The following is a 229,895-nucleotide window of genomic DNA, read 5'->3' as shown; positions in this document are numbered from 1 at the left end:
CGAAATTCTTTCAGATACCCCCAAATTTGTTATTTGGTAACGGCACAAGCAAGAAGAGAAATTGGTTCTGTTCACTTCCTCTAAATTGAGGCTCTGCACAAGATTTTCAGACAAATAATGCAACAGAATTTGAATGTACTAGTCTTTTCTCTACTTAAACTATACAAACCATTTTCTCCTCTGTAGATGTAACAAGTGGAGTCAACTTTTTAATATATAATATATAGTTATTAGCCTAATGTTCTTTGCCATGGCAGGTGGTTAGGCCTTTTGTTTTGTTGTTATTGCTAAAATTCTCATATGAATATCTCCAAATCAAGCATATTGTCTGGAATGCCATTATGTAGTCATTCAGTGCCTATTAAAGTCTAGGGACTACTAGGCACTAAGAGCCTGCCCTCGTGAAGTTTAGATTCTAGTAAGTCCTAATAGGGGAAAACAGATTTAAAAACATGTATAAACATGTATATATATATAGTGTAAATATTTTAAAATATTTATTTATATGGGGTGTCCCCAAAAATGTCTCTCACACTTTGAATAATTATGAAGGCAATGTTTATTAAAACATTTTCAAAATTGAGCTATCAGCTGTTAAAGTGTGTATACATTTTTGTGGACATCCTGTATATGTAACACATACATGTTAAACATGTATTTATATACATATAGACAAATATTTTATAAATTACGCATGTATATTTACATGTAAATATATACTAATGGCCCAGGGCACAGATTCGTGCACATTGAAAGGACATTAATTAGAAGATGGCCGATGAGGTGGGACTGGGTGAGAAGGGTCGGACACGCCCTGGAGCCAACCTCCTGCAGCCCCTCCCCGGCTGGCCGCACCTGGGGTGGCGCCATGGCTGGAAGGGTGCCTGCGGAGTGAGCGGGGTCCCTCCGGCAGGTGGGGTCCCCCGGCCTGGCCTGCGGGGATCGGCCAAAACCAGCTGACATCCCCCAAGGGGTCCTGGAGTGCAAGAGGGCACTCTGCAAAGTTGCTGTTGTACAGGGTGTGGAACGCAAACACAAGTGTGCAGTAAACCAGATTCGGAGCCGACTGTGCCCCAGAACCAACGTAACCCACGGCAGAAGGTGGAATCACGCAGCCCCTGGAGGAATCGGGCTTCCTCTTCTCTGGTTTTGGGGTGCATCACCCGAGAACCACTGCTGCCAAGTCACTGCAGCTCAGCAGCTCCTGTGCTGAGCGTCTGCCCCCTGGTGGTCAGTGTGCATCATACCTATCGGCTGGGTGGCTTAGCCTTTTATATATATAGTTATGTGTAATGTATGCATTTATTTCATATATTTTATACATATATTTTACATGTAAATATCTGTATATAGGACTATATGTATGAAACATGCCAGGTGATAAGTGTTATGGAAAAAAATAAATAGGGTTAGGAGAGAGGGAGTGCTCGGCAAGAAGTTATTTTAGGTAGTTAGTCAAGGAAGATCTCTGATAAGGTTTGATCACAGCCCTGAAGGAAGTGAAGGGACTATGTGAGGAAAATCAGCTGTTGCTATAACCAAAACCAAGGTTCAGCTGCCTGCCGCCACAAAAACCAAACTGATGAAATAGGCTAGTAAGCCAGGACAAGCAGAATGAGGAAACTGAGAGTTAAACAGCAGTTTGTAGCCATCCAGTAAATCCTATCGTCCTTAAACCAGGGACACTTACGAGTACATAAATGGGTTGCACTTCTCCCCAACCAGAGGATAAATAGCTTAAATCACCCTACTCAGGAAGACAGCTGAAATCCAATTAGTGTCATTTTGCCAACCACACCCAAGGACAAATGAAGTTAAGAGAATAAACCTCATTCTGATGAATTTTTTATTGAGATCCTCCCATAACACCTCCCCTAAATGCTCAGCCTTTAAAACCCTTCAAAACGAAGTTCCAGCATGCTCTCCCTCCCATGAGCATACTCATGCCTCGCCTCCTACTTTTCTCCTAAACTCGAAGGGACCAGGAGAGCAATAGGCTGCAGCAATTTGTCCCAGACAAATCCCGTGAACCTGTCCCCAAGGCCTCCTTTTCTCGTATCTATTTGATTTTTAGACCAGCCAAAAGAACCATGAGGCTAGAGAAAAGTTTCTCCGCCCCTACATAAGCGCCTAGCACTTGGAATTTCCAAAGTTGCCAAAGTCTTAGACAAGTGCCAAGCCCATCTTTATTTTCTTGCATCCAATTGTGATAAGCCTATGTATTTCAAGTTGGTGGAGGCCCTTTATTGGAAAGAAGCCTGTTGTGTAGAATTGGATGCATGATGCCATGAAACATTCCACTCATCAAACTAATTCTCCTTTGTTCCCATTCCATGTTTGCCAAGCAACTTTATGATTTGATTTGCCACATACATCTGCCAATAACATAACATTCTAACATAACATTTTACCTTTTGTTCTTTTTTTTCCTGGGGTACTTGAAAGTACTAGAAAATGTATCTTCACCAGACAGTGTTTGAATGTGAAAATAAGATATTCCAAATAGCTATTTTATTAGGTTGGACTGATCCAACCTCAAACAACAGGTGGTACAGACAGTAAAGGAAAAAAAAGAAAGAGCCCTAGCTGGTTTGGCTCAGTGGATAACGTGTCAGACTGCGGACTAAATGGTCCTTGGTTCAGTTCTGGTCAAGGGCACGTACCTCGATTGCAGGCTCCTGGCCCTGGTCAGGGGCATGCGGGAGGCAACTAATCAATGTGTCTCTGTCACATCAATGTTTCTCTCTGTCTCTCCCTCTCCCTTCCACTCTCTAAAATAGAAAAAAAATTCTCAGGTGAGTATAAGAAAAATAAATAAAACAGGTCCTGTGCACTTGGAAACTATGTGAAAACATCAGTACTGATTATACCAAAGTCAACCATTCAGACAATTAAATAGAATATTTAATACAGACAAAATACTTTTTAAACACAATCTCTAATTTTAAAATTTTGCCTTGTTAAAAATGAATCAGTAAGTGTCTTGGTAATCTTCACACCAACAAATATTTTATTGGTTATAAGGGCAAGCTGAATTTAGTAACAAAAATATGTAATTAAATTATATGTTAATATAAAGAGATAAAGAATTGAAATAGATTATTTTGATTTACTTAATCAGAGACCATGCATCTCAAACATATTATTTTCTATAAATTTGTAATATTTTCCCTTCCAACAGCACTAGAGCACTAAAATAAAGTGATTCTGCACAATTACCCATAACATGTACAAAGATTCCCAATGCCTCCAGTTATTTTGAAAAAATTCTAAACAAAACTCATTACAATACCTAGTTGCTTCCAGTAGTCATTAAGATTTTACTTCTGTTCCTTGAATTATGTCCCGAATCTTCTCAGCATCATTTTGTACAATTTTGTTGGACGGATCAATCTTAAGTGCAGCTTCATAATCCTGTAGGCCTATATTTATATAGCAATAATGATCAAGAAAATATTTCATAAATACTTAACTTGTATTATCTAGACCAACTGTGGGCAAACTACGGCCCGAGGGCCGGATCCGGCCCATTCGAAATGAATAAAACTAAAAAAAAATGACGTTTACTTTGAATTTATATTAGTTCACACAAACACTCCATCCATGCTTTTGTTCCGGCCCTCCGGTCCAGTTTAAGAACCCATTGTGGCCCTCGAGTCAAAAAGTTTGCCCACCCCTGGCTTAGACAATATTTTTTAAAAATACAAATAACCACTAAGAATATGGTTCAGGACCAGTACCAGGCTTTAAATCAGATTCACATCTTCACACACATGGCAGTAGCTCTAACAGACTGCAGAAATTTTTCAGTGATTTTTCGAATAATTATAATGAGTTCATTCAGGATTCAGTAAGAAGCAGTTATTTCAAATTTAAGAACAAGTAAGCTAAAAGCTTAAATTCATTAAAGCATGAACAGAATCAATAAAAGTCATATAATGAAAGAACATTTTTATCACATCAATGAAAAAGTAATAAATGGGCCGTGGCCAGGTAGCTCAGTTGGTTAGAGTGTCATCCCAATAAGCCAAGATTTCAGGTTTGATCCCATCAGGGCACATAAAAGAATTAACCAATGAATGCATAAATAAGTGGAACAACAAATCTCTCTCTCTCCCTCTCTCACTTTCTCCCCTCCCTCCCTCCCTCCCTCCCTCCCTCCCTTCCTTCCTCCTCTTTCTTTCTTTCTTTCTTTCTTTCTTTCTTTCTTTCTTTCTTTCTTTCTTTCTTTCTTTCTTTCTTTCTTTCTTTCTTTCTTTTTCTCTTTCTTTCTTTCTTTCTTTCTTTCTTTCTTTCTTTCTTTCTTTCTTTCTTTTTTCTCTTTCTTTCTCTCTCTCTCTCTCTCTCTCTCTCTCTCTCTCTCTCCTCTCTCTCTCTCTCTCTCTCTCTCTCTTCCTCTCTATTTCAAAAATCAATTAAAAAACAAAAAAAGAGCCCTGGCCTGGTTGGCTTAGTTGGTTGGAGCTTTATCCCATGCACCCAGAGGTTGTGGATTCGATTCCTGGTTGGGGCTTGTAAGGAGGCATCTGATCAATGATTCTCTCTCACATTGATGCTTCTCTCTCTCTCCCTTCCTCTCTCTAAAATCAATTAAAAAATATCCTCAGGTTGAAGATTTTTTTAAAAAAAAGTAATAAATGGAATCTTATTTAGAAATTCTAAATTTCTAAAAATAATTTTGGTAGACAATTCATACTTTATGTAATTCATAAACTGTAGTTAGTGGGGGTTTTTTTTCTGTAGTTATAGCTACAGAATTCCTTTGAGGAAAATTGGTTAAGAAAGAAAGCATTGTGGATGGGTTGGTAAATCATTACCAATAAAACAGTAGGAAGAATTTCTTTGGGAGGAAGGAAACTTAGTTCAAAGTGCTATATTGATTTGCCATGCTACTTCAGACAAATCACTTAACTTCTCCAACCCTTCATTTTCTCATCTTTAGCTCAAAAAAGCCTGATGCTACTATAATTTGGAAAGATAGTTTTATAATGTTTCATTCCTGTCTTGGTATTTTTTTATCCTCATGAAGCTAGATAAGACACTATATTAGCATATAAACACAATATAGATGCTTTGGTTAGAAAAATCTAAAAATGGCAGTAATAAGTTTAAAAATGAACTCAGAAATAATAAAACTTTTAAAGGCTAGAGTCCATTAGGCCTTGAATGAAGGGAAGCTAAAAAACCATCTGGGAAGGAGGTATGGGAAAAGGAGCACTGAAGATGAAACCTCGCTACTACAATATTTTACCTTTGGAACAACGTGAGTAGCTAACTGTAAATAAGCCCTAAATACATTAAAAATGTAAAATAATAACAATTAAATAAGTGAGATGGCTTCAATACACATAGGGCTTAGTTACAAACCTTCGTACAGTGTTACACATATATACATAACAAGTGCTTGCTTCGGCAGCACACATACTAAAATTGGAACATACAGAGATTAGCATGTTCCATATTTAAAAAACAAAAAACACACAAACATATGTAATAATAATACATTGTGGTAGATCAGTTATTTCTGGGCATATGCATGTGTGTGACCAAAGAAGCTCATTTTAAAATTTCCATTGTATCATAAGTGAGTCATTTATATCCTATATCATACATCTTTTCATGGAAAAGTTGATATCACAGCATTTCCTAGATCTACACTTGTTCACATCTTGTTCTAACTCCCTTATATAAGAATCAATTTTTAAAATATTTCAAAAATTTTTTGTCAGATAAGTTACAAAGATTAAATAAAGTCATAAAAATATAAAATAATGGAGTTCTAAACAGCCATGATCTTAAATAAGCCTAATAACATTTTTTTCGAGAGTATAATTTGAAACTTGAAACATCTTTCATTTTCTTACCTTCTACATACAATTCTAGTTGACAGAATGCTGTTCCACGTCGTACGTATGCCTTCATTCTTGCATTAGCATTGTCTGCAACAGGTGGTGTCAATAATTCTAGTGCCTTACAAAATAATAATAAGGGGAAAACATAACTTTCTAATTCAAATCTAAACAAAAATATGGTAAAAACTTTAACTTTAAAAACAAACCTCAAGCTCTCACCCACCTAAACTTTTGGCTTAGCTACTATAGGAATTTATTAAATACATAGATTTATGTTGAGCAATTTAAGGAATTGTTCAATTGTTCCTATATGAGACTCATACCCCTCTTCTCCAAAGTTTTAATTTGGTTCATCATCTGAAATCTCTAAAGCGTTATCTTTACTAGCAAGAATGATTAAGTAGCATTTTTGGCTCTTTATATTCAAATTAGATGATTCAATTTATTCATTTATTCAGTAAGTATTTGTTTATGTACAAAATTGTTCTAGTAAAGGGAAAACTAGATTAAAAAATATTGTCAGATGGTCAGTAGCTTAATGAGATCAGAGTATGAGGACTTAGTCGTTTCTTCCATATCCTCAATTTCAAGGACCCACATAAGAGATTTCTGCATTGATTTTCCCTTAAAACAAGTTACTTTGATATGAAAAAAAAACTAGCAGTGTAAGATAATGACATATCAGTAATGAAAATTAGGAAATACTAAGTTACTCTGAAAATGTGAAAACAATTATTGAGATAGGCTTTTTCTGTGCAAGCGGCAGTGATAGCAAGTATTTTTCCTTCCACCTTGTATTATGTGTCCAAAATTTTAATAAGAAAAAGGGTGAGCACAAACTGACAGCAATTTACTAATTTCCATGTGAATTTCAACTGATAGACCAAAGCAATTTAGTAGCAATTGATAGGGGATTTCTAATCTAACTTAAAGGCTCAAGAAACTTGTCCATGCAAAAGTAAATAAATAAATAAATTTTTTTCCAGAAAAAAAGATGTAATAAACACAATGATTGTTAAAATTCTTTTATTATTTAAATAATTATCAATTATTTAAGTTTGACACATAAAAGGTAAGGTCATCATTCACACCAATAAATAGGAGTATAACAAGTTTAAAGTATCATATGTAGATAAATATATATACCTTAGAAGAATCTTCGATGGCCTTGTGTAAGTTTTTTAATTTTAGGTGGCAAGCAGCCCGATTCAGATACAATAGTGGAATCTTAGTATTTAGTCTTATGGCTAAGTTGTATGCATTAATAGCTGCCAAATAGTTTTCTGTTGCAAACAATTTGCTAATGAGACAAAAACAAAACAAAAATAAACAATATTAGTATTGAAACAGAAACACAGAAATAATATCTAATGATATTTGGCAAAGGGAATGGCTTACCTCCTTTTCTATTCCCTGTATAATGGAGGTTATAGGCTATACTGACTCCACATACAACAGGATGTAATCAGCATGACCTCACCCCTACCTCCAAGGGTAGACATAAATAGTTTAAGTTCATACACACATTTCCATTCTCCTTGCTACAATGATTGACTCAGGGATGGTGTTATAACCTAACTTGGTCTATTCAGAATGAAGCCTGTCGCCCTAGCCGGTTTTGCTCAGTGGATAGAGCATCGGCCTGCAGACAGACAGAAGGATCCCGGATTTGATTCCGGTCAAGGGCACATGCCTGGGTTGCGGGCTCAATCCCCAGTGTGGGGCATGCAGGAGGCATCCAATAAATGATTCCCTCTCATCATTGATGTTTTTCTCTCTCTCTTCCTCTTTTTTCTTCTCTAAAATCAATAAAAATATATTTTCTTAAAAAGAAAAGAGAATGAAGCCTGTGACTTTGTTTTCAAAGTTAGAGCATGCAAAATTGGATAAACTTGCCCTGCTGGGTACAAATGAAGAAAGCACACAGCCCAAACCGTGGCTGAGCTTTAAAAAAAAAAAAAAATTATACATATATATATATATATATATATATATAATTTTATTGATTTTAGAGAGAGGAAGGGAGAGGGATAGAAAGACAGAAACACCAATGAGAGAGAAACATCAATTGGCTGCCTCCTGCACACACCCTAATGGGAATCTAGCCCAAAACCAGGGCATGTTCTCTGATCCAGAACCAAACCAGCAACCTTTTGGTGCATAGGATGACCTTCAACTAACTGAGCCACACTAGCCAGGGCTACATTCTTTTATTTAAAAAAAAAACAACACTGGAGAGAGACCAAGATGGCGGCATAGGTAAACACCGGAGATTGCCGCCGCAAACAACCACTTCAAAAATACAACTAAAAGACGGAACGGACATCACCCAGAACCACAGGAAGGCTGGCCGAGGAGAGACTCTTCAACTAGAAGGAAAGACAACAGCATACCGAGGCTCAGAGGAGGTGCAGTGTGGGAAATACAAAGGTGAGGAGGTGCGCGCGCAAAGCGGGCTGGTGGCTGAGGGCGCGGTTGTTGTTTTCAATCAGGAGGGAGTCTCAGACCCTGAGCTCCAGATCCGGGCGAGTCTCTAGGGACTCAGACTCAAACAGGAGAAGCGGGATTGTCTAGCATCAGTTGGAACGTGAGGGCAGCTTTCTCTCCGAGGTTTGCAGCTGTTGCTGGGGTTCTGAGAAGCAGAGCCTCTGGGAACGGGACTGAGAGCAGCCATAACCGCTCCCTCCGCCCGCCTTGTTGATCCCGTGTGACCCACCCCGCCCAAGCCCTGCGCAGAGCCATTTGCCGGATTGCCTCAGACAAAGGCTAGATTAGCACCTCTCCAGAGGACAGAAGTTTTCCCACGGCAGACACAGCTGATTCTCACAGCCAGTCGGCCTGGTGGTCAAATCCCTCTAGTATTAACTACAACAATAAAGGCTTAACTAGAACAAGACTGCGCACAAAGACCACAAGGGGGTGCACCAAGAAAGCATAAAAAATGTGGAGACAAAAAAACATGACAGAAATGGAGGAGATAGAGCTAAAAAACGCAATTTTGAGGGCTTGCAATAATGTGCTAGAAGCTGCCAATAAACTTGATGAGATCCTCACGAAATCTAATGAGACCCTTGGTGCTGTGATAAAGAACCAACTAGAAATTAAGCATACACGGACTGAAATAAAGAATATTATACAGACACCCAATAGCAGACCAGAGGAGCGCAAGAATCAAATCAAAGATTTGAAATGCAAAGAAGCAAAAAACACCCAACCGGAAAAGCAAAATGAAAAAAGAATCCGAAAATACGAAGATAGTGTAAGGAGCCTCTGGGACAGTTTCAAACGCACCAACATCAGAATTATAGGCGTACCAGAAGATGAGAGACAGCAAGATATTGAAAACCTATTTGAAGAAATAATGGCAGAAAACTTCCTCCACCTGGTGAAAGAAATGGACTTACAGGTCCAAGAAGCACAGAGAACCCCAAACAAAAGGAATCCAAAGAGGACCACACCAAGACACATCATAATTAAAATGCCAAGAGCAAAAGACAAAGAGAGAATCTTAAAAGCAGCAAGAGAAAGAGACTCAATTACCTACAAGGGAATACCCAGCTGATTTCTCAACAGAAACTTTGCAGGCCGGAAAGGAATGGCAAGAAATATTCAAAGTGATGAATACCAAGAACCTACAACCAAGATTACTTTATCCAGCAAAGCTATCATTCAGAATTGAAGGTCAGATAAAGTGCTTCACAGATAAGGAAAAGCTAAAGGAGTTCATCACCACTAAACCAGTATTATACGAAATGCTGAAAGGTATCCTTTAAGAAGAGGAAGAAGAAAAAGGTAAAGATACAAATTGTGAACAACAAACATGCATCTATCAACAAGTGAATCTAAGAATCAAGTGAATAAATAATCTGATGTACAGAATGAACCGGTGATTATAATGAATCAGGGACATAGAAAGGGAATGGACTGACTATTCTTGGGGCGGGGGGGGGGGGGGGGGGGGGAGGGGAATGGGAGATGCGGGAAGAGACTGGACAAAAATTGTGCACCTATGGATGAGGACAGTGGGTGGGGAGTGAGGGCGGAGGGTGGGGCGGGAACTGGGAGGAGGGGAGTTATGGGGGGGAAAAAATAAAGAGGAACAAATGTAATCTGAACAATAAAGATTTAATTTAAAAAAACACTGGTTCATTTTTATTTTAATTTATTTTTGCATTTTTTAAATTTATTTCAGATAGGAAGAGGGAGAGAGAGAAACATCAATGATGAGAGAGAATCATTGATCTGCTGCCTCCTGCACATCTCCCACTGGAGACTGAACCTGCAACCAGGGCATGTGCCCTGACCAGGAATCGAACTGTGACCTCCTGGTTCATAGGTCAATGCTCAACCACTGAGGCACACAAGCCAGGCAGGGCTACATTTTTTAAAGTTCAATACTACTTTAAATAACCAAAAACAGTCTGAACTCAGAAATAGTCAAGTTTCAAGAGAAAAAAAATTGAACCTCTGTCTAAAAAATAATCTTTGAACACCAAATTTAAACAGAGAAGCTAATGCCCAGTCAGCATGGCTCAGTGGTTGAGTGTTGATCTATGAACCAGGAGGTCACAGTTCCATTCTCGGTCAGGGAACATGCCCAGGTTGTGGGCTTGATCCCCAGTAGGTGGCGTGCAGGAGCCAGCTGATCAATGATTCTCTCTCATCATTGATGTTTCTATCACCTTCTCTCTCTTCCTTTCTAAAATCAATAAAAAATATATTTTAAAAAATAAAATAATAAATACATAAACAGAGAAGATAATAACCATCAAGTCTACCCAGATGCCCTAAATAAGGCAATGCTAATGAAAAGAATTATGCAAAAGCACTCATTTAATAAATATTGAACGCTTATTGTATTCAAGAGACATGGACAATTGCAAACTCCTCTAATTTTTAGAAAGAAACATTCCAACTGGTAATGGCCAAAAGTGTCAAACATTCTGTACAACAGCTGAGTGTGGGAGAAGCAACAAAAGCAGGAGTGTTAAGAAAGAAGCAAAGTGGAGGGAAGTAATAAAAGGAAAAAAGAGAGAAATCAGAAGTAGTGGGGCTTAGAAACTGGAATAGGGGTAGGGAGCAACACATTCCAACAGAAGACAGAATAGCTTTGTTTTGTGGGCAATAGGAACTGTAGTACCCACATGTCCCCCAAAGGACTTTGAAAGGCCTTGTCTCCTTCAACATCTTGTCTGGGTATAAAATATACTTGGGTATCTCAAGAGCTTCTGAAACTGATATGTGTGCCTTAGGCACATCAACCACTGCAATTTAGCACTCAGGGTAGAAGGAGGAAAAGGATATGGCATAAAAACAAAATGACAAGTCAGGCCATAATAGGTGCACTGCAACACAATATTATGGGCTGTAAAACGCATATAAACAAGCAAATGAACAGAATTATAATTACATCAAAGAAGTCATCTTAGAATATGAAATCTAAACATCTTTCAGTCAGGCAAAAGGTAGCAGCATAAATAACTATCATAAACAAACAGAGCTTTAGAATGCAGCAGAGCAGGGTGTATTTGGCCGATCTGTACTAAACGGAGGCAGGTATGAGGGGCTGTTGGGAGGCATTCTCCGTGAGCCTCCCGCATGTCTTATGTCAGATCCACTGACAGATTTTGTATGGGACATTCAAAAGATGTCTGTATAGCAGACAGCCTTGAAAGACAAAGCTAGTGTCTCTTTCTGGGGCAAAGAGCAGAGTTGTTGTTGCTCAGTAAGATATAGACAATATCTCCCTGCAAGGCAAAGGTTGGACAGGTTTGCTCACAATCTTACAGAAAACTGTGCTCCCTAAGCTTAGCCTTCTCCGCTGTGGTGCTAACCTACTGTGTGTATAGCATTCACCCAGCCCCCTCTGCACTGGCCTTGTGAGACTTGCGGGACAAAAGGAACCAACGTGAATGAAGCTCATACTGCTTGCCATGCCTTTAAGAATGAAGTCCTTTGTCCTTGACACACGAGTCTCCTGTCTTCCGCCAGCATCCATTAAACTGTGGTAGCTAACTTGTTACTGTCTTGCCAAGGCATGGGCCCAAACCAAAGTATTACAAAGAAATTCAATTTGGCAAGTAGAACCGAAAGCTGTGTTGGGAGAAGAGAGTAACAGGTGGCAGACAATCAGCATCAAAAAGTTCAACATGAGGGAAACTAGACTTTGGGTGGTGAGCACACAATAGAGTATACAGATGTCAAATTATAATGTTGTGCACCTGAAAATGATATAATATTATTAACCAATGATACCTCAATAAGTTCAATTTCTTAAAAGTCCAACATAAATTAAAAGGACATCCAGACAGGAAGGTAAAAATCCATATTCAGAAAATTCAGAAACTGCAGTCATACAGAAATTCAGACAAGTTGGTACTAGTTTAGTCTTTCAGCAAATAGCAGGCTGCTACATACCAAGTTGGGGTTCAGAAGCAGAATTAACCTGAGTGGCAAGAGAGAAAACAAAAGCAAAGCAGAGCCTCACTCCAAAAAGGACTGGAGTATCAGTGAGGATACAAAATCTGGCACATGGACTAGAGAATAAAAAGAAAATTCAGACACTAGAACTAGGGTAGGCAATCTTATGTAGCAACAGTAACACGATGCTGGATGCTAAATTATAGAATTATTCCTTGATTCCCTCCTATCTAACACTGGAATTTGCTGTAGAGCGGGAGTTATGCAGATGGGATTCTACTGTGGGGGGAAAAAGAGACTTGAAGTCTGAAATTAAGACAGAGTTAGTTAAAAAAAAAAAAAACCCTCCGATAAAAATCACGCACAGAGTAATGTCAGTGGGACAGAACAATGGTCCATCTACCTTGTATGATTACAAGTGTCTGGAAGGGTAGCAATTAAAGTTATTTAGACTCTAAGTCATGTAAGGCTGTTAAACAGCATCATATCTAAATAAGAGCACCTAGACTCTGTTTTATGTGAGATATTCTGAGTAAAAGGCTTCTTGGCACATAATGTTAATTGGAAGAGGTAAAATGCTTACGTGAGCAAATAAAATTAAGATTATATATTTTCCTGAAAGGTAGATTCGACATTTAAAACTAAGACACAGCAATGGAAGGCTAGGTAAAGAAAATGAAGACACTCTGTGGCTTTTTCTACAAGATTATTTTTGAGTACATATAATCCCCTAAAGCAGCGGCCGCCAACCTTTCGGACCTCCCGGATCACCAGTGGTCCACAGACCATCAGTTGGCGACCGCCGTCCTAAAGAGTTTCCCCAAGCTATCACTCTTTTGAAAGGCATGCCCACCTGTACCCTTTTCTGAAAGGGTAGCACTGGAAGGACAGCTGGGCTATTTTTGCCCGTGTAAATATAGAAGGCTACCATAAAACACAGCCTCTGGAGATGAAAGCATTTCATCCTTTGGCTTAAATTCAACACATTGCTTCTGAATCACTTCTACTATGGCTGTTTCTATCTTCTGTACTACATTACATTGCTAGAGAGGATACAGTTCTAACAATTCTTACATTTCCTTTTATCTGTTTGCACTTGGCATTATGATTAACTGTACTTTGCTCTGTTTCTCTGAATGTCATTAGTTACTAAGTTTTCTTTCATCTCTCCTCATTTTTAACTCTCTTCTTGTCCTCTTATTTTGCTTCTCTTTCTTGTTCTACATAATTGAAGACTGTAAGGCAAAATGGTACAAAAACATAAAAACACTGAACTAATTACAATCTACCAGTCATGGCTGCCTCAGTCAGGGCACATACAAGAATCAACCAATGAGTGAATAAATAAATGGAATGACAAAGAAATGTTTCTCTCTCCCTTCCCCCCCCCCCCGCCCCTCTCTCTCTCAAATCAATAAACAACAACAAAATTTTTAAAAAGGAACTTAAGAAAAACCTGTTAAGATAATAAATTAGTATTGTTTTCAGCCACTAAGTTTGTTATGGCAGCAATAGGAAATACAAAAGTATATATGATATATTAAACAATATCTATTATTACTTTAAAATATGAATTCAAATTGCCACTCAGAATGTACCAGAACTCACTGTTTTTGATAATTGTATAAAAATATTCATATGTATAGTCATATATATGTAAATGGGGAAAAAATTACCTGAATATAAAATTATAATTTATAAGATAATTTGCTAACCTTTTAAAATATGGATATGAATAATCAAAGAAGCTCTAGTTTTTAAGAAACAAGTTTTTAAGTGAGGTATTAGGTAGAACTTATATAAAATGTAAGTGAATGAAAAAGAGATTTTAATAAGCCATCCAAAAGATGTGATATTTTTCATTTCTATAACATTTAAATATTTAAAAAATAAAAATAAGAGCCTTACTTACTTATTATATGATCTGACTTTTTTAAATATCTTTTTTTATTGATTTCAGAGAGGAAGGGAGAGAGATAGAAACATCAATGATGAGAGAGAATCATTGATCGAGCCCACAACCTGGACAGGAATCTGACTAGGAATGTGTCCTGACCAGGAATCTAACCGTGACCTCCTGCTTCATAGGTCAATGCTCAACCAGCCAGGCTGATTTGACCTTTTAATATGAAGGGCCCTGCCTACCTAATTTGTTTATTTGCGTCATCTCTCCCCAACAGCCACACACACAAGCATATATGTCAAGATAGCTGGGAAATGGGAATGGCTACATAAATTTACTTTAAATCTCATGGCCAGAGTCCAAACTTACTTTCCTTTATCCTTCAACCATTCTGGGTTCTTTTCTTCTTCTTTTAAATCACTAAGTTCAGGAATATCAGTATTCATTGCTCTTTGTGCCTCTGCTTGTTTGTGTAGCCACTGAAATGAGAATGAAATCTTTTAGATTTTCCATCTTCCTACATAAAACAGAAATAGTAGCCCTAGGCAGTTTGGCTCAGTGGATAGTGTCCGAAGGGTCCTATGTTCAATTCCGGTCAAGGGCACATACCTCAGTTGCAGGCTTCTCGCCAGCCTGGGCTTTTGCAGGAGACAACCAATTGATGTATTTCTCTCACATAGATGTTTCTCTCTGTCTTTCCCTCTCTCTTCCACTCTCTCTAAAAACTAATGAAAAAAAATATCCTCGGGTGAGGATTTAAAAAAAGAAAGAAAAAGCAAAAACAGAAATACTACCTTTTATGGAGTGAATGTTTGTGTCCCCCCCAAATTCATATGTTAGAGTCATAACCACCAATGTGATGATACCTGGAGATGGAGCCATTGGGGGGTAATGAGAGTAGGGCCCAAATGATAGGATTAATGTCCTTATACAAGAGGAAGAGACCAGAATTCATGTTCTTCCTCTCACCACCCAACCCCTGCACCCTGATCTTGGACTTCCCAGCCTCCAGAACTATGAAATGAATGTCTGTTGTTTAAGCCACACCCAGTCTATGGTATTTTGTTATAGCAGCCGGAGCAGACTGATACAGTACTTGAAGGTGATTTTAATTTTTATGCAATAAAAAAAGTTAACTAGCTGGTTAAGATTAAATGTATAAAATTTTCTAGTCCAAATTTCATCCAAATTTGGGAGTTTATTTGTTATTTCACTCTTCTTGTTCTTATTTTTCTATATTGGAAAAACTTTGTAATTATAATAATATTTTATAATACCATAAAATAAAATAGCAAATATAAAAGTAATATTGTTTAATAAAAATGTTAATATTTATAAATTGTTATTATGCCTTAAATATCTTCAATTACTTGCACAACTTTTTTTTCCCCTTCATCCTCACCTGAAGACATGTCTATTTATTTTAGTTCTAGAAGAGAGAGAGAGAGAGAGAGAGAGAGAGAGAGAGAGAGAGAGAAACACTGATGTGAGAGAGAAACATCAAGCGGCTGCCTTCCTTATGTGCTCCACCAAGGATCAAACTCACAACCTAGGTATGTGCCCTGACCAAAATCAAACCACATACTTTTGGTGTGCGGGATGATGCTCCAACTAACTGAGCCACCGAGATAGAGCTATTTCCACAACTTTTCAATTGAGAGAAGTATCAGTTCACACCTTACCATAAAGAAATGCAGTTGTTAGTGCTTATATAACTAAAGATACAATATTTAAAATCTTAATGCTCAGGAACTTATAAATGATGAAAGATATTAACTCCAAAGCATCAAACATTAGAATACCTGACATTAATAATTAATTATAATATGATATATTAGTAATAAATTTCCAAATCTATTCTTACCACAACATATACTGATCTAAACTTTACAAATCTATTCTAGAAAATGGTGTATTTGATAAAATAAATGGCACATGCAACAGTTTATCTCCTGGAATAAGCAAGACTGCTGCATATTAAATCAGTGTTTTCTGATCAGCATTCTGGAGCCAAAAAATAATCCTGCAAAATATATTTTTCTCATAAGGAAATACTAAAATATATTCATGAAGCAATGTCTTCAGTTTAATAAGTACTTAAGAATTTCAGACACACTAGTTGTTTCGAACAGATGAAATAAAAATGAAGAATTTTCACTGTGGTCATTGTACTAACAGCAAGTACACCTACCTCCTCTTCTTCTGCTACTCGGGATTCCCGGAGAGCAGTTGGGAATACTCGAGGGGTGAAGTTGACTTGAATACTGCCTACAGAGCGAGGAGCAGGAATACTGTCTTCCTTTAACTTCTCAGAAAATATGTTTTCTGAGTTTCTCCCTTCAAAAACAGTATTAGTTAGTTATTTAGTTCGCATTTTCTAGTTAATAGTCAAACTGATTTTTAAATAAATTACCCATCAAAGGTACTTCTAAAATCCTATACAAATAAGCCAAAGAAACTTCCTGCAAGAAGGAATGTAAAATCCACCATTGAAAGTATGGCAGCTACCCTGGCCAGCGTAGCTCTGCGGTTGTTTCAACCTAGGAACCAGGAGGTCACAGTTCAATTCCTGGTCCGGGCACATGCCCGGGTTGTGGACTTGATCCCCAGTGGGGCTCATGTAGGTGGCAGCCTATCAATGATTCTCTTTCATCATTGATGTTTTTCTCTCTCTCTTCCTCTCCCTTCCTTTATTAAAATATATTTAATAAAAAGAAAAAATAATTTCAAATGCATGTATTAAAAGATTAAAAAACGTAATTAAAACAAGTTGGACAAAGAACACAGAAAACCCCAAAAGAAGAATCAAAATAAAAGCAAAAAAAAAAAAAAAAAAAAAAAGACAAAATAAAAACAAACACAGGAATTAAGAGAATAGAAAAAAAAAGAAACAACAGAAAGGATCAACAAAACCAAAAATTACTTTTTTTTTTAACAGACTACAAACATTTGCAAAATGTTGCAATAGTTGATCAAGGAAAAAAAATAGTATTAGAAATAAAGAAATGATATCAGTATAGACAGAATAGAGATAAGCAAATAAGAGAAACTTTATGCCAATAAATTTGAAAAGATAATATGCATAATTTCCTAGAAAACAAATTACCAAAATTGACTTGAAAAAAAACAACACAGAAAATCTAAATAACTGGTAACTATAAAGAAACTAAATGTACTTCCATAAATAACCCGTACCTAGACAGTGTTAGAAATAGTTTTACTAAACCTACAAGCAACATATATGTCATATGTAACCAAATTGTTTGAAGGAATACAAAAAGAAAAAAGTTCCATAATTTATAGGGTAACTTGCTATCAAATCTGGACAAAGACAGTATGAGAAACAAAAAAATATAAGTGAATCTGCCCTGGCGGGGTAGTTCAATTGGTTAGCAGTCGTCGGCAAACTGCGGCTCGCGAGCCACATGCTCCTCTTTGGCCCCTTGAGTGTGGCTCTTCCACAAAATACCAACTTCTGCACATGGGCCACGAAGTTTCAATCGCACTGTACGTGCGCGCTCGCAAGTGGTATTTTGTGGAAGAGTCACACTCAAGGGACCAAAGAGCCGCATGTGGCTCGAGAGCTGCAGTTTGCCAACCACTGGTAGAGCATCATCCTGATACACCAAAGTTGCGGGTCCGATCCCTGGTCAGGCCACATATAAGAAGCAACCAATGAATGCATAAGTAAGTGCAACAACAAATTCATGTTTCTCTCTCTCCTTCTCCATTCCTCTTTCTCTCTAAAAATCAGTAAGTAAACATTTAAAAAATATGTTTTTACTGATTTCAGAAAGAAGGGAGAAGGAGAAAGAGACAGAATCATAAATGATGAGAGAGAATCATTGATCAGCCACCTCCAGCATAACCCCCACTGGGGATAGAGCCTGCAACCCTGGCATATGCCCTGACTGAGAATTGAATAATGACTTCCTGGTTCAAAGGTTGATGCTCAAATACTGAGCCATGCTGACCAGGCAATAAGTAAACAATTTTAAAATGTAAGTGAATCTTGAGAAACCAAGATGGCGGCATAGGTAAACACCGGAAATTGCTGCCTCGCACAACCACTTCAAAAATACAACTAAAAGACAAAACAGACATCATCTAGAACCACAGGAAGGCTGGCTGAGTGGAAATTCTACAACTAGAAGGAAAGAGAAAAGCACACTGAGACTCAGAGGAGGTGCGGAAGTAAAGTGCAGAAGTACGGAGGCGCACACCGAAAGGGCTGGCAACTGAGGACACAGTTGTCTTTTCCAATCGGGAGGGAGTCTCAAGCTCCCGACTGCTCTGAACTCCAGTTCCGGGTGAGTCTCTGGGGACCCAGACTCATACAGGGAGAAACTGGACTGTCTGGCATCGGTCGGAACTTGAGGGCGGCTTTCTCTCAGAGGTGCTTGCAGCAATTACCGGGACACTGAGATGTGGGGCCTCTTAGGGTAGGAGTGAGGAACAGCCATAGCTGCTTGCTCTACCCTGTTGATCACCTGAGACCCTGCCACACCCAAGCTGTGCGCAGAGGCTTTTGCATATGAAAGGCCTGGCCCTCTGCAATCTGAAAATTACCTAACAAACTGCAGCTGGGTCAGAGAGACCCAGAACTTCCAAAAGAAGGCCCAAGGCCACACAGCAGCTTGCACTGCTTCACAGCTGGGCCTCATCTGGGCACCTCCAAACCCCAAACAAAGAAGAGGAATCTGCAGATCTCTCCATAGCTCCTGCTGGGTAGCTTCAGGCAGAGGCTAAATTAGCACCTCCTTAGAGATCCAAGAGCCAGTGTACCCAGTGGTCAGAGTGGCACCATCCAGATGACAACTCCTCAGATCCATAAGGGACACACTCAGGGGGAAGACTCAGTGAGCACCAAAGCCCCACTGAAGCAAGTCTTGCCCCAGAAGGGTGTCACCAGCACAGAAGTTCTCCCACCATAGACACAGCTGATTCTCACAGCCAATTGGCCTGGAGGTCAATTCCTCCCAGTGATACCTACAACAATCAAGGCTTAACTACAACAAGACTGTGCACACAGCCCACAAAGGGGTGCACCAAGAGTGTCCACCTCAGGTAATTGGGGAGGCTGAGCCACTGGGCCCTATAGGACACCTAGCACACAAAGCCACTCTATCAACACAGGGAAGCATAAAAAATGCAGAGACAAAGAAACAGGTCACAAATGACAGAAATGGAGGAAAGCAAACTACTGGATATAGAGTTCAAAAAAACACTTATAAGGTTTTTCAAGAATTTTCTAGAAACCGCTGATAAATTTAGTGAGACTCTCAGGAAATCTAGTGAGACCCTCGATGGTGTGATAAAGGACCAACTAGAAATTAAGCATACACTGACTGAAATAAAGAATCTTATCTAATAATTGACAAACGTGGTAATTGACCATACCTTCACTACGCCTCCCATTGGCTAATCAGCATGATATGCAAACTAACCCAACCAAGATGGCGGCCAGCAGCCACGCAGCTGAAGCGAGCAGGAGGCTTGCTTGCTCCAGTGACGGAGGAAGCCAAGGTTCCCTGCCAGCCGCAGCCCAGCTCTGAGCTCTGAAAGCAACAAAGTTTCAATTATAGAAGCTAAACAAACCCAAATACCTGCTTTCAGCAGGCCGTGGCCTCAGAGCTGGAGCGAGCAAGAGCCAGCTCTCAGTTCCAGTGACATCAACAAAGTTTCAATTATAGAAAGTAAATAAATCCCAGAATAAAAAAAAAAAAGAAAAAAGGAGAGGCTGGGAGCTTCAGTTGCCAGCCAGCCTGAAAACGGCCCTCAGCCCCTCACTCAGACTGGCCAGGCACCCCAGTGGGGACCCCCACCATAAAGGGGGTGTGACCAGCCTGAAAACAGCCATCAGCCCCTCATCCAGGCTGGCCAGGCACCCCAGTGGGGACCCCCACAATGAATGGGGTGTGACCAGCTGCAAACAGCCATCAGCACCTCACCCAGGCTGGCCAGGCACCCCAGCGGGACCCCAACCCTGATCCGGGACACCCTTCAGGGCAAACCAGCCGGCCCCCATCTGTGCACCAGTCCTCTATCCTATATAGTAAAAGGGTAATATGCAAACTGACCCTAACAGCAGAAAGACTGGGAATGACTGGTCACTATGACACACACCGACCACCAGGGGGCAGATGCTCAATGCAGGAGCTGCCCCCTGGTGGTCAGTGCGCTCCCACAGGGGGAGTTCTGCTCAGCCACAAGCCAGGCTGATGGCTGCCAGCACAGCGGTGGTGACGGGAGCCTCTTCTGCCTCCTTAGCAGCGCTAAGGATGTCCAACTGCAGCTTAGGTCTGCTTCCCGCTGGCAAGTGGACATCCCCCGAGGGCTCCCGGGCTGCCAAAGGGATGTCTGACTGCCAGCTTAGGCCCGATCCCCCAGGGAGCGGGTCTAAGCCAGCACGTGGACATCCCCCGAGGGGTCCCAGACTGCGAGAGGGCACAGACTGGGCTGAGGGACCCCCGAGTGCACAAATTTTTGTGCACCAGGCCTCTAGTGAAATATATAAATTCAATAATGATTATTGCTTAATACTCTAAACAACTTTTCAATATGCTAGACCTCGCTGTTGAAGTAGAATTGACATGTAACTGAGTAGAAAGAACACAGGTTTCAGATGCAGACAGATCTGGGTTCAAATCCCACAGGCTTACTTATTGGGTATTTGTTTATCCTTTCTGAACATTTCCTCTAAAATAAGAATAGCAGCACTTATCACAAAGTATTGTTGTGAAGACTGAGTGATACATCCAATAAAGACACCTGGCATAGTGTGATCACCAATGAATGTTAATTAATACTAGAGGCCCAGTGAAAGAAATTCATGTTCAGGTACAATCCCTAGGCCTGGCCAGCAATCGAAGTGCAAGCATCTGGTGTGGATGTCCCAGCTGACCTCTGGGACCTGGGCAGCACCTGGGCCCCTGGGCCCTCACGCGCCCCCCTCCACCTGAGTCACAGTGCTCGAGTCGCCACACAGAGATGCAATGAGTGCGGCCAGACACCGCAGTGTGGGCCTCTGGGTTGACCAGTGGCATTACATGGAAGCCAGGCGGGCAGCACACTCCCTCCCAGCCGGCCTCGCGTAGTGGCTCTTGCTTGAACCCACGGGGAGCCCGACCGGCCCCTGCGGTTCCAGCAGCTGTGGCCTGGCTTACCCAGAAGAGGCTACGTGAGTGCAGGGCGGGCTCCTTATGGGTGCCCGGCACCTGAATGCAGTGGCTTCCCCCGCACACAAGCCCCGGTGTTCCGGAGTAGGATAGCAAGGGGAGTGAGAGAGAGCTTGACAGACACCCCACATTCTCACTGCACCTCCGTCCCCATCACCCCTGTCCCCAGGTAGCCAGTGAGAGGTCGCAGCATGCTGCCCCCTGGTGGTCAGTGCACATCATAGCGCGAGGTCAAACTCCCAGTCTCCCAGTCGAATGACCGCCTGAGGGGATAATTTGCATATTAGGCTTTTATTATATAGGACTAGTAGCCCGGTGCACAAAAATTTGTGCACTCGGGGGGTGAGGGTGAGGGGTGGGGCCAGAGCCCTCAGCCCGACCTGCACCCTCTGTCATGTTCCGGGACCCCGGCCACTCCTGGCCTAGGCACAGGCCTACAGGCTTGGGACAGCCTGGCTCCCGAGGCCCCATTTTATCAAGAGAACAAAGTCGGCGTTAGTTACAGCCCTCACCGAACCCAGTACAGTGCATCTGTGCATACAACTGCCTCGTTCATGTGCCTGCTTCGCCCTACTGAGTTACTAACATCTTGAGGACATAGCTCTGTCTTATCCTGCTTCAACTTCAGTGCCTGGCCTGGTGCCAGGGACCTGAGAGGGTTTGCTGAGTGAGTGAATGAATGAGTGAATGAGCGAATGAATGAGTGAATGAGTGAGCAAGTAAGTGAATGAGCAAGCAGCTACCGGTCGGGATAGTTCGCACTCCACTCTGGGCTGCCTGATGAAAACCCCGGGCAGTTCCCGCCCTGCTCCCAGGGGCCCCACTCCACTCTCCCAGCTGCATAGTTTGCCCAGGGCAAAGGCGGCCCGGGTGTGCGTGTTGGCAGATCCGTGCATTAGCACCTGCCAGCCATGGATCCCCGCGGGAGGGCCGTTTGTGGGCGTCACCAGTGGCGGATCGGTGCATTAGCACCCGCCAACCCGGGATCCCCACGGGAGGGCCGTTTGTGGGCATGGCTGGTGGCGGATGCTATGGTCCTGCCCGCCAGCCCTGGGCTGGGTCCCATACAGGCCGCCTACCGCCCAGGTCACAGGTAGCAGGCCCGGATGGCAGCGGGGCAGGTGGGATGGCGCTGTCCCGCCCTGCCTGCAGTATGCAAATTAGCTGCCATCTTTGTTGGCGGTTAACCGCCATCTTGGTTGGCAGTTAATTTGCATATCGTCCTGATTAGCCAATGGGAAGCGTATCGGAGGTATGGTTAATTACCCTATTTGTCTTTTATTAGATAAGATAATTACATAAGTGATTTTACTACAAAATTCTCCATTTGCTAATTATACACAAAACAAAGTTTAATATTCTGAGATAAAATCATACTCTTAGCTTTCAATAAAGAAATATGTTCTTTTAACTATTTTTGAACACATCAGGATCCAAGTCCAGAAGAACCCTTGTTTGCTTGATATTAAGTTTGCTTAGTAGTATTCATCTCCCTGAGTCATGTGAGGAAAAAGTCTTTTAACAAAATTCCTAGTTTATTATCTCTAAAGGAATAAATGAATGTCTCTGGCACTGACAGTCCACTCCAATACTTTTAAATATTGCTATATATATATATAGCAATATATATATATATATTGATTTCAGAGAGGAAGGGAGAGGGATAGAGAGATAGAAACATCAATGATGAAAGAGAATCAGTGATCGGCTGCCTCCTGCATGCCCCACACTGGGGATGGAGACCACAACCCAAGCATGTTCCCTGACCAGGAATCAAACTGTGACCTCCTGCTTTATGGGTCGAAGCCCAACTACTGAACCACACCAGCCAGGCCACTGCAAGCCTTTTTGGATGTGAATTAAATACATATTTAACAATACCTGCATAAATTTCAAAAGAAAGCACACAAACAAAATCAATACTGAATCCTTGCTCATTTTATAAAAACTTCTACTTCCTAAAATAAAAAAAATAAATTTCATCTTAATCTTTTTTTTTTTTTTGCAATACTATTCTCAGTATGACCTAATATTGTAAAATGATTACAACAACAACCTATATACTTCACCACCAGGACTCACTTTCCCAGAAAATATTAAAGTAATTATTGTACCTTTTGTGGCAAGATTTCTCGATGTCGAATTTCTAGGAAAACTTTTATGTTTTAATTTCTTTCCCTCTTCTATTTGCTTTTCTTGTTGGTGTAACTTATCTTCTCTTTGAATTATTTTTTGTTCTTCAGCTTTACTTCGATGTTTTTTCCAGGCTTCCAATTCTTTAGTTGCTTTTATCCGTTCATTTTCTTTTATACGTTCTATTTTTTCCCTCTCTTCATCTTCAATCTGTAAAAATTACAATTACCAAAACTGTTTTTTAAACCCTCACCCAAGGACATGTTTTTATTGATTTTCAAGAGAGAGGAAGGGAGAGGGAGAAAGAGAAAGAGAAGGGTCTCAGGTTCAGTTCCCTGCAACATGCCCAGGTTGCTAGTCTGATCGCTGGTTGATCCCCGGTTGGGGCACATATAGGGGCAACCAATTGTTGTTTCTGTCTCACATCAATGTTTCTCTCTCTCTACCTTCCTCTCTCTAAAATAAATAAAAACATGCCCTCACACAAGGATTAAAATAAATAAAAAATAGAAATATTCGCATCTTTCTCCTCTGGAGAACAAAAATTCAAACCTCTCTTCTCTAGAGAAGCAGTGTCTGACAAAACTTTTTTCGATGATGGTAACGTTCTGTGCAATCCAAGTCAGTAGCTGCTACCACATGTAGCTAATTGAGCATGTAAAATGTGACTAGTTTGGCCCTGGCCGGTGTGATCAGTGGTTAGAGCATTGACCCGAATACCGAAGGGTCTTGGCGATTGTGCTCTTGTATGGTCAAGGGCACACACCTGGGTTGCAGGTTCGATCTCCTGGTTGGGACACATGTGAGAGGCAACTGACTGATGTATCTCTCTAACATCAATCTCTCTCTCTCCTTCCCCTTCCCTCTCTCCTTTCCACTCTTTTATTTTAAAAAAAGGCAATGGAAAATATATCCTTGGGTGAAGATTGATAAACAAGACCAAACAAAAAGTGATTTTTAATTTTATGTTTCATTAATTTACATTTAAATTAATATACATTTAAATAATACTTCTGGCACAGCAAAAGAATGACAAGCTGGGACCAAGTTTCCTAGAGGCTAAATTATTTTAAGACATAGAATTAACTTACTAGCTTGAAAACTATCCTGAAGAAGTGCTCTGTAACATCTGCATGAATAAATGCCATACCCTCTTTTGGAAGATTGGCTATTTTCCTATTGAACTGTGTAGCACTGACTTTAAAATACACTTCACAGATTACTAGACAGGAGTTTCCTGTAGTCCCAGAATTGCACCTCAGGCCTAAACTAAGCACAAAAGATGCTAATTACTACGTGTTCAAAGAGCTGCCAATAGGTTGGGCCAGGAAGAATCTGCATGTAACCATGAGCCAGCTTTTAGTGCCTGACAACAGGCCATGATGACCAGTCAGTGTTAGCCAGAGGCAGCCACCACCTAAAAGGAGATGATGACAACTTCACCCAGTTTAATAATATGTTTGCCTTTCTTCCTTTCTTCCCCAACACATGGAACAAGGTAAAAGTCTGTGAAAAGTCAGAACACCCTCACTCTTCATAATCTCTGCAAGTGGACTGAATTTTGAAGTTTTAAAAACTGCTAAGACAGTCTTAATTACCAAAAAGGAGATTATTCTTGTAATCAAAAGAAATAGGAAAGTTCTGTTATTGTAGCCAATATGTAGTTAAGGGATATTTATATATATGTAATTTAATTTGTAATAAGCTAACTTAAAAACAAAAAAAAATTGTATAACTCTTGAGGGAGTCAAGGGGAAGAGGAGGGACCAAGAAAGGCTTCACAGAGCATGTGACAGAAGAAACTAGAAAGAAGAGAAAAACCTGAGGAAGATAATACCATAAAGCTACGAAAAGGAAAAGAGAGACTATCTACATCAAAGAGAAACAAAGAAAGACAGATGTTAAACAATCCTTGAAGTTCTCTTCTTTAAAAACAAAGTAATATGGGGAATATACCACATAAAGGAGGAATGTTTAGTAACAGAAAAACTCAGAAGGCTAGAAAAAGAATCATCATACATGAAGAAACTGAATTTTAAGTTCTTTGTATTGACAAAAAAGGATGCCATAAAGTATGGGATATTAGCTTACTACAGACAGCAACTTTAATTAATAGGAGATGGATGAGTAATTCCTGAAGAGAAAGTCTGTATTTCTTTTAATTTAGAATGAATGGTTTATCAAGGCAATATTCTTTATAAACCAACCAGAGGCCTGATGGACAAAATTCGTGCAAGAGTAGGCCTTCCCAGCCCTGGCTGCTGCAACCCCGGCGGCTGCCTCGGCCCTCGCAACCCCGGCTTCGTCCGGAAGGTCATCGGGTCAGTTGTTCTACTGTTCAGTCGTCCGGTCAATTTGCATATTATGTTTTTATTATTATAGATGTTACTTATAAACTATATGCAAAAATCCATAAATAAAATATTAGCACATTAATCTGAGGAAAGTATTAAATAATACATCTTGATCATATAGGGTGTTTCTTTTTTATGATACTAAGAAATCTAAAGGGAAAAACAACATGACCTCAGTACATGACAAAATATCAGTTGATACCTGAAACAACAGAAAAAATTTAGCTTGCTAAAAGGACCCATACAATGTCCAATTTCATGAAGAAGCATTGGAAATACTACTAGCAACATCACTAAGGCCAGTATGCCTACTATTTTCCTATTTTCCTAGAGGTAACCTATACAATAGAATTTTTAAAATAAGAAATATAAATATGGATTACAAGGAGATAGAACTGTCATTAGTTGCAAATAATATGATAGACTACTTAAAAGAACCAAAATAACAAACTGACAAACTATTGCAACCAGAAAGTAAGTTCAGCAAGGCATTCACTTACAAGATCAACTCATACAAACTCATAAAAACAAACTTACTTACAAACTGGCAATAAACAATAAGAAAAATACAGTGGAAAATCATTCATTAGTAACTGCCAGAAAAGTTTTAAAAAGGCTAAGAATAAGCTTTATGAAATACTAGAGGCCTGGTGCACGAAATTCATGCACAGGTAGGGTCCCTAGGAATGGCCAGTGATCAGGGCCAATCAGGTTCCTCGCCTCCCTGCCTCCTCCTTCCCTTGCTGCCCGCCCATGTGCCGCCACTGCATGGTTCCCCCAACCTCCCTGCCTCTCCACCTCCTCCTTCCCTTACCACCTACGTGCTGCCATGGTATGGTTCCCCTGCTTCCCTGCCTCCTCCTTCCCTTGCTCCCTCAGCTTACCGCCCCTGCTGCTGCTGCTGGCCACCTGCCATGTTCTGCACCGCCCCCTGGTGGTCAGCACACGTCATAGCAAGTGATTAAACTCCTGGTCTCCTGGTCAAACTCCCGAGGGGACATTTTGCATATTAGCCTTTTATATATATAGACTAGAGGCCCGGTGCACAAAAATTTGTGCACTCGGGGGGAAAGGGGGTTCCTGTGCCCTCTCCCAGTCTGGGACCCCTCGGGAGATAATGACCTGCTGGCTTAGTCCTGCTCCCGGGTGGCAGAGGGCAGGCCCAATCCCTGGATGCAGCCCCTGGTCGGGCTCAGAGCAGGGCCGATTGGGGAGTTGGGGCGCCGCCCCCTGACACGCACAGAGCAGGGCCCATCAGGGGGGTTGGGGCTCCATACCCTGTCACACACAGGGCAGGGCCCAACAGGGGGTTGAGGAGCTCCCCCCTCTCACTCACAGAGTAGGGCCAATAGGGGAGTTGGGGGACCGCCCCCTGTCACACACAGAGCAGGGCCGATCAGGGGGTTGGGGCGCCGGCACTGTCACACTCAGGGCAGGGCCGATGGGGAGGTTATGGTTCTACCCTGTCACACACAGAGCAGGGCCCGTGGGGCCGGGGGGGGGGGGGGGGAGAGTTGGGGCGCCACACCCTGTCACACACAGAGCAGGGCCGATCAGGGGGTTTGGGCGCTGCCCCCTGTCACGCTGATCCGGTGCCAGGAGGCCTCGCGGCTCTGCTGATCCCGGTGCTGGGAGGCATATTATCCTTTTACTATATAGGATAGAGGCCTGGGGGCCCGCTGGTTTGCCCTGAAGGGTGTCCTGGATCAGGGTGGGGGTCCCCACTGGGGTTCCTGGCCAGCCTGGATGAGGGGATGATGGCTGTTTGCAGCTGGTCACACACCCTTCAGGGTGGGGGTCCCCACTGGGGTGCCTGGCCAGTCTGGGTGAGGGGCTGAGGGCTTCTTTCAGGCTGGCAGTTGTTGATTGAAGCTCCCAACGGCTCCTTTTTTTTATTTTATTCTGGGCCAGCTTTAGCTCTGGCTCTAGCTCTGAGAGCAGGTATCTGGTTTGTTTCGGTTCTATAATCGAAACAATGTATAACTTCAGCTCTGAGATCCTGGCCTATATTTGTTAGAATGTTTCAAACTGCCGGCTCAGAGGCCGGCAGCGCAGGCGGGGAACGTTGGAGTCTGCAGTCCCTGGAGCAAGCAAGCCTCAGGTTCGCTTCCAGCTGCCTGGCTGCCGGCCGCCATCTTGGCTGACAGTTAATTTGCATAAGGATATGCTGATTAGCCAATGGGAAGGGTAGCGGTCGTACGCCAATTACCATGTTTCTCTTTTATTAGTGTAGATGAGCAAGTCTCATGTGTGTTAAATAATTTTGCTAGGGATATAAAGTGAGTCTGAAGAAATGGAAATAAATACCATGTTCCTGGAGGGAAATCTCATTATTGTAAATATGTAAATGGCAAATGAATCTCTAAAGTCAACATAAATCTAATCAAAATACCAAGAGGACTTCTTAGACTTCTGATAAATGTAAAATTCATCCGCAAAAGAAAATGTTCCAGTTTTATAGAGGCATGAAGAGGCTGGCAGTTCCCACCTACAAATATCCTATATAATAAAAGGCTAATATGCAAACAGACCAAACAGCGGAACGACTGGTTGCTATAATGCGCACTGGCCACTAGGGGGCAGATGCTCAGTGCAGGAGCTGCCCCCTGGTGGTCAGTGCGCTCCCACAGGGGGACCGCCGCTCAGCCAGAAGCCAGGCTTACGACTGGCAAGCGCAGCGGCAGTGGCAGGAGCCTCTCCCACCTCCTTGGCAGCGCTAAGAATGTCCAACTGCCGGCTTAGGCAGGGAGCGGGCCTAAGCCAGCAGTCAGACAAACCCCAAGGGCTCCTGGACTGCGAGAGGGCACAGGCTGGGCTGAGGGACCCCTCCCACCAAGTGCACGAATTTTGTGCACCAGGCCTCTAGTCAAGTATAAAACTGGACAAATCTATCAAAAATAACCATTTTGCCCTGGCTGATTTGGCTCAATGGATAGAGTGTCGGCCTGCGGACTGAGGAGTCCCGGGTTCAATTCCGGTCAAGGGCATGTACCTTGGTTGCGGGCACATTCCCAGTAGGGGGTGTGCAGGAGGCAGCTGGTCGATGTTTCTCTCTCATCGATGTTTCTAACTCTCTATCCCTCTCCCTTTCTCTCTGCAAAAAATCAATAAAAATATATTTTTTTAAAAATCAATGGAAAACAACAAAAAAACAACCATTTCAAGGCACTGGAAGTTAACCAAAGACAGCCTGCAAATTGACAAGTGTTTAATTTGGAAAAACTACAGAAGTTACAGGTAAGAACAGTGGGAGTCTGTGCTCTCCTGCCTGAGGTTGCTCTCAACCACCAACTTCCAGCTAGAATAACAAGACTGGCAGTTACCAACATGAAGCTAGCAACAACAACAATAAAATAAAATTTAAAAAAAGAAGCTTTGTTGGCAAAAAGGGTGGACCCACTTCAGGGTGGGGCAGCCAAACCCTGTGGCTTTGGTGGATAAAAGCACTAGACTTGGTTGGGAATGAATAAACAGGGAAAATTTGCAGTTGAGGTCTGGGGTTGTGTTCCTGGTTAGGGTAAGAGCCTGACTAGACAGAAAATTCACATAAAGATCATAAATGAGAGAGCTATAGAAAATCTGTGATAAACTCACCATACAACCCTGGCTAAACAGAAAGCTATGTATTTATGGGGAAGACCTGAGGAAAACTGGCATAAAATGAAGCCAAGGAGGCATGAGAACTGGCTCCAACTTTGAAGGTATTCTCAAACCTACACATACATCAATTGGCAAAGGGTGGAGCCTTTACCACCTCTGCCCAAATCATTAGCTAACAATTAAGCTATACAGACAAAGGGAAGACTCTCTAAGGAAGTTAGTCTAAAAAATATGAACTAAAAACCTTAGCATAATTCAGCAGCACCACCACCTAGACAGGCCTTGGACACTGCCCATGACCCGGCAGCCACTCTGGCCAAAATCCTGCAGCCACACCCGCAGACTCTGGGACTCTGCGCCAAAGGAGCAACAGGAGCAACGCGCCGCCAGCAGCAGTAAGTGCAGTCTCCCCCTCGCCAGCGGCAGACCTCGGACATTGGCTGTGCGCGTTCATGCGTCTCCAGCGCACAGGTCTCGAGGCACACCCTCCATAGACTCCTCTTAGGAGTCACTGGGAGACTAAGCTGGGTGTGATTTTGTACAGACACAGGGGCACTGCCACCCAGTAGAAATTCTGAATTCCCGCTGCCTGAATAACTGCTCCCACACACCCAGCTGCACAACTTAAGCGCCAGGGCCCCTCAGCGCCAGGGCCCCACAGAGTGCGTCAGAGCTCAGCGCCAGGGAACTGCGCCTGAGAACTGCACCGCCACAGTTGCTCACTCCCCCTGAGCCCATCCATCCACAGGGCACTTTGGGGAAGCCGCGGTGAGCCTCTGCTGGGTCCGATCTTGGACTAATAGGGACACACTCCCCTGGGCAGTAGAAATTCGGAATTCACCTATCCTGGATACCTGCCCAAAGCGTGCCAGGGCCCTTCAGAGTGCTTCAGTGCGCCTGCGCTAGCAAACTCACTGCGGGTGCTCCTGTGTGCCGCTACAGGGAATGCGAGCCTATCCACCACAAGTGCACCAGCAAAATCTTTGTTTCGCCATCCCACAGCTGCAGAACTCTGGACACTACAGGTACATGCTTTTCCAGCGTGCAGGTCTCCCAAGACGACCGCTCCACAGGCAGCCCTGGGGCCCCACTTCGAGCCCTGCTGGTCGTGCACTTAAACAAACAGGGGTGCACTGCTGGGCTGTAGAAACGCTGAATTCCCTCTTCTGGGATACCTGCCCACAGACACTGCAATCCAGTGGCTTCAGTGCCAGGGCCCTTCAGAGTGTGTCAGTACACCCTGCTGGCAAACACACCACAGGTGCCTCTGTGAGCTGCTGCTGGAACCGCATGTATCCAACCACAGAGGCAGCAGCAAAAGCTGAGTCTACCCACCCCACAACGACAGAACTCTGGACACCACAGTCGCGCTTTGCCAGAACGCAGGCTTCCTGAGCCTCACCACCCCAATATACGGTTCCTGGGTGCCACTGTGAGTCCCTGCGGGGCACGCGTGATTTCAATCGAGGGCATAAGACAGCAAAAATTGGAACACCCCCTCCACAGCTGCTGACTTCCAGACACCTCAGTTGTGCCTTTCCAGCTCACAGGCCTACATCAAGAGAACCCAAATAGCCCAAGTAGGGAGCTACACTAGACTACCAAACCCAGGAGACCTGAGAAGTCACACCAGTAGCACCACACCCTAAAGAAACTGGGTAGCAAAGCAATCGGAACTACAATTAAAACATTACAGCAGCCGAAACCGGTTTGGCTCAGTGGATAGAGCGTCGGCCTGCGGACTGAAGGGTCCCAGGTTCGATTCCGGTCAAGGGCATGTACCTGGGTTGCGGGCACATCCCCAGTAGGAGATGTGCAGGAGGCAGCTGATCGATGTTTCTCTCTCATCGATGTTTCTAACTCTCTATCTCTCCCCCTTCCTCTCTGTGAAAAATCAATAAAATATATTTAAAAAAACAAAAACAAAAAAAAACATTACAGCAAAACATGGGAAGACAAAAAAAGCAACCCACAAAGGAAAGAAAAAGAGAAATCACTAGAAAGGGAGTTAAATGAAATTGAGGCTACTAACTTATCAGAGAAAGAATTCAGAGTAATGGTTATAAGGATGCTCAAATGGCTGGATGACAAATACACACAACTCAATGAGAATTATAAGGAGCTAAATGAGAATGTCATCAACATGAAAAGGAACCAAGAGGAAATGAAGAACGACATAGCTGCAATAAAGAACACAATGGAAGGCTTAAACAGCAGACTAGAAGAGGCTGAGGACCGCATCAGCGAATTAGAAGACAAGGTAGGAAAAAACACGCAAACACAGGAGCAACTGGAAAAAAAACTTAAAAAGCAAGAGGAGAGCCTAAGGGAGCTTTGGGACAATGCAAAACAAAACAACATTTGCTTAATAGGGATACCAGAAGGAGAGGAGGAGAAGCAAGGAATAGAAAACCTGTTTGAAGAAATAACAACAGAAAACTTCCCTGATACTGGCAAGAAAAAAGCTACACAAGTCCAAGAAGCACACAGATGCCAAACAAGATGAACCTCAAAAGACCAACACCAAGACACATCATAATTAAATTGGCAAACACCAACGACAAAGTAAGAATCTTAAAGGCTGCCAGAGAGAGACAGAAAGTTACCTACAAGGGATCTCCTATTAGAATATCAGCTGACTTCTCAACAGAAACACACCAGGCAAGAAGGGAATGGAATGAAATATACAAAGTGATGCAAAGCAAGGGAATGAATCCAAGAATATTATACCCAGCAAGGCTATCATTCAAAATTGAAGGTGGAATCAGGAGCTTCACAGACAAAAAAGGGCTAAGAGAGTTTATTACCACCAAACCAGCAATGCAAGAAATGCTAAAGGGACTGCTGTAAAAAGAAAAAACAGAAAAACAACAAGAAACACAAACATTAAGAATAAAAATGACCACAAACAAGTACTTTTCAATAATAACATTAAATGTAAAACGGATTAAATGCTCCAATCAAAAGACACAGGGTAGCTGAATGGATAAGAAAACATGACCCATATATTTGCTGTCTGCAAGAGACCCACCTGAGAACAAAGGATTCACACAGACTGAGAGTGAAGGGATGGAAAAAATTTTTTCAGGCAAATGGAAATGAGAAAAAAGGTGGGGTTGCGATACTTATATCTGACAAAATAGACCTCAAAGTAAAGGCCATAACAAGAGATAAAGAAGGCCACTACATAATACTAAAGGGAGCAATTCAACAAGAAGATATAACTCTGGTAAACATATATGCACCCAGTACAGGAGCACCCAAATACATAAAACAGCTTCTGGAAGATATCAAGGGAGAGATCAATAGCAATACAGTCATAGTAGGGGACTTTAATACCCCACTGACACCACTGGATAAATCCTCTAAACAAAAAATCAGCAAAGAAACAGCAATCCTAAATGACTCACTATATCAGATGGACTTAATTGACATCTTCAGAATATTTCACCCAAAGCTACAGAATATACATTCTTCTCCAGTGCACATGGGACATTTTCAAAGATAGACTATATATTAGGACACAGGCAAAGTCTCTTCAAATTCAAGAGAATAAAAATCATAACAAGCATCTTCTCAGATCACAATGGCATAAAATTAGAAATCAACTACAATAAAAACATTGAAAAAAAAATCAAACACTTGGAGGCTAAATAGGATGCTATTAAGCAATGACTGGGTTACCAGAGAGATCAAAGAAGAAATAAAAAGCATCCTGGAAACAAATGACAATGAAAACACAACAATCCAAAATCTATGGGACACAATGAAAGCAGTCCTGAGAGAGAAGTTCATAGCTCTACAGGCCTACCTCAAAAAAACAAGAAAAACTGGCAATAAATGATCTAACCCTACAACTCAAAGAGTTAGAAACAGAGCAACAAGAAAAGCCCACAGTATCCAGAAGGAAGGAAATAATAAAGATCAGAGCAGAAATAAACTTCATAGAGACCAAAAAAACAATACAAAAGATCAATGAAACTAAGAGCTGGTTCTTTGAAAGGATTAACAAGATTGATGAACCTCTAGCCAGGCTCACCAAGAAACAAAGAGAGAGGACCCAAATAAACAAAATCACAAATGAAAGAGGTGAAGTAACAACTGACCCTACTGATAAACAAAGGATTGTCAAAAAATACTACGAACAACTCTACTCCAACAAACTGGACAACCTCGATGAAATGGACACATTCCTAGAAAAATACAAGCTTCCAAAACTCAACCAGGAAGAATCAAAAAACCTGAATAGGCCAATAACTACTGATGAAATTGAAACAGTAATCAAAAAGCTTCCAGCAAACAAAAGCCCTGGACCAGAGGGCTTCACAGGGGAGTTTTACTGAACATTCAAAGAAGAACTAAAGCCAATCCTTCTCAGACTATTCCAAAAAATTCAAGAGGAAGGCACACTTCCAAGCTTTTTCTATGAAGCCAGCATTACCCTAATCCCAAAACCAGATAAAGATACCACAAAGAAAGAGAATTACAGGCCAATATCCCTCATGAACATAGATGCCAAAATCCTCAACAAAATTCTAGCAAACCGGATCCAGCATTACATTAGAAAGATCATACACCATGACCAGGTGGGATTTATTCCAGGAATGCAAGGCTGGTACAATATCCGCAAATCAATAAACGTGATACATCACATAAACAAGTTGAGAGACAAAAATCACATAATCATATCGATTGATGCAGAAAAGGCATTTGACAAAGTCCAACTCCCTTTTCTGATAAAAACGCTCAGCAAAGTGGGAATAGAGGGATCATACCTCAACATAATAAAAGCTTATATGAAAAACCTACAGCCAACATCATACTCAATGGGCAAAAACTAAAACCATTTCCCTTAAGAATAGGAACAAGACAGGGATGCCCACTTTCACCACTCCTGTTTGACATAGTACTGGAAGTGCTAGCCAAAGCGATAAGACAAGAAGAAGAAATAAAAGGCATCCAGATTGGAAAAGAAGAAGTAAAATTGTCATTATTCGCAGATGACATGATACTGTACTGGGAAAACCCTAAAGACTCCATCAAAAAATTATTAGACATAATAAATGAATTTGGCAATGTAGCAGGATACAAAATTAATGCCAAAAAATCTATGGCATTTTTATTCGCAAACAGTGAACTTACAGAAAGAGAAATTAAAAAAACAATCCCATTTACCATTGCACCAAAAAAATTAACATACCTAGGAATAAACTTAACCAAGGAGGTAAAAGACCTCTACCCAGAAAACTACAGGACATTGAAAAAAGAGATAGAGAAAGACATAAACAGATGGAAGAACATACCGTGTTCATGGATTGGTAGAATCAACATCATCAAAATGTCCATAAAGCAATCTATACCCAAAGCAATCTATAGATTCAATGTACTCCCCATTAAAATACCAACAGCATATTTCACAGATCTAGAAAGAACGCTCCAAAAATTCATCTGGAACAAACAAACAAAAAAAAAACCCGAATAGCTGCTGCGATCCTGCGAAAGAAGAATAAAGTAGGAGGGATCCCAATACCAGGTATCAAGCTGTATTACAAAGTCACTGTTCTCAAAACTGCCTGGTACTGGCACAAGAACAGACATATAGATCAATGGAACAGAATAGAGAACCCAGAAATCAACCCAACCACTATGCTCAATTAATATTTGACAAAGGAGGCAAGAACTTACAATGGAGTCAAGACAGTCTCTTCAATAAATGACGCTGGGAAATGTGGTCAGGCACATGCAAAAAAATGAAACCAGACCACCAACTTACACCATATACAAAAATAACTCAAAATGGATAAAGGACTTAAACGTTAGACAGGAAACCATAAGATTATTAGAGGAATCCACAGGTAGCAAAATCTCAGATATATGCCAAAGGAACTTCTTCACTGACACAGCTCCTAGGGCAATGGAAACTAAAGGGAAAATAAACAAATGGGACTATATCAAAATAAAAAGCTTCTGCACAGCAAAAGAAACCATCAACAAAACAACAAGAAAACCCACTGCATGGGAAAACATATTTGCCAATGATATCTCTGATAAAGGTTTAATCTCCAACATTTATAGGGAACTCATACAACTTAACAAAAGGAAGATAAACAACCCAATCAAAAAATGGGCAACGGACCTAAATAGACACTTTTTGGAGGAGGACATACATAAGGCTGAGAGACATATGACAACATGCTCAAAGTCACTAATCATCCGAGAAATGCAAATCAAAACGACAATGAGGTACCATCTTACACCTGTCAGAATAGCTATCATCAACAAATCAACAAATGACAAATGCTGGCGAGGATGCGGAGAAAGAGGAGCCCTCGTTCACTGCTGATGGGAATGCAAACTGGTGCAGCCGCTGTAGAGAACAGTATGGAGTTTCCTCAAAAAACTAAAAATGGAACTTCCATTTGACCCAGTGATCCCACTTCTAGGAATATATCCCAAGAAACCCGAAACACCCATCAGAAAGGATATATGCATCCCTATGTTCATAGCAGCACAATTTACAATAGCTAAGATTTGGAATCAGCCTAAGTGTCCATCAGCAGATGAATGGATTAAAAAACTTTGGCACATCTACACAATGGAATACTATGCTACTGTAAAAAGGAAGGAACTCCTACCATTTGCAACAGCATGGATGGAGCTGGAGAGCATTATGCTAAGTGAAATAAGTCAGTCAGAGAAAGATAAATATCACATGCTCTCACTCATTTGTGAATTATAATGAACAACGTAAACTGATGAACAAAAACAGATGTAGAGACAGAGAAGCATCGATCAGATGCTCAAAACTCAGAGGGAAAGCAGGGGAGGGTGGAGGTGAGGGGGAAAGATCAACCAAAGGACTTGTATGCATGCATATAAGCATAAGTGATGGATGTGGACAACAGGGGGTGAGGGTAAGGGCAGGATTGGGGGGATGAGGGGACATTGGGGGATAAGGACACATTTGTAATATCTTATTCAATAAAGGGAAAAAATAAAAAATAAACAGCAAGAGACTTCTAGAGATTCCAGTTCCAAACCAGGAAAAATAAATAAATAAATAAAATAAAAACCTTAGCATAGACATCAGCAGCTATATATCCAAGGGAGACTAGATTGATTCCACATTTAAAGTCTATACAAGTTACTAAAAAATACTTATTTATGTATGTATACATGTATGTTAATCCTCACCCAAGGATATTTTTTCCATTGATTTTTCCAGAGAGTGGAAGGGAAGGTTAGAGACAGATACAGAGAGAGAAACATCGATGTGAGAGAGACACTGATTGGTTGCCTCCCCAATATACCCCAATCAGGGCTGGAGATCGATAGAGCCTGCAACAGAGGTACACGCCCTTGACCAGAATTGAACCCAAGTCCCTTCAGTCCGCAGGCAGACTCTCTGACCACTAAGCCAAACCGGCTAGGCTGGGGTTTCTTTTTGGGGTGATGAAAATGTTCTAAAATTGATTGTGATGATGGCTGCACAACTCTAAACATACTAAAAACCAATGAACTGTAAGCTTTAAATGGGTGAATTGTATGGTGTGTGAATTATATCTCAAAAAAATATTGCTGGCCGAAACCGGTTTGGCTCAGTGGATAGAGCGTCGGCCTGCGGACTGAAGGGTCCCAGGTTCGATTCCGGTCAAGGGCATGTACCTGGGTTGCGGGCACATCTCTAGTGGGAGATGTGCAGGAGGCGGCTGATCGATGTTTCTCTCTCATCGATGTTTCTAACTCTCTATCTCTATCCCTTCCTCTCTGTAAAAAAAAAATCAATAAAATATATTTAAAAAAAAATATATTGCTGATCGAAGCTTTAACTTGAAATCCTCAACAGTTAAAAAGATGTTAATTTGTCAATATTTAGTGCTTTTCTTGCTTTAAATTATTGTGTTCCTTATCCCAAGATTAAGAAAGAGGTAAAATACACCATAAAACCTTATCACTTCTGACTCCCCTGGAAAGAGAAAATTCTCACTGAAACAAGTAAATCTATTATTATTCAACATTTATACCCTCAACTTTCATAAATATTTTCAGGAACACATGTAAGCAGTAGATAACTTATATAACTTAGTTATTAGTAAGTCCAATGACCAAAGTATGAACAAAGAGGTGAGGAAGTATAGTGGTTAAGACTACTTATCCTTACATGTCTATTATCATCTCTTTAATTAGAGGACTTTTCTACTTGCAACTTACCTTCATCATGACATTTAGTGCATATTTTTGATCTTCCCGCCTTGCTGCAGCTTTTGCTTCTGTAGCTTCTTTTGCTCTTTCTTGTGCTTTTAAAATAGATTTTTCTCTTATTCTTTGCATCATCTCTTTGTCAACTAAAACATAAGGAATATCACTAAATTAGGATTCTGATAAATTTGTTTTATTTAGGAAAGAAATGCTTAAGATTATGACTTGGGATGATATATTTTTTGGACCCTACTTCACATGGAGAAGTGAAAACGTTTCTTAATATTAAACTGGCCAAGAAGCTAACATTAAAAGGTAAGCAAGTAACTGTATAGTAATTACTACAGAATGAGGGGGTGGGGGAGAATTTGAATGAGAGAGAGAGGAGGAATAACGGAGGGGGGGAATAAAAAGGGGAAATGAGGGGGGCGGGGAGGGAGAGGGGGAGAACAGAGAGGCACAAGAGGGAAAGGACAGCAGAATGAGAGGGGATCAGAGAGGGAGAAGGACAGGTAGAGGGAGGAGACAAGTTGAGGAGAAACACATATATCCTCCTCTCTGTTGAGAAAGCTATTTGCTTATAAACCTGATCACAATAAATCAGCACTATGAGCTCTAGAAAACAAATGAGTTGAGACTATCTGATATGATCAATCACCTTTACAAACATAAAAGGTAATTTACACATATGATGAGTACAGAGCCAGCCCTAGGAAAAATTATAAAGTAACATGACTTGTCATATATAGAATTTTACCATTCACAATTATTTTTATGAGTTTTACACACAGGCTGCAACCCATTAGGGAGGGGGTAAATCACCTTAGGGGAAGTGGGATCAGGAAAGGAGCTAGACTTTGAGGGGCAAAAAAACAGGAGAAGAAACTTGAGGGGAGAGGGTGACCTGGGGGAGAGTAGAGTGGAGGGAGGAGCGGGGATGAAGCGGGTCCGAGGCAGGGGTTCCTAACCTTTTTGGTGAGGCAGATCCTTTGGCAGAATAGTTACTAGTAAAGCCTTATAGACCCCTCATAATGCTTTTTAAAAAATATATATTTTTATTGATTTCAGAGAGGAATGGAGAGGGAGAGGTAGAAACATCAATGATGAGAGAATCATTGATCAGCTGCCTCCTGCACACACTGGGGATTGAGCCCCCAACCCGGGCATGTGCCCTAACCAGGAATCAAACCATGACGTCCTGGTTCATAGGTCGATGTTCAACCACTGAGCCATGCCGGACGGGCCATAATGTTTTTAAATGCATGAAATAGAAAACACAGGATTACAAAGAAAGCTAATTACATTAAAACATTTACAAATATTAAAAAATACATCTGATATACTATTGCATGCTTCTTTATTAATGCATTAAATAATATATAGCAACAAGTTTAATACTATAACTTCAAAGAAATGAGTATAAAAGACAGGTACCTGTGATATGAACATATTTGTGATTTTTGTTGATAGTACTGCTGTTTGTTATCTACATTCACAATTGGAGGGAATGGTAAATTTAAGTTAGAGGTAAGTAAAAGGTATGTAATTTTTATTCATGCAAGGTCTTGGCTGGAACGTAGGGCTAGAATTAGGTCTGGAGCCTCTCTCCAACTCTGCTCCTGCTTAGTATCAAGAGGCAGACAATTGGATCAGCTACAGGGGCAGAAATAATGAAAAGAACATCAACTTTTCAAATAAAATGTTCCACATCTAAAATAAATGAAAAGTGTATCAAGAAGGAAAAAAATGAAACAAATATGTTTTGAATAATGAAGGAAATAGGCTTGGAGTATACACTGGAGTTCCACAATACTTCATGTAAAAAAAAGATTGTTAAAGAAATAATTTCACTAAATTGTAACCTGATTTCTGAAGTAAAAGTCAATGTTCATTATTTGTTATATAAGTTAATTTTAAGACTGTTTTGACTAGTTTACATCAGAGGTTGGCAAACAATGGCCAAATGCAACCTGATGCCTGTTTCTCTACAACACAAAAGCAAAGAATAACTTTTACATTTTTAAATAGTTGGAAAAAAAAAACCCTATTATTTAATAATAATATTTTGTGACATATAAAATTAAATTCACATTTCAGGGTCAATAAATATGTGTAGTCAACCTGACACTTACTAGTTGAGTGACCTTTGTCAATTACTAAACCCTCAGTGCCACAGTAGCCTCACCTTTAAAAAAGGTGGGCAGTGGGGTGTACCCAAGTGATAGGTTGTTATGAGGATTAGCAGATGTGTTAATGCCTGGTACAAAATAAGTGCTCAATAAAGGTCATATCCAGAAGGCCTTAGCCACTGAATATGCAAGCCCACATTTTCTGCTTAAGAGTTATTATTTTATGATCATTATTATTATTTTGTGGTTAACCTCACTGGAGGACATTTTTTCCACTGATTTTTTTTTTTTTTGAGAGAGAGAGAATGGAAGGGAGGGGGAGAGACACATGGACTGGTAGCCTCCCACACACACCAGGACCCTACTGAGCCTGCCACCAAGGTACCTGCCCTTGACGGGGAATCCACCCGGGACCCTTCAGTCTGCAGGCTGACGCTCTAACCACTGAGCAAAATAGGCCAGGGCAAGAGTAATTATTAACGTGCTCTAAGTTTTGAATCATTCAATTTTTAGGTTATTTAAGTGGCAGCTGAAGCACTATCTCATTTAAATCATGATCGTGTGCCTATTTTTTTTCTAGAAGAGCAACATACTTGTTTCAAAAGACAAATTTTTTCAAAGGTATAAAATATAAAAACATCTTTCAATAAAGAACTTACCACCTGACACAGAAAGGGCCTCCCACATGACGGCTTCTTTTTTATGTAAGGTGAAAACAATAGTGTCATTCCCAATCTTGGCTTTGCTGCTCTCATCGTCAATGGGAGCATAGAGAAACACCTCAAATAAAAATGGAGCAAAGTTGACCTATTCAGAAAGGGAGGAAACGAAAGTTAACTTAGTTCCACAAATTAAAAACATAGCCGTTAAGAAATAGGTGATAGAGACCACAATCATTTTCTTTTTCTTTTTAAAAATATTTTATTGATTTTTTTACAGAGAAGGAGAGGGTTAGAGGGTTAGAAACATTGATGAGAGAGAAACATCTATCAGCTGCCTCCTGCTCGCCCCCTACTGGGAATGTGCCTGCAACCAAGGTACATGCCCTTGACTGGACTCGAACCTGGGACCCTTCAGTTCGCAGGCCGACGCTCTATCCACTGAGCCATACCAGTTAGGGCCACAATCATTTTTTTTTAAGTAAATGCTATAAATTTATTCCAGGTCGTGAAAGATTCGCCAGGCATATGTGGGGAGCTGTGCATAAAAGTAATCTCTGACTCGATAGTATCTGGTGTCACCTGGGTGGAATTCCTTCGTTGCTGGTTTCAATGGTACTAACTTTTAGGGAGGCCATGTGCAAGGATGCGCCCGATGCGCGCGCACAGGGGCGCACTCGCCGAGCTTCGGGCACACCCCCGGGCGCCGGCGGGCGCACTCGCGCTCCTACCTTCAGGTAGTTTTCCGTGCAGAACACGTCCGCGTCCCTGACGCAGACGCCCCGGAGGGGCACGGAGAGGAAGACCGCAGTCTCCGTCTGCTGCCAGCTGTACTCGCTGACCTGCAGGGGCATCCCGGGAGGCGGACCCAGCGAGAGGCTGCAGCGGCAGGTTGGGACTCGCACGGAGACTCGGTTGCTAGGGAAGCCGGGGTTACCACGCGCAAGCCCTTCCGGGTCAGGCGGGGCCGAGGCGCCCAGAGTTCCCAGCGTGGCCCGGGCGCGCCCCTGCGACCCCGGCGCACTCCCCTCCCCGCTGCCTGGGCATCCTGGGGGATCCCTTAGACCACTTCTTAGGGTCTCATTCCTTCCCTGATGTCCGAGCGAATCTCCGGAGACTTGGGCCCACTCCCGCTTAGGCAGGAAAAGAGCTTCTGGCCGGAAAGTGAAATAAAAGAGCGTGGGCTTACGGGGTGGAAAGCGTGACCCGCAAGAAGCAGGTGCGAGGCCCGCGCGCCTTTGCAGCTCTGGCCTTTGGTGTGTCCTGATGGAGGCTGTGAGAGGAGCACCCTTTGGTGTTCCTGTTTTGGACATTTCCTGGTCGAGGATCTTACCTGTAGGATTGGAGTCCTTCCAATCCTATCCCCTGCCAGGCCACCAAAAGCATGTAAAGTGGGTTTCGCTCCAGGGTTTGAGAACTGGGGAGAAATGATCCCAGGACTCACCTGACAAATGCTTGGCTGCAGCTCAACCGCAGGATAAGTTGAATTCACACGGATACATTTACTATTGCTTAAGGAGGGAGACTTAGAACTGCAGCGCTAGGAGGAAATGCAGGGATCATATATGTATATAGCCATGGGACATACTGGAATCTTAGATCTATACAACACTTACCCGCTTTGCCACAGAGATCAGCGGCAGAACCTCACGGAAGGTCTGATCTCTTCACTCCCTGGGCTGCCTTCTGTGGGTCCGGTTTATATACTAGTATTACTGGGATCTGATGTTAAAAACGTCGAATTTACATGAAAATGAGGCACTTGTTACCTAATTAAGGAAAATTGACTAAAAATTTTTAATTAGCCATCTAAAGCTTTGGATTTTAAACTTTTTACTTTTGGGGGCTTAACACAGATTTCAAAGTTCTTGAAAAATTCCTTGAGGAACGTTTAGAAGCAATAGACTTGGGGAGAAAAAAACATCATCTTTTTCCCCAAACAGGCCACCCCCTCACTACCTTTCTCAAATATGTCAGTGGGTCATTATCTCAAGGTTCTGTAACTTTCAACACTAGGGCCACCTTAGACTTCTTTCCCCTTGTCCCCCTAAATGCAAAAATCTATGAATCAATCCATATTTTCTTTTTTCATGTTATTTTTTGTGGCTTTCTCTCCCTCCCACCCTTCCGTTCTATTCCTACTTTTACCATTTTATTTCAAACTCTCCTGTGTCTTTAAAAGACAAGGTTTATGTATTCCTATTATATAAAGTTTTATTTTATTTATTTATTTGAGAGCGAGAGAGAGAGAGAAGGGGAGAGAGAAACATCAATTTGTTGTCACACTTCTTTATGCATTCATTGGTTGCTGACTGTATGTGTGCTGACCAAAGACTGAACCTGAAACCTTGGGGTATCAGGACGATGCTCTAACCAACTGAGCTACCCAGCCAGGGCAATATATAAAACTCAAAGTCTAGATTCTCCCACTATATAAAAACACAAGGGATGTAATGTATCTATGAAAGATAATAAAAAAATACTTGGTGCCATTTGGGAGTTTCAGGAAAATCCACTAACAATCACTTTGTAAGTACATACACATCTCTGAAGTGAAATTGTCCTTCTGACTACCATAGTCTTACTAAACTTTTTACACTCTGAATTATATCTTTTAAAAAACGTGAAAAGTTTAATTACTGAATCATTACATCAACTGACACCAATTTAAATGCTGTTGATTTTTATACATTGTTTTGTGACTTATGTACTAATTTAAAAAGTATTTTTACAAGTCTTGAAACTTGTAAACTTCAATCTCAAAGTCTTAATCTGTACTTATTATTAGATTTTTTAAAATCTAAAACCTAGCCCTGGTTGGTTTGGCTCAGTGGATAGAGCGTTGGCCTGCGGACTGAAAGGTCCCAGGTTCGATTCTGGTCAAGGGCATGTACTTTGGTTGCAGGCACATCCCCAGTTAGGGAGTGTGCAGGAGGCAGCTGATCGATGTTTCTGACTCTCTATCCCTCTCCCTTCCTCTCTGTAAAAAATCAATAAAATATATTTTTAAAAAAATCTAAAATCTAACTCATGAATAGATAGAAACTTAATATATGGCAAGAGTGGCTCTGCATATGTGGGGAAAAGCAAAGGAACTGAATAGATTGATGCTAGGAAAAATGATTACCATGTGGGAAAATACAAGATTGGATCTCTATATGCATATGGTGTCACACAGAAAAAATGAATTTCAGATGAACTAAAGACATAAGTTTGAAATTTAAAAAATAGATATCTGTATGATCTTGGAGTATTTCTTTTTTATTGATTGATTGATCTTAGAAAGAAATTAAGTGCAGGAGAGAGCAGGATGGGGGGATGGGAGGGAGAGAGAGACCTCTATTTGTTGTCCCACTTATTTACATTGATTGGTTGAGTCTATGTGCCCTGACCGAGGATCAAACCCACAACCTTGGTGTATCGGGACGATGTTCTAACCAATTGAGCTACGTGGCCAAGGCAGTATTTCTTAAATATGACATAAAAAGCACTAACCGTAAAGAAAGAGATTGAAAACTTGAACTAAAATTAAGAACTAGTGTTCCCCAAAAGGCACTATTAAGAATACTAAGATATTTTAACTTTATATTAACTAAATATTTATATATTTTATATATAAAAGTATTTTTCAATGCCCTTCAGCTAAAGACCACAGGGACACCTGTAGTGAAACAAGTTGAGTTCATTACTCATTGAGCAAGGGAGAACACACACCACTGGGTGTCTCAATAAGGGGTTGATAGGATTTGGGGGAAGGTCTAGGGGACAGAGGGTTCCCTCTAGACTGGGTCCTTTCATAAAGAGAAGGTGATGCTATGATGGGGTAAAGAAGTAGCTGTTCATAGCATCTTCCTAGCAAAAACCTGGTAAGAAGCCAAAGGTCTATCAATAGGTATATTCACACAAAAGAATAGTATACAACAATAAAACTAAATTAATTATAGCTATAACCTGGATGTGGGCGGGAGGGAGGGGGAAGCAAGCCATATAAAACCCATAAGGAATAATGCCGTTTCCATAACTTTATTTTTTTTAGCTTTTTAAATTTTTATTTATTTTTATTTTATTATTTAAGGTATTACAAATAGTAGTACATATGTCTCCCTTCCCCCCATTGACCTCCCCCCTGACCTCCCCTACCCCCCCCCCACACACTTGCACACACACACACACACACACACACACACACCAGTGTCTTGAGTCCATTGGTTGTGCTTATATGCATGCATACAAGTCCTTCGGTTGAACTCTTACCGCTCCCCAACCTTCCCCCAGTCAGTGAAAGATAAATACCACATGATCTCACTCATTTGTGGAATATAGAGAACATTATAAACTGTTGAACAAAAATAGATACAGAGGCAAAGAAACATCAAACAGACGTTTCCATAACTTTAAAACAAAACCTTTAAAATAAAAACCAAATCTGTTGGTTAAGGATTCCTACTTATGTGGTAAAACTATAAAGGCAAATAAGGCGTAAGAAAGGATAATGGTTACACCAGGTGAAGGTCATGCAAATAGGACTCTCTGTGGTAGCCAAAACAGCTGATTTCTCTCACAGACACACTACATGAATTCAGCACAGGTTCTCTGTGGTCCCTTGACCACACTACCAGCATCATCTGGGGATGTGCTAGAAATGCAGATTCCCAGACCCCAATCCAGACTCACTGAAGCAGAAATTCTGGAAGTGGGGCCCAGAAATCTGTTTTAACAAGCCCACCAAGTAATTATGAGACACACTAAAGTTTGAGAACCACTAGGTCAAGGGGTAGGTTTTCTTCGGGGAAAAGGGAAAACTTACAAAGCCAAGAAAAAATACAGGTTAGCCCAATCTCCCATCTTCCCAAGGAGAAGCATACTGGGGCCAGAGAATGATGTGCAGTGCAGTTGGCATTACAGGAGAGGAATCCCACCCCCTGGCTGCTCTCCCTTTTCATAGGGCAAACATGAGAAGAACCTTGTCAGTGGGGCAACTACCAGGCAACCAGGCAGTCTTGGTTTAGGTGCAAACTAAAAGACCTGACGTGCTACCTGGGTACCTTGACTCACATGGAAAGTTTTAGTTGGAACAAAGTACCGTGGCAAGCTGAATTCAGATGCAGGCCCTCCCTTGGGGAGACAGGAGATCCAGATCCTATTAGTTGCTTCCCTAGAAAAACCCAGAGAGAACACACAAAGTCGTTTTGTTTTTTTTTGTTTTTTTTTTAATTAAATCTTTATTGTTCAGATTATTACATTTGTTCCTCTTTTTTCCCCCCATAACTCCCCTCCTTCCAGCTCCCACCCCACCCTCCACCCTCACTCCCCACCCACTGTGTTCATCCATAGGTGCATGATTTTTGTCCAGTCACTTCCCGCATCTCCCACACCCCTTTTTCCCCCAAGAATAGTCAGTCTATTCCCTTTCTATGTCCCTGATTCTATTATAATCACCAGTTCATTCTGTACATCAGGTTATTTATTCACTTGATTCTTAGATTCATTTGTTGATAGATGCATGTTTGTTGTTCATAATTTGTATCTTTACCTTTTTCTTCTTCTTCCTCTTCTTAAAGGATACCTTTCAGCATTTCATATAATACTGGTTTGGCGGTGATGAACTCCTTTAGCTTTTCCTTATCTGTGAAGCTCTTTATCTGACCTTCAATTCTGAATGATAGCTTTGCTGGATAAAGTAATCTTGGTTGTAGGTTCTTGGTATTCAGCACTTTGAATATTTCTTGCCATTCCCTTCTGGCCTGCAAAGTTTCTGTTGAGAAATCAGCTGACAGTCGTATGGGTATTCCCTTGTAGGTAATTGAGCCTCTTTCTCTTGCTGCTTTTAAGATTTTCTCTTTGTCTTTTGCTCTTGGCATTTTAATGATGATGTGTCTTGGTGTGGTCCTCTTTGGATTCCTTTTGTTTGGGGTTCTCTGCGCTTCTTGGACCTGTAAGTCCATTTCTTTCACCAGGTGGGGGAAGTTTTCTACCATTATTTCTTGAAATAGGTTTTCAATATCTTGCTGTCTCTCATCTTCTGGCACTCCAATGACTCTGATATTAGACCGCTTAAAGCTGTCCCAGAGGCTCCTTACACTATCTTCACACTTTCGGATTCTTTTTTCATTTTGCTTTTCCAATTGGGTGTTTTTTGTCGAATCTTTGGTTTGATTATTGTACTCCTCTGGTCTGCTATTGGGTATAATATTCTTTATTTCAGTCCGTGTATGCTTACTTTCTAATTTCTTTATTGTAGCATCGAGGGTCTCATTAGTTTTCGTGAGGCTCTGCACAAATTTATGGCAAGCCCTCAAAATTGCGATTCTTAGCTCCATATCCTCCATTTCTGTCATGTTTTTTTGTCTCCGCATCTTTTATGCTTTCTTGGTGCACCCCCTTGTGGTCTCTGTGCGCAGTCTTGTTCTAGCCAAGCCTTAATTGTTGTAGTTAACACTAGAGGGATTTGACCCCCAGGCCGACTGGCTATAGGAATCAGCTGTATGGAAAACGTCTGCCTTCTGGGGAGGCGCTAATCCAGCCTTTGCCTGAGGCGATCGGCAAATGGCTGTGCGCAGGGTTTGGGCGGGGCGGGCTCAACAGGGCGGGCGGAGGGAGCAGTTATGGCCACGCTCAGTCCCGTTCCCAGAGGCTCTGCTTCTCAGAACCCCGGCAGCCGCTGCAAACCTCGGAGAGAAAGCTGCCCTCAGGTTCCAACTGATGCCGGATAATCCCGCTTCTCCCGTTTGAGTCTGGGTCCCTAGAGACTCACCCGGATCTGGAGCCCAGAGTCTGAGACTCACTCCCGACAGAAAACGACAACCGCGCCCTCAGCCACCAGCCCGCTTTGCGCACGCACCTCGGTACCTTTGTATTTTCCACACTGCGCCGCCTCTGAGCCTCGATTTGCTGTTCTCTTTCCTTCTAGTTGTAGAGTCTCTCTTCAGCCAGCCTTCCTGTGGTTCTGGGTGATGTCCGTTCAGTCTTTTAGTTGTATTTTTGAAATGGTTGTTTGCGGCAGTGGTCTCCGGTGTTTACCTACGCCGCCATCTTGGTCTCCCCCAGTCGTTTTGTTTAATTCTGTTCATATGTATTAACTCTTTATTTTCTTTTTTTTATAATGTTGACACTCTTAAAGATGTCCCCCCATGTTCTCTCCCTTTGTCCCCCTCTACCCAGCTCCCCACCCCCCACCTTCACCTCGTTGTTGTCTGTGTCCATGGACTAAGCATACATATTCTTTGGCTAGTCTCTTCCGGTCCCCCTTCCCTCCTCATCTCTGAGATCTGCCAGTCTGTTCCATGTATCCATGCTACCTCTTTATTTTCAACACAGCAGTCAGAATGACCCTTCTCTCCTGAAAAATTTCCAATCATTTTCTATCTCAGAGTAAAAGCCAAGAATTTACAATAACCTACAAAGTCATACATAATCTGGTTTCCTGTTAAAATTCTCATCTCATCTCCTTTTACCCTACCTCTTGTTCATTCCAGCTACACTGGACTCCTTGAAATATCTAAAAAGTGCCAAGCATGCTTCTTCTGCCACAGGGTCACTGAACCTGTTGTTACCTTTGTTTGGAATTCTCTTCCCCAGTTATCTGCAAGACCGTTTCTCTTACTCCTTCAACCCATTATTTAAATATCTTTCATTGAACTATTTAAAAAATACGAGCTTTGTCTTTTGCCCTACCAGCCCCAGCAGCCCTTATTCCCATTAACCCCCCCCCCCTTTTTTTTATTTCCTCATAACACGAATTCCCTAACATACTTTAAGAGTTTACTTATTTTGTGTCTTTACAATAAAAACCTGGGAGTGGTTGTTGTTTGATTTACTGCTACAGCATCTAGTACAGTGCCTGATACATTAAACAAATTCAATAAATGTTAAATGAATGCATACTTGTTAAGTTTCATAATGTTTATTTTTACTAGTTTACCTTTCAGGATCCTGAAACATACTTAAAGTCTTTTTCAGGCTATTTTTGTTATTTTCCTCTTGAGTGGATTGAAATTTTAAAAGATGTTGGTTGGCTGTTTTTCTCATCATCAGGTTTCTTCGTATGTTTTGAAATTTTTATTAACAGTGGGTTTTTGCCTTTCATGTAGTTTTCTTTCTTCTGGGTTCATCCTATTCTTTCTAGCAGTTTTAAGTTGCCTTCAACTTGTGTCCTAGGGGCCCCAATTCAACCAAGTGTAATCTGCTAATTAACTGTTTCAATTCTTTGGTGAGTTACAAATCACCAGATTTGTGGCTTTATTATTCCTGTCCAGTGTTTGTTTTATATTTTATTTCCTATTTTTTCCCTTCCTCTACTTTCCTTAGGATCTTTTATCCTCTTGAGATAAATTCTTAGCTCATTATATTTTAGACTTAAAAATTGTCTAATGCTATACATTTCCTTTTCGGTGTTACTTTACTGTATATCATCAGTTTTGTAATGTAGTAGCACTTTTAAGACCTCATCACCGTGCCAGATTAGAACTTCTTACTGCAAATTTCTGTCTGGACCCGGAGTCATGCAGTGCCGGGAGCCGGTCCATCCTTGCTGTTTCAAGGGACCTGGCGTATATAGCATACTGTTCTTAATATGTTTGCTCACCTTCTTGGCGCTATGTGTTTTAACCAAGGTCACCTCTCTGAGAAAGGTTGTTTCCCCAGGTGGGGATTTTTCCCTGAGGTTAGGGAGGGGATACAACCCCTTAATTAAGTGCCAGGCGGGTAGTTAAGCTACATAATCTTTACTCCCTGGAATGGAGATGAGAAACGCCCTAACCTTTGTAATAGAAATTGACAGGATTAAAATCGGCTGGTATAAATACGGATGTAACAAGACAATAAACATCAGATCCTAACCAGAACCTAGCCAGAGAACATGGCAAAAGATCCTGGACAGAACATGGCTACAGAACCTGGCTGGAGTTCCTAACCAGAACTTCGCTGGAGATCCTGGAGGGAGAACCTCACTATGCTGATGAACTGAAACCAGTTTCCATGTCATTCATTCTTCGCCGACTCCGTCCACACCTTTGGGGACCACTGGACCCGTTGGGGTTGGACCCCAACAATGCAGGTTGCTACTTCTGCATGGATTTTGCCTTCTTCCTATACTTCTTGTCCTTGGATATACTTATGTTGGTTTTGAGCCCAATTTTACTTTAAATTCTAGATGCCTTGGAGCATCAATTCACAATGTTATTTGATCAGAAGTCTCTGTACATTTTTCTCTCTCCGACAGCACATAAGATACACACATTTTTATTGATTTTTTTCCTTCCATATGTGTAAATAGAACTTTAATGCAGTCCAATTTTATCTTGATGCAATTTTATCTTATTGGCACTTCTATACCCCTAAAGCCAAGTTGTATCAATTGGCACTTTCACATTTTATGTAGTCTCTTTTCATGTGAGATTCAAGGCACCTGATGGTTGCTTCAACAAACTTTGAAGGTCTTTTGACAGCCTAATTTTGTCATTCAAGCACGTCTATTCTTAGTATTGCTACAATGGTGTCTCTGCTTCAGGGATAGTTACTAAGCTGCTGAGGTTGTGGAACTCCTCTCCAATTAATTTTCTATTAACAAAACTTCAGTCCTAATTTGTTAAAATAGAGATGTGTTATGTTCACATTTTCTTAAGGAATCTCAGGACTCAATGTTATATATAACAGTGTGGCAGGGGGTGGGGGTGGGTATATGTATAGAAAGGCCTGTCCAAACATATTGTTTTGTTCCTTGGTATAAAATTAAATTCCTGGTAAATTGTAGGTTATTGTTCTGCTTAGTATTTCTTGAGACATCTCCCACCTAAAGCAAAAATTGTTACACTTACTTGTCTGATGAAAATTAAGCAATTAAAAAAGTTATTTTTCTTTAAAAACTAGCTTTATTTAAAAGAATCTGAAGCATAACACTGTAGGAAACAAACTTACAATACATATTGTTCAAGAAAGCCTGCCATACATAATTTCTACTAATAGGTCTAAGTACTGGATAAATAACATTCTTTATACAATGCACAAATGACATTTAGCATGATCCCTGAAAAGAATGACCAACAATAACGTGAGCTGTTTTGAGAGTAAAACCTCTACTTACCTTACTAATCTACAGAATAAAAAACTACAATGTAAACATAAACTGATGAACAAAAATAGAGCCAGAGACAGAGAAACACCAAACAGAACAGACCTCAGAGGGAAGGCAGTGGAGGGAGAGGTGGGGGGGAGTAAGAGATCAACCAAAGGACTTGTATGCGTGCATATAGCATAACCAATGGACTGGGACACTGGGGCAGTGGGGGCTTGTCCTGGGGGGTGGGAGTGGCCAGGGAGGGGTTGATGGGGGAAAAAGGAGACACATGTAATACTTTAAACAATAAAATACACACACAAAAAACCCCTACAATGTAGAAGATGAATTAAACTCCATTTTTAAATTCTTGCATGGTGTTTAAGAAGAAGAAAAAGAGATCAGAAGGAGGAAATTGTAAGAGTTAAGTATCTTTAAAAGAAAAAGGACGAGTTGGCTTACCCCTATTTATAGTAATTATTAAAAAGTAATTGAGATTTGAGAACTATTTGGTTTAATACTTGGAAGCCCTTAGACACTCAAACTATCCATTAACTGCTATATTCTATCAGTTACCAAGCCAATTTTATTTATCCGAAAACTGTAGCCTATACATTAACCTCATAAAGAAAATAAACAATATGGGAATAACCTAGTCACTTCATAGTTTAAATTTTTCCACAAAGCAATTCATGAATCACTTAATACTAATACTTCTTTAAACCTATGTTTTAAATATAAACAGACCCATGTGAAAACACCAGAAAAAAAATTCCTAACATGTAATGCTAAACTTTTAACACAAAAAATAGACCCATGAAAGCACTGGGTATTCAAGTAAAATATAATGGAATTATACAGTATGGCATCTGGCATTTAAAAAAATATTAAGAACTGAATCAGATTTATTGCTATGTCAATATTAGCAATACTCGACAATAAAATGTACAAAATATACCACAACAACCATGCCAAAAAAATGATGTATAGAGATATCATAACATAGCATAGGTAGACATTTATCTTGCTATATACATCACTGACATAGTAAAAACTTATTAATTCAGGATAGTTTGAATTGATAAAAGTTTTAAAATTTGAATATTTTAAAGATATGCAGTTTAAGCACTCACAAGCATTCTTTTTCTTTCAAGCATATAATTTCAAATATACGTATTTGCATTGGCCAAGTATTGCTTACTGTAATTCGTTTGGGTACTTGTTTGCATGACAAAAGAATACTTGTAAACTAATATTCATAAAGAAATACACCTAAAAAGCTTAAACATTTTTCAAGATTAAACATTTTTCTTTAAAATTTTGACTCCTACTAACAAATCTTTTCATTAGCTAGTCCAAAGTAAACACCAATCAAAAGTCCTCGTATCAATGGATACAAATTCTAAGTAAATTAGAGGAGTTTCATTGTAACACAGGCATACCTCCTTTTATTGTGCTTTGTTTTATTGCCTTATAGATACTGCATATTTTTACAAATTGAAGGTGTGTGGCAACTCAGTGTTGAGCCAGTCTATTGGCACCATTTTCCCAATAGGCTCAGATGATAGCATTTTTTAAACAATAAAGCATTTTTAATTGAAGTATGTACATTGTTTTTTAGACGCTATTGCACACTCAATAGACTACAGTATAGTGTCAACGTAACTTTTATATGCACTGGGAAACAAAAAAATTTGCGTGACTCACTTCAGTGTGACATTCACTTTATTGTATGGTCTGGAATGGAATCTGCAATATCTCTGAGTTATGCCTACAGTTTCTTAATAAATGAAGATTAGTATTAGGTTAGTATGTTGGTTATGGTGAAGTGAATGATATATCTTTTGGTTGAAAGATATTAGAATCAGTTCACAGTCTAGTATATAATTTTAATGTTATGGGGTGAAATTATCCTAATATGCACTGTCAACTCTTTAATAAGTTATAACTGTAAAAGATAAAAATTTTAAGAAGTATTTATTGTATTATGAGTGTTATGAGTTGCTAATATCAAATTTTATCTCTCTCTCCTATTTCAAAGATATCAGGCCATCTAATATTCCATAAATATTGATGTTTCACATACTTCATAGAGTAGCTTAAACATAACAGCATAAGAAATAGTATTACATAGTAATTTCCTTTGCCATAGGAATAAATGTTGGACAAAGTCTGGAAACATTTTATTTTCCAATTTGAATTACAGTAATTTTGCAACAGACCACAGCACTAGTGCATGTGTTACTTTAGACATGCTCTATGAACAAAACAAAAAATTACTGCAAAAATACATGTCACCAATGTGGAACACACTCAGATTTGTATAAAAGTACTGAACTAATATCCCAAAAAGAGGTATATGTAAACAGTACATAAGGAAGAAATAGTTTTAATATGAAACAGTCATTTAAGTCACATACATCATGATAAGAAGCAGGACTTTCTTTTATAAGATATTTTAACTAACAAGCAACATCATCTACATCATCTACAGAACAAGAAAGTACAGGTATTTAGAATACATTTTAATATAATTGCAAGTAATTTGACAAACTATGACAAAGATGACACTTATCCATTGGGCTTCATGAAAAATTTTCAATGAAATACAGGCAGTTTTTGATGTATTAATGTCTGGCGTATAGATAGCCACTTTCTTCCCTTCGTTTTCCCTTAGACGACTTGTCTTGGGAGATGTTAATGCCATCCCTAGCCTCTGTACTCAAAGGGTGCCTCTAAACTCCCATCACTGTACCAAGAGTCAGAAAAATGCAGGTGTGACTTCCATACTGCTCTGTTGGTTAAATGGAATACAGAAAAAGGTGATATTCTAATATTTACAAATGGGAAGAAAATTTCTGAGTTCAGAGAAGTAGAAGAAAGGAAACTTTCTAAATCCCAACAATCTAAAGGAAATTGGGAAAGATTCTCAAGAAAGTGTCACCAATTCGACAAAAATACTGCTTTCTATGGTGCCTGAAATGACATTTTGTTTGAAACCTTTGATATTAGATAAAGATTCATTCCGAATAAACACCCTTTTAAAAAAAAGAAATGTAATTCCACTTTCTTCATGATCTTCATTCACACATCCTGGTAGAAAACACCTTTCCCTTAAAATCTAGTCAACCACAGCCACACAAAGAAATAGGATTTCTGATTGGAGGAAAGATACGAAATTCTGAAGCACAGAGCATCCAGGAAGGGAAAAGGCAAGTTGGCTTCTATAGCATCCCACCAGAGAGTGTAGGATAGTAAGAGGACAACTGGGAAACACATCAAAGAACTTAACCTTCCTGAATCACATCAGGAAAAAGGAAGACCTCTGCTTCTTTTTCCCACCTATACCGATTGGTTCCCTAAAGAAGCTGAGTGCGCAGCATGATACTACTGGTTAACTACATCATGCTTTAATAAGCCTTTACGAGCTTCCCTAAGAATCTAATTATCTTATAGAGAGTTCTAAACCACTATTTTCAAATAAACTTTGGGAGCCTCAATACTTTTAAATTTTTTAATTAAAAAAAATCTAAAATAGCCTAAATGTTCATGCATCTGAGACCTCTATGCACTGCAAAAAACCCAAAAACTAATTAGAGCTCCCTTTTCATTGTTTATATATATTTTTACAACTAAATACAATCATTATAGTATGTTGGACAATAAGTACTAGCACTTTTAATTTGTTTAAGATGAACAAGTTGGAAAGAATATTGGATAAAGACTCCCGATACTTATTTGGATGACTAAAGCTGGCAGATTTAATGGTGACCCATACTACTGAGTTTTTTCTCCTATCACTAGTCAGAGTCTAAAAAATAAAACAAAACAAATAAAATCCCCAAACACCTCAAAATTGGATTTCTTTATATTGTGTTAATTTATGAATAAGCACTATTACAAGAAAATCTTCAGTTATATACATAATCTCCTAATTTGGATAACAAGAATCATAATAGTAATACTCTAAAGTATTTCACACAAAAGGAAAGCACTGATCACGAATCTAAATTCTAAGCACTCTATCTGAAGAATTATTTTTCTTTTATAAGCTAAGCTGTTTCAGTATTAGTCCAGTAGCATCTAGAAGCAAGTGCACAGGAAGGCTAGTGAAATTAACAAAGCAAATTATCAGAAAGGAACTGGTGATGCTTTAGAACTTTCTATCAGTAACCTAGCCTTGGGAGGAGAGCCTAACTGTTGCTGGTTAGCCAGGTTGAACTTTGGCAAACGAGAATGTAGGAGAACCTCCAAGATTTTCTGCCCGCGTGTGCGCGCATGTGCGTGTGTGTGCGTGTGTGATGGTAATGAGGCCTTTTAAGTGAAGGAAAATAATTACAACAAAAATGTGCAATGCTACAGGAAGAATATTTCACCTATGTACATTTCTTTCCGTCACTGAATATTTTTAAATGTTTAGGGCAGTTCATCGCTTGTCCTAAAAAAGCCACACCAATTTGTGTAACAGCCTTCTTTGGGTCAAATTGGACAAATTACTATCTGGCCATTCTTATAGTTCATCACTTTTCCTACCAAAAAGTATCTAGATAATTTTTGACTTGGTATTATGTAGAGACAAAGGTAGAACTCGTAAGAAAATTAATGCAAATACATGAAAACATTCATCAGCTATGATTATAGTTTGCCTATGATTCACTGTCAGAATCAACCACTGGTTTTTCTTTTTAATAATTACAGATCCTTATTTAAATAAGGTACTCTGAAAACCTAAATACCTGAAGAAAAATCCACTTGTAAAATTTTAAAGACAACTACTTGGAAATGGATAATGAAATAATTGCATTACAAATCAAGTACCTTTTGGCTAACTAGGGAGAGGTGGTTTCATTTTTACAAAACAACTAACTATTGAAACTGTAAGCAACAGAGGGTTAAGACTGCATAATCAGTTTTAGCAATGAGCACAACTCAAGTACTACCATGTAAGTGTTAATTCCTGCAAACATTGGAAGGTTCTATAAATATCTATCTAACTGCATTCAGTCATAAAGAAAATCATGACCTGATGCTAGTACTGAGCATATAGCATGCAGTGCATCATGTCTTAAAATCAGCACTCACTAGGATTTCAAGAACAACATAATTAAGTCCTTAAATATTTAGAAAAATTTCTATCTCTAACAAAAGCTACAGTGTAAGCACACTGGGATCTTCAAGTATGCTACTGAACACATCAAATCTCAGTCAGCCAAAAATACTGCATTTCAACTTGACTGTTTCAACTGGCAAAGTTTTCACACAGAGTAGTACCTATTATTAGAGTCTATTTCATTTCCTAAAACTGTAAAGATATGTTATTTTACAACTACTGAAAATATTTTGTATTCACTTCAAACTAGTCACAGGTAAATGGAGAAAAACTTACATTACCTTGTACCATATGAAACTGCTGTTTTTATAGGTCAAAATTTAAATACTGTATATAAAAATAAATTTTATTCAATCAAAATATGCACCATGAGAATTAATAATTTTCTTCTAATAGGATATTAAACATTTCATTTTTATAAAAGTCACCATTTGTTAGGCTGTTTAAAATGTCCAAATTCTCCAATTACTTCTTCTCAATTGGAAAATATGTTATTTCTTAGAAAAAGCTCCAAATGATGAAAAAGATGGTAGTTCATTGTATAAAGGCCTGGTGACTAAGATGGATGTGATAGAATAGCCCAATTCAGCTAACTTTGCTTTAGTAGCTTTTGACACATGAGGTCAAGCGCTGTCACATAAAAGTGTGGGTTCATGTTTATTAACCACAGGATCATTTTTAAATCGGATTTTTCAAGCCTAATTTTAATTTCTTGGCAATATGCTGCTGCTGTCGTTTCACCAGGGTTTAAATAGTAGTAATTCAGTATTCCTTTCATGTCACCATATGGTCTTCAGAATTTTTTTGGTGATGACGCAAGTTTGGGAGCTTCACCAACACCCAACCATTGTGTAAATTACTATCAATTGTCACAGTATCCTTTTTTTCTTTTTCTGGTCACAGGTTATGTTCCACTCCAAAACTGGGTTTCTGCTTCATCTTAATGAGTAGACCTCCAACTGTCTCCATTCTGTATCATCTTTCAAGAGGATACTCTCAGGTCCATTTTACACTTTCCCAAGTCATAGCAAAGACTGTCTCTTGCAAGGACTTGAATTGTTGTTTGTAAATTAGCTTTCACCGTGGCTCTTAATTGATCTTTGCTTAAAATGGATTTTGATCTCCCTTGAGGCACCATTTTGAATTCAGATCCCCAGAACAAGATTTTTCAAACAATCAATGAATATGTCTTCCGCCAGCAGAGTGCTCTAATGCCAAATTTATGTTTCTACCACTTTTATTTGCAATATGTCTCAGTTTGAAATCATGTGTTAAAAAGTATTCACAATTCTCCTGAGGATACCATATTATTTATTTCTCTGGAAAACAGTAACAACCAATAATTTTTAAAAAATGGAAGAGAGAAAAGCATAATACTGTTACAATTCTAAATGCCACAACTAAAAACAAACATTATATCAACTCTAGTAACTGAAGTCAATTTTCAAGTGATTGAATAATAGCAGTTTCATGTGGTACAATCTACAAGTTAATCCACAAATACTTAGTGAGCATCTTCTATATGCTAACATATGTCTCATATCTGTACAAACATATCCTGAAGAGACTGACTTGAAACATGAAAGTCACTAGTTTTAAGAACTCTAGTTAGGGAGGAATCAGGTGTCATATGCTATTATTTTTAAAAACATCCATTAAATGTATGCTTTCTTCCATAATATAGCTACACATATTATTTTTTCTGAAAACACATTACATGGATGCCTGGCCGGTGTGGCTCAGTGGTTGAGCATCGACCTATGAACTAGTTCGATTCCTGGTCAGGGCACATGCCCAGGTTGTGGGCTCAATCCCTAGCAGGGGGCATGCAGAAAGCAGCTGATCAATGATTCTTTCTCATCATTGATGTTTCTATCTCTCTCCCTCTCTGAAATAAATAAAAATATATTTTTAAAACACCACATTAAATGGATCCTCAAAAATATCTTTGAACTAAATGTTTAATGTGATATCGCCAAAGTTCAGCACTGAAATGTACACTTTTCACTGGTTCTAACTTTTAAGTCAAAACTTGCCTACATTTGCTACATATTATTTTGAAGCTTCAAGAGGCTTTTATGATTAACAACTAACATTTATTTGTAAAATACTTTCTAAAGCACCCCCATATATATTATCCTAGATAGCAAACTTAGATAATACAAAATTTGCACTAGTAATGAAGTGGAATATTAATAAAAACTAAAAGGTAAATCATCTTTTTTGCATGTGCATTTAAAAAAATATTGTAAAACATTAAAATCCTGTGTCAATGAACCTCTGTAACACACAGGGAAAAACCCCCACTTTAGTTAATGCCTGTGATTAAGCATCACTGCCCACTGCAGGTGGACCAAACGTTTCTCTAGTGCGCATTAATTGGACATCTTTATCAGCCATACAGGTATCACAGCCCCATACTGCTGATGCTTCTGCAGTTAGCAGGCCATAAGCCGTTTCAGTCATTCCAGTGCAGATCCGATGAAACCATTTCTGACAAGAGGCTTCACATAAGATGGCATCCTGATCATCGTTCACTTCATTTGTACAAATTCCACAAGGATACACTGGGTCGGAAGAAGAATGACCACGACGGCTTGGGTGAAGAGAGGATTTATTGCTTTTTTCAGTGGTGCATGTGTCTGCTGCACCTCTAGGTTGTCGTGGCTTATTCTGTGTCCCATTCGCATGGCTGTTGTTTGTAGCTTCGGCGCTACTTGAACGGCTATTCTCTTGATTTACTGCATTGTTTCGATTAACATTTTTTAGTTCAATATTACTCTGATTCACCGTGTCATCCATATTTAAGTGAGGTGGTTGAGCAGAGGAATTTTGATTAGTGCTTTTGGTTGATCCTTGATTAAAATCTTGTTTTGGGGGTGGTGCTTTTGCTTGACCAAAAGTATTTGGGGGAGGAATAAAAGAATGATTAGATTCTAATGGAGAAGCAAAATTTGAATTATTTCCAGGCATAAAGTTAGATGCCAAGTCAGGATTAGATACCTGGCCAGTGTTCTGTGGAGGAATCTGGTTGAAGTTTTCAGCAGGATTTTGTCTAAAATGTTGATTAGGCATATTAACATTCTGACTTAGTGCATTATTATAAGATGGATTTCCAAAATTTGAATTATCATGTGGCCCAAAGTTAAAAGCGTGAGGTCGATTAAAACCCAGGCCCAGAGGATTCTGAGGAAATGGGTGTGGTTGATTCCTGAGCGAGTAAGGCGCACAGTATGGGGAAGACATTCTTGGAGGAACGTGAGGTGGCATTCTGAATGTGCTGTAGCCTCCAAAACCAGGATACCCAGGGCCAAGATATGGATTTGATGAAGGTAGTGGTTTATAGGAAATAGTATTATAGTTGTCATCAAATGGATTAGCAGCCACTAGATGGTCAGAGTTTGGATTCGGTGGCGGAGCATACTCAGACAATGGAGGAAAAGAAGGCCCCTAAAATGAGAATGTTAAGTAAAATACATGTTTTTGATCAAAGCAGTCATTAAAATCATCCTGTTATAAAATCTTAACACTTATGAACTTAGTTTTGGTAAAGTTTCGCTTACAGTGTTATGAATATTTAATTCTTCACTTGTAAATTCCAAATATTTATATGTAATTATATTTAATAATAAAATGTATAGGCTTCTTTCATTTAGAAAAGGAAGTAATGCTTTTCTGAGCATGAATCCATTGTTACTTCAAACTCCAAAAGTATTTAACTTTTAAAAGAAGATTCATTACCACAATTTTCACTTAACATACTTGCCTATAACTCTAGAACAGTGATGGCGAACCTTTTGAGCTCGGCGTGTCAGCATTTTGAAAAACCCTAACTTAATTCTGGTGCTGTGTCATATATAGAAATTTTTTGATATTTGCAACCATAGTAAAACAAAGATGTATATTTTTGATATTTATTTTATATATTTAAATGCCATTTAACAAAGAAAAATCAACCAAAAAAATGAGTTCGCGTGTCACCTCTGACACACGTGTCATAGTTTCGCCATCACTGCTCTAGAATCTTTCACTTAAAATTCTAACTAAAAATACCTCTTATACCCCTAAATAACCATACAATTAAACAATAAACAGGATCTAAATATTTTTCTAGCTTAACTTTAAGAAATAGCTATTAACTTATCCCCAAAGCTCTAGGCCGCAGAATAGAAAAATAAAGTACCAGTTTTAGTCACACTACAAGGTTAAAAGATGGTGGCCAAAATAGAAAAAAGTCATCTGTACATACATTATCCTTATTCACAGTCTTTATCATAAAAAAGAATGCTTCAAATTTATAGAGAATAAACCCTGCAAAGGCTTTATTGCTTATTACAACCACAGGTTATAGACAAAAGATATCTCCACCATGATTACTTCATGATACACACATGCTACTGAATTATTATAATAGTTGAACATTGTTACTTCAGGTTAAACTTGTCTCCATATATGTCTTGTAATAGAACTATGGACATCTATATCTTTAAAATTAGACTTAAGAATAAGCATTTTAATTTTTCTGCCTACATTTCCCGCTTGCAATATACACTCTAGGCCTATAATTCTGCAATAGCCATTAGCTGCAGAGAAAAAAAATTCATTGCAGAATTCACTATTAGTTTCTGAATGAAGATAGAAAACAAAAACCATGACCAAATTTAGTTTTTTCTTCTTTAAACTTTTTAAAAACCTGATTTGAGAGAGAGAGAAAAACATCTATTTGTTGTTCCATCCATTCATGCATTCATTGGTTGCTTCATGTATGTGCCCTGACCAGGGATTGCACCTGCAACCTAGGCAGATCAGGATGATGCTCTAACCAACTGAGCAACCCAGCCAGGGCCCCATGACCAAATTTCAATTTACCTCAACAGCCTGATCATATCAGCGAAGAAAAGCTGCAATTATGAGAAAATGTCAATTTACCTGTGTATTTGTCTTCCTTTTTTTCTTATCTGGGCTTCCTAGTTGTACACCTGGTCCTCCTAACCCATCCAGTCCACTATCACCACCTAAAAATAAATAAAATCTAGATAATATTTCCATTTGTATGTGAAATCATTTTATATACATCATAGCAATATCCTATATAATAAAAGGCTAATATGCAAATTGTCCCCTTGACCAGGAGTTCGAAGGGGAGTTCAGCCAGGAGTTCAACCAGGGGGAGGGGCTGGTCAACCAACCGCTGGTGGTACCTCCCCCACTCCCTGCCCATCACCCCACCCCCGATCACTCCCCACATCCCAATTGGGGATGGGGCTGGCCAGACCCCACCTGTGAAAAGATTCATGCACCAAGCCTCTAGTCTATTATAATTACCTATTTACATAGTTTCTACTTTTGTTAGATAAAAGCAATACTAAATTTTTATTATCTTTGTTCTTTGAAAAGTCTTCCCCATAATTCCAGCCTGAAACAGTCATTCACTCTACCTCCATAGTATTTTTGTTACTCTTTCAGTGAAAAAGAAAGTGTCCGTCCTGACTCTTCAGTCATCTGATTCCCTGTCTCTGAGGTAACCACTATTACTAGATTCTGGTCTATCTTTGGAAAGATAATCCAGATAAATTCCAGTATAATATAGGGGTAGATAAGGGTAGGTTTACTGTAACATTCTTTTGAGTTAATAAAGCTATTGTAATAATCATAACCTGCATATCTTTTTTCCATACGAACAATTATAAACCTCCTCTTGCCCACTCCTGTATCTTTTTTTAAAAAAAATACACTTTTATTTATTTCAGAGAGGAAGGAAGAGGGAGAGAGAGAGATAAAAACATCAATGATGAGAGAGAATCATTGATCGGCTGCCTCCTGCACAGCCCCTATTAGGATTGACCCCACAACCAGGGCATGTGCCCTGACTGGGAATCAAACCATGACCTCCTAGTTCAGTGATGGCGAACCTTTTGAGCTCGGCTTGTCAGCATTTTGAAAAACCCTAACTTAACTCTGGTGCCATGTCACATATAGAAATTTTTTTATATTTGCAACCATAGTAAAACAAAGACTTATATTTTTGATATTTATTTTATATATTTAAATGCCATTTAACAAAGAAAAATCAACCAAAAAAATGAGTTCGCGTGTCACCTCTGACACGCTTGTCATAGGTTCGTCATCACTGTCCTAGTTCATAAGTTGATGCTCTATCCACTGAGGCAAACTGGCTAGGGCCACTCCTGTATCTTTTTGGTTACATATGGACACAAATGATGGCATGCACGCTATACACAATGAACTATACCTATTTTCTTATTACATACAGAACTGCTCCATTCTCTAATACCTGGATATTTCATAGTATGATTTTATACCATAATTCATTAAACTGGTCCCTCCCCCACTGATATCTGGGTTGTTTCCAAATCTTTGCTGTTCTGGAATGAAAATCCATGTATAAATGTCTTTATATACAAATCATTTCTAAAATTATAATTATGGTATACCAAGGCAAAACCTTAACTGAATTTAAGAGAGTAAAAAAAGTTTATCAATGAAAATTTTCCCATTAAAAAACATTATGGAGAATTCCAAACATATACAAAAGTAGATAAAAGAATACAATTATGTATACACATATACAAATACACAATTGTAATAGGTTAGTAAAAATGAATTGACAGGTAATAGAGAAGACCTGATCATATATGTGGATTCTGGGAAAGGGCTATTTAAACTGAGACCTAAAGGATAACAAATCTTTCATGTGAAGAGCAGAAGGAAGAGTCTCTAGGCAGACAGAACAGCATGTGTAAAAATTATTAAGTAGAAAGGAGCTTTATGTGTTTGAAAAACTTATAAGAGGTGTTTTAAGGGATTATGGAGAATACCTCTTGAAGAGATAGGCAGGGACCAGATCATTTTAGATTGTTATGGACTGAATGTCTGCCCCCATCCCCCCTAATTTATATGCTGAAGCCCTAACCCAGTGTGTAGTTTTTGGAGGTGGAGCCTTTGGAAGGTACTTAGGGTTACATTAGGTCATCCCCCCAGGTGCACACACCAAGGACAAGCCATGTGAAGATACAGCAAGAAGGTGGGCAACTGTAAGCCAAGAAGAGAGCACTCAGCAGGAACTGAACTGGCTGGCACTTTAATCTTGGATTTCCCAGCTTCCAGACTGTAAGAAAATAAATTTATGTTGTTTAAGCCACCAGTCTACGGTATTTTGTTATGGCAGCTCAAGCAGACTAAGACCTAGAACCTTATAGTTTATGATAAGAACTTTGGATTGTATTTGAAGAACAATGGTTGACCATTTAAGGATTTTGAGCAGGAAAGTGATATGATTTATGTTTTTTTAAAAGATTACACTAGCAGCTGTGTTAAGAATAAATTGGTTATGAGATAGGGGTAGAATCAGGAGACCAGTAATGATATCTTTATAAGGGTAGTCCAAATGGTACTTGTCAATAAAGAGACAGTGTATTGGAGATAGTTTTCCACATAACAAAATAAAAGCAGCCATTTAGAGAAGCTTAAATAACATAGGTGAAACCTATGATAGACAATAAAATTTAGCAAGGTTTCTGGATGTTATATTAATAACTAAACATCAAGAGCTTTCTTATATACAAAGATAAAATAGAGTTTTCATTTATAGGAATAAAACTAAACTAGTTTAAAAATTTTAAAAATGCATAAGATCAGTATGAATAAAAACTTTTTAAAAACCCTACTGAGAGACACAGAGGAAGAATTCTGGGTGGAAAGGTATTGCCTATTCTGGCTAGCGATCTAGAACAAAATAATATTGTTTTATATATCACTTATTATCCCAAATAGCCTTGTTGTGCCCTCCTCAGACACCAGTACCAGGTTCTGAGTCTCAGGCCCAAAGGACCCATACTCCATGCTCAGAGGCATTAATAGCAGCCCCTTCTCAGAGATCTGAATTTTAGTTCCATAAATTTTAGTTCCCTCCTGTGTGTTTATATATTTTAGTAACCCCAACCTCTTTCGTTTGTCCCATAGCCTTAGAAATGTTAGCTGCTTCCCCCAGTGGATATTTCTGAGAATATTTGTATCCCATTTGTATTTCTGAAAATTTGTATTTGTATTTCTGAAAATTTTTGTATCCCATTTTACCACTTCAGTTTAGTATCTCTTAACAATACTTGATATTAAATATATTGTTAAAAACAATTGGTTTCTGTCTCCTGACTAGACTCTGATACATATCTCAATTCTCACCAAACAGAAACTACTAAGTTACTACTAAGTTAACATCACTCCAGACACCTAGCTTACTATCTACCTACCAACTTTTCCTTTTGCATAGAGTAAAAGCAATACCTTTACAAAAATAGGATGCTATTGTTAAAATGAAAGCATTAAATTATAATTTAATAAAAGAAATAAGATAAAACTGAAGAATATGCTAAATATTTCTTCACCAAAAGAGACATTTTGCAAAAGAATCCCCTAAGGATAAGAAAAGACATTAAGAAAAGCACTAAGTGGAAGAAATTATGGCTTTTCTTTTTTCAATTTTAGATAGCATTGAAAGTTGGGAACAATATAAAATCCCATCTTATTCTCTGTTTTTCCCCCCATTAGCAGGATATTTTCTATCTCTAGTCAGATCTTCATTTCAGGTAAGTTTTCTTTTATCATATCTTTGAATACTTTTCCTGCTGCATTTGTTGAGTGTTCTATTTCAGGGGCACTCATTATTGTACTAGAGAAATTTTAGCTCCATATTTATTAGTTAGCTCTTCTGATTTCACTCTCTTTGTCTTTTTCATCTGTATTCTGATTATCTGAAGAAAGCTTTTCTATTATGTAATTTAATTGCTAACTATCTCTATTCTGTTCCCTATTTCTAATTTATTTGTTCTGAAAATATATTATTTTGGGCCTCAATTTGTTTCCTTAGGTCTACAGTTTACCTTTCATCTCATTTTGTTGTATCATAATCTTGTCTTTGAGCTAGTTTTATTAAGTTTTACCACTCGAAGTACACGTGAGGTAGTTCCAAGTCAGTAGGTTATGGGTTCTTCATCTTCTTCATGCTGCTTCTTTTTGTCTTCTTTGTTTTTGTTAGTTCATTTGCCATAGCATGTTTACGTAGTTATCATGCTTTTATTTTATCTTGCAACTTTGCCCAAACCTTTTATCTGCTCCGATTTAACATGGGTGACTTTTGACTCCCCTTTATTCACATGTAAGATTGTTTGCTTGGTCTAGGTCAGTGGTTCTCAACCTTGGCTGCACATTAGAATCACCTAGGAATCTTTTTAAAATCCTGATTTCTGGGCCTCATCCTCCGGAAATTCTGTTTCTTTGTTATGGGGTGGGCCCACAACATTATTAACAGAGAAACAGAATTTTCGGAGGATGAGGCCCAGAAATCAGGATTTTCAAAAGATTTCCAGGTGATTCTAATGTGCAGCCAAGGTTGAGAACCACTGGTCTAGGTGGTATGCTGCATCTATTGAGATAATCATGATTTTCCCCCCCTTTAAACTGTTTTAATATTTCACACAGCCCCTGACATTCCTTAAATAAACCCAACGTATTCATTTTTATATAAATGCTATCATTTTTATATGACCAAATATGCTAATAAGCTCTTTAGAATGCTTGCCTATATTAGTAAGATAAACCTGTTGTATTTCTTTAGAATAATTCTGAGGTTTTGTTAAATGCACATCTACCTAATTGGGAGGGGGGCAACAACACAGTTGCATGGGGGAAATCCCTCGTGTGCCCTGATCCCTGATTCAGTGTGTATGTGTCCCTGGAGACTTCTGTTAGAGACAGTCGGGCCTTTATTTTTTTCTTAATGTTTTCTATTTCACTCTTTTTTTTCCTTACTCAAAGGGGAAAATAAAAATACTGATTTAATTTGCTTCCCTGCAGACTTGGGGTTATTAGTGAGAATTCTCAAAATTCTGTAAATCACTACCAGCTTCCAAGGGGCAGGGATTGTCATAGAAGCTTAAGACAGTGCATTCACCCTGTTCTAGATTTACGTACTGTACTGTGCTATCTCCCTTGGTGGCTGCTGTTACTGAACATTTTTGCCACTGCCACTGCCCAACATCACGAAAAGATCAAAATTGATAGCCCAGGAAAAGATCAAAAATCAAAATTCAAATTATGTTTTCATAATGCTTTCACAGCATTAGGAAGCTGAAAAATTGAAAGTCAAACTACTGTTAAGTTGGGAACCGGCTAACACTTCCAATGGCTCGGACTCTTGGCCTCACTACATCCTTCCTGCTGCTATCTGTAATACTGGTGGTTCTTCTCCATGACATAATCAGTGATGATAGATCAGATTCATATTCATCAGGGCTAATTAGAACATAGACTACCAAGAATTTCTATAATTCTCACTCTTTAAAAATGAAGTGAGAGGTCAGAATCCAAGGAAGGGAAAGTAGTAGTTACAGAACCAGTTATTTCGGTTACCCTAACTTTTGGTACTAAAGCTTCTTTCTCCCTGTCTGCTCTATATACCTGCTGGTGCTAACTTTGCAAGGTAAACAATGACAATTCAGCCTGAAATAGAGAGTTGTGGGGCACAGAACCAAGAAAAGGGGAACTGCTAAAGCTTATTGTAACACTGGCTACTCTGACCCTTTTATTTATTAACTAGAGGCCCAATGCATGGATTTGTGCACCAGTGGAGTCCCTCGGCCTGGCCTGCACCCTCTCACAATCTGGGACCCCTCAAGGGATGTTGGAGAGCCGGTTTCAGGCCGATCTCCGCAGGCCAGGTCGAGAGACCCCACTGGCACCGGGCTTCTAGTATGCATATAAGATCTTTGGTTAATTTCTTCCTGTCCTCCCCCCTCCCCCATTTCCTCTGAGATTCATCAGTCTGTTCCACATTTCCATGCCTGTGCTTTGAGCGTCTGCCCCCTGGTGGTCAGTGCACGTCATAGCTACCAGTTGAACAGTCAGTCGGACAGTTGCTTAGGCTTTTATATATATAGACTAGAGGCTGGGTGCACGAAATTTGGGCACCAGGGGGTGGGTCCCTCAGCTGGGCCTGCACCCTCTCCAATGTGGGACCCCTCGGGGGATGTCCAACTGCCGGTTTAGGCTCCTGTGGGATGGGGCCTAAACCGGCAGTCAGACATCCCTCTCACAATCCGGGACTGCTACCTCCTAACTACTCACATGCCTGCCTGCCTGATTGCCCCTAACCACTCTGTCTGCCTGCCTGATTGCCCCTAACTGCCTCTGCTTGCCGGCCTGATCACCCCCTAACTGGTCCCCTGCCGGCGTGGTAGCCCCCTAACTGACCCCCTGCCAACCTGGTCGCTCCCTAACTGCTCCCCTGCCAGCCTGGCTGCACCCTAACTGCTCCCCTGCTGGCCTGATCGCCCCTAACCACCTCTGCTTCGGCCCCTGCCACTGTGACTTTGTCCAAAAGGAAGTCGGATGTCCGGAAGATGTCTGGTCGACCCAGTCTAATTAGCATATTACCCTTTTATTAGTATAGATAATTAAATTTCTTCATCTCATCTCCTCACTCCTACCTGCCGACTGCCCTCTGAATGCACACGGGGAACAGAGTGGGAAAGTATGTCAGAATGGAACAAGAAGCCTCTTTCATCTTAAGAACTTTTATCTGTTTACATATTATCATCCTACATTATGACAATCAATCTCAAGCAAGCAAAATAATACTCTTAACCTCTCTTTTCACCCTTCAAACTTATGCAGAGCTGGAAGCTGAAGTTGTATTTCTTCTCATAGTCTTATAGAAGAGTCTACTCTATTAAATGAAGTAATTATTTCCCATCTAAAGATTCCACAAATTAAAGATATTTTAAATGAAATCATTTCTAGGTATAAAATAACTTTTTATTTTTGTGTTTTTTTTATAAATTGTGGATTATTTACTTTATGCCTTTTATTTTCTTAGGTCTAATTATAATATCTTTACTCCTCCTTTTATTTATTTATTTTTTGTTACTCCTCACACAAGGATATTTTTTCATTGACTTTTTAGAGAGAGAGAGAGTAGAAGGGAAGGGGAGAGGCAGAGAGAGACAAACATAGATGTGAGAGAGACACATCGATTGGTTGCCTCCTACATATGCCCCAACCAGGGCCAGGGATCGAACCTGAAACTGAGATACATGCCCTTGACCAGAATCAAACCTGAAACCCTTTAGTCAGACCCTGGGCCAACACGCTAACTAAACCAAGACAACTAGGGCTTTAATCCTCCTTTTAAAGACTCAATCCTGCCCTGGCCAGTTGCTTGGACCGTTGAGTATGAAAGGCAGCCAATCGATGTTTCTCCCTCACATGGATATCTCTTTCTCTGTATCTCCCTTCCTAGCTCTCTAAAATTAATAATAATAAAAACATATATTTAGGGTGGGGAAGGTGGAGAACACTCAATCTATTTTGGTCCCCAAGTCCTTCAAAGGGAATGAAAGCATTATTCTGTATTATAGATAGCAGCATGATTTTTATATATTTTAAATTTTCATTTTTAACTTTACTTTACTTATAATAATGGTTTGTGATACTAACTTCTCATAAGTACCATGACTGTATTGTTTTAATTTTATTTTTAAAATGTTTTTATTGATTTTTTTTTCCAAGAGAGAAGATGGGAGAGGCAGAGAAAGAAAACAGCAATCAACATGCTCCTTACTAGGGATGGAGCCCACAACCTGGGCATGTGCCCTGACCAGGAATCAAACCCGAGACCTCTCAGTGCACAGGATGACACTCAACCTAAATATTAATTATGAAGTTATTTTATAATTAATATTTTCCTTTAAACAAACTTACTTTATCATCATTCCAAATAAGTACATATTCTAATACATGTATGGATTGGTTTAAGTATGTATCTTATTCTGATTAAATGACCCCTTACCCATATTAGGACACAGGGAGAAGGCGCCATCTATGAACCAGGAAGTGAATCCTCACCAGACACCAAATCTGCTGGCACCTTGAACTTGGACTTCCTAGCCTCCAGAATTGTGATAAATACAATTTCTGTTATTTATAAACCACCCAGTCTATGATATCTATATATATAAAAGGGTAATATACAAAGTGTCCCCTCTGGAATTCGACCGGGAGTCCGATCGCTCGCTATGACGTGCGCTGACCACCAGGGGGCTGTATGGAATGAAGGAAGGCCCCGATTGGCCCTGATCACTGGCCAGGCCTAGGGATCCTATCTGTGCACAAATTTCGTGCACCGGGTCTCTAGTTCTGTTACTGGTATAACAGCCTGAATGAACTAAGTGCCTAACACACTGCTTGGCACACAGTGGGCAGTCAAATACTAATTCTCAGTTGCTTTCCTTTAGACAAAGCTATACCATAAGCTCACTTCACTCCAGTTTCTATAGTATCTAACATCCTATTAAAATATCTACTATTCAGCAGTGTCAACACACTCAATGGACATTCAAATATCAGTTTTTCATAATGGCACAGAAATTTGGGATATAATGTCAGGTTATTATATCATTTACACTATGGATGTGAACATCTTAGCTAATAGCTTTGTCTTGACCCGAAACATATACTTCTGTAATGATGGTCTCTACCATGGAATGAAAATATTATGAATATGTGAATATAGTATTATACGAATCCTGTCAACCATTTGGCAATGCTTGATGACTTTTTGTTTCAGTCATCAAGCATTGCCAAATGCTTGACGGAATTCGTATCCTTTTTAGAATGCAAGGCAGAAAGTGTCCTCTTTTGATGCTCAGCACCTAGATCAATCTGTGTACTTAATAAATATTAAATTCAGAAAGCACTCAACATCAGGTATTTAGGATTTCAAATACACATAATTCCTGTGCCAGCTGTCTCCCCAAACTAGTGATCTTTGTATTATTGGCTTAAAGTTTAAGCTTATAAAAGTGAGTGGATGGTATCTATGTGTAAGCTGACTCTATATAATAATATCTCTAATAATAAACTTACTGTATTAACAATGACAGCTAAATTTTTAAACAAAATAAACTTCAGAAATTATGGAGGACAAAGCTGCAAATAGTCACAAAAATCATGTAATAAACAGTTTGTATTTGTTTTTCTCAGCAAAACTGTCAAATCTGAGAAGTTTCTGTTTTTATAATATATTTTTGTTCACTGCTTACTCCCTAAGAGAAGAAAACCTTTATTGCTTTTCACTCCATACGTACTCCCAATAAAAATGAGAAAGAATATGCTGTAGGTCATTTAGTTATTCATTAATTGATTCAATATACTTAAAAGTGAATGTTGATCACATTCCTTACTATATTTTAAACTTTCTATTCCTGATTTTAAAAGTAAAGACTTACATGGCCCTGTCATTGTGGCTCAGTTGGTTGAGCGTTGTCCTATGCACCAAAAGGTTGCCAGTTCAATTCCCCATTAGTGCACATGCCTAGTTTGTGGGTTACATATCCGGTCAGCACGTGTATAGGAGGCAATTGATCTATGTTTTTCTCTTACATCGATGTTTCTCTCTCTCACCCTCTCACCCTTATTCTCTTTCTCTGTCTCCCCATCCTCTCTCTAAACATGTCCTTGGTTGAAGATAAAAAAAAAGTTAACACTTTCAGATAACTTATAATGTACCACTGTTGTCAGTGGTGCTTTATATATATTCATCTGTTTAATCCTTCAAATAACTCCATGGAATAAGTATTATTTTCACGTTGTAGCTGAGGAAACTGATGCACAGAGAGATTAAGTCACTTGTCAAGGACAGCACAGCTAGTATATAGCAGACCTGGAATAAGAACCCTGGCAGTCAGGCTACAGAGTCAAAATGCTGTACTGTTTCTCAATATTACTATTAGCATGTCCATAGAGACTTGGAACAAGAAGATCTAAAATCACTCTTCACCATACCTTACAGCTCACCTTGATAATAAAGTTGACTTAGAGCCTTAGCTGGTTGACTCAGTGGATGGAGCATCGGCCTGCAGACCAAAGGGTCCCAGGTTTGATTCCTATCAAGAGCACGTACCTTGGTTGCAGGCTCCTCTCCAGCCTGGCTGGGGCCCTGGTCAGGAAGTTTGCAGGAGTCAACCAATCGATGTGTTTCTCTCACATCGATGTTTCTCTGTCTTTCCCTCTCTCTTCTACTCTCTCTAAAAGATTAATGGAAAAATATCTTCGGGTGAGGATTAACCAAACATACAAACAAAAAACAAACAAAAAGATGACAGACATCTTGAGTTGCCTGGAATAAGAGTGCTAGAAGAGAGAACTGTGTAATCTTCCCAAGAGGTAACTCTTCCACACCTCTGGTGACAGCAAACAAGGAAGACCACATTACCTGGTTACCAAAACCTCTTTGTTAACATTCATCAAATTAGATCTCAAAAACACTTGTTAAGCCAGAACCGGTTTGGCTCAGTGGATAGAGCGTCGGCCTGCGGACTCAGGGGTTCCGGGTTTGATTCCGGTCAGGGGCATGCACCTTGGTTGCGGGCACATCCCCAGTGGCGGGCGTGCAGGAGGCAGCTGATCGATGTTTCTCTCTCATTGATGTTTCTGGCTCTCTATCTCTCTCCCTTCCTCTCTGTGAAAAATCAATAAAATATATTTTTAAAAAAACACTTGTTAAGCTTCTCTAAGTATAGAAATAAACGTAGTAATTCATCCTGTAAGCATCTCATAATCTAGAGGAAAATTTTTTTCTTTTTTATTGAAAGTCTTAAATTTAACATGATAAATACTATGATAAAGATGAGCACAAGATGTTGAAGGAACATAAGGTACTCCCAACTAGTCCTGACTGAGGGAGAAGATACCTTTGCAGGTTTCAACTGAGCTGATGCTTTGAAGATGAGTGTCTTACCAAAGGTGGGGAAAAAAGAGGGCATGCCTTAACAGGATGTGCCAAGAAAGATTTATAGGCAAGAGAGACCATGGTATGTCTAGAGAAGAAATATGAATATTTCAGTACGGGAGCATATGAGACAAGGGAGAACACTTCACAGAACATGAAGGGTGGTGGACTAAGCAGTAGGCCTGGGCCAAATGAAAAAAGGCCAATATAAGAAGGTTGGATTTTTATCCTAAAAGCAATGGGAACCACTGAAGAATTTTACAAAAAGATTAACATGACTGAACTGTGTTGAGGAGCACTATGGCATTGGAACATAGTGACTAAGACTTTGGGCTTTAGAATTTAAGTTCTAGCTTTGCCACTTACTAGCTGGGTAAGCTTGAATATGTTACTTAACCATATATTACTTAATCTCTCTGAGCATTAGTGCCTCAACTGTAAACCTAGAATGATAATAACATCTAACTCATAGGGTTATTGAGAGGATAAAAGATGATCTATTTAAACCACTTAGCAAACTGTTTGGTAAGTACTTAGCAGATGGTAGTCATTTATCACCATCAGTAGCAATGTGGAAAATGGATTAACAGGGACAAAATGGGAGGCAAGGAATCCAGTGAGAGAGTTACCATAATAACCAAAGAGATAAAATTTGAATTAAAGTGGTGATGGAAAGGTCCAGGAGATGATGGGTTCAAAACATATTAAGGGGCTGCCTGGCAATCATGGCTCAGTGGTTGAGCGTCGACCTATGAACGAGGAGGTCACCGTTTGATTCCTGGTCAGAGCACACACCTGAGTTGCGGGCTTAATCCCCAGGGTGGGGCGTGCAGGAGGTAGCTGATCCATGTTTTATCTCTCTCTCCCTCTCCCTTCCTCTCTGAAATCAATAAAAATATATTTTTAAAAAACCACACATATTAAGGGGCATATATTTTAGAACTTTGGAACACTATTGGGAGGGGAGTGAGGGATGAGTTTGGTTCACTGGATAAATGATAGGGATTATGGGAGAAAAAGCATACTAGATATCTCACAGATAGATACCTTTCATTCAATACCTTAGAAACAAAATTCATTAATATCTTATAAATCCACTTGTCCTTACATATATCTGTGAGACCATTCTTTATGGTTTTTCTCCTCTAACTCTCTAGCTACTCCATCACATTCTACTCCTCAGGGTCCTCTTTTCCTCTTTTGTCTCCTAAATATTTGTGTTTCCAAAATGTCTTTTCTCTTCTCACTTTCCACTCTCTTGAGTGAGCTCATCTACTCCCAAGGCATTAATTAGCATTCACTTGTTTACTGATAACTTCCAAATTCCTATTTCTGACTCTGATCACCTGCCTCTGTTCCAAACCATTATGTCTGCTGTGTACCCTGGAACATCCCAGGGGGATTTTCACTCAATGTGTTGAAAACCAAACTCATTTTCCTACTAATCTGCCTTCCCCTTACATGTACCAATTAGAAAACAAAACAACAAAAATACAAAACAAAAACTCTTTCCTTAGACATTCTCTCACCTTCTCGACCCCTTGATTCTGTGACTACATAAATTATGCTTCCTCTCCAATCTTAATCCAAATCTTCCATACACCTATATAGTCTATATTTTTAGTAAAGTCTACTTTTTAGCACTTTTATGACATTTCTGTCTTATTATCCCATTCTAAAATACATCCTTACCTTTCCAATGTAATTTCTAACTCTGGTTAAAAGCATTTCAACTGAAATGAATGTCTCAGCTTCCTTCTTCATCTTTAAATTTCTCTTTTTTCCTCCATCTTTAAATTTCTGTCTTTCTTCCTCCATTCTTTTTTATCCAAAACTAACTCTTCATTTGCATTCTTGATGCTATTACCCTTCTCTCATCTGCAGAGATCTAATTTATGAGAATAGAAGCCTTATCTGTTTCATCTGTTTCCAGAACAGTGAGTGCCTAGCACATGGTAGATATTTAAAAACATGTATTGAATGCTTTATTAAGAAATTACTCTCTTTTTCTGTTGCTTTTTTAGTTTCTCTCCTCTCCCTCTACATCAAATTCTTCTGTTAAGTCTACAAATACGTTTAAACCTTTTTACAAGAGAGAAAAAATAAAGAGACCCATACAAACTTTCTCTTGATTCTATCTTTCCAAGCTATTGGCTATGTCTTTCTGTCTACCACCAAGCTTCTTTTTTTATATATAGATATATTTTTATTGATTTTAGAGAGGAAGGATAGGGAGAAAGAGACAGAAACATCAATGATGAGAGCGAATGATTGATCGGCTGCCTCCTACACACCCCTCACTGGGGATCAAGCCCGTAACCCATGCATATGCCCTGACAGGAATCAAACCATGACCTTCTGGTTCATAGGTCAACACACAACCACTGAGCCACACCAGCTGGGCATACCACCAAACTCTTTTAAGTCACATCTGCACCACTAACTTCACTACTTCAAAATGTGGTTTTTCTCCCAAAGTGCCTCAAAATCATCACTGATTTCTTATACCTTTTTCTCATCCCTCATGCTCTTTTTATTGCTCCTATATAGTTTTTTAAATGTTTTTTGACTTTTTTTTTTTTTGGAGAGAGTGGATGGAGGGGGGAGGGAGGAGGGGGAGGGAGGGAGGGAGGGAGGAAGAGAGAGAGAGAGAGAGAGAGAGAGAGAGAGAGAGAGAGAAAGAAAGAGAGAAAGAGAGAGAGATCCGGCCAGGGATCAAACCCACATGTGCCTGGACTGCGGAATCGAATTAGCAACATTTCGTGCATGGGACGATGCTCAACCAACTGAGCCACACCAGCTAGGACACTTATATGTAGTTTTACACTTGTATATAGTTTTACCCACTGCTTCTTAGAACTCTTTTCCAGGAGGTCTTTCATGGTTTCTTTAAAGATAGGTTATATGTACCTTTATTTCCTGTAGATGGCCACAGTACTTATCATGCTGTTTATAAATGTGTGATTATTTGCCATTATCCTGGACTAGATTAAAAATGTCTTAAAGACAAGTGTTATGTCTTCTTAATCAATATATTCCCACTGTCTGGCGCTATGAGTGCTCAATGAATATTTGTTGAATAATCAAATGAATACTGTCATCAGATTGACACCTAAGAGTTTTAAAAACAATGGAGAATGGGAATGTTGGTTAAAATAAGTATGATAGGTAACATTCTAAGAGAAAAAAAAAACAAGTAGTATAAGGGATTATGGACAATTAAAAAGATAAAGATATGAATGAAAAAAAGATACGAATGAATTACTTCATGTACTCAACTCATTCATTCACAAAGCAATTAGGGGAGAAATAGAAAGACACTCAAGCTATCGTACCCATCCTCATGGATGTGTTTTACAATCAAGTGTTGAGGGTCTGGGAGTGGTAAGACCTGATAGACAGTAGGAGTAAGATACTTTGCCATTTAAGAGCAATTCTGAATCTAATATTAAAATATCGGGACAAGTTTAGAAGACCACAAATCAGCTTCCTTTGGTCCACTCACTTTTGCAATCTAGGTCTACCATCAGCAGCTCTCAAACTTTAGTGTGCATAAAGAACACTGGGGATCTTGTTAAAGGTGGAGAAAAATCCCCCAGGAATCCTGATTCTGTGGGTCCAGGAATGTGCATTTTTAATAAGCATCCCATAGGATTATGATGCGTTTGGTCTGCAGAGCAGAGTATACTACTGTAAAGTCCTTAGTCATTCACGTCATAATTTTGCCATATCTGAAGTACACTTATAATATCTTAGCCTTATCCTAAACAAGAAGTTTGTTGACTTATTTTTATAATACACATGAAATAAATATATAACTATTAAAAAGTCTGTCTGTATATACGAGTAGATAGGAAAGTTTGAGGAGCATTACTCAAGAGTTTATGCTCTGTAAACATCACATACTGCATGAAATCTAATGACACAAATTATAACCAAAAATTCCAGGACAGTGAAGTTCAACAGAATTGTGCTGCAGGAGAGCTCATGTAGATACTCTGGTACCTTTAATGGACTATAAAATAATCCAAAAATGTTTTTAAAAATTAATGTTCTCATTATTACAAAATGACTTGCTATTTTTTAAAAACCCCACTTTTACATTGAATTTTTATTTTAAAGAATACTTTGCCTTTTATTCTGGTACACCTGAGCCAACTCCCAACAGTTAAGGCATCAAACTTAAAAGTAGCAAGCAGTTGGAACAACATGAAGATTGGTCTGTGCTCCTGATCCACAATAAAACATATATCCACTTTATTTAAAATTACATTTGATTAAGACTGATAATTGAGTTCAAAGATATAAACTTGATAGCTCCCTTCCTTTTCCTTCAACCCTAAAATAATTTATAATAATAGGAAAAATATTATGGCAAAAAGATCAGAGTAATCATTGCATCTCAGAAAGGCCTATTCCTTAAAGGCTTTGGCAACTCGCAACTACAAACAGAAAAGAGAGCTGAAACAGAAAACGGTCACCAAATGAAAGACTGTGCTGATAATAAGCCTTTAAGCACAATATTCTGCTCTAAATTGTGTGTTTGCTTAAATGGCTAAGAAAAGCAAGCTCTATCTAAATATTTGAGTGGATGGTTTTGAATACCACCTTGTTACTGTGTCAAAAGCCAGTTCCATGCATTTAATCTCTAGTCACCTGGAACAAGAACATAGATGAATGGCCATGGTCCTTGATCTCTACATCACTTAAGTCCATTGGAAATGTACCTGCCTACTCACTGATGTATAAAGCACTCGATCGTGTTTGGATGAAAGGATTATTGCAATCATCTCCTAACTAGCCTCCCTGCTGCCACCTGTTCTCTACAGTCTCTTCTCCACAGGGGCAGCCAGGGAAACCCTGTCAATATGTCAGATCAGTCCCTCTTCTGCTCAAAACGCCCAGTTCCTGCCAGAATAAAAGCCCAAATCTTTTGAAGGCCCCCCAGGCCCCCCAATACACAATCACCTCATCCCCAAGCTCAGCTCCTCCTCCTCTCCCTTTGCTCACTCAGCGCCAGCTCAATCGCTTCTTTGCTGTTTCTTGAGTTCACCAGGCACATTCCAGACCGGGGGGCCTTTGCACTCGCCGTTCCTTCTGCCCAGACATATGCAGTTCCTCCCGCACATCCTCACCTGGCTCTGCTCCATCACCTCCTCCGGGTCTCTGCGCCAACAGCAAGCTCCCGGAGCGCTCTCTCCCGCATGCATGGGACTGTCACCTCCGCACCCCCCTAGCATGCCCTAGCCACTTTCCCTGCTCTGCTTTTCGCCACCGCACCTGTCACTGACCTTCTGCACCTCTTATTTGTTTCCCAGAGTGGGGACTTCTGCTGGGTGACGACTGCCTCTTGCTTTGTTCACTGTCCCATCCCAGGGCCAAGAACCGTGCCTCGCGCGCGCGAACACACACACAGTAGATGTTCAACAAATATTTGCTCAATGAACAAACGGTAGGACACCCATGTTGGGGGTTTTTTCAACCTTCACTCTATTTAAGGGCTGCAAATAAGAGCTGTGGCTATCCTCCAAACGTCCAGACAGCACCTGGGGTCTGGCAACTTACACGCATCGCCTTTTGTCTGGTGCATCGTTCCTTCTGATTTTCCTTAGATAGCAAGGCAGCTGCAAAATGCCTAACGTGTGCAAGGAAGAAGCAAACCAATCATGCATGAGACCGATCTGGGGCGATTCGAGTCTTATCCGCAAGCCAACAGCGAACGTGCCCTTTGCACGGACAGTTTCTCCTCCTGAGCCCGGGGAAATGCGCTGTGTGTTTGTTGTCTGCTGGAGGGCGGGGAGGGGGTCGGTGAGCCGCGGAGGCCGGTGCACCTTCTTGCAGAATGTCAACTCGCGTGCAGCCCAACTTACTTTCTTGGGGGGTGGGCCTCGTTCGGGGGGGAGGGGGAGGTTAGTGTGTGTTTCTTTCTCGCCCTCTGAGGTTCCTATTGTGCTGTGTCTTGCGAATGAGAGGAGGAGGAAGAGGAGCGGGGGGCGAAGGGATGCTGGGCGCGCCTACAACTGCCTCCCGGCACAAAGTCGGGGAGGCGAGGGCTCCGCGCGGGTGCCAGGGGGCGAGCGGGCGCCGGGGGCCGCGCGCGCCTCCACCGCAGCCTCGGCCTCGGCCCCGGGCGCAGGCGGGACGCGGGCTGCGCGGAGTTAGGCCCGGCCCGAGCCCGGTGGCCTCCCCGCGGCCCCCCGCGCCCCCCGCGCCCCGGACCCCCTCCACCCGGCGCCCGTCTCGGTTTACCTCGAACTCTCTTCAGCGAAATGGGATCCTTCTCCTGTTCCGCTGACATTACAGACCGCGAAGCATGACTCCCCCCCAGGCCGCGGGAATTCGGTCTCTTTGATGCGGCGGCGGCGGCCCCTCCTCCTCCTCCTCGCGGGGCCGCTGCGGCGGCGGCGAGGCGAGCCTCCGAGCCCAGGCGCGGCCGAGGGCGGCGGGGACGCGGGCCGACTTTGCAAAGTTTGGGAGGAGGACGAGGCCTCGGGGCGGCCGGGCGGCGTGCGGGGGCCGGCGGGGCTCCGCGGGGGCCGCAGGGGAGCTCGGCCTGGGGGCGGCCCCCCGCCCGGGGCCGGCACGTGCGGGCGAGAGCGCCGCCGCCGCCGCCCGAGGAGCCGCTGACAGGGAGGCGGGCGGCGGGCGGGCGGCCGGGCCCTGGCGGCACTCACAGCGCCCTCTGAGGAGGAGGTCCGCGCTCGCGCCGCTCCCGAGTCGCAGACACAAAAGCCCCCGGCGCGGAGCCGCCCGCCAGACCCGCGGTGGGGCGGGCGACGGACGTGGCGCGGCCGCGGCTTCCCCGCCCTGCGCTCCCAGCCCCGCGCGGGGACGGACCTCGGGGGGCGGGGGCCGCCGCCGGGTCCCACCGCGCCGCCCGCCGCCGCCTCGCGCTCCGCCTCGGCCCAGCCCCCACGGCCCGCGCGCGCCTCTCGCTCCGCGCCGGGCTTCGCGGGCCCGCGGCCCTGGTCGCCGGGGCGAGCCGCGCGCGCCGAGGGGCCGCCCGCCAGGCCGGAGGACGCCCGCCCGGCGGCCCGCGCGCCCCGGCCCCGGCTCCCGCGAGGCGAGGGCATCTCCCAAGTTCGCCGGAGGCCGCCGCCGGCACCGTGGCCTCGCGGGCAGGGATCTAAAGGGACGGACGGTCCGGACAAACTTTGCACGTGGGAGCCCGTGGACACCCACGTCCCCCGACTCCGTCCGTGGCCTGGACACCTGTGGGTGGAATTGCCTCGACTTTAAGTTTTAACAACTTGACTCTCTAAGAAAGCGATGCGGAATCAGTAAGAGGAAGACGGGGTGGCCGCAGTGTGCGGGCGGAACCGACTGGGACGCGAGGACGGGTTTGGGGTTGGGTCCCGGTTCCGCACGCTCGTTGGGCTGTGTGGCCTCGGGCAGCGCGGACAACCTCTCTGGGCCTCGGATTTCCGATCTCACGGGCGGTGGAGTTCCGCCTCTGAGCTCTGACATCCTTCGGCTTGCTTTTACGAAACTGTTCCCCTGTTGTTAGATTTTCACTTATCCTACTACAGAGAAGCTGTAAGCGCAGGCTCGAATCTTCCACCGGGCGAGGCGCTGGGTTCGTTTTGATGTTAGAATCACGAAAAAGCACTCATGACCCATATGAGGACTTAGAACTAGTCCCAAACAGGCGTCGCATCCTTCAGGAGACAGGACCAATAACTCGGTCATCTGCACCCACGACCTCAGAGAGAACCGAAGTAAACGCGAGGCAGCGGCAGAATCGGCTTCACGGGCCGGGGTGTGGCGTGGCCAGGGTGCAGGTGTGACCCTTCCCGTGATAAGGTTTGGGGGGAAATTCCCCATGAGAAGATCGAGGCTGGGGACGTTTTTCCTACAGGAGGCACATCTAGGAGGAGGCTGCCCACAACTAGAATGTAAACTCCATGCAGGCATTCTGTCCAGTTCACTGCCTTATCTTCTGGTAACTAACGATGAATTGCTGGCAAGTGTTGAAAGGAATCTTGTTGAATGGATGCATAAATAAACAGGATGGAAGTGGCCCTGGGCAGACTGATGGATGGGTTTGGGAAGTGTGGTAAAGCCCAGGCAAATGCTCAGTATGATCAAGCAAACTGAATCTCACGCTCTATCTCGCAGGATTGTTGAGAGAAGATGTGAAAGCACTTTGAAAACATCAGCCAATATGGAAACAGAGAGGTTTTTATGACATAATCCTTAGTGAGAGGGGTTGAGAGAAATCACTGCTAAGAGATTTTGAATTCTTTATGGCCATTCCCTTAAAGCTAGAAACTCAGAATTATGTAAATCAAGAGAAATGAATTGGCCTCTTTTTAATGATTCATCGAGAATAAAAAGACTATCTAACTTGGTTAATGGATTTTTTCAATCAGTTTGACTTCCAAATTCTGACAACTTGCTTGCTACATAGCCAAACTACCTGGAGTGCATTCTGAAGTTTCAGATTCCCAAGCCCCTCCCCAGATGTACTGAGTCAGAATCTCTGGGGATGAGGTCTGAAATCTGTCTTTAAATGCTCTCTAGGTAATTCTACAGCAATGAGCATTGTGCACTCGACTCCTTATGTCCCCAGCACGACAGAATTCCTAACAAAATACATCTTCACCTTGCTGTTGTAGTCTTTATTTATGGGACTTGGTTGTGAATCCCAGAGTTAATCTACATCTTTATTCCTTTTCACATACACAGGTAAATCTGTTATTGGTAGGCCTACCCCACTATTTAAAAATACAAGCTCAGTCATACCTAAAACTCAATAGTAGGCACAACTTAGGCAAGAACAGGTTCCGTAAACTTACTCAGTGGATGGCCAGATAATATTGTAGGTTTCACAGGCCATATGTTCTCTGTCACAATTACTCCACTCTGCCATTGTATTAGGAAAGCAACCATAGACAATATGTAAACAAGTGGGTGTGGTTGAGTTCCAATAAAACTTTATATATAAAAGCCAGCGGTGTATTCAATTCGGCCCACAGGCTGTAATCTGCTGACCCCTAGACTAGAACTTGCATCACATAAAGGAAGTTGGAGCTCAGGGAACAGGACTAGGCTACAGCTACCAATGAAGGAGACATTACCTAAGGATGTATAAACTCACCCAGGATCGATGATACATGAGAGCCAAGAACAGAATCCAGGGAAACATTGACATTTTAAAGTGTGGACAGAGATAGAGGAGCCTGTAAAGGAAATTGAGAAGGCATGAAAAAAAAAAATAAAAAAGGAGTGTTAGGACAATCAAGAAAAGGGAGAAATGATCAACATTGTCACATTTCTATCTTTAGACATCCTTGGCCTGGAATCTACTTAACCTCTGGATTTCTTATATTATGAAGCATTTTATAGTCTTTGCTTTTAATATTTTACATCTCAAATTTTACCTGTTTATATTGTGAGATAGCATAGTGGAGCATTTAAGCATAAAGACTCTAATAGTTAAATTTAAAATAAGTTATATTTTCAAACATTGAAAAAAATCATAAATTTGTTTTAAATTGAATAGAAATAAAAATGAAACCAGATTCTAGGTGTTTGGAAGTTCGCAACCATGGTTTGAATACTTTCATGATATAATAATTGAAACTGCGGTCAGCTTAGCAACCTCTATATGTTGGTCAGCCACATCCAGCACCCCCTTGTTGACAAACGTAGATGGATGATCAAAAGCTCAAAGCTGAGGGAATCACAACAGCAAACTTTGGGAGATGTTTGTATGAGTCAGGATTCAATCCAGACACAAAAGCCACATAATATAACAGGGTAAATTTAATACAAAGAATTATTAACCACAGTAGGAAATTGGACTATGGAGGGATTGGATACTAAGAAGTAAAGAGAATGCTAAAGAACATGAGAAAAGCAGGTATGAGTAGGATCCATAAAACTAAGAGCACCCAAAGAATAGGCCCTTCTCCAGGCTGCAATCCAGACCTGATTGGAGTATGCACAGCTGTGCACTCCGAGGGAAGTGCCAGAGGAAGCTGCTGTCCCTACCTGCTGCCTCATTGCAGGGTCCTGGCACTGGGTAAGTTGCCAGCATTGCAGGAGCTGGACCCTGAAGAAGCCAGGCATGCTGCAAGAGCCTACCAGTAGGAGCACCTGGAACAGGAAGAAAGCCCTTCCTCCTGCAATCTCTCTCCAGCACCCTCTACTAACAAAGTATAACATCATGCCAGCTGACAAAGGAAAAATATTTAAAGGGTACAGCACCATTTTTGCAGAGTAGGCAATAAAGGGTAAATTGGGGTTGAGAGGCAATAAATTGATTATTGACACAATGATAGGATGTACTTTAGCCTAGCAAAACCCCTTAAGTGACCTCACAGCAACAGCAACTTTGTCATAAAATGGTACCTTCTGATTTTTTTCTGTCTTGTCCTAAATGAGTATTTATTTTCTAGGCTATGAAATATGGGGCAAAGTTTTACTGAAAAATACCCTTTGAACTCATTCTCTTTAACCTCTTCTATTCCATGACATAATAGACTCACCAGAGTCTATATATTTTACCTCCTATATATTTCTCAGATATATTCATTCTTCTCTATCACCACAGTCACCACCCAAGTCTAGCCATGATCATTTATCTCTTTTCTCAAATCCTATATAATAAAGAGCTAATATGCAAATGGTCATCACACCCTCACGCCCTCATGCCCTCATGTCATAATGGCTCAGACACTCAACACTGGGGAGAGAGGAATGGGGACCAGCCAGGCACAAATGAACTTGTGAGAGGAATGGGGACCAGCCAAGCTGTGGTCCATGAGAGGGACAAGGTGCCCACCCTGTGGTCCCGGGTGCCTGCAGCTGCGGCCTGGATGAAGCCACCTACCCACAGTCCCCTGCAGCTGCAGCCTGCCCGGGTGAAGCTGGTCAGGGTCCTGGGTGCCTGCAGCCAGCCAGAGGGAGGGAAGCCTGGGTCCCAGGTGTGGGGCAAGGCAGAGGTGGTTAGGGGCAATCAGGTCTGCAGGGGAGCAGTTAGGGGTGAACAGGCCAGGAGGGGAGCAGTTAGAGGTGATCAGGAAGGCAGGCAGAGGTGGTTAGGGGCAATCAGGCAGGCAGGCAGGTGAGTGGTTAGGAGCCAGCAGCCCCGGATTGCGAGGGGCAGTCGGACATCCCTCGAGGGGTCCCGGATTAGAGAGAGTGCAGGACAGGCTGAGGGACCCCCGCCCCCCCCCCCCCCCCGTGCACATATTTTGTGCACCGGGCCTCTAGAAGTACAATAATCACCTAATAGTTTTCCCCACACCCACTTTAACCTCTGTTCAATCCATTTCCCATTCTGTAGCCTCAGTGCTCTTTAAAAAAAGTATAGATTCACAAAAGGTTGCAAACAAATGTATAGGAAAGTCCTGTGAATTCTTCCCCCAAGCTTCCCTCAGTGTGAGCACGGTGTACAACTATAGTACAATATCAAAACCAATCAATCAACATTGGTACATATCATAGAGTTTATTCAGCATTTATCTGTTATACTATGCAATTTTATTCTTATGTAAACTTGTATAACCACCATGACAATCAAGATATGAAGATACTCAACTGAAGAATCACAAGATTCCCTGATAACAGGACTCCCTTCTGTTATTTCTTTACTAGAGGCCAGATGCATGAAATTCGTGCAAAAGTAGGCCTTCCTTCCCTCGGCTGCCGGCACCGGCTTCCCTCTGGCACCTGGGACCTGGGCTTCCCTCGCAGCCCCGGCTTCATCCAGAAGGATGTCCGGTCTAATTAGTATATTATGCTTTTATTATTATAGATAGCCATACCCATCCACTTTCCTGATCTACTTTCCTGATTCCATCAGTGGCATCACTAATCTACTTTGCATTTTTATAATTATGTGATTTCATGAAGGTTACAAAATGAAATCATGCATGCATTCTTTTGAGATTCTTTATCACACAACAATTTCCTTGAATTTTATCTAAGCTATTGTGTGTGCCAATATTTTGCTCCTTTTTACTACTTAGTAGTATTTCATGGTATGAATGTACCACTGCTTCTTAAAATATTCACTGATTGAAAGACTATAAGGGTAGTTTCTACTTTGGGGTTATTATGAATAAAGCCATTATGAACATTCATGTTCTAGTTCCTGTGTGAAAATAAGTCTTCATTTTTCTGGGATAAATGCCCAAGAATGCAATTGCTGGGTCATATGGTAAATCCATTTTTAGTTTGAAAGAAACTGCCAAACTTTTTCCAGAGTGCAGAGTACTCTTTTTAAAACACAAATCTCATCCTGTCATCACTTTACATAAAACTCTTCAATGGCTTTCCAGTGCTATAATTTTAAAAACATAGACTATAAGATGATACAATATGATTTCCACTGATTTCTCCAATCTCATCCTGCACAACTCCCCTTGCTCTTTATGCTCAATGACCTTTTAAGAATTTCATCTCTAATAATTATTCTCTTGCCAGAGGGCTTTGAAAATGCTATTTCTTCTTCAAGGAATTCTCTTCTTTCTATGTCTAGTGCAATTAACTCAAAGTTTACCTTTCATTCTTGACTCAAGTATATATCTCCTCATTCTCCCTCTATTTCAGATTCTGGTTATTTTTTTTTCATATTCCTTTCCTTTATCACTTCTCTGTTTGAAATGACATAATAATTTCTGTGAATATCTGATTACATTTTGTCTTTACCTCCAGACTCTCAAATTCATAAGTAAGGGTTATGTTGGCTTTTGCTTATTACTATCTGGCACATATCAATAAATATTGTTTGAATGTATGAATGAACTACATACTTGCAAATAATTCAATGTCAAAGCCTTGATATTAATTTTGTCTATCCATTATTTAAGATATATTAACCACTCATATTTAAGATACTCTGCTAAGCAATAGATTCCTATAGCCAAATTGAATTCATAAAAAGTTTATATTAATACATTTAAGACCTATTTTATAAATATTTCTAGTGTGTAACTATTATTGAAAAATAACAAAAAAATGATTAATAGAACATTTGTAATTCTTTAATATATCAAGGAGGCTTGCAACTCAAGAAAAGGAACAAATGTCTCTGTAGCTCTCTCCATCTTGGTCACTGTTTGTCATATGAACTCAAATACCCCTTGCAATCAATAGCCAAAGACTTGAGTATATATCCTATATAATAAAAGGCTAATACGCAAATTGCCCTTCGACCGGGAGTTCAACAAGGGGGCGGGGACCACTGGCCAACCATCGGCGGCCCCTCCCCCCGGCCCGCCCAGCCTGATCAGCCCCAATTGAGGCAGGCTGGCAGGAATGTACAAATTCGTGCACCGGGCCTCTAGTATACTAATATATATTAGTATATTAGTACATCCGGACAAAGCCATGGTGGCGGAGCCGAAGCAGAGGCGGTTAGGGGCGATCAGGCCAGAAGGGGAGGGCAGTTGGGGGTGATCAGGCTGGCAGGCTGGCAGGTAGAGTGGTTAGGGGCAATCAGGCAGGCAGGCAGGTGAGCGGTTAGGAGCCAGTGGTCCTGGATTGTGAGAGGGATCAGGCCTAAACCGGCAGTCGGACATCCTCTGAGGGGTCCCAGATTGGAGAGGGTGCAGGCCAGGCTGAGGGACACCCACTCCCCCCCCCCCCCCCATGCACGAATTTCATGCACCGGGCCACTAGTGTGTGTGTGTGTGTGTGTGTGTGTGTGTGTGTGTGTGTGTGTGTGTGTATTTTGACTATAAAGGTCCCTGGTATCTCTCTCCTATAAAGGTCCCTGGTATCTCTCTCCTGGGGCAGCTTGGTTAAAAAATATTCATGGTTAAGTGAGGTGCCTCCAGTACCTCTTTGATCTTTGATTCTAAAGATATCTTGAGTCACATACTTCTTATATGACAGGTGATAAAATCAATACGGCAAAGTAAAGTGGGATTTTTGCCTTGTTTTGTTCTGTTTCTTACAGCAATGGAAGAGAGGCAGATTTTTTTTTCAGCATAAATACTGCCAACATAGGCAGACTGCAACACTGTGGGTGTTTGAGAACTTTTTGAGAGCATGTGGGAATGAGCAAGATGTGTGTGTATTTGTGAATGAAACACAGCAAGGCAGGACTACCTAAGAAATCTGACAAATCTTGGTGTTAAAACAACAAAATGTAAATATTAAACAATTGGCATTTTATGAAATCTATTTTAGAAGAATAGGTGCCAATTTTGAAGCTTTTTGGTTTGTATGTGTGTTTGGAGGGCTAGAGAAGGAAAGGGGAGGCAAGATAATGACAACTTTGTGCAGTAATTTTTCTTTGAGTCCCATTTTTTGTACATTCATATTTTTATGGAGATATAATTTACATATCATAAAATTCATAATTTTTTGAAAACAAAGACCATTGAAGAATAGATTTCATCAGCTTCTTCTTTTTTTCTTTTTTAAAAATCCTCACCTGAGGATATGTTTTTATAGATTTTAGAGAGAGAGGGAGAGAAAGAGAAACATTGATGTGAGAGAGAAACATCATCTGTTGCCTCCCGTAAGTGCCCTGACCCAGGATCCAATCCAAAACCTAGGTATGTGCCCTGACCAGAATTGAACCCAAAACCTTTTGGTGTACGGGACAATACTCTAACCAACTGAGCCACCTGGCCAGGGTAAAATTCACTATTTTAATGTGTAAAATTAAGTGTATAGTCTATTCATTTTTATTTTTTTACTATACTTTAGTATATTCACTGAGCTGTGCAATGATCACCATTATCTAATTTCAGAACATTTTTTATCTCCCCAAAAGGAAATCCTGTACTGGTTAATAGTCACTTCCAATTGCCTCCCCCACCCCCCAAACTCCCCAGCCCCTGGCCACTACTAATCTACTTTTTGTCTATAGATCATCTACTCTGGGCATTTCATTTCACACAAATATGGTCATTTGTGACTGGCTCTTTTCACTTCCCATAATGTTTTCAAGGTTCATCCATGTTGAATATGTATCAGTATTTGATTCCTTTTTATGACTGAATAATATTCCATTGTAGGGACATATACCACATTTTGTTTCTCCAGTCATCTATTGATGGGCACTTGGATTGTTTCCAACTTTTGGTTACTGTGAACAATGCTGCAAATGAACACTAGTGTACAAGTATCTGCTGCAGTTCTTGTTTTCGTTCTTTTGGGCATATACCTAGCAGTGGAATGGCTGGCCCATATAGTAATTATGCTTAGCTTTTTGAGGAACCCAAACTGTTTTCTACAGTGGCCGGACCATTTCATGTTCCCACTATCAAATGTATGAAGGCTCCAATTTCTCCAGATCTTTAACAATATTTATTTTCCTTAAAAATGGTTTATTTTTCTAATAGCCATCCTAGCAGGTGTGAAGTAGTATCTCATTGTGGTTTTGATTTGCATTTTCTCAATGACTAAAGATATTGAACATTTTTTCATATGCTTGTTGGCCATTTGTATACTTCATTGGAGAAATGTCAGTTCAACTCCTTTGCCCATCTTTAAATTGGGTTGTTGGTCTTTGTCTTGAGTTTTAGAAGTTCTTTATATATTCTGGATATTAAACTATTATCAGATATGTGATTTTTAAGATATGTTCTGGATATTAAACCATCAGATATATGATTTGCAAATATCTTCCCCATTCTGTAAGTTCTTTTCAATTTCTTAAAAATGTCCTTTGATGAACATGAGTTTTTAGTTTTGTTGAAGTCCCTTTTTTTGTTGTTTGTGCTTTTGGACATATCTAAGAATTCATTGCTGCATTTAAGGTCATGAAGATTTACACCCATGTTTTCTTCTAAGAGTTATAGTTTTAGCTTTTATATTTAGACTAGAGGTCTGGTGCATGAAATTCATGCACAGGAGGGTCCCCCTCAACCCAGCCTGCAAACTCTCCAAGCCGGAACCCCTCGGGGTATGTCCAACTGCCGGTTTAGGCCTGTTCCCAGAGATCAGACCTAAACTGGCAGTCCGACATCCCTCTCACAATCTGGGAATGCTAGCTCCTAACTGCTTCTCCTGCCAGCCTGATCACCCCTAACCACCTCTGCCTGCCGGCCTGATCACCCCTAACTGCCCCCCCTGCTGGCCTGGTTGCCCCCAACTGTTCCCCCTGCTGGCCTGGTCGCCCCCAACTGCCCTCCTCCCCCCACCGGCCTGGTCGCCCCTAACTGCCTCCACCTCCCGCTGGCCTGGTCACCCACAACTGCCCCCCTCTGCCGGCCTGGTCGCCCCATGCAGCCTGCTGTTCAGTCGTTTGGTCGTCCCTCACTAACCCCCTGCCAGCTTTGTCGCCCCACACAGCCTGCCAGCCTGCTGTTCAGTCGTTACTGTTACTGTGACAGAGTCCTGAACATTTTGCGTATTCCTCTTAGTATAGATTATTGATCCATTTTGAGTTAATTTTTGTCTATGTAGTGAGGTAGAATCCTAACTCTATGCTTTTGCATGTGGAAACCCAGTTGCCTCAGCAATATTTATTGAAGAGATTCTTTCCCCTATTGAGTGGACTTTACACCCCCATCAAAAATCAATTTTCCATGGATATAAGAATTTATTCCTGGGCTCTCAATTCTCTTTCATTGGTCTATATGTCATTGGTTTTTAGGCTATTGCCACACTGTTTTTTGTTTGTTTTTAAAAATGTTTTTATTGATTTTGGAGAGAGGAAGGGAGAAGGGGAGATAGAAACATCAATGATGAATGAAAATTATTGATTGGCTGCTTCCTGCACATCCCAGGCATGTACCTTGACTGGGAATAGAACTGTGACCTCCTGATTTATGGGTTGACACTAAACCACTGAGCAACACCAGCCGGGCACCACACTCTTTTGACTACTATAGCTTTGTAGTAAGTACTGAAATTGGGACATATAAGTCCTATGACTTTCAAGATTATTTTGGCCACTTGGGGTCCCCTGCAATTCCACATGAATTTGAGGATTGGCTTTCCCATTTCTGTAAGAAAGGCTGTTGGAATTTTGATAAGGATTGCCTTGAATTTGAAGATCACTTTGGGTAATATTGATATCTTTAACATGGGATATGTTTCCACTTATTTAGATGTACAATTTCTTTTAGCAATGTTTTGTAGTCTTCAGTATATGTCTTTCACCTCTTTGGTTAAATTTATGCTTAGATATTTTATTTTAGATGCTATTGTATGCTGCTATGGATATGTCTGTGTTTTCATTTCTCTTGGATATACCTAGAAGTGAGATGCTGGGTCAAGTGGTAATGCTGTTTAACTTTTTGAGGAACTGTTAAACAATTTTCCAGTGGCTGCACCATTTTACATTTCCAGCAGTAATATATAAGGGTTCTAATTTCTCTACAACCTTGCCAACATTTGTTATTGTCTTTTTTATTATAGTCATCCTCATGGATATAGAATGGTATCTCATTGTCTTTTTTACTTTATTTTTGCTCATCATTGCTTCTTGCTTCTATCATCCTTGTGAGCCATATTTACTTCTTCTTAAAGTACACCCTTTATTGTTCATTTAGCTAGGGTGTGAGTGGTAAATTATCTCAATCTTTTTTTTTTTTTTTTTATTGATTTTTTACAGAGAGGAAGGGAGAGGGATAGAGAGTCAGAAACATCGATGAGTGAGAAACATCGATCAGCTGCCTCCCGCACGCTCCCCACCGGGGATGTGCCCGCAGCCATGGTACATGCCCTTGACCGGAATCGAACCTGGGACCCTTGAGTCCCCAGGCCAACGCTCTATCCACTGAGCCAAACCTGTCAGGGCAATTATCTCAATCTTTATCTATAGTTATGTTTATTCAACCCTAACATTTAAATGATAGTTTACCTAGGTATAGAACTCTATATTGTAATTTTCCTTTGTGATGTTTTGAAAATGTTATCCCATCATCTTCTTGCTTCCCTTGTTGTCACTGAAAAATCTTCCTAGTGCAATCTATATAATCTCTTTTCCTATCTTTTAGTTGTTCTCTTTGTCTTTGATGTTCTGCAGTTTTACTAAAAATGTCTTAGTGTATTTGTGTTTTTCTATATTGAGGTTCCTGCTTCCTGAATCTGAGGATTTCAAAAATTTAGTCATTTTCTCTTTGAATATTACTTATCCTTCATTCTCTTTAGTCTTTCATTTTAGAATGGCTGTCGGATGTATTTTGAATAATCTCTATTTACTTTATTTATATATTTCTATCTGTTGATCTCTGAATAATTTCCTTATACCTATCTTTTAGTTTTAGAACTTTTTTTAGTGTATTTACATGTGATTTAACAGATTTTCAAAAATTCAATGGCTGTATATTTTTATTTCTGGAAATTTTATTCATTTTTTCAATATACTTGTTCTTTAAAAAATATATAGTTTATTTTTTTATGTTTCAATTCTTTCTTTTATATGCTCCATAGTCCACACCTTGTCATTTCAAGTAGTTACTGTTCAAAATTTCTGTTTCCTTTTCATGCCCAAAATTCAGAGTTTTTTTTGTTTTGTTATTTGTTTGTTAATCCTCACCCGAGGATATTTTCTTTTCCATTGATTATTAGAGGGTGGAAGGGAGGGGGAGAGACAGGGAGAGAGAAACATCAATGTGAAAGACACATTAATTGGTTTCCTCCCACATTTTCCTCAACCAGTTGGGGCCAGGGATTGTGCCTGCAACTGGGGTACGTGCCCTTGACCAGGAATCAAACCTGAGATCCTTTGTTCTATGGGCCGACACTCTAACCATTGAGCAACCTGGCTAGGGTGAATTTTTTTTAAAATTAAGAATTCAATTATTTAAAAAAGCTTGTTTGGGTCATATTTTATCTGTTATTTTAATTTTTTAAATATTCTCTTAACCATTTAAAAATAATAATACTAAAAACAAAAATTCTTACCTGAATTAGGACTATGTCTATGGATGAGTCCATAGCTTTTATACTGCCTACTGTTTAGGTCCTGAAGTAAGCAACCATCTACTGGAATAGGAAAATTGTTTTCTTGCTGCTATTCAGTAAATGCCAGATGAAAACAATTCTTACCTTAAATAGGCTCCATTCATGCTGCTTGGAGTGGGCCCTATAAAATTATAAATCATCTCATCCTAGGATATAAAAGCCACTATTCTGTACATTGAAATTTTTCATTCTCCATTCCCCAAAAGAAAACTAAAGAGTAAAAGAAAAACATGGATTTTTCTTTTTTAACTAAGGAAATTTTTATTTAAACTGTGCAATCAATCAGTATTTAGACAGCAGTTTCATAAACATTTTGGCATTTAAATTTTTATTCATTTTTGGCATGACCTGTAGGATAGTATACAAACTACCCCAGGGAAGGGGAAAATACTAGGCAATATTTACTATGATGCTAAAAAAAGAAAACAAACCCACATTATTAAACAAAATATGTTTTAAGAAGACATTAAAAAGGTACATTCAAAATCAAGGCAAACATGAGCTTTCTTCCTGCAATGGAGTTCACAAAGCTGATCCCCTGAGTCAAGTATAAAATTAAAATAGTTCAGCTCTAGAGTCCATTAGCAAGTCTGCAAATGCTGCCCTTACAAGAATATTGTATAAAGAGTGAAAGGATCCAGATCACCCATAATATGAAATAATATAACTGACTCCCACACTTTCATTTAATTCACATCTTTGAAAAAAATAGAATCACACATACACAGACATGAAATTTTGTCCAACAACAACAAAACAGACAAACTTAATATACGTCTTCTACTGACAGGCTAAGGCAATGTGTGTGTTTTCAGGCTTTGCAAATACCTGTATCAGGCTCAAGCTGCTAATTATCATCACTCATTTGCAAACAAAATAGATAAACAAAATAGATAAACAAAATGTAGTAACAGGAAGGAGATTATTTTAGGTAAATTTTAAAAATATTTTTGTTGTTGTTTCTAAAGGCAGTTCCATAGAAAATAAACTTCTGTAACAAATTTTTAAAGATAAAGTCTATAAGTTAGGACTGTGTCTAATAACATTACAAGATATAAATGAATAAATCTGTAAATGTGTTCAGAATCTCATGCTTTAAGAATGATATTGGGTGGGATGGGGGTGATACTGGATGATGCAAGAAAAACAAAAAATATTTCCTTTCTTTGAAAAAAGATAATTATAAAATTCCTCTCATTAACCCTTAAAGGTAGCCTTGAGAAAACGAGAATAGGTGCCAGTAGGTGTTGCCCTACATAAAACTTATTCCAAGTAGTTTAAAGAAATGTTAAAATGTTCCATAATAATAAAAAAGTAGATCTGTTAGAAAAGAATCTTAAAAATGCACTTTCTCCTCACCAATCTACCCCTCTGGGGATATCTGGGTCCTTAAATCTTTAAAAGCCAAGATATTTTAAAAATGAAAGATTTAACTTGGTGTAAAATGATTTCATGTTCAGAAATCTCAAAAGTACTGTAAATTCCCGTTTCCTCTTGTAAATTTTCTTACATTACAGATAAGTGTTTAAATCCCATTCTATGTCTTTTACCAGCCACTTTCTTCTGTTAGTTTTTTTGGGTACATATACGGGAAATGCAAACATTTTAAATTTTAGCACAGGCAAAATGTAATTGGACAGGCTGAAGTGTAAAGGAAAAAATCAGTTATGTTTCACGGCCTCAGAGAGATGACTTTCAGATTATAATTACTTACACTCGAATTTTCTAAGTTTTCAAAGTACTATTCTTCATTCTGCACAACAAATTATCCTCATTTCATGAATAGAAGAGGAACAGAAATAGGTTAAGAACTTCCCTACCAAACAAGTCTCAAAATTGTCAAGGATTAGAATTTAGGTGCTCCGGTGACTCACCTTATGCTTGTTCTACTGTAGGATTCTCCCTTCACTTTGCTCCCTCCTAAATCAGTATGAATAATTAATTATGTTGCACTCATATAAAAACTATTGCTTCAGAACTAGCAAGGAAGGATGACTGGTTATATATTTTTCCCAATTAATAAATTCCTACTTGGATACAGGGGACTACAGAAAAATTGCAAAGGATTCTGAACACGTAGTCTAATAAGGAAATGCTTGAATAGATAAGACTCCAGAAACCATGTCAACCTTATTGTTCATGCAACTCTAGGCACAGCATCAGTTTACAGACACAATTTTGGCTAAGAGAAATTGAACATTTTTTGTGTTTGTTTGTTTTTCTTAAATATTTTTTAAAGTTGGTTTTCAGAGAGAGAGGAAGGGAGAGGGAACTCGAAACCTGAGCATGTGCTCTGACCTGGAATCAAGTCAGCAAACTTTCCCTGCGTGGAATGCACTCCAACCAACTGAGCCACACCAGCCAGGGCAGAAATTGAAGATTTCAAAGGAGGAAAGTAGGAGGTGAGGAGATGACAAGGGTGAGTTACAGCTCAGCCTCCTAAATTCTTCCTGTGAATAAATGGATGTAACTAAGACAGACTTCTCTCAGTTGGTTGGCTATTACTATGTGGACAGGTGGTGTTGATACTGTGGAAGGTGCTATGAGCCTGGGTAATGAAATATGGTTTCTTAGTTGAGAAAATGCATCAGAGTAGAAATCCTATAAATCTGGGAGTTGGAACAACTTGGGTTTCTATCTCGACTAAGCCACTTACTAGCTGTGATTTTTGGCAAGTTAGCCATTTTAAAGCCTCAGTTTCCTGATCTCTATAATGGGATATTTGCTTTGCAGAACATAGCAGTTTAGAGGGATGAAGCACATGCTTGGCATGCCGCATATGCTCAGTAAATGGTATGACCCATTTCTAGAGACTAGAGTTAGAAGCAGCTGAAAAATGACCAGCATTCTTATCCTTTCTCAGGATATTATAATGGTTGTTACCCATGATGGAGATAGCTCCCTCTCTTTTGTTGAAGAAATGATGAAAATTAAGGTAGAATTAAAAACTAGCCTTCAAAACAAAAAGACTGGACTTGAAATGACCCAGGAATTAAAATAAATTAGAGTTATGGAATCGAAATTTTTTAGGAAAAGGGGCAATTGGAATCAAAGAAGATGACAAGAACGATAAAATTTCCTAGGAGTTATTCTGTAGGGAGCGGCTATAGGGTTGAGCCTCGGACTGACCTGTGGCAGGGCCACAAACAAGTCCCAGCTTGGAGGGCAGAGCCTTCTTAGCACAACTAAGCTTGACCTTATAGTACAGTGATGGCGAACCTTTTGAGCTTGGCATGTCAGCATTTTGAAAAACCCTAACTTAACTCTGGTGCCGTGTCACATATAGAAATTTTTTGATATTTGCAACCATAGTAAAACAAAGACTTATATTTTTAATATTTATTTTATATATTTAAATGCCATTTAACAAAGAAAAATCAACCCAAAAAATGAGTGTCATAGGTTTGCCATCACTGTTATAGTCCTTCCTTACTCCTTCCTAGGTCGCTAATGGGCTGCGGGAGGTGCAGCAAGTGCTGCTAAAACAAGGTGAAACTCACAAGAACATTGTAAACATGTTGACCACTACCCTTTTTTGCTTTGTGTGCTCTGACTATTAAATAAAGACTCATCTTGCAGGCTGTGGCTCTGTCTCTCCATCAGAGAAGCAGCATCCCACCGAGCCCCAGCTGTATTCTCTTGCCTGACTTCTTTAATCTTTCACCACCCCGCCTCAGGCTCACCGAACCTGCCCGTGCTGGATGCGGCACATTATTCATGTTGAGAAGGTAAGTGGAGGCACTTGCTGAAATGGATGGAAAATTGAGGAGTTACCAAACTGAAAACCAAATAGTCAGGAGCTGGTGAACCTGAAGAAATAAACTCAATTTAAAAGGAAGAAAGGTTTCCTGTTGCTAATATGCTTTTAAAAGAAAATGAAGAATGAATTTGATTGAGCATGGTCCTGTTTATCTACTCAGAGTCCCTATGAAAGTCCCTAGGAAGAGAAAAGGGGAAAGTTCAACTCTAAGAGCCAAATATTTAGGAAACTTTCTGTTAAACTCACAGAACTGAGGTGCTACTTTATGAAGCAAATATTCAAGAAGTTTAAAAAGTGATTTAGAGAGAAAGTTTAACATATACATTTGATGGGTTACAAGACAAGGTTTTCATAGTTTTAAAATTCTGAAGATGTCCAAGGGGCACATGACTTCAGACTTCTAATTTCTGCGGCCTTTTACGGGAATCAGAATTCCATAGGAATAACGTATCTGTGGAAGGGAAAATAATGGCCACCTCCAGAAGTCCATGCTCAAATCCCTGGACTCTGAACATGTTACCTGCAGATGTGATGAAATTAAGGACTTTGAGATGAGGAGATCACCCTGGATTACCCAGGTGGGCTCAATCTAATCACAGGAGTCCTGAAAATGGTTGGGGTCAGAAAAGAGAGATGATAATGCAAGCAGGTTTAGAGAGATGCTACCTTGCTGGCTCTGAGGATGGAGGGAGGGGTCCACAGCTTCTAAAAGCTAGAAAAGGCAAGGAAACGGACCTCGATTTTGTCCCAGTGAGAAAATAAATGTGTGTTGTTTTAAGGCCACTAAGTTTGTGGTAATTTGTTATAGCAGCAATAAGGAAAAAAAATACATTATCTGTCAGGTAAACTTACAGTATCTGTCAGGTAAAAATGTAAGACTGTCATGTTAATCTTAAGCACTTGCAAAGGCCTGAGAAGCGGAAAGCCTGTAAGCACACACATTGCATTAGCCTGTGATCTTATATCCTGAGCATAAACCAATTAAACACAGAATTCCATGTATATGTTCTTCTAAACATCAGTGAAATTCACAGACAACCGGTTGTGGAGGGTGATCTCCAGAACCCTCTACTCTACAGCCCACAAAAATTATTCCATTAATTAAACCAAAGCCATTTGACCAGAGACCCGTGGCAAACTGTCAGAAACAGTCTACAAAATACATGTTGAGACAGAAAGATCATGACTCTTTCAAAACAGTTGGGCCATTGTTTTTACATTCAGTATTCAAAATTTACATTCAATTAAATATAAACGTAAATCTCTGCGGACACTGCTGAAGCGGAGCCACATCTGGATATTCTCGCTTGTTTTTTTTTTTTTTTTTTTTTTAAAAAGAAAGCTTTCAATTCTACTTTTGGTGTGAATTGTTTCCAAAGGTGTCTTCATATGGACCTGAACAACGATCCTGAGCAATCAACATGAGCAAGTTTCTGGCAGAAGTCCTCAACAAAGCCAAGACAAACGAATGCAAATCACTGTCATTGTTCCCACTGTTGGCACTGCTCTTGTTGGAAGCAAAGGCAAACAGAAGACATTTCACTGAGGATCTAATTTCCCTGGTGCGCTAAAGCTGACTTTTTAAAGCCACTTAGTGGGTAAAGCTGTATCCTTACATTTAGGCAAATCAAAATATAAAACTTCAGATTTCATAAAAAAAAGATTGTTGTTTCACCCAAGGTTCCACTAAAATCTGAAAAACGGGGCTCCCTGGATGTAATTAAAATATTTCAGTTTATGGACAACTTTAAAGAGCACATCAATCAAAGGGTATTCCACTAAAACAGTGATGTGATTTGTTTGCCTATTAGGTCCCAGTGCTCTCCAGAGAGGAGGACGTCTCTACCATTCCGGGACTGCCCTAAGCCTTCTGAATTCACTAGGGAGTGCTTTACGCAGGAGGAAGACTGCACATGCTGGTTCAGGGGCTGCCACAGTAATGTCTGCAGTGGGAAAGCCTGCTGCTGTTCTGTTGACATCTCACACTCAAGGTGCTTAGGAAAACATCACACCATTTGGCAAAAACATCCTGTGGCTGAATCAGCAGATTTAATGGAAAGTTCCTATGTGTATGCCATTTGTATACAGACAGGGTTCTGGAGAGAGAGGTTTGTTTGACATAAAACAAGAAACAACAGTTTTAAAGTACAACTAAATTTGCCTGTCTGTGGGAATACCTTTAAATATCTTTGGTTTTTTTTTTTTTAAAAATTTTGCTGATAAAAAGTACTTGAATAAAAACACTGATAAATACCCATATAACTGTATTGCTTTTAATTATGTAAACTTAGCCCTTTGATATATTTTGCTACTAAAGCTAGATTCCCTATCAGCCTCTAAATAAATTTATTTCAAATCTGCTCATCTTTACTTACTTACAGGCTAATCTATATATTTTAAGGGTCTTTGGTATGAAAATACTGATGAGCAGTATCTTGTAATATTTGGCATAAAAATGACATGCATCAATCAGTACTTACGGCAAATAAGTCGTTGGAAATGAAAATAGTTACCATTTGCATATTAGCCCCTTTGGAGTGAAATACCATGAGGTAACACCACTATGAGAGATAAGTGAGAACCTTCACATATTAGTTACAATTTCATACTTAAGGCTTCAAAGAAGCTAGCTTTGGCCAAGTAAAAACAAGTCTTTGCAGTACACTATTTTATTCAATGAACCAAAATATTTCTCTTTGGTGAAAAGATTTTTTTTCTCTCCAACAAGTAGTTTCAACAATTTAAAAATACTTTAATACTGTATAGTTGAAGTTTTACTTGCTGAAGGAAAAAAAACTACACTTGAAATTCTTTGGAACTTTCAACTGGTAAAGAACTTATTTTAAATGCTCTGGTAACAATAAGGTAGTTAAATTTACTAGTCTATTTAACTACAACAATCAATGTAAACCCTATTATTTTGGGTTAGTAACTACTTGTGTAAGCTTCATTAACTATAGATGTTTCTAGTTAATTCAATCTGTGGGGGAAATTATAGTTAAAATTTCACTCTATACTGAAAATTCTTTGGTAACAGGATTATTGTGAAAAAAATTTGTATAGGACCAAAACGAAAAGGTGAAAAACTAAGAAATGTACTGGTAAATAATTAGCAAATAGTATTAGCCTAAAGATCTACAATATCTATGGGCCTATTAATAAAAAAACAAAACAAAGTACTTTCCTCGACTTCAGCATCCTTCTAGGCTTTTAAAATGATTCAAATTCATACAGCCCTAGACACATCTTCCATAACCATGATGGATGATGTTTCAGCTTTAGGTTTTGTTTGTCTTTTAATGAAAGTTTTAAAAAATAACACGAACTCATTGTACTCTTTAATATTAGATACTGAGAAAAGTAGGCCCCACATACTTCTACTTACGAACCAAAAAGCACCATACCCTGTCAATTTGCCCATGCTTCCATGAGGCAGCTCAAAAGCAACAAAATGTTCCCTGAGTACAGGAAAAAAAAAATAACACTAGAATAACTTTAAAAGGAGGTAGTATAAAACAGGAGCTACACAGGCAGGAGCAGCATCTTTCCTTGCCTCAGATTGTTCACCTAAAGCTCTGCTTTTGTTGTTGTTGTTTTGTCATAAAGCCCATACTTAGAAAGCTAAATGGGGACTTTGAATTTAGTTCAGAAGTGGCTGCTGGCACTTAATGTTGGTCTGCTTCTGAACACATCCAGTTTGGCACAAAACTAGAGAAAAAAGCAATTTAAAAATGTGTATCATCAGACATTGGGATGGGAGAGGCTAGAGGTGGGCTATTACCCAGTAATATTATTTTGATTTTTAGAACATTATTTAACATAATTCCCCCTTTACAAACCAAAGGTTATAAGGGGAAACGCATTAAGATTCCTTCTAAAGTGACGCTCAAAAGTCAGTTCCAGATGATTTGAAAAAACATTTTTAAAGGGATATGGGCCCCTCTCTACACACCACTGTATCCTCTCCCACTGATGGCGCCTAGTAGGTAACTATCTCATGACTGAGAGAAGGCCTATTCTATGTGGCTGAGTAAACAGTTTTGCTGATTTCAAACCAGCAAGAGGATTAACTCACTCCCGAAGTTAGCATTCCTCATTCACAGCATTGACACTGAAGGAAGGTTACATAAAGAGTACCAAATTCTCTTAAGAATTCATGCAAAGACAAGTAAGGCGGTAGAGCTCTGAATACTTATCCCTAAATAAAACCTGCAGGATAACAAACCAAAATGCTCTGATAAGATACTGTACATCAAAACAGTTCCTGATGAAATCCAAGACAGTCTTAAGGCAACTTTCTGTACTCTTGTCCTGAACAACCTCGTGAATATTAAAAAGATGTAAGGCGAAGACTTTCATAATACATAATGGAAGGCACTGTTATCATGATAACCTCACGTTCATGTTACCGTCTACTGTTGCATTTATCTTCATTTTTAACATTTTATGAAATTTCTTTACCCCTTTAAGCCAAGCTGGGATTTTAAAAAGCAAAATAAAACCCTACCCATTCTCTTTAAAAATCTGTTTTCTACATGGAGTTTTGCTATTAAGTCTGGAAATGTTGAGGATGCTTTGCAAACTAGACAGTTCAGCCTTAGGCCAACTGTCAGGCAAAGGGGGAGGTAGAGAAGGCACAGCTCTAGGCAGGCTGAGGGTTGGGATACAGCAGATATAGCACTCAGACTAATGTCCGAAACATAAAGGCCCTTGAAGCAATAGTCCTCTCTATATGCTACCAAATAGTTCTATTCTCAAGAGAAGCACTTTTTGTCTTGGTCACTCATGAAAATCCACAGTCCCACTTTTTCTCTTCTCAGTTGTTTCACAGTCTTGACAGTGAGAGGTGTTAAATTATAAAGATCGTGCAGATGCCAGTTTTTTTAAAAATCAGAGCTTCAGATAAACATTCTTACTCATCTACCTGTATGACTCCTTCGATCACACACATTACATACACATACAGCAATGAAAACAAAATGCTACTAGGAAGTATCATTGGTTATGTAGCTGAGATAAACTAGCACAACAAATGAGGTAACAAGGTTGTCTTCTAAGTCTGCCATCTGGCAAACTGAGGTAGATAGCTAGCAAAGGGGCTTTCAAAAGTCTTCCCTTTGCTCCAGTGATATATTTTTATAATCCAGTCAAATATCTTGACTGTCTTTTCACATTGCTGACAATGAAACATTCAAAATATGCGAGTTTAAAAACAAAAGAAAACACATTCAAAAAAAAAAAAAGCTGAAATACCCAATAAGACATCAAGATTTTCATAAAAGGCTTTGGCTCCCTGCTCATTGTCCTTCGAACAGAATTAAAGGTGAGAATACCTGAACTTGGCTGCCTAGATTGGGAAATCATTTTTATCAAAGCTTAGCACGGCAGATGGTGGCTGCAGAACTGAAGAGGTAGTTTGCTCAGCATCTGATGCCACTGCAGGGTCTGGACACTTCCTCGTGGAGAGATTCCCACCTGAATCACTGCCAGTGAGGGAATCAGAGGTCAGGGGTGTGGTACTTATAACCGAAGACAGGTGTATCTCATCATTGGACTCGTGAGAGAACCTTCCAGAATCCCCGGTCTCGTGGCTGCCTTCACTATTGGCTGAATGCTCAGTATCGGCTGCAACACCAAATGGTCTTGGGAAGCTGGTTGTCTGACCTGGGGAGCTGGGGGAGTCTTCATCACTAATTAACACAGTCGTGCCTGGCTGGTAAAAGCAGACCGATTGAGTAAATCTTCTTTGAGGCTAGGCAAAAATACATAAAACACCATCAGTGATGATGGAATGCTCCTGGAAAATAGTAAGTCTGTTGTTACGTAGTCTATCTATTCTGAGATAGCAAACTATTGGAATACCTGGGTGAAAGGTCATCATCATGAAGGGACTGTCTAGGTCGGTGGTTCCCCACTGAGGACGGGGGGCACATCAGAATTACTGGGGTAAGTGAAGTGTCAAAGGCGTCCTCAGTGATTTGGATGCAAACTCCTGCCCCATCCCTTTCTCCATTGCCCTCCACTCCCCACTGGAAGCCACAGTTCTAATTACTATTCCAACTGTCATTTCAGTGATCACTCCCCACGACTTTTCCATGGAGTCCTGCCCCAAATTAATAAAAGGACACACAGAAAGAACATGAAAATGAAAGCATTCATTTACATTTTCCTCTCTTTTTAGCTACCATTTCATACACCATGGGTTGCCAAAGATTTTTCTCACTTAGGTGGGTTACCTGCTCAACTTTTATCTTCTTAGAATCTTGGAAAAAACGCCATTTTTTCTTGGAGTTGTTTTTAATTATAGGACCATAGCTATTAATTATCAGGTCAGTTCCTCCCTGGATAAATAAAGGGAAAAATATAAGTATTATATATTTCAGTTTATCACAAGTAGTGCCCCAAATTTTTAAATGTTAAGAGAAAACAATCACAGATATTACTATTTCTTCTTTTATATAGCAGCATACAACAAATTCAGAGTAGTTGTTAGTGATCAAAAAGATATAAGGTTTATCCTTAAAAGAGGGGACGGGGGAGAGAAGAGAGAGAGGCGAGAAACATCGACGTGAGAGAGACACATTAATTGATTGCCTCCTGCTTGGCCAGGAATTGAACCTGCAACCAAGGTACATGTCCTTGACTGGGAATCGAACCCAAAACCATTTGGTCCTTAGGCCGATGCTCTAACCACTGAGAAAACTGGCCAGGGCTTGTTATATTTTTATTACTCTAAATTTTAGGGAAGGGTTGGGGAAAAATAATTTATAGCTAAATTTGGCAAACTTTTTTCTGTAGAGGGCCATGTAGTGTATATTTTTAGGCTTTGCAGACTACATATGGCCTCGGTTGCATTTCTCCATCTTTTTTTCCCCAACCATTTAAAAATGTAAAAAACAAAATAAAAATGTAAAAAAATATTTTTAGCTCAGGTTATGACCATACAAAAGCATGCTCTAGAAGGGTCAGCCTGTGGACTGTAGGGTCCCGGGTTCCATTCCAGTCAAGGGCATGTACCTCGGTTGCAGACTGATCCCCAGCGCCCCAGGGCGCTGCCAGAGCCGCATGCGGGAGACAACCAATCAATGTGTCTCTCTCACATCAATGTTTCTCTCTTTCTCTCTCTGTTTCTCCCCAACCCTTCCACTCTCTCTAAAAATCAATGGGAAAGTGTCCTAGGGTGAGGATTACAACAAACAAACAAAACAACAGGCCATGGACTGGCCTGGGCTTGGCTGTAATTTACTGACACCTGGTTTATAGCACATTGGTTATGAGAGCTATTGTAATACTGCACACTATACACTATTTAATGTTGCAATGCGACTAAAAATAATTTCAGTTGCTATTCATAATGCTTATCGCTGTACTATTATTACAGACAGTGGAAAGGACATAAAGTAACATCCCCCAATGACATTCTACCAACCTAAGTACACAATGAATTAGTAAAAAATTGTCCACCCAGTAAATACAGGGCAATTCAATTTATCGTAAATATAGATTAATGATCATGGTGTCCTTATTGAAGACATCTTAGCTCCATATAATCCCATCTAATTGAATTTATGCTACCTTCTCTTTTTTTCTGCATCTCTTTCATCTTTAATTCTTTTATATATCCCTATGCTCTTCTCTCCAAATATTTGGTGTAAGGAAGGATCTGGGTGAAACTGCTTCACATTTCATTAAGTGGAGTATGGATGTAATACACTTGACATGCAGTTTTTTGCTAAGTAAATTTTACACATAGAGAGAAGATGAATGGAGGGAAGGATTACGCACGCAGCACATCGGTTCCCTAGCTTGCAGTACCTTTGCATCAATGAAGCTGGTGGGCATCTTCATTGGTATTAAGGAGTCTTCATTTTCTACAGCCCCTTCCAGGTTCTTTCCTACTTCATTTCCACCGGCTAGTGAGGCACTGGTTCGAGATAACAGTTGAGTTCCATTCTGTGCCATCTTGGAAGCAGATGACTTCCTGAAATATTGCAAGGAAAGGAACTCAAATTTCATAGGAGATACAGGCAAATGTACCAAATTTGGCCTATAATCACAACTTTGCACACAATCAAGTTCTTTAATGTTTGCTTCTCAAATATCTTTAAGAACTGAGTATGAGATTTTAACTCCAACTCACTGCTGAAAATGTTTATGACTTAAGAAAGCTTCTTTACTTCTTTCTGTCCCAATATCTGGTAACGTATACTTTTAACAAACCCCTAATAAAAGCCTTAATAGTTACAAACTACTATGTTTTGTTATTGTTGGTTATTTACAATTTATACATAAATTACAGTTTTTAATTTACACGTTCTCTTTCAGGTCTACAGACTGTCACACTAACATTTCACTTGCCAATTAATGATGGCAAATTTACAGTAGCACTTCTGCAAGATTTAGGCATCACTAAAAGACAATGCATAAAGGTTTTTATAAAAATATTCTTAAAGTGAGAAACCTGGACCGTAAGACTAAGTCAAATCAATATACAAAAATATATTAACACTAACTCTTCATTAATATGTTTTCCTAGTCAAGTACCAAACACATATAGAGTCAACTCTGAACAACCTAGGCAGATGGAGGGAGTAGTGAGGCACATTACCTAAAAATGATATGTATTTGGCTTTGCTTATTTTTTTTTTTAACTTACAAAAGTACCTTAAGAAAGTAAATTAAAGCAAAAGCCAAAGTATGTAAAAGGTTAGAAACAGACAAGTTCACTGAATGCTGAGAATTTAGCTGAAGTCAAATTACAGATGAGATTGCCTGACAGAGTTCACAGAAAATCAATCCGTAGTTATTACATTTGTTTTCATCCATGTCCAGAGAGACCCAACCATCTGTTCTGTGGTGGTGCAGGAGGAGCTCTCAGTAACTCAGGCTTCTCAGGCTGCTTAAATGTGAAAATATTCCAGGGAGTAAGGGATCCTCTTATCAGCAGATGTATCAGTTTGTGTCACTTTTTTATTTTTATGTCTTCTGGAAAGTAGCCATGCACAAAAATGACTCATTGTCACTGTATCGCAAATAGCCCAACAGACCCCAAACTTAAAAAAGCTGAATGAGTTTAGTCTTGTCTGCGAATCCAAGCTCATTAGTTTTCAGTCTCTTCAGAACCACTTCTCCTTTGGACATCTTTAATCTGCTGATATATTTAAGTCTGAGCAAGCATTTTTGGAGGCTGGGAGGTAAATGAATAGGGCAAGCATGTCAAACTGGCAGCCCGTGGGCCACATGCGACCCACAAGGAATATTTTTGCAGTCCAGCCAATATAACGGTAAGAAACGTTTTAATAAAAATTTCATAACTTAATTTTTAAAATATCCTGTCATACATAATTATTAATAACTACAAGGTTCGCTGACTGATTACTATAATCGTGTTGCGTTCATTTCCCTTACGCGCCTTATGCGCAGGCGCACCCCTTCTCTCCACTAATACAAGCAGCGAATATTTTAGCAGCTGATTGCCACATCATTAGTCTTGGACTGACTTGTTTGGTGTGCGCAACAGGAAATATTTCACTTTTGGAGAATAAGAAAAAGAGGTTTGTGTTATGCTTATTAATTTGTGCAATTATTCAGTGTCTGGTAAGTTAATGTTCAAGAAAAAATATTAATTTTTATTAAAATGTTCTATTATTTTATGCTAACGATTACTCATTTATTTCAGCCCTTTGTATTCAGCATGTCTCTATCGAAATAAACCCGTTTCTATGAAAATTGAAGCTCTTGTTTTGCGGCCCACATAAACTTAAACCTTGTTTATTTGTCCTGTGTTAGCCTTTGAGTTTGACATGCTTGGAATAGAGTAATACTTTCTATCCAGTCATCTCCCTTAGCCTGTGTTGTTGTTTTTTTAAAATATATTTTACTGATGTTTTACAGAGAGGAAGGGAGAAAGATAGAGAGAAACATTGATGAGAGAGAAACACCGATCAGCCGCCTCCTGTACACTCCCCATTGGGGATGTGCCTGCAACCAAGGTACATGCCCTTGACCGGAATCGAACCTGGGATCCTTGAGTCTGCAGGCCGACGCTCTCTCCACTGAGCCAAACAGGCCAGGGCAAGCCCGTGTTTTGATGTCCCAGAGTTTAATGAACAGAACAGGGAAGCTACCCTGAACTGAACTCAACATTTTTTTAAGACTAAAGAATATACTTTGTGTTTCTCAAAATACTAAGGATATAGCCCTCGCCGGTTTGGCTCTGTGGTCAGAGTGTTGGCCCTCGAACCAAAGGGTCAGGGTTTGATTCATGGTAAAGGGCATGTACCTGGGTTGCAAGCCCAATCCCAGCCTGGATCAGGGCATGTCTCTCGCACATCATTGTTTTCTTTCTCTCTCACCCCCCTCCCTCCCTTCCACTCTCTCTAAAAATCAATTAAAAAATATTCTCAGGTGAGTATTAACCAAATAAAATAAAATAAAATTTTACTTAAAAAAACAATCACCAAGGATATAGAAAAACTAGGTATTCATTAGGAATATTTTATTAACATAGTGCATTTTTCAAATGGCAAGAAAGTAATCTTCCAAAGTGTGTATATTTCTATAGCTCTAAGAGAACTCAAGTAATAATATATTTATTTTAAAGTGGAAAATCCCAATTACTCTAAAAGGCACGTGGTTTCAATTTGCTTCTTGTGGTTACTGTAATTTAAATGTTATTTTAATCACCTCAACATCTCTAGCAATGGAAACACACCTGGCTTTACTTCGGTATATCAAGATGAGAACACAGATGAGGATGCAGGTCAAGGCTATGCCAACACCTACAGCAATGCCAGTCATGGATTTCTGGTCCAGATGGTAATAGCCTGAATAAACTAGAAGGGGAAACACATTTGCTTAGAATCAATTTAAAAAAATCCATGATTCCATTTATCATAATTCTCAGACAGGTATTTGCTTTTCTATAATTTTCCTTCCTCTCATAGGAAAACCTTTGACACTTCTGTGTCTAAGCAGAAAAGACACATATTACACTTTTATCAGTGATCTCAGAAAGATTGGTTTATCTTCCCATAGTGAGGATTCTAAATATGAGTTTTAGATATTGTATTGTTATATCAAACATGAACATCAGTTTATCATTTATAATGCACAGTTGTTCCTTGATGGACCAAAGGATAGCGCTCATGTCATATTATCTTAAAAGCATAGCTGTATTAGCTTAGCTTTCCATTTACGTATTTGCTCTGCAGTTGCTTCTCAAACTCTAAGGTGCATATGCTTCACGAGGGGATATGTTAAAACGCAGATTCTGACTCACTACTTCTGGAGTGGGGGCTGCGATTCTGCGTACATGTTTTATAAGCTCCTGGGTGATACTCATGCTGCTGGTGCTGTGACCCTTTGAGTAGCGAGGCATCTGAGGTGTGACTATGAGCCTTACTCTCTCTTTCCCCTGAAATAGGGTACCTACTGTGACTACCTGCTTCCTGGGCTTAAATCTGACTGCCTTCTCCTTTTTCCTTCCCTGGGTGTCAATGTCTGTCTGTCTGTCTGTCTCTCTCTCTCTCTCTCTTTGCCATATAAAGCTGCCCCTCCTCCCCCCCAACACACAGGCCCACTTCACCAGGGACGAGGAGAGGGAGGAGAGGGTAGATTTCTCAAGATATTTTTCCCAATCATTTTTCTTGAGAGAAATAACTTTCCCTCTGGAAAGGCTGTGTTTCGTGGTGAAAATTCTTAATGGAAGCCCTGCTCTTCTGAGCTTGAACACCACACCACCACTGCTGTTTATTTCCACGAAACATCCCAGGAAGCTACTCCCATGAGGTCAGGGTGGTGTGGCTCATCTGTCCTGGAGGTTGAACAGCTGGGAAGAGAACTAACTGGGACATAGTGGTCTGAAAACTGCAGCTAATTCTGAGTAAGTTTGTCTTTTGCTTCTAGGAGAGCAGAGAAGAGCCACACCGCTCCACAGCCTCAGACCCTCCCTGGCAACAAGCCGAGGAACTGCGTGCAGGCTTCCGGACACGGCCATTGCAGGCAGGAGATAAAGTGCAGGGAGCTGAGAAACAGATCTGCACGTTCTTCTCTTAAGAAAAATCAGCGATTGTGACGTATACAGACCTTTGGCATCAGCAGAATCTAAACGCTTGGGCCTCTGATTTGACTCAGAAGTTTCCTTTGGAAGCACTGCCAGCTCCACAGAATTCGAAAAGGGTCCTTCCCCCACCTCATTGGATGCAGATATCTTGACAATGTACACATTTCCTGCCACTAGGTTTTCCAACAAAGCCATGGTTATTGCCCCTATTAAAAAAATACAGCAGTGACAAATTAAGTAAACTTTGTAAAATGTTTTTACATATACATAATGTTTTACTCTTTCTATAGGTCTGGATACAAACAGCATTAACAACATCTTATTATAGAATATTTCAAACATAGGTAGAGAGAGAATGGTATAAAGAACTCAGATTCAACAATTGTAATTAGATTTTTAAAATCCAATGTGAGCCTTTTTCATCTTTTAGAAATGTTTAAACTATTTATGATAACTGCTGTGATAGATGATCTTGACCTTACTCTTTCTTTTATTTTTTGAGAGTACCTTTATTAAAGTTGGGGACAGTGAAACAAGGAAGGGTTTAGGACAGTGGTCGGCAAACTCATTAGTCAACAGAGCCAAATATCAACAGTACAAGGATTGAAATTTCTCTTGAGAGCCAAATTTTTTAAACTTAAACTATATAGGTAGGTACATTCAACTTTAAATTCACGGTTTTCATCTTCCGTTTTTCTTTGCTGCTTCTTTGTAGCCATCTCAAACAGGGCACCTAAAAAAATGTTTCATTTTATAATAATAAAGCCACCAACACAAAAGAATTACAATTCTTAAATTGATGACAAAAATACCTGTAGGATTTGCAGCTGGTTGGAAAAATACAGGTAACTTTATGCCTCAAGTAGGTACTTTTGTCACCGGCGCGTGATTTGCGGACGTGACTAGCACTAACCACTGCACAACGAGACTGCTGACTGACTGGCTCACTCAACTCCTGCATGAATTGTGCGAAGGCCCGTGCTGCGTATCCCGCGGCCGCCTGTGCCGTGTCTCCCATCGCCTGACCAACCGACACCCCCCCACTTCTTCTAACGCCACTTCTTCAAAATAGACTCGCCCAGACCGAAAACCGACTTCTGCGCATGGGCCACGAAGTTTCAATCGCACTGTACGTGCGCGCCTGCACATGGTATTTTGTGGAAGAGCCACACTCAAGGGGCCAAAGAGCCGCATGTGGCTCGTGAGCCGCACTTTGCCGACCACGGCCTTAGAGTTTCGGAAAAAGAAAATTCACTTGAAAAGGAGATTGGGATGGGCATGCGCCAAAGAGGGTCAGTTGACCTTACCTCTTAAGTTAGAAACAACACAGTTTTTTTTATAAGTGTTTGTATTTTAGTTATTTAATTTATTTAATTTTAATCCTCATCCAAGGATATTTTTTTCCATTGATTTTTAGAGAGAGGGAAAAACAGAGAGAAATTGATTGGTTGCCTCCTGCAGGCTCCCCAACCAGGGCCTGGGACGGGGAGGAGCCTGCAACTGAGGTACATGCTCTTGACCGGAATGGAACCCGGGACCCTTCAGTCTGCAGGCCGATGCTCTATCCACTGAGCCAAACTGGCTAGGGCCAACACAATTAGTTTTGAAAGTCTGAAAATATTTTTCACCCTCCTAATCATTAAGAGTTCTTGAATGTAAATAGGAAATAAAATGCCAAAATTATGTAAGAATCACGGAGTACTGAAGGCTAAGACCTCAAATTAACTATCAAAATTACTACCACCAATCTGCCTACCATCTACTTCTCTCCAAAAGTAACCTTCATTTGAATTTATATATGACACTTGGTATCAGAATGTATTTTCTCTGTTGGCATGACTGCTGAGAAGGGTTTCTATTTGGGCACTGCTATTTTTTTTATTATTATTATTGATTTCAGATAGGAAGGGAGAGGGAGAGATAGAAACATCAATGGTGAGAATCATCAATCAGCTGCTTCCTGCACACCCCTCACTGGAGGTCAAGCCCACAACCTGGGCTTGTGATATGACCAGGAATAGAACTGTGACCTCTTGGTTCATAGGTTGATGCTCAACCACTGAGCCATGCTGGCCGGGTGGCACTGGTATTTCTTGAGGTGTCTTTCTGCTCTTGCCACTTCACTGAAGTATTTTTCTTACAAAAGGGACTCTCACCCTAGAAATTAATCCTAATGTTAAGAAAGCAGGTGTAATAGAAATTCAACCAGCAAGTTGTTCCATCTGCATTTGTGGATATTCACAGGCGAGCCTTACTTTCCTACGGTGACTTCATCTCATTTTTTCCTGACTCAGAGCATCCTTACAATGGCTTCCAAGAGCTTACAATAGCTTGTAGCAGTCACCCCCAGGCCAGAGCTGGCTACTCTAAGGCACTTGAAAGAGTCTATTTCATTATGCAAGTGAGATGCGGGGTGATCTTCGCTGAGGACATGATTCAGAGGCCACCTCTGCAGATCACATGGTGTGAGGCAGCTGAACCGAGTGGCAATGTGAGCAGCCAAAAACAGCTTGTTTTTATATTCTATGGTTTCAACTTGGCCTGAAGAGAGTGTGAGCTACTTGAGCACACAACTGTTAAATAAACAAACGGACCCACATTTAGCCTCAGGAAGAGCCTTTCCACTCTCACAAGTTCCTAGGCCGGTGAATTAAAACACAGAGATGTGTTGTGACAGGTTGCAATTAGCTAGAAGGAAAAGCATTTAAATTTCTTCACAAATAGACATATAAGTAGACTGAGCTTCCATCTTATCACATAACACTTTACATTTAATTTGTAAAAGTGCTTGTCAGAAACTAATCATGCCTGAAATTAAAAGTCTTTTCATTTAATTTAAATTTTATAAGCAGATGAGCTGAGTGGGTGTGTGTATGCTCATGCTCCCCTTCCGTCTGTCCCAGGGCCTTTGCACGTCCCCCAGATATCTACAGATGTCATTTCTTCCAAAAGAACTTACCTTACTACCTCCATCACTTTGTCGTTTCCCCTTATTGGAGTTTTCTTTATAGCATTTATGGCACTACCTGAATATTTTTATATTTGCTTGTGTGTTTCCTGAGATGTACACTCCATTGGGGAAGAAACATTGTTTTGTTCACTGTGGTATTACCAATGCCTAGAAAAGAGCCTGTCACATAGTAATCATTCAATAAGAATTCATTTGATCAATCACTGATGTTCCTACTATTAGTCCAATTTATTTGGCAAATGTTGAGTGAAATGGATTCCTTTAGGAAAGGACTTTAATTCCCAATGTGAATCTCCAATAGTATATGGAATAAATAGTATATGGTGTTTCTCAAATTTATTTAGTCACAGAACTTTTTTTAAAAGAGGGGTACCGTTACCATTTTGGGAAACTCATGCTATGAGAAACAGGGTTCAGGAACTGCGGTAGTAGAGCATGATTTCCTACGGTGCCTTTTAGAGATTTAAAAATAATTAGTGTGTTCTGTGTAAAGGCTTTAATTTCTGATCTTTTAAATTACACACAAGCATCCTTTCACATCACATTTCTGCTCAACCATTGTAGCATGTACAATTTTAGTCACAAATTTCATATGGTCATCAGGAACATTTAAAAAATATTTTAACTGATGAAAAAAAATCTTATTCCACCTGGCAATAAATATGTGGTTAGTTATATGTGTAAATATACATAAACACAATATGTATAGAAGATGAATAGTCATATAGGAAAGAGATATTGATATTCTCCTTCTTCGCCCCCCGCCCCCATCTTTTCCTTCACCTTTACCAAAATTAAATTTTGTTTCTTTTTAGGCAGGTACAAATGAAGAGCTAAAAGAAGTATGTGCTCATGTGATTAAAATGCTTTACTAATACTTATAAAATATCTCATTAAATCAGATTAGTCATTTGGCTAAATGTTGTATTGGTAAGTCTTTTTGGAAATAATAAAGTAAATGTGAATTATACGTTTTAAGAATTTATGGTCAACTGTAAGAGTCACAGCCCACCAATCAATTATACGTCCACCTATCCACACCTGTGGGCAGTCCTCTGCCTCACTAACTCTGGGCTTGCCTACGTGATTTCCCAGGGCACATGAGCAAATGTGATGCAAGCAGAGGCGTCCCTCTTGTCCTGGTGTTAGAATTCGCTCTTGCTGCTTTTAAGCTACCCACACTGAAACTGGAGATGATTTACAGCCTCATGAGTGACCTGAGGAGAGACCAACAGAACTGCCCAGCTGATCCCAGTCCAAACTGCTGACTCACAGAACTGGGAGGAGGTAAAGTGGCTAAGTTTTAGAGTGGTTTGTTAGGTAGCAACAGATAATAACTGATACAAATATAAAACTGTATTGCTAGCAAGTACGTGTTACTGTCACATCTCTTCAGTGACTAGGAAATCATTCCTTAGTGGGGCTTCTGCTCAATGAAAAATATGATTATACAACTATCAAAACTCCAGCTAAATTTATCATTTGTTTATTTTACAATGGCATAGAGTTTGTTACATCCACATAGTTGTCTTTGAAATTTATTCTCTTAATTGGGTAAATATTCCCTTAACAGGTAAAATGTATGTGGAAGTGCCTAGTGCTATAAAGTGTTTAGAATATGTGGATGTTCAATGAAGTTTCTTCTTGAAATCCTTAAGCTTTTCACCGCTTGGCAAGCTGTTCTTTTCTCAGCATGCACATCTGAATTAAGAAAATGCCAAAATAATGAAGTTTTACTATTTATGCTATAGTCCACCTAAAAACTGGCATGTAGGACTTGTTCAAATGAAAGATTCAGAAGTTTTAAAAGAATGTAATGATAAAAGCATGCAGTAAGAATGTTAAGAGTTTCAGAATTCAATTTTACTCAGCTAAAAATAATTGATGTTAAAAAAATTAAATTCAGCCCAGCTGGTGTGGCTCAATGGTTGATCATTGACCCAGGCACGAACCAGGAGGTCACGGTTCAATTCCCGGTCAGAGCACATGCCAGGTTGCGGGCTCGATCCCCACTGTGGGGCGTGCAGGAGGCAGCCAATCTATGAGTCTCTCTCATCACTGATGTTTCTATCTCGATCTCCCTCTCCCTCTCCCTTCCTCTCTGAAATAAACAAAAATTAAGAAAGAAAGAAATAAAAAGAAAAAAATTAAATCCAGTGTTCATTGTAAGCCCTAACCAGCTTTTGCCGGTGGACCCTAATATTCATATGGGTTCATTTATTTGCAAGTGGACCATTTTAGTAGCTGTACAAAAGTCTTCGCCCTTAAATCAGGTGCTCTTTCAGTGTTTGCTACTTCAGTGCAAGGTACACCACTACTAGAAATCTAATAATTACCTATATCAGTCTTCTCTCCCTCCCTCCTTAAGCTTCCAAGTCCTGCTGATTTTACCTCCTTCATGTTTTTCAACCATTCTCTCCTTTCCCAAGCCTTACCCACCCTAATCCAGATTTATAATCTCTTTCCTGGATCATTACAATTGCTTCCTAGTCTCTTGTATTAATCATTCTTGCCTCCCGCTCTTCAACCAAACCCCTTCTATTCACAACAGTCAGAGTGATCTCTGAGATACGAATCACACGTTCATGCTTCAAATATGCTGATGGCTTCCCAATGCTGTGAGTAAAACCAAAATCCTTAATAATCTGTTGCTCCATAAATGTAAATTCAAAACAAACTCTAGATCCCTTTCTCTTGTTTCCTTATCATTAATAACCTTACTTTTCATTCTCTTTGGTAATTTACGTTCACAGTTACCTTCTCGGTGCAGGACCTGCCACTCTCCCGCAATCCAGGCCTTCCTCGATGCATATAAGATGGTATAGCGTGTCACAACCGTCTCTGGGCCGTCGGGGGGTTTCCAAGAAACCAGAGCAGTGTCATCTTCTATCAGCGTCACTTTTACTCCAACTGGTGGGCCTGCTGGTGCTGTGCACACATGAAGAAAATCTGGTGTTACTAGGATGAAATGGACACACACAGACACACACACACACACACACACACACAGACACATACCTGGCTACTAGAATGACAGGCATAGGGAAAAGTTTGAAAAACTAGAAACCACTATAAAAACATCAGAAAACCACAGCTCTTACCGATTATTACTGATACTAGTACAATGCTATTTTTCTTCTTCCTCTGAAAGCTAATTTTATTTTATAATGTTCAAAACATTTAAAAAATATAAAGAAGATAGTAGGTTGCTGGGTGGGGAATTACTAAATCAGAGGTTGTAAGCCATTTTTAGGGCTGGTGACATGTTTTGTCACACTTGACATGTTTATAGTCCCACTAACAGCACTTGTTCATTAGATATTGTCTTACTCCATTAAGTACTGAATCTAAACTACATTTCTTATTTAAGTGTATAGGATATATATTCAAACTGGTCTAGGAAGCCACTGAAGAAAATACTTCTGAGACTAGAAACATTCAGTTATCCCCCAAAACATTGTGCATCAGTGAGTCTAAAGGGAAGGCTTTACACTAATGATTTATATCTGCAAAAAGTACTGAAATCTTAGGATTTTAATTTGACCCCATTTTTAATATAAGCTAAAAGTGTGAAGAGCTGGTTTTTGGCATCACACAGCATATAAAATATTGTCGAGACCATAGCAAAGAAACCCTTGCTCACTGAAATGAATGCCCTTTTGGCATAATTAAAATAGGGGCCCTCACAGATCATCTAGTCCTTCAACCTCAATCTAGAGAAAAGGAATGCAAGTTTTGGAGACATAAAATATCTTAGCTAGAATGACAGGTAACCTGCTCAATCAGGTTATCATATCTATGCACTGAGCACAGTATCAAGCTACATACATATAGATATAGTGGGCTCCTAACATTATTCACTTATTCACATTTAAAATTATTTCAGTGCAGCCTCGAACAGCACACTCGATTCAAGCCCATTCGCTTGTGGAATACATACGCTGAGAGGGGAAAATTAAATTTAATAAAGGTTAAAAAACAAAACAAATACATCCGTATCAACTGGCGGGTAACAACCAGGCGAGCATCCTCTTCAAAGTGACATACATATTTTTCACACATTTTTTTGCACATTTAGATAAACCCACAAGGGAGCTGCCTTCTTTACCTTCTGGGAGTGTAGAATGGTAGACGACAGGGCTCCAGGGACTGGAAAGCTGATCCACATGCAATCGGACAGCAAATTCATATTTGGTGTTTGGCTCTAGACCTTGAACCAACATGTGCGTTTCTGATCTATGATAATGAGCAATGAAGTTAATGTCGTTAGCACATTGTTTCTCAAAGACTGCCAGTGCTGCCAATCAATACAGGTAGGGAGAGCATACTAACATTTTTTTACACTCAAAGAGCAATCTGATTTAACTATTGTATACCACATTTGGTATTATCCTATAAAAATAAGCCTATAAATTGCCATACAAGTTGCCTACAAGTATCCTAATACAAAGGGATTTCCTCTGAAATGTTGGAAGTCAAAGTACACTTTAAAATTATAGTGATAGCCGAACCGGTTTGGCTCAGTGGATAGAGTGTCGGCCTGCGGACTCAAGGGTCCCAGGTTCGATTCCGGTCAAGGGCATGTACCTTGGTTGTGGGCACATCCCCAGTAGGGGCGTGCAGGAGGCAGCTGATCGATCTCTCTCATCGATGTTTCTAACTCTCTGTCCCTCTTCCTTCTTCTCTGTAAAAAATCAATAAAATATATTTTAAAAAATAAATAAATAAAATAAAATTATAGTGATAGGCATCTTTTTTATCTATAACCTAGAAAACAGAATAACTAGCTTTATTTTTTGATGCCAACATGAAGATGATCTTTTGTTTTTCTTTTCAACATGCTTTTCTTTCGCCATATGAAAGTAAAGGAAAAATAGCTTCTTGCCTAATTTTTTTGCATGAGGCTGGGGAAACAAACAAACAAAAATCATTTCCGGAGAGTAAATGTCAAAAAATGCAGTTTCAGAACTGAATATGGTAAAGGTGCAAAATCCCCAGGCATTTTAATAAGTCAGGTAAGTCCCGAGACAAATGCTCACAGCTGAAGCTCAAGCTAGCCCAAGATGGCAGGAAGTATGAACGAGGACGGGAGCAAAGAAAACAACCATTAACAGAAGCTACATACGTTTGAAGGTATAGAACCAAAGAAGCATTCTGCAGGCCGACAGGGTTACAGCGAATGGTGTAGTTAATTATTTGTGCCGTGGTGAATGCAGGCCTCCTCCAGTGCAGGAAGATGGAAGATGAGGTGTTAGCCTTTGCATAGAGATGGTGGGGTGGTGGTGGAGGAGGAACCATGCGATCACGAACAGCTATTGAAAAAGACAATGTTAATTTACCTCATGGCATAACATTGATTGTAGGAAGTGGTAAATGGTAAAACTGTAACACGCCACCCGGGAAGTTGCCTTTAGGTCTTTCTTCCTCGAGAGGTTTGTAGTGGTCTATTATTCAAATCTGACCAACTCTTCCAGGAGTTAGATGAGGAATCAAATATTATCAGTACTTAGATTGTAAAACAGAAGCATGGAGAAGTCAAGCTACCAGCCACAGGCATCCAGAAAGCCAGCAGTGGACTTAAAACTCGACAGACACCCACTTTAGTAGCAATAAAATCAAACAGCTCTTAGTAGCAATAAAACTGAACTGTAACTGGAAGGAAATAATTAGCCTCAAGGTTGGAGCAGATAAAAGAAAGTTCAGTATATGTAGGTATCCAGGGTAATTTTTCCCAGTTAAATTTCTTACAGTCTTTTGCATGCAAAAGTAAAACAGGCTCTTATCATTAGATACAGATCACTTAAATATTTACTGAGCAGGTACTTGTTCAAGATACTATCTTAGGCGCCATGGAGGATATAAAGTAATCCCACCATGAAGGCTTCCAAGTAGTAATGAGACTGACACTTCAAGGCAGAGGAGGAGAAGGCGTGAGCCAGACATAGTGAAACCAGCTACCATAGCTCTTACTTACACACACATCCTGGGGTGCTGACTGTCTGGTCTGCCTGATAACCATCTTCTATGCTGTTGTAAGCCAGCAGCCTCACGTGGTATTTTCTTCTGGGGTCTATGAAGAAACCAACAGGTTAATAATTAGGTCTAGCCATCTAGATGCAAACAAAGGTTCTAGAGTCTTTCTACATTTTGGTTTTTAAATCTTCTGAATGAATACCAGTTCTAAGTAAAATGAAATTTTCTCTCTCCCTATCCTATACAATGACTCAGCAATTCACCTTGGTATGTCATTACTTTTGTGACTATCTACCAATTATTTTAAATTTTACTTTGCTTAGCCTCACTTCAAACAATAACATTACTAACACTACTCGTCCTCCTCCTCAACTGAGATAGATTTAAAAGATGGCGTTTGGGTGATGAATCACTTATAAGAAGTTACACTATACAGGCATTTTTATTTAGTTATTTGAAGGTAAGTTTATTAAAAGCATGAAAATCAAAGTCAGATGTTTCCCCCCTCAAGGTTAAGTAGAATGACAACTGTCATCCTTTAGCACGTTTGAAAATCTTTAGAACCATGTATTATTTATTTCTAAGCATGACCTTTTCACAAACCTACATTTTCAAGTTGAGAGCTAAATTCACTAAGAAAGATGAGTTGGAGCTCCCTCTACTGGTATTCATTAACTATCACAATCTGAAAACCAAACTCCATCCCATGCATATTAAAAAAAAAAAAAATTCTGGCTTCTGAGAAATAAATGATCATAACATTTAAATGATATACTTTAGAAAATATACAAGAAGTTTAATTATATCAATAAATTTAAGTATAACCATTTATAACTACAGAATGCTTGCTTACGATAAAAATAAATATTATTCAGAAATAATATGTCTTTTTTCCCCTAGCTTTATGGAGGTATAGTTGACAAATAAAAGTCATATATTTTAAGGTGTACAGTTTGATGTTCAATACACATATACACTGTAAAATAATCACTGTAATCAAGCTAATTAACATCCATCATCTCATGTATATGTGGGGAAAACACTTAATACCTACACTCTTAGCAAATTTGAAGTAGACAATAGAATATTTATAATTATAGTCCCTGTGCTATAAACTAGATCTCAAAAAAAATTTTTTTTGTAACTGAAACTTTGTATCCTTTGATGATCTCATCCCACTTCCTCCACCTTCCAACCCTGGCACCCATCTTTCTACTCTGTTTCTGTAAGTTCAACTATATTAGATCCCATATGTAAGTGATCACACAGTAATTGTCTTTCTGTGTTTGAATTACTTTACTTAGCATAATGTTCTCTAGGTTAATTGCAAAAAGCAAGATTTCATTCTTTTTAAGGTTCAATAATATTCCTCTATGTAGTGTGTGTGTGTGTGTGTGTGTGTGTGTGCATTTTCTTTATCCATTCACCAGTCGACAGACATTTAGGTTGCTTCCATGTCTTGTCTATTGTGAATAATGCTGCAATGAACATATGGGGTGTCAATATCTCTTCAAGATACAGATTCCAGCTTGGCCTGCAGCTCAGTGGTTGATGATTGACCTATGAGCCAGAAGGTCGCAGTTAGATTCCCGGTCAGGGTACGTGCCCAGGTTTGCAGGGTGGATCCCCAGTGTGGGACATGCAGGAGGCAACATATCAATAATTCTCTCTCATCACTGATGTTTCTATCTCTCTCTCCCTCTCCCTTCCTTTCTGAAATCACTATATATATATATTTTAAAAGATACAGATTTCATTGCCTTTTGGTATAGTACCCAGAAGCAGAAAAATAGTAATCTTTAATAGATATAGCCAATGTGGAAAAGGATTTAGAATTTTAAAAAAAGATAATTCTAGAGTGAATTCAAACATTAAAAAAATCAAATGTGAAGTTTATTAAATTCTTCTAGGTAATTTCAGAGTTTGTATAAATATTTTAAAAATTGATTAACATATTCTAACATTTAATATTAAATTCCATTTAAAGGTTTTCCTAAAATAAAAATATTTATTTCTATTTGTTTTGATAAAATTAAAAACACAAAAAATTTATACAACTTAGAAAATTTCTGTTCTTTCTAGATAAAAAGTAGGAAGATTAATAACTTCTGACTATAGAAAATGTTTCTCATATACATTATCTTAAGTATCACAAAACTCTGTAAGATATGGTACTCCCATTTATTAAAAACTGTGGTAAAAATGTACTAAGTAGTGTGTCTAATGTCATACAAAGTTGAACCAAGACCTTGTGGATATAACAGTACAGGGCCTTTAAGTTTACACAAATACATGGGCCCTGTCACTGCAGGTTTGTCTCATTATAGTGAATTTCAAAATTGAAATATTTTCAAATATTTTATAAAATGATTACTGGAGAACATAGAAACATACTTGGATTTCATCACTCACATGAACATTTGGCACTGAAATTCTAAGATCCACAAGATTTCGGTTCACATTAAAGGCTACTTAATTTGAATCTGCTTTTTTTCTTTCTGTTGTTGTTAATCCTCCCCTGAGGGTATTTTTTCCCATTGATTTTTAGAGATAGTGGAAAGGAGGAAGGGAGGGAGGGAAGGAGAGAAAGATCAGTGAGTGTGAGCATCAGTAGGTTGCCTCCTGCAGGCACCACAACCGGGGCTGGGGATCTAACCTGCAACCCAGGTACATGCCCTTGACAGGGGATCAAACCAGTGACCCTTTGCTGTGTGGGCCAGTGCTCTCACCACTTAGCCACATCAGCCAGGGCTGCTTTTTTCTTTCTTTCCTCCTACCATGTTGCTGAACTCATCAGTCAGCTGAATCCCGAGTTCAGTTTTACAAATACTCCCTCTGAACGGTTACAAATGGAATTCAACAGGCTCTTTGCAACCTAGTTCTTTATAAAGTCACAGTGCCATCTTCAAAAACATTTCTTCATTCTGTCTGTGCTCAGAAGAGTATCTTTAGGGAAGCTTCCTGAGTGTGAGTGAGGTCTTATGTCAGGAAGATAGCAGATACAGAAAAGGAAGGATAAGACAGAATTAGCCCAAAGTAGCTCACAGCCTCAGGGAGCTGGACACGGATACAGCCCTCCCTCACAGAAAGCTGATTTTGATAAGGGTTTATGAGGGCAGTTGGAGAGATTACTCCTTTTTCTACAGTGCAATCAATCAACACTTCATGAATACTTCTCTGGAATATTTTTTAAACCTAAAATGGATTCTTCAAGTTTTCCCTTCTTCCTCTTTAAGAAAATGAACTGCTTACACTAAATTTAAAACCCAGAATTAACCTAATTTTTTTAATGGGCAGGCAGAAGCAGAGATGAGAGAACAGAGGTGCTCCCTAAGGCCCTCACCACCTGGCTATTTCCCACTCAGCACAGACTCCAATGAGCACTGTGAGGAGGAGCACACCCAGATGCCCATCTGGAACTCGTCCGAGTAGCCCATCACAACCCTGTCCAGTGGGGGCTGCCCCCCCTGCTCATCTACAGGAGGTCAGGAAAACGTAAACCAACGAGCAGGCGAATGGAGCACGTGGAGGTGCCCCCGATTCGTTTCTATCCACACACAAAAGGGATGACGAGAACCAGGATAATTTTGGAAATGATTTTAGTGGGAAAAATAAATAGGGCATACTATGTGGAGAACATAATTTGGAGGGAAAACTCACTCACATTTGTTCACATGTGATCGCTTCTTCATGCTCTACAAAGATTCTTGTTTTAAAAAATAAAAAGTGCAGGCTGGGCAAGCTGGGCAGTGGGCCGCGTGCATTTGCCATGTGCTTCTGTTAGGTTTTAAAGCATATGACTCCAATCTCAAAATCTAGTCATTATGTCATTTTGGTTTGTTACTCCAGAGACCCAGGCACAACCTGGCTTATTCTGGTTCACCACTTTGTTAGAAATTTGATTTCACGTACTGTCTGTAAATTGAAGAGGGGACTCAGGGGCCAGGGCCCTCAAATAATGCTGAGATGAGCATTATCAGGCAGTAAGACTCATTAGCTAAGAAAGAAAACAGAGAACAGCTACCCAGTTAACAAATGGTCTCATAGAGTAAAAAAACTAGCTTAGGAACAATATATTAAATACAGTTAAATGCACACACAATGTGCCTCAGCTTAAGTAGCACTAATCCTTAAACTCTACAGTTCTGCAAAGACCCTCTAATACATGGGGGACAAAGCAGAGACCCAGGATCAACCCTGCAGTGCCACAGGAACCCGTTCCCACGGTCTGTTACAAGCTCTTCTTGAGTTAAGCGTCGCCACACCACATATGTGGTGCTTGGTTACAGAGACTCAGCAGAGTTGGGCTCTGTGGTTTAGGGGGAAAACAGCAGAGTCAGGAAGAGCAGCCACAAAGAACAATGCAGGCCTTCTCAAAGCGAAGCGAGGGAAGGAGGAGGAAGAGACAGAGAGGAGAAACTTGGTCCCAGATTCTTCAAAACTTAAAATAAGGGGTATTAAAATCACTCCTCAACAGGGCTAACTCTTAATGATCCCAGCGCTGATAGCTCACATAGCGTTTGGATCTATGGTTAAAGTTGCTTAAAGGTTTAGCAATATATAAAGATGAAGGGTCAAGAAAGAGAGTTCAAATTAATTTAACAGAAATCGGACTCTAAATGTTTTCATTCCTAACTATGGAGTATCAGCTTAAGCTAACAAAATTGTGGTCCCAGCCAAATTAACTTTCTTTATTAGGAAGTCAACCTTTGGCCAAAATATGAGGATCTGCTTCTTGAAGCATTGGAATAGCTCTACACTTTATCTTTACTCCGCTGGTTCCAGGACTTGCCTCACTTCTTTGCTTTCTGATTCACTGTCACCACTAGCTCTTCTTCTTGAGTTTGTTTCATATAGGAAGGAATCAGAACCAGAAGTCTGGTTGGTCAAGAAAGAGTTCAAGGTATAAATAAACAATTATCAGGTGACTCTTAAAAACCAGGGACTGACCGGAGCCAGTTTGGCTCAGTGGATAAGAGCGTCGGCCCGAGGACTGAAAGGTCTCGGGTTTGATTCCAGGCAAGTACTTCTACTTCGGTTGCAGGCACGGTCCCCAGCCCTGGTTGGGACGCATGTGGGAGGCAACCAATTGATGTGTCTCTCTCTCATCAATGTTTCACTCTCTCCCCCTCCCTTCTACTCTCTCGAAAAATCAATGGAAAAAATATCCTCCGCTGAGAATTAACAACAACAAAAATCAGGCACTGTATGAAAGACTCAAGGATTAGAAAGACATAGCCTTTGCTTTTAATTTCAATCTTCCAAAGGAGACAGACTGGTAAATGAATACTCTGTGTTATTTACTAACTGCATAACCTTGAACAAGTTTCTTAAGTTTCCTTAACCTCATTTATTTGCCTTTGGAAAAGAGATATAATCCCTTAGAGGGATTTTCAAAGTATTAAATTAAATCATGCCTATTAAGTACTTTTTACAGTGCCTATAATTAGTACACATAATATTATTGTTGTTATTATGTGAGTAAAGCTGCCTGGGAGAACATAAAAAGTACTACCAAAAATATGGTGCACTTAAATTTGGGAAGAGTCTTTGTGAAGTCAAATGAATAGCAAACATGTTTGTTCAGACACACAGGGTCTAGAACCCAGACTATTAGCAAATTAACAATGAGCACACACTGAAGCTGAGTTCTAACTACTCTCTGTCCTCACTAATGTTCCCTAGTGCATGGAGCAGGCAAGGCACTCAAGCGCCTGACATACATGTATGACAACGTGCTGTTTGTGTTTATGACCACTAAGAGCTTGCTGTTTGAGCGACCATGTCACATGATGTATAATCCTCTCAGCGTCAAATCCACCTTCACCCACATCTTCCATATTAATCCAATAATCCCTCATCTGCTAACAAAGAAACAACCTGATGATAAATGCTTTGGAAAATCTTAATAGGTTTCTTCCATAATGAAAGAATCGTTTCATAAATGGGAAATATGGAAGAGTTTGAGGACTAGCATTAGAAGCAGCAAGCAGAGGGAAACAACAAATTAATTCACTGTTAATTATATCCAGTTTTAACAGTTAGGTTTTTATTATTCTCAGCAACTACAACTCAGAACAAGAAAAACAGATCAAGAAAATGAGACTCCCTGTAATGCCAATATTTTTTAAAGATGCGTTTCAAGAACCTAATTCCATTCTAAAATTTTATGACTCAACAATAAAAGTATATTAGCTGCATTTTTAACATAATAAATAACCTACTAAAAACTCTGTTAGTAAACATCCCCATTTTTCATTGCAACTTGTTCCTAAAGACCACAAGACAACAAAAAACCCACATCTCCCAGTGTTTTACACGAATACCTTGTGTTTCTGCTCTCCATCACTAGGTGGCATCTGTGTACCTCTCTAAATGGTGGGATGGCCCCACTCATTTAGCTGTGAAGGTGGGAGCTATTCATACACCAGCTGAAACTGATGAATGAGCAATTCAAAACAGGTCCACATGAAATACAGCTATTGCTTAAATTTCTTCAAATGAAAGACTTCATGAAATGCAAAGCAGTGAAAAGGGATAAGGGCTCCCTTGGCTCAGTGTTTGTCAAATGAACTTAAAAAACCCTGTGAGCTAGGTAGCGTTTTTGTCCCCTGACCTTTACAAGGGAGGATGCTGAGACAAACAGGTAAGAATTCTGACTTCTAATGAGTCAGTGCTGCTAAGAAGCAAAGAGACAGTCCAGCACAGTGATTGAGGGCTGAGCTGTCAGACCCAGACTTCCTGGATTACAATTCTAGCCTGGTCATTACTGTGCAACTTGGGGAAGTTATTTTCTCTCTGTGTACCTTGGTTAAAATTACCTATAAAATGAATATAATAAGGCTGTTGGGAAGAGGAAATAAATTCACAATCTGATGAAAGGAGTGTCCATGTATAATAACATCATTAATAATGACATACTGATAAAAAAACAATATGCTGATATAAATATCAATAGTAATGATGTAAAATACGCTTAGCATCCCATGACTCCTAATCCCGGCTCCCTCTCACATAAAAGGATAGGCTGGTGCAGTGATTCAAGCGTAGACTCTGGAACCAGACTACCTGGGTTTGAATTGAGTTTCCTCATCTATTAAATGGGAACTAAAAGAATTTGTATTTGTAAAGTGCTTAGAAAAAACGTCTAGCAATTGGTAGAAACGTTTTAGTGCTAAATAAGTAAGTGTACAGGAGGGAAGTGGTTTGAGAATGAGGGGATTTGGATTTTAATCTTGGATTTAGTAGTCATGTGGCTGCAAATTGGGCACTCTCCTAGAACTCAGTTTCCTCATCTTTAAGATTAGGAAGTTGAAATGTACCAGTTGTTCTCAAATTTGTTTAGGTAACAGCGTATTGGGGAAGTGAAGACAAAGGTACAAATAAGTACCATGCAAGATGGGAGGAGATTTGCTAAAACTCCAAGGGAGCCCAGCGGGTGTGGCTCAGTGGTTGAGCGTAGACCTGTGAACCAAGAGGTCACAGTTCAATTCCTGGTCAAGGCACATGCCTGGGTTGCAGGTTTGATCCCTAGTAGGGGGTGTGCAGGAGGCAGCCGATCAATGATTCTCTCCCATCATTGAAGTTTCCCTCTCTCCCTCTCCTCTCCTCTCTGAAATTTATCCTATATAATAAAAGAGTAATATGCAAATTGACCCTAACAGCAGAACGACTGGGAATGACTGGTCACTATGACACACACTCACCACCAGGGGGCAGAAGCTCAATGCAGAAGCTGCCCCCTGGTGGTCAGTGCGCTCCCACAGGGGGAGCTCTGTTCAGCCACAAACCAGGCTGATGGCTGCCAGCACAGCGGTGGTGGCGGGAGCCTCTCCCGCCTCCTCAGCAGCGCTAAGGATGTCCGACTGCAGCTTAGGCCTGCTCCCCGCTGGCAAGTGGACACCCCCCGAGGGCTCCCGGGCTGCCAGAGGGATGTCTGACTGCCAGCTTATTGTCTGACTCCCCGCTCCCCGGGGGACCGGGCCTAAGCCAGCAGATGGACATCCCTTGAGGGGTCTCAGAACGCGAGAGGGCACAGGCTGGGCTGAGGGACGCCCCCCGAGTGCACAAATTTTTGTGCACCAGGCCTCTAGTATATATATAAAATCCCAAGGGAATTAAAAAAAGAGGGAATGATTACTAGTTTGGGGGGTGAGCAGGGCTTCAAAGAAGTGCATTAGAGCAGAATTTGACCTTATGGCAAGAATGGAAAAGAAGAGATCGAGGCCAAGAGAAGAGTATAAGCGAAGTCTCAGGGTCAAGAACACCTGGTTCAGGGATGAGTAACAGGGAAGAGTTCCCTAAAGGGTACAGGAGTGAGGGTCACATAGAAAAGTTAGACTGGGGGCAGATCACAGAGAGTTTTGAGAGTCAGGCTAGGCACTGCAGATTGTATTACATACATTCAGAAGACAGCTGACTAAATGGAACTGTGGAGAGAAGGGGTTAATGAGAAGAAAGCTCCCAAGTTACCAGCAGAACTGGAAGAGGATATGCTTGGGAGAGCCAATGCCATGTTGAGTCAGAGATGCCGGAAGAACATTCAAGTGGAGCTGACCAGCGGGTGATTAAAAAGGCTGCATTACCGTGGCCAGTGTAGTAAGTGGTTAGAGTGTTGGCCGGCTCACAGAAGGGTCATGGGTTCCCCAATTCCGATCAAGGGCACGTACCTGAGTTGCAGGTTCAACCCTGGCCCTGGTCGGGACGTGCGGGGGAGGCAACTGATCAATGTATTTCACATCAATGCCTCTCTCTCTCTCTCTCTCCCTTCCCTCATTCCCTCTCTCTCTCCCTCCCTTCCTCTCTCTCTAAAAACCAATGGAAAAAATCTTCTTGGGTGAGGATTAACAACAACAAAAAAAGTGCTGCAGGGAGCCAGCAGTTAGGATGGAGAGGCACACTCAGCAGTCATCCATGGAGGAGGGGTGCCAAGGGAGGGAAAAGACAGCAGGGACTCGAAACCTGGAGCTGAGAGGGGAAGTGGTCTTAAAGAGTCATGAGGAGACCCAGGAAGGTTAAAATCTCACGGAAGCCTAGAGAAGGAGATTGGTTGACAATGTCCAATATAGTTGAGAAATCACCAAGGGTAAAAATGACATCTGGTATCTAGGTCCTTTAACAGAGTAAATTCATTAGAAGGGCTGGGGGTAGCAGAAAACATGGAGGAGCAGGAGGTTCTGGGTCATTGGAGAAAGAGCTATAAAGAGGAATGAAAATGAATTATCTTCTGATAGGTACCTAGACGTTAACAGTGGTCTCTATCTCTATCTGCTAGAAGTTTTAGTTATGTTGCTTCCTGTATTTCCATGTGTTTTACAATAAATATGAATTTCTTTGTTAATAAAGTAGTTGGGGGAAATGTATTATCTTTTATATGTCAACAGCTAGTATGTACTTTATATGCAGTATCTTAAATAATCCTTACTACAACCCTATAAAATACTGTTATTTTTATTTTATAGATAAGGATACTTCTACAGAACTAAACTAGCTTTCCTTTAAGGATCATTTTTCTATATACAGGGTGGAGCAAAAGTAGGTTTAGGGTTGTATGCTAAATACAGTTTACTCTCATATAATTAATTAGTTATTGAATTATTTTCCACACAAACAACTGTAATCCTACTTTTGCCCCACACTGTAAAATATCCAAAAATGTATTTTAAACTTCCCTGGTTCTTTAGAATGCTGGAATTAACTGAAATTTTTTTGATGCTTCAAAACCATCCTTGTGAGTATCAATTATATCTTCTATAAGAGTAGTTTTTTATAAAACTTATTTTTCTTGGCCTTCAGCTCCAATTCTATGTTTTTAGGCCTATTTTATAAGTCAGGGCCATATAATCACTAACGTTTGAAAAAACAAATATCACAACATGTTAGAACATGTGTAAATTAAGAGAATAATACTAAAGAATGGCATCCTCTCCTGCCGAGTGGCTTTGTGATTTAAACCCCTTTTTTGGCGCACTACCAGGTTTTAGGTTAGGTTATGATTGAAAGATTCCAGGTTGTAGGCCCTGAATAAGTGGGTGATATTAATGTACATGGAAAGGTAATCAAATACACAGTAGAGCAAAGTCAGAATAATCAAAGATGTAAACATTACGGAATAAATTAATTTTATATTAAGGAGAAAACATTTAAGAATTCCAGTCCTATCAGATTTTGATCATTATTCTGCTCTTACACTTCAAGCTGTACAAGGTAAAACTAATAGGCTCATTTAGTAGGAAGTACCCACACCCCCACTCCAAACCTCCCCCCAAACACTATGAAGACCAAATGTTCTCTGACTGGAAATGAACTCAGACAGTAAAACTGATGGGCATCAATTCCAATTTTATGAATTCTTTGTTGTAATACTAACATATCTAGACGTTTGTTTTTCTGGAAAACGCATAGTAGAAAACATTTTTTTGCAAAGTGTTTAGCTGTGGACCAATAATAATAAGAGACAATACTGGAGTCATGAACAGCAGGCCTTTGTCTCCTCCAGCTGCTGCTTGTTGGTGAGGCTCCAGAGGCCTTGAAAAGAGCCAGGCCAGAGTGGACAGGTCAGGGGTAGGTAAAATTAAGAGGAAACTGAGGTCAGGACCATGAGAAACCTTTATCCTTCAGGAGTCGCTCCATCTTTGATATTTCTAAAATTCAAATCTGGGGAGGGCTTCTTAAGCTCTACTTTCCATCTTCTACAGAAACTTCTCAGGTGGTGGCAAAACCAATCCGCCCAGGACCAAAAGAAGATAAATCAATCCCACCTACTTCAGGACAGTCCCTGCCACATGCTTAGTACACAGACAAGGAGCATGCTGGAGTGGCTTCATACAATGTCTTAAGAAAATACAAAGCATTACTTTAAAAATTACTATGCACTACTTTGAATTATTTACTTAAAATACTGCTATAGGAAAGCTTTGCTTTTATTAGTGTCACATTATAGTTTCACAGCATTAAAAATAGCTAATAAATCAGAGTACACATGCAAAGGTAAGGAGCAACCTGAAAATTTGCTGATATAAGGTCACCATCCGTGAAGTCTGAAAATGTTCAAGTGAGGAATGCTCAGAGTAAGTGAGAATATGAAATGCTGAAGGATGCTACCTAGTGTCTCTGGCCAAATGTCCATTTTTAATAAAATCTTTTGTGCCACAAGGTTTTGTGTGAGTCTTTTCAGGCCTATTGTTCCCCTGCAGTCCAACTGAAGAGCTCCTTGGTCCGGGCTAGCCAGGGTGACTGCACTGCCCCCAAGCCGGTCCCCCTAACACAATACCCCCATATAATGATTCAGAGGAGAGACCGGCAGTGAGGACTGCTGTGACACCTGGGTCATGGCCTCTGACACAAATCTGGGGCCAGCCCAAGTCTGGTCCAGCGGCAGAGGAGCAGGAAAAATGCTGAGGGGGATGGGTGGGAAAGGCAAGCTGAGCGAAACACTCTGCTTTAAAAGGCCGTGTTTAAAGCACAGTACCGAAAACACAAGTCACACTTAAACGTCACCTGCCTTCAAGTTATCCAAATGTTGTAAGACCTGCTGTGTTTCTCCCCCCTAAACAGTAATAAGATTGGGGGAGCAGGTCTTCCCTAATAGGGAATTCTTTGTCTTGTATCATCAGACTAATGTTAGAATGAAAAAAGTTAATTCATGATGGTTAAAATAATTATGCCTTACGTGAATGTACTCACATGCTGACTTAAAAACAGGGTGTTTTTTTTAGCTGAAAGAATGTAAATTTTACTTAAATTTAGATTAAAATTCATTCTCCTTTTGTTTAGAAATTGAATTTTTGTAAGGGACTGTGAATCATAAGCATTTTTTACTATTTGCCTTACAACTTTTTAAGGCAGTATTGTTAATGATCACTATGGCAACATGTTATAAATTTGTTCTGTGATAATGCAGACTTATTTGAGTGTAAAGTAGACAGAATGGCAGATGGAGTGGGCAATCCCTCTCCCGCCCAATATTCCCTGTTTTCTGCACAGCAACTCTCTCAGAAAGCTCATGGTAGGGTTATTTGTCTAAACCTGAAACGACTCAGTCCCTTTTGTTCTGCCCCCCTGAAGGGCCTTAAGACAAACAACCTCTCTGACTCCCAGTAAAAACATCCCCTCTCCTACTAAGTTTAGGATAATTTAGATGAACTTTCTTTGTAAGTGACATGTGAGTCAGTTGGCAAAATAAGTATGTCCTATTGATAATCTCTATTTTAACATCTGCTCTCCCCCAAAATGGATTGTTTTATAAAATCCGGGAGCATAAAGCTTTCCTAATCGTATCGTGTTCAGTAGTATTCTGATCATGTTATTTCTCTTTTAACCATGAGATTACATTTCTATATATCTATCAGGCTTTTAGGGCTTCTTTTAAAAACTATTTCTCATTTTTGACAAATGCATTACTTGAGGCTGTCTGGCACAAAAATACCTGGGGTTGAAGATGTCTACTTGAACACTGCCGTGAATGAATCTGACTTAATTTCAAACACTGAAAAACAAATCTGAAAGCGATATTGGAGGCCCCCCACAAACAGTTTTTGGTTTTTCCTGTGACAATTCTTTCCCTTTGTGAATCCCCAGGGAAGAAAGGCACCTCGCTGGCCCACCCATAAGATGAGGGAACACTGCCGCTGAGTCTCTCCCCCAACACCATCAGCGAATGGGATCACGCCAAGTGAGAGTGAGCATTGCTATCTCCTTGAGGGTGGGGGGAAGATAGGAAGACTCCACAAGAGAGCGGCCTTCACTGTCCTAAAAATGTATGATGGCTGTATGTGAACAGTGCTGAGTTTGGTCCACACGTATGTTCCTGAATGAATTAAAAGTGAATAAAATGAAGCGATTGCTGATTTTAAGAATTTATAATTATAATACAAATAAGTGTTAGAATGGAGGTGGGTGGTGCAGTCTCCTAGGACAATAAAGAGGCTATAGAATTTACAAATGTTGTTTACTTAAGAAAATGAAACAAATTCCTTTGATTATGTTGATATTCCTCTCAAGAGCAATCCTTACCCTAAAAGCACCCAAAATACTTGACTTATGCTACTGTACTTGGCTTAGCATTTGTTTAAGTAGCTGCTCTGTCTGCTAACACTGTCTGTCTGACATACATCATTGCCTTACAAACAATATTTTTATAGACTGACAGAGAGAGCCTATTCATGACAGCCAAACTTCCCCTGAAGCCATGAAATAAATTTCCTTCCAGGACTAACATTTCTCCATCTCACTGTCATGGGCTCACCATGTCATTTTGACCCTTTTGTGAGGCAACATGAAAATACCATCTATCATCTCCTGAACCACGGCGACTTGGTCGGAGGTGCACAGTTTCATTGCAAAAACATCTGTGGTTTGATAACCATTCCTCCAAATCTCGGTCCTCAGCAGTGAAAAGCATGCTTGCAAGATGGGAAAGATGCAGGTAGACAGCTTGAAGCCAATCTTAAATTTCTCCTCAAGTGGGAAACGCAAGCTGATGAAATATCGGCTTCATCAATCACAGTAGTAAAGCATGATTGTGGTATTTATTTATGCCTTTTTAGAACGCACAAGAAGCACTATGTTACTAGAATTTATTGAAACTAAGCTGAATGTGTCACTTTGAAATCAATTTTAGTGTTAGCAGGTAAGAGAATTCTGGGAGTTTTTTGATACAAGCAGGTGCAGGGTGCAGGTCGTTGCCATGTTAATTGGCTACAAACAATCTATTCAAATTCTATATAAATCTTAAATCTTTCAGGTATTGAAAGACACTGATGATCATTGGGGTACTGGAAAGTATTAAAAATATCTTAAAATGGTTTTTCACACATGTGATAGGGAATCTCAAATAATGTGAGTACATAGAGTGAAACCAAAAGGATTTTCTGATAAAATATTCAACAGAAGAATTAAAGTTTCTTATATTCACTGTTATTTTAAAAGCACTGTTGTTTTAACCATGAGCATAATCACTATAAAATCATTCCTCATTTGTAGCTTCTATAGTTCTGTATGGTCAAAATTAAGGCCCATCTGCCACAATTTCTATTCTGAAATCAAAGGTCATTTTATGAAAAGAGTAGGATGGAGGGTGTTCAAGAAAAGGAAACACTAAAAATCATCATACTTGGTCATCCAGATGGAGGAAGGTGAAAGTTCAAAAACTATTTTAATTGTTTCCTCCACTAATATCTCTAGGTCATCCAAAACCCTATAACTTGTTAAATGACCCTAGAAACCACAGGAATCTTCTTTCCTTATTATCTTAAGTCGTTGTCAAGCATAAGTTAGTATAGATTTTCAATACATAGATTCACAGAGAATCTCCAACAATGTGAGCATATAGAATTTTTCTGGAGATACTGCATTTCAAGAATTTAATTATTATATTCCAATCTTCTTCTAATAATTAAACTGTCCTGTGCCCCATAGCTAACAATGTTGGTAGTTTTCTCTGGCTGCAAGGAAGTGAACAGCTAGGCGTTCCTAAGCAATTGTACAGGACCTTATACAACAAAGAATCCACAATCCTAGTTTCATTGACTTTCCCATCTTTATCTTTGCTCCAACTTCTTCATTTAGGCATATCCAATTAAAAATACTTTACTGTTTCTTCTCATTATGATAGAATATATGTTTATTATAGAAAATTTGTAAAACTCAGACAAATAAAATAAAATATCCTAATACCAGCACCCAGAGATAAGCACTGTGAACATTAGGTTGTATGTTGTTGGTTTGTTTTTTTTTTTCATTCCCTTCCCTAGCCATTTGCACACCTACTCAAAATTTTGTATTTTATAATCTTTTTTCCTTTTTCTTTTTCTTTTAATTCTCACCCGAGGATATGTTTAATGAGTTTAGAGAGAGAGGAAGGGAGAGAGTGCGAAACACTGATGTGAGAGAGAAACATATGCTCCAATCAACTGAGCCCACCTGGTTGGGGCACAGCTTGCTTTTTTTCACTTAACATACTGCGAACAACTATTCATGTTATTTAATATTCTTCTAAAACGTTCCTTTCAATGTCCACATTTATTCAAATTGTATGGATTACCAAAGTTTATTTTATTAAACCTCTGTAGTTGAGTTTTTGGGTTTTCCTCCAGCTTTTCAAAATTACAAATGACTCTGTACACTACAGTGAACATCTTTAAGGTTAAATGCTTGTGCATGTTCCTTATTATTTTCTCATGATAGGTGTCTATAATGGAATTTCTAGGTAAAGGAGTATGCATATTACAACTGCCCTGCCTCTCCTTGGTGTGTTGCCCAATTATCCCTAGTAAAGTTGTGTATCAATTTAAACTCTATTGGTATGAGTGTTCTTAAATCCCAAACCCTTACCAACATTGGGCCTTATACCACCGATTTGTTTTATATTTTGTTGAATTTTGTGTTTCTGTATTGTTAGTCCCAATCTTTCTTAGAAGGAAGCAGAAGATATGTAAATTTGAAATAATGACTAGCTAGATGTATTGACACAATCTACCAGGGAAGATGAATAATCATGCCAAATGTGCTGCCTACTGTCTGCACAGGTTTCAAAATTTATTGTTAACATCCTGGGAGGCTGAGAAAGCTGATGTCATTTTAACCTTCAGCTGAGGCAACTGCTCCATATTCTATGACAAACCAAGGTGAGTGCCAATGGAGTCAGCTATCTTGGCTAATACATCAGTTTCTCAGAGAATCCTACGCTGATCCCCTACCTTTAAACATAAAGTGTCCCCTATAACATGGCCTTATAATGCCTGATTTTCCATGCCAGCACTTATTAAAGTTTGTAATTATAATTTATGAGATGATTTGATTAATGTTCATTTCCTTTTCTGGACTGTAAAGCTTCATAACTGCCATAGTTAGAAATACCGGATCCTCTATTTTAGAATAGTGGTGTCCAAACTGTTTTATTTCATCCTCTACTAATAAAGTTTTTCTAGCCTGCATACTCAGCACATATACCTTTATTTACTTAGTAGAGGCCCGATGCACGAAATTCATGCAAGAGTAGGCTGCTGGCACCGGCTTCCCTCTGGCACTCGGGACCTGGGCTTCCCTCCCAGCCCAGGCTTCGTCTGGAAGGTCACCAGGAAGGACATCCGGTCTAATTAGATATTATGCTTTTTTATTATAGGTAACATGTACCTGTGTGACTGTCCTGTTATGTACATTGTAAAACAAACATATCAAATATTTTTAAAGGCTAATATAAAAAAATATTTTCCTCTGGCAATAAATGGCCTGTCTTGCAGCTCCTTCAACCCCATGGAGTAATTAGTACAAAGCTTAAAACTTCATTTGCATTAACTAAGTTTTTAAAGAACAAGCTTAAAACAAAAAACAAAGCACAACTCACAAGTATAATTAGTGCAATACAGCAAATGCTTTTTTTCTTTCCTCCTTGAAGTTGCTTTCATGTGCTAATGTGGCATTTAAAAAAAAAAAAAGTCCTCTTTTTTTAACCTACTTAGATCTTTAAGGACCTCACACATCTAAAGGTTCTTTACATTCACCAGAAACTTCCAGAGTGGTTTGAGAGTTGACATGCACTGTGATTAATGGACAGTATTGATTTAATTTCCTACAAAAAGGTTTTCCCTTATGTTAGAAAATTGTTGTTTGTAAGTCATGTGAAGCATTTTATTATTCTTACAGATTCTTAAAACTAGGAAAATAAAAAGTTTACTGAAGTTTTTCCTTCATTCATAAAAATACCATTTCAAAGTTCTGGCCTATTGAACAATCAAGAGCTGATCAATAACTATGAGCACCTTCCTGATACCAAGGAAACACTGCTTTTATTTGCTATCATTTTAATGAGGTTTTATCAGCTCATGTAGAAAGGAAGCAGAGAATAAAACAGTGAAATCAATTTAATAAACTTCAAAATGTAAATACAAAGTGCTGTAGAGAACACTGAGATTATTTTAGGAGAGATTTTCATAAAGCTAAATACTCAATGTAAAGCTATTAGTTAAATAAATATTACGAGTATAGACGTGAACATCATTAAATTGTAAAGCTTCTTCAGATGTCTTAATCTGAATTGTCATTTGGAACCAAATTAAAAAGTCTTCTCCGGAAGACAAGTATGAACCTAATTTTGTTCTCATGTACTTTTTATATTTTGTATCTGAAGAAAAACTTGACTGGACCTATAAAGAGATGAACAATTGGTATTTTGATAGTGCCTGTTTTTGTTTTTAATTTCTGTTGTTTTGCTTTCCCTAAAGAAAAGGTATTTCACGTGGACATTTAATTTGAGAGCTGGCTGGAAGGGAAGTTTGCTAAGAAGGAGACAGAGAAGGATGCTTTGCCCAGGGCATCCTGACTAACTACTCTAACATCAGACCCCAGACTTAAAGTGACACAAACTTAAGACTAGAAACACATCACAATTGGTATTTCACTTTATAGACTAGTAAAAAACATAGCCGCTTGAAATAATGGAACTTCCTTATCCTGCTTATTTTCTCCATCTCCACAGGGGCCTTACTTTATTTGGGGTTCTTTTCAGGCAGGCATGTGAAGTGAGGCTCCGCAAGTACTGTAAATCTTCCCCCAGAGCCGGAGGTCAAAGGGTTATCTGTGCTATGCGGTTTTAGGGTTTTCTTTACTCTTCTTTCTTCTTTTTTTTTTCTTTCTTTTTAAGCCAAGAAAACAAAACATAAGCATCTGAATCACAGCAAGCTAATTTAGGTACTAAAAAAGTTTCTTTTCTACACATGAAATGCTTTCTCAAGAAAACCACTGAATATCAACTTTTCAGGCATTCTACAAAGAGAAACCAGATGCAACTGAGCCCCCTCCCATCACCATTGTCTGCTAGAAAACTTGCCACACAGCTGCTAAAGCAGTAAAACAACTTCAAACCTACAAATGTGATGACCATTTAGGCAAAAGCATCAATTTCAGTTCTTGGAAAAAAACAACAACTCTTGCTTTATCTTAAAAAAATAAAAAGGGAGTAGCTTTGTATTATTTTTGTTCATAAATTATACCTAATTTAATAACAAGCCAGATGTTTTTCAGAGAGCTTTCCATGTTTTAGAGCTTTTCAAAGGTGATGACTATTCAAGATTAAGAATATAAAAGTCCAGGAAAAACCATCAACATTCTTTTCCCAATTATTTTTGGGGGTTTGATATGGAAAGTTGAACCTTATTACATTTTTAAAGGTATTAAAAAAATGTTTAAGAAAAGTATAGTTTCTCATTGCTGCCATCCTTCTCTATCTCCAAAATGATATTTTAAAAGTAGAAAATAAAATTGTTAGGTATAACACCCCACAGGATGCCACTAATACAATTCTGATACAGTACAATATATAGCAAAAGAGTAAAAGGCATTTATCCTTTCAGGGGACACTGCCGTTCATTTTCATGCTTTTTGCAATCCTCTGAATTTAAGAGGCAGAAATGCAAATTAAGTAGTACTGCTGTTGCAGTCAACTGGATTACAAAAAAAGTTTAAAAAGCCTTTCAAACATTGAAGACTGTAAAATATCTCCTGTGCTTTGTTACAAGATTCAGTTTGGAATCTGCCAACTTTATTTCTCCCATAATAGGGTAGCAATGATTTGCCTGATTCCCTTTGCTCCTTTCTTTCTTATTTAAAATTTCTCTATCTTTTGTAGCAAGTAAAAGAAACTGATAAATGTTTACAATTGCACCAAATTAAGAATATAAACATGAGCTATCTATATGGGAAGCATTTTGGTTTCCCGAGGTCTATAAAGATAACTTTAAAAAAAAAAAGACTGTACTGAAAGTTACAACTCAAAAAGTGATAATGTTCAAAGTTTCACATGGAGAAATGTCAATGAAATTTGTTGGATGTGCCCACTTTCCTGAAAATGATCTAATGTCCTTTGGTTTTACAATGACACCGACAGTGGTTTCTTATGCTCAAGTTTTTGTTAGTTCAGTTTCCTTCAAGGTAGCAAAGCCAAGAAGATGCCAGGGTCCCTTGGAGTGGGATGGCATCAGAGTGTAGTTTTACCTCTCAGCTTCTCTGCCATCCTTCAATGATTCACTGTCTCATATCTTATGAAATCTAAGCCCATGTATTAAGCTGCTATAGACATCCCTACCAGGACACCAACCTTTCCAACCCAACACAATCGAGGCTGAACTCAATATCCTCCACTTCTCCCAACCTGGTCTTACTTCTGAAAGGCCTATTCCAATTGACGTTGGAGGGTCATTCCAACTTCTTCCTCCACCTCATCATATTTACAAACAGCTAACAGTTATTGAACAGTTACTAGGTACCAATGCACTGTGCTGAGGGTTCCATATGCACTAGCACATTTAGTCCTCAATATCCTAGACACTGACAACAGACAGAGGTTCATGGAGGTGGGTAGAGAGCTAAGATTCAAACTCTGGTCATGTGATCTCAAAACACGCAGTCTCCTATTTTAATTTTTAAATGTATGTCCACTAAATTTATATACTTCTTTTTGGTGTACAGTTCTATTTAATAGATGCACAGATTTGTGTAGCCACCACCACGAAGGATATACAGAACAACCCCATCACATCAGGAAGCTGTCACTTTGTAATTAAAGCCTGCCCCCACCTAACACATGGCAATCACTGATCTGGCCTCCATGCCCGTAGTTTCGACTTTTCGAGAATGCCATATAAATGAAATCATACAGGATGTAACCTTTTGAGACTGGCCTCTTTCACTCAGCATAATACCATTGATATTCATCTACAAATTGTTCCGTATAGTTCATTGCTTTTTACTGGTGAGAAGTATTCAATTGTATGGATATACAACCTATTTATCCATTCACCCATTGAAGGGTGTTTGTTGTTTCTAGTTTGGGGGAATTATGAGTAGAGCTCTATATACTGTCTATAGGTTTTTGTGTGAACCTACGTTTTCATTTTTCTGGAGTAAACACCCAGGATGACCTTGCTGGGTCACATGGCACAGGCATGTTTTAACTTTGTAAGAAAGTTAAACTAAACTGCTTTCCCAGAGTGGCTGTGCCATTTGCATTCCTATAGTAATGCGTAAGAGTTCCAGGTGTCCTGCATCCATGCTAGCTCTTTTATTGGCATTTTTTGGCATTTAAACACTTTTTGTCATTCTGATAGGTATGTAGTGGTACCTTATTTCAATTTTAAAATTTGCATTTCCCCAATGGCTAATGGTATTGAGCATCTTTTCACAGATCCCTTTGGTATAAACCCTATATCTGAAGGCCTCTTATCAGGTCCATATGTAATCAGTCAAGTCCTACTTATTCTAAGCTTAAAGTAACTTCACATCTGCCTTCTCTCCAATGAACTACCATCTTAGATTACAACCATCTTATTGATTTCCTGTCTTCAGTAGCCCCCTCCCTGGCCTATCCTCACTGCATTCTCTAAGCCTATCCTCTGTGATATCATTGATAGTTATTCTTCTAAAAAAGCCATGTCACTTTCTCACTGGAAAACTTTGATGGCTCCACATTGCTTATTTTATAGGACAAAGACCAAATCATTTATTAGGGTACACATGGGCCCTATTTAACTCCATAGTTTTAGTCCCTACATCTCTTATCCATGCAACCCATATTTTAGCCATGGCAAACAAATAAGGCTAGCTCTTTAATCTTTTTACATTTCAAGCTATGATTGGTATGATTTTTCTCCATTCTCTAAACAGACAAACTATTCTTTTTTTGGCAAACTATTCTTCATCATTCAATAAATTAGCCATTTATTCTCTGTGCTCCCAAAACACTCTGACTATATCTCAGTTTCATCTATGAATGCTGATAGGTTCTCCATGCCGAGCTTAAATACTGGAGGTAGGCATGCCATCATATGTTCATATTCCTTGAGCCCAATTCAGGGACTGGTAGAGAGTCTGTATATTCAATCAATATACACATATATATGTATATATATGTGTGTGTGTATACACACACAGATAGATAGATAGATAGATAGATAGATAGATAGACAGACAGATAGATAGGTAGATAGATAGATAGATTTCAGAGAGGGAGAGAGAGATAGAATCAATGATGATAGAGAATCACTGATCGGCTGCCTCCTGCATGCCCCACACAGGGGACTAAGCCCACAACCGGCATGTGCCCTGACCAGGAATCCAACCATGACCTCCTGGCTCATAGGCTGATGCTCAACCACTGAGCAACACCAGCTGGTTGTTTAATTTTTAAATTTTAAGAATGGGAAAGAAACTTGTTAAAATTCATAATCAGGGTGGGGTAAACTTTAACATTAAAATTTTATGAAACAAGATATGACAACTAAATATAGACATAGATAGCAATTTAATGTTATTAAACCAAGTAGTTCTACATATCTATATAATAAAAGCCCAGCGACCGTTATGGTGGAATGACCAGAATGATCGGTCGCTATGATGCGCACTGACCACAAGGGGGCAGATGCTCAACACAGGAGCCGGGCTAACGGCTGGCAAGCACAGTGGCAGTGGTGGGAGCCTCTCCCACCTCCATGACAGCACTAAGGAGCTGTGAGCCAAGCAGTGAGCCCAGCGGGCGGTAAGGAGCGAGCAGGTGGGCGGTAAGGAGCAAGCAGGCAGGTGGTTAGGAGTGAGGGGTCCCAGATTGCAAGAGGGTGCAGGCCTGGCGAGGGACCAACCCCCACCCCACACACACACATACATGAATTTCATGCATCAGGCCTCTAGTATACATACAAAGTTCTGAGAAAAAATACATATTGTATCAACCCTAAAATTAGAAAGTTTTGCTTTTAATTGGCATTATCTCTTAGGCAATGTCTTCATGAGAAGTCGGGAGAAGAAATCACAGAAGTCAAAATTGCATGTTGTGGGGATGGTTTCAATTTTTTGATTAATTTACTGGTAATTAATTTATATTAATTTAATGGTAACTGCAGCCCATTATCAGTAAGTTCTAAATGGAGTTCATCTTCTGATTTGCAAGGCCAAAGGGCTTCTGTATTATATGCCCTCTAGTAGAGGCCTAAGAGAACAACCATGAAAGCATAGGAGCCTGTTTATCTGAGAACTATTGAGTTCCAAAAAACACTGTACCCATTGTATTCACACAGTGCTATAGAGGGCTTTGTAAATAGTATTGTAGCTCTGAGAGCCCATCATAAAGCTTAATGGTAATAGCTGAGTGGGCTCAAAAATATTTTCCTTTTGAGTGACTGCTAAATGCCCCTGGCTTCACACTGTGGATTCAAAGACTGGTTTATGTGAAGGGTTTATGGAATCCACAGCTTGGTTTCCTTTATTTCCTTGCTACTTTAAAAACATAAAATTAATTTGGCAGTATCACAGTTTCCTAAAATGAGATGTATCAAATCAAAAGTAATAAGGCTTTCTCATGAGGCATAATATATCATTAGATTTGTAACTGGATGCCTCCTGAGAGCTAACTCAAGAAAGGGAAAGATAAATTAAAACACTTGAACTAACATAGTTACAGAACTGGTTAAAGACAAGCATAAATCAAAGGTTCAAATACCCTCCCCTTATAAAGAATGGTTTTTTTCAGACATGGGATCAATACTGCCTAACCCTTTGTAAGTGATTTTTATGTACTGATTGATTGAGAGACAGAGAAGAGGGGTGCAGGAGAGAGAAACATCGATTTGTTGTTCCATTTATTTATGCATTCATTGGTTGATTTTTTTAAAAAGAAATGTTTTAACATTTAGAGCTCACCAGGAAGTTTTTTTAAAATTGATTTTTAGAGAGAGGAAGAAAAAGGAAGAGAGAGAAGCGTCAATGTGAGAGGGGAGCATTGATTGTCGGCCTCTTGTACGCCCCCTACTGGGGATCGAGCCCACAACCTGGGCATGTGCCCTGAATGGGAATCAAACCAACAACCTTTTGGTGTTTGGGACGATACCCAACCAACTGAGCCACACTGGCCAGGGCCATTGGTTGATTCTTGTATGTGCCCTGGCTGGGGATCAAACCCACAACCTTGGCATATCAGGACGACGGTCTAACCAATTGAGCTACCCTGCCAGGGCCCATAAATGTTTTTTAAAGAGTGAAATTTGCTAATTTGGTTAATATTATTTTATACAATGATTACAGTCCCAAAAACTTGAATATAAGCTGTTTTCTTATGGAATCTTTATTATCTGTGTACATGGGAACTGATTCATTTACTTCCTGCATGTTTGAGGAAAAAATACACTGACTCAAAGATGAAACCCAGGGAAGGCCTCTCTCCCCGTAAGTGAAAGCTAAGAAATATGACTAGAAACAAGATGACCAATAAAATGTTCAATAAAAAGTAGAACTAAAGAGAGGCTTTGTGGTAACAATAATTAAAAACTATAGCCGGCCTCATAAAAAGTCAGCAATACAGGAACCTAAAAGGTTCAAAGAGCAAGAACTATAGAGTCTACACCTAGAATTGGCAAACTAAAGTAATATGGCCCACTGCCCTTGGGGTCAGCCTACCAGCTAAAAATGATACATACTTAATGTATGTATAGTTGGCATATGTTATTACATTAACTTCAAGTATACAATATAGTGACTCGATATTTATATACCTTACATTGTAATCACCACACTAAGTCTAGTAATAATCATCGGTCACTATGCAAACTTATCATAAGATTATTGACTATATTAGCTTTTACCTTTTCTCCCATCCTCCAACATCTTCTCTCTGGTAACCATCAGCTTGATATGTTTCTATAAATCTGTTTTTGTGGAATATGTATATATACGTATATAAATATACACACAAGCTGGGGCAAAAGCAGGTTTATAGTTTTGAGTACACAAAACACATTTTATTATTATTATTTATTATTGTATTATTTTCCATATGAACAACTTTAAACCTACGTTTGCCTATCTATCTATAATAAAATAGTACTCAGCTATAAAAAAAATGAAATCTTGCCATCTGTGACAGCATGGATGGACCTAGAGCAGGGGTGGGCAAACTTTTTGACTCGAGGGCCACAATGGGTTCTTAAACTGGACCGGAGGGCCGGAACAAAAGCATGGATGGAGTGTTTGTGTGAACTAATATAAATTCAAAGTAAACATCATTACATAAAAGGGTACGGTCTTTTTTTTTTTTTTTTTTTTAGTTTTATTCATTTCAAACGGGCTGGATCCGGCCCGCAGGCCGTAGTTTGCCCACGGCTGACCTAGAGGGTATTATGCTAATGAAACAGTCAGAGAATGACAAATACTGCATGGTTACATACAGTATTTTCTATATGTGTAATATAGAAAAACAAAACACAACAAAAACAGACTCATAGAAACAGAGATCAAACTGATGGTTGTTGTATTTTCCAACAAGGAAACATTTTTTAAAATATATTTTATTGATTTTTTACAGAGAGGAAGGGAGAGGGATAGAGAGTTAGAAACATCGATGAGAGAGAAACATCCATCAGCTGCCTCCTGCACACCCCCCACTGGGGATGTGCCCGCAACCAAGGTACATGCCCTTGACCGGAATCGAACCTGGGACCTTTCAGTCCGCAGGCTGACACTCTATCCACTGAGCCAAACCGGTTAGGGCGGAAACATTTTTTTTAAATAATATTTTGTGACACATCAAAATGAAATGAAACTCAAATTTCTGTGTCCATAAATAAAGTTTTATTGAAACTTGATCAATACCCATGCATTTATATATTTCCTATGGCTGTTTTTGTGCTACAATGGCAGAGCTGAATACCTGTGGTAGAGACCATATGGCCCACTCCATCAGTGTACTTGGGCTGTAATAACAACCATAGACTGGGCTTCAACAACAGAAATTAATTTCTTACAGATCCCAGAACTGGCAAGTCTAAGATCAGATCTGATAGGGTTCAGTTTCTGGTGAGAGCTCTCTTCCTTCTCACTCTGTGGAGAAAGAGTTCTGGTGTCTCTTCCTCCTTTTTTTCCCCCTATTGGATTAGGGCCCCACCCTCATGACCTCGTTTAACGTTTGTCACCTCAAAGGCTCTCTATGTACAGTCACATTAGGGGTTATGGCAGAAAACCTTTCATTCAAAATATGAATTTAGGGGGCATACACATTCACTTCCTATTACCCACAAAGCCTAAAATATTCAATATCTGAGTATTATTATAGAAAAAGTTTGCTTACTCTTCCTCTAGATCAGTGGTTCCCAACCTTTTTTTGGCCATGCCCCACCTAAGTATCTCTAAAATCCTGATGCCCCCCTGTGACATATAATTCTTTTTATTCACATGGAGGAAGCCTAAAAGGCCATTATTAACTTGGTCTAAACAAGCTTCCAAAGAACATGGCATCCATGAAAGAGAAAAATAAAAGAACAAAAGGGCAGTTGAGCCGAAACCGGTTTGGCTCAGTGGATAGAGTGTCGGCCTGCGGACTAAAGGGTCCCAGGTTCGATTCCGGTCAAGGGCATGTACCTTGGTTGTGGGCACATCCCCAGTGGGGAGATGTGCAGGAAGCAGCTGATCGATGTTTCTCTCTCATCGATGTTTCTAACTCTCTATCTCTCTCCTTTCCTCTCTGTAAAAAATCAATAAAATATATTAAAAAAAAAAAAAAAGAGATAAGTTTCTTTAAAAAAAAAAAAAAAAAAGGGCAGTTGAAGTACTGAGAAGAAATCACTAAGAAATTGTTAAAAATAATAATAATATAAAGTGATATGAAAAAATAGCAAAAAGTTTCAAAACATGTAATAGAGAACTGAAATGCATAAATATGTCACTAAATATTTATATACTGTATATGAGGCCCCTACAACCATAAGAAATGCAAAAAATTCACTGTTAATAACTCATTCTCAAATTGCCCCCCTGTGGGGCTTATGCCCCACGCTGAGAACCACTGTTGTAGACCTTGATTCTCAAAGTGGGCAGAAATGCAAAAACGTTAGTGCCCACCCTGACCTACTGAATTAAAATCTGCATTTTAACAAGACTCCTGGGTAATTCATATACATTTTAAAGCTCAAGAAGCATTGGTTTCCAAATCTAGTGACCATGGTAGATAACATGGAAAAAAAATACCTATTCCTAGGCTCCACCCTGAGAGGAGAACAATTAAATAAAAAAAACCAGCTACAACAGCTAACTTTGCTGAGGACTTAAGAGTGCAATTTGGCATGGATTGTGCTAACCTTGACGTTCCTAATTTCATTTAATCTTCCTAACATTGAAAATAGCTATTATTATTATTAATTATTATTATCCCTATCTAAATGATTAGGCAAAAAAACCCAGGATTTAATCTGTTAACAAGTTGTGGACCTTAAAGTCAAACCTAGGCAGCAGATGTAAAAATCATTTAACTGACACACACACACACACACACACACACACACACACACAGTATTTGTCAATGCCACATGCCTCCTGTAATAATAGAGCATTGCAAATGATGTTCCATGGGTATAACTGACACCATTTGGAGTTGAAAGAGGATTCCCAGAAGAGTTGAGATTTCTAAGCTAGGTAAGATTTTTCTAAATGGAAACTCTAAGTTCACCCAGAGAATACCAAAAATATTTTAGAATGGCAGATACCCTTTCATTCAAGACAAAGAATGCAAGGAAAGCTAACTAGATTATGCACTGTAACTTTTGTACAGTTCTCACAGTTTCATCCATCTGCAAACATTCTGTCTTTAAATAGAGCTATATTTTTTTCATTGTCTTGATGTTAACAGCATTTTTTTTAGTAATTGGACTTTTTTGGGGGGTTAATACTCATCTGAAGATATTTTTCCATTGATTTTTAGAGAGAGTGGAAGGGAGAGAGGCAGAGAGAAACATCGATGTGAGAGAGACACACTGATTGGTTGCCTCCTCCACACGCCTGACTGGGCTGGGGATCGAGCCTGCAATGGAGGTACATGCTCTTGACTGGAATCAACCTGGGACCTTTCAGTCTGAGGGCCGACACTCTATCCACTGAGTCAAACCAGCCAGGGTAGGATTTTTTTCTTAGAAACCAATGCTCCATTTCTTTTGAGGTACTGATTTTGCAATTTTTCAAGTACTGGCATCTATAATGATACTTGAGCTGATAGTTGATATCAAGGTACCAGATTATCTGAAATGAATTTATAAGCTCAAAGTTAGTATGAAAAGACATATTTGAAATTATTCATGATTAGGAAGATTTTGTTATAAAATACAGTGTATTATTTTTGTTAATCCTCACTCACGGACTTTTTTCCCATTGATTTTTTTATAGAGTGGAAGGAAGAGAGGGGGGAGGGAAAGAGAGAAACATTTAGGTGAGAGAGACACATTGTTTGGTTACCCCCTGCATGCGCTCCAACTGGGGTCCGGAATCAAACCTGCAACCCAGGTACATACCTCTGACCAGGAATCAAACCCGTGACCCTTTGGTACATGGGCCAGCACTCTAACCACTGAGAAACACTGGCCATGGCTAAACTACAGTGTATTTTTTACTATCTTAAGTTGGTGCAGTCAAGAAGTTGCAAAAAATCCCCACACAATATAAGAATTTTCACCTGTAGAATGCTTCCATACATTTTCTAAGTATTATCTAAGATTTCCTTGTATAAGAGAGATGAGGAAACAGTCTCTGAAAAGACTGTGGCCTGCCTTAAAATGTAACTTCCATATTTCATGTAATGAGTGATTCTAATTCTCTTCAAAACAAAATCACTATTATAGTGAGTTCCACAACGAACTCTCTCCAACAAAAGTAGTCTCTTTTATGCCACCAATCTTGTTCTGCCTTGACTATGTCAATTTGGTTCATCATCAGTTCTTTTTCTTATTTTTTTTTAAAGATTTTTTTTTATTGATTTAGAGAGAGAGAAGGGGAGAGAGAGAGAGAGAGAGAGAGAGAGAGAGAGAAATCGATGTGAGCGCCCAACATCTATCTGCTGCCTCCTGCATGCCAGGCATGTGCCCTGACCAGTAATCAAACCAGCAACCTTTCAGTGCATAGGACAACACCCAACAAACTGAACCACACCGGCAAGGGTGTCATTGGAAGTTCTTGATTTTCTTTCTTGAGATATGTAACCACATGACCAAATTCTATTCTATTATGGTAAAAAAAAACACACCCATAAATATGACTTAATTTTATCATGCTTCCATACAAACTGGCAAAGGGACTTTAAAGTTACATTATTAAGCAGGGACTGTTTCTTTTGACTTCAGTAACTGGAAGTTCCAACTTTGGATTTCTCAAAAAAAAAAAAAGGGATCTGTGATTTTTGAAGGTATGCAAATAAGCTACAAACATTACTAATGATTTTACATATTTCGGATCTTTATAATTGGTGCTAAATCCCATACTCACTACTCATACTTGCTGTGAAATTTAATGGCACAAGTTCTTTGGCAAAATAGATGCTAAATATATAATATCAGTGTCATAAATGCTAAACAACAATTTCATCTAAATAATTTCTCCCTTTCACTCTATTATATAAAGACTGAACAAGTAAGAACAGTTTCTGACAGTCATCTTATGAAAAAAATCCTTTTGAAATTAGAAACTTCAGAATTTGAAGCCAATTTCTGAAATAGACAAAGAAAAAGAGGAACAAATTATTTTAATCAATCTATTACCAGGGAATACAAGTGTGCTATTAATTTTGTTTTCAGTTTATTGTGTGATAAAAACAAACATTTAAAAATTGTACTTAAAACTTGGCTAAATATTGAAAGTGCCAAAGAAAAAAAACTAAATAAAAATAATAACTACAAAGATACAAAATCTTGAAGAAAAACTCCAAACTACAATTTAAAACAGATCACATAAACATTAAATCACAAGCCTAATGTTTTCTCCCAACTTCCCCAAAAGTAAACCACTTCTAATTAAAATCAAACTGTGTATTTTTAAATCATTAAACTAGAATAAACTAGCGATATCAAAATACTTCCATTGTTCTACCAATATTTATATTATATTAATAAAGACACAAGGATCTTTTTAGCTACTTTAAAAAACCAAACATTCTATATTTCGGGGAACAAAGATTTAAGGGTTTGGAGTAAAATTTTCTAAAATAACTTATATTAATAAGTGCAATTAAATTTTGTTCATCAGAAATTCTGGAGAAAAGTGAGTAAGTCAGTCAACTTATTATCTTTTTGTTTAGGCTTTCTTTTTTTAAGCAGAGGTCATATCTGTTACATCTTTTTATCTAATACTACAAATGCCTTACCTACAAAAATAAAAAAATGCTTGTTATACACATTGAAAAATATAAATTTATTCACCTCTTTCTTTCAGAAACTAAGAACTATATATATTGAAAAGAAAAATGTGTTCCAATAACACAGTTTTACTGAGAACTTAATTATCAGAAGTGGAAACAAAAAAAATGTGTATTAGGGCATCAGAAAGGGCTAAGATTAGTCAGAAAATGAAATTTTGAGACATCAGTTTGTTACTCAAATTGACATTGCATCAGCAAACAGAAGCATTTAAATTTCATTTCCAAGCCCACTTAGTAAATCTAGTTGCAGTTAGAGTATCTTTAATGTACAAAAGCTCAGTAAAAGCAAGTATTCACCATGCGAGATACAGATAGGGTTCCCTTAACCTACTGCCCTCTAGACACATCACTCTCTGTTAAACAGGCAGCTACCACCAGATGCTCTCGCTGAAACTGGTCACAGATGGTCAGCTGTTCAGTTAACAGAACATACTGCCCTCCCAATAGCCAAAAGTAAGAAGGAGAAGAGTGAGAGCTGTTAACACTTGCCTGCTTAGTGAGTTAAACCTACTCTCTTGCTATAAGAATGGCTAAACCCCAAAGGTGACTTTCTAGAAAAGCAAGACTAGGCCCTAGGGCTCTCATGATTAAAAAGGCATCCAAAGGTGGTCTAGTGAACAGCTGTCCGATGCTTGAATCCACACAACTGCATCCCTGCTAGTCAGCCATGCCGGCGGTGGCTTTGGCAACTCCTGGGGTGCGGAACTTTGCATCCAACAAGAAAGCCCTGGGCCCAAGTCCTCTGTTACCTGCACTGCAATGAGTCCAATCACTCAGTCTAATTCCACAGTCAGGAAATATGGAGCTTTTATATTTTTTTATTTTATTTTTTGTTAATCCTCACCCAAGGTTATTTTTCCCATTGATTTTTGCAGAAAGTGAAGGGGGTGGGGGTGGGGGGGTGGAAAGAAACATCACTATGAGAAAGACACATCGATTGGTTGCCTCCCACACATGCCCCAACTGGGACCAAGGATCAAACCTGCAACTCAGTTACCAAGAACTTGACCAGAATCGGGCCGATGCTCTAACCACCAGTCAGGATAATATGGAGTTATTTTAATACACAGCATATACTGACTGTAACAAAATCATTCCCTAGTTTATGTATTATAAAGAGATTTCAAACTGAATTACCCCAAATAGTATACACAAAGGATATTATAACATAAGCAGTATATGTGATTTCATTTTACAACACAGGAGAAAATAAAGTTTTACAGTAGTGAAAACTTTATTTAGAAACTAGAGGCCCAATGCATGAAATTCGTGCAAGGGGCTCAGCCCTCGCAGCCCCAGCTTCATCCAGAAGGTCATCCGGAAAGTCGTTGGGCCATCCCGTCTAATTAGCATATTATGCTTTTATTATTATAGATTATTAAAGATTTCAACAAAGATGATCCTCACCTCTCTTCTTCCACCAAAAGCCCCCCTCCTGGGGGGGCGGGGAGGAGACAACCAGAGTGAGATGCCTGGACCATGTTCTGATCAAGCTGACGGCCCTCATCTACCACAAGCCAGCCGGCTTCAATTGCAAAGTATCTCACAGATGTTAACTGTCCAAGATTCAAGACTGACAAGAAGCAATTGGCTGGCTTCTTGGTTTAGCTGTTAGACTTGAATATGGAGATAATGATGAAAAATACAAGGACTCAGTACTTGATAATACAAAAAAATGCTGACAATGCAGTTAAAAATGCAGAGCCATTGATCAATCTGGATATAAAGAATCTGGATTTTAAAATGGAAAAAAAAAAAGGTTAAAAGAATTAAAAAAAAAAGAATCCTGATTTTAAGGCTGGTGTAATGGCTTTGGCTAGCCTTCTTCAGATTCAGCGTCACGATTACCTAGCAATGCTTAAGACAATTCTCATTTTGGTCCAGGAGCCCCTGACACAGGATGCAGTTGCTAAAACAAGTGAAACAAAAGAGGGATTGCCTGTTGCTTTAGACAAGCATATTCTTGGTTTTGACACAGGAGATGCAGTTCTTAATAAAGCTGCTCAAATTCTGTGATTGCTGCGTACAGAAGAGCTCAGAGAGCTACAGACAAAAATTAATGAAGCCACAGTAGCTGTTCAGGCAACTGTGGATCCAAAGACAGACCACAGACTAGGGAAGGCTGAAGATGAACATTTTAGGATTTCAGCCTCTCACCTACTCAGTATAGTTGGGAGCCATATACACCCTGGTATATGTTTTGAAACTGAATGTCCATTTTCAAGAGAAGAATCCCAGAAAAGTGACTATGTTCTCGATTCACAGGGGTGGGGAACATCTGGCCCACGGGGCATAAAAGGCCTGAGAAATCATTTGGTCTGTCCCTGCCAAGGCATCAGGAGTGAATTAATTAAATGTATGACCAAATATACCAGGCTAATTTTTTAAGTTGATAATTTTGTATGGCCTGTGAATGATGTTATAAACATCCAATGGTGCCTGGCAGAAAAAAGGTTCCCCAGTCCCACTCTAGAGATTTATCATCATTACTTTTTCTTTAAAGTTCAGGAAGTGGGGGGGGGGGGGGGGGGCGGGGGACAGAGAGTGATGGCTCTTCTTTATATATATGCATATGTAGAAAATTTTTAAATTTTAAAGAATTGTTTTTCATTGCCAAAGTCTTAACTGCTTTTTAATCTTTCCACAATAAGCAGAAAATTATTTTGTATTTTTCTAATTATTCATTTGATTAGAATAAGCTACCTGAATATTCAAGGGGAGTGCTCTATGAAACTAGTTTTTGTATCTTCAACATATTTATGTTTCCTTAGCAGTGAGTTTGATGTATGATTTTCTATCAACAATTGTCCCAAACCCTGTTCCGTACTTCATGCTGAGGACAACCTTTTTGAATAAGTGATATGCCTATGGAAAGGGAGTGCACACTGAGAAGCCACGGCTAGAAAGTCCTACTGCTGACTCTGGTGACAGTAGGTTAGGCAACATCAGTTCAGTATCAATGGTTTAAGGAAGGTCACCCTGGAGCATATGCAATTTCTCGTAATTTATAAAGCTATGTGACAGCGATCAATAGTAAAACTTATTTAGCCAAAAGCAGATTAAATTAAACTCGGACACAATACGATTATAAGCAAAATGCCATCTGGGAAGCTGTAGCCAAGAGCCAGAAGATGGGGTTCTATGCCCCTGCATCTGAAAACAGACCCCTACCACTGCTTCCTACTGCACAGGGGAGTGTGTCTAATGCTGCTCTCACGGTTTGTGCTACCAGGAGGCCAGGGACGGATGTGGGGCAGCCCATTTGGGACCACTGTGCCTCTTCCTTCCTGAACCCAAAGGGCGGTCTGTGACAGGGAAAGCCAGCGTGCATTGTAAAGTCCAATATGTGCAGAAGGCACTGTAACAACTCAGTAAGAATTTGCTTGATAATCATAATTGGAGCTGCCCCTTTGTACTTAAGGGTGAAAAATCCACTCATGAGTAACAAATAGCTAAGTGTGCATTTTATACCTCGAGTAGATATCAGTTTATACTTCATATTTATTGTAGATAAACATTTCTTTCCTTTCTATTAAACATGTTATATATCATGAGATTCTTGCCCTCAGCAAAGATAAGATGAATGGGGAATAAAGCAGCATCTTTCAGAACTCTGCTGAACGCATTCACAAAGTTAAGTGCTTTTTCTCTAGTGTGTCTGGGTTAGAGCTACATAAAGTAAACATTCATATATACATAGGTCATATATGAGCATTATTTTGTACATAAGTTACATATACTTTATACATGTAAAATAATACACCTACATAGCACTTTCGAGCAATTTCTGTTATACTCAATTGTTGTGTATTCTCTGATCCTTTGGGAATACTCCTATTTTACATTGATAATTTACATCCACCACACACCCACAATTTAATTGACCAGGATCCCACTCCACCAGAACTGAACTTCAGAAAGAAAAGCAGATGCTCAGGGGTGGGGGAAAGATAGAAAGACACCACGGTTACCTGACAACTTGTCAGTTCACTCACAATGGTGAGTCAAAAACCAGTCACTGACTTAAGCACAGTGATGTAGTAAAGTCAATTCTTTTTCCTTTTTACCATTAAGTCAGTTCTGCTGGCTTATAGCCAATCACTTTTCTTCCAGTTGGTTAGAGAGTAAGGAAAAGAGGAAAAGCGCAGTGGAGACTCACTCACCTAAGCCACTGAGTGTGTACAGAAGGTCACTGGTGTCTAAGAGGACGGGTCCGTTCTCCTGCTGCCCTTCCTCTTTGTAGTACAGCTTGTAGCCCTGGATGGCAGCCGTGTCCTCAGCATCCTGCTGCCACTTCACAGAAATGGTGGTGCAGTTCAAAGGCTCCAAATGTAACTCTGGAGACCTAGGGGCTAGAAAAATTCACCAGAAATGTTATATATGAAAAAAACCACATAATTTAATTGAAAACACAGGAAAGTAGAGATTTCAGATGGCAAGCCAACGGTTGCAAAATATTCAAATCAACAACTGTACTATAATTTTCAAAATTTCACAATGATATTAAAATTTGAGACAGAACTAAATACATAAGATACTATCTAAAAGACTAAGGCATATAAATAAGAACAAAATAATATCTATATTTGTTTATTTTTTCAAGAGACAACAAGTACTTTCTAATTCTGACCATCCAATATTCCTCTGTGATAGAACAGGCATTACTATTAATCAATTAACACCAACAAAACCAGTCAGGTTACATTCCACATTAGTAAAAGAAGAAGGTATAGAATTTCCTAGTCTTACAGTGTTTCTATTAAACTGATATTTTAAAAAACATATGGCAATAATATTAATTAGCTCTCTATTTATATATATGTATATATATATATACATATTTAACTTTTGGTAATTCAGTTTGATTTGGACTGATCTGTCCATGAAAGATTTGCTGAGCAAACAAATACTGTAACCAAAAGTTTTACACACTAATGAGTTCTATGCAAAAAGGGACTACTCAATAAAAAGTTTAAATTTTTTTCAATTAAGTCCATGATTTATAGGATACTATTATTCATTAAAAAAATTTAAAAATATGAACATAACTTAAATAAGAAAAAATTGATTCCAAGGAATAAATACAGTTATTGTTCCTCAATCACCTTTAGAGATTTACCTTGCACACTTGTAGCTTTGGGTGTCCTATGTGAAGTCCATACCGATGACTCTCCCAGCCCCACTCTGGTGGCAGCAGTAATCCGCACTAGGTAGATACTATCAGGTTTCAGGCCTTTCAAAAGGTACTCATGCGTGGTCCCAGGGAGCTCCAGAACTTGGATGGAGCTCTCAGTGCTTAGGCGGAAGGACAGATGATAGAGCACCACTTGGCCCCTCCGATATTTGGCTGGGATGGGCAGCCAGGAGATGAGAATATCAGTGGGACTTCGACTTGTCAAACTGATTTCAGGAGGTCTCAGGGGAACTAGTCATGTAAGAAAACAGGTTGCTTATAAATATTTAGAATAAAAACTGTCAATCAGCACACCAGTAATAACTGAGTTCTCTTAACAGCAACATATAACATAATAACATAACAAAGAAGAGATGCCTTCAGCCCTAGCACAGGTTTTCAGAGTACAAATCAGGGGGGAAAAAAAGGAAAAATAGTGATAAAAGACCAAGCATAGCTTGTGTGTTTGAATCCTCATTCTATCACTTACTACTCTGTGTGATGTTGGCCAATTAACTTCTCTGTGTTTCTTCAAATATAAAATGAGGATGATAATAGCTCATTTTACAGTCTTTCCAATCTCAGTTAATGGCAATTATTTGTCTAACTCAAGCCAAAAACCTCGGTGTCATCCCTGACTCCTCCAAACACATGTCCACATTCAATCCTGTGGCTCGGCGATTTCCACTGCCACCCTCTTGGTCCCCATCACCATCACCTTTAGCCTGTATTGTTGCAATAGCCTCCTAACAGATTTCCCTGCTTCTGCCCTTGTTCCTACTACCTGTTCTCAATACATTAGCTGTTAAAATGCAAGTTAGATGCTGTCACTCTTCCGCTCAAAATAGCTCCCATTTTACTCAAAGCCAAAATCCTCTTTGTACCATATCTGCTTACAAGGTCAACTCCCATTAATTCTCTGCCTCATCTCCCACCGCTTTCCACTGGTTCCCGCCCCTTCAGCCACACTTGTGTTTCAGGCCCTTAGCAATTTCCATTTCCTCTGCCTAGAATGCACTTCCCAGTCATCCGCCTAGCCAGCTCTCTCATGTTCATTTCCTTCAGGTCTTCATTCAAATGTCACCTACTCAGTGAGCCCCTTCTTTGGTGACTGTCCAAAGTCTCAAACCCTCTCAACATTTTATACTTCCTTTCCTTGTTGCTTTTTTCCTTCTCCACAACACTTAGCACTATCTAACATGACTATTTATCATGTTTATTGTTCTTCTACCCCCTCTCCCACTAGGAAGTAAGCTCCTTAAGTTCAAGGACAGTTTGTTTTTGCTTTTTGTTCACCACTACATATTACATAACACATCACAGGTACTCAAGAAACATTTGTAGGATAAATGATGCACTAATAGGTAGAAAAGGGAAAATCAGTTTACTAAGCATTCCTTTATGTGTATGAACAAAAAAATGTTCACAAAAACTCACTGAACAAAGTAACATTACCATTTCTACTCTACAGCTGAGGAAACTGTGATACAAAGAGGTCAAATCACTTGCCCAAGGTCACAAGCTTGTAAGTGAAGGAACAGAGCACACATTCTTATCCCCTATACTCTACCAGCTCACATAACAATAGTTCTTCTATCATAGAGTTCTGTAGGGATTAAACAAGACAGTGAAGGAAAGGTTAACAGAACAGGCAGGGGTAAGCACTCCACACGTGTTAGTTGTATTGGCTGTGCACTGCTGTGCACTCCAGGAGACACACACACACACACACACACATCTCCGTTTGAGAAGTAGGAGCTTAGAAAATAAGAGAGACTCTTGCAGAAATCTGAAAAGCAGTGTCACAGGCCTGTATGTCGTCCACAACACAAAATCAAACATTAAATTTAAAAGTCGCAGAGTAAGGAAAGGTTTAAAGGAAAAAAACTTTGAGATCATAACTTAACTGGAATTGGCAAGCTTTAACAAGTTGCTTGCTATACTAATTTTCTTTCTTTATTTTTTTTAATCCTCACCTGAGGATATTTTTCCATTGATTTTTTTTTTTTAGAGAGAGAGTGGAAGAGAGAGGAATAAGAGAGAAATATCGATGTGAGAGAAACACATTGATTGTTGCCTCATGCACACGCCCTGACCAGGGCCCAGGCTCGGGAGGAGCCTGCAACCATGGTAAGTGTACTGGGACCCTTCAGTCTGCAGGTTGACGCCCTATGCACTGAGCCAAACCAGGTAGGGCATGCTTAGATTCATTTTCTTCAAGAATATGAGGAGTATACCTCATACACACACCCCCCCCAAAAAATCCAAAAAGCAAAACAAAAAAACACTAGCCTGTGTTTCACTTTAGACACGCATGTTAAGAGGTTGTTAAATGTAAGGACATAACTAGAGAGGTCATATGTACTGTGCCTTACTCCAAAATAAAACAAATTGAATTCAGTATTCAGATCAGTGATAACTTTTTCATTTAGTCAATCTCTGAATTTATAAGCATCTAAATACGTGGCATTATAAAGATATAAGTAAAAGATATGGGACCAAATGAACAATAACAAAAAGATTTGGAAATCATTTCTATAAAAATGTTTTTGAAAACTAAGGATGGATCATTTATTCAGGATGAGAAAACATATAAAGAGAAAACAGTATAATTAAGCATATTTCAAATAATTTCCTTTTCACACTGCAAGGTATAAACATGGGCCTTCTAGAGCCTCTGGAGAAAGAGACTTAGTTCTCTGCTACTGTCTTAATAAAAGGAACTTCCTCCACTGTAAGAATATATGAAGGCCTGCCACAACTCGGTTTCCAACCATAATCAGGTGACAAACTGAACAAGTATTACTTTCCTCCTTAAGTAGAATAACCATATTGTATCTAAAAATAAAATCTGATTTTATAATTTTTTTAACTGACAGGTATTAAATTTCATAAACTCCCAGTTTCAGAAGTCTAATACCTCTGACCTCCAGTCATTATATACACTCAGTATGTAATTGCCCTTATATTTATTCATGCCTAGAGAATATACTCAGTAAAAAATAAATAAAATTTTAAAAAAACTGCTATATATTTACAATTTAAACTAAGGACCTTGAAGAAATACAATGACAAAACTAGAATTTCATTAAACTTATATTATGAATTACAAAGTTTTCTTTATTCTTATCATGTTACTGTCAAACAGTGAAAGTCAGGTATGAAATAGCAAATTAGCCTTCTGATTAGCACATGTTTTTCTTAATCAACAAGAAGATATTTTCTCTATTTTAAAAAACATATTTATTTTTTTAATTGATTAAACATACTAATGTTCATACTTAAATGACCTAGGATCACGTTTTCTTACCATCCTCTAAAGTATTCTGTGTCACATGGTCAGACATCTGGCTGGCTCCCATTGGCATATATGCCACAATGTAGAACGTATAATTGCTGGCAGGTTCTAAGTCATCAATAATATAATGAGTTGTGTCATTTCCGATGACTACTTGATACTCTTCATTATTTAAACCTACATTAAAGAATCAGTGTTTAAAAATTAAGAATATTCAAAATAAAATTAACAAGACCATTTTCCTGCACTGTAAAACACTGGGCCTTGAGTCTAATCTCTCTCAGTTACCTTGTTACCCTTTAAAAAAAATGTGAATAGGAAGGTCTTTATTTTCTAAAAGTAATTTCATTTGTCTTGCTACAAATGACTAGTTTGCATTTTTCTGAATAAATCAAACTGGAAATAATTAACCTTCTCTAAACTCCATTAACATTAAGTCAAAACCCACAGCAGAGACAATGTGTGGCAGGAACACACAAAGCTTCACACTGCAGAATACTGTCACTCATAAGGTTAAATTTTACTTGCTTGAACTCAGGGCTTCTTCTTTATTTTAAACATAAATGGACAGACAGTAGGGAATGTAATGTCTCTACTCTTTATAAAAACAAACCAAACCAAAAGTTGTCCTGCAAAAGATCTCATTTTGCCCCTAGAGATTCTATTAAATTTGACTGACACATGTTGTTCTTTTATTTATATTGAAAGCAAAAGAACCGGGAAGCACAGAATGTGCTTCAGAACGCTTTGTTTCACAATGAGCTTTTTTCTTTTCTTAAGAGGAAAAAAATCCTTAGCAATTCTTAATAAAATATGCATGGCAAGGTAGGGAAGAGGATTTGTCTTTGTCGGATTTAATTCCTACAGAGCAAACCTGTAAAGTGGAACAAGAGCCCTGGTCGCGACTGTGCTTTGTGAATAATTCACGGTAAATGGATGTCAACTTAATCAAAACTCTCTAAGGACAGGGCCCCTTCTTTCCACACTGGATTTATAAACAAAACAGAAGGCAAATTCCACTATTAAGTTTTCCCACATTTCTGAATGAACTTGATAGCATTTTAATTAGACAAGATTACAGGCATTTCACAACAGACTGCCTAATGTCTCGTTAATTAGGAGCTGCATAGTACGATTTCTGACCTAGCAAACAAGGTCCTTGAGTTCGAATTAAAAGGCCTTGTTCTATTCCTGAATAGACCACTGAGCTGCATGTGGAGGCTCTAATGAAAGAACCATAATAGCGAACAAGAGTGGTCTCCACCAAAACCAGCATTCCTTTTACCTTCCTAAATCACTGAGAAGGGAATTAACATACTACAACAAGCTCAGCTATCAGACTTTCATTCTTCTTGCTACCATGACCCCTGATTTAAATTCAAAATATTCTTTTTCAAAATACTACTTCAAAGTACAAAAAAACAACAACAACAAACCACCTGTTTCTACAGACAATTTTATTATATCACCATTCATTGGGTGTTTGGATTTGTTTTTAATGTCTATTGCATACAAGTTAGGCTGTCTGTATATAAAACTAAAATCTGTAAACTTCTATTATGTTTTCTATGAAAAAAATCAATAGAGAAATATAGAAAAAAATATAGGAATCTCTAGGATTGGTAAGGAGTTTTTCCTTTTCCTCTAAAATTTTTGCCAAAAGGAACAATAAGGATAAAAATGGAATAGTTCAAAATAAAAATCTGAAGATAGATCTGGTTTCTACTTTTATATAATAAGATATCAATAATGTCTTATCCAATTTTCAGAGAGTTCTATATAATTTCAGAAAACATTCAAAATCTATAAAACCAAATACATGGGGAATTCGATAATGTTTACTTTCCCCTTTAAAAAGAACATGATATAGTGACTATATTTTACTACATTATTTTATTAAGCAGTCACACCATTGGTCCTATGTAACTGCATACTTAAATTGGCATACGAAGTCTTAGTTAAGAAATTTATATATTTGCTGAAATGAAATCCATAAACACACCACTCTATATTTTACCTGGCAGAGATGGTACTTAACTTATAAATAAAAATATCTTTTTTTTTATTAAATCTTTATTGTTCAGATTACATTTGTTCCTCTTTTTTTTTCCCCCCATAACTCCCCTCCTCCCAGTTCCCGCCCCACCCTCCGCCCTCACTCCCCACCCACTGTCCTCATCCATAGGTGCACGACTTTTGTCAAATAAAAATATCTTAAGCTATACTTATATACACAAAGTATATAATACTACAAAATTTAGAAAAAAATATACACCTGACAGACTAGAGACAATTGCCATAGAACTTCAAAAATAGTATATGAAAAATAAATATTATGTGGATGACGTAAGACATCATTCAGACTGAAAACAAATCCAGGAGTGCAAGTGGAACTTAAAGATAGACACTCCTCTAATTGCTTACCTTCTGCTTTCATGTAGTGCACGGAATAAGCGATGACTTTGTCTGAATTATAAAGTGGCCTCTCCCAAGCTAAAAGGATGGCTGAACTGGACATGGTTTCAGCGTGCACATTATAGGGAGCACTGGGACGGTCTTCTGACATTACTACGGTCAGTCGGGCTCTAGATAAAATAGATCCTTGGCTGTTCTCAGCCATGCACTGATAAATAGCATCATCTTCAGGAATAATCTGGTTAATTACCAATTTACTGAAGAAAAGAAAAAAATGTATTTATTTCTATGAAAAATTCTAAGAATAATGTAAAAATAAAGTTAAACTATTGCTATGTGTACTCTCATTTTAAATGACAAAAATTACTATGAACAAAAAAATGTATAGTCAGCCCTACTGAAAAATCTATATGAATTGCTTAAAATTACTCTTATTTTCTGAGTCTACATAAGTAAATACTTGTGATACCCCCAAATTCTGTTTACTTTAGATGGCAGCTTAATTTCTTTTTAAAAACTTGGCTTTCATTAAGAAAATATATTACTTTTAGCATCTAATTTATATAATATTGCAATGTGACATAAAATTGAGGTCAACAAAAATTTTTAAAGTTTTGTCCAACATAAATGAGAATGTTACAAAAGATTCATATTTATACTAATAAAAGTGAGTTCTTAAAATCATTAAGTTTGAATTGTGGAGGAATTCTTAGAAAATCAATTATTTCTTGCTAATTTCTTCATTTATAGAAGAAGGAACTGAGACCCCAAGGGTTAATATGCTTGCTTACAATAACTTAGCTACTTGCTCATTAGAAGTATAATTGGGGGGGGGGGGGGGGGCATGTGCCAGAGGGTAGGGGGGGAGGCCAGGGGAAGGTCAATGGGGAAAAAAAGGAGACATATGTACTACTATTTGTAATACTTTAAACAACAAAATAAAATAAAATAAGAACTATAAGGTCTTGGGGGAACTGTCCAACATTCATTTCAGTACCACTTCCATGATCTACATATAAAAGGATCTATGTGCATGCTGATATTACAATCTTAGTAAATTTCTTATTTTATTTTAGTGTTAAATACCAAGATAACAGAAGTACTTGATATTATAATCATAGCCATGTAACATAAAAATTACTAAAGCCGTTATATCTTATCTAAAATAGTAGCAAAGTGACACAGCCTACCTGTTGTACATTTTAATTCTACCATTTGAATGTATCTTTCTTCCATTTTTCAACCATGACATTTTGGGTGAGGGGATTCCTTCTGCCTGACATACAAATCGAGCAGTGCCAGCTCGAGGCCTTGTTAAACTTTCTGGCCATTCGACAAATAAAGGAGGAGCTGTTTTTAAAAAAAAAAGAAAAAAGAAAGAAAAATATATATTTCTGTGGTTCCAATAGGGAATGATACAAAGAGCCAAGGAAGAGTAGAGGGAAAATGACCAAGTCCCACCCCTGAAAGTATGTGACATTTTGAGCCTCCAGTCTACGCTCTACATCAGGGGTCCTCAAACTTTTTAAATAGGGGGCCAGTTCACTGTCCCTCAGACCGTTGGAGGGCCGGACTATAGTTTAAAAAAAAAACTATGAACAAATTCCTATGCACACTGCACATATCTTATATTGAAGTAAAAAAACAAAACGGGAACAAATACAATAGTTATATTTGCATGTGGCCCACGGGCCGTAGTTTGAGGACCCCTGATATAGACAATCAACAGATTACAGTTTTAGATTGGTGAATGGGTATATGGATTTGTGGGTGGGTGAGGAGAAAAGAAGCAGCTTAAGTAAGAAGGAATATAATGGTATACAGGTAAACAGAAGGGTGACTTGAGAATAACAGTTATATTTTAACATGGGACTTTAATTTTCTCCTAAAAATTATCATTAGATTAAGAAACTTCAGCTCAACCTTCATACTGGTAATATAAAATTCAAAAAAGGTGGAAGTAAGCTATGAATGAGATAAAACAGCAAATGTGAAAATGTAAGATTCTCTGGAATACAGAAAAAAAAGAAAACATACCTAATACAGTTAAAGTTGCCATGGCAACTGTAAAGTTTCGTGTGCCTGGGATAGTGGCCCGACAAACATATATACCAGCATGTTGCAGCTTGACATCAGATATCATGAGATTACCATTTCCAAGTACCCGAGTATTAAAGACATCAATGGACTTGTGATCTATTTCAGAGAGGACACTTCAGTTAAAACAATGTAAAACAGAATCAAAAATTAGTTCCGAAGATCATTCTCCAAACAATCCTATCATAAAAAGTATAAAATTCTCCACACTGAAACCATTTCTCTGTACACTCAAGTACCAAAAAGTTAAAAACCACCTAATTGCCAAACGTGTTTTGTTATATTTTATCAGTTTCACTATAATGAACAAAATTTAAAGAACACCCCCCACCCCCTGAAAACATACCAAGACGGCTCCAAGAAATGATTGGTTTGGGACTTCCTATGGCCATGCATTCCAAAACAACAGTCTGATGGAGAGATGTTGTTATGTTCTGTGGACCTGCTATAATGGTTGGTGTGTGGAAAGATTTAGACTCCTTAGCTTTGGAGAGAAAAAGGCAGAATATAAAAAATAAATTGTAAGTGAAAATATCTATTTTAAGTTATTCACTTTTTTCTTTTTTTAAAACTCACATAACATACAATTCACCTATTTGAAGTATAATTCAATGGTTTTTAGTATTTTCAGAGTTGTGCGCCCATCACCAAATCAATTTTAAAACATTTTCATTACCCCCAAAAGAAACCCCATACCCATTAATAGTCACTCTCCAAGTTCCTCTTCCCATAGCCCGGCAACCACACTAAGCTACTTTTTGTTTTCTGTCTCTCTGGATTTATCTGTTCTAGACATTTCATTAAAAAAAGAACCGTACATCGCATGGCCCTTCCTTTGTGACTGGCTTCTTTTAACAGCATAATGTTTTCAAGATTCATCCATGTTGTAGCAGTACCAGTACTTCATATCTTTTTATTAAACAATAACAGAATGATTATATAAATAGAACACATTTTATTTATCCATTCATCAGCTGATGGACATATGAGTTGTTTCCATATTATTCATTTTTAATTGAGGTTGAAAGATTCATTGAATACTTTCACTAATCTTTTTAAGAATTCATGTGACAACAGGAGGAAGGGAAGGAGGAGAGTGCTTTTGTTTCTATCTTTTATACCAGGAAACTGATAGATAATACCTCAAATTAAAACAAAGCATTAAAAATATAATTTCAGTCTCTTAATGATTTTCAAAACAAATTTTTTAACTTTACAGGGTCTTTTGAGAAGTAATAGCTCTTGTGAAGAGGAAACAATCAAGTGAAGTTTAACAGTGTCTTTGGTCCAAGTTTTCTTCCACTACATTCAAGTAAATTTAATTATTTTAAAATAAAAATCAGCGTCTATGTATAATTCCATTTTAGTACTATATATATTTCTTCATATTAGTCTCAAGCTAATTTCCCTTTTAATTATATTCATGTATGGCAAAATGAAAAAAATTATGTTCACTTAATGTTAACAATAATACTTTCTGAGCATTGGAATTTGGGATATTTTAAAACTATATTATATTTTTATACTTTTTAAAAATCTTCACCTGAGGATGTCTTTTGATTTTGGAGAGAGAGGAAGGAGAGCGGGGGGAGAGAGAGACAGAGAGAGAGGCATCAATTGGTTGTTGCCTGTATGCACCCTGACTGGGAATTGAACCCGCGACCCTATATATGTGCCCTGACTGGGAATCAAACCCGCGACCGTTTTGGTGGATGGGGTGATGCTATAAACAACTGAGCCACCAGGTCAGGATATATCTTTGTACTTTTTTTACTTTTATAAACATTATTCTTTACAATAAGCATGTATTTTTTTTACAAATGCAAATTATGATTTTTCTTAAAATAACAAACAAAAAATACCAAACTGGAAACAAGTATCTCTTTATTGACAATGGACAATTCTGGTGGAAATGGATAAGTGTTATTTTCCTTTTTGTATTTCTCATATATATATATATATATTTTTTTATTTATTTATTAATATTAGAGGCCCAGTGCAGAAATTCATGCACAGGTAGGGTCCAGCCAGCCCACCCATATCGGGGCTGATCGGGCTAGGTGGAGGGGACATGGGAGATTGGCTGGCCAACCCCACCCCCAATCAGGGTTGGGGGGCCAACCGGGGGTGGGGCCAGCCAGGGGGGAGGGGCTGTGGGCAGTTGGCGGGCTGGCCCCACCCCCTTGGTGGAATTCCTGATTGAACTCCCCGTCAAGGGGACAATTTGCATATTAGCCTTTTATTATATAGGGCTAGAGGCCCAGTGCACAAATTTAGGGTCCCTAGTGGCTGGTGGTGGCCCGTCAGGTACTCCCTCCCTTCCCCCAGTTGCTCCGCCCCCTGGTCGAACTCCCAGAAGAACTCTTGGTTGAGGGGACAATTTGCATACTACACTTTTATTATATAGGATTTTTAAAAGTGAAATATTTACAAAAAATCAAATCTTTCTTAAAGATATTGACACTAACATGACATATAACAAGCTAGCCTATGAAAGAAGAGTTGTTTAATACATAAAAATGACCATTTTCCAAATAGATTACAGTATTTTAAATGAAACTAAAGTACTATTTGATGGCATACTAGTATAGCCAGAAAATAAAAAATTAATAGTTGTGTCAATTAAAAACTAAAAACAGAACTTCTACGAGGTACCTGGAATCACTGTTAGAGAAGCCTCCATACTTTTACGCCTGTGGGCTACAGTAGCAGCAACACAACGATAATTTCCAGCATCCCTTGGGCCAACATCATAGATCTGCAATACCCCCGTTGGTAGGGCAGTTATCCTGCTATGAGAAGAAAGATGATTAAACTCTCTGTAGTAGATTTTAACGTATATTCTATGATAACATTTCACATATTCAACCCTTTAAAGTGGCCAATGCATTACTTTACAGACCTTTTAATATATATTAGCTTGATTCAATTATTTTCATTTGTGTCACCACCGTTCCCTAAAACATAACTAACAATGCAGTGTCTGGTTTGTGTACTTCAGTTGCAGGCTCCATCCCCAGCCCTGCTTGGGTGTGTGCAGGAGGCAACCAATCGATGTTTCTGTCTGTCCCCCATTCTCCCACTCTCTCTTAAAAAAACCAATGGAGAAAATATCCTCGGGTGAGGATTAACCAAGAAGTTGATTATTGACACCATCTATGAAAATGAGTTCCATAATGGTCTTTGTCCCATATAGTCTCATGAAAAGCTGTATTTACCTGTCCATAGTTACAGGTAGAGTTGTTCGATTTAATTCCCATGTTATAATTGCAGGAGGGTTTGAGGAAATCTTGCATGCAAATCTAGCAATTCCACCTTCTTGGACCTCAGTAGAAACGGGCTGAACTTCAAATGCAGAAATAGCTATAAGAAATTTTGACAAATTCAGAATACGTACATGAACTATTAGACTATACTTAGGAATAGCATTATGCTAGATATTATTTATCAGACTTGGACTCTTTCTCAGATGTTAAGACCATCCTGATGTAACCAACACAAAAATAATTTAGAGAATAATTATTTAAGAAATCACTGAGCAGTTGCCCAAATCAAGGAGTCTTTCCCAGGATGAAATTCTAGCCAAGTTCTTAAGAAACTTACAGCCTGTGCAGAGAAAAAAATTTAACATGACTGAAACAAAACAAACAATTAATAAAAGTATTTAATTACATACCAAACTGTGGTACAAACTTCAGACACTACTCTATTTCAGAGGAGAGGGAAATCAAGGCAGACAGATTAGAGAAGTAAAAACCATTTACAGAGATTGGGGTTTTTTTTGTGTTTTTTTTTAAATATATTTTATTGATTTTTTACAGAGTGGAAGGGAGAGGGATAGAGAGTTAGAAACATCGATGAGAGAGAAACACCGATCAGCTGCCTCCTGCACACTCCCCACTGGGGATGTGCTCCCAACCAAGGTACATGCCCTTGACCAGAATCGAACCTGGGAGCCTTGAGTCCGCAGGCTGATGCTCTATCCGCTGAGCCAAACCGGTTAGGGCGAGATTGGTTTTAAATTCAGTTTTGAATAATCTATTAGGTTTAGATAAAAAGGGAAAAATAGGAATAACATGAAGGCAATAACAAAAATGGAAGAAGATAGAAATAAAGCAGATTTGTAGTATGGTACAAATTAAGACATCACTGAAGATTTTTGAGCAAAGAAATGTCATGATAGTAGTATTTGGAAAAAAATAAATCAGGCTCTGTTACACAGGATGGACTGAGAGACAAAAAGCCTTGAATCAAGACCAACAGGTTGTTTAAACAGGATGACAACAGGGTGGTGGCGGTGAAAAGGGCCAGGCTCTACAGGCCTCTTAATGAAAACAAGGACTTCGTTATTTTGGACACAGATATGTCACTCTGTGTTTGGAATCAAATGAGGGTGGTATTGATGTTGCAGAATAAAAAAGAGAAGACCAATGGTGTGCTGATGACCAAAAGGTAGCGAGACTCAAGAGACTGTTTTTTAGACTCACGCATTTCCAAACTAAAGCTAAATCTTCAAGTGTTGCCATTTTCAAGGTAATTCTGTCCCGCATGAGGCAGGCCTCCAGGAATTGGTCATCAGTGTCCCTGGCTTTACATTTTGACAGAGTCTAGACTCCAGGTAATAGAGTGGTTTTCCTTCCCTCTCTGTCTTCCAGGATATAAAGAAAGGGCCCTAATGATGGTCTTCCTCCCCCTCCTCAGATTCCAGTTCAAATATATATGCCTTTATGGTTTATCAATAAAGTGAGAAGTTATGAAGAAAAATAGAGGGACTGTGGTCTAGATGACGTATGCTTCATTAGACTGGGAAGGGTAAAAGGTCACAGAAGACTTACATTCTGCCTTAGACTTGATTTCATTAGTCTGTAAATGGATCACAGACCTTTAGAGGAATAGGACAAAGCCAGTGAATAATGACGAAAATATTCTTAAAAGCATCTACTTCCAAAAAGGGTGGAGTGGTGGTATAGTAACTGTTTTGGTGCTGGTAACAAAATATTTCTGCTTCCTCAAGAACAGGTTCCACAAGGTAAGAACCATTCTCATAATCACTGTCATGTTCTTGTTTTGTTCTCATTTCTCTTGTGTGTACAGTGTTTTCCAGAAACTACATGACAGGTGACATCACAACAGACTCAGTGCAAAAGCAGGTATGTGTGAGAATCCAGCTGTCTTCTAGTAAGCCAATTAGAGATTTGCACAAATGCACAACAATGCCACTCTTCTCACTAAAATATTTTTGCTTTGGAAAATAGTTGTTTCATATGTTAAATATGTGTTATGTTAAATATGTAATGAATCAATGTTTTCATTTTTTAAATTAATCTGTATTTTATTACTTTATTTATTTAAAGAGATTTTTAAATCTTACCTGAGGATATGTATGTTTATTTTTTTATTTTAGAGTGGGAGGGAGAGAAATAGAGGGAAACATCGATGTGAGAGTGAAACATTGATCGGTTACCTCCTATATGTGCCCTGAATGGCAACCTGGGTATGTGACCTGATTGGGAATCGAATCCGTAACCTGAATAATTCCCGGTCAGGACACATACCCAGGTTACCAGTTCGATTCTGGGTTGGGGTGCATACAGAGTCAACCAACTGATGTTTCTCTCTCTCCCTCTGCCTTCTTGTCTCTCTTAAACAAATGAAAATACATCCTCAGGTGAGGATTAAAAATTGTTTTAATTTCTAATAATAAGTATCAGTAGATACAACCTACACAAATAAAAGCTCTTTGGGGTCCTCAATAAGTTTAAGAGTATAAAAAGTAAGACTAAAATATTTGAGATCCCTATTCAAGAACATCAAACCTGAAAATCATTACAATTTTTCTTTTTAATGGCTTCTGTAATCGTTTTCTAGGATGTTAATCCATTTACAAACATTTTTATTTTGGATCAAATCAATGCCTTATCTATTAAATAATTAGAGAATAGATGGTTATATTTATGTCCAAAATATCAGGTTCACATTCATAATGGCCTGATTTCTTAATAACAATGTAAGCTTATCTATCCTATATAATAAAGAGGTAATATGCAAATTGACCCACATGCCATAACACCGTCACAAGATGGTAGTGTACACAGCAGGGGCGGGGCTGGCGGCCACTCCATGCGGCTTCCGCCAGGGTTCTGGTAGCCCCACGGGGCAGTGGGGGTCCCGGCATCTGCTTTGTGCAGCTTCTGCTGGGGTTTCCGCAGCACCCCAAAACATTCATATTTTGGGGGAATGAGGACCTAAGTTTCCATAAATTTAATGCCTGCTTTATGAAGTACTAATTTCTCTTATTGGTTTTCAATGTGTAAGAGAGTGACTTTTAGTTCTGGCCATCATTGACAATCCAGTCTATACACAACTTAAGGACTTTAAGGTGGGACTTTTATCTTATTCTTCCCCAGCCTTTACCTCTTTAGATTGAAACAGCTAATATAGTTTAACTTTTCTTCATAAAATAGTTCTTCCAGTCCTACCTATTTGAACAACTTCTTCAATTACTCCACAATGAATCAAGCACCCAATTCAGTATGTTTTATCCCATCCATTGTATATTTCTCCCATATCTGACTTCTCTGCATCCCTAATAGTCTTCCCTTCCATTCAGGCTCCTGTCATCTACTGCCTGGAAGTCTTGCAGGAACCTTTTAGGTGACATCTCCCCTACTATCAGAGTTACCACCAGAGTGACAGTCAAAAAACGTAAATTTGGTTGTGTTTCTGATTAATTAATTAGTCCCTGCAAAACTCACACTTGTTTTCAACCACTTACAATTAATTATGTTTCACAAACACTGAATACCCCATGATATTTCATACCTGTGAGCATTACATGAGTACTTCCTTCTCTCTCAAATATCCTAGTCCTTTTGTCCACCTGATGAAATCCTCTCACTAGTTAAAACCTAGATCACTTGGCCCATACTTTGAGTTGTTCCTGACCCTTTTATCTGCAACTTCTGTACATTGCAGACCTTTATTGCTACCAGTATCTCACAGTATTTTAACCACTTGTTCGCAGTCTTTCTCCCCTTCTATACTATGAGCTCCCTGAGCACCAGTAGTGGGTCACATTCTTTGCAGGATCCCTTAAGATAGTGAATGGCATGACTTGGCACTAAAACAGTACTTGTTGAAGTGAACTGAAATTTTTTGAAATTCTCCAATTGTACTAGGTCTTTAAACACAGTAGTCAGAAATGTAGGGAGTTTTCCAGGTACAAATACCAAGGCTTAGGAAAATAATGCTTTGTTTGTTTGTTTACTATAATTCTAAATGATATCTAATATTTTAATGGTGTTATTTTTAGAGATAAAAATCTGTCTCTTGCCGTAACCGGTTTGGCTCAGTGGATAGAGCGTCAGCCTGCAGACTGAGAGGTCCCGGGTTCGATTCCGGTCAAGGGCATGTACCTTGGTTGCGGGCACATCTCCAGTGGAAAGTGTGCAGGAGGCAGCTGATCGATGTTTTTCTCTCATCGATGTTTCTAACTCTCTATCTCTCTCTCCCTTCCTCTCTGTAAAAAATCAATAAAATATATTTTTTAAAAAATCTGTCTCTCCTCTATTAAAGGATTTTTAGAAAGATTCAATAAGCCAATATAGTGAGGGCTCTTTATATATTACAAGACTTTTTATAAATATTGTGATTCCTGAGACTAAAAACAATGACTCTGTTGCTTGGAGTAATTTCATTCCAACCACTTAGGCATTTGAGTGTTTTTACTCTGAATCTCAGCTAACCAATCAAACAATATGATCCCCTGAATCTTTTTCCCCCCATATAGTAAGTCTATGAAACCTCTAAGTTATAAAAATTGAACTATATGTAATACTTTGAACAATAAAGAACTATTTTTAAAAATTGAACCAACATTTCACTTTAGGTTAAATGCACTAGAACCTCGAAGTTACAAAATCATGAGAACGAAAAGGCTTTATTAAGATACTAGAGGCCCAGGGCACAAAATTCGTGCACAGCGCGGGGGGGGGGGGGGGGGGGTGGGTCCCCTCAGCCCAGCCTGCACCCTCTCTAATCTGCAGGATTGGGCCTAAACCGGCAGTCAGACATCTGCAGGAGTCCAGCCCCAGCGGTCCAGGGTTCCCAAAGGTGTGGATGAAGTCGGCGAAGAATGAAGGACACGGAGACGGCTCTCTTTATTCTCCGTGGATCTTCCTGTGCCTGGCTGAGGCCACAGAGAGAGATCCAGAGGCAAGCTGAGCCTTTATTTTATAGTCAGAGGTAAACAAGGTAGTGGTTACCATAGTTACACTGTTCTTGTGAGTTTCACTTGTTTTGGCAGCACTTGCTGCACCTCCGTCAACCCATTAGCTTCCCAGATAAGATCTAAGGAGCGTCATAAGGTCAAGCCTAATTATGCTAAGAGGAATGTGCCCTCTAAGCTGGGACTTGTTTGTGACTTTGCCAACAAGTCAGTCTGAGGCTTAACCCTATAGCCACGCCCTACAGACATCCCTCTCACAATATGGGACTGCTGGCTCCTAACTGCTCACCTGTCTGCCTGCCTGATCGCCCCTAACTCCCCCCCCTCCAGCCTGGTTGCCCCTAACTGTCCCCCCTGCCAGCCTGGTTGCCTCACGCAGCCTGTTCAGTCATTACTGTGAGGGCATCCTGACCAATTTGCATATTACCCTTTTATTGGTATAGATAAATCAGATAGCATATAATTTATGTACCATGCAATACACTCATTTAAAGTATATAATTCAATGGTTTTTAGTAAATTCAAAGAGTGTACAATCATCCCATAATCAATTTTAGAATATTTTCATCACTCCAAAATGAAATCCCATATCCTTTAGTTATCACTCCATAATCTTCCGATCTCCTCCCAAATCCAAGCCCTAGGCAATAACTAGTTTGGTGTCTTTCCTCCCCTCAGCTTTACTGAAATATAATTGACATATAGCAGTGTGTACAATGTGATAATCTGATGCACATGTTGGTAAATGATTATCATGTAAGGTTAGTTAACACACTGATTCAATAAGGGTATTTCTTGATCTCACTCTAGTTTTCAGCCAGATCTAAAGCAAGTTCTAAAGATATATATTTTTTAAATTCCCCACTTTTATATTTAACATGTCTTAACTTTTTTGTCCCCTTTGAAAATTCAACCCACTGGCAAAAAAATTTTTCCCCAAGAAGACCAAGCCAGATACTCCTTGGGACTCTCATCAGCACCTTTGAGACTGAAGAAAAAGCAGCATTCATCATTCAACAATGAAATTAAGTCCCATCTTTCTGTTTGTACCTCCTCCATCTGGGCACCAACCCCATCCTCTTCTCTCACCTCTGTGAACCCGATACAGGCATCTCTCTACCTCTCTCCTGCATATTCAAACTCCTCCTAGTTCATTCCTTCAGCCTGTAAAAGTGGTCAAGTCTCTCCCAACCTCAAAAAACAAGAACAACAAAACTCCAGACCTCTCTTTATGGTATGTGTCCCTCTAGCAGCTATTCACCTTCTCTCCTCCCCCTCGGATCAAAACTTTTCTAAAGAATAGTTTATTCTAGTTGCCCCCACTTCTTTCTCTCTGACTTTATGCCTCAAACACCTAGTATGCCTTCTTACCCTATTATTTTATTGAAGCTGTGTCTATGACACTAAGCACTCCTTGTTCTCTTATTTCATTGACTCCTTCTTGTCTCCTTTTTTTTCAAGGGCTCTCCCTGTTCCTCTGTCCTTCCCTTTCAGAGAGTCTCTGTTCTTTTCTCTCTACACATTCTCACTGGGTGAGCTCATCCACTCTTGGTTTTCAGCTACATCCATCTGTTGCTAATGACTCCTCCAAATACATCCTCCAGCTTAGATCCCTATCCTCAGCGCTTCATACTAATAGCTTCAACTGCCTACTGGGCATCTTCACCTGTAATTTGTAAAAGGCACTTCTATTCCTTTATCACATCCCAAATGAAATCATCTTCCTTCTTCCAAGCCTATATCTATCTCAATTTGTCACACCACCATTATGACCTGAGATAGACTACTGACTCCTTTTGCACTCTCTTCCTTCAATCACCTGCTCCCACTGATTTTAAAACCTAAATATATGTCAAATTCATTTATGCGTCTGTTTCAACATCTCTCATTATTAAAGTTTCTTATCTGCCCCAGCTGAATAGCTCAGTTGGTTGGAGCGTCGTCCCAATGTGCTAAAGTTGCAGGTACAATCCCCAGTCAGGGCACATACAAGAATCAAGAAATGAATGCATAAACAGGTGGAACAGCAAATCAATGTTTGTCTGTCTCTTTCTCTCTCTCTCCCTTCATTTAAAATCAATTTAAAAAAATTTTAAATCTTTCATCTGTTCTCTCTGCTTGCATCTCCCTTTTACCCCCAACTTTCAAAAACATCCTCCAGACACACACCAGTGTTTGATATGGATACATGGGTCTCAAAAGAGGCTTCATCTATTAATTTAAAGGCTTCTAAGGTTAATCTATTACTGCTAAACTCAACAAAGAAATAATCTCACAAAAATGTGGTTCTAATTTTTAATGCTGTCATAAAGTACTATGCCTTAACAACTCCTCCTTCCAAATCTTTAAATTGCTTAACCTAATTATTAAAAAAAATTGAATGTATATATCCCTATTACATCAAAAGGAACAAATATCTTTCTTTATACCAACTATATATATTTTAACTCTTTCTGTATGGGTGCATTCTCAATAAACAGATTCATTGGCTAATTTTTTTGCAAAAAAAAAAAAAAATAGTAGTTTGGCATCAATTACTCCAAAACCAAACTGTTTTCTGGTAAGCATACAACAGTATTTAAATATTCCATACTAATTACTTATATTAAAAAACAATGAATAGCCCTAGCTGGTTTGGCTCAATGGATAGAGTGTCGGCTTGTGGACCGAAGGGTCCCAGGTTCCATTCTGGTCAAGGACACATATCTTAGTTGCAGGCTCCTCCTCGGCTTAGGCCCTGGTCCGGGCTCATGCAGGAGGCAACCAATCGATGGATTTCTCTCACATCGATATTTCTCTTTCCCTCTCTCTCCCACTCTCTCTAAAAATCAATGGAAAAATATCCTCAGGTGAGGATTAAAAAAACAAACAAAAAACAGTGAAAGAAACCAAGATGGCGGCATAGGTAAACACCGGAAATTGCTTCCTCGCACAACCACTTCAAAAATACAACTAAAAGACAAAACGGACATCATTCAGAACCACAGGAAGGCTGGCTGAGTGGAAATTCTACAACTAGAAGAAAAGAGAAAAGCACACTGAGACTCAGAGGAGGTGCGGAAGTAAAGTGCAGAGGTACGGAGGCGCACGCGGAAAGGGCTGGCAACTGAGGACTCAGTTGTCTTTTTCAATCGAGAGGGAGTCTCAAGCTCCCAACTGCTCTGAACTCCAGTTCCGGGTGAGTCTCTGGGGACCCAGACTCATACGGGGAGAAACTTGACTGTCTGGCATTGGTCGGAACTCGAGGGCGGCTTTCTCTCAGAGGTGCTTGCAGCGATTACCGGGACACTGAGACACAGGGCCTCTTAGGGTAGGACTGAGGATCAGCCTTAGCTGTTTGCTCCATCTTGTTGATTCCCTGAGACCCCACCCCACCCAAGCTGTGAGCAGAGGCTTTTGCATATGAAAGGCCTGGCCCTTTGCAATCTGAAAATTACCTAACAAACTGCAGCTGGGTCAGAGAGACCCAGAGCTTCCAAAAGAAGGCCCAAGGCCACACAGCAGCTTGCACTGCTTCACAGCTGGGCCTCATTTGGCCACCTCCAAACCCCAAACAAAGAAGAGGAATCTGCAGATCTCTCCATAGCTCCTGCTGGGTAGCCTCAGGCAGAGGCTAAATTAGCACCTCCTTAGAGATCCAAGAGCCAGTGTACCCAGTGGTCAGAGTGGCACCATCCAGATGACAACTCCTCAGATCCATAAGGGACACACTCAGGGGGCAGACTCTATGAGCACCAAAGCCCCACTGAAGCAAGTCTTGCCCCAGAGGGGTGTCTCCAGCACGGAAGTTCTCCCACCATAGACACAGCTGATTCTCACAGCCAATTGGCCTGGAGGCCAATTCCTCCCAGTGATACCTACAACAGTCAAGGCTTAACTACAACAAGACTGTGCACAAAGCCCACAAAGGGGTGCACCAAGAGTGTCCACCTCAGGTAACTGGAGAGGCTGAGCCAGTAGGCGCTATAAGACACCTAGCACAGAAAGCCACTCTATCAACACAGGGAAGTATAAAAAATGCAGAGACAAAGAAACAGGTCACAAATGACAGAAATGGAGGAAAGCAAACTACTGGATATAGAGTTCAAAACTACACTTAAGGTTTTTCAAGAATTTTCTAGAAACCGCCGATAAATTTAGTGAGACCTTCAAGAAATCTAGTGAGACCCTCGAGGATATGAAAAAGGACCAGCTAGAAATTAAGCATACACTGACTGAAATAAAGAATATTATACAGAGTTCCAACAGCAGGCTAGAGGATCACAAGAATCAAGTCAAAGATTTAAAATACGAAGAAGCAAAAAACATCCAACCAGAAAAACAAAAAGAAAAAAGAATCCAAAAATATGAAGAGAGTGTAAGGAGCCTCTGGGACAACTTCAAGCGTACCAACATCCGAATTATGGGGGTGAAGAAGAAGAGAGAGAGCAAGATATTGAAAACCTATTTGAAGAAATAATGACAGAAAACTTCCCCTACCTGGTGAAAGAAATAGACTTACAAGTCCAGGAAGCGCAGAGAACCCCAAACAAAAGGAATCCAAAGAGGACCACACCAAGACACATCATAACTAAAATGCCAAGAGCAAAAGACAGAGAGAGAATCTTAAAAGCAGCAAGAGAAAAACAATCAGTTACCTACAAGGAAGTACCCACACGACTGTCAGCTGATTTCTCAGCAGAAACTATGCAGGTCAGAAGAGAGTGGCAAGAAATATTCAAAGTGATGAATACCAAGTACCTACAACCTAGATTACTTTACCCAGCAAAGCTATCATTCAGAATTGAAGGTCAGATAAAGAGCTTCACAGATAAGAAAAAGCTAAAGGAGTTCATCACCACCAAACCAGTATTATATGAAATGCTGAAAGGTATCCTTTAAGAAGAGGAAGAAGAAGAAAAAGGTAAAGATACAAATTATGAACAACAAATACACATCTATCAACAAGTGAATCTAAAAATCAAGTGAATAAATAATCTGATGACCAGAATAAATTGGTGAATATAATAGAATCAGGGGCATAGAAAGGGAGTGGACTGACTATTCTCTGCCGGGGGGGGGGGGGGGGGGGGGGGAGGTGCGGGAAGAGACTGGACAAAAATCGTACACCTATGGATGAGGACAGTGGTGGGCGGGGTAAGGGCAGAGGGTGGGGTGGGAACCGGGTGGAGGGGAGCTATGGGGGGAAGAAAGAGGAACAACTGTAATAATCGGAACAATAAAGATTTAATTAAAAAACAATGAATATTTCTGCTATTAAAATATGTTATAACTCTGAAGCTATCAATCCCACTATCTGTATAATCACACCATTCATTAGTCTGTAGTTAACCCATGCTTTCATGCTTTGAATCATGCAATTGTTCATAAAACAATGGGCCAGATTAACTATCTCCCAAATCAGAAGAAGATTTTAACCCATTGTATGCCATAAGCGTCTGTAGACGAAAGCGGTGGACCTTCCCCACATGCCACGTGCGTCTATAAAAAAAAAATGTTTTCCCTAAGTGGCAGCCCTGACAAACTTTAAAATTATTTTTTTGTGATAATTTTCATCTGAAAATATTCAAGAACACCCAAATTGTGAGTAATATATTTATTTTTATAATATTCATTGCAAATTGATTTTTTTAATTAAATTCAAAATATTGTGGCGTGTGGGGATGGTTTCCGTTTTAGATGCATGGCAGTTAACTGGTTAATCAGACTTATTTTAGACTAACGGAATCTCTTCTAAGTTAACTAATTAATTAAGTCAACAAATATTTATTCAACATCTAGAACATTCTAGGTACAAAGGATCCAGCAGTGAGCAAAACAGAGACTCTACCCTCAGGGATCTTTGTCTAGTGATGGAGAAAGACAACTAAATCACTATGCAAGTATATAACTTCAAACTGTGATAAATGCTCTAAAGGAAAGTACAAGTGTTATGAAAGCATATCACAGAGGTTATAATAATGATACAAACAACGATGGCCTAACATGTATTTTCTTGCCAGGCAGCATTTTAAGTACTTTACATAATCTAATTTAATTCTCACAATTGTTATTATCCCAATTTTCAGTTGAGAAAACTGAGTCACAGACAGATTACTCAACTTGCTCAAGGTTATACTGCTGGTAAGTTGTGAGGCTGGGATCTGAATCCAGGAAATTTCTGGAGAATCTATATTAATTCTCTGCTGAGTAAAAGTGTGAGGCCCTCAACTTTTTTGTGGAAGATAAAAATTACTGGTTCTACTTCCAAACATTCTACTGCTCAGGTATAAGTTAGTATGTTTTTTTGTTTTCTAGCTGGGTAAGAATATATGTTAAGTTCCTGAATTTCCAAAACAGAATAATACCTTTAAACTCCTGCATACTAGGAATTTGAAGCTATAGGTCTCATCTCAAACAAAAGCATCTCTATTCTTAGGGTCCTCTTAAAGATAGAAAAGGTAAGAATGCATGTAAATTAAATTACTAGTATATACTACCTTAGTCTAAAATTTATTTAGGAACCAAGTATTTTTTTAAAACATGTATCTCTTTTTAAAAGTTGGCCTAATGGGAACACAAGCTATTCCTTTTTTATTATTATCCTAGTTCTAAGCCCACACACTTCTCATCATCAGAGAGAGAGAGAGAGGAAGAGAGGAAGAGAGAGAGAGAGAGGGAGAGAGAGAGAGAGAGTTAGTTTAGAGGTAGGGAAACCATTTAAGAGGCTACTAGAGCAGCAGACTGTGAATTTGCATGATGCAAGAGATTGTAGGAATGGAAGGGACAGCACAAATAAGAGATGTTGTCCATTGAACATCATCTGGCCATTCAAGGGAAATGGTGAGAAGGACCCAAATGGTTCTGAGTTTCTGGCCTATATACAGTACGTACTATATGGAAGGTAGATGGACAGTATGGTGCCAGACCAGAGAGCATAGGAGAAGAGATCAGATGGACTGGTGAACCACCATTACAGACTCATTTCATCAGGATGAGAAGAAACATAATGGCTGTCAGTGACCATTATGTAATAAAAATAAATTTTAAAGCTCTAACAAAAGCATAGGTAGCTTAAGATGTAAAATTTTTCTCTTCTACTAAACCAGTCTATGTAGCTTATACATAAAGGTACATAAAATGCAGAGAAACAGTAATAATTTTCCCATTTTTAATGTGCAGAGGTAAATTATTTGGAGGATAAAATCCCCTACCTGAATGATGAAATAATAGGGGACATATTACAGGAAAATAAGTAATTAAGATCAAATTTCTAGTGGTAGGATTACATATGGTGTTATTTTTGTACTTATTTTTTTTCTATAATATACATAAGTAAGAAAAAGTAATGACATTTTAAAATAAGTTTTATATGCCTATATGGGGCATGAATTGAAGAGCTTATCTTCATAATGTTGTTCTACTACCTGATAAAATCCCTCATCTTTAATTTTTACCTGCCTCCTTTTATTTGTTTTTATTTTTATTTTTTAAAAAATATATTTTATTGATTTTTTACAGAGAGGAAGGGAGAGAGATAGAGAGTTAGAAACATCGATGAGAGAGAAACATCGACCAGCTGCCTCCTGCACATCTCCCACTGGGGATGTGCCCGCAACCCAGGTACATGCCCCTGACCGGAATCGAACCTGGGACCCTTGAGTCCGAAGGCTGACGCTCTATCCACTGAGCCAAACCGGTTTCGGCAGCCTGCCTCCTTTTAAATATTTGAACTTCTCATGCTTTGGGGAACATCACCTATAATCTGTGGATGCTTGATTCTCTCCCCAACCAGTGCCCTCATACTGACAATTACAAGAAAAAGAGTGACTAAATAAAAAAATAAATTACATAAAATTTTATATAAAAACATAGAAACTTCAGAAAAGCATGCAAATATGAATATTTATATTGTAACAGCCTTAAACTTTGTTTCCTTGCAAATATTCTTCTATTTAGATTTTTTTTTTTTTTTAGTGGCGCATTAAGCTGAGTAAATGAATACACTCTTTACAATAAATGTCAGATCCCCCTATAACTTTAGTTCACAAACTATTTTCGGCATTATCAAAACATTTTGCACTTATTTAAATGGCAAAACATCTCCTGTCCTTATGCAAATCTTGGCTTTCTCCTTGGTGTGGACTTTGGTTCTGCCAGTTAGGTATGATTTTACAAGTCTACAGCCTCCTTGTGAAATCTGACCTCTTTCTTCCCTCCACAGTCAGTGCTAACATAAACCAAGAGCCCCACAAGAAGTCATTAAACCTGTGCTGTTAAGAGGCCAGAGCTCTATAAAATAGGCAAGAAACAAGGTCTTAAGAAACATGCGCCGTTCTCAAAAACAACCTTGCAAACACAATAAATGTAAGTGCCTATTTTATTTGTGACTTCCTCCTCTTCACCTGTCTACTTAATCATTTGCTTCTATGATTTATAGTCAGGGGGGAAAAAGATCAAAGAGGGAAATGTTGATTAGAAAGCAGAATATATATGTGTTTCTACACTGGAAATGTAAGACTACAATATTATACTAATGTGCCATCTATGCTTCCAAAAGGTTGCTATGAATTAAATACTTAATATATGTTGATTCTAAAAACCAGCTAAAAATTATGGATACAGTCTGAAATCACAAGCCATTCAATAATCTAAAATAACTTCGCAGACTATTCCCTAATGTAAGAAAAACATCACTTTCTTTTGTAAATTGCATTTAAAGTATTATTTCACTAAACAGAAAACACTCCAGTCCATCAGAATCTTGATGCAGGGTTTACACAGGTGGTCCTGATGCTGCGGATCAGCCAGGGGTTCTGGAGACCTCAGCTGGCCAAGGACTGCATCCGTTGCTCCTGCCACACCCCCTCCTTAGAGAGTCCTCAATGGCAAGGGAATCTGGCCAGTAGTCACTTTCTAGGGCCTCTGTGCTGTTTCCACAGCTCTGTCGCCAATCAGTAGTTCTGGGGAAACCTAAACGCAGCTCATCAAGAAAACAGGGCGATTTCTCAGACTTCTGAATACTCACAATTTCAGAGTTCCTTGTGGAGTGTGTGTGTGTGTGTGTGTGTGTATGAGAGAGAGAGAACGAGAGAGAGAGAGCTTCAAGTTTATTTCTATGACACCGGTCTTTCAAATCATGCATTTGTCTACTGCAGGCTTTCCTAATCAAAATGCAGTAGTAACTTCTTATCTCATCTGGTCCAATTTGCTTTTAATCTTCAAACTTGAAGACTGACCTACAACTGAACAGGAAGTAAGCCAAGAGACCTGACCCATCTAACGAAAGCATCAAGCTAACTGATGCTTTACCTACTTGAGGTAAAAACCAATCAAGGTACAAGTTACAAATAGACGTTGGAAACTTGTATATCCTTAAGACTGGGCAAGGATATACAGTGGGGCCTTGACTACAGAGTGTCCCGACTAACGAGTTTTTCAAGATACCAGCTGTCTCTCGGCCGATTTTTTGCATTGAGTTGATAGAGTAATTTGAGTTAAGGAGCTCCTTAACGAGCTCGGTCTCAGAACGAATTAAACTCGTAAGTCAAGGCCCCACTGTACTTGTACTTAAAAAAAATTGTGTCACAATAAATTTCACCTGTTTAATAAAAATAATGTAATACAAAACAGATGTGATCACTGTGTCTTGGGTGTCCACCTCTTTTTTTTTTTTTTCAGCTGAACTGAGTACACCATAGCTATTCTTAACTGACTTCTAGGGAATTTAGTATCCTGCTTGAATCTGTGGTTATTCTGATAACCAGGTGCTAAGAGGTATGCATTTGTTTTTCAAAGTTATATTTTGATTAAAATACGTGTCCAAATAAATGTAAATAATATGAAGGCTAGAATCTTTCTAAGTTGGGAACCAGGGACTTTCAGAAATACATCCTACAAGCAAAGTTTCCATGGACTAGATTGCTTCCCACTATATTCCTACTGTATCCATATTAAAAGACTAGTAACACCTGAGAATTCCTTGCTTCTTTGATATTTCATCAACCCTGTTTTGACAAATGCCAGACATGGTATTCTGCAAACTCAATTCCTTTGTCTGAAAAGAGTGATACAAAGTTCTTCAAGTCCCCTCCTATCAGCAGAGCCGTTCACTGCTATTCAAAATTCCTTTTTTACTTTTCAAGGATAGCTGACATATAAGATTAGTTTCAAGTATACACCCTTGTGATTATACATTACATAACTTAATAAGTGATCATCCCAATAAATCCTGTATCCATATGACACAATACATAGTTATTAGAATATTATTAGTATATCAGAAGCCCAGTGCACAAAATTCGTGCACTGAGGGTGGAGGGGTCCCCCTCAGCTTGGCCTGTGCCCTCTTGCAGTCCGGGGTCCCTCAGGGGATATCTGCCTGCTAGTTCTGGGGATCAGGCCTAAGCTAGTAGTCAGACATCCCTCTCACAATCCAGGGCTCTCGCGGTTCGGGACCCCTCGCTCCTTACCGCCCCGCCTGCAGTGGAGGCAGGAGAGGCTCCCGCCACCACCGCTGCTCTCGCCAGCCGTGAGCCCGGTTTCTGGCTGAGTGGCACTCTCCCTGTGGGAGTGCACTGACCACCAGGGGGCAGCTCCTGCACTGAGCGTCTGCCCCCTGGTGGTCAGTGCACGACATAGCAACTGGTCATTCCACCATTCGGTCGATTTGCATATTAGGGTTTTATTATATAGGATTCCTTTACTGTACTTTACACCCCCATGACTATTCTGTAACTACCAATTCGCATTTCTTAATCCCTTCACCTTTTTTACCCATCTCTCCAACCCCCCTTCCCATAAGGCAACCAACAAAATGTTCTCTGTATCTGAGTCTGTTTCTCTTCTGCTTCTTCATTTATTTTGTTTAGATTCATTTGTTGATAGATATGTATTTATTGCCATTTTATTGTTCATATTTTTTATCTTCTTCTTAAAGAAGACTCTTCAACATTACATGCATTCCTTTACTTTTTTCTTGTCTGGGAAGCTCTTTTCTCTGTCCTTTGATTTGAAATGATAGCTTTGCTGAGTAATCTTGGTTGCAGGTCCTTGCTTTTCATCACCTTGAATATTTCTTGCCAATCCCTTCTGGCCTGCAAAGTTTCTGTTGAGAAATAAGCTAACAGTGTATGAGAGCTCCCTTGTAGCTAACTAACTACTTTTCTCTTGCTGCTTTTAATATTCTGTTTGTGGTTAACCTTTTTCATTTTAATTATGATGTATCTTGGTATAGACCCCTTAGGGCTCATCTTGTTTGGGACTCTGCACTTCCTGGACTTGTATGTCTGTTTCCTTCACCAGGTTAGGGAGGTTTTCTGTCATTTTTTCAAATAGGTTTTCAACTTCTTGCTCTTTCTCTTCTCCTAGCACTCCCATGATGAGTGTTGGTATGATTGAAGTTATCCCAGAGGCTCCTTACACTATTTTCATTTCTTTTTGCTGTTCTGATTGGGTGTTTTCTGCTTCCTTATCTTCCAAATCGCTGATCTGATTTTCAGCTTCACCTACTCTACTGTTGATTTCCTGTAAATTATTCTTCATTGAAGATAGTGTATCCTTCATTTCTGACTAGTTCTTTTTTATGGTTTCCATGTCCTTTTCCATGATGTTGAGGTTCTCTCTAAGTTCAACTATGTTTCCTCTAAGTTCATTGAGCATCCTTATAACCAGTGTTTTGAACTCTGCATATAGTAGATTGCTGGTCTCCATTTTGTTTAGTTCTTTTCTGGAGTTTTGTTCTGTTCTTTCATTTTTGGACATGTTTCTTTGTCTCCTTATTTTGGTAGCCTCTCTCTGTTTCTATGCATCAGGTAGAGCTGCTACATTTCCAAGGCTTGGAAGAGTAGCCTAATACAGTTGGTGTCCTGTAGGGTCCAGTGGCACAGACTCCCCAATCACCCAAGCTGAGTACTACAGGTACACTCTCTCCCTTCTCTGAGAACACCCTCTCATTGTAGTTGAGCCTTGATTACTGTTGGCATGTCAATGGAAGGGATTTACTACTAAGCTGATCAGCTGCAAGGTCTGGCTGTGACCACCGAGCATTGTGGAGGATCAGCTGTGCATTGGCCTACCTCATAGAGCAGGGCTTACTTCAGTGGGGCTATAGTGCCTGCTAAGTCCACCCCTGAATGTGTCACTATGGAGGTGGCTGTGTGGTAGTATGTGGTTTGAAGCTGTCCAGAAGGTGCACTGGCTCTGGAGCCTCCCAGGTGGTGCAAGCCAAGATTAGCTTCCACCCGTGTTCTGTCCAGGGACACCTGGCTTGAACTACAAAGCAATCTGCAAATGGCTGCTATTTGTGCGGGGGCTTGGAGGTGCCCAGGAGAGTACAAGTTGTGAACTGAGGTTGACCGCTGCTAGGGCCAGACCTGGAGCCACTTAACAAGAGGTATGGGACATGCTGAGGTCAGATGCTGCTTGTTTGAGAGAGTTTAGGAAAAGTCTAAAGCGTAAGTCAAGACAGGCCATTTGTATGAAAAAGCCACTGGAAACAACTTGGGTGGGCCAGCAAGTTGGTAGGGCGAGGTCTCAGAGAATCAAGGGGGAGAGGGAAGGGGAGACAATGATAGCCAGGTTGATGGAGACTTAGATAGGTTGCCCCTGCCAGTTTTGTGGGGGAAGGGCAACAATGGCCTCTGACAGCACTTCAGTCTGGGAGAAAGTTTCCCCCACAACTCTCACTCTGACGCCATATAATTCAGTTCCTCCCTGTGACCCCTCCGTCTTACTCAGCCACAATTCCCACAAGTTTTTATAGCCAGAAGTTGTAGGGACTTCTCTTCACAGCATTGAAAGCCTGGGGTTGGTAGCCTGATGTGGGGCTGAGACCCTTCACTTCTCAGGGAGTCCTCGACAGATGATATATTCTTCCCAATTTTTTGGTTTTGTTAATCCTCTCGGGAGAGGGAGAGGGAGGGGAGGAAGGGAGGAGGAAGGGGAAAGGAGAGGGAGAGGGAGAGGGAGAGAGGTAGGGGGAGAGGGAGAGGGAGAGGGAAACATCGATGCAAGAGAGAGAGACACTGATTGGTTGCCTTCTGCATGTGCCCCGACGGGGGCTGGGGATCAAACCTGCAACCCAGGTATGTGTCCTTGACTGGGAATCAAACCCATGACCCTTCAGTGCACAGGCTGACATTCTAACCAATAAGCCACACTGGCCAGACTCCCTCCCAATTTTTATTCAACACTCGTGTGTGTGGGACCACCCCATTCTGCATCTCTGCCCCTCCTACCAGTCTCCATGTGGCCTCTTCTTCATATATTTAGTTGTGGGACTTCTCTTCAGCTAGATTACAGGCAGTTCTGAATAATTGTTATTCTGTAGTTTAGTGTAATTTTGATATGGTTGTGGGAAGATGCCAGTACTGTGTTTACCTATGCTGCCACCTTGACAGGAAGTCCTCAACAATTGTTATTAATGATTGGTTTCAGAAATTCTCTAACTTTCCAATTTATTCAGGTTCTCAACCACTTTTACCCTAAATTCCTTGAATTCAGAGAACATGTCCTACCTGTCCATGTGTTGCTAGGAGCCAGAAGAATGCTCTGCATACAATAGGCTCAATAGTGGTTTCTGAATGAACTCAATGAACCACATCACCAGCTCCCTTCTGTCTGCAACAGAAAACTCTGCCTCTTATCTCCATGAAAAAATGAATATAATTATGGCTATATCACTCCCTACTGTATAACCCTGAGCAAAACACTTACTTTTTTTTTCTTTCTTTTTACTTTTTGATTTTTTTCATTATTTTGTCTTATTTTGACAAACCCTTGTGTGGAGGGCTGACTTTCAATAGATCGCAGCGAGGGAGCTGCTCTGCTCTGTACGAAACCCCGACCCAGGAGCAGGTCATCTACGAATGGTTTTAGCAACAGGTTCACCAGGAACACGCATTGCGTGAAGGGCAGGGGGCAGCCCCCTTTCTGGCCACACCGTTTCCCAGAATGAGGGGCTTTCTGCGCCGGACCCCAGTCCAGAAGTGGGGCGCGATGCAGCAGACCGCTGGCAGGGATGGCGGGGGACTGACTATCCAAGGCCAACCAAGGCTCCAAAGCGAGGGATTCTGAATTAGAGGCATTCAGTCATAATCCCACAGAGCAGTGGTTCTCAACCTTCTGGCCCTTTAAATACAGTTCCTCATGCTGTGACCCAACCATAAAATTAGTTTCGTTGCTGCTTCATAACTGTAATGTTGCTACTGTTATGAATCATAATGTAACTATCTGATATGCAGGATGGTCTTCGGCGACCCCTGTGAAAGGGTCGTTCGACCGCCAAAGGGGTCACGACCCACAGGCTGAGAACCGCTGCCACAGATGGTAGTTTAGCTCCATTGGCTCCTAAGCCAAGCACATACACCAAATGTCTGAATCTGACACTTACTCTTCCTAATCATATTTTGTTATCTAAAATAGGGTTCTTATATGGTTTTTATGGATTACAAATAGTAAGGCATACAAAGCATTTAACATGAAGCACTTAATTTAGCTATTTCTATTATTTTATTGCACATGATTTCTTCCTTATCATCTAAAAATCTCTCCCTCTTCACCTAGTTACTCTTCCTTCACTCTTGGTTCTGACCAAGAAGTAGCCATTCCAACTTGTGCCACGGTTAACTTTGTCCTGAAACTCTTAATCCCACCCCTGAATACCTTCTCTGGGCCCCTATTTCATCTGTTATTCTCATTCTCTTGCATCACTCTCTCATTACTAGTTTCTTCCTCAATGACTATAAATATGCTTATATCTTTCTTATTCCAAAAATCAGTAGAGATCCCAGGCCAGGCTAACATTAGTCCATCTCTTTTCTGTCACTCTGGTTCTTCTAGAATGACTCCATCCACTTTACTTCTGCTGGGGCAAGGGATGGAGAGGAAGAAAGAAGGAAGGGAGAAGAGACACAGGTATATTTGCAGGACTGAGAAGCCTCCTGGGAAATTTTTTCTCTTAAGAGAAGTAGTAGAAATCATAAGTTCGGTTCAGAAACAATCAACCAGTTTAGGGTAGTGAGTTGTGTCAGAATTCATGGCTGCCTGACTCTCAAATTAGGCAAACCATAAAGACTCACAAATATCCTATCTAATAAAAAGGGAACATGCTAATTAACCCTCATGCTGTCAAAGATGGCGGCGCCCACAGCCAATAAGGAGGGAATATGCTAATTGACTGCCACACCCTCAAAGATGATGGCACCCACAGCCACAAGATGGAGGCGCCCAGTCTCCTCAGCCCTGCTGGGGTGGCAGGCGCGCGGTAAGGCCGGGCCTGCCCCCAGGCAGGCCTGGCTGCTCCATGTGCCTAACTCCGGAGACCCCCAGTCCCTTTAGCCCCCCAGCTGCCCAGGGCTGCCCGAGGCTCAGGTAACCAGGGCCGGCCGAGGCTTGCACTGCCGGCAGTGGCAGCAGCAGAGGTATGATGGGGTGTCACCTTCTCCTGATCGCCGGGTTGCCTCCCACCCCTGAGGGCTCCTGGACTGTGAGAGGGGACAGGCCGGGCTGAGGGACCCCCCCTCCACTGCATGAATTTTCATGCACCAGGCCTCTAGTGCTTATATAAAAGAAGAGATGAAAGGGGAGAGGGAAGATGCATTTGGGCTACTGGCTAAAACTTTTGAAAGTTTTAAGAAGACTATTTCCAGTGGAAGACAAAGGGGCAGAGAAATGTATGCTCACCATTTGGAGTTACTATTGTACAACCTGGAATGGGGTCTAGAAAACAGACGTCATCCACTGTGCCTGACCAGAAAACACTTCCAGGAAGAAACCATGATCTTCACCTAAAGATAATACTCAATAAGCAAAGAAAAGAGGATGGTGACTCCCGGGATCCTGAATATAGGAACTAAACCAAACTGGAACTGACTGAAAACCTACCTCTCCGATATTATCTGTTTTTACTTTTCACCTGTCAAGATACTGTTGTTCAGAGTTTACTCATACTGTAATGCCTAGTGTACCCCTGTAGAGATGCCTGCTATATCTGTATTTATTTGAGACTTGACAATCAATTTTCATCTTAGAGAAAAAATATAATCATTGACTTTGTTGTCCAGAGACCAAGAAAGTTCCCTTGCTCCTTTCCTTCTTTTCTGCCTCCATTCCTTTCTCTCACACTCTCTTCCCACGTTTCTTTATTCCTTTGTCTCTGGCAGACATTTTGGGACAATAATGGTGGCCTGAAATGGAGAAATGACTGGGGATGGAGATACGAGAGTCATTTGGGAGATGGAATCAATATGACCAGAACTTAGCGACAAGTGTGCCAAGAGGGCATGATAACAAACACTCTTATGCACTGATGTTGGCAGTATAATGTCAAAAAATGATTAATGTGCCCTAGCCATGTGGCTAAGCTGGTTGGAGCATCGTCCTGTGCACCAAAAGATTGCAGGTTCAATTCCTGGTCAGAGCACATACCTAGGTTGGGGTTTGATCTCCAGTAGGAGAGTATATGGGAGGCAACCAATCAATATTTCTCACATCAATGTTCCTCTCTCTCCCCCTCCCTTCCTCTCTCTCTAAAATCAATAAACATACCATCAGTGAGGATCAAAGAAAAACATCTCTATATATAAAAGCCTGAACCAGTGGTTGGCAAACTCATTAGTCAACAGAGCCAAATATCAACAGTACAACAATTGAAATTTCTATTGAGAGCCAAATTTTTTAAACTTAAACTATATAGGCATGTACATTGTTATTAACTTAATTAGGGTACTCCTAAGCTGGCCTTTGCTAAAAACGTCCTCAATCTGATTGAGGTACGTTCGCTGTGGTCGACCCCTTCCAACTCTCCCATCCACACTCATCTTGTATACTTATTTTGTCTTTCTCCTTTCGTTCATCCTCTCTATATGTCCAAACCACCTCAACACACCTTTCTCAATCCTCGACACTACATCTTCTTTCACTCCACAACATCCCTGTACATGCGTGCCCGCACGTGGTATTTTGTGGAAGAGCCACATTCAAGGGGCCAAAGAGCCGCATGTGGCTCGCGAGCCATGGTTTGCCGGCCACTGGCCTAAATGACCGTTATGACCAAACAATCAGAACAACTGGTCAATCAGTTGCTATCATGTGCACTGACCACCAGGGGGCAGACGCTCAATGCAAAGAGCTGCCCCCTGGTGGTCAGTGCACTCCCACAGCCAAGTTCCCGCAGCCGGTAAACCACCTCCCACGGCCCCTCCTCCCCCTCCTTGTGGCCAGCCGCCCCCCTGCACCCCAATAGGCCTCGATCACTGGCCAGGCAGAGGGACCCCACCCGTGCACGAATTCATGCACTGGGCCTCTAGTTAACATATAACAAAAAAGAAAAAAGCCTAAGAAAGCTATAAATTCAATTACTGGGACTTACGTAGCCCTTAAAATAACTATATCACTACATGAGGAAAAACTTGTGATATGCTAAGTATAAAAAAAAAAGATACAAAATTATATTGACAACTTTCTTCTCATGATAGCTCAACTAGGAATTCCACTCTTACAATTTCTTTTATTCTTAATAAAATATGAACAGGCAAACCAAAACTTTTGCAGGCTCTAAGAGTTATTAGCACTATTATTAAGTTTTAATAAATTGGTGCTCGCCAATATTGATGTGGAAAGAGTGAACAATACGATGTGAGTCCATTTGACTAGGAAAAAAAAGCAAAAATTTAAGCAAAGACATTTTCTTTCTTTGAAAAACTTAGGAATAGTTCCATGAGAATTCAAAAAATGTTTTCAAAACTGAGGGAGGAAATTCTGTTTGCTGGTTGACTGAATAAATGAATGAATATGTAATTAGCTACTATAAATGTGTAATAAACATTTGTTAGTAATAAAAATCAATGTGAAAATGCTGTTTGTTATTCACTTTAAAGAATATGGCAAAAGATTTCCAAATTAGGTAGAAGCTTGAATGACCTTCATGATCTCAGAAGTCCTTTCATTGACACAATTCTAGGGGAATATATTGTGCTCTCAGTAGCTACATCACTGGTTGCTGTGACACAATCTCCAGAGATCCTGGAGTAAGGGGGTCTCAGTTTTGGTCTTTGCTCACTCACTCATTGCCTTTAACATGTAATCTTAGATAGGTCATAATCTCCCTTGAGGTAGTGCTATCACCTTGCAGGCTCTTTTGAGGAGGAAATAAGAGTAAAGGTCTGAGTGTTCTGTAAGCCCCACTAGGGTTCCAGATCTAGGGCATAAGTGGACCTTAGCTACAGTGTAAGAAGCAGAGCAAATTGGGAAACAGGACTGGAGTAAGGTCAGGATATAGAGTAAGAGCAGAGTGAACTTTTTGGGCATCTTTTGATAATCCAATATGGGGTCACTGTCAGCCTTGACAGAATGTCTAGTGGCAATATGACAAAGACTGAGGTCATGGGGTATAACAGGAACACCAATGGGAAGGCCCCAGAACATCCAAAACCACTCAGATAAGGACTCTAACTGGACACTGATATGAGAGGGACCACCACACACTGGGATATAAGATCTCACAGCTTTGGCCATTCAACACTTGAGCTTGGCTGTACCATGGGTCACGCTCCTAGTCCAATAGGACTTCCACTCCACCAAACACGTGCTGCCACTGTAGCTGCCGCCTAGCTTGATGCCCCCCTCCATCCACAGATGCCACTTGTGATTGGAACTTTGTGCCAGACGCTTGGTCTGCCGCTCTATCTCGTAAGCTCCCCCTCTCTGTATGAAACCTGCGTGTAGCTCTATTGGCTTATTGGGGAGGTCTCCACTAATAAACCTAGCATTGTGGAAAGACACAAACGTGTGTGTGACTTCTTTCAGGGGTGTTCCCTTGCTCACGACAGTCAGGGACCTATATTCTCTACGAGCTCTACCATAAATGAGCTATGAATGACCTGCCAAAAGTAGCTCTTTGGCTCTTAGTGTCCTCATACACAAAATGGTAGCACTCTTCTCAGCAATCACTGCCATGCCTTCCAGTTCTACAGAACCTTCCCAGAGCCACAGTTTGGTATGTCCGATCCATCTTCTAACTTAGTCTGATGGGGTTTATGGACCAATAGAGACTACTGGTCTGGCTACAAGCATTGTAGCCATTTTAAAAATGACATAACATTGCATATCTTAATCTTTGATGCTATGTTATGAACTCTACATAATTTTCAGTGGCAAACTTAAAAAGGCCGAGTTTTAATTGTTAAACAGAGGACTCTTTTTGGTAGGTGCCCCCTACTTTTCTACCTTTTGACACCCCTCCCAATGCATACACTCAATAAAAGAACAAGGGTCAATAACAGCATCTGTCACCTAAAATAAACAAAGGAGCTCAAGCATCAGAAATTAGCAGTTATTTCAATGGGCCTATAGGGCAATAGTGCTTTCTTCATAACTGCCCATGATTAAATGTCTACTGAAATGAAATTAACTCATAATTAGTTTTGATGAGAATGTGCTTAATGTGAAACTAGAAGACTTAGAATGAGACTAAATGAGTTAAAATCATTCCTAATTTTCTTACCTTAAATATGTTCAGCATCATTATTATTCTGTGTGTTTGAGTTCTAGTAAACAAGGAGGGAGGCAGTGACATAGTTATGTCTGTGCATAAACATAGGTATTATAAACCACAAGAATGTGCTGGGGCTTAGAGACTTACATTAGCCAACAGATACCAGGCCTGTGGAAAAGGAGAGGACAGGTGTGTTCTCTTTGGTCTAAAGGGCTTTGGACAAGTCTGGAGCAGGGAAACCCTTAATCCAGAAAGTAGCATGAATATACTAGGTAGTCAGTAGATGTTAAGAGGGTTGCACACAAAATATATGAAAAAAAGAAGTGGTAAAAGACAGGCAATTTTGTCCAGGCCAAGCCTATCTATAATATGCTTTTATTATTATAGATAGCCTTGCTTCGACCTTCTGGATGAAGCTGGGGCTGCAAGGGAAGCCCGGGTCCCTGGTGCCAGAGGGAAGCCGGTGCTGGCAGCCAGGGGAAGGAAGGCCTACTCTTGCATGAATTCCGTGCATCGGGCCTCTAGTTCTTATATGAAGAATAAAAAGCTATATCCCAGTATAAAATGTTAATGGAAAGGCAAAGGAACAAGAATAGCCAAGACAATTTTGAAACAGAAAATCGGAAGACACACACTGCTTGATTTAAAGACATAATAATATCAAGAAATATAATAAAACTACAGTAATGAAAGAAGTATACTGGATAAGACAAACAAATCAATGGAACAGAAGAAAAGTACAGAAATAAACTAATACAAATATGTCAACTGATTTTTTTACTAGCAACATTACTTGTCTTCTTTTCTAGAGCTGATAAATGAAAATAAACCACTATTTACTTTGCCTTTTATCTTTTCCAACTGCTACTTAATCTTGAGTTTAAAAATATTTTTTTAAATAATCAGTCTCCATATGGTCCTCTCATAATCTTAGACAGAATCCTGTTAGTTGGGAGTAAAATCTGATCTCACTTTGAAAGACATCCCCAACTGGGATTTTCCTCTTCTCAAATTATCTGTCTCCCCAGCAACAGTGTGTGGTCACAGAAGTGTATGAGAGATGCTAATGCGTTTATCAAGTGATTATTCTTGGCCCCTCTACTGGCAAAAACAAGCAGGAAACGGTACAGAAAAAAAACATGCATAGCAAGCCACATTAACCAGCTTCAAAGCTGTTCAACTTGTGTGGCTCCTATGAATTCAAGGGGAAGAGAAAAAGCGCCGTTGCTTTGTCCTTACCAAGACCACTTCCCCTTCAGCCGTTTGCCAAGTGATTGCCTTATAGTGCCTAATCCAAGAGATGCCTTTCTTATGCCTTGTTGTCATTCCATAAAGCATTAGTTCTGCTTAGTAGCTCAACTGTGCAGGAAGAACATTCCATGCAATTTTACACTTTGCATCAGTCAGAGAAACAGAAGGATCAGGAAAGCATTAAGAAGAGTGAGGTTTTGTAACAAAATTCATGTCACTTAGCAACTTCATCCGTGTAGAAATTTATAATGAGAAAAATACAAAGTCCATTAAATTACAGCAGAAATATTTCTACTAGGAATACTTCTGCTTTTCCAAATGATTATTTCAAAGACATTTAAAATAATTCAAGAACTGCAGGATATTAAGCTATTTGTTGATAAACTTTACAGTATTCTTTTCCATTGTTGTTTTATACAGTGCTTTCTCAGATTATACAAAGGCATGTTTTTTCTTTCTCTTCCACATAATAACCTGACAGTGAATATTTAGTAAATGCCTAGTATGCAGTACAATTCATTAAGTTTACATTACCACAACTTATTACAATTAAATGTGCTATATATGACATTCAATTCATAAACTGAGAATCAATCACTATTAAATGTCTGAGTATCTCATCTTCTAATAGCTGTTAAATTAAAAACTAAACTGATTTAATTGATAAAAGAAAAAACGCACACACTGTCACAAGTATACACACATCAGCTGTACTTGTCAAAGTGAATTCATAAAGTGGACCTTGAATTCTAAGCTACCTGTCCCCAGCATAATGAAGTCCTTTTTAATAATACTGTAGCTCACTTTTTAAATTAGGCTTAGCCATACGGCCCTTAAAGGGGAAGAAAGAGAATGAACCTACTACATATCTTATATACATTAATTCATTTAGTACTCCTGAAAACTTTAATAGGTAAGTAACATTACCTTCACATACAGGTAGGGAAATATGGTCTGAAAAGTTAAACCACTTGCTTAGGTTCATATAATTAGTAAACAGTGGAGCCAGGAATCAAAATGATGGTTTAAAACAAATGACACCCAAGTTGCAGCCCTAGTGACATAGAGGTTCACATAAGGAGTCCACCATAGCACTTCAGGGCAGAAGTGCTAATCTGGCCTATAAACCTAATCTCCCAGTAAAAGCATACATTCATGCATAAAGAACAGGCAGTTTCCTTTCCTCCAACTGTCTCTCCTCTAAATGTTCCTAGAAGCAGCAACAAAAGCAAATTTTCCCAATGCTCCACTTGATTGCATCACTCCAAAAGTCATCAGTGAGGACTTTAGCATCTTCTGTCAACCATTCTTTCTCCCTCTTCCTCCCTATGTGTAACCAACATTAATTTAATTGTGCAATTATTTATCCAACATTCCACATTACTCTCCAGTACGGATTTTCTTGTCTAGCCTAAGTAAATCCACTTGCCATCCCTTATAATACACGCAGAACCCAAGAACATGACACTGTGAAGGCCCTCACTACAACACCCCCAGCCATCAAGTCGAGACTGAGAGTCAGGGGAAGAGAGGGGACAGGTATGGCGAAGGGCTAATGGGCGAGGAAGCAGCAAGTGACTGTGAAGACTGGTCTAGGTAGATTTGAAAGCAATATGGAAGACTAATTATGAGTCAGTACAAATGCAAATGTGTTTTTTTATGGTTCACTTGCTATAGAATTCTTCTGTTTGAAAATGATTGTTTTGTAGAAGTGCTTCTCACTTTCCTAATTTTCTGTTTCTATGGTTGCCAGGAGCTGGGGTGGGTGAAAGAAATAGGGAGACATTGGTAAAAGGGTATATACTTTCAGCCTTAAGATGAATAAGGTCTGTGGACCTTACATTAGTGTAAAATATGGGGTGGCTATAATTGATGACAATGACTTGTATAATTAAAATTCACTAAGAGTAGAACATAAATGTTCTGACACACACACACATACGCACACACAAGTAAATATGTAAGTTGATGAATGTGTTAATGATCTAGATGAGAATCCTCTAGCAATGTGTACATACATCAAATCACCATGATATACACATTAAATATCTTATAATTATGTCAATTATACCTCAATAAAGCTAAAAATTTTCAAAAGTATATTTTTATTGAAACAGTAAAAACAGTAAAGGGAGAGGGAGAGATAGAAACATCAATGATGAGAGAGAATCACTGATTGGCTGCCTCCTACATGCTCCCCATTGGAGATCAAGCCCACAACCCAGACATGTGCCCTGAATGGGAATCAAACTGTGACCTCCTGGTTCATAGGCTGATGCTCAACCACTGAGTCACACTGGCTGGGCTAAAGCTGACATTTAAAAAAATTCTTCCTTACCTATACCGAGGCTCCTCATGATAGGACTAGCATTTAAGGTTATCTCAAACACCAAGAAAAATGCATCTTCTTAAAAAAAATAAAAAAGAAAGAAAAAAGCATGTCTAACCATATCTAACTGGTGATTTAAATTAATTTTATACAATCATGCTTCCTAAACAGTTTCATCAACACAAAGTGGTTACATAAACAGCTTACTATTCTTTGGCATGTGAAAGGCCTTTGAATTATTTGGGTAGGGGAGATATGAGCTATATCTGCTGCTCACAGTAAAAATTTAGAAATTTTTACTAAATTATATGAAACATTTAGCTGAGAATAAAAGCACCAAATTTTGGACCACAGCCATATAGAAATCCCCTACAATGTGTTCAATAAGGCAAATCAAAACAATGCATAGTTTATAGGAATGGGGCAATAGAAACTTGCAGCTCATATTTCATCTGCTGGTGAGTGTCACATTCATTCAAGCAGAGGAAAATTAACTGATAAAATCTGCTTCTTAATGCTTGCTATTGGCAGTGGAGATAGTCAAATAGCCTGGTTTTTTCTTTGATGGCTTATAATGAATGTCACGAAAAGTTTTTTTTTACTAAATGCAACATGACCCTCATGAAAAAGACAAAACTGATTTTCTTAATAACAACAGCAGCAAAAATGTAGTTATGTGTGTTTGAAAATGTAATGCATCTTTTATAGTGACCCAGAAATGATGATACTGCTCCCATGTTCAGTGCTCTCAGCCATCTGACCCGATTGAAATTCCGAAAGGATTATGATATGAATAGAACTATATTCAGAACCAAGTATAAAGCTGGGTCCCCCAACTTCTGCAGAGTGCTATTTATAGCCTAACGCAAATTTTCCACGTGGCTTAATAGCAGCCCTGAGTTTCTTCTAAGGAAATTGCATCAAGGGCACCAGGTAAGATGTCTGGGAATGTGCCCATGCGCGGGGGCCGCTCAGGCAGTGTTTCTCAACCCCTTCTGTTCTGTGATGAGCACCCCTTCAGAGCCTCCGGAGTCTCACTTACCACGAATATGCATCTGTGGATGGAAGGAGTCCGTGAACGCAGAAACTGCAGCAAAAGAATCAGTGAGAGAGAAAAGAGAAAGAACAAAATGGAAAAAATAAAGGGGAAAATATTACATGACAAGAAATGAGACAAGTAAAATGATAAGAAAAAGACACAGATCAGGAACGAATGGTGCCAAGGGCAACAAAATTTAACCCTTTGTACGCCATAAGCGTCTATAGACGCAATTAAATTCAAAATATCATGGCCTGTGGGATGGTTTCCGTTTTGGACGCGTGGCAGTTAACTGGCTAAAAACAAAGGAACAAATCACTGCACCACTAATCACTGCTAGACAATTATGAAACCAGATTCTAGTACAGCCTCTCCAGCAGGGATGACCTCCCCAGGACAACATGCCTCTAGCTATGACCTCTTCCACCCCTCTCCAGAAGAGGAGCGGAAACACAGGGAGAAGTGATGTGTGAACTGCACGGATGTGAAATGCCCGGATGCCATAAAATCACCACCATCCTTAGCCACGCACAGACAGTAGTTTCATGTGCTGGCTGCTCCTCGTGCTGTCAGGGGGCAGGAGGAAAAGCAAGGCTCACAGAGAATGCTCCTGCAGAGGGAAGCAGCACTGAACACACCACGCACCCAAAATCAAGGTGAGTGGGGAACCATCTCAATAAACACATTTTGGATAAAAAGATTCTAGTACAGTTTAATTTGGTGACAAAGTACTGAAGCCGACTATACTGGTAAATACCCCAGGCCAGGATTATTTTAAAGTTACCCTTGCTGGGGCTGTAAAATAAAATTTCTAAAAGTTCTGAGTTATCTGGGAAAACGAGTAGTTAATAGAATTACTGATTTTTTTCTAAAGCTCTACGAGACCTTACAGATAATTTAAATTTATTGATGGCTGTAATTATGGATGTAAGGACATGATAATGATTCAACAGTATCCAGGAGGCCAGTGACAGAAACAAATTAAAGAGCAACGTAGAATGCAATCCATTTAATGAGATTACAATCACTTTGGAAAACAGCTTGGCGGTTTTTTAAAAAGTTAAATATATACCTACTACACAACCTAGCCACTTAACTCCTAGATGTCTAGCCAAGAAAAATGAGCTTATAGTTCACACACAGATTTGTAAATGAATATTTATAGCAGCTTTATTTGTAACGGCCCCAAACTATTGGAAAACAGCCCAAATGTCCATTAACAAGTGAATGGATAAACAGGCAGTGGTGCCCTGGCTGCATAGCTCAGTTGGTTAGAGCATCATCCCAATACACAAGGCTGCTGATTCTATCCCCAGTCAGGACGCATGCAAGAATCAACCAATGAATGCATAAATAGGTGGAACAACAAATTACGCTCTCTCTCACTCTCTCTCCTTCAAGTCTATTTTAAAAAACTTTAAGAAACCTCAACACAGTGGAATATCCACACAATAGAATACCACTGTACAAAAAATAAACTATTTCCATACACACAACATGAATGAATCTCAAAATATTTATGGTGAATGAAACAATTTAGACAAACAAAAGAGTACATATTGTATGATCTATTTACATAACATTCTAGAAAAGGCAAACTAATTGATAGTAACAGAAAGCACATTAGATAATATATATTATCTAATATAATCAAAATTATCAATAAAAATATACTAAATATACGAAAGGAAAAGTGAAGCTTTATACCCGCCTTCAGAGGACCTGCCTCTTCTTCTCTAAAAGGCTACATAGAAGATGTGACTTAAAAAACAAAAAACAAAATTTGTGACGGGGCTGAGAAAGAGACAATGAATTTAGATCCCCCAATTAATAGCTGTGTGACTTTGTAAGTTACTTAAGGTCTGTATGTCTTAGTTTCTTAATCCATGGAAGAGTGAGAAATGTCTTATTTCATTGAGTTGCTGTGATGATTAGATGATTGGATCCTATATAAAGGATTTTATTCTGCTCATTTCTTCCCATTCTTCTGTAATTTGATTCATTTATAACCTGCCTTCCAACTCTTCCTCATGTCTTCCCTATCCTACACAGATGGTCTCTAAGCTTGCCTCGGCTTCCAGTTTCTATACCCTTTTCTTTTTTTCCCCACTTCACTCATACGCTCTTCTTAACCCCATCATGACCATCAGTTATGAACCAAACGACTTCTCCTTGATCCTCAGCTGATTTGGACTCCACAGTATCTGTAATCGTGGAATGCCCTCGCCTTGAGTCTTCCTTATTTTCTTTCCCTACTTCCTGGACCTAGTTGATGACTCCTCTTCTTTCACCCACCACTTAAATGTAACGCTGACTGTGTCTTCAGCCCTCTTACCTTTGTACACTACACTCTTTCCTTAGCAACCCCATCAACCTCTGCCACCCAAGAGGTATGTTAATAACTGCTAAATCTATATATTTCTAGGTTTCAACTTTTCTCCTGGAAAATCTTCAATTCTACCAACCTTGTGGCTATATGTCTCCATCTAGATGTCCCAAAGGCACCTAAAGCTTATTGTGATAGGGCCAAGCTCATTCTGCTCACTCATTCATATTTCTTCCTAATCTTTTCCCTTTCTTCCTCTCCAACCCCACTAATACTTTCTGCCTACCTACACCCATCCTTCTTTCCAATCTGATTTAAAGAATCATCATCTAAAAACACAAGCCAAAAACCTTCAAGTTATCTTCAAGGGTAGAGAACACCAAATCTTCATTCCCACACTTTCTCTCATATCCTTTCAATCTGTACACCTCCTGCAAAAGTAGCTGTGATTCTTCCCTCATCCATGTGCAAGCTCTTTACAGTGTAACTTTGCAGCTGCTCCCCACTTCTTGAATCTGGGCTGCCCTTGCGACTTGCTTTGGCCAGCAAAATAGGATGGAAGTAGCAGTGTGCTATTTCCATTCCCGGAGAAGGCTTGTGTGATTTCCCTCTCTCTCTTGGAACTTGCCACAGACACATGAACAAACTCAGGACAGCCTGCTAGATGATGAAAGACATGTATCCAATCTCTCCCATCACTCCAACCAACAGGCAGCCATGGGGGTTGAGACCACCTTCGACCAGCCAGCAGGCCTCGCAGCTGAGTGCAGACACAAGTGAGCTCAGCTGAGATGAGCAAAACCTGGCTGTCAGCGGAGCCACCCGCCTGTCCCGCAGACTTGTAGAAGATAATATATACTTGTATTTTAAGACACCATGCTTCAGAGTAGTTTGTTACGCAGTGATAGTTAACTGATACACTTTCTTTTCTGCTCTCATGGTTATTGCCCCAACTTATGCATCCATCTCTGAGCTGGCTATTGGAAAGGCCCCATCATTGCTCTCCTTGTTTTATCTCTCATCTGAAATCATTCATATATATGTATATATATACATGTGTGTACATATTATAAAAATAATTTTAGTAATTGTGTGTATATCTATGTATACATGTGTGTATCTGAGTATTATGTGTGCACACAAAAGTACATATGCTCAGGGACTACAGATGTAAGTGGTAAGTAAAAAGTAAGTTAAATAAGTAGATGATGACTCAAATGAATGTTACCCAGAGGGAGGGTCAGACAAGGAAAAGGTCACAGTGAGATGAAATGGTTAAGAAAAGGGTAAAATGATTGTAGGTATAGGACTTGAATTGGGTCCAATGAAAATGGAGCAATTAAATGGACTAAAAGGTTTACATGATTGCATTCCCCTGCACCCCATCCCCAATCTCACTACTTACTTTTCTGACCTCATCTTCTGCCATTCTCCTCCCTTGCGCTGCTCCAGCCACACTGGTTTCCTCATTGTTCCTAGAACACACATGCACACTCCAGCTTCTTTTCCTTTGCACTGGCTCTTCTATCTAGAAATGATCTTCTACCAGAAATCCCCATATCTGGGTCCTTCTCTTCAAGTCTCTACTCAAATATCACCTTATCAGAAAGGCCTTTCCTGACCACCTTACTTAAAATAGTGACCAATCCCCACCCAGCTTTCTGTTCCCCCTTTTCCCTGTTTTGTTTTTATTTTAAGCATGTCTCAGCCCCTGACATATGTTTATTTATTTTCTCCCCCTACTAGACTATAAGCTCCATGAAGGTAGGAACTCGTTCCCTGCACCTTATCCCAGCCCCCAAGTGCAATGCCTAGCACATGGTAGATGTTCAATAAATATCTGTTGAATAAACAATGAGCAGAGAATGATGAGCAGAGAGCTCAACATCAAAGCTCCTACACTGAGCTCCTCATTGCCAATTAAGGGGGGGGAGGGATCTATTATTAACCATGCATTTCATTTCTATTCCAAAGTCAGATGAGACCTTGAAGTGTGTCACTGTCAAGCACTCCAATCTAAATTAAAACTCCTATTTTTTGATAAATAAATGAAGTAATGAAGGCATTCCCACACACACAATCACACAACTGCATTTTAGTATTTTAAGTAAAATGAATAAGCTCACATAGAATCTTTTTTTTTTCTATACGAGTAAGTCTTTGACATAAGAATGTGAGCTCTAGAGGGTTAATGAATCCATCACTAGCAACTCACACTATGGTCAAAATGCTGAAATGAAATGCTTGGTCAGAGTTCACTGACCACACTGGTCAGAGATAGACAAAGACCCCTGTCTCACATAACAGCGTTAGCCTTCAGAGAGGCTCATTTTCTGTACCAGCAAAGGTTTTCTAGGCTGCAGCTTTGCTATGTCGTTTCAACCAAATCCACAAATCTCAGGTGGATTTGCTTTCTTCGGGTATTAAAATAGCTAACTGAAAAGCAGCTGATGCAACCCCTAATTGTTCATCCAATTTGATCATTAAGAAAACCCAAATAATGATGCATGATCTGGTTACTATAATTGTGCTACTTCTCAAATTGAATTAACCTTATGGCAATCTGATTGATAAATCCAAGGCCCTGCTGAGTCAACTTAAGACAATTTAGTGCCAAACATAAATATGGTCTTTCAAAATACACGAGGGCAGATTTAGTTCAGGTTATAAGTATCTTTTTATATCAAATCTTTATGATAATTAAATATTTTTAAGACTTGGAAGAAAAATAGTAAAAAGACAGTTGAGATAAAACTTAAAAATAAGCTGTCAAACTCTCAAGCAAATAAAAAACACGTAAGCAACATGAGATTATTTAATTTCAATGGCCCCTAATAGGACACTTTATCTCTGACAAAATAGAAAAATATATTTTAAAGCACTCCTCTAAAGATTGTTTATTCAAACTACTTCAAACATATAAAGAGGGAGCAACATAACAAACACTTATGTACGTTCCACCAAGCTTTATCAAATACTAACACTTTAACACATAGTTTTTCAATTTTTTTAAAAGAATGTAAAACATTACAGATTTGGTTGTATAAACTGTCTCTAATCTGATCTTTCCCTCCCCAGAAGTAACCACTATCATGAATAATATGCTCAGTCTCGTAGATATTTTATATTATTACTAAATATCTATATACTTATAAACAAAATATGTACTGTTTTGCATACTTTCAATCTATAGATAAAGGCATCATACTCTATGTATTTTGTAATTTATTTTTATGCTTCATTCTAGTTAATCATTTTAACCAATTCATTTTACTGTATATAGTATCCCATGATTTATTAGCCATTTCCTTGACAGTCATGTAAGTTGTTTCCAACTTTCCATTATTACAAAGGATGCTTCAAGAAACATTATTATACATGTTCTCTTATGTACATGGGCAAGAATTTTTCTAGGACATATACTTAGAAATGAAATTGCTGGGACAAAGGGCACATGCATTTTCAATTTTTCCACCTATAGCCAAATTGCTTTCTGAAATGCTCTACCAATTTAGGTTACCATGGAAATATCGGGTATTTTTATTTTTGTCAATTTAGTGAATGTAAAATAGTATCTTTAATTTTTTTTCATTTCCCCGAATACAAGTGAGCTAAGCATAGTTTTATGTTTACCAACTATTTAAATTTTGTCTTCTGTGAATTACCTCCTGTTCATATTCTTTTTTCCTAGGATGTTTCTTTTTTATTTATTGTAGGAATTCTTTATATATTTTGATTACTAATCCTTTGTCATTTTATTGCAGGTATCTTACTTGGCTGGTAGCTGGTCATTTAGCTCCTGACTTATATTATATTTTTAAAATTCAGAAGTTTTAATTTTTTAAAAAGTTTTTAAATTTTATTATTTTCTTCATGGGTCAAGTTTTTTTTGTAAATTATTTCAAAATCCTTCTCAATCCAGAAGTAAAACCAACTTAAAATTTCAGGCCACTTAGCCCTCTATATTTCCCTTCTGTGTTGGTCTCCCATAGATGTTCCTCTTGTTTGAGCCTGAATATGTCTCTTTAGTTTTCTATTTTTACATTTTACCTATAATTGCTATGGATTTGGAGCAGAGAGACTATGTCCAGGCATGAATTTACTGCCCCATCTTGATAAGAAAAAAGTCATCTTTTTTGTTTTTTTTCCTAAATGGAGAAAAAGCTTTAGATAAGGTTAAGTTTCTAAACAAAGATTATTTCCCCTGCTTATGAATCACATAAACTTTGAAATACTGAATTAATTGTTTCAGATATCATGATCTAGTCCAGATTGTGACTCTTCAAATCTCTTTACCACTTACACTTAGAAAGTATAAACACACAGCCTGGCCAGCATAACTCAGTGGTTGAGCATCAACCTGTGAATCAGGAGGTCATGGTTCAATTCCTGGTCAGGGCACATGCCCAAGTTGCAGGCTTGATCCCCAGTAGGGGATGTCCATGTTTCTACCTCTCCTACCTTCCTCTCTGAAATCAATAAAAAAATTTTAAAAATTTATACATAACACTAATTGCTGTAATAGAATATATGTACATATATACATACATTCATATATATGTGTGTATACACACATATGCACATATATACACATACATATAGATGTGTATGTATGTGTATGTATATGTATGTATGTGTATATATATATATAACCTAAAACATTCTTTTTACACATTGAAATTGAGCAGCAGCTTATTAAAAAAGTATATAAATATCTTTTGTTGGTGGTAAAGTTAAAATTTGCAAACAATCCTTGAAAATCTCTGTGTTTAATGAATTCAAACAGCAACCCCACAAGAGGGATTTCTGAGGAAAGTATAGAGAGTTCCTTACCTTCTTAGGAACTGAGCTTTAAAATACACAGATGTGATACTCTAATCATTATACTGAATACAATCGCTGCATTCTTCTTTTAATCTAATAATTTATTCAAATAGTAAAATAGTTTTCATATTATCTAATACCTTTAAGAAAATATCAGATGTCTTGATATATTTTTGTTATTTAAGAAGGAACTATGAAAAGTAACATGTCTATTACTTAATTGAGGCTACTATGACAGGCTGTAGAATGAAACAAAATTATTATTATGCAAAGACCTCAGTCCCAAGGCTTTCACATTTGTTTCCTGCCTAATGAACCAGTTTCCACCAACCATGTCCGTGGTAAAACCCTAAGAAAAGAAAACTGAATTTTCAGGCTAATCAGGATATTTTCCATCTGCTTTCAGGGATAAGAACACTTGCTTTAGATAATGCCAACTATGTTTTTAATCTGATTGATTCTATACACAAAGCTATTACATGATTAGGAATTCTAGCCCTTATCCTTAAAAGCAAGAGCTTGGAGTTGGGCGCTGACTTGGGGCCTTGAGAGTATTTGAAGCATTTGTAAAAGTGACCTCAGGGCAACTCCAAGCCCTAAAGGATGCTTTTAGTGTTTGCAAAAGCAGCAGGAAGTTCCTAATCCCTTTTTTCCTTAAAAGAAGAGATAAATGTCTTTGATTTGGGATCACAACATCCAGAGTCCTCTGGAATTACAGCCTCCAAAACACCCTGGGTACTGAGGATCCAAACTGGAGGTCTGCAGGGAAAATAATATTGGTTTTAAGATCAAAAAGGGCTCATCTTTAAGCCAAAATGGCAGTGAAAGAAACTGAAAAAGGAATTTACTACTTTTGGCTTGGTCTATCAATTACACCAAGAGAGAGGACACCTTTGTGATAAAACATCCAGATGAGGTTCATTTCTTTTCGAACTGGCACAAGTTAAAGAAGGCGTAGGTAAATTATTCAATAAATGCACGGCTATTAAAATGCTCAACACACAAAAATTCTCAATATTCATTCACATTAACTCATTTGTTTTCAGATACCATCCAAAAACTATCAGATAGACAGAGTGTATCTCCTTGAGAAAGAAAAATTATTTGCCACCCACTTATAAATAAATTTAGATTAATGACTGATTGTCAAAATAAAAGTTTGTATCAGTCCAGTCTCAATAACCCAGCTTGTTGCTAACCAAGACCGTTTTTATTCAGAATTAACTTGTGGGCTGAGGAATGACAGTTCCTCTGCCTGCTACAGCGCCTTTCCCTACCTTCCTAGTTCATGTGGCTAAACTAGGCTGCCTGGGAAGCAAGGAGTCATTGGAGAGGTTTTAAAATATCAAGAGGATTTCAGTAGAATGATGCAACATCTTCATAATATGGAAACTATCTTAAAGGCAAGTGCTGAGAGGATCTAATATTCAAGAATAAGAGCATAACCTAGTTTTAAATTATTTTTCTAAATGACCAGACTAATTAGGAGAAAAAAAATCACTTCTTTGTCTTTCCTATTTTCTTTTTTGTATCTACTTCGTTAAAACATACAAAGATATGAAGAATTCTTAGGATTGTAACAGCTGAATTCATCACAGTGTTGAAAAAATAATTTTATAGATAAACATATAACAAAAATATATTATAAGTATGCATGTGTGGGTATATATATATATATATTTATAAAACTTGATAATCCCTAAAATTCATGCTGCTATCATGAAATTTAAAAGTTTTTCATTTTCTTTTTTTTTTTTTTTTAAATGTTTATCGGGGTTATATCCTCTTGTTGGATAGATCCCTTTAGTATTATGTAATGACCTTTGTGGTCTCTTGTTTTGTTTTGTTTTTGTTGTTGTTTTTTTTTTTTAATATATTTTATTGATTTTTTACAGAGAGGAAGGGAGAGAGAGATAGAGAGTTAGAAACATCGATGAGAGAGAAACATCCATCAACTGCCTCCTGCACATCTCCCACTGGGGATGTGCCGGCAACCCAGGTACATGCCCTTGACCGGAATCGAACCTGGGACCCTTGAGTCCGCAGGCCGACGCTCTATCCACTGAGCCAAACCGGTTTCGGCAAGTTTTTCATTTTCAAATGAGATTCATGTTTAGTAACATCCTCGTATGCCAGCTAGGGTACAAGCTGTGGCTTTATAGCTACATGATAACAAAACACCTTGATGAAAAGTAAAAAATCCAGCCTATTGATGCAAGGGCTTTGGTTACATGATACAAATAAGAGATGGGAGCATCTGAACCTTTAACTCTTTACTGGTCCAGCCTGAAGTCACAGAGACCTGACCTCCATAGGAAAGTAGAAAAATGTATGTATTTCACACAGTGAAATATTCTGACTTATTTCAAACAGAATGCTTTAACTAAAAATATCAATGAGCCCTGGCCAGGTAGCTCAGTGGATTAGAGCATTGTCCTGATACACCGAGGTTGCAGGTTCAATTCCCAGTCAGGGCAAATACGAGAATCAACCAATGAATGCATAAATACGTGTAACAACAAACCAATGTTCCTCTCTCTCTAAAAATCAATCAATCAAATTTTTAAAAATATATAGATATTTTACATAAAGTAGCACACAAAGAGCTTGTCACAATGACCCATTTCCTATTGAAAACTGTCAAAATCTGGGTAAAAGCACAATACCCTGCAGTGGATTTCTACTCGTAGTCAACGATTTTAAGAAGCCTTAGGTTTGAAGAAGGCTCTCTCCTGCTGATTTATGAGATGTTCCTTTCAACCATGCCTCACTAGTAATTCTATGCAAGAGAGAAAAAGCAAAAGGCCACAGTGAAGGATTCTGGGATGTGCCATCTGAAAGCTTTTATTCTTCTAAAGAAAGAAAGTTATGACCTTTGACACTGTGCTCTGGTGCTAAAGAAACTGCTCATAAATGTATGTCCGTAATGAAGCAGAAATCAATAATTTCATTTAATCTAGTAAACTATTATGTAGTGAGACATGATATGTTTGAAGAGCCAAATGTCCTCTTATTAATGACCCCTAGATTGCTGTTTCATAAAAGATGAAAGTTTTGTTTTCTTGCTTTATATATTTTTTAAATCATTGTACTTTTCACTCTCATATATGAAATATGTCCAGCATTTTGAAGTTAACACAAACATTTTTCTTAAAAGAAAAACACTTCATAAAAAATCATGTACATTCTTAATGTATATTACCTTCTTAAATATTATGGACTAGAGGTCTGGTGCACAAAATTCATGCACTGGGCGCGGGGGGCAGGGAGGGGAGAGGGAGTCCCTCAGCCCGGCCTGTGCCCTCTCACAGTCCAGGAGCCCTGTGATCGATCGCCCCAAAGAGGCAGGCCCTGCCCACCGGCCGCAGCCCGCCAGTCGGTGGCCTGGGCCTCCCTCTTTTGGGCGATCGTGGAGCCCCCTGATCGATCGATTGCCCTGCCAGCCGGTGGCCTGGGCTTCCCTCTGCAAGGCGATCATGGAGTGATGGCCAGGCCCCTGACCAATCAAATCGCACCCGCCTTGGCTGGCCTGGTGCCAGTGGGTGTCACAGCGTGGTCATCCAGAAGGTCGTCTGGACAGTCATTCTGCTGTTCGGTCATTCAGTCAATTTGCATATTATGCTTTTATTATTATAGATATACTAAGTTTATAAGGCTGGGCCTCTTAAAACTCAAATTACTAATTTCAGAAAGGAAGGGAGAGGGAGAGAGAGGCAGAAACCTCAATGATGAGATAGAATCATTGATTGGCTGCCTCTTGCACACCCCACACTGGAGATCGAGCCCACAATCCAGGCATATGCCCTGACTGGGAATCACACCGTGACCTCCTGATTCATAAGTCGACGCTCAACCACTGAGCCATGCCAGCTGTGCAAAATAAATACACTTTTAAACCACTATCTTAGTTGAGTTGCTTATTAAAACTGAAAAATTGAATTGCTAAGAAAAGCTATAATACCAAAAATAAGGGTTGGGAATTATTTTCCTTGTCGTAATTTTACTAAAATATTTCAAATATTTACAGATTAATGAGAATTGGTTGCATTTATTATACCATCAATATTATCTGCAAAGTTGATATTAGAAGATAAAATTAAGAATGGGAAGTTTGTTTAAAAATCAGTATTTCCTTCTCAGGTTGAAGACCTAATAGGCTAATATTTTAGAGATGTATGTTTTGAGGGAACATCAATTTAATGGACAGCATGGAGAACTTTAATAAACAAATGATGAATGCCTTTTAATGGCTTCATACTCACTTATTGTTATTTATTTAATATTTTTATTGATTTCAGAGAGGGAGGGAGGGAAAGAAAGAGAAAGGGAGAGAGAGGTAGAAACATCAATGATGAGAGAGAATCATTGATTGGCTGCCTCCTGCATGCTCCCTACCAGGAACATATGCTTGTGCCCTGACTGGGAACTGAATCGTGACTTCCTGGTTCATAGGTCAATGCTCAACCACTGAGCCACACCGCCGGGTGGATTGTTATTTTTAAAGAGTATGTTCCCCTAGGCTGAACTGTATATGTTTAATAGTTATTTAAGTTAAAATACAATAGCAATTTAACCATTTATACTAGTTAAATAACTAAATTTTCTTATTGTATCCATGACATTGATAAGTTTCAGGAAAATATAACATGGTATTACAGTATAGAATTATTTTAATTGGAAAACAATAATGTCAGACACTATTTTTCATAATAATGAGAAATTATCCCACTGCTATGTTTAGGCAAAATTCAGTGCCCCCAAAAGCTGTGCTTGTTTTCACTCTGCTGAAACTGCTCTAAGATTTTAATGATCTATAAATTTCCTGGCCCAAAGCATATTTTTCAAGTCTTGTCTTACTGAAATCCTTTTTTTCATCTGAGGTTGTTTCATAAACTCTTTGAAATTTCTCTCTTGGCTTCTGTGATTTCTGTCCTTTACTAGTTTTCTACCCACTTTTCTGGCAATTGTTTTGTCTCTGTTGGCTGTCCATGCTTCTTGCACTGTACACTCATCTGCTCAAAAGCAAGATTTACATTAACTCCACCTAAATCAGTCCTGGTGATACTCAACTCAGTACCTTTTGGTCATGCCTTCCCTGACTCCTAACTGGTCTCTTGGACTACCTGCTAGACTGCTCCACATAGACATCTTAAATCAGTGGTTCTCAACCTTCTGGCCTTTTAAATACAGTTCCTCATGATGTGACCCAACCATGAAATTATTTTCGTTGCTACTTCATAACTGTAATGTTGCTACTTTTATGAATCGTAATGTAAATATCTGGTATGCAGGATGGTCTTAGGCGACCCCTGTGAAAGGGTCGTTTGACTGCCAAAGGGGTCGCGACCCACAGGTTGAGAACCACTGCCTTAAATGAACATTTCCCAAGCCAAACTCACAACCTTGTTCCTTATATTAGCTCCTCATCCTGTGTTCTCCATTTTAGTTGGTGGCACCAACAATGACCAAGTCACCCAAACAAGAAAAATTGATATCACCCGAACTTCTCCCTTTCCCTTATCCCCACTAACGTTATCATTGAGGTCAGGGACTGTTTTTTGGGTTTTTTGGGTTGATGTTGTTTTTTATTAATTGTGGCATTCTCAGGACCTAGCAGAAAAGGCTTTCAATAAATATTTTTTTGAGAAATGAATAACTGTGCCAAGTCAGAAATATGTCTAAATACAGAATTCTCAATCAGCCAGTAAGTATTTCAGTGTCTACAATGTGCCAAGCATTTTCTTGAGTGCTCTGGCAGAAGGGAATATCAGTCAAGGTCACTGAAAAACTCTAGTAACTAGCACTGGGCTAAGACAATGAGGAAAGACAAAAATGTATTTGGGAGGGATGCTAAGGATTAAAATAAAGAGGGCCAGAATTATACAGAGAAGTGAAATTAGAAAGTTAAGAACTAAGTCCTCAATGATCAGGCATGTAATTTCTGAGGTAGGACATGATTCTTCCAGACTCCATCTTTATTTTAGATCCTGCAAAATGGTAGGCTGGGTAAACACAGATACTTTCTCTCACTAAAGATACACAGAATGTTGCACTGAACATATTAAAAACAACATCACCACCACTAACAAAATGTTAAGGACAAGATCCGAGCAGTAAACTTTGGCCTGATGCCATGATGGCCCAGAGCTAACTATAGGAACTAGAGGCTTCTTCAAAGAGGAAGTGATTTGTTTCATCACAGCATAGTTAACTGAGACCTGGATCTGGGATCCTGGAAGCACTTGGAGAAAAGGTCAGTAGAAACACTCACCTGCCAGCAAAACTAGCAACAAGGAGGCTTTATTCTGAAAGAGAAGAAATCTTTCTCATGACAAACATCATGGCCTATATCACACACTTGTGTAGAGTCTAAATTTATAAAACTAATGCAGAGCAGCCAAGGATTAACCCCAAATTTGTCCATGACCAATGAAACCTTGGGGCACCAAACAGAAGTAAACACTTCCATTATGTAGGATGTATTAATAAGCCTTACTGAAGATGAGGCTCATACTATAAGGGAAAAGCACCAGATATCAAAAGTTTGAGATAACAGTACAGTTGAAGGACACTGTGAGATAAGGATTTAAAATGTTTAAAAACACAAAAGAAAAGTCAAAAATAAAATCCATAAGGGGAAAATATAATGATTTACATGAGTATGGGCAAACAGAGTTTAAGGGACACCAATGAGCAGATCAACATACGCATTATGGTAGTTCCAGGAGTATAGTGAGAGAATGGGGTACCAAGAATATTTGAATAATGGCTAAAAACTTTCCAAATTTGATAAAAGAAATGAATCTACACACCCAAAAAGTTCAGTAAAATAAATTAAAAGAGATTCACACAAAAAATAGATTTATAATCAAATTATTAGCAAGACAAAGGCCAAGAGAATCTTGAAAACAGCAAGAGAGAAAAGACTTGTCGGATACTTATTCCTCAATAAGATTAACAGCTGATTTCTCATCAGAGACCATGGAGACCAGAAGACAGTGGTATGACATATTTAAAGTGACATAAAATACTATAAACCAAGAATTCTATACCCAGTGAAACTGTCCTTCAGAAATGAGACAGAATGTACAACATTCCCAGATAAACAAAAGTGAAAGCAGCTCACTGCTACTAGACCTGCCCTACAAGAAATATTAAAGGGAGCCCTTTGGGTTGAAATGAAAGAACACTGAACAGCAACTCAAAGACATATGAAGAAATAAAGATCTCTAGTAACTATAATTAAATAGGCAAATATTAAATTCAGCATAACTGTATATTTGGTTTGTACATCCACTTTTTATTTCCTACATAAATTAAAATATATATGTGTAAAATAATTATAAATCTATATTACTGGGAACACAAGATCTAACATATCACAGGAACATAAAAGAGAACTGAGCTGCATAGAAGCAGAGTTTTACATATTATTGAAGTTAAGTTGGCATCAATTCAAACTAGACTGTTATAAATTTAGAATGTTAAGTGTAATCTCTGTGGTAACCAAAAAGAAATATCTAAAGGATATACACAGAAGACACTCTACTCAACAAGATAAAATACACATTCTCTTCAAATATACATGAAATATTCTCCAGGATAGATCATATGTTAGGCCACAAAACAAGTCTCAATACAATTTTAAAGATTAAATTCGTACAAAGAATTTTCTCCAATCACAAAGGAATAAAGCTAGAAGTAAAAGCACAGAAGGAAAACTAGAAAACTCACACCTATGTGGAAATTAAACAACACACTCTTAACCAATTGGTCAAGAAAGAAATCACACACAGAAAATACTTTGAGACAAACAAACATGAAAATACAACATATCAAAACTTAGAGTTTCGGTGGAAGCAGTGCTTAGAAGAAGATCTGTAGCTGTAAATTTCTACATTAAAAAAAAAAAAGACCACAAATCAATAACATAAACTGCACCTCGAGGAAATAGAAAAAGTAAAAACTAAACCCAATGCTAGAAAAAGGAAGAAAATAAAAATTAGAGTGGAAGTAAATGAATTAGAGGATAGAAAAAACAATAGAGGGGATCAACAAAACAAAAAAATTAGTTCTTTGAAAAGATAAACAAAATTGACAAATCGTTAGCTAGACTGACAAAGGGGAAAAAAGAGAGAATACACAAATAACTAAAAAAAGAATGAAACTGGGGGCATTACCACCAATCTCACAGAAATAATAAAAAAAAAAGATTGTAAGAGATTATGAACAACTGTACACCAACAAATTAGATAACCAAATGAAATGAACAAATTTTAAAACCACACAAATTATCTAATATTCAAGAAGAAACTGAAAATCATAACGCTATTGAATCAGTATTCAAAAACCTCCTTACAAAGAAAGTAAAGAACCAGATGGTTTCATTGGTGAGTTCTATGAAACATTTAAATTGGAATCAACATCAATCCTTCTCAAACTCTTCCTCAAAAAATAGAAGAGAAGGGAACACTTCCTAAGTAATTTTTTATACCAAAGCCAGATAGACATCACAAAAACAGAAAGTTACAGACCAATTTATACTAATAAAAGGGTAATATGCTAATTAGGTTGGGTCAACTGGACATCTTCCAGTCATCCTGCCTTCCTTCCAGACAAAGCCAGGGTGGCAGGGGCTGAGGCAGAGGCGGTTAGGGGTGATCAGGCCGGCAGGAGAGAGCAGTTAGGGGTGATCAGGCCAGCAGGGGAGGGCAATTACGGGCGATCAGATCAGCAGGGGAGGGCAGTTAGGGGCAATCAGGCAGGCAGGCAGAGGGGTTAGGGGCAATCAGGCAGGCAGGCGAGCGGTTTGGAGCCAGTGGTCCTGGATTGTGAGAGGGAAACTGACAGCCATCCCCCAAGGGGTCCCAGATTGGAGAGGGGTGCAGACTGGGCTGATGGGCCCCCCTTCCCCCACTGTGCACAAATTTTGTGCCCCGGGCCTCTAGTATCCTTATAAATATAGATACAAAATCTCAACAACTACTAGCAAATTGAATCCAACATCATATCAAAAGGATTATACTGCTCAAATAGGATTTATCCCAAGAATGCAAAGATGCTTCATCTGAAGAAAATAAATCAATGTGATATACAGCATTAACATAACAAAGGAAAACCCTATATGATCATCTCAATTGATACAGAAAAGACAGGTTAAAAAAATCCAACACCTTTTCATGATAAAACACTCAGAAAACTAGAAACAGAGGAACTTCTTCAACATAATAAGGGGTATTTAGGAAAACTCACAGTTAACATCAGACTTGATAGTAAAAGACAGAAAGCTTTTCCCCTGTAATTTTTTGTGAGAAAGTATTCTATTTTTCAGTTTTCTTTCTCTTACCAGTACATTAGACTCTGAGTAGCAGGTGAAGCAAACATTCCTCCATATTGCAAGTGAGGTAACAGTCTTGAAAGAGGTTAACATGACCAAGATTTTCAAGGGCTCAAGGAACTTTCAATGGGGCCCTATTTCCCAGTTGAGTATTATTTCCACAAGTCCTACAAAAGGCAATAAAAACCTGGAAACCTAGCCTCTTTTAGGAAATATCTTAAAGAAACTACACTAACAAACACTCTCTACCACTACCCAAACACACAAAATGCAAACATTTATTTACTTAACAGGTGATATTCTCCACTTGGTAAAAGTTGTAAGACTTCTGACAAGTTCTGCAAAACTGCTTGAGGTAAACCTTGTTATTACCCTGTATGTACCACACATAAGCACTTTCCCATCAGATGTTGCCGTCCTTGCAATGATAATAGCCATATTTCTGCTTTAAGAACAGAAAGTGTAAGGTATTCAACATGGTACTGGAAATTCTAGCCAGAGCAATTAGGTAGGAAAAAGATATAAATGACATCCAAATTGGAAGAAAAGAACCAAAACTATTCATTCACCAGTAACATGATTTTATATACAGAAAATTCCAAAGACTCTACAAGAAAGCTACTATAGCTTAGCTTATAAATGAATTCAGAAGCATTTCAGGATAAAAGATCAACATGCATAAAGTTGTTGTCTTTATACAAAACATCAGCAAACTATTCCATTTACAATCCTATCTAATAAAAGAGTAATATGCAAACTAACTGTCACTCCAACACAAAGATGGCAGCGTCCAGTCCTCTCAGCCCCACTGGAGTCCTCCAGTCCTGGGGGGCAACTGCTGAGAGCAGGCCCTGCTTGGCCGTAGCCTCAGTGACCTGGGAGTGGCCAAGCGGGCCCCGCAGACAGCAGAGAACCATGGGGAGCAGGCCTAAGCTGTCAGTAGGACATCCCCTGAGGGCTCTCGGATTGGAGAGGGTGCAGGTCAGGCTGAGGGAACCCCCCCCCCACCCGCCCCGTGCATGAATTTCGTGCACCAGGCCTCTAGTAGTATCTAAAAGAATAAAATACCTAGGAATAAATTTCACCCAAACAGTGAAAAATTTGTACATTGAAAACTCTGAGACATTGTTGAAAGAAAATAAAAACCTAAATAGTAAAAAGATACACTTTGTGGGTTGGGAGACCTAATATTATTAATAACACTATAAAAGAGACTGAAAAAGACACAATGAAACTGAAAGATATTCTGTGTTCATGGATTAGAAGAATCAACACAGTTAAAATGTCTATATTACCCAAAGCAATATAAATATTTAATGCAATCCCCATCAAAATGCCAATGTCGTTTTTTAAAGAAATAAAACAAAAAAATCATCAGATTTGTGCAGAACCACAAAAGACCCCAAAATAGCCAAAGTAATCGGGGGGGGGGGGCAAAGCCAGAGGTATCACACTATTTGACTTCAAAGTATACTACAGAGCAATGATAAACAATACAGCATGGTATTGGCAGAAAAACAGACACAAAGACCAATGGAATAGAATTAAGAGCCCAGAAATAAAACCACATGTATATGGGCAAAAAATTTCTAACAAAGGAGCAAAAACCACACGATGGAGAAAAGAAAGCCGCTTCAATAAATGGTGCTGAGAAAATTGGAAAGCCACATGCAAAAGAGTGAAACTAGACTGCAGTAAGTCCTCATGTACAAACTTCAACCTGGATCAAAGACCTAAATGTAAGATGTGAAACAATAAATTATATAGAAGAAAACATAGGTACTAGACCTGTGGAACTTGGTTTTAGAGAATATTTTATGAATTTGACCTCAAAGGCAAGAAAAGTAAAGGTAAAAGTAAATAAATGGGACTGTATCAAACTAAAAAGCTTCTGCACGGCAAAAGAAACCACCCACAAAACAAAAAGGCAACCAATTGAATGGGAGATGATATTTGCAAACAAAAGCTCCAATAAGGGGTTAATATCCAAAATATATGAAGAACTCACACAACTCAACATCAAACAATCCAATTAAGAAATGGGCAGAGGACCTGAACAGACTCTTCTCCCAAGATGACATATAAATGGCCAACAGATATATGAAAAGATGTTCAACTTTACTAGCTACTAGGGAAATACAAGTCAAAACAACGATATACCACCTCACACCTATTAGAATGGTTATTATCAACAAGATAAGTAATAACAAGTGTTGGAGAGGTTGTGAAGAAAAAGAAACTCCCATTCACTGCTGGTAGGAATGTAAATTGGTACAGCCACTATGGAAAACAGTGTGGCAGTTCCTCAAAAAATTAAGACGTTACTTACCATATGGGTATCTGCTAGAAAAACTTGAAAACATTTATTTGCAAAGATATATGTAGCCCTATGTTCATTGCAGCACTATTCACAGTGGTCAAGACATGGAAACAACCAACATGCCCTTTGATGGATGATTGGATAAAGAAAATGTGGTACATATATACTATGAAATACTGCTCAGCCATAAGAAAAGATGAAATACTGTCATTTGCGACAACATGGTTGGACCTTGAGAATAATATGCTAGGCGAAATAAGTCAGTCAGAAAGAGCTAAGAACCATATGATTTTACTCATATGTGGGATATAAAACTGAAACTCCTAGACACAGGTAGTTACCAGAGGTTGGGGTGTAGTAAAGGGGACCAAATATATGGTAACAAAAGATGATTTGACTTTGGGTGGTGGGCACACAATGCAATATACAGATAATGTTATCATAGAAATCTACGCTTGAAGCCTGTATAATCTTATTAAGCAATGTCACCCCACCAAAAAAAAAAACAAAAAAAAACTAGAAACCTAGAATAATCAAAATAGTGTGGTACTGGCATAAAGGTAGACATATATATCAATGGAATACAATAGAGTACAGAAACAAACCCCTATATATCTATGGCCCACTGATTTTGACAAGAGTGCCAAGTCCATTCGATGAGGAATAAATAGCCCCCTCAACAAATAGTGCTGGGACAATTGAATTTCCACCTATAATAGTACTTGTATGCCAATGTTCATTGCAGAATTATTCACAATTGCCAAAAGATGGAAACAATCCAAGTGTCCATTAACAGATGACTAGATAAATAAAATGTGGTATATCATACAACGGAATCTTATTCAGCCATAAAAAAGAACCAAGTTCTGATACATACTACAATATGGATGAACGTTGAAAATATTACGCTAAGTTCAAGAAGTAATGCATAGCCAAAACCGGTTTGGTTCAGTGGATAGAGCGTTGGCCTGTGGACTGAAGGGTCCCAGGTTCGATTCCGGTCAAGGGCATGTACCTTGGTTGTGGGCACATCCCCACTAGGAGATGTGCAGGAGGCAGCTGATCGATGTTTCTCTCTCATTGATGTTTCTGACTCTCTCTCTCTCTCCCTTCCTCTCTGTAAAAAAAAAATCAATAAAATATATATATTTTTAAAAAGAAGTAATGCATAAAAGTCCACATATTGTATGATTTCATTTGCATGATGATGTTTATAACATGCAAATCTACAGAGACAGAAATTAAATGATTGGTTCCAAGGAATAGGAGAGGGGAGAACTGGGACATGTGGGGTATCCTCATTCCATTGCAGGCTCTATTTAACAAGACAATGAAAATCACTGCTCTATAGCCAACTTCCATCTGGACAGATATATCAGCAAATGCTGAGCCTCTAAAAGGGCTGGAGCTCTCTCTCCCTACATTGAGGCTATAGGCAAGAAAATTAGTTCCTCAAGGTGTTAAGGGCAATAAAAATTGAAACACATTAGCAATTTTATTTCAAAATCACCTATTTATTACATCATCAACAACAAAACCCTATACAAGTAGTAAAAGGTAAGTTGCACAATGATAAAGTCATATATACACACACACACACACACACACTAGAGGGCCTGGTGCACGAAATTCATGCATGGGGCGGGGGGGCAGGGTGTCCCTCAGCCCAGTCTGCACCCTCTCCAATCTGGGATCCCTCGAGGGATGTCCTTCTGCCCTCCCCTGCAGGCCTGGTCGCCCCTAACTGTCCTCCCCTGCAGGCCTGGTCGCCACAACTGCCCTCCCCTGCTGGCCCGGTCACCCCCAACTGCCCTCCCTTGCCAGCCTGGTCGCCCCTAACTGCTCTCTCCTACAGGCCTGGTCCCTCCCCCCCAGCTGCCCTCCCCTGCTGGCCCGGTCACCCCTAACTGCCCTCCCCTGAAGGCCATCTTGTGTCCACATGGGGGTGGCCATATTGTGTGTTGGAGTGATGGTCAATTTGCATATTACCTCTTTATTAGATAGGATATATATATATTTAATCCACACCAAGGACATGCTTTATTTTTTTAGAGAGACAGGAAGGAGAGAGAGAAAAAAACATCAATATGAGATAAACATCAATCAGCAGCCTCCTGTATATGCCCTGACTGGGGATTGAACCCATAACCTAGGCATGTGCCCTTACCAGGAATCGAACCCACCACTTTTCGGTGTACAGGACAATATTCCAACCAACTGAGCCACACCGGCCAGGGCTAAAGTCATATTTTTGAAATAAATATTAAGAAGTGTCTTTAATGTCAGTTTTATTACCCTTCTCTCTTCTATATTCTGGATTTGATGGGATATATTTGAATACTAGAGGCCTGGTGCATGAAAACCATACACTTGGGGGAGGGGGAGTGGTCCCTCAGCCTGGCCTGAGGTCGGGGGTTTCAAAGTCTGGGAGCCCTTGGGGGATGTCCGACTGATGGCTTAGGCCTGCTCCCTCCACCACCCCTGCGCTCGCCAGCCATGAGCCAGGCTCAGGGCTTCTGGCTGAGCGGCTCTCCCCCTGTGGGAGCACGCTGACCACTAGGGGGCAGCTCCTGCGTTAAGCATCTGACCCCTGGTCAGTGCGCGTCATAGTGACTGGTCGTTCTGCCGTTCAGTTGATTTGCATATTGGTCATTCAATATATAGGATAGAAAGATACATTTCCCCACAATACACACCAGAAAGTTTTTATTTGAGCATTGCCAATTCATGACTAGGAACAGCAAACCTGAGCTCTGACCCCAGATCTAGTAGCTGTGCCCTTCAGCAAGGCAGTTATCTCCTTCCAGCTTCATATTCCTTATTTGCAAAACAGTAATCTCTAAAACTGCACATCGTGATCTTTACTCATGTTAAAGGAAGGCAGAATAACACTGCAGGTCAAACTAGGGAACAAGGACTCTCTGCTGACTATAGGATAACTTTTAGGGAATCCTAAGCTTCTCTCTTCAAAATGTTCATTACTAGCATCTTAACAAGTATTTAAAAATTTAAAGATCAATGGAAAATAATGATGTATTTTCTTTGTTTCTCTTTTATTTCAATTTTTAAAATGGCAACCCTTTCTGAAAGATGTTTAACAGAATAAAACTTCTGACTGTCAGCTTCTTTCTGTCCCAATAAAGAATGGTAGTCAATTCCAATGTGGTAAGAAACTGGTCACTTCTCTATTGACCAGCTGTGCGTCCCGTTATGATTTCTGATGGTACCCCCTGCTAAACAGTAAAATTCTCTCCCTGAATAGCAGAGCTTCCTAACTGACACCTGGTGAACTGAAAATTAAACTTGACAAACTTCACAAAAGAGAAATTTCACAAAGTTTCTTCTGTCTATATACTTTCTTTCATGTATTAATCATCACAGATTTCTAAAAATGTAAATCATCCAGGTAAAGATACTTGCAGGCTTTGAAGAAATCATATTTCACCACCGGGATAAGTTTAAAAATCCCTTTGGTAAAACTTTTGGTAATACTGTTTTACTGAAGTTCGTCCCTCACGTAACACTATGCTAAAAGTCACTGTCAGCCCTGGCCGGGTAGCTAGGTTGGTTAGAGTGTCATCCCGATTTGCCAAGGTTGTGAGTTCGATCTCCGATCAGGGCACAAACAAAAATCAACCAACAAATGCATAAATCAGTGGAACAATAAATCTCTCCCCGCAACCCCGCCGCCTCTATTTCCCTCCCTGCCCCCTTCCCCTCTCTCTCAAATCAATTTTTTAAAAGTATTACTGTGAGAGCATAAAAATGTGGCTTTCTTGAACATATAAAAAGTAAATTCTTTTTATTAAGAAAATAGTAAACACATTTAACTGTAAGAAAAGCTGTAGCTCAATCTCCGTTAAAAAGAAATCCAAAATGGCAATACCAGCATCAAAGCATTTTTTCCTATTATATTTCTATACTGAGGTCAATGTTTTAGTTGAAGTTACTGTAAATCCAATCGGAGGGACTCAAGCTAATTCAGCTTGAAAGCTGGGGGAGAGGGGATTAAATCTTATCTTTCTTAATAAGAATTGGTGGCAGTGGTGTAGAGCCTGCATAATCTACTTCTGTTAAAACACATCCTCAGGAGAGTTTAGCAAAACTCTTAACATGAAATCAGCACTATTTTTTTTAAAACACCGGGTTTATAAACATCAGGATACACAATTAATTATTAGCAGAGCCAGACATCTATTTGTAAAGTTATACTTTCAGACACAATGACAACCTTCAAAGCAGCACAACTATCCTGAATTGCCCAGTCTCAGACAAAGTAACTTATTTTTCTAGGCTCTTAAAAATAGTACTGGTTCAAATGATCACATAGATTTAAGATCTCCCACTCTCCAAAAGCAGATCCCCCTAAGGTTCACGACTAAAGTATGAATTCTTAAAAGTACCAAGTTAAATAAAGGCCAAGCTTTAAAATTTTTTTCTCAATGACTTAAATGGTTCTCTTGCAATGTGATTGGACATAAGTCTTATAAAAATAATAAAAACATCATTTATTGGCCATTTACTTAAAACTACAATGACACTATGTTGTTCAACATCCATCCCCCTATTTTTCCAGCTACCCATTTTTTGTTTGTTTGTTTGTATGTTTGTTTGTTTTGTTAACCCTCACCGGGGAGGATAGTTTTCCATTGACTTTTAGGGAGAGTGGAAGAGAGAGAGAAAAACAAGAAAAACAATGATGTGAGAGAAACACATTGATTGCCTCCTGCATGCTCCCCGGCCAGGGCCTGGGCCAGGGAGGAGCCTGCAACCGTGCAATCGAACCCAAGACCCTTTGGTCCACAGGTTGACACTCTATCCACTGAGCCAAACTGGCTAGGGCCAGCTACCCATTTTTACAGATAGGACAAGGATCAGGATAACTAAATGATTAGGCTAAAGCTGGCTTTTTTTTGCCAAGGGCTATTTAGATATTTATATAACATTATTCATGGGCCATACAAAAGTATTAACTTAAAAATTAGCCTGCTACATTTGGTCCAACATTTAATTAACTCACCCCTAATGCCTTGCATGGCCAGACCAAATGATTTCTCAGGCCTTATACAGCCCATGGGCCGGACGTTCCCCACCCCTAGTCTAAAGTCATATAAGTCACCAGCAATGGAGAAGAAATTAACGCCTGGCTCTCCTTTTTGTTATTCTTTCTGCTTTTCCACAGCAGCTCCCAACAACTCAATAAAAAATACAGCAGCACTAAGAAGATTTACCAAATATTGGCAGTTATCAATTTCATAATGTCTTTATGAAATGACTACAAGAACTCAAGAACATTAAAATTCTATTTTGACATAGATACTATTTTCCTAATTATTAGAGAAAATGTGCATTCTCCTCTTATTTTGAACTAACTGATGATTTGCTCTACTCTAAATGTTTGGGGGTTTTTTGGAGCAGAACACAGGATACCATATGTTGGTTCAGTTAGCCTTGCTCAGCATTAGAGCCACTTCGTCAAAGATTCCACTTCCTCTTTCATCCATCTCAACTTGCCAGTTGGGCCACCAGTGATTACTGGCCTCTACAGGTGGTAAATTACAGGTAGCAACATTCATAACTTTTCCTGGCATAAATAACTAACCAAAACAGAAGTACATACAAAGAGTGATATCTTGGGAAAGATGGAAGACTATGAAATCCCTGCCCACTACTAATAAGTAATCTAAGACAATATTTCAATAATAACCAGTCAAAAATTTCCCTGCAACTTTCTATATGCTAATTAATATACTTCAGTGTCTACTTATTTTCCCTTTAGTCACCCCTTGATGCCCTCTCAAGACGCCACTATCTTTACAACGTTATCTGCAGGAAGCTAAATTGCTTCTGCCCAAAATAAGTCTATGGTGCCATTGAATTAGCTGAAAAGATTTCTGTTAATCATTCACCTAACGAATCACCTACCACACAGCAAATGTTATTCTCTGGGCTGTTAATCACATACAGTTTTACTTCTCTCCATGCAGAGCATCACAATAGATGTTCTTTAACATTTACCACACATGGAGATTTCTCATATCTTTTCAACCATGGTGTCCATCACATCAAGAAAATAAAAGGTGCTGCATAATCAGGGTTAAATGAAATTTGCATTTACTCTTAGACTAGATATCCCCCCTAAAAGAGCTAAAATATTAAAATCAAAATGAATGGAACTACAGAAGGGTGGACTCTTAATAATTTTCAATGTACCATGAGTATGAAAAAAGGGTAAAGAGACAATATCACTCCAACTCAGACAAAGACCCAAACACATTTTTTAAAAAATCTAGCTTCCTTGGCAATACTTAAAAATAGTAAATGCTTCTCTAATAAATACATTTAGCAGTGTTAATACCAAGTAAAATATCAAGCAAAAGACAGAAACTGTTAAAATGACTAATGACTACCGTATGACTTGGAAATAAGTTCTCTATTATTTTCAGAAACATCAGTGGTTCTCAACCAGGGCTGATTTTTGCCTCCAAAACACTTTTTTTTTTTTTGGTTGTTAAAACTGAGATGAGGCACCTGGTATGTCGAGGCTAGGGATGCTGCTACGCTGCACCCAACGGTCTCCACAATGAAGAACTGCTATCCCCACATGTCATCTGCACCAAGGTTGAGAAACTCAGAAAATGTAATCCACAGGAAATATTTTTTTCTTTCTTTATGTTACTTTATTTTATTATTATTTGGGGGGAGGGGGGATAAGTGTTGGTGGAGTAGAAAACCCATTCTTAGCAGTACTAAAAATATTACAAAACAATAAAAAGGCTATTTTGGAGGAATATTCCAAAAGAATAAAATTGATTTAGAGAAAGTAGTCTATATAAAGCAGAATCATTTTTTTAAAAACCCTCATAGTGTTCTAAATAGGAATTACTGTAGTTTCACAAAGTGAAATTTTTTAAAAAATTTCCTTTCCAAAGAACTAAACCCAGTGAGGATACAAGTTTGAAACCAGAACCCTGAACAATGATTGCATTCTCCAACAGTCAATTAATCGAGCCATTATAAAAGCAGCTTACAAAATATAGATATATAAACCCAAGAAAAGGGCAAACCCTCCAGAAACTGAGAAAACAAACACTTTTAATTCATGCCTTCTGCTCAGTCTATAAGAATTTGACTTTTAAAGCTCATCAAAAGCAGTTTTGGAGAATCAGAGGTTAAAGAAAAGAAACAGGGAATATAAAAGTCAGGAAAGTATTTGTCAGATTAGTGTCAGAAACCTTTGTGAGGATGATGCCTTTATCCTCTGCAATACATATCCCTACAGCAATTCACTTGGCTTCAGAATTACAGCCACTGAAGGTAATTTGGTACATTTTTACTGTTTTTTGCACGTCACCATTGTCAACTCTTGACTGTGAGCTTATTTTGTGCAGAATACCATGTGAGAGCAACTGCCAATATTGCTGCAATGATTACAACTGTGTCTTCTTCCTCTCTTAATTACCAAGATTTAAATAACCTTAAAAAATGCTTCTATAAAAAGTTTGGACACTACAAACTCCCAGAAGTATTAAAATAGTGCTGACAATGAAAGCTTAATCTGGGGTACAATTTTTAGGATTTCTCTTAAAAAAAAAAAAATCATAGTGGCTTCAAGTATGACCCTCAACAAACTGACTCACTCAACACTATTGATTATTTTTCATATAAATGCTAATTGTCAGGCCCTGGCCAGGTAGTTCATTTGTTTAGACTATCCTCCCCATATGCCAAGGTTGTGGGTTCAATCTCAAGTCACAGCACATATAAGAATCAACCAATGGCCCTAACCGGTTTGGCTCAGTGGATAGAGCATCAGCCTGCGGACTCAAGGGTCCCAAGGTTCCATTCCGGTCAAGGGCATGTACCTTGGTTGTGGGCACATGCCCTGTGGGGAGTGTGCAGGAGGCAGCTGATCGATGTTTCTAACTCTCTATCCCTCTCCCTTCCTCTCTGTAAAAAATCAATAAAATATATTTTTAAAAAAGAATCAACCAATGAATGCATAAATAAGTGGATCAACAAATTGATGTTTCTCTCTCTCTCACTCTCGCTCTACCTTCCCCCCTCTCTAAAATCAATTTTAAAAATTAAATAGTAATTTCCAGTTTAAAAGCTGAAAGTAATCAATCCTGAGTGACTATGCTTATGACGGATAAACATCATCTCTCAAATTTGTAGTCAAGAATATTAGTGAGGGATTTCAAAAAAGTAACTTCAAATGCATTTATTTATTAATTGAAAAACTCCTTCAACCTAAAACCCTGGTTAAAAGATTTGTTTTTTGCTATTCTTTTAAATTGCTCTGGACTTCATCAATAGGCCCAGCTGTTAAACTCAGGAGCAATGATATCATATCCCTGGGCAAACAACTGCTCTAAGTGAGACTCTTTCTCTAGAATCATCAGCGATAGTTGACAAAAAGAGGGACATACCAAATGCCCTTCCAAAATTCCATTAAAAAGCTGGACAGAAACAAAATAAACAAATATATATATAAATATATATATATAAACAAATATATATATAATAAATATATATAATAAACAAATATATATAAGATATACACACACACACACACACACATATATAGTTATAACTCCACCCCCAGTGGATTTTGCTTTGTTAAAAAATAAAATTTCCAACAACTGTGATAAACAGTAAGATAGTGTTACACATTTCTGAAGATGAGAAATGATCCTCACTAATCAACTGCAAAGTGGGAAAAACTGGTTCCATTACCCAGTGATTATCAGGTACCTGATAAACCTTTTAAGTAGACAGACTCTAAGAACCAAGTGTCATTGTAAATAAGACTGCAGAACCATAAGTGCTTTTACTTCCCTGAATTAGCTTAGGCAGTTTTAAGATGGTCAGTTTTTAAGTTAAACATGTACTTTTGAACCATACCCCCTCTCTTTCAAGATAATTTTTCTTGGATCCCAGAAAGCTGAACCTTACCTACAGTATTGCTAAATTGATGTCTCTAAATACCTCAGCTCTGTCTTACTTTTCCAAAATCAAATGACCTTTTACTTTTGTGTTAGTGCTCTTGAATGAAGGCATGATTTGAGGTGAACATGCACACAGGAAACATTCTGTCCTTTTCAGTATGTACAAATCTCAATAAAAAAGTGACAATGTAGCAAAATCTTGGCTCCAAGATCATTAATAAAATTCAAAATTTTGACTAACAGTCTTATAGCTTTTATCTTTCTCCTTTCAATATACTACCCACCCTCTTTCTTTTTAATACGAATCTTTAATAAATGTTTTTAATATATTTTAACTTCACATTTCAAGATTAACTTTGGGCTATAATTTATATATTACTCTTTAAGATAGAAACCACACTCACAGAACAGTTTTCCATTAATCTCATTCAAAAAAATAAAATTCACGTTTAATCTCAATTTAAACTGAATGACAAACATTTTATTCATAAACAATCGACATCCTTTTAAAGTTATAGAAATGGACACCCCCCCCCAAACAAAACAAAACAAAACAAAAAAACAACAACAACTTTAGGAATGCCAAAACGAATCCCAACTTTTTGAAGAAAAAAAAAAATCCATCATCAGGTTAAAATTCCTATGGTCTTCCAGCTACAAATAAATGCTCACTTAAAAAATTATTTTCCATCCAAGTGAACAGTCCTGAAAAACCTACAAAATATAAGCCAGCTTTATGTTCTCTTTCCCTCTACCCTAAAACTTCAATTTCCACCTTTTATGGAAAGGAAATAAACAACTAGCTTCCTGTTCAATCACTAGCTTACAGCCAGCCTTTTACACATCACAGAACACAGCCCGCCTCCTCCTTTACTTCTCTCAAATGTCTCTTATCTTAATTTAAACGTGTTGAAATATGAGACCGTTTCACCACACTAATGCTTTCTTATGAAATTTATCTTACTTCAGCATTGAGAATTCAAGAAACATCAGGATGTCCATACGTTATTTCTTACTTCTAAAACATTAGAAGCTCGTGAAGACTTCGCACCCATGGAAGTGAAATTTTGATTTGCCAAAAGTTTAAAATATGGAAATTTATAGGAAACAGTTTAATCTTGTGTTCTTACTATTGTATACAACCAGAAAAAAGGGTCTCCCACCTCACTCCCCTTTCTGTTCCAATTACATGAAAATGTAAAACAGCTAAACCGGCTATCAATAAAAAAGGATTACCTTCCTTTAAAACAACAACAACTAAATATTACTTTAACCCTATACTTTCCTTTAAAAATGGGATGCCTTAGATAAACTAAATGAGACAGATTCTTTTGTGCTTGGATGAACAACAGGAAAGCAAAGCCTCCAGGCCTTTGGGGAGGAACCATGTCCCTGAAGCAGGCTCTGATGTGCTTGGGAGATAAGGCTCCACAGTGACACTTAAGGAAAGGCCTGTTCGCATCTGAATTTCTGCATTCCTCAAGAACAATTCGTGGCAATAGCTAACTTTGCAGAAGAGCTACATGAAAGCTTTGGCCAATGAATGAGGGTCATCTGCTCTTTATCACAAGGGTAAACCTCATCCTGGCCAGTTTCTAACCTTTTAACCCTGTGAATTCCTAATTTACACATGAATAATGGAATTCTTGCCTAGAGTGCAACTTTCAGCTTCTAGTTCCTAAGTTCAGAAACCAAGACTTGATTGCCTGTGTGTTAAAACTCTAAAACTTGCCCAGATTAAAGTTTTAGATTTCCAGGTGCTGTATTATTACACCTCTGAAGCAATGCTTGCTGACAAAATCATTGACCAGAAAAGAAAAAGAACATACTTGCACCCTGCTGCTATCAATAACTAGGAGAGAACTAGGTTAAAACACACACACACACAAATCCAGAATGTCCACTTAATGCCTATTCTCTTCCTGTTTAATATGTATTATAGCTTTACCCTGAACACAGGATAAAGTCATTTGAGCCTACACCATTGGGCTTGGCTTCTTAGATATCAGAACTATTTGGTGAGTTCGGAATCTCTAAGAAACCTCGTATTTCTAAAGAAAAATCTAAACCCACTATGCATTTCTTATTTTAAATCTATAATGCTAAATGCAATTTCTTAGCAAAATATCTCCTCAGAGTTAAATAAAATGTACGCATATGAAAAGAGGGGTCCTTATAACTGACTAAGGTTGATATTTAATAGCAAAGCAATGTTCTCAACAGTTCCATTGGAAAGTTTTTGGCATTTACAATATGAAAACTACTTCACAGGAACCTTCAAAATGACTCACAGGTAATTAAATATTTAGTATAAATTTTTATAAAGATACTAAAAAAAATCCAATACTAACATGTGTTTTGCTGTTACTAACATTTATTACACTGTTCAGACTATGAAATCTGAAAGCTCTGTGTGCGTTCATAGTATTTCTGGGTACCGGTCAGGCTTCCAAGGAGGTCCTGGAAATAATTTGTGGTCATGACAAATGCCTCATCTTCTCAAGGCCCACCCACCCCCCTCCACCTATCCATCTTGTCCTTCTTCTCTCCGGCAAGGTAATACCAGTTACAGTTTCTGGGTTTGAAAACACAAGATTTCTCAAACCCGGTAAAAAAGAAAAATAACAGCTCTCTAAAAACAATTCTACATTAGACAAAAGTTAAATGAAGAGAACATAATAGAAAAAGCATACTCTCCTGAGAACAGTACTGCACAGAAAAACCATTACTCAGCAACAACACAAATAATTACTGGCCAATGATTACAGCAAACAAAGAAATTCTCTCAGGTTTATGCTATTCTTGGGGGGAGAGGACTAGAATTGGAAACTTCTCTACTTTTCTGGCATATTTCAATATAAAAATATCTTTGCTTGCAATTTATTTCCTACAATTATTGTATAAATAAAATAAACTGCTAAATGAATCGGACATTAATATGGCCATAGACAGTTACAATAAGATCACCTAGGAAACCCCTGCCAATAGCTCCCTAAATTTCAACTGTGTAGTCTTTGAAGAAACTATTTCCTAAAGATTATGCCTTCATGTCAAGAGCTCCCTGTTCCTATCGTTCATCTTTTAAATGATCAGTTTGAAAGTATAGTGCAGAATCTATTTTTTGTGGATCAACAAAAGCATGTTAAGTAGGATGCCTGTACAACTTTTTAAAAGGTACAGTTGTGTGGTTGTTTTTTTAAGATTTAAATGGTCTATTATAATGCTGAGTGCTGTGCTGCAGTGTGTGATCACCTGAAGAGGTGGAAAGCCTCAGTGGGAACAAGGAGTACCCTATCTTGGACCTATCTTTACACCCACCCAACAGTCATCAGGTCAACCTCCAAGCAATGGATCTCCTGGACAGATGGTTGATCTGATGGGGCTGTTAATACAAAGGAAATCATTAGACAGCAAACTTTATGACAACTGGAAAAAGGTGAGCAGATCTGGTTTAAGTCCATTAGGCATAATATGGAAATGGCCTTAATCTCTTTCTCTCTCAGCAGGAAAAGACTAGGAATACTTCAAAGGCTTGAGCGTTACTGACCAATGCCCTCGCTTACAATTAAAAGCAACATGGGTGATCTTAAAGTGGTCAGAGCAATGGAAGGTTGAGCTATAAGAAAGATTTAGCACTCCAGATTTACAAAGCAGAAAGATTTGCTGGTAATTTTTAAAATTCAATTATTCTTTTACAAAAGATTCGATTTTTAGGACTGTTGTTGTGTTAGCCAAACTTTCACTCTCAACTCTCCTCACCGAGAAACACTTCAAATTTACATAAAGCCACCTCTACAGGTTTTGGTGTTCTAAACCTAATTTAACTTTTGTACTCAATCACTCCAGTTGAATTTACATTCCCTCCCCCCTCAGATTTTTCTGCATGCCTTTTGTTGGCATCAACTAATAGCTCCAGGAAAATTCCTAATGTTTGTATGACTTTAAGATTAGCATATAAATGAGCTGAAAAAATAATCAGAATAGAGCAATGAAAAAATGTAAAACAATCAAGAACTTAAACACTTACTTGATAAGGTCAGATGAGCTTTTTGACTAAGAATGGCTCCATATTTGTTCATTGCCAAGCACTGATAAAATCCTTCATCCGACTGCTCTCCTCGCTTGCCTTCCACCTCACTGATGTATAAAGAGCCGTTAGACAGAACCTGGATCCGTTTATTTTCAGACACTTTTGCTCCATTTTTCAACCATGTGACCTTAATAGGAATTTCTCCATGAGCCTGGCAATCTAACATGACTGGGTCCTTTCTCGTGACAGTTACATCCTGTGGTTCGTTTACAAAAAACAGTTCGCTAAAGCACCACATTCCTATAATGAAAAGGGGGAAAGGTATGTCCAGAATTATAGGTATAACATCATTTCTTAACACACAATTGTAAAACACATATTCAGGGTGTACTAAGACAAAGTTTAACAAAGCATATTAGTTAACTCCCAAGCATCTTAATAAACCATCTAAGTTTCAGCAAGCCTTTTCAACAAATCAGAAATATCACCTTTTACAACATCTCCACTAAAAGCATGGGGAAGATTTCCATAACGCCTATGCCTTGGAAGAATTCTGTTCTCAAGTTTCTTGCTAGAGTTTCAAAATCATCAGAACTCCTGAGCACAAGCTGTTTGCTACTTTTACAAGCTTGTCAAAAAGATCTTGAACAGAGTAAGTCGTAAAAGTCTAATTTTACAAGAAATCATTAGCAAAACTCCAACTCTGTGAACAAGCAAGTTTATTTCCTTGCCCCTTGAAGTGTTTTTGGAGCCCTGGCACCTACCCCTTTGAGAAGAGCGTTTATCTTTTGTGACAAATTACAAGTTTGCATTTTTACATCTGCCCTTTCACAGCAAGGCCTCTGTCTCCTCTCCTGGAAAGAGACCCATTTACTTAATGTCTCCAGAGTCAGGTAGATATTTAAAGGACAGACAAGTTGACTTTGAAAAGTTGGTAACTCTTGCTGCTTGTACTCAGTGGGTGATCGGATTAGGAAACTTTTATTCCATTTTTTTTTTTTTTGGAACTGCCAACTGTTGGGAAAAAATGCGTGACTAATTGGTCCTTACTGTCTAATAGGGATAAGAGATTGCTTAATCAACCAGTACGCTTTTTATCAGAGCAGAGGAAGGTTTTATCCTAGGTATACAGATTGCCCTCTCTCCCCTCCAGGATCCTAGGACCACCTAATACCCTGTCACCTCTTGCATTCAATGCAAAGGCTAAAAGTCTTGCATAAGGACTGCCCCCGCCGCCGCCGCCCCCCCCCCCCCCCCCCCAGCAGAACGTTAGGGGTTCGGAGGAAACGTCTCATCTTCCTCCTGATTGTTTTGAACCCCTGAGTACAAATCTCCGGGATTGGTCTCTGTCTCTGAGCGGGGCCGGTCCGCGGGAACCTCCCACCCTGGTCACGCTCCCACACCCAGGCTGACAACTGCTAATGTGCGCCCAGGGCGCAGCGAGCGACCCTAACTGCCCCGCGCGCTGGAGGGCCACTCCGGAAGGCGCCCATTGTGTTTGCGAGTCAGATCTCACTTTGATCCTTTTCTCATGCTAACAGAAAACTAACTCCTCCAGAAAAAAAGAAAAAGGAAAAAAAAAAAAAAGTAAGTCCGCGGTTTGTAACCTGCAGATAAATAAAACCACCCATTCGCCTGAACACTTCTCCCACCCCCAACCACCGCATCCACTTTACACTTTTTATCTCTTTTGAGGATAACCGACACAGACACAAAAGAAAAATCAGTTCATCCAAAGTTGGCGCACGGCTAACCTGGAGTTTGGAGGGTTTATTCAGGGTCGCACACCCCTCAGGCCCTGCCCCAAAATACCTGGCTGCGAGCAGTAACTCCTATTTAGACGCCTCCCCTCTCGGGTTCGGGTCCCTTTATCCCCTCGGGGACACAAATCCGCCACGCTACTTCGAACCCTCTTCTTTTTCCAGTTCCACCCCTCCCGTCTCCCCCTACCGCTCCATCCATCCGGATGCTGGAAAGTGGGGGCTCTAGGGGTGCCGACCTGGGCGCTGAGTGTACCTTTTCTCTCCCCCTCCACCAACCCCCCAAAACGTGGGGGAGTCCCCACTGCAAAGCCAGATAGCCTAGCGGAACCCCGGCGCCCCCTGCGTGGTGAGTCCGCCACTGAGGAAACAATATAAATAAAGCCACGTGCGGCCGCGGCGGGCAGGCGGGCGGCGCGGGGGCCGGGCGGGCTGCAGAGGCGAGGACGCAGCCGGAGCGCGGACAATGGCGCGAGGAGGAAGGGGCGCGAGTGGACAGCGGGCGCCCCGCGCCGCAGCCCGCGCCCAGGGGCAGCGCCGTGGGAGGAGCGTGCGCTGGGAGAGGCTCCCCCAGCCCTGCCCGCGCCCCCCGGCCCCTCGCGCCTCCAGCCCCCGCTCCCGACCGGCGGCAGGGAAGAGACCGGGACCGGGGGTCAGCGCCACCGCGGAGGCCCCCGCCGCCCCCGCCACGCAGCCCTCGCCCCCTCCGCCCAGCCCACTCGCGCCCCCCAGGCGCGGAAGCGCAGAAGGACGCGCGCCCACCTGGAACGGAGCCGAGGAGCAGCAGGAGCGCGCGGAGCAGCAGCATCCCCGGCGGCCGCGGCCGGGCGAGGGGTCGCAGAGAAGGCGCCATTCAGCGGGGCTGCACGGGCATGCTCCCCGCCGCCCCGCCGCCGTCGTCCGCCCCCGGCCCCCGCCTCCGCAGCTCCCCGCGCGCGGCTGGACGCGTGCAGCCTGGGCTTCCCGCTCGGGCACCGGCGTGGCGCGGCGCGGCCCGGCTCGCCCCGGTCTCGGTCTGTCGCTGCGGCGAGGCCGGCGCACGGACACCCGCTCGCAGGAGGCGGGGGACCCGGAGAGTCCGGCCTGGGGGCGGAGTGAGGCGGCGGCTGGGGGGCGGGGGCGCGGAGTGGACAGCACCGCCGCTGCCGGCCCGCGGACTACTTTCTACATCTGGCCCCTGGTCTGGGCACCGCGAAGTCGGCGCGGCCGGCGGAGGGAGACGCTGGGGTGGAGGGGAGGGGGGTGCCGTGGCGACAGGGTCGCGGCCGGGGAGGGGGGCGGGCCGCGCCGGACAATGCACCTGGGGGTCAAGCCCCGGCTGAGGGTCTCCGGCCCGCGTCCCCGCCCCCTCTGCCTCGCCGCCACCGTCGAGGGCTGAGCCACAAAGGCCGAGCCTCCCGGCCAGCCTGCCCCCGGGGCCCCTCTCCCGCCGGCTTGTTTAGGATTCAGGGAAGGAGGGGGCGGGGTGGGGGAGGGATGGTGTTGAGAGACGGGGAAAGGCCGGAGACTTCTCCCCTGATGGCCCCTGCCCATCCCCCCGCTGCTCTCTCACGCTGGGGCCCTGTGGAGGGAACTGGCCGTTTCCCACTTCAGAGATTTGTCCGCGAGACTGGAGGCATCCCCGGGCGATAAGCCCCACGTGTGGGGACAGTTCTTAGCCTCCTTGCCCCCATCAGAGGCAGCGCTGATTAAAAGCATCTCCTGCGAGCCCTGAAGCGAAGCATTATCTTTTGGGGAGATGTTTTATTCTCTCTCGAGTCAGTCCAAGTTCTGTGAGTCGTGAGAACTGTGCATACAAAAGACCCTGTCCTAAGAGTTGGAGATTCTCAGACTCTCTGGGCGACTAGGTCTGGGCAACTAGGCTTTGTTAGCCTGACCACCTGGTCAGAGGTAAAAGTGACTGGGGAAGACATAAGTGTTGTGAATTTGTTCACATCTCTTAAAATCAGGCATAACAAGAGCACTGAGAAGGTACATTTTACAAATGTAATCCGATGGCCAAACATGTGGATCATAGCGTTACAAGTGGATTAGCAAATGGCACAGGAATCTATAAATCTATGGCACATGATGAGGGTACAGGCTAAAAGCTCACCTTAAGGAAAAGTGCTGGCAGAAAGCTAGTTTTTGTCACTAAGACAAAATCCTCCTTATGAAAAAAAAAAATGTGTGTGTGTGGGGGGGCGGGGGTCAACAGTTTTAGAACATCTGCTAGAAGGGCAGCACTACCCTTGCTGGAAGCTCACTGTAAAAAGGATCAGTCTACTAAACGGTTTCTGCTTAACTGCATGGAAGACAGTAAAATCTTGGCTCTATTGCCTCCAAAGTCTTACTTAAAATTTACATGAATTTAAACTATTTTTAAGCATCAGAATAAAGGTTCTTTAGAAGTAATCAAATGAAACGTTTACAAGGATGTTTTAAATACCTGATAAGTCAAGTTTACACGAAATTATATTCCTGGGTGCCACTAAACTGGGTTTTTAAAAACTGTATGACATTCTTTTACCTCTTGACTCCCCCTTCTCCCTGTTCCCTTTCAGTCGACCCAAATGCTCATATTTTCTGGATAAGAATGGCTAGTAAGATGCTCTTTTGCTCTCTTTCTTGAATAAATAAGAAGCATAAAGGCTGGAGGAGGGGAGGGATGCGCTAACAGCAAGGGAAGAACTTTTTTTTTTTTAACCTGCCACTTTGTCTTTTCTTTAACATTTCAATTAATTGTAGGAGACTTTGATTCTAATGCAATGGCTTTGGACCTTGAGTTGCACAGGGGAAGAAGACAGCATTGCATCTAACATGAAATAAAATAACATGTGTAACATAAATAATATATAATGTAATGTGACTTAACAAACTTTTCTGATGTATTTACTGTCCCATGTTGGGCAGCAAAAACCTTATTCTGGTGATGTAATTATTAAATGTGTAGTATACCCAAGATCACTCATTGTAAATGGTAACAGGGAAATAGAATCCCACACCTTCCGATTTGTTTTTTGCTTTTGCTTTTCCTACTGTGATCTTTCTGTTCTTTATATTTAAATAATTTAATTTAAACTTCTCTTTTTCTTCCCTTCCTTTCTTTTTTTCTAAACACCTATTACTTTTGGCTTCAGAATTTATGGCATACTTCTTTAAGTAACACAGTACATGTCTTCTCGGACAATTACATTTCCTTTCATGTACAATACCTCTCTTATATGATGTAGTAGCTGCATACGCCACTTCGAGGCTTGTTTCCCGGTTCTCGAATGCTCCACACTGAGGTAACCACACTGAGGTGGTTAAGAACATGGATTTTGGTGTCTGTCAGACTACAGTTCAAATTTCAGTGTGACATAGACAAGTTATTATGCCCTCAAAATTTTTCTATTTAATTGCAACAAGTATAATAGCAATAGCTGCTGTGACATAATATAATGCTTGGAAAGTACCTGGTGCAAGCTCTATAAATAGGAACCATCATAATTCAGTAAGTAAATATCCCCAATAGTGACAAATCTTTATCCTTTCAGAGTTGGCTTAATTTTTAAATATTCAAGTTTTTAAGAGTCAATTCTGATTGGTGGCTACGCTGATGACTTCTTTGAATAGTCCCTGAACTAGTCCTGAAAGGGGTAGAAGTGCCTGGGTGTTTAAACTCCCAAACTTGCCCCCTCGAAGGATAAATCTCATTGAGATAACTACCTAAGCTCTATTTTGTTTTTATATTCTAAAACAAGGACAATTATTTTCAGGCTGAAAAGAGGAGAGCCTATATAGCTTTTTAAAAGAGCTGAAATCTGAGGGTAGGTTGCGGCGGGGGGGGCGGGGGGAGGAATTGGGTTCTGTTAAATAAATTCACGTCTCCTGGCACAACTTTGGGCGGGGAAAGTCACATAATTTTACCCATCAAATTATGGAGCTGTACTAAATGATCTTCAAGCATTATGACCCCTAAACATTAATTACCTGGTTTTATGGATTGAGAAAACGCAGCATAAGTCTGGAGTTGTTTGTTTTCATTTAACAAATATTTATTGAGATCCTACTATGTTGGTTAGAAGGCCAGGCCCTGGATGAGGATCACATGCTATGATCATCACGTAATTCCAGAAAGTACTCACTGATGAGCTATCAGAATGTTGCCACCAGAAACATTCTGAAAAGGTTTAACTTTAAAAAGGGTGGTAATTTTTCATGAGTTGAAAAAGGATGCAGCTGCTGTGGAAAACAGTATGGAGATTCCTCAAAAAATTAAAAATAGAACTACAGTCCCACTTCTGGGTAAATATCCAAAATAATTTAAAAGATAGTATCTTAAAGAGGTACTTGCACATCTATGTTGATTGCAACCTTATTCACAATAGCCAAATTGTGGAAACAACCTAAATGTTCATCAACAGATGAATGGGTAAGAAAAGGAAATATTATTTAGCCCTAAAAGAGAATGAAGTCCTGTTGTATGCTAGCTACAACATGAATGATCCTTGAGGACCTTATGTTGTGAAATAAGTCGGTCACAAAAAGACAAGTAATGCATGATTCCACTAATATGAGGTATCTAAAGTAATCAAACTCATAGAAACAGAAAGTGTAATGGTGGTTGCCGGGGAGTTGTGGTTCAAGGGTATGGCATTTCAGTTATGCAAGACGAAAAAAGTTCCACATGGAACAGACTGACATATCTCAGAACAGGGGTAGAGATGGGAAGAGATTAACCAAAGAACTTACATACATACTAGAGGCCCGATGCACGAAATTCATGCAAGGGCCTTGGCCCTGGCCTCTGCCCGCTGTGGCCAGAGGCCTCTGCTGCCTCTGCCGCGGCCCCCACCTGCTGTGGCTTTGTCTGGAAGGAAGGATGTCTGGAAGGATGTCTGGTCTAATTAGCATATTATGCTTTTACTAGAGGACCCGTGCACAAATTTGTACACGGGTGGGGTCCCTCGGCCTGGCCGGTGATCAGGGCTGATTGGGGCCAATCGGGGCTGGCCAGCCAGGGAGAGGGACCATGGGAGGTTGGCCAGCCACAGGAGGTTGGCTGTGGGAATGCACTGACCACCAGGGGGCAGCTCCTGCTTTGAGCATCTGCCCCTGGTGGTCAGTGCACATCATAGCAACTGGTCGTTTGGTCAACTGATCGTAATGGTCGCTTAGGCTTTTATGTATATAGATTATTATAGATATGCATAGCCAAGGACACAGACAATAGTGTGGTGAAGGCAGGAGCTGGGAGGAGGGGGGCTAAGGGAGGGGAGGAATTTTGAGAGATATCTGTAATACTCCTCAGCAATATTTTTAAAAAGAAAAAAGTTTTACAGATCTGTTGTACAATAATTTGGATATGGTTAACAATACTGTAATGTATACTTAAAATTGTTAAGAGTAAATTTATATTGTGTGTTGTTTTACCACAGTTTTTAAAAAGTGGATTGTAAATCCATAGGAAAAGCAGTGATGGTAATAACAAGGCAGAAACCCATGTTTGCTAAGAATACATAGACCAGTGCTTGCTTCGGCAGCCCATATACTAAAATTGGAATGATACATAGATTAGCAAGGATGACATGCAAATTCGTGAAGTGTTTCATATTTTTGCCTGGGTTGTGGGCTTGATCCCTAGTGTGGGGTGTGCAGGAGGCAGCCGATCAATGATTCTCTCTCATCCCTCTCCCTTTCTCTCTGAAATCAATAAAAAATATTTTTTTACAAAAAGAAAGAAAAAGAATACATAGATCAGGGTAGTTCAAGGAAAATGGAAAAGCAAACACATTTTTATTTCAACAAGACAGTTGAGTCCTGACCGGTGGTTCAATGGTTAGAATGTTGGCCCATGAACCGAAGGGTCACGGGTTTAATTCTGGTCAAAGACACATACCTGGGTTGCAGGTTCCCCGCCCTGGTTGGGACATGTGTGGGAGGCAACCAATTGATGTGGCTTTCTCATCTCGATGTTTCTCTCTCTGTTCTCTCTCCTCTTCCCCCCTCCCTTCCACTCTCTCTAACATCAATGGGAAAAAATATCCTCCATGAGGATTAACAACAAAAATTTGACCACGCACAGCTCATGATATTCTTATGAAGAAATATTGATTGGATGTTAAAGGGATTATGCAAGATAACATTTGTTTGAAGCATCTCCTCACCCTCACTCCTATGTTGCCAAGTTTCTCTCTGAAATCTTTTGAAATCTGTTCTCCACTCAGTTTCTCCTGTTACTGCCCATGTTCCTGTTCTTAGTACCTCTCACCAGAGCCATTGCATTAGAATAGGCTCTCAACACATTTCCCCAAAATCGTGCAATCTTTCCATCTCTGATTCATTTTTATTGCTACTACAAGGTTAATTTGTCTGTGATTAAGTTTTTCTTTTGATCAGAAATTTTCACTGCCCCCTCATTTGCCTGTAAAATGCCAAAGTATTAATTAAACAACTAAACTCCATAATTCTAATGGCGCCCTAATCTGACCCCAATCTACAATTACAAATTTTTAGTCAATTTTTTCCTATATATATTCAACACTCGGGCCAAAGTGAACCATCCATGGTGATAGCTGAACAGCACTTGGATTGCTCTAACTCTGAGCCTTTTGCAGGAGATTTTCTCTAATCCTAGACTACATTCCTTGTTCTTCACCCTCACACTATCTACATTTTCTGGGGCAGTAGAGATGTTATTTTGTCTGAAACCTTACAATATTTTTGTGGTACATAACTTATGCATATTTTAAAATATATATCTTTATTGATTTCAAAAAGGAAGGGAGAGGGAGAGATAGAAGCGTCAATGATGAGAGAGATCAT

At 39.5% G+C, this 229,895-nt stretch overlaps 3 protein-coding genes, 1 non-coding gene and 2 pseudogenes across 5 annotated transcripts; 2 read left to right on the top strand and 4 right to left on the bottom strand.

Annotated features, from left to right (window-relative positions):
* Positions 1-3,053: 3,053 nt before the first annotated feature.
* On the bottom strand, positions 3,054-41,287 carry DNAAF4 (dynein axonemal assembly factor 4). Of its 2 annotated transcripts, XM_070422208.1 has the most exons (9): positions 41,159-41,287; positions 40,428-40,575; positions 37,652-37,785; positions 23,468-23,696; positions 16,367-16,512; positions 14,545-14,654; positions 6,999-7,152; positions 5,865-5,970; positions 3,056-3,422 (listed from the first exon to the last, which is right to left on the bottom strand). In XM_070422208.1, the coding sequence occupies exons 1-9, from the start codon at positions 41,279-41,281 to the stop codon at positions 3,313-3,315; spliced, it is 1,260 nt and encodes a 419-aa protein (XP_070278309.1). In that variant the 5' UTR covers positions 41,282-41,287; the 3' UTR covers positions 3,056-3,312. The 2 variants fall into 2 exon arrangements, with proteins under 2 accessions (XP_070278318.1, XP_070278309.1); XM_070422217.1 differs by lacking the exon at positions 5,865-5,970 and having other exon boundaries at positions 3,054-3,422.
* A 9,013-nt stretch (positions 41,288-50,300) lies between these two features.
* PYGO1 (pygopus family PHD finger 1) lies at positions 50,301-77,771 on the bottom strand. Its single transcript, XM_070422230.1, has 3 exons — positions 77,646-77,771; positions 60,521-60,606; positions 50,301-59,041 (listed from the first exon to the last, which is right to left on the bottom strand). Exons 1-3 carry the CDS (start codon positions 77,692-77,694, stop codon positions 57,917-57,919), a joined length of 1,260 nt encoding a protein of 419 aa, XP_070278331.1. The 5' UTR covers positions 77,695-77,771; the 3' UTR covers positions 50,301-57,916.
* Positions 77,772-99,385: 21,614 nt separating this feature from the next.
* PRTG (protogenin) lies at positions 99,386-223,959 on the bottom strand. The gene is made up of 20 exons (XM_070404461.1): positions 223,869-223,959; positions 221,344-221,646; positions 160,457-160,601; positions 159,894-160,030; positions 157,585-157,722; positions 157,179-157,337; positions 156,332-156,491; positions 155,151-155,398; positions 152,739-152,903; positions 149,375-149,680; positions 148,419-148,607; positions 115,048-115,143; positions 114,199-114,385; positions 113,182-113,309; positions 111,831-112,001; positions 106,126-106,308; positions 104,753-104,873; positions 101,854-102,019; positions 100,275-100,379; positions 99,386-99,790 (listed from the first exon to the last, which is right to left on the bottom strand). The coding sequence occupies exons 1-20, from the start codon at positions 223,957-223,959 to the stop codon at positions 99,386-99,388; spliced, it is 3,603 nt and encodes a 1,200-aa protein (XP_070260562.1).
* On the bottom strand, positions 104,070-104,187 carry LOC139001360 (small nucleolar RNA SNORA36 family). The gene has a single exon (XR_011469958.1). It is a non-coding gene; the product is annotated as a small nucleolar RNA SNORA36 family (small nucleolar RNA).
* On the top strand, positions 123,574-147,115 carry LOC139015005 (RNA transcription, translation and transport factor protein pseudogene; annotated as a pseudogene).
* Positions 223,960-228,597: 4,638 nt separating the features above from the next.
* Positions 228,598-228,688, top strand: LOC139000533 (U6 spliceosomal RNA; annotated as a pseudogene).
* The last annotated feature ends 1,207 nt before the right edge of the window (positions 228,689-229,895 follow it).

This window comes from Myotis yumanensis, unplaced genomic scaffold (genome assembly GCF_028538775.1).
Source record: "Myotis yumanensis isolate MYYU_CA2020_CCGP unplaced genomic scaffold, mMyoYum1.0.hap1 SCAF_1, whole genome shotgun sequence".
Classification (NCBI taxonomy): Eukaryota; Metazoa; Chordata; class Mammalia; order Chiroptera; family Vespertilionidae; genus Myotis; species Myotis yumanensis.
This window is presented reverse-complemented; position numbering and strand designations above follow the sequence as displayed.

What these genes read in the sequence shown, in the direction of transcription:
- PYGO1 (XM_070422230.1), bottom strand. Translation starts at nt 77,694, where the DNA reads ATGTCAGCGGAACAGGAGAAGGATCCCATTTCGCTGAAGAGAGTTCGA. An exon ending in TTCGCTGAAGAGAGTTCGAG is followed by an intron (nt 60,607 to 77,645) that starts GTAAACCGAGAC and finishes ATTTATTTTTAG; the next exon opens with GTGGTGATAGTGGACTGGAT. An exon ending in AAAGGAAGACAAATACACAG is followed by an intron (nt 59,042 to 60,520) that starts GTAAATTGACAT and finishes TTCTCATTTTAG; the next exon opens with GGGCCTTCTTTTCCTCCATT.
- PRTG (XM_070404461.1), bottom strand. Translation starts at nt 223,959, where the DNA reads ATGGCGCCTTCTCTGCGACCCCTCGCCCGGCCGCGGCCGCCGGGGATG. An exon ending in GTACACACTCAGTGGCTTAG is followed by an intron (nt 115,144 to 148,418) that starts GTGAGTGAGTCT and finishes GTTTCTTCATAG; the next exon opens with ACCCCAGAAGAAAATACCAC. An exon ending in ATATACCGAAGTAAAGCCAG is followed by an intron (nt 102,020 to 104,752) that starts GTGTGTTTCCAT and finishes GCAATATTTCAG; the next exon opens with GAAGTCATCTGCTTCCAAGA.
- DNAAF4 (XM_070422208.1), bottom strand. Translation starts at nt 41,281, where the DNA reads ATGCCCCTGCAGGTCAGCGAGTACAGCTGGCAGCAGACGGAGACTGCG. An exon ending in GCACGGAAAACTACCTGAAG is followed by an intron (nt 40,576 to 41,158) that starts GTAGGAGCGCGA and finishes CTTTCTGAATAG; the next exon opens with GTCAACTTTGCTCCATTTTT. An exon ending in CCATCGAAGATTCTTCTAAG is followed by an intron (nt 5,971 to 6,998) that starts GTATATATATTT and finishes TTATTTTGTAAG; the next exon opens with GCACTAGAATTATTGACACC.